The sequence below is a fragment of the Lynx rufus genome, unplaced genomic scaffold (assembly GCF_022079265.1).
Source record: "Lynx rufus isolate CCGP_SWC_20201006 ecotype Redwood Valley unplaced genomic scaffold, mLynRuf1.p SCAF_5, whole genome shotgun sequence".
Classification (NCBI taxonomy): domain Eukaryota; kingdom Metazoa; phylum Chordata; class Mammalia; order Carnivora; family Felidae; genus Lynx; species Lynx rufus.
In genome coordinates this window covers 91,309,329-91,597,686 of record NW_025814867.1, presented here as the reverse complement: position 1 = coordinate 91,597,686, position 288,358 = coordinate 91,309,329, and the positions used below count along the sequence as shown (strand labels likewise).

At 36.8% G+C, this 288,358-nt stretch overlaps 5 protein-coding genes across 13 annotated transcripts in view; 2 read left to right on the top strand and 3 right to left on the bottom strand.

Annotated features, from left to right (window-relative positions):
- HCLS1 (hematopoietic cell-specific Lyn substrate 1) overlaps positions 1-5,537 on the bottom strand; it is a 32,075-nt gene extending 26,538 nt beyond the window's left edge. For both annotated transcript variants that reach the window (XM_047098585.1, XM_047098586.1), the window contains exons 1-3: positions 5,427-5,537; positions 2,662-2,745; positions 2,002-2,075 (exon numbers count right to left, since the gene is read on the bottom strand). In XM_047098585.1, coding sequence (XP_046954541.1) covers positions 2,002-2,075; positions 2,662-2,745 — 158 coding nt within the window. In that variant the 5' untranslated portion in view covers positions 5,427-5,537. The remainder of the gene's footprint in view (positions 1-2,001; positions 2,076-2,661; positions 2,746-5,426) is intronic.
- A 2,282-nt stretch (positions 5,538-7,819) lies between these two features.
- GOLGB1 (golgin B1) lies at positions 7,820-95,825 on the bottom strand. 7 transcript variants are annotated; one of them, XM_047100193.1, is made up of 22 exons: positions 95,741-95,825; positions 72,250-72,344; positions 71,298-71,450; positions 70,935-71,087; positions 68,577-68,705; positions 65,854-65,970; positions 63,413-63,535; positions 62,201-62,314; positions 59,801-60,203; positions 57,704-57,795; positions 50,795-50,909; positions 48,275-48,348; positions 40,053-45,238; positions 37,312-39,226; positions 23,107-23,285; positions 16,271-16,436; positions 15,932-16,069; positions 12,954-13,097; positions 12,081-12,178; positions 11,445-11,579; positions 9,508-9,613; positions 7,820-9,225 (listed from the first exon to the last, which is right to left on the bottom strand). In XM_047100193.1, exons 2-22 carry the CDS (start codon positions 72,340-72,342, stop codon positions 9,091-9,093), a joined length of 9,768 nt encoding a protein of 3,255 aa, XP_046956149.1. In that variant the 5' UTR covers positions 72,343-72,344; positions 95,741-95,825; the 3' UTR covers positions 7,820-9,090. The 7 variants fall into 7 exon arrangements, with proteins under 7 accessions (XP_046956149.1, XP_046956152.1, XP_046956151.1 ...); XM_047100196.1 differs by lacking the exon at positions 63,413-63,535; XM_047100195.1 differs by lacking the exon at positions 72,250-72,344 and having other exon boundaries at positions 95,741-95,812.
- Positions 95,826-126,186: 30,361 nt separating this feature from the next.
- IQCB1 (IQ motif containing B1) lies at positions 126,187-189,779 on the bottom strand. Its single transcript, XM_047099910.1, has 15 exons — positions 189,695-189,779; positions 189,173-189,255; positions 184,669-184,778; positions 184,274-184,436; positions 182,151-182,280; positions 177,471-177,564; positions 172,168-172,267; positions 161,209-161,387; positions 158,318-158,427; positions 157,630-157,739; positions 145,304-145,446; positions 143,649-143,797; positions 138,072-138,203; positions 128,045-128,201; positions 126,187-126,968 (listed from the first exon to the last, which is right to left on the bottom strand). Exons 3-15 carry the CDS (start codon positions 184,766-184,768, stop codon positions 126,739-126,741), a joined length of 1,797 nt encoding a protein of 598 aa, XP_046955866.1. The 5' UTR covers positions 184,769-184,778; positions 189,173-189,255; positions 189,695-189,779; the 3' UTR covers positions 126,187-126,738.
- Positions 189,780-189,964: 185 nt separating this feature from the next.
- On the top strand, positions 189,965-226,630 carry EAF2 (ELL associated factor 2). Its single transcript, XM_047099581.1, has 6 exons — positions 189,965-190,121; positions 198,872-198,966; positions 206,702-206,838; positions 209,604-209,749; positions 220,444-220,704; positions 225,562-226,630. The coding sequence occupies exons 1-6, from the start codon at positions 190,013-190,015 to the stop codon at positions 225,606-225,608; spliced, it is 795 nt and encodes a 264-aa protein (XP_046955537.1). The 5' UTR covers positions 189,965-190,012; the 3' UTR covers positions 225,609-226,630.
- An 8,021-nt stretch (positions 226,631-234,651) lies between these two features.
- Positions 234,652-270,022, top strand: SLC15A2 (solute carrier family 15 member 2). Of its 2 annotated transcripts, XM_047100008.1 has the most exons (22): positions 234,652-234,789; positions 236,816-236,903; positions 237,498-237,639; positions 241,083-241,175; positions 242,502-242,601; positions 244,423-244,513; positions 244,782-244,859; positions 250,262-250,344; positions 250,801-250,887; positions 251,059-251,148; positions 251,241-251,285; positions 252,321-252,353; positions 253,033-253,121; positions 254,314-254,395; positions 254,981-255,115; positions 256,512-256,676; positions 256,826-256,872; positions 257,587-257,697; positions 258,299-258,395; positions 268,423-268,569; positions 269,405-269,509; positions 269,846-270,022. In XM_047100008.1, exons 1-22 carry the CDS (start codon positions 234,652-234,654, stop codon positions 270,020-270,022), a joined length of 2,223 nt encoding a protein of 740 aa, XP_046955964.1. The 2 variants fall into 2 exon arrangements, with proteins under 2 accessions (XP_046955964.1, XP_046955965.1); XM_047100009.1 differs by lacking the exon at positions 241,083-241,175 and having other exon boundaries at positions 234,685-234,789.
- Positions 270,023-288,358: the final 18,336 nt, after the last annotated feature.

Sequence of the window (288,358 nt, the reverse complement as noted above, 5' to 3'; positions counted from 1 at the left end):
ACATCTATCTGACTTCTGGCTCAGGCTTTTGCTCAGGGTATGTGAGTTTGAGCCCCACATTGGGCTCGCTGCTATCAGGGCAGAGCTCAGTTTGGATCCTGTCTCCTCTCTCTGCCTCTCCCTAGCTCATGCTATCTCAAAAATAAATAAACATTTTTTAAAAATGAAGAGAAATATTATTGAGCTGCTAAGAGGTGCTAAATACTGCACTAGAATGTTGATACATGTTAGCCCCTTGAATTTTAACCATACTCTGCAGGGTAGCTATTATTATTCCCCTTTGATAAACAAATAAACTGAGATTCCGAGAGGTTATATGTCTAAATTCACATTACTTGTAGCTGCAGAGCTGTTAGTCGAACCTAACAAATTCAAGCTCTTTCTATAAGATCATGGCAAAGATTTAGCAGTCTTCCTTAAAATATTCTGCTCCTACTATGCATGAGACAAGCTGGTTGGGAAAGGTATTAGAATATTGGTATCTTCATCTTAAGAGTTCTCGGGATACTAGCGCTGAGTAGCCTTTACTCAGAAAAGGAAAAGGATCTTTTTTTTTTTTTTGATCTATGAGATTGGAAAGGAGCATCAAGAAACTTCCTGAATGAACCTGTTCCATTTTTTTCATCTTTCCAACTGCTTCCAGAATTGGTTGGTTTGTTTAAGAACAATATTCATTACAGTTTCTTGAGATAAATCATTATGTCTTATCAAACAACAATGCATATTACTGAATATTATCAAATTATATAAACACATGCTAAGTTTCCTAGTGTGTTGTTTATACAATGTGGTCATCCTCTGACACTTTTTAAATCTAGGGGAAAAGAGGTAAAAACACTATTGTTAAATTCTGTATGGGGGAGTTAAAATGGAGTTTTAAATTGTATTAATTTTGCCAATTTATTTGTAATTGTTAATTTTTGCTTTAAAAATTTTTTTAAATTTTTTATTTTAGAGAGAGAGTGAGTGGGTGAGAGGGGCAGAGAGATAATCTTAAGCAGGCTCCATGCTCATCATGGGGCTTGATCCCATGACCCTGGGATCATGACCTGAGCCAAAATCAAGAGTCAGATGCTCAACCAACTGAGCCATCCAGGCATCCCAATTTTTGCTTTTTTATTTTTGCTCTTGTTATGCAGTTTATTGTGTCTACCCTGCTACTAATATTTGACATCCAAAGTAGACAGCCCTGTTTAAATGATCCTGAATAATCTATGGAAGAGAAGAGGGAATCTTTCAATATGAATATACAATATATCCCACAGAAACCCTTAGATATGTCTGTAACATCCTTCTCTCTTACAGTATCAGACTGTTTCATTGTTTTGCTCTTATTTCTGATAAAACGTTGGGTTATCATCTTTAAGACCCTTAAACACTATTACTAAGATAATTTTAATCAATAGGTTTTCTAACTGTCACATTTCTTCATATTACCATTCATGGTTTCCAGCTTCTGTCAAGTAGCCAAATACAAATTTTTATTTTAAAAATCATCCAGGCCAGGTATGAGACCTGATATTGTCCTCTTCTTACAATATCTATTCTGAGTTATTCACCTTGATCTTTCATTGAATCCTTCTTGGTCTATCTGAAGTCACCTACATTCTAGACACACATTTCTATTTCTATGAATAGATAGATGATAGAGAGATGTTGGAGAGATAAAGTGATACAACCTCAACCAGTATTTGAGCCACCTCATCTCTGAATCCCTTATAATAGACCCGCTTGGGGAAATAGCATAGTTGTTAGAAATGAGAGAGAGAATACAGGTTAGGGGGATAAGTGGAGAGACATGAAACAGAAACCCGCAATGATACACATAGGGACACACAGGGATAGATTCAAGAAAAAACAAATGCAAAGACATGTAGACATTAACTACCTTCTCTCCTTCCTTCCTTCCTTCCTTCTTCCCTCACCCTCCCCTGAGTGTCCAAGTTCTCCTCAGGCTCTTCCCACACCCTTTTTCTGCTCCCCAATCCTTTTGGCACCTACTTGATATGTTCTGCACGTCCAGAGCCTTCAATGGTCTTGGCTCCCCACCGTTGCTCCTTTTCAGAGATGTCATTCTACAAAAGACATCATCAGCAATAAGTGATGGCAAGAGATGTGCCACATTGATAGAGGCTATGTAGCTGACACACGTGCCCTCCAGGTCCCCTGAAACTGTTGCTTCCTTCAGTCACGATCTTTACATTTTCCTCACCCTACCCCCCCATGTTAAAATTAAGGTGGGTTCTGAAACCCCCCTTTCTGCTATGCATCCCCCACACTTTCCCCGTTAGGTCTTCTACAACTTCTGAATCTCCACAAATTATACAGGCCTAGCTTATATCCTGCTCACAGGTCAATGGAGACCCAGGTTAACCTGCACCTCAGCTTCTGCCTAGCTTGTCATAGCCCATCAATCACAATGTCAAACTTCTCTACACCTGTCCCCTTCCATCCTCAACATCAGCTATCATGCACACCCCCACTCATGACAGCCAACTGTCCTACCAGTCAGTTCTACCATGAGTGCTATTTCAGTCCCAGATTGTCCTTTCTAAGCCCCCTGAAAGGTAAGTAATAACGGGGTAGCCCAGGTGCCTCTCCCTTGTCCCCTCACCTCCACCTTTTATTGACTTTTCCAAGCAAAGTTATTTCCAAACTCACCACAAAGTCAGGGTCTGTGTCCCAATCATCACCCTGGGTCTCCACAGAAACAGATACATCATGCCCTACTACAGACTTCCACATCTGAGGATGACAAAATGGGAATTAGGGAGAGAAAATCAAGAAGAGGGAAAACAAGAATGCTGAAGTCAATGTTATAGCAGTCCAGTGGTTTTGCTATTTTTTCTTAGAACAAAATGGAAGCTGAGGCAAAGCAGATGGAAGTTTTAAGAAAACACTTTTGCTCAGTTAGAGGAGCAGGGGGGAGGATTTATTCAAGACAAATTAACACGGTCTAGGCCTACTGAGTCTGGAGAGAGACCATCATGGGTGTGGGTAATGTTAAATAATCTGAGTGTCAAAACTGCTGGGAACATTCATTTGTGTTGCAAGGCTAGCAGGGTAGTGGCTTAAAGTGGCAATCAATGAGGAGTACTAGGGTACCCTTCAAATTAAAGCACCATGCCTCTCAGTTTCTACATATGACTCCTGTTACAGCTGTTGAAAGGTGCATTGGTCCAGCCCCTAATAAAGTGAACACCTACACTTTCTTCTCTACCACCTGCATAATTCTACTGAGAAAATTCCAACCCCAGTGCAAGTCATTATCCCATGTTCATTCTAAGAGCAGCTACTGAATAGGTGCATGAGGTCAGTAGGGCAGTCAGCTGAAATTCCTGCCCTGAACAACACATAAGGAAGTATTATTTACTGGGAATGAATCATCTATTCTTTAATTTTTAAAAACAGTTCAATTATATTTCTAAAGAAGATAACTGGTTCAAACAGCATATAATAAATCCCTTATTTTGAACACTGAGAGTTATTAGATTTTTTTATTAAGTAAGTAATAAAGAAATTGTTAGAGAACACTAGGATGAAGGGGAGCCAAATTGTTATTCTGTGACATCCCCAGTGTTTCCATTGGCTCTGCCAGTTTATGCATGAGGAGCAGCAAGTTGCTCTGTATGTGTGGGATCCTGGATCTCTGTATGTCCATTGACAAATGCTTATCTGCTCCGGGGGGACACTGACCTTCTTGACCCTGCTACTACTTGCTAACTAGCAACTCTCCTGTTCATCCTTCCTTGGACTCCTCATCCCACTGGTGTATTTTCCTATACTCTTCACTGTCTCTTAAATGAGACCTCTTAGGGGCGCCTGGGTGGCGCAGTCGGTTAAGCGTCCGACTTCAGCCAGGTCACGATCTCGCGGTCCGTGAGTTTGAGCCCCGCGTCAGGCTCTGGGCTGATGGCTCAGAGCCTGGAGCCTGTTTCCGATTCTGTGTCTCCCTCTCTCTCTGCCCCTCCCCCGTTCATGCTCTGTCTCTCTCTGTCCCAAAAATAAATAAATAAACGTTGAAAAAAAAAAATTTAAATGAGACCTCTTAAAACTGCTCCTAGGACTCCACAATGTCTCCACACAGTCTCTCAGACTCTCCGATTTTCCTTTTCTCTTGGAAGCTCCATCTTTCTCCATGCTATTTGATAGCCTCCTTGGAAACTAGCCCAAGGATTTGGGGGGAAGGGTGGTTAAAGAGATGCAAAGAGGACACTGGAGAAGTAGTGACTGAGTCAGCTGCACTGTGAGATGAGTCCCTGCCCAGAACAGCTCTGCCTTTCCTTATGGGGTAACAATTATGGATTGAAGAGATAAGGCCTATGGTCCTGGCTCCTGGGCTGCTTTTTGACAAAATAACTTCATACAGAAAACTGGAAAGGAGAAGTTTCTTAAATATTCATGATCAAAAAGGAAGCAATGAGGACTGATGGTCCTCTCCTCTTTCCTGCTGTTCCTCTGGGGCCTCAGCCTAACTCACCCAAAAGCCTCCCATCTTCATGTATTTTTTAAACAAAGGGAAGTTTCTGACGCAGAGACTATTAGTGTCCTTAAGCTGCTGGCCAGAAATAGAAAAGCCAAGAGGGGCTATTAGAGGTAGGGGACTGGGGAGTAACTTGGTGAGGAATGGTGCCCAGGATTGCAGGCACAATTAAGGGCCTCATCACGAAGCTGCCTGACAGCATCAGTAAAGTACATGGACCTCAGTCAGAAGATCACCCCAGCTCTGTTACTAAGCCCCTGTGGGAACAGGGGTAAGGGAATCAACATGGAATATGTTCTTATTTGTCAGGTACCAGAATAGGCAATTAAAAATATTAATTGGGTAAATCACTGAACATCTTTGATACTCCATTTTCCCCAGGGGAAAATAAATGAAGAGGTTAATGTAGCTAATTCATCAAATCCCCTTCATTTCGGACATTCTGGGATTCTGGGATCCTACAATCACAGAAACTAGCCCTAGTCGAACCATTGTTTGGCCTCCATCCGCACTGGTGCTCAGCACTGGTGTAAGTAGCAACTACTTCCTGCTGTGTCACAGTGTCTCCTATGTGAGTTTTGTCTCTTTGCAAGACCATATGCTCTCTAAGGACAGAGACTTTGTCTTCATCTCCTATGGTCCTCCTCTTGCCTCAGGGCCTAGGAGCAACAGGCCTTAGGAGAAGGTTGTAGACTGTCAGCAGAAACTAAGAGTCCTGGGTGGCTGCTGCATCATGTGCCCTGGGCTCCAGACCCCCATTTCAGTTTCCATCCCCATATGCTCATTAGTCACAATCACTCATCCCCAGGCCTCTGGCCATAAAAGAGTAAGAGCCTATGAGAAAGGACTTTATCTCTCATGGAGGACTAAGAGCCAGGTAGGTTCCTCTTAATTCAGCTCTTGCCCTGTGCTCCCCAACTTTCCCACGGCTCAGAGTACCCACCTCCAGTAGCCAAGTGTCTGCTCTAAGCTCCCAGCTCTTCACGTCCACTGGGCTCCCCTCTCTACTGCCACTTCAGAGCAAGAAACTCTGAGCTGCTGCTTCAGTTCCGTATTCAGCAGGTTTTCTGTCATTTCCTGACACCCTGTCCTCACAGCTACTTCCTGAAGTTTAAGTCAGTTCCTTCTGCTTAGGCACTTAAAAAAAAAAAAAAAAATGCCGCCGTGCCTCGTCTTTTGCAACGCTTTGAGAGTCACAGGGAAGTTATAAGAAATGCTGCTCTTACTCTCAGAGTTTATATCTGGTCAAGGAAGCAAAGCATTCACAGAAAACACATAAAAGAATGTTGTAGAACAGCATTCATGTTTGAAATAGGTAGGCACTTGCATCTACTATGGTAAAGGAATTTGTGGTAAAAGTAATTTGGTATGGGGTGAAGTAATCTAGAAAGGTTTAATGAGAAAAGTGATTTTTATGTGGGTTTTGAAGGGTAAGATTTAAAAAGAAACTCACTTCTACATCACCCATCGCACTTAAACCTGGGGTTTGCATACAGATATTCAAATAAGCATTGATCAATTGAACAATGGAACAGAATCAGTCACGGGAAAGGCAAGCCATGGAAGGAGAAAGTTTCAGACGTTGTTTAGGGGAGTGGGGTCTGAGCTAACTAGCAGAAAAAAGTCTGAAAGAACTAGATACTACTACCAGATGTTGGAAGATTTTTGTGGCATTTTGTATTACTGTTCAAGATTTGCTGCCCCTCCTTCCTTTCCTTCTTGAAGCCAGACTTGCTCAGGTGACTGATTTTGGCCAATTAAATGTGAGAAGTGAAATACATCACTTTCTGGTGGAGACTTTAAGACCAGTGCAAGCTTTGCCATGCTTTTCTGCCCCCTGCTCACCAAGGCGAAGGGCAGTTCTCCAGTGGCTCCTCTGGCAGCCTGGGTCCCCAGCTGAGAATGATGACAACACAAGTAGACTAAACAGTAATCTTTGCTGTTTTAGCTCCTAAAAATTGGTGTTCGTTACTGTATCTGACCTAGTCTCTCCTAACCCTGATGATATGGAGTTCTAACCTGATTTGCTCAGTTTTGAGTTTCCCAACAGACTCAAACAGAGACTAGATGAAAGTGGTCTAAGATATAGTGGAGGTGATTTCTGCATTAGAAATAATAAGACCTTAGTCACTCTTAAGAATTCTATGTCAGTTTGGTGGGTGGTGGTGGTAGTGTATTTCTCTCTCCTACTTCACGACCTATTTATTATGGCAGCACCAAAATCATTTCAAGGAAAAGATCATTTGTAGAAGGGGAAAAGATCTTTTAGATCATTTGGGATCCTAATTCAGTGTCAAAAATGGGAATGATCAGACCAAATACTGTGGCACACCATCCAGGTACAGTTCTAACCCTATCACTCTTTAGCAAAGTCTCAAATTCATTTCTTCTTCTTCTTTTTTATTTATTTTGGGAGAGAGAGGGAAAGTGAGCATGAGCAGAGGAGGGGCAGAGGGAGGGAGAGAATCCCAAGTAGGCTCTGCACTCTAGCTCTATCCCACGAACCATAGGATTATGACCCGAGCCGAAATCAAGAACCGGTCATTTAACTGACTGAGCCACCCAGGTTGCCCCCAAGTTCATTTCTAATGAGAGACAGTGAGATGGAGCACACAAATAAATAGCATGGACTTTCAAGCCATAAAATCTTGGTTTGATTCACTCATTGTACTTTAATAAAGTTAGCTTTTCCTAAGCAGCAACTTAATATAAAAATAACATAGTAGGGGTGCCTGGGTGGCTCTGTTGATTAAGCGTCTGACTTCAGTTCAGATCATGATCTCATGGTTTAGGAGTTTGGGCCCCACATAGGGCTTCATGCTGACAGCATACAGCCTGCTTGGGATTCTCTCTCTCCCTCTCTGCTCCTCCCCTACTCTCTTTCAAAATAAATAAACTTAAAAACCTGTAACATAGCAATGCTTATTCTGCTATACCCTCTTAGATTTCTCTTCCCCCGACTCCCATTCATAGGGATCCTTAAGGGCCTAATGTTTTCACTATACTCCAGATAAGTATTCTCTCAGGCCCAGGCATGAGCTGCATGAATCTCAGGCCCTAAGGCCCAGTTTGTTTGGTTCAACACTAGAATGAATTTCCTCACTCCGCTTCATCACCCTGGAGTCTAGAGGCTAAGGCCAGAATGATACATGCAGCCATTACTGATGCTGGCCAAGGAGAAGGAAGCCTAAACAGGTAGAGCTTACTACCCCTGGATCCACTCCTGGCTGCCCAACCCTCTGTCTCCTAACTACCCTTCCTTGCCCAGCATGCAAGCACATGTACATAAGCACCTGTGTCTACATACATTCATACACATGTACACACCACCACCAGTTTTGATTCTGAAAATAATTTTATTATTTTACAATTGTTCAGGAAAGTTCCTGGGTTGCCATGACCAAGATTTGGTCACCAAAGAACAAAGGATCACAGCAGATCAATCAGTCCACCAGTTTTCTCTCTTCTTTGGGTGGTGAGAGCAGGCAGGGAACATATCATGTGCATAATGAGAAACTGACCAGCAGGTAAGGGTGGGGGAAGGGGAGGCAAGGAACAGGCACAAATGGAATTCAATCCTGGCTGCCATTCTCAGGCTTAGACTTAGATATCTTGTCTTCTCTATATTTGCCCTCCACTTTCCTCAGCTCTGTTACCACAGAGGGCAGATGACTATGGGCTGAGAAACTGGGCTAACTATCACCAACAGCAGAGTAGCTTCGTACAACCAGAGGCTAGGAGTGGTCATCAGACCAGTCAGATCTCCCTGGTGGGAGTCAATGCCTCACCTAGGATTAGCTCCTAGTATACTGCTTTAGGGTCTACACTCAAGGCATATCCAGACAACATCAGAATGACAAGAATCTGATCTCCACTGTCTATAGCCAATTCTTCCTTTCAATGAAAGGAAAGGCATGGGCCATTTAATACCTCAGTATATATGTGATCAAGGGCACACACATAGGATTCTATCCCTATAGTCCAGGACCTCAAATCTAACTCCAGTTATGTCTGAACAACCAGGGAAGGAGTCAGTGTCCTACCCTGTGATTGGTCAACTGAAACCCTGGGGAGTTCTTCAGTTCCCACCCTATTTTGCAAGAGACCTAACCAGCTATTCTATGAGATACTGTTCCCCAAAACTTTGTTAATGGCAGGTCCACCTTCCCTCTGAAGCAGGAGAAAATATAAGGTAACTGAGGCAAAGAAAGTATCAATCAAAATGATACTAGACTTCAGATTATTAGGTTTATTACAACCATCTTCTAAGCTGAAAGACATTCCTCATCATCCTTCACAGGACCACAAAAAATCAGGGCCCTGCAAAACCTGAACAAATACCGGGTTCAACAACCAACTGTGGGGCCTCTTCAGATTATGCAGAAGTGTTCCGACCCCGGGCAGGAGAAGAAAGCAGACCCGCTGGTCCCTGCAGCTCTGCCCTGGGCTGACATCCACCTCTGTTTGTGCAGGCACTTTCTGTGGAGAGTTGGAGAGAAGACCTGTAAGTGGGAAGACTGTTCCACTAGCAAAATTGATGGTTTGGATGTTAGAGATGAGGGAATTCCAAGTTCTGAGGGGAGTAGTCACAAAGGTGAGAACTCAGTTTATAGATGGCCTGTGAAACACAGAATGAGTAGGACGTGAACCATCAGAAAGTAGATGGCTGCTAGCAGTGGCACTCGGGTCCGGGAATGACAGAGTGAACGCAGGACCCGCTTCCATCCAGCACCACTCCGGGTCTGAAAGAAAAATTGGAAAGTCAGAGAGGTTTGCCCTACAGGGATATGTCCCTTTCCCTTCTCCCAACATTGCAGGAAAGAGGTATCCCAAGAGAAAGCTCCTTCAGGGTCACCTGGCCAACTCCACTAGGTTCCTCTCACCTTCCATATCCTTCTAGTCTTAGATCCATCAGGTACTCAGTGCCTGGACTTCCACCTTCCTTTTCCTTGACTCCTTGCCCTCAATGCAGCCAGCCCTGTCTGACAGCTTAGTACCCTCTCCTTAGTTTCTCCCCTTCTTACCCTTCGACAGCTGCTGCTTGTAAGATCTATTAACAGTGCCTGCTCCTGAGTGCCACAGGAGCCAATGATAGGAGACCGTGCAGAGTCCCATTCACTGTGCTCCAACCTGTGTTGAGGGAAAAAAAGAGACATGGCTTGGTTTATAGCACAAGCAGCTGATGAGGTGAAGTCTTCCCAGCCATCCTGCTGTGTGATGTAGCACGACAGACTTGCAGCAAAGGCTGCTACTATAGTTCCTGTCCCTACACAAGCAGTGTGTGTGCAGGCAGATCGGTTTCTTTCAGCAGCAGTAAATGGTGAGGATAACTACCAGGAATTAATTGCCTACTATGTATCAGATGCTGGACTGGGTGCTGTACATATATTTAATCCTCAGGTTAGAGGTTGGTGTTACTATCTTCAAAGTAATGTTGTCTTGTCCATGGTGGCACAGCCAGTAACAGGCCAAGCCAGAATTCAAAACCCAGGTTTGTCTCTAAACCTCATGTCTGTTTTTTGTTTATTTTTTTTTCCAATACACCAGAGAAACTCATTAAATTGTTTTTTCATTTACCAAAGACTAATTAGGCAAAAGCATCCAAGAAAGATTTTTGTGAGGTTCTTAGAATTAAACTGAACTGCCAGCCTCTACTGCTTCTTCATTTTTTGCTGATTTAATACTGGCACTGCTCTACGTAATAAAGAAGCTGCCTTTTTCCATTCAATGGTTTCTCAAAAAACATGAACTGCATCAAAGGGGCTGCGGTAACATAGCACATTTGAACAAACATTTGCCTATAGGTATGCACTTTTTAATCATGGTGGGAAGGATGGAACTCTCCACTCCTCCATATGAAGGGATGTCCATTAGTCTAACACTCCTGGCCTCTCATTGCAGGTCACCGAATTTTCTCCTGGAAAGAAAGAATATTTTAATCTGATTTGTGAGTCTGGAAGGAGAAACTGAGTGAGTACAGTCTAGCTCCATCGTGCCAGTTTTCCTGAGAGTCAGGCTGACTGCACAGTACACCTTCTGTGTCTGTTCCTCCAGATGATAAGCTTTTCAGGGACAGCCCTGACCTGGAACAGCAAAGTCTGGCACTATGCAGGTCAGTATGTCAGCTTCTGTAGGCTAGGCCGAGGAAAAATGAAATGTTTGTAAATATTGGTGAACCAAACAGCATTGGCTGCTTTTAAATAACAAGTCCACTGGGGGTGCGTGGGTGGCTCAGTTTGCTAAGCGTCCAACTCTTGATTTCAACTCAGGTCATGATCTCATGGTTTGTGGGTTCGGGGCCCCGCATTGGGCTCCATGCTGGCAGTGCAGAGCCTGCTTGGGATTCTCTCTCTCCCTCTCTCTGCTCCTCTCCCACTCACTCACTCTTTCTCAAAATAAATTTCTTTAAAAAGAAATAACAGGGGCGCCTGGGTGGCGCAGTCGGTTAAGCGTCCGACTTCAGCCAGGTCACGATCTCGCGGTCCGTGAGTTCGAGCCCCGCGTCAGGCTCTGGGCTGATGGCTCAGAGCCTGGAGCCTGTTTCCGATTCTGTGTCTCCCTCTCTCTCTGCCCCTCCCCCGTTCATGCTCTGTCTCTCTCTGTCCCAAAAATAAATAAACGTTGAAAAAAAAAAAAAAAGAAAAGAAATAACAAGTGCGCTTAGTTCCACATACACTACACAGTACATGTGAAAGAAGCTCTAACATGGCAGAGTGTGGGGCCTAGGCAGGCTGCACTTGATCAGCTGCCTACATCTGCATTCTGCATCAGGGCCGAAGAGGACACTGTGGAAGGGCTGAGCTTAGACTAATGTAGCTTATCTTGACCCCAAACTTCACTGCAGCACCCATCTCAAGATGGGATTAGATCCTAATTATTCCCAAGTCTGGCCACTGAAGTGTACCCAGTGTAATCAGAAAGGATGAGAAGTGAACAGAGGTTATCTCCCTCAGTCCTTTACCGCCGGATCTGCTCCTCAGCCACAGAAAGGGCAGTCTCAGCAGCCACTCTTTGGTCTCGTTCTTCTTCCAGCAGCTTCCGCAATTCGCTCATCTCTCGTTTAGTGTTGCACAGCTGCTGCTGGGCTTCAGAAAAGCTTCAAAATAAAAGGACATCAAACAGCATCAGTAGGTGCAGAACATAGTTGCTGACACAAGGGATTCAAAGCCTTCGTAAGATTATAAAGCAGGAAAATGTATAGACGTTTATACAAACAAAAAATAGGAAGGGGAAAAGATTTTTTTAAAAAAAGAACATTTTAAAAGTGTAGCTGTTGAAATAAGTTGCAGAGAATGCCTTAGAGATTTTAGAGATTGACTGCATATCTTTCATTTGAATACCACAGGATTAGTGGTGTGTGTGTGTGTGTGTGTGTGTGTGCGCGCGCAGGTGTGCGCGCAGGTGTGCTCCCATTGCCTGACAAACTTTCAACTTCACAAATTTGTTATTATAGTTGGTACAATTTAATCCTCACACCAATCCGGTGAGGCTGATAAGAAGTCATATTAAACCCATACTCTGGGCTCCAGTTCCATCTAGATGACTGTCCATTTCTGTACACTAGTGTGTGCACCAGGGTTGAGGGCTGCTCCCCTACCTGAGCTGTGGCTCCCTCAGTTCCTCAGGATCACTCTTCCTGTGAGCTCCATTCTTTTCCTGGGGAGCTCCTGGAGCAACATCTATATTCAGTGGCCCCTAGAAGAAGAATAAGTTTAGTAATTCAGAGATGAAAGCACTTAAGAAACCACTTGGGCAAAATGAGAACTCACTGAACACCAGAGAGAATGAGACACCCTGGAGAAGAACACTCCTCTTGTCGTTCTCTTCAAGTACAGAGTCAGAAGTGAGAATCTTCTGCTCTAAGAGATTAATCTCCTACCTGAAACTCTTGATTAGATTTTCTCCCAGATAATCATTTTTTAATCTCTCTTATTAAAATTTTAAAGGCTTACCGCTGAAATCTGCTTTTTTTCTAGTGGAGGCTCATGGATTTTCCAAAAGCTACTCTGATCCTTCCATTGTTCGACTACTCCCAAACCTTCTCCTCCTTCCCTGTCCTATTCATCTCCATGCTATTTCTCACTACCTCCCAGCTTCAACAGTACACACCGCTAGGCTGTGTCACCAGCCCCACCTATTTTGTTCTCAGGGCCAAATCTTCCTACAGCTTTCTTATTTCTTGAAGCCAAATCCACAGTCTTAGTGACAGAGTTAAAGCCTCAGTCATCAGTTTCCCACTCACTTTTTGATTTCTCTCCCACCATCTCACTGATCTTTGTCCTTCTAATCCCTTCACTCTTTAATTTTTCTAGGCCTTATTCCCATCTCAGCGAATGCTCTCCTCTCTTCCATCACACCTAATTAATCTTCAGCCTGAGGCACCAGCCTCTCCCATGCTGCTCTTGATGCTTTCCCATTTGCACTCAATTTTGTAACACTTTTCCCAGCCTCTCGCCGCCTTCCAGCTCACCGCTTGCAGCTCCTGGACCTGCTTCTCCAAGACTGCGCAGTGATTAAAAAGGTCAGTGTAGTGCTGCTGGTTCTCACGAAGACTCTGACTGGTATCGCCGAGCTGTATTGAAAGGGTATTTTTCTCTTCGAGTAGTTGAGAGAACTGCAACAGTGGAGAGGGGAAGGACTGTTTCACAAGAAGCAGTGCTTAGGAAGACTCTTGGAGTTTTCAAGGATCTAATTTTTTTTAATCCAAGACCTTTATTTCAATAATAGTAACAAGGGCATTGTGTGTTCCTTCAAACTGAGAAAACTCAGAATTTTTCAACTGAAAAAGGAAAATAATTCTGGAGAAGTGGTAGGAAACTATTTGTGGTGCCTAGTACATTGACTGGGAAACCAGAAAGCAGAAACCCACAAGCAATCTGATAGTACAAACTATTCCAGGTATGTAAAGGAGAAAGATAGCAGGTTGCGTCCAAGATGAAATAACTCACAAATGACTATAATCCTTAAAAGTCGATAAGAGATAGAGCTGTCACCTAAAAATTCACACAACCACAGTACTGGGCAGATTCCTCAATGCTGCAGAGAGTTACAAGTTGTCAAGAAGGTAGAAAAAGAAATTATCATGGGTGGTAGGTGGGAGACACAGAAGAAATCCTAAATTTCTATGCACATGTAAGAAACTATACTGGGAGCACAGACTCTCACAGGTGGAAATATTTCAGTCACTCAAAGCAGGACCTTCCTTTACTACCTAAGAGGTAGTTATTCAGTCTTTCCTTGAACATGTCCAGTGTCAGGGGTGCTCACCACCTGACAGAGCAGCCCACGCCAGTTTTTACCAGGTCAAAAACCAGAAAATTATTTTTTCTATTGAATGAAAAATTTACCCATTGTAGCTCCTACGATGACTTGAATTCAATCCCCTGGAACTACAATTCTAATTCCTCACTTGCAGGCTTGTCAGGTTTCAAGTTTTAGTTATGATTAACACCTAGAAATATTAACAATCAGAGATACTTCTCCAAAGTCCCTGCTGTAGGACTGTATGCATTATGTGAAGGGAAACCAGTGTACCTGGACGCATGTTCAATCTTTCCCTGAGTATTCCTTTTGTAATTATTCTGAGTTAGTACTTGTGTGAAAAAGTGGACTCAATGTTCAAAGAGAAGATAAATTTTTCTAGAGATACTCTGGCTGGATGGGAAGGACATTTGATACTCACAGAAAACTAGAATAAGAAATCCACATGGTATAACAAAAATATTTGCATAGCCAAAATAAAAATCACAACAAATAACCTTACCTCTGAAAAGCAAGTTTACAAAGTAATTTTTATTTTTTTTATTTTCTATTTTATTTTTCATCTATTTAATTTAAATTTAATTTTTTTAATGTCTATTTATTTTTTGAGAGACAGAGCACAAAGGGGGCAGGGGCAGAGAGAGAGGCAGACACAGAATCCGAAGTAGGCTCCAGGCTCCGAGCTGTCAGCACAGAGCCCAATGTAGGGCCTAAACCCAGGAACCATGAGATCATGACCTGAGCCGAAGTCGGACACTCAACTGACTGAGTCACCCAGGCACCCCAACAAAGTACTTTTTAAAGTATCATCTGATTTGAGAGAGGTAGAGGAATGATTTCTGTCCCCGTTCATAAATGACAAACAAGAGACGATCAGTGACATGCCCAACAACATGTAGCTAATAGATGACAGACCAGGACTCAAGTATGGTTCTTGATTCCAAGTCTAAGGTCTCCCTACTGCATGATGGCATCCCATCTGCGGGTTCAGCAAGGGAAGTGAACCAGGTTATGGTTTTTTGGGGGGAGTATGACAAGTGAGCAAAGAAAAGGATATAAACGTTTGAGAAGCAATACTAATTTGAAGACAGGGGTAAACATGACTACTGGGTACAATGATAACTACTGGGTTCTGAGACAGAGTATTATAGTCTCCTAACAAACAAAAATTAATTTTCCTGGCAACAGTGAACAGTTCAAACTGTACAAAAACAAACAAACAAACAAACACCTCTCAATATTGAAAAAGATGTAAAAAGGCTGAAAGAAAAGGCTTCCAAGAATAATTTTCTTCCAAGAATAATCTTGCCTTGGTGAGGGGCACCTGGGTGGCTTGGTCGATGGGGCGTCCGACTTCAGCTCAGGTCATGATCTCACAGTTCGTGGGTTCTAGCCCCACATCAGGCTCTGTGCTGACAGCTTGGAGCCTGGAGCCTGCTTCAGATTCTGTGTCTCCCTCTCTCTCTCTGCCCCTCCCCTGTTCATGCTCTGTCTCATTCTCTTTCAAAACTGAATAAACGTTAAAAAAACATTAAAAAAAAAAAAATCTTGCCTTGGCGAGATTGGCTCTAGGGACCAGATGGCAAAAGTGGCTCTTCCCTACAGAAATACATCCTATCTACTCCAGCATGCTTCCTTAGAGTGTCTAGAATGGCATGGCTGGGGTTTGGGGAAAATCTGGCTTCTTTAGTTCCAGAATGTTAGACCCAGTGAAGAAGCCTACAAATGGAGTGGAACAAAGAGCAGCCCTCTCACCTCTATCCCTGCTATCTAATCACATCTGAAAAGCTTCCTCCTGGAGACATTTTCCTGATGCACATTGATGGGAAACAGAGAGGAAGGTGTTGGAGGATTTGTGGGGAGTTACCTCAATATTACTAACAAGGGATACAGATGGGGAGAGAATGCTGGGGAGCAAGCCTTCCTAAAAGAGTTGGATTTTTTTATTTTTTATTCTTATTGAATAGATTTCACCAATCATTCCCAAGGACACTCCAAGGATGAGGAAGTGGATATGGTGCCATATCTGTGCTTTGAGGGGAGCAACCCAGGTTCCAAGAAAGGTAAATCTTCTGCGTCCTAAGATATGCTATAGCTAAAACCCAGGCTTAATCAGTTCCTACTTACGACCTTGCTTCTGGTCATGGAACTAAGAAATTGAATTTTAGTCTAGTAGGAAACACTTACCTTACTGTTTAGTTGCTGAATTCTCAATTCCTTTTGGTGAATTTCCTTTAAGCTGTCATTGAGCTGAGTCCTAAGAAGTTCTGTCTCATAAACTAGATTTTGTGATCCATCTAGGGATGCCAATGTCTCTGGGGATGCCTGCCAGGATACAAACACTGATGAAATTCCCTCCCAATGCTGTTTATGCTTAATTCCTTCCCTCAGTAAATTCTGTCCACTTCATAGGATGTCACAAGACAGTTTGTCCAAGAGTGGTAGATGGGCACTTGGCTTGCAGGAAGCTGATTCTTCCTGGGTGATGGTTATCTCTAAGTAGCAATCAGCACTGAAATTACTCACCTGTCTTTGGTACTGTACTTTGAGGGCCTCAGTAGGGGAGGAAGGAGATCTCAATTCCCTTATAAGATTCTGCAGATGACTGAGCTGCTGATCTTTATCTGAGATAGCCATAAGGTACTGTTCCTTCATTCTCTTCTCCTGGGTTTCCCAGGAGCTCTTCTCCACCCTACAAAACACATGAAATGATCATAGGCAAAAAATACTTGTGAGACAAGGATGAATAATCACATATTCAAAACAGTAGCATGGGTTGTAGAGATGTAGTAAATATGTAACCAAATTGAAATTTATATTATAAATTGAACTGTACAGCAAGATGATGAAGCTGAACTAATAAAAGAATTCCAACTGGCAAGACCAAGGATGATTTTATAGAAAAACATTCCAGGTTCCAGGAACATACTGAACAAAAGGCACAAAAATGAACACACACACACACACACACACACACACACACACACTGAATTTGGAAGTGGAGTAGCATGTAAAGTGGATAGGGTAGGAATGAGGATGGAGAAGTGAGGTTGGATCATGTGGGGCACTGAGTGCATGCTAAATAAAGCTTACTTTATAAGCAATGGGAAACTACTGTAATTCTTCGGAAAGGTAGTGCCAGATGCAGTCTAATGTCATAGTGACAAAAATACAACTGTAGAGTCTTGCAGGAACTGGGTTCAAATGCTGGCTCTATCATAAACTAGGCATCAGACCCTGAGTAAAGTTTCTTAATCTCTCTGAGTTTCACTGGTGAAATGGGAATACATATCTATTCCTGAAGATAATTCTGAGGATTGAATGAGACACTGTATGCCATGCACCAGACACAGAGCCTGCCACATCATAATCACCCAACAAATATGAGCTGCTGATATTTTTATTCCCTAAAGTTAGCCAAGAGGAAGGCTTTTTTCTGATCCCAGCTAATTTTTTGTAGTACTAGCAAAAACTGCGTCTCTGTCATATTCTTTAGTTCTACTTCTCTCTGTACTGTCTAGAAGAACTCATTAGAATTGTAATCAAATTTCTTCAGTGTCTCTTCACTTTAAATAATGCCCATGTCTCTATTTGTCCCAATAATACAAGATTTTGTTTGAATTGAATCTGACTTTTTTTTTTGTCTTTCACTTTAGAAAAAAGGTACAATGGTCCCTTCTTTTCTAAATGGCAAATACCTGTTATGAAATAATACTGCTTTGCTAAGAAGTGAGTTGGAATACAGTCAAAATTTTTTCAAAAAGGCAGAGCCAAAACTTAGAAACTAAAATGAAATTTTATTACAAGGTCACTATATGTAAAAGACACAGGAACTTTCAACACTTTCTTTGATATTTGTGAAAAAATGAGAGAGAACAATTTAAGAGCATAATGCAGAAGAAAGACCATAATCTTCCATAAAAAGCTTCAAGCTGCCATTTTTCTGGAAGGTGGTGATGGCATGGAAAGAGACGCCCAAAAGAGAATAGGGCCTAAGAAACAAAGCCGATTATTCATGTAACTCAGCCATTACAGGGTTATACCTCACTTACCCCTTATGTAAGAGAGCACAGGAACCAGAGCAGAATGAGCAAACCAGTAGCTACAAGGGGAAGAGAAAGGTTATAGTATAAATCCAGGCTCTCCTAATAAGCCAACCCTGAGGCTAACAGAGGTTTAAACAAGATGTTCCAGCCTTTTCATATTTGAAAAGCTAATTTCCCCCAAGTATATCAAGAGCAAAAGACAGAGAGCCCTGAAGATATTCAGCTAAAAAAACCTGGTCCTAAAGTCAGGGAATCAAACCTGTGTCTTCATTTTCTTCTTCCTTCTAAATGTGAAGTAAAATATCTTCCTTTCCTCCCCCCAATTTACTCACATTCACTTGAGATATAATTTTACTTTTCTTCAAAATTGCTCAACTGTGGAAGGTCAAGAGACAGAATGAGGGGGAAAAAAAATCAACAGACCAGAAATCATTTTTTTCTCTTCTCTAAGATTCAACTCTATAAGGAAAGTATCCTTTTAGAATGCCCTTTCAGGAAATTTAAAAGGGAAGAGGTGTCTACAGAAAATAAGCCTTTAGAGCTTTGCAGCTCTTAAGTTTATACTGATAACTGGACACTTAATATATTTGTAGTTCCAGGTGACCTGGAGATAATATGGGAGCATCAACTTGATGTCTCCCATATGGTTCCAATCATCTTTGGAGATCCCTAAATTCAAAGGTCAGTTTTACTATGCATTTGGAAAAAGATACACCGAGATCCTGATCTCTTGATAATGCACTGATTCTAAAAGACTCTAACAGAATAAACTCAGGGTAGCTATTCCCTGGGCAGGGAATGAGTGGGGGGAGATAAAGCTGAAACGGAGCAATTCATTTTTTCTCTTGAGATTCAACTCCAGAAAGAATAAACAGAAGAAACTTGTGTTCCAAGAGAGCAAAAATTCAATTTTTTTACCTTTGCAATCATCATTTGGTTAAAAATGTGTACTTTTATTATTTGGAGAGGCTATCAACTCCATGAAATAGGTTATATATATGTTCACTTACAAGAAAGTCAATAAGATGTTAAATATGAAAACCTTTTAGATGTAATTTTACTGTGCAAAATTTAAATTACCAAGTTCTACAAAGCTCTGTAAAGCTGGCTTAAGGTTTATTTTGAAATGCCACGTTAGCAAAATGTATGTTATCTAGGATCGGTGAAGGAACAAATCTCTTGTGTCTGCACATTAAGAGCTGCCTTAGGGCCATTCCAACAATACTTTTATTATATTGCTAACTGCCACGATGGTAGCCCTCTGTAAGTTGGATAGGAATCTAGACTCCACCTGTATTCTCTGTATTCACTTGCCGATAGCAGCAGGTGAGACAAAACAGGTGCTGCACGATTAGCAGTACTTTCCAACATGGAGATTCTTCTTTTAGTACCAAACTTTGAAAGTTTTGGATTTGAAACAGCAATAAAGTTCCAACAGTGAGGTTGCAACAACAGGATTTGTTTTTACATACTGCTAAGCATTTCTTCTTTACCTTTCTTTTTGGATCAAATTTGTTAGAAACACTGAATTTTAAAACCAGCCAGAAGTACAGTTCTTATTATATTTTTTTCTGCTCTAATAGTACCATATAACACTATTATTCATCTTTAAAAGAAAAGGGCTTGGATTTCTGGATACAGACAAGCAGGAGTGGATGCATATCTCCTTATTTCCCCCACTAAGTATAGATAAAAACCCTGGGAATTATGTATAAAAACAAACACAGGAAGACCCAGAAACGTGGAGAGAAGAAATTGGACCAACTAGGGACCCCAGGACATGAGAAATGACACAGCATTGAATTTGCTGGTTTTTCTTTTTGAATTTTATATATCCCAAACTGGGTGAAGAAGGATCCAACAATCTAGAAACACCAGTGAGTACCAAGTAAAGTTTGCTCCCACTTGCCAAAAGACCGTTTGCCAAAAGCCTAGTGAGGCAAATATTAAAGACAGTAATCACTCTATTCTAGGTGAACATCATGGAAAAACCACAGCACCTCCATCCCAAATCAACAAAATCCTAGTGGAAAGAGCAGACTTATATCTTTGCCTAGAGATAACTAGGTGTAATTCACCCTCCTTGCTGGGTGGTGTCAGAAAAGGCCAAAGTACCCTGGACTATCACTACTACCCAGTGGAAAAGAGGTGACTCTGACTGCCCCCACCTACACCCCACCATAGTGTCAATGTAGACAACATGTGGGGTCTAGACATCTACCTCTACCCATAACAAGGTAACAAAGCAGAGGTAGTATCAGAGACAGGTTCCCTGTCCCTGTGCAGGTAGTATCAGAAGAGGTCAACAGAAAGTTTGGACTTTGGACTTCTGGACCAGGGGTGACAAGAGGAGTAGATGTCTACCTATTCAACCACCTTCCTGCAATGTCAGTAGGGACTGAATGAGGAACCTATATTTTCCCCCACTGTCCAGTGATAATGAAATGCCTCTCTCCAAAACCTGCCACCCCCAATGGTATCAATGGAGTCCATGTATGGACCTTGGACTTGTATTCTCACCTAACAATACTGATGCACTACTCCCCACCAAGTGCAGTGTCAATGAAGTACAAATGGGGAACCTGGGCAGCTGTCTCTTCCTGGCAGTATCAAGGCACCTCTTCTCCTGGGGTAACAATGAAGGCTGAGCAGACAGCCCACTGGGCTGCACCCTCCATCTAGCAGTGGAAGCCTACTTAAAGCAGAGAATTTAAGTAAGATTGAGAGTCATATCATCTCCAAGATGTTCAAGATACAACTGAAAATCACTCATCATACTAAGAACCAGGGAAGTTATGACTTGTCTGAGAAAAGAAAATTAACAGATTACAACACTGAAATGACACAGATGTTGAATTAAATGTATAGAATTATATAAGGATTTTAAAGCAGCCACCACAAAAATGCTTTGACAAGCAATTACTAACACACTGGAAACAAATGAAAATACAGAATGCTTCACATTTCTCCAAAGAAAATATTCAGATGGGCAACAGACACATGAAAAGATGCTCAGCATCATAATCTTCAGAGAAAGGCAAATCAAAACCACAATAAGGTATCACCTCATAGCAGTCAGAATGGCTATTATCATAAAGACAAGAAATAGTTAAGTATTGGTGAGGATGTGGAGAAAAAGGAAACTTCATGCACTGTTACTGGGAATATAAACTGGTACAGCCACTATATGAAACAGTACAAAGGTTCCTCAAAAAATGAAAAACACAATACCATACAACCCAGTAACTCCACTTCTGGGTATTTTCCAAAAGAAAACAAAAACACTAATTCAAAAAGATATATGCATCCTTATGTTTACTGCAGCATTATTTACAACTGCAAAGATATAGAAGCAACTCAAGTGTCCATTGCCGGATGAATGGGTAAAGAAGATCTGGTACACACACACACACACACACACACACACACACACACACAGGAATATTACTGAACTAAAAAGAGAAGGAAATTTTGTCATTCACAACAACATGGATGGACCTAGAGGGTATTATGCTAAATGAAGTAAGTCAGACAGAAAATGAGACAAACACCATATGATTTCACCTATATGTGGAATCTGAAAAACAACAAACAAAGAAATGGACTCATAAATACAGAGAACAAACCAGTGATTGCCAGAGGGGAGGGGGTGGAGGAGGGATGGCAAAATAGGTGAGAGGATTAAGAGGCAGAAACTACCAGTTATAAAACAAATAAGTCACAGGAATGAAAAGTTCAGCATAGGAAATATAATCAATAATATTGTAATAACTTTGTATGGTGACAGATGGTAACTACACTTATCACAGTGAGCACTGCATAATGTATATAATTGTTGAATCACTATGTTGTACAGCTGAAACTAATGTAACATTGTATGTCAATTATACTTCACTTAAAAAAAGAGAAAACCTCAGCAAAGAAATAGAAGATACAAAGAAGACTGAAATCTTAGAACTGAAAAATATAATATCCAAAACAAAAGCTAATAACTCCATGGGTTCAACAGCAGAATAGAAGTGATGAAGAAAAAAAGTCAAGAATCAGTGAATATGAAGCTAGAACAACTGAAATTACTGAATTTGCAAATAGAGAAAAATAATCATTAAATTGGATTTCATCAAAATTAAAAAGACATTGAGAAGAATGAGAAGATAAGCTGCAGACTAGGAGAAAATATTTGCAAGCCACGTATCTGATAAGGAAATTATACCTAAAACATATAAAGAACGCTCAAAACTCAACAGTAAAAAAAAAATTAACAACCCAAATAAAAAATGGACAGAACACATGAACAGACATTTCATTAAAAAGGACATATGCATGTCAAATAAGCAACAAAAAAATTTTCAACATTATTAGCCATTATGCAAATTAAAACCACACTGGGATAGCATGGCGTATCTACTAAAAAACTATGATACAGTCACAATATCAAATGCTGACAAGAATACAGCATTCAATATTCAAAGTAGATCATTCATATATTGCTGCTAGGAATATAAAATAGTACAGTCATTTTGGAATATAGTTTTATAATTTCTTAAAAAACTAAACAGACACTTACCATACAACCTAGCATTTGCACTCCTGGACAAACATCTCAGAGAAATGAAAACTTATTTTCCACATAAAAACCTATACACAAATGGTTATAGCAGCTTTATTAATAACACATAAAAATGAGAAGCAACACTCACGTGTGAATGGTTAAAGCAGTATATTCATACCATGGAATACTATTCATCAATAAAAAGAATGAACTATTGATACACAATGTTGATGGACCTCAAAGGCATTTATGATATGTGAATAAAGCTGATTTCAAAAGGTTACATACTGTAGGATTCCACTTAAAATGATGTATGTTTAACTAACTGGAATTTAAATAAAAACTTCTAAAAAATTCTCAAAATGGCAAAATGATAGAGGTGGAGAACAGATTAGTGGTTGCCAGAGTAGGATATTGGCATGGGAGGGTGAGGAAGTGACTATTTTCAATGATGATTACATTTATTTACACATATGATAAAGTTGCACAGAACTATGCACACATACCACATACATACATATGTAAGTGAACATAAAATTGATGAAATCTGAAAAAGGTCTATGACTCACACCCATGTCATTTCCTAATTTGGGTATACTATAGTAATGTAAGATATTACCATTAGAGGAAACTGGGTGAAAGGTATACAGGAGCTCTCTGTATTATTTTTGTAACTTCTTATAAAACTATATTTTATAATAAAAAGCTAAAAAAAAAAAAAGAAAACTAAAAGAAAAACAGTCAAAAAGCAGGGATTATCATACCTGAGCTGATGCAGCTCATGTTGCCAGGAGAGATTTTCCTGCCTTAGCTCTTCTTGCATAATCTGAAAATTTTTTGTCTTATCTTGATACTCCTGAAGTTGAGCCTTCAGTGGACGTAACTCAGTGATTTCTTGGTTAATCTGTAAGTATTGCTGCTGCAGATTCTTCAATTCCTTCAGCTTTAACCAAAGGGAAAGTAACAGGGTGATTCATCACATCTCATTCACCCAGCTGTAAGTCATCAGCAGCTCCCTGCTAAGTCAGTCAGACACCACGACAGACTATCAGCACCTAACAGGTTCACTGACATATATTTGCAACATGAATCTCTAAAATGGTGAAATATAGGCAGCCAGGCTGGTGGGAATCACCCCATAGAGCTGCCATCAAGGCTATAGGGCCTGACCATTCCTGCAACTTGTACCCCAGCCTCCTGCTCCTGAGGTCCCCAGTTGATTCTAGATCTACAACCTGGACATAGGACAGACCTAGAGGACCTACAGTTTCTTTATGGGTGGTACCTCCGCAGAACAAGAAATGTAAAGATGGATTGACTTTCTATTTAGCCCTGTGCCCTGCTTAGGCTTTTAAACTTTCTTACATGGATATCAACCTTAACTCTAGCTTAGCTAATGTTGACTGTGAAAAGAAGGCAGTGATGCCCAGGCCCAGGGATTAATAAGAGTACTTAGGCTTTGAGGATCCAACATCCCGCCCACATAGGTTGTGTGACCCTATGTACATTCCTCACACCCTCTAAGCCTTAATTTCCCTTACCTATAAAATTTCCCTTACCTTCCTTATAGTACTTCTCATTAGATTATGAGAATTAACTGACGAAATTAATGGTGGTAGTGGTGATGGTTATGGTGGTGATGGTAATAATGATGATGGTCATATAATGATGGTGGACTTGCCTTTAATTAACAAAACTCTCTACCTACCTTCCAGATATATCTTCAAATTATTTATCCCCAGTACTCTTTAAAAGCTTGGTAGTAAGACATAATGTCAGGACACCTGGGCTAAAAGGGTGCCTTGAACACATGTCTCTTTCACCCACTCTTAGAAACATCATTAAAGGTACAATAAAGGCATCATTTTATAAGCATAAAACACAAGAACAGGAAGAACAAGAGAGGAGTCAGCAACAACAAAATTAATTTTGGAAGCTGAAAAGCAGATGCGTAAGTGGTAACTGACTTAACAGATCTGGGAAAGACAAATCTTAAGCTGGCAGTAAGGAAAGCCAAGAACCAATGGAACTTACTCTGTAGAATCTTCAAAAGGCTCAGGAATTAACAGCACCAGGTACCTCTGGAAAAGATAGTGATGGGGATAGGGAGAAGGTGGTGGCTGAAATAAGGAGAATTAGATGAAAGCTGCTTAAAAAACAATTACATCCCTAAATACTCCTCTTACTTCCATATCTTTTGTTAACTCTAACAGACAACTAGAGTGTTATTCTTTGGAGAAGGTAAAAGAAGTGTTTCTGGGCCATCAAATACCAGGCACAACTGAAGGGAAAAGTAATGCTCTAAAACAAGGGTGATTGAGTCAATGTATGCCTTTTGAATGCTTGAAGTCTTTCCCCTACTCAGCTTGGACAATGCTGGCACGCAGGCCTTTATCATCCATGCAGGAAATGAGAAGTCTTCTCTAGAAAATCTGACCAGCCCAAGAGGAACTAAAGATACAACATGGGGACTACCCACAAAAAGTTCAGCAAGATCACCCTGCAATCACCAACCTCACAGTTGGTAAGCCCCATCCACAAGCTTTTTAGACCTTACCCTTAAACATGAAGAGTAATTCAAGGATTAACCCCCATCTGAAGAATGGATATCATTAAGTCTGGGATGAAAAGAACTAAAAGAAAAGTAATTCAGAAGAGATTAGCAGGAGGAAGAATATAATACACTTGAAGATTTAACAGAGAATATTGGAAATTAGAAACATTAGAGCAGAAATAAAAAATAAAGAAAAATTCATTACAAGAAAACATCAAAAAACAAAATTACCACCCCTATTCTTGGAGAAATAAGTTAAGAACATCTATCTATGTGACAAGAAAAAGAAAAAAAAAAAAAAGAAATACTTAGAAATTAGGAACATGATCATAAAAATGAAAACCTCATTACAAGGTTCTAAGGATAAAAGTGAGAAAGTCTTCCCAAAGTATAGCAAAAAGAATAGAAAGGAAAATTATAGAGCCAATCCAGAAGGTCCTACATCTAAATAACAGGCTTTTCAGAAAAAAAGACAACAGAGAAAAAGGATAGGGAAAATGGTAAAACCGAATTCAAAAGAATCTCCCAAAATTGATGAGTATGACTTCTTGGATTCAAAGGACTAGAGAAAATGATGAATAAAAATAGATCCACATCAAAGTACATTATCATGAAATTTCAGAATACATGACTAAAAACTCTATACATTTCCAAAAAGAAATGAGAGAGACAAAAAGAAAAGGAGATAAAGAAATAGATTATAAAGGATCAGCAATCCGAACATTAGACTCCTGAACCACAATGTAATATAAAAGGCAATAGACCAATGTCTTCACAATTTTGAAGGGGAATTATTTTCAGCCTAGAATTCTATAGCCAGCCAAACTATCAATCAAGTATGAGAGATAAAAAGACATTTTCAATAAATTTACCTCCCCTGTATCTTTTCTTAGGGAGCTACCAAATGATTTCTTCCAACAAAATGAAGACACAAAACCAAGACAAGGAAGACCTGGAATACAAGAAACAGGAGATCGAATACAAGAAACAGGTGAAGGGAGAGATCCTAGGATGAAAACTAGCAGTGCACAGCAACTGGTTCATGTAAGAGCAAGAAAAAAAAAACTCCAGAATTTTCTTCATAAATGCAAAACTGATAGGAATAAACACCTTAAGAGGATATGTGGATAAATGGCAGTAAGCCTAGAGGTAAATTATATTGATAAATACAAAGAAAACTAGTAACAACAACAAAAATACAGCTATTAACTCTAAGGGGGAAAAAATGCTGAGGAAAATAAAAGTAACATGTCTCAGCTCTTACTTGTAGTCATAAAAATGTAAACACTGGGGCACCTGGGTGGCTCAGTAGGTTAAGTGGCCGACTTCAGCTCAGGTCATGATCTAGCGGTCCGTGAGTTCAAGCCCCGCGTCGGGCTCTGTGCTGACAGCTCAGAGCCTGGAGCCTGTTTCAGATTCTGTGTCTCCCTCTCTGTGACCCTCCCCTGTTCATGCTCTGTCTCTCCCTGTCTCAAAAATAAATAAAACGTTAAAAAAAATTTTTTTAAAAATGTAAACACTGAATACTGAATTAACCAGAATGCAAATTACATCAGTAGAATGGAAAACGGGCTGTATACTGAAAATGTGCATATGTACCATGGAAGCAGAGAGAGGAAAGAGACCTAAATAAATCCCCGTTAGCATAAAAGACAGTCAATAGCTAATACAAAGAATTAAAACTCAAGATGCATTACCAGCATGATATTTAGATACCGAGAAAACACCAAAATAATAAGAGAGTTAAAAGCAAAGTGTCTTGGAAGGAGGAGAATCAGAGTTGGGAGTGCTGTTTTTCTAATCAAACACGTAGAACTGAGTGATATGCAGAATTTAGTGACATAGATGTGCATATAACTTTATTTTTTTAAACAAAAAAGAAAAGCATTTTGTTTTGTTTTAAAACAAAAACATTTTTATGCACTAAATATATTCTTTATTCACTCCTCTAATCCAGATACTCTAAATATTAATCTTGGAATAGACTAGATCATCAGGAAGCTGTGTGTCTGGGACTGCATTTTAGCTGTTTGTATAAGTACCTTTAGGAAACTAGACAAAATTCTTTTGCTATGCAGTTACAGCAAGGAATGGCTAAATTAAACCTATAAAATAGGGAGCCTAGGTGGCTCAGTTGGTTGGGTGTCCGACTTCAGATCTGATCTCACCGTTTGTGGGTTTGAGCCCCGTGTTGGGCTCTGTGCTGACAGCTCAGAGCCTAGAGCCCGCTTCGGATTCTGTGTCTCCCTCTCTCTCTGATCCTCCCCCTACTTGCACTCTCTCTCTCTCTCTCTCTCTCAAAAATAAATAAACATTAAAAAAATTTTTTTAACCCCTATGAAATAACTATTATATTTATTGTAGAGAAGTAAAGGATATTTCACAATTTCATATGGTCCTCTCTATAGAAACACAAAAGAAATTTCTTGCAGGTCTCAATAAACTATTCTTATATTGAACAAAATAGTTTTTCTTTCTTCCTTTTCCCTAAAACATGGATATTGTAATTCATGTATATGGATTTTTAATTCCCTATTTCTGATGGCTGCCAGAAAGCTGGAAAAAAATCTGATGACCCATCTTTCTAAAAAGATATTGTGACATCTCCTTGGGATACTAAATTTACTCCTGGTTTAATCTTTTTCTCTCCTATCCTCATCTTCTCTTCCTTCCCAGTTACTTGCATTATATTATCGTGAAAAACTGCTCATATCTTTATATGCTACTTCAAGTCATTTTCAGAATGAAATGAGTATAGGGGACTTCCAGAAAAGATGGCAGAGTCAGAGGATCCTAAAGTCACCTTGTTCCAAGGATACAACTAGATAACAATCACATCAGTGTAAACAACCCTGAAAATGACTCAAAGACTGGCAGAACAGACTCCACAGGTAAACATACAGAAGAGACCACATCAAAAATTGGCAGGAAAGGTAGAAACACAGTCAGGAGCCAAGCTGACTCAGGAGACTGTCCATGGGAAGGAAGGACATCACAAGAACAGAGAAGGGAGAGGAGCAGACCCCATACCAGGCACCCCAGTCACAGGGACCTGCACTGGGAAGACAAAGCCTCATAACACTGGCTTTGAGAACCAAAGGGAGCTAATATCTGGAGTTTTTACAATCAGTGGGGCTTACCACCTAGAATTTTACAGATGAACAGCTTGGCTCTGGGAGAGCTGGAGGGCAAGAGAAAATTAAGTCCTTTCCAATAAAGAGCACAACAAATAGCCCTGCTGAGATATAGCATAAAAGCAGCAGTTTGAAAAATGCCTGGGGTATACAGGAAGATTTATCTATTAATCTCAGAGTGTATGCTGGAGGGCCAGGGATCTTTGGGAGACTTCTCCAAGAACAAAAGAGCTGGCAGGTGTCATTTCCCTCCCACCCCCACCCTATATATGCAGATGTCTGCAGGAACCAGTGCAGCACAAACACTCTCCACTTGGGATTGCTGTGCCCCACCCCTGGGTTCTTCTGCAGACTCATCCCCTGCAACCTGGCCTCAGTAGGAGTATATCCAAAATGGCACCACAGGTGTGGTATTCTGCAAACAGTCCCAACAGGGGCCAATACCACTCCAAAGTGACTCCTGTCCAAAGGAGAGGGGAAGATAACCACACAGTAGTTGACTGCAGCCTTAGCAATGGGCTGGGAGGAGACACCTGGTCTGACTACAATCCCCACCCACTAACAAAAACCTACCAGGGGATAAAACAGGGAGAGCTCCCTGCAATTCAGTGTAATCACAGCTCTGGCAAACACCTAGTCTGACCCAACTAAAGCCCAAGACAGCCCCAGACGGGCCCATTAACAACACAGGGACCAAACTCTGCCCACAACAGGCAAAAGGAGCCATTGCAGATCACTACACTGAAGGCAAACACAGCTCAGCCACAACATGAGGGTGCACACAACACACACAGGAAACGCCTTGAAATGCCAGGTTCTGGTGAACAAGGGACATTGCACTACAGGGCACCACAGGATCTCTTCTTGATAAGGCCACTACTTGCCACAGCTGACTTGATGTTGCTGACTTTCCTAACACATAGATACAAACATGGAGAGTTAGGCAAACTGAGGAATCAGAGGAATATGCCCCAAATGAAAGAACAGGACAAAGAGAGAGAAATGAAATGGAGATAAGCAATATGCCTGATAGAGGATTTAAAGTAATGGTCAGAAAGATACTCATGGAACTTGAGAAAAGAGTGGAAGATCTCAGTGAGACTCTCAACAAAAAACCAGAAAACACACAAAAAAAGAACCAGTCAGAGAGGAAGAATTCAATAACTGAAATTAAAACTACACTAGAGAGAATAAATAGCAGAATAGAGAAAAGAGAAGTACAGATCAGTAAACTGGAAGACAGAGTAATGGAAAACAATCAAGCTAAACAAGAGAAAGAAAAATGAATAAAGAATGAGAATAGATTAAGGGAACTCAGTGATATCTTCAAGTATAACGTTTGCATTATATGGATCCCAGAAGAAGGAGAGAAAGGGGGCAGGAAATTTATTTGAAGAAATCATAGCTAAAAATTTCCCTAATCAGGGGGAAGACACATAAATCCAGATCCAGAGGCACACACAACCCCCAACAAAATCAACCCAGGGAGGTCCACACCAAGATATACAGTAATTAAAATGGCAAAAATTAATGATACAGAGAGAATTTTAAAAGTAGCAAGAGAAAAGAAAACAATACGTACAACAGAAAGCCCATAAAACTATCAGCTGATTTTTCGGCAGAAACTTTGCAGGACACAGGGGAGTGGCATGATATATTCAAAGTTCTGAAAGAAAAAAACCTGCAATAAACAATACTCTATCCAGAAGGGCTTTATCTACCATTCAGAATAGAAGGAGAGATAGAGTTTCAGGACAAATGAAATTTAAAGGAATATATCACCACCAAACCAGCCTTACAAGAAATGTTAAAGGGGACTCTTCAAATGGAAAGGAAAGACCATAAGCAGAAGTAAGAAAAGTAGGAAGCACAAAAGCAGTAAAATCAAGTACATCTATAAAAACCTGTCAAGGGTTTCACAAAATACAAATATGTAAAGTATGACACTATATACCTAAAACATGGAGGGGAGAGGAGAAAATTTTGGTACTTTTAGAATTAGTTCAAACTTAAGTGACCATCAGCTTAATACAGACTATTATATGCACAAGATGTTATATATAAACCTAATGGTAACCACAAATCAAGAAACTGGTAATAGATATGTAAAAAAATAAAATGAATCCAAGTATATCACTAAAGACAGCAAACCATGAGAGAAGAGAACAAGAAAGGAACAGAAAAGATCTACAAAAACAACTGTAAAACAAGCAACAAATTTGCAAGAAGTACACACCTATCAATAACTACCTCAAATGTAAATGAACTAAACTCTCCAATCAAAAAGCATGCAGTGACAGAATGGATAAAAAATCAAGACCCATCTAGATGCTGTCTAGAAGAGACTCATTTCAGACCTAAAGATACCTGCAGATTAAAATTGAGGGGGACAGAGAAACATGTATCATGCAAATAGATTTCAAGGGAAAGCTAGGGTAGCAATACTTACATCAGACAAAATAGACTTTAAAGTAAATACAATAACAAGAGACAAAGAAGGACACTCCATAATCATAAAGGGAACAATCCAACAAGATATAGCAATTGCAAATATTTATGCACCCACCATGGCACACCCAAATAAATAAAGAAGCCCACAACATAAAGGAAGTAATCAGCAGTAATACAATAATAGTAGGAGACTTTAACACTCCAGTGAAATCGGACAGACCATCCAAATAGAAAATCAACAAGAAAACAGTGGCTTGAATGACATGCTGTACCAGATGGACCTAACAGACATACTCAGAACATTCCATCCTAAAACAGCAGAATATACATTCTTTTCAAGTGCACATAAAATATTCTCCAGAATAGATCATGTTAGACCACAAACAAGTCTCAACAAATTCAAAATGAGTGAAGAGGTATCATGCATCTTTTCTGACAATGCTACATATAAAACTAGAAATCAACCCCAAGGAAAAAATCTAGAAAGAACACAAATACATAGAGATTATATAACATGCTACTAATGAAGGAGTCAACCAAGAAATCAAAGAGGAAACTTACAAATACATGAAGACAAATGAAAATACAATGATCCAAAATCTTTGGGGTGCAGCAAAAGTGGTTCTAAGAGGGAAGTTTATAGCAAAACAGGCCTACCTCAAGAAGCAAGAAAAATCTCAAATAAACAATCTAACCTTACATTTAAAGGATCTTTAAAAAAAAGAATAACAAAAAAAATCTAAAACCAGCAGAAGGAAGGATAAAATAAAGATTAGAGCAGAAATAAACAAAATAGAAACTAAAAGTACAATAGGAGAGATCAATAAAACCAGGAGCTGGTTCCTGGAAAAGATCAACAAAATTGATAAAATATTGGTGAGATTCATGAAAGAGAGAGAGAGAGAGAGAACTCAAATAAAATCAGAAATGAAAAAAAGAAGTGACCGACACCACAGAAATACAAAGGATTATAAGAGAATATTATGAAAAATTATACGCTAACAAATTGGGCAACCTAGAAAAAATGGATAAATTCCTATAAACATATAATCTACCAAAATTGAAGCAGGAAGAAACAGAAAATTTGAACAAACCAATACCAGCAAAGAAACTGAATCAGTAATCAACAAACTCCCAACAAACAAAAAAGTCCAGGACCAGACAGCTTCACAGGTGAATTCTACCAAACATTTAAAGAAGAGTTAACCCTGTTCTTAAACTATTCCAAAAAGTAGAAGAGGAAGGAAAGGTTCCGAATTCATTGTATGAGGCTAGCATTACCCTGATTCCAAAACCAGATAAAGACACCACTAAAACAGAGAACTACAGGCCAACTACTCTGATGAGCATAGATGCAAAAATCCTCAACAAAATATTAGCAAACTGAATCTAACAATATATTTAAAAAATCATTCACCATAATCAGAATTTACTCCTGAGATGCTGGAGGGTTCAATATTTGCAAATCAATGTGAGATCTTTTCAATATCTGAAGAAAAAGCACTTGACAAGGTACAACATCCATTCATGACAAAAACCATCAGCAAAGCAGGTTTAGAGGGAACATACCTCACCATAATACAGGTCTTATATGAAAAACCCACAGCTAACATCATACTCAATGGGGAAAAACAGAGCTTTTCCCCTGAGGTCAGGAACAACATGAGGATTTCCTTTCTCACCATCACCACTTTTATTCAGCATAGTACTAGAAATCTTAGCCACAACAATCAGATTAAGAGAAAGAAATAAAAGGCATCCAAATTGGTAAGAAAGAAGTAAAACTTTCACTATTTGCAGATTACATGATACTATATATAGAAAACCCTAAAGATTCCACCAAAAACCTACTAGAACTGATAAATGAATTCAGTTAAGTTCACAGAATAAAAATTGATATACAGAAATCTGTTGCATTTCTATTTACTTAATGAAGCAACAGAAAGAGAAATAAATAAAACAATCCTACTCACAATTGCAACCAATAATAATGAAATACCTAGGAATAAAATTCACCAAAGAGGTGAAAGACCTGTACTCTGTAAACTATAAAAACACTGATGAAAGAAATTAAAGATGACACACACACAAAAAAATGGGAAGATATTCTATGCTCACGGACTGGGAGAGCCAATATTGTTAAAATGTCTATACTACCCAAAGCAATCCTTAATCAAATGCAATCCCTATCAAAATACCAACAGCATTTTTCACAAAACTACAATAAATAATCCTAAAATTTGTGTGGAACCACTAAGACCCTGAATAGCCAAACCAGCCTCGAAAAAGAACAAAATTGGAGCTATCACTCTCCCAGATTCCAAACTATACTACAAAGCTGTAATAATCAAAACACTATGGTACTGGCACAAAAACAGACACATTGATCATTGGAAAGAATAGAGCCCAGAAGTAAACCTATGATTTAATCAATTAATCTATGACAAATGAGGAAAAAGACAGTCTCTTCCACAAATGGTGCTGGGGAAACTGGACAGCTACATGAAAAAGAATGAAACTGGACCACTTTCTTACACTATACACAAAAATAAATTCAAAATCGATTAAAGACCTAATTGTGAGACTGAAACTATAGAAATCCTAGAAGAGAGCACGGGCAGTAATTTCTTTGGCCCCAGCAACATTTTTTCTAGTTATGTCTCCTAAGGCAAGGAAAACAAAAGCAAATATAAACAATTGGGACTACATCAAAATAAAAAGCTTCTAGAGAACAAAGGAAAAAATCAACAAAAAAAAAGACAACCTACTAAATGGGAGAAGGTATTTGTAAATGATACATCCACTAAAGGGTAAGTATACAAAATATATAAATAACTTATAAAACAACACCAAAAAACCCCCACATAATCCAATTTTTAAAAGGGCAGAAGACATGAACAGATATTTTTCCAAAAAAAGACATATGGCCAACAGACACATAAAAAGATGCTCAACATCACTAATTATCAGAGAAATGCAAATCAAAACCACAATGAGATACCTGTCAGAATGGCTAGAATCAAAAACACAAGAAAACAAGTTTTGGTGAAGATACGGAGAAAAAGGAACCCTCACTCACTATTGCTAGGAATGTAAACTGATGGCATCTACTGTGGAAAACAGTATGGAATTTCCTCAAAAAATTAAGAACAGAATTACAATATGATCCAGTAATTCTACTACTGGATATTTATCCAAAGAATACAAAAATACTAATTCAGAAAGATATATGCATCCCTATGTTTACAGCAGCAATAACACAATATCTAAAATATGGAAGGAATCCAAGTGGTCCATCAATAGATGAGTGGATAAAGAAGATGTATTTATATACAATGGAATAATAGTCACAGAAAGGAATGAAATCTCACCATGTGTAACATGAATGGGTCTAGAGTGTATAATGCTAAGTGAAATAAGTCAGTCAGAGAAAGACAAATACCATATGATTTTACTCATATGTGGAATTTAGGAAACAAAACAGTCAAAGGAAAAAAGAGGCAAAAAAGCAGACTGGTGTTTACCAGAGGGGAGGTGGCAGGGGGATGGGTGAAACAAGTGAAGGGGACGAGGAGTCCACTTATCCTGATGAGCACTGAGTAATGTACAGAATTGCTGAATCACTATATTGTATACCTGAAACTAATGTAACACTGTACATTAATTACACTGGAATCTAAAAACAATTTAAAAAAAAAGAATGAAATGAGTATAGATAAAGGCAGCTCTGGAGATTTGCTCTCTACCCTTTAGGTAAACATTGTCTAAGTGCTTATTTGATTATGGGAAAGTCCTAAGGAAGTTCGGACAGACTGAAAACTCTGGAATGTTTTCAGAGTTGTTTGTGACATTGTATTAGAATCCCCAGGGCTAATTCTCTGCCACTTGGACACTCAGACTTTCCCTTGAATAACTAAGTAAAGAAGAGAACCAAAGTAAGCTAAATCCCTTCCGGATCTAAATCATTTCTGGAGTGGTCCTGAGGGAAAAGGAGTGTGTTGTAGAAAGAGGTGATAAACTGCTAGCCTCAGGTGAATGTTGAAACTGACAGTGGTTGACTTAAGATAGCTCCCATAACTATCGTATATGCAGCCAGTGACTGAGAGACTATATGCTTCAATGCCCATGACATAGACTGAGAACAAGATATGAGGGAAAAGAGTTGATGGACAGTTAATGATACATTCAAGAAGTATGCAGAAGCACCTCAGCAGACTGCAATGGGCCTCATTTGTAGTATCACCCAGTCAGACTGTCAGGCTTTCATGTGATTTATAACCCTGCCTAGGCTTTAGGATTCATTCATGGCAGAAATAAAGGCCTCAGTCTCAAATGTTTCCGTAACTCCCCTACATGACAGTTTTACAAAATGGAAAAAATAGTGTTTTCAGTAACAACCACAAAAATAGAGAATGATCCCCAACTATGTTGATTATCTACCATATAGTTAATTAATTACCCCATGCTAAAAATCATAGGAAATACATACAAGTATAAGACATGACACTTAACCAAGAGTTTAGAATCTAATCAGGGAAATATTAAGTGTATAGAAATTAAACACACACAGACACATACACATATATACATCAAGACAATATGGAACAAATCAAAGTACTAGAGAAGTACAAACAGAAGGCAATAGACAATTAAGTGATTTGGAAATACAACCAGAGAATTTGAGCTCCAGGGTGATGTTTAAATAGTGGGAAATATTTGCCCAACAAAGGAAAATTGAGAGAACATTTTGGTTCAGAGGATGGTAATGTGGAAGTACTAGATATGATTACTGCATAATGAGGAGTTCAGTTTGGCTGCAATGAAGATTATGAGTAATGGAGTAGTAACAAGGAAGGCTGGAAAGAAGGACCTGAACAAGATATAGGGTGTCAAATGCCAGAGGTTTGAATCCTAAGCCTATTCTAGAGTTATACAACTTTTAAAGATTTTTGAGCAGTATAGTAATAAGAAAGAAGAGCTTAAGATTTATTCAGTGATGATATATAAAATATACTGGAAAGGTGACAAACTCAAAGAAGCAGTATCACAACAGTTAAGTGTATAGTGTTAAGAACTTATCTTAAGATACCGATGATGGAAAAGAAAAAGATATTTGAGGCCCACTGTGAGTAAAGTGATAGACCTTGATGATTAAATGAAATAAAATCATGGATAGCTATGAGCCTTAGGGAACAGAAGAACACTACTATGAGTTATAGAAATGTAGAAATTATAAAATGCTGACTTGGCTTGTAAATATCCAGCAGAAAAAAATATGGAATGGGGATTGAGAGATAGAAAGCATTGTGAGGTAGCAAGTTTAGTCCCCAGTGTTTATGGTAAGTAGAGCAATTCATTAAACAAAACCTTGTCAATTAAGAATCTAACATAATAGCTTCCAGGAAAAAGAGTTTGACTTTGAAGATAATCAAGTCCTGGGTGCTATAAACTACAGCTTTGAGGTATATACTGTCCTGATGAAAACCTTTCACATTTGCATTCTGAAAGCAATGAAAAAAGTTTAATAAGCTCCTAGGACAAAGTCTGCTGAACTGAAACTATTTTTAAAATATAAACAAATATGTACACATTGTATTGCTGTCAAAACAATAGCTGGAAAGAGGGGCTTTGTTTGGATTACAAAAATGAAAAAATTATCTATAAATGCTAGATATTAAGTGTAATATGAATGAACACATTATCTACAAAGAAAAAGAAAAATTAGAATAAGTCTTTACAGGTAGGGGAGGGGTGCCTGGGTGGCTCAGTCGGTTGGGCATCTGACTTCAGCTCCGGTCATGATCTCACGGTTCGTGGGTTTGAGCCCCACATTGGGCTCTGTGCTGATGGCTCAGAGCCTGGAGCCTGCTTTGGATTCTGTGTCTCCCTCTCTGCCCCTTCCCCCGCTCATGCTCTGTGTCTGTCTCTGTCTCTCTCTCTCAAAAATAAACATTAAAAAAAAATTTACAGGTAGGAGAAATGATCTTTTTACTCAGGCTAATCTTAAAAACTAGAATTTTCATATTCTGGACACTGGTCACTTTTTAAAATGGAAAATCCAACCTTTTGAAGCTCAGTTTATTTCCTATTTGGCCTAAGTACATGGCCTTGACAGAGTCAAGAACTGTCATGAAAGTGAAGGCAGTAATGTCACAAAGCAGAACCTGGCTTGGCTCATATAGTTCCAATTTTTGCCTCTGAATCTTGATAACCTGGAAGTTTTTAAGAAAACAGACCTCGATTAAACTACTGGATCCTGCTAAAAGCAGCAAAATTTTAGTATTAGAGATCCTCATTAGCTTTCTCTCAGATTGAAAAAAAGTTGGGTATTAAACTTATTTAAATTAACCCTTTTTACATTTAACTTTTTTGTGACAAATTAGGGTTGAGTTATATATAAGTATGAGATGAACTGAATCCTCTCTACCCTTAATTCTACCAGATGACCTATTGCTAAACTGTCACTGTAAGAAGGCACTGAATGATCCCTATACCTTCATTCACTGAACTATGACAAATTCTGGAAATATTTGTGTGTGTTTAAAACATATAAAACAGCCTCCATCTCTTCATTCTTTTGTAACCAACAGAGAGTTTTGTGCACAGAAAATCTGTAATTGTTTTTAAATGGAATGGCAGATTTAAAGCAATTTAAGTAATGTCTGTGTTTCTCTAAGACCACACAGAATCTGTGAAATGGATAATACTGTTTCAGAGTTCCCAGATAATATGTATAAGAATGTGCTTATCTTTTTTCTATGGAGACGAAAATTATAAAGACAGGCTCAAAAACTCTCAAACAAAGATCAGAAAGAGAACCAGACACTCACTAGTCGGTCTCTGTCATTTTGGAGTGATGACATAGCTTTTTTTAAACTCTGGACTTCAGCTAGGCTGGTCACAGGCTGGGCCACAGACCTCTGCTTCCCCTCCTCCAACTTGCGGAATTTCTGCAGTTCATTCAACAGGTGATCTCTCTCATTCTGTAGACTGGCCATAGCCTTGGAAAAGGACTGCACTTGACTGTAAGAATCTTCTAGTTGTGAGGATAAGTGAAGCAGTTGCTCATCTTTGGATAAAAGCTGTTGGTTAAGTTTCTCAAGGTGAGGCAAGCTGCTATCCTCAGTGGAGTTCGCTGAAAGGGCAGCTTTAGAAACAAGAGCATCTCTCTCCCTGCTTAAGAGGCCCTGTTCTTCTCTCAGCTGTGCCAGCTCCTCGAGACTGGCCTCGTATTTCCTTTTCAGTTCATCAAGCTCCTCATTGGCATGATCTCTGCTATTTTGTAGGGAGTTCATAGACCTTCCAAAAGACTGGATTTGTGCTGTGAGATCTTTATTTTCTTTGGTGACCATGAGTAATTTCTGTTCCATCTCCACTAGATCTCTTGCTAGCTCTGCCACTCTCTCTTCTGCGGTTTCTGTTTCATTTCGCATTATCCCAGCATCATGGTGAAGATGCTTTAATTCTTTCTTCAGTTTATCTTCAATTTCACCCACTTTCTTGGCAGCTTCCTTCTGAACACAAATCAACTCCTTTTCCAGTTCTGTAATTCTCTTCTGAGAGGAGGAAAGGGTAGTACTTAACTTCTGTACTTCTTCTTCTTTTACTTTTAATTGGGCCTGAAATATCCCTAAAGTTCCTTCTTCTTGCAAGGCTGTCAACTGTTTCTTTAGTTGAGATATAGATGCATTCAAGCTCTCAATCTCTCTAGACAAACTTTGTTTCTCTTCCTCTAGAGCAAGTGAGGACCTCCGCAGATCCTCCTTTGCTTCCTCAGACTCCTTCAGCTTTCCTTCCAATTTAGCACATTCACTTTTTAGCTCCTTATTCTGCTGAAGTTGGGCTTCAAGTAGTTGTTTTTGCTGGCAGTCCTTTCTTGATATCACTTGGTTCAGGTCTTCTCTATACTGGATCAGTTCTGCATCTAATTTGGCATTCTCAGAATTGAGATCATCCATATGACTTCTCAAGCATCGAATTTCTTCTTTAAGCTTGTTATTCTCAGCAGCAGCTTCTTGGATGAGTTGATCTTTTTCCAAGATGACAGAGAGATGTCGCTCTTCCAGCTGTTGGTAGTCACCTACTATGCGGTCTCGGTCATCCTGGAGAGAAGACATGGATTTAACGAAGGAATTCAACTGAGCCTTCTGCTGCAAGTTTTCCTTCTTGATGGTTTTCAGTGTTTCCATAAGCTGGTTGGTTTTGTCAACAGCTTTTTTGTTCTCCTCTTCCAAGACAATATTCTCCTCTTCCTCCTGGGACAACAGGTTTTCCAATTCTTTAATTTCTTTATTATGTTGCTGATGTAGTTCAGCAACAGCTACTTGGATTGCCTGTTCCTTGGCAGAAAGCAGGCTTATAATCTTCTGCTCCTTCATGCTTATTTCTTCATGCAGCCTACTAGTCAGTTGTCTGGAGGCCTGAAGATCAGTCTCTAGCTGTTCATAACTGAACTTACAATTCTGGATGTCAGCCTCTTGCTGCTTTATGATCCCTTCCAAACTCTCTTTCTTTTCCTTACATTTTTCTAAAGAATTATTTAAATCAGTCGACTGGTCTCTGAGAATCTTAAGTTCTGATTCCAACTTAGCTAATTCATTCTGAGAACTGTGGTACAGATGCCGAGTCTCTTCTAGCTGGGACAAAAGTTCTTTGTTTTCCCCTTGCAGAGTATCACAGACCTTTTGTTGAAGCTGGACCTCTGTCTGGGCCTTGGACTCCCAAATTTGCTTATCATGTTCAAGCCTGGAAAAAAAGAGAGGAGGTCATTAATTACAGATTTCAAGGAAAAACTACCTGATGCCTAAGGAACACATACAACAAGTACTCAGACCTACAAATGAATCAATATTTATGATTCAAGGTGCTCATCCTTTTAATGAAGAGATATTAGTTCTATTGAGTGCTCTGTATTAAAGGTATATTGTACCTAAGGGTATTTCAGTCATAAACTCCCAAATATTGTTGCTGATTTTAGTGGCATGACTTTGCACACTCTAGAAAGCAATATTTTCTATTTTGTTTTACTTTGCTCCAGACAAGCTAATGTCTAGCTTCTTAAAGGAATTATCTTGGTGTGACAGACCATGAGGAAACCTGTCTCAGAGCAGAAAAATCCTATTAAAAGTGGAGGAGTACCAAGTGTTAGTTCCTGAGCTTGAAAAGTGATATAAAATTGGTGTTAGAGGAAAAGAACTCTAACAGGTATATGCAGTATGAATTAATGTCAAATATAGGGAAGAGAAAAGAGGAGATCATTTAGGAAGCTAAAGCAGTCATTTGGGAGTACCACAGTAAAAACCCAGACAAAGATAGTGGAAATGAAAACGAAAAGGGAGAAATCAAAGAGATCTCTCAATAGAAAGATGGGAAGAGAAGCAAACATGGATATTTCACCTTAATACTAGTCAAAAATCACTGAAAAAAAAAAAAGAAGTGAGGGAGAATATAGCTTCTAGAGAAGTCTAAGCCAAAATGAGTCCTGTAATATCAAAGGCAATAGAAATAGTTTAAATAGTGACTTTCTTTGCCTTCAGTTACATTTAGAAGAGCATAAAACTTATCCATTTACCTGGAAATGTTGATCTTCAATTCTTCCATGTGGATGGACATCTGCCTAAGCTGATCCTTTAGAACACTGCAATTCTCCTCTTTGAGTCTAATTTCTTCTTCTTTTGTTTGAATAGCATCACTGAATTTCCTCTCCCACTTCTTGGCTTCATCTATCACCCTGTCCCGATCATCCTGGAGGGAAGACATGCTCTTAGTGAAAGCTGCAAGCTGGGCCACAGTACTATCAAGGTTTTCCTGAAGTTGCTTAACTTCCTTGTCTTTCTTGTTCAAAGTAATCTGAACCTCTCCAAATGTCTCTTCCAAGTGGACTTTCTCTCTACGCAAAGCATCCAGTTTCTCTTGCATGTTCTTCTTCTCTTTCAGGTGTTTCTCTTCTACCTGCTCCAGTCTCCGCTCCAGATCTTCATCTTTTTGTTTCATTTGGCTTTTAACTGATTCTTTGTTGGACTGAAGTTCCTTTTTCAACTTGAGATTATCTGCTAGGACCCTTGCTGCTTCACTTTGAGTGTCATCTAGCAGTACTTTGAAGCTAGCCAATTCTGTTTCTGCCTTCTTGCGGTGTTCATTGGCTTGAGCCAGATTTTCTTTGGTTATTTCCAAATCTTTTTGGGACTCTGTTTGAACAAACTCTAGGGCCTTTACAGTTCTCTCCAGAGCACTAATTTTCTCTTGATACCTGATGCAGTCCTTCTGCAGCTGCTTTACTTCTTGTTGTTTTTCTTTTAACAGCTCTTGAAGTTCCTTTGCATGGCTTTTATTGCCAGGTTCCTTCTGAGCACCTTGTATTTTCTCCAAATATTCCTTTCGTATTTCTGATTCCACCTTAGTTTTCTCCTTGACTAACTGCTGTTTTTCTTCTTCCAATTCACTCACACACTTTTTAAGGTTCTGCATTTCGGATTCCAGTAGCTCATTTTTTATTTGGGCATCTGTAACATCCTGATAGTAATTCCCAATGCTTCCATTAAGTTCTGCTAATTGATTCATAAGCCTCTCTTCCAAATCATCTTTCTCTTCTTCTGCTGTCTCCTTTAGCTTGGTAACTCTGGCAAGTTCTTCTTGCATTTGCTTATTTGATAGGTTTATTTTGGTTATTTCTTCCTGAAGTATTTTTAGTTCATCATCCTTTGCTGATATTTGACTCTGTAAGGTACTTCTCTCATTTTCTAAAGTCTGGTTAAATTCTCTTTCTTTCTGCTTCTCTTCCTCTAATTCAGCAATTTTTTCTTTGAGCTGATCAATCTGCTGCAGGCAGTTATTAATTTCATCATGTGAACTGACATTCTCATTTTCATCAGGCTTCTTGGCACTGTTCTCAGATGGAACGGATTCTGAATATTCAGGCCTTGTGCTCATGTTCAGAGAGCTTTGTTCATTAGAATCACCTGGGACAGACTGTGTTGTCCCTTCAAAGATATCCCTTTGGTTATCAGGTTTCTCACTGGCCTCCAGGCTACCTTGTTTGGATACAGTACCTTCAACCTGATGCTTTAAATCTCGAACCTCTTCACATAGAGAGTCCTTCTCAGTCATTAAAGCCTCAAACTCCTTAGAAAGGGTTTTATACTCTGTTTTGACCCTTTCCAGTTCTTCTTTCAAGTTGGAATTGGAAGAAAGAAGTGCTTCCACATCATCATTCGATGTACCTCCTCCAGAATGTACCTCTGCTCTAAGCCGGTCATTCTCTTCTTCCAATTCTAGGATTTTCTGTTGTTTAGATTTAGCAAACTTTCTCATCTTTTCTTTCATTTCCTCCATTTCCCGTTCAGCTTCCTGTAATTGCTTTTCTACCTCTTTCTTGTTTGCTTCTGTGCTTCTCAACTTGCCATACAGTTCTTGCTTCTCTTGCCTCACAGTTTCCACGACATGCTGAATCCTTTCTGCCTCATTACTAACATTCTCATATGACTGCAGAAGGATTTCATACTCCTTTTGTAACTCTTTGTGTTTCTCTTGCCACTCAGCGCTTTCTGCAATCTTAGAACATTTCAAAGATTCAATTTCCTTCACTAAGTTTTTCTTGTCTTCAGTAAGATCCTCCAGAGCTAATTTCAGACTTTCACAAGAGCCATTGAGACTTTGATTTTCCATTAAAGATCTGTCCATTTCTGTAATGAGCTTGTCTCTTTCTTCCTGAAGAAGAGCTAACTTTCCTAAGAATGTATCTTTTTCTTTATTTTGAGCAGAAACTTGGCTTTCCACATCTGCCAGAGACTTAGTGAGATGTTCAATGGTTTCTCTGGCCAAAGACAATTCCTCTTGGAGACTTTTGTTTTCTTTTAGTGCTTCTTTTCGGGAAATAAGAGCAGCTTGCAGTTTCCTCTGTATTTGTTGCTTTGCTTTACTTTCTTCCCCAGTCTCCTCTGGTTTTTGCTTCATTTCACAAAGTTCCACCTGCAACTGCTTTATCTTCTCATCATGTTCTTTGGCTTGCATTTCCAGCTGTGTATGGAGAGCCTTGATTAAATCCTCTTGTTCCATTATCTCTGTCTGTACTTTCATAAGCGCCTCTTCTTTCTCACTAAGCTGTCCAGAAAGGTATCTAACTTCTTCTTCCTTTTTGCTTAGGAGTTTCTGCAATTCATCTAGTTCAGGCTGTAATTCTCTTAAATGTTCTAACCCAGCAATTTCTAGCTGACTGCTTTCCAACTTCTGCCTCAGGCTTTCTGCATGGGTTTCAGCCTCATGGGATGCTGTCTTCAGGCTCCGGATTTCCAAATCCTGTTTATTTATCTGCTCTTGTAACTGAAATACCTCTTCTGATTTTTTAGTAAGCTCACTTGTCACAGAACTAATCTTCAATTCCAACTCCTCTTTCTGGGCCTCTATCTCTTTCAGCTGGTTCTTAATCTGGACAACAGAAGTACTGCTCTGCAGAGCATCTGCATCTCTAGGAGAAAGCAAGTCAGACTCTGAAACAGATTCAGCAGGTTGCTGCTCTGTGGCTTTGAATAAAGGTTCTTTTAAACTTTGATTTGGAGGTCCTGGATCCTGCTGGTCGATGCTCAGGAGTTTTCTGTCTACAGACTCCTTTACTTGAATCTGGAGTTGTCTTAGTTGGTCTCCGATGTCCTCATTTTCCTTCCTCTGCTCATCAAATTGATCTCGTAAGTGATTATAATCATCCTTCTGTTGCTTTAGTTCCTCTCTAAGATGTCTTTCTTTTTCTTGTGCCTTCTGTAAAATCGCCTTTCGAGAGGTTAACACCTCCTGTAGTTTCTTTTGAAGTTGCTCCTTTTCTTTTTCAAGGTCCAGCATCTTTTCTTCCAGCTCTGGTTTCCAGTGTTCTCCACTGCCCACACCAGGTGGACTGATGGCCACTGTTTCTTTTACAGGTGCTGCTGAGTCTCCATCACCTACATCCTTGTTACCTGTGGTTAACTTTTGGATAACTGCTTGGTTTTCAATGATTTCTGCTTGCAGCAAATCTATTTTGTTTGTCTTCTCTTGCAGGTTCTGATTCATCTGTTGGATCACAGCCTGTAACTCTTCTTCAGCTGCTACCTTCTCTTCTAAATCCTTCCTTACATGCTCTAGCTCCACCTCTTTCTCAGATATTATCTGTTTTAAAGAAATTTCTATTTCTTGGCACTTAGCAGTCACACATTTTTCTGAGTCTTCTTTGCTTTCTTTGTCTTCTTCCATTTCTCTCTTCTCACTCTCATTGAGTGGGATCTCTTTCGTAGATTCATTTTTCACTTTGGCCAATTCCTCTTCTAATCTACTCACTCTCTGTAGAAGTTCCTTTCTGTTAATAAGAGCTGCCTGGAGCTTTCTCTTTCTCTGTTCACTTTCTTTCTTTACAAGGTCTAATTCATGCTGAAGTTCTTCTTTACTTAGGAGCCCTGCTGGGTTCAGCTCATCATAATTCTGTTTAAGGCCAGAAACAACTTCTTTATCTTCTTCTATCTGCTCTTTTTTTGCCTCTTCAGCCCTGGATAATAAGTTCAACTGTTCTTTAAGAGTCTTAATTTCAACCCCAAGAGAAAACTTCTCCTCATTAAGCTGAACCATTTTCTCAGTCATACTGAAGCTGATTTCCGTCACTTGCTGATCCTTCTCTATGATGGTTTGTCGGAGGGTTTCCACATCTCTTTTTTTCTCTAATAAGAGTTGATCCATTTTTGCTATTTCAAGTTCCTTCTGTGAAAGAGCCTGAGAAAGTTCTTCCATCTTATTTGATATATTCCTTACACATTCTGCACCTTCAAGAACTTCATTTTCCTTCTTCTCCAGCTGGCTTTGCAGGCTTTTTATCAGTGCACTCTGCTCAGAAAACTGAAGCTGCAAACCATCGAGTTCATTCTGCAAAACTTCAATCTTCACATCTTTAGATTTGGCTTCTATGCTGAGACTGTGGATCTGTTCAGTAAGCAAGTTGTGATGAGTCGTTTGACTTTCATAGTCAAGTCTTCTTTGCCTTTCTGCTTCTGCAAGGCTCACTTCCAGTTGTTGTACCTGAGCCCTCAGTTCCATTACCACACTAAGTTCCTTCACTTGAGAGAGAAGTTGGTCTCTTTCTTCAGACAAAGCAGTGAATGCACTGTTGGTATTTTCGGCATTTTTCCTAAACTCATCAACCAACTGGGTTAGGTTGCTGATTTCTTTAGCTTTCTCATCTAAATTTTCCTCATAGATTTCCTCTGCTTTATGAGAGCTTATCTCGAGCTCCAAAATTTGCCTTTTTAGCCTTTCCAATTCATCCTGGTGACACTGACAAATTCCTGGTACAGCAGAAAGGGATTTATCAACATCATCCTGTTTGGTTGATTTTAATTCCATTTCAGTGTCATTTAAAGATATTTCTTCAGATGTTCTATTTTGATGTTTAGTACTCATCTGCTTTTCTTTTTCAAGTGTTGGAAGACTGCTCCCTTCATGTGGCATTGGGGGAAAATGTTGCCCTGTATCTTCAGGCAATACTTTCATACTAACTGTAAGTATTCCTTCACTTTCTGTCTGCTTCATTTCTTTCTGGTCAGGGACCTCAGCGTCCCCCTCGGCCTTTTTCCCCTGGAGCTGCAGCTTAAGAAATGCAATCTCTTCTTGAGCTTCTTTCATTTCCAGCAATAAAACGGACAGTTCTTTATGTTTCTGAGAAAATGTGTTGTCTAAGACATCCTGTCCACTCTCCTCAGCAGAAGAGCTACTCTTGCTGAGTCCGGTAATATCAACCATGTTGACCTATTTTTTAAAAAAGAAAGGAAATATTTCAGGCATTTTTCAAAACCTGAAAATCTCTAGTCCAAACCTCCTTCCATAAAGCTGCTAAATACTTTTAAAATCAGTTATTATTTCCCAAACTGGACCTCTGTGTGAGAGTACCCTGTCAATCCTATATTGAGGTCAAGCCATATTCATAAGACCTGTATAGTAGCCTGGAACTCCTTTTCTGGATATCCCATATTTGGGAAACTTTTTCTTTGGATTAAAATTCCTATTTGTTTCTCTTGAGAATTGCTTAAAAATAAAAAGAAAAGCAGGAAATGCATTAAATTTTGTTTGATACACCAAAAAGGAAGTTATGAGATCCTTTTTCCTAAACTATCCGTTGAAATGGGAAATATTACATAAGATAGCCATTACCACCAGATAAGTGGATTATTAAACAAGTAGGTTGAGATAAACTACCATAATCAAATAACCAAAAAGAAGTTCTACTGAGGGATGGGTATGAAATTACAGAATTGTCTGACAAAATATTAACCATTATTATTACAAAGATAGCTGTGTTAGGCTGCTTAATCCATATACATTGTTTCTATAATTGTCTTCCTAGGAAACAAAATCAGTGAATCTCCTGGTAAATTTCATTAGAACTTTACTAAATTGAGTTTGGAGACAGTGTACACAATGAAATCTCCACCTTTGCCAACAGCACCATTTTTTCCCCCCGAAAAAAATTCCAATTTGATAGGAGGGGAAAAATCCCCATAGGATTGTCAAATAATGTAGTGGCCAAGAGTACAAGCTCTGCAATCCAACTGAGTTCACATCTTAGCTCTGCCATTTACTAGCAAAAGCTGGCACACAGTAAGTATCCAATGAATATTAGCTACTATGTTGGTAACATTCTCAGCCATTGAATAAGAAAAAATATTCATCACTTTAAAATTATTATTTCAAGAAAGGTTATAATTTTTCATAAGCATTATTTTTAATCATTTAAAATTCTCTGCTGTCTGCATTATTCATAATCAAATTTCTGGAGATTAACACTGGACAGAGTATTTAAGCACATGGAAAAAGCTCCTTTTATAATTTCTTCAGGTCACATGCTTATTTATCCATCCCTATATACACTAAAGACCTGATATAGTCAAGACATCACTTTCTGCCAGAAGACCTCAATATAATTCCTTTTTTGTTCTCTCTCTCGCCCTAAGTATACTTGTTTCCTCTTCTCCATCATGCCACTTCACTCACTCTCTTCCTTCCCTTGGTCACACCCTCTGCTGCTCTCCATGAGATCTGCTAAGTTCAATCAATTTTTTGGCTCAGGTGAAAAATCAACGTTATCCCTAAGATATATACCCAATGTTATACCAGAGAACTTTGTTTTTTTCCAGCCACTCTCATTACTTTTTCTGCTAATACTAGCCTTTCCCTTTCAGCTGAGCTTACACTTTCTATGCACCTTTTCTACTCACTTTCTCTTACCCCAAAGGATTATCTTAGGCACCCTTCCTTTTGCAATTTCTTTGTGTGTGTGTGTGTGTGTTTTTTTTCCCCTTTCTTTTCCCTTGTTCTCTGTTTTTCTGTTCTCCCTTCTGGTACTGTTTTTCTTTTTCTTTTTTTTTTTTAATGTTTTTATTTATTTTTGAGACAGAGAGAGAGAGAGCATGAGCAGGGAGGGGCAGAGAGAGAGGGAGACACAGAATCCGAAGCAGGCTCCAGGCTCTGAGGTGTCAGCACAGAGCCCAACGTGGGGCACGAACTCACGGACCGTGAGATCATGACCCGAGCTGAAGTTAGACGCTTAACTGACTGTGCCACCCAGGAGCCCCTGTTTTTCTTTTTCTTAAGAAATTACCATCTTTCTTACCTGTTCCTCTTTTTTGATCTAAGTTATCTTGTTTTCACTAGATATTACTGCTAAACATCTTAAAACATTAAGCACCTGCTTGGCCAAACACGACTCATTTTTACTCTGCCAGTATCCATATAATGCTATAACTTTCAAATTTTAGTTTCTTTTTGCCAAGTTTGTGAACAGCACATCAGCAGTCCCATAAAAAAATACTAAATGTAAGTATAATGGTTAATTTTATTGTCAACTTTGCTAAAGCATAGTACCCAGATACGTGGTCAAACATTATTCTAGAATTATTCTACATGTGTCTGTGAAGGTATTTTTTAGGTGAAATAAACATTTAAATCAGTAGGCTTTGATTACCCTCCACAATGTAAATGGGCCTCATCTAATCAGTTGAGGCCTTAACCAAAAAAAAAAAAAAAAAAAAAAAAAAGACTGACCACCTCCAAACAGAGGGAATTCTGCCACCTGACTGCCTTTAGACTCGAACTGTAACTCTTCCCTCGGTCTCTAGCCTGCTGGCCTACCCTCTAGATTTTGGATTTGCTAGCTCCCACAATTGCATGAACTAATTCCCTTAAAATAAATCTCTCTCTCTACATATATACACACTCCCTATTTTGTTTCTCTGAAGAACTCTAATATAATTAAGCAGACACTTCTGTTAAGAAGTTACATTATTCTTCAAGGCCACTTATGACTCTATCACTGACTTCTTAAAACAATAGAATATTTAGGAATCACACATTCTTATAGTAATTTTCAGGTTATAAAAAGCACCATTCTTCAAAAATACTCTTTTTAATATAATCCTAAATGAAACTATGCCAATTTAGTGGAGGGGAACTAGAGATTTTATCTAATCTCCTGAGAAACTTTTCCGAGATGGGCAAAGAAGTTGAGATAAATAATAACCCAGTATGAGAAATGAATTATCAAATCCCAAACAAATGGCTACTATACTTATATTCTGGTTCAGGACAAATAAAAAAAAAAAATCCAATATTTTGATATAAATGAGACCAAATGGGAAATAATAACCATTATAACTTTCTTAAATAGACCTCATTTCTAGATAATGTAATTCTCTGTCAACATTAGAAAGTTGCTGAAATGTTTAGGTTTGAAGCTAACTTCTCTTGATCTAGTTCACATTCTGGTTATTTTAAGAACATATCACTTACCTCACTGACTTCTCTATCTGCCTCTCCACTTCTATTCTGAGCCTCCAGGAGAGTAATCTGAGAAGACAGTTTTTCTGAAAGTCACAAAATAAATATCCTTAGATGATTTATGTACAGTGTTTGAGAAAACAGAGACATGATTGTGTGTGAGGCTATTTGAGATGCATGATATAATCCAAGAGGAAAGAAATAAACAAAATAGTTTTGGGAAGATAAAAGGCTTATTTTATCAAAAAGAAATGGCACGAGAAGATGTGATATAAGACAGAATGGTGGGGAAAAAGACAGAATGGTTCTAGGTGATGATAGTTAATCTGAATGAAGTATATAAATAGTGGAGGGCTTTAGAGGAGAAGGATGCCAGAGCATGTGAAGAGTAGCAGCTATTTCTGTGGCACAATTTGGGACTTCTAGGGTAATAAATTTGCCTTGATTTATCCATAACCCTACTGTGTTCATAATATACATCTTACATTCATATAGCACTTAAAGGTCTTCAATGTTCTTTCACATATGTTTATGAAGACATCAAATTTTAGCACTAGAACACAGCTATCTAATCTCCTCAATGACCATATAAAGAAACATTGAAATGACATGACCTACAGCTAGTTCACAGAGAGCTGGGATCATAATCCAATCTTCTAAGTTCTACCCCATGTTCTATTTTGATACATATATCTAAAAAGGGTAGTAGTACCTTGGAGGATAAAAACACTGAGTATTAACATGCCCCCAAGAAGTTTATACTCTTTCTGAGAAGCTAAGACAGATATATTAAAGATAAAAAAAGCATTTTATACTACATCTAAATGTCTTAACATGACCTACATGGGCTCTCATGAGTTCACCCCACCTATTCTACAACCTTTTCTTCTGCACTGGCCCTTTTTTGCTCACTCTCCTCCCAAAATACTGGCTTTATTTCTGTCTGCAAACATATCAAGTTTATTCAGATTTCATAGTATTTGCACTGCTTTTTTCTCTGCTTGGAATGCTTCTTGCTTGGCCTTTTTGCATGGCTGTCCCCTTTTCTTCATTCAGGTTTCAAGTTCTCAGAGAGGCCTATCCTAATGACTCTAATGTTGCTTTCCTCTTCCCCCAGGCATACTTGCAGTTATCTATTTTATTTTATTTTTATCCTAATACTTATCATGTTCTGAAATTTTCTTATTTATATATCTGTTCATGGCCTATCTTCCCCTGTAATGTGTTAGGCAAGTTATCACAGCAACTAGATTACTGCTTGGCACATAAAATAGGTACCACAGAAATCTGCTAAATGAATGAATGACAATTCATGAAACAAATGAATTTGAGACAGTATATAATGTGTCCAGACATCTCACAAGATTATTTGAGGAAGAGGTACAGTGGTAGAAACAGAAGTGCAAAAGGGGAGTTGAATAGAATATGACACATAAAGCAAAGGTAACCTAAAACCAAACACAAAAACTAATACAGAAAACCTTAAGGGCAGTGATCCTTGCAGGAAAAAGCAAAGAGAATGGAACTGGTGTAACACCTCTAAACTATAATGAGCTACATGACAGTGATAGGCACTGTTTGCAAAACTGCAAAATAAGCATCATGGAGAAAGTCTCAAAGAAGTGCTTTAAGTGGGTTGATTAATGAGCTGAATTTGTGGTGTTCTTTATATATTAGCAATGGTGGGAACAGTCTAATACAGATATATAATCCCCAGCTAAGTAGAACTGAAAAATGGTTAAGGTGGAAATACTGTCTCTAGAGTTTAAGAAAGGTACAAACTTGGGGCACCTGGGTGGCTCAGCTGGTTAAGCATCCGACTTCAGCTCAGGTTATGATTACACAGTTCGTGAGTTCAAGCCCCTTGTTGACAGCTCAGAGCCTGGAGCCTGCTTCAGATTCTGTGTCTCCCTCTCTCTCTCTCTGCCCCTCCCCCACTCGGGCTCTGTCTCTCTCTCTCTCTCTCTTTCTCAAAAGTAAATAAACATTAAAAAAAAAATAAAAAGAAATGGTACAAACTTTACTTGGTAAAGTACCCTAGTTGAGGTCTGAAAGATGAGTAAGAAATTAGCCTGACTAAACGAAAGGGATAGGGTTGTAAGTAGTATATAGCATGAGCAAAACTCAAAATGTTTTCTACTTTTGGACCTTTATTTTACACTGATCTCTGTTACTTCATCCCCAAAATGTATTACCGGGAATACCCTTTCTCTCATCATTTTGCCTCTTTAAAAATTCATCCTCTTATTAAGGTCCTATTCAAGCCATGCTTCTGAAAAGATCCCTTGACCACTCCAAAATACTGATATCCTGCAGCATTTACATCCCATAATGTAAAATGTTATACTTACATAAACACGGGTATGATGCTCTAATTGGTCATTGTGTATTAATCCTATCTTTAATAACCACCAGCTGTGCTAAGATCATTGTCATCGAATCAGAAAATCTACATGTTATACATGTATAGTGATAAAAGTAGAAGCATGTGGGTTGAGAAGACAGAGAATTATGGTTTTCATTTATACGTACCATTCTCAGCTTTCAGCTCCTCCAGCTCTATAGAACTAAGGAGCAAAGCTCTCTTTTCATTCTCTAGTTCTACCACTTTCTTCTGCAAAAAGGCAATATTCTCCTCAGTGACTACCTAAAATGTAGAAAGACAACAAATTAATGATTCTCAGTGAAAAACCCTCACATAATGCCCAGATAGCCTCTGGCATTTTTGTCTTCTAAAAGTTCTCCAGCCATGAAAATACTTTAAATATGGCATCTACTTATTTGCCTAGCTCATCTTTAAAGTAATGCTTTTTATCAGAAGATAGAAAAATTTTCACACAAACTTCTAGTTCATTGGCTTTCAAATTTAAGAACAGGCACTGGATTACAAAGACAGAAATCTCAAGTCTATTGCACAAGAAAAAACATTTTCAGGTCCATAAGTAACATTACAAAGTTTGCTTAATGCCACTTGATAACCAGATCACTCTCTTGTAGGAGACTAAACATGAAGAGTGATTCCCAAAGAAGAACAGGGACAAAAGTTAATATATAATCTTTAAAAAGAAGAAGAGCCATAACTGTTTTTGTTTTTCCAAGGATAATAAAAATTATCTTGTGCTTCATTTATGCATCCATATTGGTTTTGTTTTCCTAGTGAGGCAAATATCTCATTTGGACACATCTTTAGTTGTCTGTCGTTTTATACAGGTTTTTCTCCGCCAAGGGGATTTTCTATACAATTCTTCATAAAAGTGTAGAATTTTTGAGCCTTGATAGTCTTTACAGCCTACTCAGCCCCAAATCTTCACTTAATGTTTAAAGAAATGGCAAGAGATGAGTTTAAGGATTCTATGACTTATTCTAAGGGAAGTTCCCGGTTTGCATTACAAGGAGCAAGTAAAACACTGACAGAGAAGCCTCAGAATGAGATCTTGAAAAACAAGGAAACAGACTTTGGGGCAAACACACCTGCCAGAGTGTGAGAAGGAAAATCAATGAAAGAAGAAAAAATGAATTATCAAATCCCAAATAAGAAAAAACGGTACAGCTAAATCCAATCGTATCAATAATTACATTAAATGGACACTAAACACTCTAATTATAAAGTAGAGATTATGAGAAGAAATAAAAGAGCATAACCAAACTTTATGCTGCTTTTAAGACATTCACTTTTTTTTTTGAAATTTATTGTCAAATTGGTTTCCATACAACACCCAGTGCTCATCCCAAAAGGTGTCCTCCTCAATACCCATCACCCACCCTCCCCCCACTCCCACCCCCCATCAACCCTCAGTTTGTTCTCAGTTTTTAAGAGCCTCTTATGCTTTGGCTCTCTCCCACTCTAACGTCTTTTTTTTTTTTTTTTTTTACTTCCCCTCCCCCATGGGTTTCTGTTAAGTTTCTCAGGATCCACATAAGAATGAAAACATATGATATCTGTCTTTCTCTGTATGGCTTATTTCACTTAGCATCACACTCTCCAGTTCCATCCATGTTGCTACAAAGGGCCATATTTCATTCTTTCTCATTGCCACATAGTACTCCATTGTGTATATAAACCACAATTTCTTTATCCATGCATCAGGTGATGGACATTTAGGCTCTTTCCATAATTTGGCTATTGTTGAGAGTGCTGCTATAAACATTGGGGTACAAGTGCCCTGATGCATCAGTACTCCTGTATCCCTTGGGTAAATTCCTAGAAGTGCTACTGCTGGGTCATAGGGTAGATAAGACATTCACTTTAAAGAAAGAGTAACTTGAAAGTAAAAGGATAGAAAAGAATGTACTATACAAATAGTAAACATCAGAAGACTAGAGTTCTTTTATTAATATCAGATAAAAAAAGAACTTCAAGTAAGGAAATGTTACTAGAGATAGAGTAACATTTTATAAATGAAATAAAGAACATTTCCTCAGAAGACATAAAATCATAAATGTAAAGGTAATTAATAACAGAAATTCAAATTACGAAGCAAAAAATGACAATTAAAAGGAAAAATAGACAATTCCAGAATCCAATAACTACAGAATATACATCCTTTACAAGTACACAAGGTATGATCACCAAGAAAGAACACAGGCTGTATCATAAAACAAGTCTCTAAAAAATGTCAAAGGATTTTAAATCATATACAGCATATTATCTGATCACAATGAAATCCAATTACAAATCAATAATAATAAAATATCTGGAAATAAAACCAAATTTCTAGATGTTAAACAACACACTTCTAAATAATCCACAAAGAAGAAATCGCAAGGAAAATGAACAATAAAAAATATATCAAACTATGGACTTTGAGAGAATTGTGTAACTTTAAATGAAAAATGCTTATATGAGGGAAAAAAACTTAAACCTTTGATATAAAGTTCTACCTTGAGAGGTTAGCAAAAGAACAACAAAGTAAAACCAATTAAGTAGAAAGAAATACCAGAAAGCAACAATCAATGAAAGTGAAAACAGACCAGTAACAGAGAAAATCAACAAAGCCAAAGCTAGTTCTTTGAAAAGATTTAAAAAAAATAAGAAGTGGAATAATTGCTAGTAACACTGCTCAGGAAAAAAACACATAAATTGAGGGAATTTTGATCAAAGGATATACACTTGCAGTGAGAAGATGAACAAATTCTGTCCTGGAGAGCTAATTTACAGCACTGTGATACACAGTTAATGATACTGTATCACATACTTGAAAGTTGCTGAGAGACTAGATCTTCAATATTCTCACCACAAAACAGAAGTGATAATTATGTGACATGATGGAGGTGTTAGCTAAGGCTAAGGTAATCATACTGTAAAATATAAATGAATCAAATCAATACTTTGTACACCTCAAACTTATACAATGATGTATCAATTATATCTCAGTTTTTAAAAAACAATAGGGACTGGGATGAGGGTGAGTGCCACTAAAAAGCTGTGGGCATTAAAAGGATAAAGAGGGAATATTATAACCAACAATATGACAAAAACTAGACATCTTCAATGAAATGGGAAAAATCTCAACAACAATAACAAAAAAACCCAAACTGACATAAAATGAAAAAAATCTTATTAACATTATACCTGTAAAAGAAATTCAATTTCTTTCTTTCTTTTACAATTTTAGACTCAGACGGTCTCACTGTTGAATTCTTTCAGACATTTAATACCAATCTTAAACTCTCAGAAAATAAAAAGAACACTTTCAAGCTTGTCTTATGAGGCCAGCACAATCTTAATATCAAAATCTGACAAAGATATTATAAAACAAAGAGAAAATTATAGACTGATATCCTTCATGAATATGGATACCAAATCCTTCACAAAATAGTAGCAAATCAAATTCAGTAATGTATTAAAGGGATAATACTTCATGACCAAGTGGGATTTATCCCAACAAAAAACAAGGGTGGTTTAATATTAAAATACTGTACCACATTAACAGAATATAAAAGAAAATCCATATGTGCATTTAGAAAAATGCAGAAAAAGCATTTGACAAAATTCAATGCCAATTCTCAGAAAACTAGAAATAGAGGGGAATGTCCTCAATCCAGTAAAGGACATTTATTGAAAACCTAAAGTTAATGGTAACCATAGCTAATGGTAAAATATGGAACATTTTCCCATAAGATCAGGAACAATGCAAGAATCTCACCACTTTATGAAATAGTGTAATGAAAATGAAGGTCCTAGCTATTGCATAAAAAAAAGAAAGACATAAAGATTAGAAAGAAGTAAAAGTCATCTTTATTTGGAGATGACATGACGGTTTACTTAGAAAATCCAAGGAATCTATAAAAAGAGACTAGAACTAATAAAATGAATATTTGTCAAGTTCAGATAATATAAAGTTACTAAGCAAAATTCAATTGTACATTTACATATTAGCAGCAAACAGCTGGAAACTGAAATTAGAATAATTCCATCTACAATAGCATCAACAGGCATGAACTACTTTGGAATAAACTTTTAAATGTGCACAGCCCCTCCAATGAAAACTATAAAACATCACTGAAGGAAATTAAAGAAGATAAAAATAAGTGGGAAAATATACTACATTTGCTCATGGATTGATAAGTTCAGTAGTGTTAAGATGTCAATTCTCCCTAAATTGATCTATAGATTCAACACAGTGCCAACTCAAAATCCCACCCAGCTTTCTTTCGTTTTTTTTTTTTTTTAATACAATTTGAGAACACAGACTATATACTTTCTGTGGATATGTACCTGTAATAAAGCGATCTTGAATAGAACAAAATCAAAAGACTTATACTACTTGACTTCAAGACTAACTACACTCTACAGTAGTAAAGACAGTGTGTTACTGGCATAAGGACTGACAAACAGATCAAGACAACAGAATACTAAGTTCAGAAATGGACCTAGTAATCATTTGATTTTCAACAAATATACCAAAGAAATCCAATGAGGAAAGTAAAGTCTTTTCAAGAAATAGTGCTGAAACAAATGGACATCTATATGGGGGAAAAAATAAGCCTTGATCCTTACCTTACACTACACACAAAAATTCTGAGGTTCAGAGACTTAACTGGGAAGGCTAAAACCGTAAAGCTTGTGGAAGAAAACAAGACAAAAACTTCATGACTTGGCATTAAGCAAAGGTTTCCTAGTTAGGGCACAGAAAATTATAACAAAAAAAAAAATAGATAAATAACAGGTTTCATCAAAATTATAAAATGTCTACTAATTAAAAGACATGAAGAATATGAGTAGGAGGCAAGCCACTGTGTGGGAGAAAATAGTCACGAAACAGATTTGAAAATAAATTGGCATTCAGGATATATAAAGAATCCCTACTACTTGATAATAAAAAGACAAAGAACTTCAATTTTTAAATGGGGGAATAACTTGAAAAGACACTTGATCAAAATAAGATATATAAAGCCAGGAATCTCAAGAAAAAATGTTCAATATCATTTTTCATCAAGGAAATGCAAATTAAAACCATGAGATACCACCAAGCACCCATTAAAATGGCTAACATTTTTTAAATTGACAATATCAAATCTTGGAGAAGATGTGGAACAACTAGAACTCTCATATATTTTAGGTGGCAATGTAAAATAATACAACCACTTTGGGAAATGATTCAGCAGTTTCTTATAAAGCTAAATACATACGCTATGGCCCAGCAATTCCTCAACTAGTATTTACTGAAGATAAATGAAAACGTATGTCCTCACAAATACCTGTACAAGAATGTTTATAGCAGCTTAATTCATAATGGCCAAAGCCCAGGAAATCATCAACAGGAAATTACAGCACAGTCATGCAAAAGGAAAATGCAATATATTCACAAAATTAAGTACTTCTCAGCAATATAAAAAGTACAGTATGATATATGCAGCAATATGGATGAATCTCAAAACAGGCTGAGTGTAAGAAACTTTACACAAAAGAGCACATATATTTACATGACTCTGGAAAACAGGCAAAATTAATCTGTGGTGAAAAAACAGAACATTGGTCATCTCTAGAAGGTTAGGATGTGATTGGCTTCAAAAAGGTATGAGAATACTTCGTGGGGAGATAGTGATATATCTTGATAGGGATTTGGGGTAACAGTAGTGTATGCATTTGACAAAACTCAATGAATGGTACATTTAATATTTATACATTTCATGTTTCATAAATCTTACTTCAAAAGAAAAAAATTATAAATAAATATTAAAATCTAGTCAATGATATGCATGTTGGAATATTTAGAGAAAAATGTATCTACAACTTCCTGTGAAATACATAAAAAATTAAGATGAGGTAGTGGATGGATAAATGGATAGATGTTTTATAAAGCAAATACAGTAAGATGTTTTGTTTTGTTTTGTTTTGCTTGTTTTTTAGTAAAATGTTGACAGAACCCAGATAGTGGATATAGAGGTATTCACTATCATATTCTTTAAATTTTTTGAAATTATTGAAAAATGTCTTTAAACATTAGAGGGAAAAGTTGTGATTTTGAGAACAGAAGAGATTGGAAAGCTAGATGCTAGAACCCAGGAAACAAAAATTTTTATCAGTGTACAGTACTGCCCAGGGACCATGGAACTCTGCTGGTCAATATGTCTGTCAGTTTAGAAGGGTATAGCTTATAATGGAGATGAATGAATCCAGTTATCCCAGCTTGACACTAGCCAATTAAGAGCATCAAACTAACTCTCCTTGTTCTGATAATCATGCTCCGTAACAGCCTTATGATGATTACAATCTAGCTTCTCACAGAGATTTTTACAGAAGGAAAAGAGAATATATGGGCCAATCAACAGCTAATTGGCAATTAAAGTTTCTACTGTTACTTAATGAGAGCATTATGATTTCTATAATAGACTTAAACATCTGGTTAGATGAAATTGTGTACATTAAAGCTGATCAAATCTCAGTCTACCAAAAACAAAATTGACTTCTCAGCTGATAAAAGGGATTATAAAATCAAAAATAATGATTTCTTTCCAAATCAGAATTCTAAGACCTTAGAATCAGAAAGGCTCCTGAGATCATGGTACTTATTATCTATTATTTCCTCATTAATCACTGTTGAGACACTAAATGAATGGCTTTCATGATTCCTTTCAAATGGAATCACCTCCAAAAAAGCATCTTATCAGGGCGTCTGGGTGGCTCAGTTGGTTAAGTGTCTGACTCTTGGTTTCAGCTCAGGTCATGATCTCACAATTTGAGTCTGAGCCCCATATTGGCCTCTGCACTGACAGTGTGGAGCTTGCTTGGGATTCTCCCTTTCTCTCTGCTCTTCCCCTGCTCACACCCTCTCTGTCTCTCTCAAAATACATAAATAATTTTTTTTAAAAAAGCATCCTATCAGGCAGAAGAGACAGAAAGTTTATACTACTTTCTGGAATAAATTCTCATTAGAGCACTCAAGTATAGATATAGCAAAGACAGATCATATTCGTAAGAAGTAAACATTTAATTACCTGTGTATCCTCAGTATAAACATCTGGGAGAGAAGTCTGAGATGCTGCTTCATGTTGTTGCAAGGTTGGTCTGCTTAGAAATTTGACTTGCTCTAAGGAAAGGAAAGTAAGTAAATAAAAATGATTTCTGCTGCAAGTCTGAAACTTGGTAAATTGTTATCTTCTAGAGATATACCACATGCTGCTTACTCCAGTTATCTTTTTTTAAATATTTTTTTTAATGTTTATTTACTTCTGAGACAGACGGAGCATGAGTGGGGGAGGGGCAGAGATAGAGGGAGACACAGAATCCAAAGCAGGCTCCAGGCTCAGAGCTGTCAGCACAGAGCCCAACATGGGGCTCAAAGTCACAGACCATGAGACCATGACCTGAGCCGAAGTCAGTCACTCAACCGACTGAGCCACCCAGGCACCCCTTACTCCAGTTATCTTAATTAAAATTATGCCAATGTCATGTTTTAACTGTTCACATGCTCTGAAGGACCAAAAGGCATCTCCGTAAACCACTTCCTTAAAAGGTAAAATAAAACAGGATTAGAATTTTTTACAAAGTCATTTTTCCTTAACCCCTTGAAAATGCCTTTAGTATTTTTAAATTTTATTTTCTTCACTCTACACTGAATCATTATGAGTCCCACCAAGATAATATGGCACAACTCTGCACATAAATATGGTCCAGTTAAGAGGACAGTGTGCTCATGTAACACACTGTTCCCATGTAATGCCTCTCAAGGCTTTCTGGTTAATGTTCAACTCCTCAATACAGATCTTCAGCTTAAGTTTTTCTAAAATCTTTCCTGCAAATGTATGCCAATCTCTTCGAATTAAATTAGAAGCATGTATTACTTTAATAATAAAACTTTTTTAAAAAATAAGTTTTCATTAGACCTTCTTAAAGGATAAAGATTTTCCTTAAAAAGAACTTTTTACCTTTAAGAAAAGCATTCAGATCCATCTTTACAAGTAAGGATGATTCCACACCATTCAGTTTCCCTACCTATGTACCTAGATCTAGCCTGAGTTTCCCAAAAATTAATTCAAATCCTACTCATTTATTGGGTAAAAATAACAACACAAGAAACAACAGGTGTCAATGAGGATGTGGAGAAAGGGGAATCCTCTTACACTGTTGGTGGGAATGCAAACTGGTGCAGCCACTCTGGAAAATAGTACAGAGGTTCCTCAAAGAGTTAAAAATAGAACTACCCTATGATCAAGCAGTTGCACTACTAGGTATTTACCCAAAGGATACAAAAATCGTATTCGAAGGGATTCATGCACCCCAGTGTTTATAGCAGCATTATCAACAACAGCCAAACTATGGAAAGAGCCCAAATGTCCATAGACTGATGAATGGATAAAGATGTGGCATATATATACAATGGAATATTATTCAGCCATCAAAAAGAACAAAATCTTGCCATTTGCAACAATGTGGATGGAACTAGAGTGTAGTATGCTAGTGAAATAAGTCAGAGAAAGACAAATACCATCTGATTTCACACATATGTGGAATTTAAGAAACAAAACAGATGAACATATGGGGGGTGGCATGGAGAGAGGGAAACAAACTAAAAGAGACTCTTTAAAGACAGAGAACAAACTGAGGGTTATCAGAGGGAGGTGGATGGGAGATGGACTAGATGGGTGATAGGTATAAGGAGGGCACTTATGATGAGCACTGGGTGTTGTATGTAAGTGATGAATCACTGAATTCTACTCTTGAAACCAATATTGCACTGTATGTTAACTAAAATTTAAAGAAAAATTTGAAGAAAACAAAAAACAAATCCTACTCATTTCAGTTACTGAAACTTTCAGATCACAGTCATGTTTCACATAGCATTCTTTTTAATACATGACACATCATTATCAATAGTTTTTATTTCTGTAATGATAATTATAATATTAAGTCAGATTATAACTTCAGCCAGAGATAGGAAAAATGACAAAGAGTTCAGAAGAGATGTCTTTCGTAATTCTGCTAATGATTCAATTGCTTTGAGCAAATGATGTCATTAACATATCCCTGAAATTCTGAAGTAGGAGACACTCAGGTGCTAACCAAGTAGACTTGAAAAGCAACCAAATACTGACCTTCCAGTTGTTGAATAGCCTGGGCTGAATGAACTGCTTGTTCACTCTTATCTTGGAGAAGCTTTGAATTTTCCTCCTTTAGAGCATTACAGGCAGAATGTAGCTCTTGCTCAGTCTTCTGAAGACTCGAAATGTGAGAGATCTTCTCTTCCATTTCTGCTTTGTGCTTCTGCTCTAAAGCACTGTACCGGGACTGTAGTTCAGCCTGGGCTTGACCTGCTTGCTCAAGCTGCTCCAGAAGATGATGCATTTCTTCCTGCAGGTTATGGAAAGATAATTTTCTCTCTGTCACCTCAAGTTGCATCTTTTCCATTAGAATCTTGGACTCCTGTCTTTCTGTTTCCACAGTGTTCCTTAAAGTATTATGCTCAGCTTCCATCTGCTGTAACTGCTGAGAGAGAATCTAAGAAAAAAAGACAAAGCTTCATGAGCTATAAATTCATTCTTTCATTTCAATAAGCATAGTGAAGTACCTGTTCTAGGTGAAGCATGGGGCTAGAGACCCAGGACCAAACCTAAAATTGCATAAGACCCTGTATTTGCTCCTTGATACTTTTAACAGTTTCTATTCATACATACTTATTTGTGCGTCATCTTTTATTTTCTGTCTCTCCCATTACAAAATAAGTTCAGTAAGTGAAGGGACTTTATCATCACTGTTCTCTAGCACCAAGCATAGTGCATGCCACAATGAGTACCTGGTACTCAATAAATATTGAATGAACGAATGAATGAATGAATGTCGTTCCTGCCCTCATGGAACTCAGAGTTCAGTGGGAGTCACATTTAACCAGATAATTATAATTCAAAAGTGATAGAGGCCATGAGAGAGATACTTAGGTATTAACAGGAGCAGAGAAAAAGGGAAATTTGCCAAAAGTCACATAGTTGTAACTATTTGTATAGTAACTATCTAGTAAGAGGCACAACTGAGATTTGAACCTAACTGCCTGAAGACAGTGAGAGGAGCCTCGGGATCAGGATATAGGTTTTATTAGGATGGGAGATCTGGGAACATGTTTCTATGCAAGACGTCCTTCTCAAGAAGAGTTGAAAATTAAGAAGAAAGAAGATGATTGACTTTCTCCAGCAGCACGCAGCACCCAGACGAATAAGCAAAGAATCTGGACTATAGCACCGATTCTACATTAGGATTTGGCTACCTGAATGTGATAAGACAAGGACATAGGGAACCTAAGGTCTGATAAAAGAGTATTCCAAATGGTCAAACATGGGTCAACAGCAGATGGGGAAAGGAGAGAGGCCAAGAAAGAACTAACACACCAGAGGAACAAAGTGAAAGGACCGAAGGATCTCAATGAGAATAAAGGTCAAGACAGCCTGAGAAAGGGAATGACAGGATGGGTTACAGCCTGGGATGGGATACTTGAGCTTAAGATTTTAGAACATCTTTGTCTGATCACTTTAGATTCAGGGAATACTGCATGGTGGGATTATTTCAAGCCAACAGAAAATCAACAAAAACAAACAAGGGATAGTAAAAATCAGGCACAAGAACCATTCGAGATACCAAAGGAGCAAACTAACAGAAAGGAAACTCACTAGAAGACAGTATGACATTCTACAGAAACTAGGCTTCATGAGCTATAAATTCATTCTTTCATTTCAATAAGCATAGTGAATTCAATAAGCATAGGTGAAGCATGGGGCTAGAGACCCAGGACCAAACCTAAAATTGCATAAGACCTAAAAGCACAAAGGAAAAAGCAAGAATAAAAGATACAAATAAAAGCAAGAATAAAAGATACAAAAGGTAAGCTTATCGTTATATCACCACCATGTAAGCACAGGGTATTTGTTGAAAGAATGAATGGCACCTATTCTCAGAAGGCTTACGATGTATGGAATGCCTGGGTGGCTCAGTTGGTTAAGCGTCTGACTTTTGATTTTGGCTCAGATCATGCTGTCACGATTCATGAGATAGAGCCCCAAGCTGGGCTCCCCATTGACAGCACAAAGCCTGCTTGGGATTCTCTCTCTCTCCCTTTCTCTCTGCCCCTCCTCCACTCCTCCATGTGTACATGCTCTCTCGCTCTCTCTCTCTCTCAAAAATAAATGAGAGGCGCTCGGGTTGTGGCTTAGCCAGTTGAGTGTCTTACTTTGGCTCAGGTCATGATCTTGCGGTCTATGAGATCAAGTCCTGCGTTGGGCTCTGTGCTGACAGTTCTGAGCCTGGAGTCTGCTTTGGATTCTGTGTCTCTATCTCTCTTTGCCCTCCCCCATTTTCTCTCTTTCTCAAAAATAAATAAACATTAAAAAAATTATAAATAAATAAACTTTAAAAAGAAGGCTTATGATGTTATATGTGCTGCCTGGGAAACTAAAGTGGAAATGAATACTCCACTCCTAAGACAGGCAGTAAAGATCACAAGGCAGTACCTGGTTTTTCTCTTCGGCAGCAGTCAGCTCCTGTTGTAGCAAGTCCACCACCTGAGCACGGCCCAATAAGGCTTCCTCATGCTCTTCAAGCTTCCTCTGCAGCACCCTTAATTTCTGAGAAGGAAATGTTTTAGATACAATGTGCTAAACCAATGAGCACCATTATCTGCTTACCTTTCGAAATATTATGTAGATTTGTGTACTTCTGTTTTTTGGATGTTGAGATGACAGATTAAAGAGTGGGACACCAGCATGCCATGCTCCCCCTCCAGCACAAAAAAGAATCTCCGAAATTGCCTTCTCCAGTACACTGACAACAACCAAACTGAGACACAAGCAAGCCCCTGAATTAGGGAGGCTTTTTAATAGAGAAAATAAAACATCCACTTCTAAAATCATATAGTCAATGTCCTACTCCTAAGTAACATAAGTACATGTATATCTCACTCACCAAAGAGAACATTCTCTGCAGGCAAGAACCATTTCTCTTCTAGCTTCATGCACAGGACATGCACTCGATACACATTTGTTGGACAAATAAATCAATGATACATGTATATATTAATATACTACTTCAAAGAGTGCTATATTCTGAAACTTTATTTAGTGGTGTATTCTGAAGGATTACTTAGAACGTGGAAGAAGTTTTCACTCAAAAACAATTAAATGCATCAACCATGAAATACCACTGGAGCACTTTTAGTTACCAGACTGCACTACACACTAAATAAAAACAAATACCTTCAAGTTAGTAGATGATAAACTTAAAAACAATGAAGCCAATTTCCAAAATATACCCAATGAATTTTTTTAGAATAATTGATTTAATAAGAGACTTTATGATTTCCAAATCACTCCTTTACATCTTTATGATTTTTTGAAAGTTTAAAACTGGCTTCATTGATTTGAAGCTTTGGATCAGGTCTTTAATGCAGCTACAATTGGCAAACTGAAGAGAAACCAATTTCTGACTACCACATACATTTGCCAATTAAATTTAGCTTTTGAGTACCAACAACCTGGTTAGAGGCATAAAAGGCAAGGTAAGGACAAGAAAAAATAAATAATTAATATGCGACAGAAGACAAGATCACCAAAAAGAAGCCAATTAAGGAGCACACTAAGACCAAGTAGAGAGCAGTATGCAAAGGTAGAAAATTTAATTAAAAGTTAACCAAATGACAGTCATTCTACTAAGTTTTAGCAACACACCTGTTGCATCTCTGTTTCCACATCTGCCTGGGTTACTAACTGAAGAAGCTCATCTTCATGAAGACGAACTTGTGTTTCAAAGCGGGCATCTTTCTCTCGGACCACCTGCTGCATGGAACTCAACTAAAGACACACACCAGAGAAACTATACACGTTACACTCCCCGAATATAGCACAAACAAAACTCACACACTATTCTCCAAAGATAGACACTGAGAACTGATAGACAATAGAGTTTTTAAATTAAATTTTTAATGTCAAGGATGAGAATGCTGAAAGAGAGACAGGCCTGACAATAACTTCCAGTGTAAGAGAAATCCTCTTATCAAATTCAGAAATCAGCCTAAATACAAATTGTGATTAAAAATTATATTTGCATGGCTACTAAAATGTTTAAATATACAAGAAGTATAGTTTTTAAAAGTTCTGCAGAGATTAGAATATTAAACCTACAAAGTGAAATTAGGTTTCTGTTAAGTCCTAGGCACATCAATATCACACTCATGCTCAAAAACTTTCAGTGAAAAATCTCATGCCCTATTAAGTCAAACTTCAAACTAATGGATCTTTTATTCAAAATTCTCTACAACTGGAATAAATCCCATTTGATTGTGGTGAATGATTTTTTAAATGTATTGGTTGGATTCAGTTTGCTAGTATTTTATTGAGAATTTTTGCATCCATGTTCATCAGGAATATCGACTCGTCTTATCTTCAAAGAACTGCTTTTACCAAAGACCTTGGTATATTTCTAAACTCTTACCACCTCTTCCTGACACCACTATATTCAGGTGTCATTACTTGCAGGCTTCTAGATCACCCTTATTTGTAAATGGCTCTTAACAGAATAAAATGGAAATAAATAGACTGTGAGCTGTTTAACATCAGTGTTTTTGTTTTGCTCTGTTCTGCAGTTATGTGTGTGTGCACGTGCACATGTGTGTCTGCATATGAATGCCTACTTACTCATTTCTTTAAGATCTGTAGTGTGTGTGTGTGCATGCGTGTGCACATGTGTGTCTGCATATGAATGCCTACTTATTCATTTCCTTAAGATCTGTAGTTGAGTATGCTGACCTCATCTTAGCTTGCCCAGTTTGTATTGGTCCTTCAACTACTGCTAATTTTTTCAATTTATGACATCTTGAATTATCTCAGCTCTCCTTCTGGGTAGGAAAAAAAAACTTTGTAATTTTTTTATCTTAATTCTGACATTACTATGAATCTGGAATCCTGTGTTGCAAGTGTATAGGCATTGGAGTCCTTCATTACCAAATGCATCTACGTATCCTTTCCTATAAATGTACCATATTCCTGTTTAATCTCTGTGACTTTGCTCAGACCATTCCTCACAAATGGAATACTTTCCCCCATCTTGTCGAGATTAATATCTATCCATCACAGTTTTACCTAATTTTTCCATGTACCTTCCTTGGATATCACACTCATGGTAACCTCTTTCATCTCTCAAAATACTTTCCATTTGTGTTGATGCTTGCTATTCACTCATTCTGAATGGTTTGCATTATGATGGATCTGTTAATAATATATTTATATTCTTGGCTTTCCATGTTTTATGCCACTCAGTAAAATACATATTTTGTATTTCTCTATGCTACATTATATATAGTGCTTCTGCCTAAAACGGACACAATAAAAGCTAATAGTTTTGTAAAAGTAAGCATTTCGGGATATACAATATTAACTGTATACATAGCAGCAGACCATCCATGGACAGAAAACACCGTTAATATTATAATTTATCAAAAAATTAAACACCCAATGGAAAGAATTAACTATTATGCAAAGATACTTCAAGGGAAAAAACAAATTCACGAGTCAAAAGCATTCTCAAGGGAAAAATATAGGGTTGGGTGGTCAAGCTGGAAATTTAGAAAAACAGCCAGAGAGAAGGAGTTGAGGATGCCAGTCCAAACAGTCTGGTCCTGGTAGCAGAAATAAATATGAAGAATGTCAAATACTAGTGCCTTTTAACATTGAATCATGTAACCTATACCACTTTCTCATCATATACTAAGAAACCTTCTGATTATAATTTAACTTCTCAGTAAGATTTTACTATAGGGAAAGAAGGGACCTAATCATTTGTATTTCTTTTTGTTTACCTTACCAGTCCCCTCCAAACAACACAAGCCAAATCATAAAAGACTGAATTTCTGTGTGCTATTAAAACCAAATTACAGGACTGTAGAACTTAGAAACAGCCATCAAGGGGCTCTCTTTCCCTCTTTCCCTCTCTCCCTGGACTGCCACACCCCTGCTTACACTCTTTCTCTCAAAAGAAATAAACTAAAAAAAAAAAGAAAAAAAGTATCTGAATTATACCGTTAATATTATAATATTATGTATGTATCATGTAATAACCCATTAGACTTTCATGATTCTTTATTCTAACCATTATGAGGTACCTTCCCCCCTACCTGAGCAGCTTGTTCTGCCTGCGTCTGGCTGAGCTGGGCTTTCAGAGTGCTAATGAGTTCTTCCTTCTCTTGGAGCTGTTGCTTCATAATTAAAAATTCTTCCACCTCTGTTGAGCGCTTATCAAATGGAAGACACAGAAGGAAAAAAATAGTTATTTAAACAAAAGAATTAGCACGCTTAATTCTTTGACCTCGCCGTCTCATTTGCCCCAATACCTACCAATATCCTTCTGATTTCCACTTAACACAAAAGTGAACTACATGTGCGTAGTGGTTTTTAAAAAGTAATTATCAGAATTATTTGTCAGAGGAAAATAGAAGCAATAGCAGCAATTTTTCAACTTCTCTGAATCCTCACATTGAAACAGACAGCACAACTAAATAGTAAAACCAAAAACCCATAGATAATATTCACAATGAAATTAGGAAGGTAGTCCCACAAACTCCAAAATACAAGCAGGCAGAGCAAACCACCAAAAGGCACAAGACCTGCATGGTATTAAGAGCCTACGCAAAGGAAGAAGGCAGCAACAGAGCAACAGTAATGGCCTTGAGAACAGGAAAATCCCCAAATAGCCAACAAGTTCTTACTGGAAAGCACAGTTGGCCAATCTAAGAACAGCAGCTTAAATTGGCAGGGCTTTTCCATTCCCCAATACTGGGTAAATGTAAGGGATCCACAGGAAAAAGGACTAAAAGGCTAGATCAGCCTAGCCCCTCTGAATTCTCAAAACTGACTCATCAGGGCTGCCTTCCAAGATTCAGGGCTGCCTTCCAAGACACAGACCGGAAATAAGAAGAAACTTCTAGGAGTGAAATAAAAATTACACAGAATAGAGACAACAGAAACAGAAGAAAAAGGTCTATACACATGTTGTATAATTCATTATCAACTAGCCACATGTGACTACAGAAGGCCTGAAATATGCCTAATGCAAATGAGTTTAATTATAAATATAATTATAATTAAAGTACAAATTATTTCCCATTAAATTCAACTATATTTCACTTCTTTGCATCATGTCATATACTCTTGAATTGTTAAACAAGTAAGAAGTGTGCGTGCTATTCCTGCTATTACAATAAATACATCATCTAGTCAGTGTCAGTGGATTCACTCAGTTTGAATGATTTTTTTCCTACATACTCATGTAACACCGAAATGTGTTTATCTGAATCCTTTGTGCAGACAACATGAGTCACAGTTGATACCTATGCAGATCATACGAAAAATGATGTTTCAGCCCTCAGTTCAGTTATTGGAAAGCGTTTAAGTATGTCTGGAACAACTTAAAATGAATCTACTTTTTCAATTGGAAATTTTAGGAAATCTACACAGAGATGAAGTATTTCTAATGAGAATTTAGTAACCCAAATTGAGACATAATGTAAAAATACACACCAAATTTCAGACTGTGCAAAAAAAGAAAAAGTAAAATACACAGAAATAATTATATTAATTTCAAAAGTATATTTTGAATATATTGGACTAAATGAAAAATATTTTTGAAATTAATTTTACCTTCCTGTTCTTTATCTTTTGTAATATAGCCACTACAAAATTTTTAAAATTATACGTGTGGTTTACATTATATTACTATTGAATCCAGTTGCCAGATCTTTGGACAGACACACACACACACACACACAAAAGAGAGAGAGAGAGAGAGAGAGAAAAGTCTCTTCAGTAAATAAAGTTCTCCTGAACGAAGCCTCTCTCCAAAAGTTTAGAAAAATTAACTGCACACAAAAATAAGGAACATAAAAGGATCAAGGTTAAATTTCATACAAAGTTATTATTAAAAAAAAGACTAAGGAGCAGAATAATATTCTTAAAGATCATAATAACAGAACTGAGACATGTTAAAAATAAAATAAAATAAAAAACCAAACCCGCCATGTATTTCAAAAGTTGTTAAAAAATAAAGAAAATTATATAAAACACAGAAGAACAACATAAATCAAAATTAGAAATTTCAGAAAAAGAAATCTAAACAAGAAATAACACAAAAGTAAACAAACACAAAACAGAATGCCTTAAGTGAAGTAAGAAAAAAAAAAGAAAGTTACAGTGAAGAAAGAAAGAAAAAGGAACTAAGAGTGACAAATACTAAAGATAATCAAAAAAGGAACATACAGATAATAGAAGTTCTTAAAGAAGAAAACATACCAAATATTACAAGCTATATAATTCAAGAAAACTCTTCTGAAATAAAAAATATGTGAAACCATATATTAAAAAAGCATAATAGGGGGCGTCTGGGTGGCTCAGTTGGTTGAGCATCAGACTTCGGCTCAGGTCATGATCTCGTGGTCTGTGAGTTCGAGCCCTGCATCAGGCTCTGTGCTACAGCTCAGAGCCTGGAGCCTGCTTCGGATTCTGTGTCTCCCTCTCTCTCTGCCCCTCCCCCACTCGTGCTCTGTCTCTCTCTCTCTCTCTCTCTCTCTCTCTGTCAAGGGTGAATAAACATTAAAAATTTTTTTTAAAAAAAGCATAATAGGAATCCACAAATATCAACCACGAATGGCAAACACCGATTACTAGACTTAGGCAGGAAGGAAGGGAAGTTGGTGAGGGAAGGAAAGGGAAGAAGAAAGAAAATTGACAGATACATAGGTAAGCATCTGTTGGGTATCTAGAAAAATGTATTTATGGTATAATAATCCATTGGGCCTTAGTGATTCATTAACCTAATGATTATGAGGTGACTAAACACCCCTACCTGTGTAGTTTGCTCTGCCTGTGCCTGGGTAAGTTGGGCTTGCAAACAGCTAATTAGTTCTTCCTTCTCCTGGAGTTTATGTTTTATCTTTTCTACTTCCATCTCTTCCTCTGTAGAACTCTTATCATGCTGAAAATACAGGAGATAAAGTTATTTATTTAAAATAATTACAACTAATACATATGTGATCTTTTGTTCTAACTTGCCCTATATAACTATTTGAGTATAGTTTCATAAATGGGAGCAAGAAATAACACCTGACCTATCAACCAGGAAGGAATCTTAGAGTTTTCCCATTTTAGTATGGCCAGGTAGCTCCTTGCTAGACTCATCCTCAATCAGGTAACAGCTATCAACTCTGAACAATACAGGAAAACAGCTACTTGAAAATGCTAGAGGGCAACCAAAAGCAGGAAGATACTGGAGGGAGTCAATACTTGGAAGAAATGATACTGAGTTTCCCATTTTTATGGTTTGTCTGAGGACAAAACCAGTCAGCACCACACAGGACTAAAACTTAATAGAAAATTCATAGTCTCACTGCCTTGAAAAACCAGAGGACAGAATTTAGGAAAACACAGGTGCTGTTAAGTGAGGGGTAAAACATCATACAAGACCCAGTAAAGGGAAATCCAAATCTTTCAAGTCTATTTTTTCCCCCCGAAAAGTTCTTCCTCAGATTGAACCAGATTCTCCCTCCCTACTGAATTCACCACCCTCAAATGAACCAAGTCTGCTTATTAGAACTACGCAAGATAATTTTATACTTTCTTCTACGTAATACTTTGTCAAGCATCTGAGGATTGCTGTCATTTCTTCGACTATACTTTCCAGAGACTGTCTAGCTCTGTAAATGGGTATCCAATAGTATAAAGCTGCTATAACTAATTGCTGAAACTTAGAAATCGTTTGAATTCAACCCTCTTATTTAACAGAAGAAGGAAATGAAGTTGTGGTCTCAGACCTTAAAAAAAAAAAAGCAGAGTATAAAATGGATAACTTAAAAATCTAACAACATAGTAGAGGGAAAGTTAGAAGAAACAAAGCAACGTGGGGAGACAGGCTGGTACCACAACTATGAGAAGAAACAATTATCAGAGGAAAAACCAAGAACTAAGAAAAGAATCTAGATGAACAAGTAATCTGAGAAGAATGAGAAAAGCTCCTAAAATAAGTTTTGAGAAGTTAAATAAAGCTATGGAAAAGTAATGTCTTCTGAGCATTAGATCCAGAGAGAAAAGACTAACCAGGGTACTAGGAAGCTAACCAGTGACCCCAAAGGTTGTGCCTAGAGAATCAATTACAACCTCATTTCCCAAAACTAAAAACATTGAACAAGGTGAAATTAAGAAAATGAAAATAATGGGGCGCCTGGGTGGCTCAGTCGGTTAAGGTTCTGACTTCAGCTCAGGTCATGAACTCACAGTCTGTGTGTTCAAGCCCCGCATCAGGCTTTGTGCTGACAGCTCAGAGCCTGGAGCCTGCTTCAGATTCTGTGTCTCCCTCTCTCTCTGCCCCTTGGCTGCTTGCACTCTGTCTCTCTCTCTCTCTCTCTCTCTCTCTCTCAAAAATAAATAAAAAAAGAAAATGAAAATAAAAATAAATAGATCTCTTAGGCAGAGTTAAGGCTAGGCCAACTACAATGTGCACATGTGATATGCCGGCCTCCATTATATTCTAAAGCTCCTTGCTAGACTTCAAAAAACTGAAGTTTCTTGTTCACTAAATGGCTGGTTGAATGTGAATATCTGGGGTTTAACCATATAGAAAAGCAATAGTAATGTGTTGGGATAATACTCTTTCTTAAAAGGCACCACTTTCCTTATTCCTCTAACCCTGATCTTAAATTGTTTTGCTGGTGACAGGTGACAGTCATAAACCAAGAAAGCACCCCTCACAGGGAGCCCAAGGCAATCTAGTTGATTCAGTTACAATGCATGAAACATTAATCCACTAATATATGGCCACATGAAGATGCAGAATATTCTATGTCAAGTCACTGACTAAAAGAATTCAGAGCTGGTGGAAACCTTACAGACTATGTAGTTTAATATTCTAACCAAAGATGAAATTCCACCAAAAAGTATGTGCCTCTCCCATCTAAATTCCTCACTCCAGTATATTTTTCCTGTTAGCCTTTTTTAATACTCTGAAGGCCTAGGTCACATTTCATTTCTATATTTTCTGTTGGCCTTTTATTCTATCTGTGTGTGGCCCAGAGCCCAGCTAGACTGCAAGCTCAATAAGAAAGTACAACATTTAGTGTTGTAACTTCATAAATTTTTGTGATTAGGGAAGATCTGTTACAATGGGAGGCTTTTCCACTCAGAAAATGTGTATTATATCCAGTCACCGTACCTTGGAAAGTTGCTCCTCTGACTGAGGTTCTGTAGGCAGGACAGTCCCTCCTTGTGCCTTCATTTCTTCTATGTGCTTATTCAAAGAAGTTAATTTGGCCTTAGCATGAAGTTTTAGTTTTTTTATTTTATTATCAGCAGCTTTTCTTTCTTCCTGTCAGAGAACAATGATGGTAAGTATATAAATGTTTATTCATCACGTACCTAGTACATAACAAAAAGTTATTCTCAATAGGCATCATTTTACAGTATGAGGGAAATAAGAATCACATTCTCTAATCACTTAAGTGAAAAGAAAAATTAAGTGAATGTTGTGTCTGTCTTTTATCAAATGCTTGGCAGGAAAGGAGAAAAACCATGGTACCTGTAGAACTTCATCCTTTTGTTGCAGTTGAATGTCCTTCTGTCTAACGATTTCTTTTAGCTCCACCACCAACTGCTCAGCATAAGCCAGGCGCTCCAGAACATCCTCTTGTGTTCTATTGTTAAATTCCATGTCAGATTCTTGGGGTAATGCCTAGTATTTAGACAAAAAGTTGCCAATGCACCAGGGAAAAGACATTAACATTGAGAGAAAAGAGTTCCTTCATTGCAACATCATTTTATCTTTTCCCCAACTCACCTCCGTACTTAAGAAATCTTTCCAACTCTGAGACAATTATCATCATAGCCATTAAAATATATTGAGTATTTTAGAAATGTGAAGCATTTCACAAACATTATCTCATTTATGAGATTATCCTAATTTTACCAAAGAGAAAAATAAAGGGAAGCAAAGATAACAAACTAGCAAGTGGAAGACCCCAAAATTTAAATTTAAGAGAGCAGTTGAATAAAATTCTCTCAACAACTAGGCAATACTGCTTGTCTTTCAGAAAACTAAAGGGCTTCTTTTGATTCCTTATGTGACCATCAGAAAATACAATGCAAACTATAAGAGAAGTGTGGATAAATTTACAATAGCAAACATATCTTCAAACCTGAAAGGTGCCCTAGTTCTGCCACTTATTATTCAAACCTTTCCTAGGGAACAGGATATATACCTGAGAAGAAGTTAAAACAATCTAGCTAGCACTAAACAAGGCTCAGGGGACAATGAGAAAGATCTTTCCAATCTCATCTAGGACTTGACTCCCATCACTGTGGCTTATAGGCTACAAATTTACAGGAGAAGGATCATTTATAAAGTATCAATATTTTTCTTAATCCTCTCTTCCACCTAGCACAATGGAGGCTGCTCAAAACCTATCTTCCTTTTCCTCAGAAGAACATAAAATATATGTCTCATCAGTTTAATTTAGAACAGAGCTACTCACAGGGTCTAAGGAAGCCCTCATATTCTGATCAGTGTCATCTCCTGATAATTCATGCAAAACAACATTGGCTAATCCTGACAATCGGCTCAGCATTTCTGCAGGAAAAGAAAACATAAACAGTAAAATGGACACAGGCTTCTCTTGTACTGGCAACTATATCATCTATAAGTGAAAAGCATGATGATGTATTTAAAAAGGCATTTGAGGGGCGCCTGGGTAGAGCATCCGACTTCAGCTCAGGTCATGATCTCGCGGTTAGTGAGTTCGAGCCCCATGTCAGGCTCTGGGCTGACAGCTCAAAGCCTGGAGACTGCTTCAGATTCTGTGTCCTCCCTCTCTCTCTGCCCCTCCCCCATTCATGTTCTCTCTCTTTCTCAAAAAAAATAAAATAAACATTAAAAAATTTTTTTTTTAATTTTTTTTTTTTTCAACGTTTATTTATTTTTGGGACAGAGAGAGACAGAGCATGAACGGGGGAGGGGCAGAGAGAGAGGGAGACACAGAATCGGAAACAGGCTCCAGGCTCTGAGCCATCAGCCCAGAGCCTGACGCGGGGCTCGAACTCCCGGACCGCGAGATCGTGACCTGGCTGAAGTCGGACGCTTAACCGACTGCGCCACCCAGGCGCCCCAAAAAAATTTTTTTTAAAAAGGCATTTGAGTATGTGCAGTGTAGTCACATAGTGTTCTTTTCAGTGGCAACTGCACTGCACTCAAATAACCACCACTAACATTTTCTAAATAAAATACAGATACATAATTGTTTTGTGGGAAGTAAAAATGTCTTATAAGTTACCTTTAATCCATTTTCTTTCATCATAATTTCATTTACCAACATGAACTTCTAACATTCCTTCCCCTGACAGAAGATTATTCTCTCCTACTGTGTCAAATAAATCCTGTGATGTAGCAAAATTTTTCTTTTTATGTGCCCTCATGAACCCCATTCTTTCAGGAAGGTTTCCTGATAACCTATGCGGTTTTGCTAAAATTTAAATATAATCCTTGTTTGAATGTATAGCATTAAATGCATATATTAGAAAAGGAAAAGGATTTAAATCAGCAACCTGTGCTGCTTCTGTAGGAAATTAGAAAAAGAAGAGCAAAGTAAAACAAATATAAGCAGAAAAAAATTCAGGTTAGAGCAGAGACTAATAAAATTGAAAATAGAAAAATACAGAAAATCACTAAAACCAAAAGATGATTCTTAAAGAGTAAGTTCAAACTAAAATTACCTGAATGTAACATAGACTGCTATCTGCAGAAGAGGTTATATACAAACCTAATGGTACCCTAATATCAAAAACCACTAATAAATATGCAAAGTATAAAGAGAAAGAAATCCAAATATATCACTAAAGAAAATCAGCAAACTATGAAAGAGCTAAAGACAAGAAAGGATCAGAGAATATCTCCAGGAACAACCATAAAACAAATAATAAAACGGCAGTAAACACATACCTATCAACAATTACTTTGGATGTAAATGTACTAAACACTCCAATTAAAAGACACAGCGTGACAGAACAGATTTAAAAAAATAAGGCCATCTGTAAGCTGCCTACAGGAGAAGACTCATTTCAGACCTAAAGATACATGCAGATTGAAAATAGGGCACGGAGAAATATTTATCATGCAAATGGATGTCAAAAGAGAGCTTGAGTACCAATAGTTATATGGGACAAAGCAGACTTTAAAACAAAGACTGTAACAAGAGATTTTTTTTTTAAGTTTATTTATTTTGAGAGAGAGAGTGTGAGTGGGGCAGGGGCAGAGAGAAAGGGAGAGAGAGAATCCCAATCTCATGAACCCTGAGATTATGACCTGAAAGGAAACCAAGAGTCGAACGATTAACTTGACTGAGCCACCTGGGTGCCCCAAATACATATTCTTCTCAAGTGCACACGGAGCATTCTCCAGAACAGATCACAAAATAAGCCTAAACAAATTCAAGAAAACTGAAGTCATACCATACATTGTTATTGAACACAATGCTATGAAAATACAAGTCAATCACAAGAAAAAATCTGGAAAGAACACAAATACATGGAGGTTAAATAACATGCTACTAAACAATGAATGTGTTAACCAGGAAACAAAAGAAGAAATAAAAAGTATATGGAAACAAATGAAAATGAAAATACAATGGTCCAAAAGCTTTGGGATGCAGCAAAAGCAGTTCTAAGAGGGAAGTTAATTGCAATATGGGCCTACCTACCTCAAGAAGTAATAAATTTTCAAATAAACAACCTAACCTTATGCCTAAAGGAGCTAAAAAAAAGAAACACAAACAAAACCTAAAACCAGCAAAAGGAAGGAAATAATAAAGATTAGAGCAAATAAATGATATGGAAACTAAAAAAATAGCACAGATCAATGAAACCAGGAGCCAGACTTATCAAAGGGGGGGGGGGGGGGGAGGAAGGAAGGACTCAAATAAAATCACAAATGAGAGGAGAAATAACAATCAACACCACAGAAATGCAAACAATTATAAGAGAATATTATGAAAGACTATATGTCAACAAACTGGACAACCTGGAAGAAATAGATAAATTCCTAGAAACACATAAACTATCAAAAATGAAACAAGAAATAGAAAATATGAACAGACTGATAACCAGAAAAGAAACTGAATCAGTAGTCAAAAACTCCCAGCAAAACAAGTCAGAGGTGAATTCTACCAAATTAGAATACCATTTAGCTATTCTTCTCAAAATTTTGCAAAAACATAGCAAAGGGAGGAAAACTTTCAAATTCATTCTATCAGGCCAGTAGTACACTGATTTCAAAAACAGATAAAGACACCACTTAAGAGAACTACAAGTCAGTATCCCTGATGAACACAGATTTAAAAATCCTCAACAAAATACTAGCAAATCAAATTAGTATTTTAAAAAAATCATTCAGGGGCGCCTGGGTGGCGCAGTCGGTTAAGCGTCCGACTTCAGCCAGGTCACGATCTCGCGGTCCGTGAGCTCGAGCCCCGCGTCAGGCTCTGGGCTGATGGCTCAGAGCCTGGAGCCTGTTTCCGATTCTGTGTCTCCCTCTCTCTCTGCCCCTCCCCCGTTCATGCTCTGTCTCTCTCTGTCCCAAAAATAAATAAACGTTGAAAAAAAAAATTAAAAAAAAATCATTCATGATCAAGGAGGATTTATTCCTAGGCTACAAGAATGGTTCAATATTTGCAAATCAATCAGTGTGATAATCACATCAATAAGAGGAAGGTTAAGAACCACAAGATCATTTCAATAGATACAGAAAAGGCAGTTGATAAAGTACAATATCAATTCATGATAAAAATCTTCAGCAAAGTAGCTGTAGAGGGAACATACCTCAACATAATAAAAGCCATATATGAAAAACCCACAGCCAACATCAAAAACTGAGAGATTCTCCTCTAAGGTTAGGAACAAGAGAAGGATGTCCACTCTCACTGCTTTTATTCAACATAGAAGTCCTGGCCACAGCAATCAGGTAAGAGAAAGAAATAAAAGGCATCCAAATTGGTAAGGAAGAACTGAAACTTTCATTATTTGCAGATGACATGATACTATATATAAAAAACCCAAAAGACTCCATCAAAAACTGCTAGAACTGATAAATGAATTCAGTAAAACTGCAGGATACAAAATCAATGTACAGAAATCTGTTGCATTTCTATACACCAATAATGAAGCAGAAGAGAAATTAAGGAAACAATCCCATTTGTAACTGCACCAAAAATAATTAAATACCTAGGGATAAACCTAACTAAAGAAGAAAAATAATTGTACTCTAAAAACTATAAAACACTGAAGAAAGAAACTGTAAATGACACAAAGAAATGGAAAAACATCCTATGCTCATGGGTTGGAAGAACAAATATTATTAAAATGTCTATACTACCCAAAGCAATCAACAGACTTAATGCAACCCCCCCTCAAAATACCAACACCATTTTTCACAGAACTAGAACAAACAATTCTACAATTTGTATGGAACCACCAAAGACCCCAAATAGCAAAAGCAATCATGAAAAAGAGAAACAAAGCTGTAGGCATCACAATTCTGAAATTCAAGTTATATTACAAAACTGTGGTAATCAAAACAGTATGGTACTGGCACAAAAACAGACCCATAGATCAATGGAACAGAATAGAAAACCCAGAAATAAACCCACAACGATATGGTCAATTAATCTTTGACAAAGCAGGAAAGAATATCCAGTGGGAAAAAGACTCTCTTCAATAAGAAGAGGAAAACATTAGGAAAGCGGGACAGCAACATGCAAAAAGAAAGAAACTGGATCACTTTCCTATACCTTATACAAAAATAAATTCAAAATGGATTAAAGACCTGAATGTGAGATCTGAAACCATAAAAATCCTAGAAGAGAACACAGGCAGTAACCTCTTTGACATTGGCTGTTGCACTTTTTTCTAGATATATCTCCTAAGACAAGGGGGAAAATGCAAAAATAAATTATTGGGACTATATCAAAATGAAAAGCTTCTGCACAGCAAAGGAAATATCAACAAAATGCAAAGTCAACTTGCAGAATGGGAGAAGATATTTGCAAATGACATATCCTATAAAGGGTTAGTATAAAACTCAACACTAAAAAAAATAATCATCATCTAATTAAATTATGGGCAGAAGACATGAACAGACATTTCTTCAAAGAAGTCATGGAGATGGCTGACACATAAGAAGGTGTTCATCATCACTTACCATAAGGGCAATGCAAATCAAACCACAATGGTTTATCACTTCACACTTGTCAGAATAGCTAAAATCAACAACACAAGAAACAACAGGTGTTGGCAAGGATGTGGAGAAAAAGGAACACTCTTGCACTGTTGGTGAGAATGCAAATCGGTGTAGCCACTCTGGAAAACAGTATGGAGGTTCCTCAAAAAGTTAAAAATAGAACTACCATATGATCCAGCAATTGCACTACTAGGTATTTGCCCAAAGAATACAAAAAACTAATTCAAAGGGATACACATACCCCTATGTTTATTTACAACAGCCATGATATGGAAGCAGCCCAAGTGTGTCCATAGATTGATGAATAAAGAAGATATGGTATGTGTGTATGTATATATATATATACATACATATATATATACATACATACATATATATGTGTATACACATGTGTGTATGTGTGTATGTGTATGTGTATGTGTGTATATATAAATATATACATATATATGTATATATACATACATATATATGTGTATACACATATGTCTGTATATATATATATACACACACATACATATATATGTGTATACACATATATGTCTGTATATATATATACACACAAAAGAATATTATGCCACCATAAAAAAATAACAGAATCTTGCCATTTGCAATAACATGGATGGAACTAGAGAGCATAATCCTAAGTGAAATAAGTCAGTCCAACAAAGGCAAATACCATATGATACCACTCATATGAAGAATTTAAGAAAAAACAAATAAGCAAAGGGGGAAAAAAGAGACAAATAAAGAAACAGACTCTTAGTTATAGAGAACAAACTGATGATTACCAGAGGGGAGGTAGGTGAGGGGATGGGTTAATTAGGTGATGGGGATTAAGGAATGCACTTATTGTAATGAGTACCAGGTAATATATGGAATTTTCTTTTTATGTTTGTTTATTTATTTTGGGGGGGGGAGGGGCAGAGAAAGAGGGAGAGAGAGAATCCCAAGCAAGCTCTGTGCTGACAGCACAGACCCACAATGCAAGGCTCTATCTCATGAAACGTGAGATCATCACCTGAGCCGAAATCAAGAGTCAGATGCTTAACTGACTGAGCCACCCAGGTGCCTCTGATGTATGGAATTGTTGAATCACTATATTGTACACCTGAAATAAATATAACACTATACGTTAGCTAACTAGAATTAAAATTAAAACTTAAAAAAAAAAAGTTTGTTCTTTGAAAAGATCAACAAAATTGATAATGCTCTAGTCAGGCTGACAAAGAAAAAAAAATAAATAAAGACACAAGTTATCAATATCAGTTATGAAAAAGGAAACATCAGTACAGATCTAACATACATTAAAATATTGTAACACAACAGTACAAATAATTCTATGCCCATAAATTCATCAACATAGAAGAAATGGGATAATTCCTTAAAAGATATAAGCTAAAAAAACTCACTAAAGAAGAAAAAGACAAATATAGATAATACACACAAAATAATATACATACACATAATACACATAAATATATAAATACACATACACCCACACATCCCTTATTTATTATTTACTCATTCATTCATTCAGATCAGTGTCAACTGCTAGTCCATAGAAGTGAGAATATTAATGTTTTGATAGGAAAAATCAAAATAGAACTGGACTGTGCATAGCACTAGTATAAGTAATTACACTAAATTTTATGTTTAATGATAAAATGTTATTTGGCCTTCAAAAGACTCAGCAGGGAGAAATATAAAAGCTCTTGTACAAAATAAGCACTTGAATTAAAAACAATTACCCCTAAAGTTTTCTTCTACTTAGAACAGTAATAATGTTTAGGGCAACCATGGTCCTTAATTAAGAAAGAAGTGGTGAGGTCTTTGTTTCTATAACAGGTTATCTTGGATAACCAAACTAGCATGTGACACTTAGAAAAGAGATGTACATGAAACTTTAGGAAAAAGAAAACCACTCCTAGAAGGGCAACATAGAACCACATATAACTATATATATAACTACTAAAAAGGCAACATAGGGCCACACATAAATATATAGGACCATATATAACCACTCATTCAAGCTGTGAGACTTATAACTATAGTCAGTTAAAAAAAAATCACAACTCACCATTACACAGACTAAACTTTGTTTTCAACTCTCAAGACTGAATTTTCTATAGCAATCATTAGTGAAAGAAATGAACACCATTAACTATGTGCCTAATAGGCACATAGATTTGCACTAATCAAAGAAAGTCATAACAGAACCTAATCTATCAAACAGAATCATTTTATCTTCAGATTTTTCAGACCACATCAGGAATAAACACACACACACAAAATCAACCAACTGATGGGACTCTGAAAAAATGGGGATTGCAAACAGCACAGATTATAGGAACTTCCTGATTTCCCACATAAAAATTGACAAAGCAACTAGATAACAAAACTAAAAACCCATATACAGGCTTTACCAAAAAAACAATGTGACAAAGTTTCCCACAAACTCTAAAATAAACATGGATATAGATAAACCACCAACAGCCACAAGATCTGCATGTCATTGTTGTCCATGTGGGAGGAAAAGGGAAGTGAAGAGTGGCAGAATGTTCCACCCCAAAATCTGTCACTTTGGCTTAAAGATTATTTTGAGCTAAAGGCACTTGAAAAATAGCAGGTACAAGAAGGATGCTCTGACCTCTCCTTTTTCTTCCTGAAAGCAAGATACAAAACCTCATATGGAAGATGTCCTCCTTATATTAGAAGGAAAGTAACATTCTTATCTCCAGGGATGGGGAGTTGAAGCCAAGAGGAATCTGTACAAACAAACCTTGTATGTGAATCCTTATCTTCCTAGTCACTTTTCCATGATTAACTACCCCTTTGCCTTGTACTGTTATCACAATTTACTGCTCCTTGTCCAACTCAATATATAAGTGTTCCATTCTAATTGCTTCTTTCAGTCTTCATTTCCTTATGAGGGCTCCAGTGTCACTTAAAATTTATACTAAATAAATCTGTATGCTTTCCCTGTTAATCTGTCCTATGTATATTTAATTCTCCATCCAAAAACCTTAAGAGGAAAGAGGTAAAATAATGCTGCCATACAGAAGCTATAAGACTGTGACAGATAAACCAAGAGAACCACAAAAGAGCCAGTGGGTATTCACTGGAAAATGTGCTGAGCCAATTAAAGAATAGCAGCTGAAAAAGGGAGGTATATCCATACTCCAACACACATAAGAGCAAGGAGCCTGCAAGATTTAAAATGACTAAAGAGTCTGGGCCCCATGAACTCTCAAAACTGAAGAGTCATGGCTCTCTTTCAGAACAGGGCCTCTAGTAAGAGCAGAACCAAAATGCATCAAAACTGAGTCAACAGACAACAAAGGAAGATCCAGATAAAGAGTGAGCTGGGGGTAGTAGAAAAGGAGTCAGGAGATCTCAGAAATCCAATGGCCACATATTTGAACCAATATTGGAAAACAATGTAAGAGGGAACTCTGTGAAGTTAGAAAGGCTATCCAAAATAAATGTCCTTCTAAAAGTTTAGCAACATTAAATTAACACAAAAATGAGCACCTGAAAAGTAACACAATCTCCATACAAAGTCATTTTAAGAAAAATAGCAGAATAATATCCATACAGAAAATGGAAGCATGTCAAAGAGTCATGCTCAAAATAACTCAAAATTACAACCTACTAAATCAACTAAAATGATGTAAGACATGAAAAGCCATACGTCAGAAATTGAAATACCCATAAAGGCAGCAAGAGAAGAAAGGAACAAATGAACCACACAACAGTCAGAAAACTATTAATAAAATGGCAATAGTAAATTCTTTCAAAAATTACTTTAAATATAATTGGATTAAATTATACAATCAAAAGACATGGAGTGGCTGAATGGATTTAAAAAACAAAATCCGGGGCGCCTGGGTGGCGCAGTCGGTTAAGCGTCCGACTTCAGCCAGGTCACGATCTCACGGTCCGGGAGTTCGAGCCCCTCGTCAGGCTCTGGGCTGATGGCTCGGAGCCTGGAGCCTGTTTCCGATTCTGTGTCTCCCTCTCTCTCTGCCCCTCCCCAATTCATGCTCTGTCTCTGTCTGTCCCAAAAATAAATAAAAACGTTGAAAAAAAAAATTTAAAAAAATAAATAAATAAATAAAAAACAAAATCCAACTATATGCTGCATACAAGAGACTCACTTTGGCTCTAAGGTTACACAGAGACTGAAAGTGAAGAGATGGAAAAAGATATTCCATGCAAATGGTAACCAAAAGAAAGCAAAGGTGACTAATAAAAGACAAAATAAACTTTTAGTTAAAAACTGTAATGACAGTCAGAGAAAAGGTCAATGGTAAAGGGGTCAATGATAAAGGGGTCAATTCATCAAGAGGGTATAATACTTATAAATAAATATATATACACCCAGTATCAGAAAGCTAAATATATTAAGCAAATGTTCACAGAACTGAAGGCAGAAATAGACAGCAATACAATAATAGTGCTAGACTTCAATTCCCTTACAACAGATATGTCATCCAGACAGAAAAGCAATAAAAGCATAAGAAAGCAATAAGAAAACAATGTACTTGAACTACACATTAAATTAAATGGACCTAACAGACATATACATAACATAAGAAAAGCAGCAAAATACACATTCATTTCAAGCGCACATGGAACACTATCTAGGATATAGATCATATATTGGGCCACAAAATAAGTCTTTACAAATTTAAGAATATTGAAATCATATTGAGTATTATTTCTGATGACAATGGTATGAAACTAAAAATCAAAGAGAGAGAGAAACAAGAAACAAACTCTTAACCACAGAGAACTGATGGTTACCAGAGGGGATATGGTGGAAGATGGGTTAAATAAGTGATGGGGATTAGGGAGTGCACTTGTGATGAGCACCATGTGATGTAAGTAATTGCTGAATCACCATATTGTACACCTGAAACTAATACAAGACTGTATGATCACTAACTGGAATTAAATTTAAAGAAAAAAAACATTAAAAGAAGAAATAAAATTACTTTTAATATGCAAAAAATAGCAAGAAGAAAATTGGAAAATCCACAAATATGTGGAAATTAAACAATATGCTCCTGAATCAATGGGTCAAAGAAGAAATCACAAAGGAAATAAAAAATTATATTGAGACAAATGAAAATGGAAACATGGCATATCCATGGAAACTTAATGAGACACAGCAAAAGCAGTTTTAAGAGGAAAGTTTGTGGAGATAGCCTCCTAAATTAAGAAAAAAGAAAGATCTCAAATAAACAATGTAACTTGACACTTCAAGGATCTAGCGAAAGAAAAACTAAGGTGAAAGCAGAAGAAAGGAAATAAATAATTATCAAAGCAGGAATAAAGGAAATGGAGACTTAAAAAAACAATAGAAAACACCAATAAAACTAAGTTTTTCAATGTAACTGGTTTTTTGAAAAGATAAACAAAATTGACAAACCTTTAGCTAGACTAAGAAAAGAGAGATTCAAATGAATAAAATCAGAAGTGAAGGAGGAGACACTACAACTGAGAATACAGTAATATAAGGGATCTTAAGAGACTACCATGAATAACTATATGCAAAAAAATTGGATAACTTGGAAGACACAGATGAATTCCTAGAAACATACAACTTACCAAGAATGAATGGGAAACAAAATCTGAACAAACCAATAACATAAAGAGATTGACCCAAAAACCTCTCAACAAAGAAATGCCCAGAACTTGATGGCTTCACTAGTAAACTCTAAAAAAATGCTTAAAGAAGAATTAATGCTAATCCTTCTCAAACTAGTCTAAAAAAAACTGAAGGAGAGGAAACACTTTCAAATTCATTTTATGAGGACAGTATTACCTGGATACTGAATCCAGACAAGGACACAACAAGGAAATTATAGGCCAGTATCCCTGATGAAATAGATGCAATAATCCTCAACAAAATACCAGCATACTCAATTCAACATCACATTAAAAGGATCATTCACCATGTCAGGTAGGATTTATTCCTAAGATACAAGGATGGTTCAATATCCACAAATCAATAAATGTGATGTACTAAATTAACAGAAGGAATGATAAATATCACATAATCATCTCAATAGATGGAGAATAGGCATTAAAAAAATTCAACATCCTTTCATGATAAAAACTCTCAACCGAGTAAGTACAGAAGGAATGTACCTCAGTATAATTAAGGCCATATACAAGCCCACAGTTATATCATACTCAATGGTAAAAAGCTAAAAGCATTTCCTCTAAAATCAGAAAGAAGATAAAGATGCCCATTCTCACCACATCTATTCAATATAGTACTGGAAGTCCTAGCCAGATCAATGAGGCAAGGAAAAGAAATAATAGGCACCCAAATCAGAAAGCAGCAAAATTTTCTTTTTGCAGATAACATGGCCTTACATATAAGAAACCCTAAAGATTTCACCAAAAAATTATTACAACCAGGGTGCTGGGGTGGCTCAGTCAGTTAAGGGTCTGACTTCAGCTCAAGTCATGATCTCACAGTTCGTGGGTTCCAGCGAGTCCCGTGTGGGGCTCTGTACTAAAAGCTCAGAGCCTGGAGCCTGCTTCAGATCCTGGGTCTCCCTCTCTCCCTGCCCCTCCCCCTCTAGTGCTCTGTCTCTCTCTCTCAAAAATAAATAAAAAAACATTTAAAAAACTTTTAAAAATTATTACAACTAACAAACTAATTCAATAAAGTTTCAGGATATAAAATCAGTATACAAAAATTATGTTTCTCTGTACCAACAACAAACTATCCCCTCAAAATTAAGAAAATAAAGCCATTTATAATAGCATTTTAAAAAATAAAATACTTAGGAATAAATTTAACATTGTATATATAAACCACATCTTCTTTATCCATTTATCAGTTGATGGACATTTAGGCTCTTTCCATAATTTGGCTATTGTTGAAAGAGGATCTTGAGAAACTTAACAGAAGACCATGGGGGAGGGAAAGGGGAAAAAAAGTTACAGAGAGGGAGGGAGGCAAACCATAAGAGGCTCTTAAGTACAGAGAACAAATTGAGGGTTGATGTGGGGCGGGGGAGAGGGGAAAGTGGGTGATGGACATTGAGGAGGGCACTTGCTGGGATGAGCACTGGGTGTTGTATGGAAGCCAACTGGACAATAAATTATATTTTTTTTTAAAAAAAGGAATAAATTTAACAAAGGATGTGAAAGATTTGTATACTGAAAATTATAAGACATTGATGAAAGGAACTGAGAAGACACAAATAAATGGAAAGGTATCCCATGTTCACAGACTTGAAAAACATTATTAAAAGCCTATACCACTCAAAGCAATCTACAGATTCAATGCTATGCCTATCAAAATTCCAATGCCTTTTTCCACAGAAATTAAAAAAAGAAAAATCTAAATCATATGGAACCACAAAAGATCTAGAATGGCCAAAGCAATCTTGAGCAAGAATAAAGCTGGCGGCATAACACTTTTGCTTTCAAAATAGAACATAAAGCTATAACAATTGAAACATTAAGATACTTGCAGAAAACGGTCATACAGACCTCTAGAACAGTATAAAGAGCCCAGGAATAAATCCATACATTTACATCAAACTGATGTTCAAAAAAGGTGCCAAGAATTCACAATGGGGAAAGGATAGGCCCTATTTTAATAGTGGTGCTGAGAAAACTGGTATCCACATGCAGAAGAATGAAACTGGACCCTATCTCATACTGCACACAAAAATCAACTTAAACTGTATTAAAGACTTAAACACAAGACCTAAAACTGTAGAACTAGCAGAAGAAGGCAGAGGGGAAAAGCTTCTTAACATTGGTCTTGACAATAATTTCTTGAATACGACCTCAAAAGTACACACAACAAAAGCAAAAATAGACAAATGAGATTGCATCAAACTAAAATGCTCCACAGCAAAGGAAACAACAGAATAAAGAGACAACCTACAGAACAGGAAAAAATATTTGCAAACCATACATCTGATAAAGGATTAATATCCAAAATATATGTGAGAAATTCAAACAATTCAATAGCAAGACACAATCTGATTTTAAAATGGGCAACGGAACTGGCCAGATATTTCTCCAAAGAAGACATACAAATGGGCAAGTTGTATGAAAAAAAATGCTCAACACCAATAATCATTAGGGAAATACAAATTAAAACCACAATATCAGGTGGGAGGATGACCTTAATGGATTATGGGCATTAAGGAGGGCACTTGTTGGGATGAGCACCAGGTGTTATATGTAGGTGATGAATCACTAAATTCTACTCCTGAAACCAATACTACACTATACGTTAACTAACTTGAATTTAAATTTTAAACACACACACACACACACACACACACACACAAACACACACACACACAAACACACACACTATCACCTCATACCTGTTAGAATGGCTATTTTCAAAAAAACAATGGATAACAAGTGTTGGCCAGGATGTGGAGAAAAAGGAACCCTTGTACACTATTGGTAAGAATATTAATTGATACAGCTATTACACAAAAAGGTCTGGAGGTTCCTCAAAAAATTTAAAAATAGAACTACCATATGACCCAGGAATGCCACTTTTAGGTATATATCCAAAGGAAATGAAAGCAGTATCTTAAAGAGATATCTGAAATCCCATGTTCATTGCAGCATTACTCACAAATAGCTAAAATATAGAATCAACCTAAGTGTCTACTGACACATGAACAGATAAAGAAAATGTGGTGTGTGTGTGTGTGTGTGTGTGTGTGTGTGTGTGTGTGTATATATATATATATATATATATATATATATATATACTATATCATTCTGCCCTAAAAAAATAATGAAATCCTGTCATTTACAAGAACATGGATGGACCTAGAGGACATTATACTACGTGAAATAAAACCAGGTACAGAAAGACAAATATTGCATGATTTCACTTATGCACAGAATCTAAAAAAGTCAAACTTGTAGAAGCAGACAGTAAAATAGTGGTTGCCAAGGAAAAGTGGGTAAGGGAAATAAAGAGATATTTGTTAAAGGGTACAAACTTTCAGTTATGCAGAATGAATAAATTCTGGAGATCTAATGTACAGCATGGTGACTACAGTTAATAACACTGTATTGAGGGGCACTTGAGTGGCTCAGTCAATTAAGCATCCAACTCTTGATATACGCTCAGGTCATGACCTTGCATTCGTGTGATTGAGCCCCACACTGGGCTCCATGCTGAGCGTGGAGCCTGCTTGACATTCTCTCTCTCTCTCTCTCTCTCTCTCTCTCTCTCTCTCTCTCTCTCTCCCTCTCTCTCTCAAAATAAACAAACATTTTTTTTAAAACTCTGTATTGGGGCACCTGGGTGGTTCAAGTGAACCCCCACATAGAGCTCTCTGCTGTCAGCACAGGGCCTGCTTCAGATCTTCTGTCTTCCTCTTTCTTGGCCCCTCCTCAGCTTGCTCACTCTTTCCCTCTCAAAAATAAATAAATATTTTTTAAAAAACCCACTGTACTGTATACCTGAAATTTGCTAACAGAGTACATCTTAAATGTTCTCACCACACACACAAAATGGTAATTATGTGAGGTGATGGGTACTTTCCATATTTCAATTAGCTTGATTGAGGTCATCATTTAACATGTCTATGTACAGCAGAATATTACATTGTGTACTTTAGACATGTACATTTTTGTCAATTATACCTCAATAAAGCTCAAAAATAACAATGACAATATCTATTTCCAATATTAACATTTTGTTAACAAAAATTAATAGCTAACTATAATTGATACATTTTTATACACCAACTAAGAGCACACCAGAGCACAAATAGTTAAGTATATGATAGAGATATGTATCATATTTACTTTTACAAAAGAAAGATTAAACTTTGATAGGTTGTTCTATGATGCAAACTTGGCTGAACACATGTATAGGTTTTCTTTGATTTGAAATAAATTAAAACAAATATATTTATCAATTTACCTTCCTCAGTAGAAAAACCCAAAACTGAAGAGGAAACTCAAGAAATAATTGAAAAGCTTTAAAAATCATTTTGGAAATGAGATAAAACTAAAACAAACAAAAAATACCCAGGAAAATGAACATTCATAAGTCATGCCTTAAGGAAAAAAGAAAGTTAAGATAAAGGATAATTTTATAAATCAAAAAGAAATTACCTGTAAACTAAACATGCAACTACCTTATGACCCAGCAATTTTACTCTTACGCATTTGTCTCAGAGAAACGAAATCTTAAATTCACGCAATAACCTGTACATGGATGTTCATAGTAGCTTCAATTGTAAGAGCCCCAAACTGTAATCAGCAAAGAAGTCCTTTGACAAGAAAATGGTTAAACAAACTGTGGTATATACATACCATAGAACACTACACAGCAATCAAAAGGAACAAACCAATAATTTCGATGAATCTCCTGCTGAATGAAAAAAAAGCCAATTTTCCAAAAGTTACATACTATATAATCCTACACCTATATAATATTTTTGAAGTCACAAAATTTTAGAAATGGAAGACAGATCAGTGGTTGCCCATGCTTATGGAGGGTTTGGAAGCAGAAAGGCAGGAGGTGGCTGAAGTTATAAAAAAGCAACAGAAGGTGTTCTTGTGTTGGAACTATTTGATATCTTAACTGTAGCAGTGGATACGTGAACCTAGATAGGTGATAAAGTTGTATAGAACTTACACACACACATATAAAGGTGGGAGTGCATTAATGTTAGTATCCTGGTTGTGATATTACACAATAGTTTTATAAAATTTTAAACTTTGAGAGAAACAAGACAAAGTGTACACAGGATCTTTCTGTATTATTTCACTACAAGTGCATATGACTCTACACTTATCTCAATTTTTAAAAAGAAAGAAAAAGGAATGAACTAAATACAATGTGATGTCCTATAATTTGATCCTGGAACAGAAAAAAGGACATTAATGTTGAAACTAATGAAATTAAAAGGAAGTATGGAGGTTAGTTATGAATCATCACTGGTTTCTTAGTTTTGACAAATTCACTTTGTCAGGAGTATAGTTGACTCTAAACTGTCTACATATTTTCTATAGTAAACCTAAAATTATTCCTAATAATTTATTTATTTATTTATTATTTATTTAGTGGTGGGAGGCACATGTGTGAGTAGGGGAGGGTCATACAGAAAGGGAAACAGAGACTTCCAAGCAGGCTCCACACTGTCAGTGCAGAGCCCGACTTGGGGCTCGATCTCATGACCCCAAGATCATGACCTAAGCTGAAACCAAGAGCCAGACGCTTAACCAACTGAGCCACCCAGGCATCCCAATAAAAAATTTTTTTATTCTTAAAAAAATGTTTAAAGGTAATCAATACAAAGGGAACCAGAAGAAAGTGATAAAGATTGATGATAAGCACGTGGACAATCAAATTCCCTGCAGAAGAAAACCAAAGTTTCTGTAACCAAAGTTACAGAAAAGACACAAAAAGCTAAAACTGAAGAGCATTTAACTGAAATTTTAAATTTTGAACTTTGAAGCTACATATTGAAAGAGTCTACCATGTAGCAGGGGTTATCAACCCATAATGACCAAGAAGACATTCTATTAAAACTAATGGACTTAAAAATAATCTTTAAGATTTAGGTCAAAAGATCATGTGACTTGTCTAATGATAATAATAATAATAATAATATCAGACTTTTTATAATGTTTTTGCCAGGAAAAATATCCTACAGTTCCACATTTGAGATATTCAGGGAAAGAAAATGTGAGCCAAGGATTTTATTTTCAGCAAAAATGACCTTCATTTTTGATATAAAAAGCACAGAGAGAATGTTAAAAGCATGCAAGAAAATTCATGAAAAATTTTCCCACGAACATTTCCTAAGGCACCTACTAAAGAGAAAGCTTGAGATGACCAAAATGATTAAACATCATCATAAAGACTGGTGGTAAGCACTAAATATACAGTTATTTGTAGAACTAACACTGGTATGGAGAGAACATAATATTAAATAATTACATGCTCTAACAATATATAGGGCTACCATGAAGAAAACCTGGGAAGAATGTGAATCATATATGCAAAAAAAAAAAAAAACCCTTTAGAACTATTTTCAATAACCAACATTAGTGGTGACTGTATTAGTATTATTATTCCTTGACAAGTACCACATGTACCATGTGGAATTAAAGTGCAATAACTGAGCAATTAACAGGCATAGTAATTCTATAATATTTTCAATGTGAAAAAAGGTAATACAGGTGTAAAACAGAAGAAATTAAGAACCTCAAGATAAAAACTGATCTTGGATTTGAGTTGAAAGCATCAGTATAAACTTATAAGGCATTTTACCTCAGTACATCTATTTTCCTAGCTCTGTCCACTGAAAAGACTTAAAAATAATGATAAACTGAGAGGCAATGAACATCTCTAGTGCTAGATTGGGGTCTTGCAATACTATTCTCCATTAAAAAATTTTTTAAGTAGGAGAGCTTCTTAGAGAAATGGCTAATTCCTGTTCTGAAATAGGAAATGTACACAATAAGCCTAAAACATCTTGTCATACAAACAGCAAGGAAGCAATCAAAGGCTAACTAGAGTCATGTCAAAAGGACCTGGGGGAAAAAAAAAACAATATGTGATCCAGTTTTATAATCCAGAAACAGGGATTTATTATGGTCTTTTAAAATTTCTGTCAGTATTTTTTTTATAATTTTAATAGTACAGTGTTTACACATACTTTGTTGAATTTATCTCTATGTATTTAAATTTTTTATTCTACTCTAATATTGTTTTACTATTATTTTCCAAATAGTTGCTCTACATACAAATATAATTTATGTTTCCATATTGACCTTGTATCATGTGACCTTGTTAAATGTACCCATTAGTTCTATGTGGTTTTTGATAGATTTTTCTTTGTAAATTTAGTATACACAATGATATCTTCATTAATAAAAGTGAATTTCATTTTTTTCCTAAAAAAAAACCAAAAACAAAAAACAAAAAAAAAAGGACCCAGGATCCAAATTGAGAAGGTTCTCACAGGCCAAAGTACAAGTGAGTTTCTAAGAAGAATATCAATTGCAATGGATTGAAACCCACCAAAAATACTTCAATCCACAAGTTCATATTAAACTCATCAGGTAAACTAAGTATCTTGAAAACTAACAAAGTCAAGGATTTATCTTGACTTTTCTATTTGAACTTTACCATTCAGGAACCAAATAGTAGATAAGGGGATCCATATCCATATAAAATATTTCAGCTAACAAATGAAAACAAAATGGTAGAACTGGAATATTTAGTCTACTATTTTGCAACTCCTTATGAATTCATGGATGTAGACATTGAACATCAATAGCTGATAACAACAAAAAGAACAAAACCAGATATAGGAACCTTCTGATGAAAGACTCTATCACCATCTATAGTCTTGACAAAGAGATCAAACCTCAGTCTGGTGAAGCCTCTGGATCCAGCTGCCAATTTGTAGGAAACGCAAAGGATACAGGAATATGCTGAATTGCCCCATGAAAGTGAAATTCTCAGAGTGTGGGAAACTCCACAGGTCAAAAAGTCTAAGTTCTTCAACAAAAATTATAAGGAAAGGACTTAAGAGACACTGAGTTAAAAAGGGGAGAAGGGAGGGAAAAGATTCACATTTGGGTGATAAAACCATAGAGAAACCACAAGGAAGTGATTACTGTGAAAGGAAGGAGAGAGCAAATGGAGGAGTTTCTCAGATGACTGACAAAGTTAGATTTCTTGACCTTACAGTTATGATAAGAATGTTTACCTCCTAATAATTCATCAAGCTATATGTCTTTTGGTGTGTGTGTTTTTTTCTTCTTGAGTTTTATTTTACAATAAAAAGGTCTTTTAAAAAATCAATTAACAGCTAGAGCCGTCTATAACAGAGTTACTCAACTTAACCCCTGGCTTGGTCACACACCATGACCTATAAATACCTCAATCACTGGCCACTTTCCATCATTTTCACTTCAGATTCTCAAACCAACCCTCAACCCACCTCTATCATAGTCCTTCTGTTCGTACTCACACTTTCTGCTCTAACTAGCTTGGATTCTACTGCTTGCTTCTGCTGCTACCTTTAGGGCTAAATAGAAAGTACTGAGATTTCAGACATTGTGGCAACATTCCCAACCATTTTAGAACCATAGGACCTTTAGAGAAATGTAAAACGTGTTATCATCTGTGGCCAAATGTATGCACACATGTATACCGAAGGTGGTATGCCCTAAAGCAAGTCTTTTGTATATCACCATTAGCCAAGAAGACTGTGAGGGATATGTAATTTCTGTTGGGAAAGTTGTTTTGTTTTGTTTTTTTCCCAAATATACAATTAAAATCCCAAATGTTTTCTCAAACTCTCCCCACCATTGGTATCCACCACTGCCATGCATGAGATTTTGATTCATCCTCCTGAGAAGGGTGTGTCTCCACCAGCAGCCTACTGAAAATTACTGCACATGAAGATACATACAAATGAACACAGGATCATGATAATATTATTGGAAATAATTATTGAGCAATATGTACTTTATACAAATTTCTCTATAATTCTCACAAAATCTACAAGATCAGTATCATCATCATTGCCATTTTAAGACAAAGAAAACTGACACTCAAGAGAAATGAATACATCTCAAAGTACCTCTACTAAAAAAGCATTACTGGGGGCGCCTGGGTGGCGCAGTCGGTTAAGCGTCCGACTTCAGCCAGGTCACGATCTCGCGGTCCATGAGTTCGAGCCCCGCGTCGGGCTCTGGGCTGATGGCTCAGAGCCTGGAGCCTGTTTCCGATTCTGTGTCTCCCTCTCTCTCTGCCCCTCCCCCGTTCATGCTCTGTCTCTCTCTGTCCCAAAAATAAATAAACGTTGAAAAAAAAATTTTTTTTTAATAAAAAAAAAAAAGCATTACTGAATAAGATAAAAAGCTCTTCAAATGAAAAATAGGTTACTTTCCTCACATAACCATTTAAAAATATGTACATTTTAAGAAAGGAAAGATCAGTATAAAGGATATACCATTTCAGGTCAAAGTAAAAGGAGTTTCTCATAGATTGATACAATAATCAGACAGGTCCATGAGAAAGGAAGTAGTGGAACAAGCACCAAACTGGGAGCCAGGAACTGAGCCTTCAGTTCTGGCTCCAACACAAAGAGGCTGTACTATGCTGGGTAAGTTACCTTACAGTTTCCTCATCTTCAAGTGAAGAAGACTGACAAATATTCTAACGCCCAGTACTATGACTCCATGATTCAAGAGTGATTTGTATGGCTGTCAACATAAAAGGAAAATGTGGAAATGTAATTGGGAAGGGTATCTCAGGCACAGTTAAGTGCTTTATGTAGTTGAAAGGTTGAGAACTTGAGGGCAAAAGAGACAAAATAGTCATGCTTAAGCCAAATGAAGAAAGATGGATCTACCCCTCTGTTTAGGCTCACTGTAGGACAGAAATGGACAAATGGGGGAAAATATTCATGTTCACTGTAATAAATTCATGTAAGGAATATGTGTGACTGCTGGGACAAAAAAATGCTCTTGCTATTGTTTTATAAAGCACCAGAATTATGAGTAGCAATTTGGGAAAAGAAAAAAAATCAGGGCTTCATGCCAAGGCCAGCCTTCAATAAAACAAGCAAATAAAACAATCTTTCAAGTCAACGCTAGCTACACCTTCCACAAACACTGCCACAGGATCTCAACACTCGTCTGTTGAGGTGGCACTAGAAATTTAATAAGTATTATTTTTGCAAAGTCTTCACTGCTTGCTATAAATAATTATTTTCAAAGTACCTACTTGGCATGGAGCATAATGCCAGGAGCCACAAAAACATAAAAAGAAATATAAGTAATGTCCCTAACCACAGAAAACTTAGTACAAAATGCATGGGAAAATTAAAAAAATAAATAATTGAAGATAGTGCATGCCTGGGTACACATCTGCTTTGGAATTTAAATCACATTTTCCCACAGAAAATGGTGAGATCTCCAAGTCACTCCTCAAATTTATTTAAAGTGTACTTGGTTGAGCCTGGGTAGTTTTCCTTAATTCCTTAATTCTCAAAGTGATTTTCAATTGGTTTGAGGAACTGAGAGGAAATGGTGCTATATAGCTGGAAAAAACATATCCAATATTATGATATAACTTTACAATTACAAAATGAAAAGCTAATTTTCATGACACAAAAAACTGTTTTCATTAACAAATTTAGAAGTAAATGGTAGATATAATTTATATAAGCAGTACTATGCACTATTATTTCAATAGCTTTACATATAAAAACTTATATATCCTCATTACTTTACTTTTTTATTATTAAAACAACCCCAACAAGGAGGTACTATCAATATCCCCAGTTTTAAGGTTTGTAAACTATAACATAAGAGAGATTATATATTTTAACTAATCACAGAGCACCATAAAGCTTCTTGGCTGATGGAGATATACAAAAAAGAATCTATTTTGTGAGTAACCTCATCACCCAACATTCATCACTGGGGCTGAAATTAGGGCTGGGGCCATGAGAGCACTCATATACTTATATATTCACTACAGCAGTGTTTGTGATGCCTAATAAATACAATCCAATGTCCATCAATAGGGAACACACTAAGTACATTTTGACATTTCTACAAGGACATGCTGTATAGCCTTTTAAAAGAATGAGGTACTTTCATACTTATGGATAGAAAAAAATATCTTATAGTATCAAGAGGCAAAAGAAAGGTATAGAATAGTATGTGTATCATGACTCCACTTGTGGGAAAGAAATAGGAGGGGGATACATATTAGGTAAGTGCTTGAGTCTGATCAGAAAGTTTCTTAAGAAGAAACAAATTATTTACAATGCTTACTTCTGGGAAGTAGGGAATGAGAAAAAGGCCAGTAGATAGGGGAGAAAGAGATTTTTGTTTTTATATTATACCCTTTTGTGTTGAATTTCAACTTACCTAAAGGACATATTGCTGATTTTTACATGGCTGAATTAAAAATATAGTATTAGAGAGCCTAACCTCCTTTTATATAGTGGTTCCTAACAACAGACTGGTATGTGACGATCAGTGGTGAGATGTGTTCCAAATAATTTATTCCTAACAGTATTTAACCAAGAGAAGTTTATGAATGATTTATTATTTTTATAAATGGATAAAATCGACATCCTTTTAATTAATCCATTAATGCAAAAGGGAAAAAGAAAGGGGGACTTTAAGACTCAAGCAGAGGGAAAAGGATCGCCTAAAGAGGATTTCTAGGAGGTCCCATTCCAGAAGAATGGAGGACCTCAAAAAAAAAAAAAAAAGTTTTCTCCATCCAGTCTGTAGATCCTTAGAAATGTAAACAGCCTTCTTGCAAAATAAACAAACTTTATAATGGTCCCCAAATTGGGTTAGGAGTGTCCTGGAGAGTAGGCAAGATTTTTTTTTCATCCTTTTAAATACGTTTTTGTATATGTTTACTGTGCTATGCATATGGTATCCATAATTAAATATAACATATTTGGAATATGCTTGTTGAAAAACGTTCTACTGATAGGGTGTGTAAAAATGTTTAGGAACTACTGATGTGGTCAAACGAAGTTAATGCAGTGAAGAGGAAAGCATTTAAGTAAAAGTACATGGTCAAGGGATAAAAAGTAAAAGTTGTGAAACTGTCAGTGTATAATGGTTGCAACTTTTTAGCTCTCTTCAACTTCTTCCTATATCTATTCCATGACCAAATCCTGCCATTTCCAGGTTAATGTTTACTGGGTTTGACCATTCATAGTCATCCTGACCATGCAAATTTTAATTACTTCGTGTTTCTGGAAAGGCCTCCAAGCCTGTCTGTAAGGAGTTCTCCACTGCCATCTTGCAAAAAGAACCGTAAGGTTCTTTAAGAGTTCAGAAAGCTTCCAACTATCGCCAAAAGTGAAAGTACTTATCCAGTGATTTTAAATATCTCTGTCCTACACTTAAACTGTCCTTTCCCCACAGACCAAATGGAACTCTTAAAATAAGTCGGACAAATATATTCCTCATTTGTCAAGGAACTCACTCTCCTCTTCGCACTCCCACACACCACTCCCCTTAAGCAGATAAATATCCTCCACAGCACCAAATCTTCTTTTTCCTCCAGAACTTTCTTCAGGATTCTCTTTCTCTAACAGTATGTCTACCGCTGATTCCTGGGATTTTAGTGCTGAAGGCGTCGCAAAGATTATTCCTCCTTCCAAATCTCACCAGCAACTCATTAGCAGGATCTTTTGCCAGGTCCCTTTTTGCATTTTATCTCCACCGTTTCTGTGATCTCCGCCCTCAAGAGCTTTCATTCCTTTGGGTCCCGCTTCCCTTTCCGGAAACTAAGTTTAGAACCTGAGCGCAGGGGCCAGACAGGTTTTCTCCGACGTCAGCTACTGCGAACCCAGGGCGGCCTGAACAGGCCGCTCAGGGAACAAGGCCGAGAGGACAGGGCTGACCCGAGAGCCCTCTCCGTCGCTCCGGGAGAAGAAACGTCCTGGGGAGGGAGCAGACCGCGCATATGTGCCCCGAGGCCGCACAGTGAGACCCCCAAAGCCCTTCCAAAAGGCCAGCTGGCATGTGGGCAACTAGAACTAGGCCTGGTAGGTGAAGGGAGGCGTGTGTAGGGCTGGATCCAGGACGGAATAGGAAGAGGAGGGGCAGGGAGGGGACCCGAGTGTGGCCGCTTCGGCAGCCCCTGCGGAGGGGTGACCGTTAAAAGACTCAAAGAAGGGAGGAGTTGGGGAGTATCCCTCACTCACCTGGAAGAGGCTGCGGCCGGAGGCGCCAGCTGCCCCCCTCCCAAATTTAAGCCACGTCAGCTCGGGAATCCCGTACGCGACACCTACCACCGCCGCGCCCCGTCAAGGGACTCAACCACTCGCAGTTGGGACGGAAGATGGGATTAGGACAAGAACCAATCAGAGCTGTTGGCAGAGCGTTACCAGGGAGACCAGGCACGCCTTGTTTGTAACTAACCCATCAACAATGACGGAAACCAATCAACATTAGGAAATTCTCCTCTTCCTCAAAGAAAGAGCCAATGGTCTCTAACGAATGGAGGGGGGGCGGAGTCAGACGTGAGCAAGTGTTCCGGAAGAAGATCTGCGGGAAACCGGAAATGCCCGGAGGGCGGGCGTTCTGGGGAGGGTCAGGTGTTAACGCTGTGAAATGGGTGGGCCACTTGGCCCGAGTTCTTCTGTGGTGTTGATGGTGACTGACCCACGCTATGGCTTGGGTTTTTGCGTAGTCCGGTACTGCGGATACCAGCTGTGACAGGATTGTTGAATGAGCTGTGAGAAGGGAGTGGGGATGTGCGTTTTACTCTTAGAATCATAAAATAGTAAGAGTCGGAAAGTAGGTCGTCTAATATGATCTTTTCATTTTATTGATGAAAAATGAGACCCGGATTAAAGTGAGTCACCCAAAGACAAGTAACAATTTACTGATAGAACTTGGATAGAACCTGGCGGCTTTATGAAAGAGAATCAGAGATATCTCGACGTGAGTGAGAGAAGAGTGAATAGTGTTAGGAAAGTGCCTCTTAAGTGGCACTTGAGCTGGCACTTCAGCGAGAGGTGAGATTTGAGGACTCAGGTCTGGAAGTGAGAAGCTCCAATAGTAGTCACCCAAATCATGCGTGCTCTCCTTAAGCTTCTAAGGAAAGGGGGGAAAGCCAGCTCCCTTGATTTCAGGAAGTCTCTTGACAGCAAGACTATTAGTTTGAATTTATTGCTAGCCCACTATATGAATCCTCACCTTAACTCACATAACTCGTTCAGGTTCAAACATCAGCTCACTAAGGGCTTTGCTGGCTACTCACCTTTCATAGCAGTCTCCTGCATGTACTTTACCCCTTCTCTGCTTATTTTTTCCCTAAACCCTTTGTTGTCTTTGTTTTTTCTCTTCTCTGTAAATGTTTACTTCCAAAAGACAGGAATTTTTGTCTCTTTTGATCTCAGCTGTATCTCCAGGTCCAAGAACAGTATGCAGTAGGGCACTCAGTATCTTTTGAATCAGTGAAGTACATATGATTGTCGCCATTTTTCATTGGACACGTTAAGGCTTAAAAGGATTAAGTAATTTGCATAAATTCACATATTGAGGGGCAGAACCAGGATTTGAAGTAGCTATCAAATGCCACAGCTGTGTTACTTCATCAGTACATTATATTCTCATTTTCCCTGACTGCCCACCCAGCAAAGCCTGGATCAGTGCAACCACCAGTCTTCACTCCTACCTTTTGGAGCACAGAATGGTGCAGAAGAAAATTTGACCTCAGGGAGGTGGTTACTTCTACACATTCAGTTTCCAATTTCACTCCATCTTCAGCACTCTCCTGAATCTTTAGTGTGTATTCAGCTTCCTTTCTCATTTCCACAACAGTTATTGGAACTTTTAACACCCTCCTCACATTCCTGGCAGATGAACTTGCTTCTGTCTCAGAGAAAATAGAAACCATCTGCTTGGAGTGCTATTGAGTTACTCCCTTGCACATTGTCTTTCTCCATACTTTCTTGCTTCCACATTCAGCCTTAGAAAAGATCTTCTAGTTTTAATGTCATGAAACTTTCTTATAGGAGAAGAAATTAGAAAATTGTCTGTATAGTAGGTCTTCTTAGGGCTCTGCCCTTCATTCTTGGGTCAGTACAGACTGGCCATTCAGTGAGAATTACAGTGAACTCTAGGGAAATGAAAGAATAATACTGGGTGGAGGTTAAAGAGCTAAACTGAGGTTTTATTTCAAAGGGCACTGAAAGACTGGATATAATTTAGAATGCAATTTAATGGAAACAGTTCAGGCCCTGAGAGAGTGATCAAGGTAATAAAAGATAATTAGGAGTTGACCCATCGGATAAGAGGGTAAAGAGCAGTGGAGGCAGATGGAGCAGCATGTGCATGGACTGTTTAAGGAACGACATGAGTACTACGAACAGGTAGACAAAGAGTAGGTCATGATGTAGTGTGTGCTATTTTATGATAAGGGATATTGTTCTGAACTCAGGGACTGCAGAAGTCTATAATCACTCAGTTGTCCCTTAAAGAGTGACCATTCCTCAATTAATAGTGTGGTGAGAAAAAGTTGGGAGGCAAGAAATGTCACATCCTGTCTGATTTACAATTGCCCAATTCCCTGTTGGCTTCTTTGTTCCAGTCCTTTCCCCTTATTCTCTCTCACCATCCCTTATGCGAAATGCAAACTTATCCTAAAACTTTCATACAGATTTATTTATTAATGTCTTCTCCATACCTAACATAATCTTCAACAGAGTACATGTTCAATAAATAATTGTTAAGTGAACAAGTGTTTAAATTTACAAGAGTCTGATGTATAACTATGCCAATAAATCTTAAAATCAGATAAATAAAAATAATTTCTTGATAAATAGAAACTTTGATGTGTAAATAAATACACAAAAAATATAAAATCACACAATTACATCAATGCAGAAAAAATTGACAAAATTCAACAGCGATTCATGCAAAAAAACAAACAAAAAACCCTGAGAAAACTAGGAATAGAAGGGAATTGCCTGAATCTGATAAAGAATATCTACAAAAAGCCCACAGCTAATATTATTCTAACTGGTGAAAATGAGATGTTTTTCCCCCTAAGATTGGGAATAAGGCAAGGGCATCCTCTCTCACCATTCCTATTCAACATTGTACTGGAATTCCCAACTAATGTAAGACAAGATACACAGATTGGGAAGAAAGAAATAAAATATTTTGTTTGCAGAACATGATTTTATATGTAGAAAATCCCTAATAAACTAAGAAGCAAACAAAAAAAAAAGCAACAACAAAAAAACCACACCTGGAACTAATAAGCAATTATAGTAAGGTTGCAGGATAAATAGTTAATGTACAAAAATCAATTGTTTTTCTTACAATAACAATGTACAATTGGAATTTAAAATTAAAAACACAATGCTATTTATATTAGCACCAAAAGAAAGAAAGAAAGACCTAGACATAAATCTAACAAACATGTACAGGAGCTTTATGAGACAAACCATAAAATTGTGATGAAAGAAATAAAACAGCTAGGTAAATAGAAATATTTCATGTTCATGGATAAGAAGTTATTTTGTGAATATCAAAAAAAATGAATTCTAAAGTTTATATGGAAATGAAAACCTGGATTAACCACAGAATAGAGAATAAAGAAGAAGGAGAGGTTGGATGAGATGTTGGTGGGAAAAGAAGGAGGAAGACAAAGTTGGAGGACTGATATTAGCTGCCTTCAAGACTTACTGTAAAGCTATAGTCATTAAGATGGTGTGGTAATGGAGAAAGAATAGATCAATGGAACAGAATAGAGAGCCCCAAAGTAGACCCACACAAGTATAGCCAACTGAGATTTGATGAAAGAGCAAGGGTAATTTTATGGAGAAATGTCTTTTCAACAGGTGGTGCTGGAACAATTAGACACCCATATGCAAAAAAAAAAAAAAAAAAAAAAGAATATAGACACAGACTTCAACCTTTCACAAAAATTAACTCAAATGGATAACAGACCTAAATGTAAAATGCAAAGCTATAAAAATTCCAGTATTAAAAGAAAATCTAGATGACTTTGGATTTGGCAATGACTTTTTTTTAAGTTTATTTATTTATTTTGAGAGAGATCACATGCATGCATGGGGGAGGGGCAGAGAGAGAGGGAGAGAGAATCCCAAGTAGTCTCCTCCACTGTCAGTGCAAAGCCTGATGCGGGGCTTGATCCAATGAACTGTGAGATCATGACCTGAGCCAAAACCAAGAGTCAGAGGTTTAACTGACTGAGCCACCCAGATACCCATGACAATGACTTTTTAGATACACCACCAAAAGCATGATCCATGGGTGTGTGTGTCTGTGTGTCTGTGTGTCTGTGTGTTGGCAGGGGTAGGGGGCTGATATGATAAGTTGGACTTGATTAAAATGAAAAACTTCTGAAAGGCTCTGCTAAGAGAATGAAAAGGCAAACCACAGACTGGGAGAAATACTTGCAGAACACCTATGTGATAAAGGACTGGTAACCAAAATATACAAAGAACTCCTGAAACTCAACAATAAAAAAAATCCAATTAAAAAGTAAGCAAAAGATCTAAACAGACACCTCACAAAGGAAATATACATATGGAAAATAAGCATATAAAAAGATGCTGAACATCATATGTCAGTAGGGAATTGCAAATTAAAATAATACTGAGCACCACACACTTATTAAAAAGGCAAAAACTCAAAGCACTGGCAACATCAAATGCTGGCAAGGATGTGGAGCAGCAGAAACTCTCATTCACTTATGGTGGGGATTCAAAATTGTACAGCCACTTTGGAAGACAATTAGGCCGTTTCTTACAAAGCTAAATGTTGACTTACCACACTATCCAGCAAACACACTCCTAGGTATTTACTCATATTGGTGAAAACTTACATCTACACAAAAACTTGCATGTAAATGTTTATAGAAGCTTTATTTATCATTTCCAAAACCTAGAAATAACCAAGATGTCCTTCAATAGGTGAGTGGATAACTGTGGTACATCCATACAATGGAATATCATTCAATGATAAAAAGAAACAAGCTATCAAGTCACAAAAAGACATGGGGGGAATTTAAATGTGTATTGCTAAGTGAAAGAAGCCAATCTAAAAAGACTGCATACTGTATGATCCAACAATATGGCAACCTAAAAAAGGCAAAACTATAGAAATAGTAAAAAGATCAGTTGTTGGCGGGGGTTTTGAGGGGCATGGTGGAATTAACAGGTGAAGCACAGGGACTTTTTTAAGACAGTGAAACTATTCTGTATGACACTGTAATGGTGGATACTTGACATTCACTTGTCAAAAACCCATAGAACTATATAACACAAAGAATGAACTTTAAACTGTACACTTCAGTTAACGATGTATCAACATTGCTTCATCAGCTACAACAAAGGTACCACAGTAATGCAAAATGTTAATAAAAGGAGAAACTGTTAGGTGATAGGAAGATGGAGGTGTGAGTAGATGAAACTGTATAGCTACTCAATTTTTTCTGTGAATCTAAAATTACTAAAAAAATAAAGGAGTATGTGTGTGTACATGTACATATATTATCAAATTTGACTTTTTAAAAAAAGTAGAAAAACCTGACAGGCCATTACCATACAGAAAAATTGAGAAGTTGTACATTTTTCTTCAAATAAGTATACTTTTCAGCCTGGATAGTTTTACAGGCAAATGCTTTTAGGACTTTCAATGAAGAGATATTTGCTATAGTAGATAATCTACACAGAGTATAGAAATGGGATGCTTCCCAGCTGATTTTCAGAAACTAGCATAGTGTGTGTGTGTGTGTGTGTGTGTGTGTGTGTGTGTGTAAGAGATCTTGCCATTTGTGGCAACATGAATGGACCTAGAAGGTATCATGCTAAGTGAAAAAAGTCAGAGAAAGATATATACCATATGATTTCACTTTTATGTGGAATCTAAACAAAATAAATGAACAATGAAACAAAAAGCAGAAAAAGACCCACAAATACAGAAAACAAACTGTATTTGTAAATGATTTCCAGAGGAGAGGGGATGGGAAGAGATGGGAAAAATAGATGAAGGGACTGGGAGGCACAGGCTTCCAGTTATGGAATGAATTAGCCACAGGAATAAAAGACACAGCATAGGGAATATAGTCAATGATACTGTAATAGAGTTGTATGGTGGCTATACTTGTGGTGAGCATAGCATAACATATAGAGAAGTTGAATCACTATGTTGTATACCTGAAACTAATGTGACATTCTGTGTCAACTGTACTTCAGTTAAAAAAACCTTGCATAATCCAGTTAACTAAGGCTTTTAAAAAGTCTCTAATTATGATTATCTTTGTTATTACGACTTCTCTTTCTCCATATTTATTCTAGCTGAAGCTACTATTTACAGAAGTAGAAGTACTATATGACAGGCTATTTTCAAGGGAGTTTCATGGGGCCTTTGAAGAGAAAGAGGGTCAAAGCCAGGGCGGGCAATCAAGTGGTGGTCCCATAGCAAGGCCACTGGAACTAATAGCCGAGTTACAGCCATAGAGCCAGGGCAGCCTTTCCAGAGTCCAACATGAGCTGGTGTTTGGAACACATCCCCTGCAGTCTCTCCAAGAGTTTCTTTCCGATTGAGGTCAATCAGTAAGAGAATGTTGCTGAGTACCACTGCAGCTGTTTAGGGCTGAGGCACTCAGCAGCCTGCATCAACAGCTGAAACAGTTCCTTGATAATGTGCAGACCTCTCACATAGCCAGTCTCTGTGAGATATATTTAAATACATTCATCAAATAAAATTCTCATTAATAAGGATGCCCTAGGGGTGAAGTAAAGTCTAAATTATGAGATTTGAATTTTGTATGAAAATATCTGTTTATACCTGCCCCACAGAGCACTTATTGATTATTTTCTCCCTACAACAGCAAAAATCCCAGAAGGATCCAGAGTGTACCACACACCCATACTCAAAACCTTAAGGAAATACAATTCCTCTGAATTTCCTGGCACTCATAGGTTATGAGTCCTGGGTGTCTCCTCTGGGAAATACACATATACCTGTCCACACTTCAGTGTCCATTTTTTGAGTAGGGTCAGCCTGCCTGCAGACTGAATCTGAAGCAGATGGAACTGGTGTCCCACCTATGGTGAGGACAGAAGGACTGTTCCTCTGTGAATTGTTTAGGCTCTGTTCTGGTATCCCAAGGAGGCAAATATGACATGGGGTAGATTTCAGATCATTTGTCTCCATAACACTGTTGGTGGTCATTCTTTACAAAAACTGATTCCTAGCAACAGATGCCATAGATGGCTCTCTATGGGAATGAGGACTTTTGTTTCCTGACTTTTCTGGGAATGTTAGCACTCCTGATTAGGCACTAGACCCTGTGGAAACTGAGCTGGCTTTAGGAAAACTGAGACCAGATCTGATGGCTTTTGTTTTGTCCTTTTATATTCCTTAAAACTCCTTAAAACTTGGAATGTACAGCAGCCCTTATTTTGTATTTTCTTGCCTAGATCCAGGCTCTGGTTCCCACCGGTCTTTGCATATCATCTATCTTTGAAGATTGAAAAGATTGAGATTTGAGGATCTATTCTGTCTGTGGAGCTGCAGGTGCCCCCTTGCTTCTGCTGGATGAGCTCCGGGATGGGAAGCAAGGATGGCAGGTTGGGTCTTGGAAGGACTGTTAGTGTGGAATGAGCTGATGTTATGCTTCCAGTCTTCTCAGAGACATTAGAAATGCCTGAGGGATGCAGAAGCTTGCCAGTTTCTTTTCCTACCTTGATGTTAAGGCCCCAATGCCTGTCTTTCAGTTCTACCTAAGTATCTTCAAGCAGCACCAGTTTGCCCAAAGGTGGGCAGGAATAAGCAGCAACCTTTGCTCATGGAAGAGCAGAAAAGCTAAAGAGGCTAGGCATCCTTACCCAGGAGATGGCAAAGTTGTCTCCCAGCCATACTCTGGCTACAAGCTGCTCCTTTGACAACTGAAGTGATCACTGTTAAGACTCCTATTGTGTCTGCAGGGGCTAGAGATACTAGAGCTATTTGACTCAAAGCCCTGAATAGGCCAGGCTCCAGGAGAATTGATTGAGTCCTCTTTTAACTTTAAGAGTCTTCCCCACAGAATCAGTAGGCTCTGGATACTTCATGGAACATGTGGTGCCAGGCAGAAAAACCTTGGAATTCATGGTAGGCAAGGGCGGGGAATGGCTCAGACAAGTGGGCTTGTCTCCACAGGGGAGGAAGTCATGGTATTTTGTAGAGGAGAAGCAGCATTCATGCCATAAGAACTCAGATACCATTTCTATATGAATCATTATTGGGCATTTACAAATATATGAGGAAGTCATAGAGGAGGAAATGGTGACTCTCTTATCCTGAGGCACCCAAAGCCAAGGGCATGAGGAATCTCAAATCAAAGTGGAGAAAATTCCTCCTAGGAATTCCTCCTGGGAGGAATTTTCTAGTAATTCCTAGGAGGAATTACTCAACACTGATTCAGTGAATATTTACTAAGTACAGACCATGTGCCAGACACTGGTGTGGCTTATTTTTTTTAAGTTTATTTATTTATTTTTAGAGGAGATAGGGGCAGGAAGAGAGAGAGAGAGAGAGAGAGAGAGAGAGAGAGAGAGAGAGAGAGAGAATCCCAAGCAGATTCCACGCTATCAGTGCAGAGCCTGACATGGGGCTGGAACTCACGAATTGTGAGATCATGATCTAAGCCAAAATCAAGTGTTAGCCCCTTAATGGACTGAGCCACCCAGGTACCCCGGTGTGGCATTTTTTTTTTTTTTATCTAGGATCTAAGGATAAATTCTAGGCCTCTAAGCAAGCTTTGTGATGTGGACTTCTCCAGGCCTCAATTTGAAGAATGTTCTTATCATGTATTTTAAGGGATATGGCAGGGCCCTCTTTTGGAGAAATCCCAAATACTATAAAATTTCCTCAGGACACAGCTATATTTAATGAATTAATATGTTAGCACAAAGAAGCCACTGGAACTCAAGTTACATATCAAAGTGACATCTCTGAGAAGTTTCCTAGGTGCTTTCAAGAATTCTTCTCACTAAAGCCTACCCTCACCAATATTCCTAACCAAAAGCATCGCTAAGATTAACAAAGTCACCCTACCATTGCTGATATAACTAATAAATGTGAAGATTCACAAATAGAGCACTTACTGAGAAAATTTATGGACTTGCTAATTATCTCTAAATTGTCCTAGTTGTGTCCAACTCAATAAACTCCCCTTGATTTTATCAGAATATTTCTTTTTTTTTTTTTTAAATTTTTCTTTTTTTTTCAACGTTTATTTATTTTTGGGACAGAGAGAGACAGAGCATGAACGGGGGAGGGGCAGAGAGAGAGGGAGACACAGAATCGGAAACAGGCTCCAGGCTCTGAGCCATCAGCCCAGAGCCTGATGCGGGGCTCGAACCCACGGACCGCGAGATCGTGACCTGGCTGAAGTCGGACGCTTAACCGACTGCACCACCCAGGCGCCCCTTATCAGAATATTTCTTAATAACTAGGAGATTTTTTCCATTTACTACTTTACAGAACTAAGCACACCATTTAGGAACGTGTATTCAATCTGGAGCCAAAACCAAGTTATTAAGAAGTTTTGTATAAATAGCAATTAACAGGTTCTTCTCTGATCCCTAAAGGAAATGCAGCCCTAGCCTCTGTATTCTGCCTTATTTCTCAGTCCTCAGGATTACCAAACTTCTCACTCACTTTCCTTACATACATTTTAATTAGGCTGACAGGCACAAGAACTAAAGACTGATTAATATGAATGAAGGATTTGGCTGCATAATTTATAGACCCAGTAATAAGACACCTTACAGGACTCCTGTAGGGACACAGGTGTTGAGCCTCTGCTCTCTGGGAGAGTCCTCCATTAAGATATTGAGTTTCTTTTTATGCCTGTGTAGTGCTGAGAGTTGCACATTCTAGAGAGTTTTCCCCAACTCTCTTGTCTTCTCTGTGTTATATGGGGATTCTATGAAACTAACTTATTTATTCCATATTTATTACTTTAATTTTGTTTATTTTTATTAATTTTTCCATTCTGCTTATTATTTAGTCTTGAGAGTGTATCACATGAAAATCCAGAGCACTTAAAATTGCTTGGCTCTCCTAAGGCCCATGTGTGCTAAATAATCTACAATCAAATTGTTACTGAGTGCCTCCTTCATAATAAATTGGTTGAATAGATGGTATTTTTTTCATTCCCTCTACCTAGAACAGTCCCCTTCTACTCCAACTGGTCAGTTCATTCTTTATTTCACTTCAAGGGGCTTCTTCTGGTCATCTCCCAGACTAAGGGACTCTCATATACACATCACTCCCTACAAAATAATCATCCTCACACCTTAATTCATTTACTTGCTTTAATGAGTGTAGATTATTTATCTCTATGTAAGTTCCATTACCAGGGACTGTATCTGTCTTTTGCATCTAGCACAGTCTCTTTTGGTATTTACTTATAGGTATTCATTGAAGGAATAGCTGCATCTTAGGGTTAAACATCTGACGTAATAGACACTTGGCCAAATACTGATAACTCAGTTATTTAACAATTAACTAATCGAGCACCTCAAATTGCATAATGCAGAGTGGAGAGACAAAAAAATATATGGGGCACCATCCCAGCTCTTAAGAGGGATTAGATTTTCCATAAAGTGGATGGGCCATTTTCATGCATAGTTGCTTTTGAAAGTTCTGGTTTTTAATGTCTGGCTTCCAACGGGGGAAAAAGAAAAAATGAAGGGAGGGTAAAAAGGGGCACCATCCCTTTAAATCCCCTTCATCCAGAAGGGAAGGGCTTACAAAAATGGGGGCAGATGTAACAACAATGGCCACTCTGTTCTTTGTCTGCATATCTGTAATTGGAAGCTGCAATCATTGATCAAAGTACAGATCACCAGTATTTGGAGGACAGGGTCCATTTTGCCCACCCTGGCTCTGGCAAATTGTATGCTCCAGAAATGTGCAAAGCTACCTTCCAGGGTGCTGAGGGAGGGAGCAAAGGTGGAGGGAAGGGTAACTGCTATTGTGCTTAGAGCTGAAATTGACTAAAATTAACTGCAATTTACCTGCCAAACCTTTACCTAGAAGTTGCAAGCCTTCCATGTATTTCAGAGTTCCAAAATAGTTACATTACATATATTCTGCCAGGGTAATTGTCTAGGTGAGAGGACAGATTCCTGAGCCTTACTTACTACTCCACTATCTTAGAATCCTCTGTATACAAGAGGAATATATATATTCTTAAGGAACAGCTAGTTCATAATATTCCTGAAAAATTTAACATCAGCTTTGGTAAAAAAACAGTAAGAGAAGACTCCAACAAACTATTTCCCTTGATGTTTACCATATTCAAATTAAAACATAAATATTAAAAATACTTATTTAATGATGCAGTAAAAAGCAATAATAATAAATTACTACATGTTAACATTAAAAAAATATTTTTATAAAAGTAAGTATTTTTTCCCAACAAAAGTTTTGAAGAAAAGGGGGGTACATTATTAAATTTTTGCAAAGCTCTTTAATATCTGGCTTAAGAGAAGACAATCAGATTCTCATATCTGCTTCTATATTCAATCTGTTAGGATGTTGCTTTGCCCAAAGTATTTGAAGAAAATACAGCCTCACACAGACAGGTAATTAAAATACAAAAACATTTTAAGAGCCTTTTCGGAAAATTGTAGATATTCTTCTTTCTACGCCAAAACTCAACAAGTAGTAGTTTCTCAGCCCTGGTTGCAAATTAGAATCACTCAAAGGGCTTTTAAAATATACTGATGGTTGGTACCCACCCTAGGGTAATTAAATTATATGTGGGCCACAACAGCTAATCTATCTATCTATCTATCTATCATCTATCTATTATTTTGGGAGAGAGAGAGTGCACTGGAGGGGGCGAGAGAGAGTGCACTGGAGGGGGCGAGAAAGAGGGAAAGGGAATCCCAAGCAGGTTCCACACTGTGAGCATGGAGCCCAGTGTAGAGCTTGCACTCATGAAGCGTGAGATCATGACCTGAGGAAAATCAAGAGTCGGATGCTTAACCAACTGAGACACCCAAGTACACCAACAGTTGAATTTTTAAAAGCAGCCTAGGTGAGCACTTCTTAAAATTTAATGTAAATACGAGTTACCTAAGGATTTTATTCAAATGCAGATTCTGATTTAGTAGATCTGGAGTAGCATCTGAAATTTTGCCTTCTGACATCTCCAAGGTGATGCCAGTGCTGCTGGCCCATGAACCATAGTTTTACTAGCAAGGCTCTGGTGATTCGTACAGGCAACCGGGGCTAAGAACCCAGGCCAAGAAAGGCTTACTAAGCATTAATTATTGATTGATTAAGGTTTGCTAAACAATGAAGAAGAGAAAACTAGAGACTGAAAAGGGGAGAAAGCTCTGACAACAACCTGGAACTGTTGTTATTGCTGGAGAGTGAGGAGTAGAATCTATTTTATAATTAACAATTAGTACTAAAAGCAGAGTGTTCATTCCAAAATTTTTATGTAGAAACCTGGAATCTCTCTCTACAACACTGAGGTATATGTTTAGCTATGAGGATGTTTAACTATGACATATGTGAGCCCATATGCTATATGAGGGCAGAACCAGACTTGAGTCCATGGACCAAATTGAATATAAGGTGTTTTTTTTTTTTTCTTTAATGTTTATTTTTGAGAGAGAGAGAGACAGAACATGAGTGGGGGAAGGGCAGAGAGAGAGATGAAGACACAGAATCTGAAGCAGGTCTCAGGCTCTGAGCTGTCAACACAGAGCCCAATGCGGGGCTCGAACTCACAAACTGCAAGATCATGACCTGAGCTGAAGTCAGACACTCAACTGACTGAGCCACCCAGGCGCCCCTGAATATAAGGCTATTTTAAAGGATATAAACAGAATATTGGATTGAGTTAACCAGAATTTAACATTCCAAATCTGAGAATACAGCTTTTTGTCAAATTTGGAACTAGTTAAACAGAAAAGTATCACGAAACTTTTCAACCACTGATTTCTTAACTCTGAGTAAATTCTGATCAAACCCTTGATAGATCCACAGGTTTTTCTCCAATCTAACTTACTGTTTCTCTACCAAACTCCTATTCACATTCTTAGGCCTAGCTCCCAATTATCCAATCCCTTTACTCATCATGCTTCCTTTCTCCTCTCTCGGAATCTTAAACACTTCTTTTTTTATATAAATTTTTTCATGTTTATTTGTTTTTAAGAGAGGGAGAAAGAGAGATAGAAAGGGAGACAGAGAGAGAGAGAGAGAGAGAGAGAGAGAGAGTGCCAGTGGGGGAGAGTCACAGAGAGAGAGGGAGACACAGAATGTGAAGCAGGCTCCAGGCTCTGAGCAGTCAGCACAAAGCCCAACTCCGGGCTCAAACTCACTGAACCGTGAGATCATGACCTGAGTTGACTGAGCCACCCAGGAGCCCCCTAAACACTTCTTTTATACTGTTGGCATACTGTATCATCATTTTCTTATCTCTTTCTCCCTCCAGACAAAGAGCTCTTGAGAGAACTTTGTTTCTTTCTTTGAATCCCTAGCACCTGGCACAGTCACTGGGACATGATTGGTACTCCAAAATATTTGAGGAACTACACTGAAGTTAAGAAATACTGGAGAATCTTTAAGAAAAAAAGGAAAAAAGAAAAAAAAATATTGGAGAAACTATAGAGAATAGCTGGTAGAAATGAAAATACTATTTATGAGTGAAGAAAAATTAAGGGCTAGAACTGCTAAACCTAAGGAAGAAAAATTAGTGGGGCATTTACCAATTTTCCAATAGACTTTATAATGGAATGTAAGCAAAAAGATTCTGATCCTGAAGGAGTTTTTTGGTTTTTTTAAGCATATGTAAAAATTCACCAAATTGTACATTATTAGTGCACTTTATGAATGCTATCTCTTGATAAGACAGATAAGGAAGGAAGGAAGGACAGTGGGTAGGAAAGGAGAGAAGGAAGGAGAAAGAAAAAGAAAATCCAGTCGACTAAGAGGTGAATCAAAATACTCAGAAATTGATACATACTGATAAAAGATTGGTAGTCTAGTATTGAATCTATGTCAATATAAAATGGAGCTTGAACAATGTGGAGTCTAAATTAATAATAGAACAGAACATGATGTTACTAGAATTAAAAAAATAAGGAAAACTAACAAAAACCTAAAGGAAGAAAGGAAGAAACCCTAATGGTGAGCCAATTTCTGTATCTTCTTTTTAAAAAAAAAATTTTTTTTAATGTTTTTATTTAGTTTTGAGACAGAGACAGAGCATGAGCAGGGGAGGGGCAGAGAGAGAGGGAGACACAGAAGCAGAAGCAGACTCCAGGCTCTGAGCCGTCAGCACAGAGCCCGACACGGGGCTCTAACTCACAAACCAAGAGATCATGACCTGAGCCGAAGTCAGATGCTCAACCGACTGAACCACCCAGGCACCCCAATTTCTGTATCTTCTATAGCAGAGTCAGTAGATACTGTCAAAATTGAAGCATGTAATTAAACAAAGATTCCAGGGGAAAAAGTTGCTGTCCTGTTGTTTCCTCATTTACCCAAAGAATTAAACCAGAGAATAGATTTTGAATGCTATTGAGTTCAATTAGATATTAAGAACTAGTTTCCTGAATCAAAATTAGTTGAGGACTGTCCTTTTGGTAAAATTCAGATTGAAAATAATTTTCACATAAGATGTTTTAAAGACTAGATAAGTGTTTTTCTGAAGTTTAGTAGTGAGCCCAGAGGAGATTTAAGGCCATTATAAGCTTTTGATTGTGTGTCAGAAAGGAGAAGGAGAGTAACAGAAACCTGGGCCCTCTCAGCTCTTCTGCAGACCACCTCCTATCCCATCCTTAGGCTCTAGTATTTACCCCACTATCATCAAACCATCTCTGAGAGCAAATTAAAGGGGAAAGAGTAGAACTGGCCTGCCAGGATAACCCCAGTGATTAGATAAGAGAGTATAGGAGAGAGCAGAATAATAAGCTGAAACCCATTTCCTGACCCTCAGGGTAAAGATCGAGAGACAGAGAGACAGAGATAGAGACTGAGACAGAGACAGAGACAAAGAAATTGGGACAGAGAGAGAGACTTTGGGAAATGATGGTAGTAGCCTTTATAGATAGTAGTTCTACTGATTGAGGAAGGTACAGGGATCTGAATATAATTTTCTGAGCTGGTGCCACATGTGTTTCTGGCACCAGAGAGGATACTGAATACGACAAAGTAAGATGAAGAAAATGAGAACATAGTCATCTCACATGTATTCACACAATCCCTTTGTACACTTGCACCCTCATGCACAGATGCCTTAAATATCCCACACATTTGCCTACACATTCAGAGACCACCACTTACATACCTACTACCTGCCATTCATTCCCTTCCTCCCTGTTTCTGGTTCTGTCTGTTCCTCAATCATCTCTGCTCACACAAGAGCAGGACTCCTGTATCCTGCCTCTTGACATCAACAGGCAATGCCTGACTTTGCCATCACCATGGAAACTTTGGGGCACTGGGAAGTAGTAGGAGGAGAGAAAGTGGGATAGGCTTTGATTGGCTAGTGCTTGTCAAAACGTGAGGCAGAAAAACCAGCTGGGAAGAGTTAGATTGCATACAGGGCACGAGGCAGGAAAAGAGATACTTTCCACACATGTTGCTTTGACTGGAGAATGTGTCAGAAAGAGTGGAAATCTGAGCTTGTCACTGTCATTGTTCTGCCCCCACATGATTGAGTCCTAGCCCAAATGTCGGAGCATTTACTCAGTATCTTTCCATTATAACATTAACGTGACTGTAGTGACTGAAACAAAATCCCCTTGTCTCAGGACCTCAGTTTCCTCATGAGTACAAAGGGCATAATCATAGCTAAAAGGAGAATAAATGCAAATGATAGACAAACAAGCTTCTTTTTTTATGTTTATTCATTTTGAGAGAGAGCACAAGTAGGGGAGGGGCACAGAGAAGGAGAGACAGAATCCCAAGCAGGCTCTGTGTGTTCAGCGCAGAGCCCTACGTGGGGCTCAGTCTCATGACCATGAGATCATAACCTAAGTCGAGATCAAGAGTTGGATGCTCAACCAACTGAGGCACCCAGGCGCCCCTAGACAAGCAAGCTTTTTAAAACATTGTAAAGAGATCCATAGAACCACGGTATTATATGAGAAGTCCCTTCCTCTCTGAACAGATGAACAAAATTTTTCTGTGCTATGCCAGCCAATTCTTCTAGGAATATGAAAAAAATATGAGATGGAGGATATCTACATGTGAGTGTTGGAAATGAGATAGAAGGCAGAAGCTAGGAAGGATGTGCCATGACCTAGACACTGTCTACTGACATTAAGCTGTGGCAATCACTGAGTTCACCTCATTTGTTTCCTATAGACTTTCCCTCGTTGCTTGATGTTCAGTGTCCTCAAACCTGTTGTTTCATATATTACTTGTTTCTGTTTTTTAGGTGGGGGGTCAATATGGTACTCTATCTTAGGTAGAGCTTAAATCATTAAGTTTTTGAGTAGTTTGTGATACAATAATGAATGCTACTGAAATTGATAGCTAGATATGGGATACTGCCATGAAAAAAATATACAACATGTGGCACTAGCTTTGTGGCCAGACAGCAGGCATAGGCTGGAAAAATTACAGGGAGATCGGAAAACTGGCAACTCATATTATGTAGTAGTGAAACTTTATTTATAAACCTATCACCTGTAAACACATGACAGAGTAAAAATTTATCTAATGAACATTTGAATTTAGATAAATAAATTTATCTAAATAAAACTTTCAGGAAAAAAAATATCCTACAAGGTGAGTATGATAAGGGACTATAAGAAATTAATTAGCTAATGAAAGAAGGGGCCAGTTTATAAGCAAAATTTAAAGAGACCATAATGGGGCCAAGACAGGTTTAGAAAACATTTTTAATCTCCCATCTACCCATTTGGTAAAAGATTCTCAAAGCCAAAACTTAGATGATTTACATTTAGTATATTATTGATACAGTTGGGCTTAAATCTATTATTTAGTTGTTTTATGCTAGTCGTTTTATGATTCTATTTTGACTGCACTGTCATCTTAAGTTATACTTCCTCTTTTATTGTTTCTGTGGTTGTTTTAGGGTTTGTAATGCATAAACACAACTCATCATAGTCTACCTAAAAGTAATACTATCTCTCTTCATTTATAATTTCAAAACCTTAACAATTTTATTTTCTTCCTTCAATTTGTTTTTTTGGCTATTATTATCCTACAATTTACTTCTACATATGTTACAACACAAAATACATTCTTACTAATTTGACAGCCAATTAACTTTTACATTGATTAAAAATAAGCAAAATTTTTAATTTACTTTTATTTTTACCATTTCCCTATTAGTTTGTGTAGGTCTAATTTCTATCTTATATCTTATTCCTTCTGTCTGAAGAACTTCCTTCAGCATTTCTTATCATACAGGTCTGCTGCCATTGAATATAATCAGCTTTGTTTTTCTGGAAAAAATCTTTATTTTGTCTTCAGTTCTTGAAAGATATTCTTGCTGTACATGGAATTCAGGGTTGATAATTTTTTCTTTCAGCATTCTAAAAATGTCATTCCTTTGTCTTCTGGCTTGTATAGTTTCTGTTAAGAAGTTCATTTGGAACTTAATTTTTCTTTTTTCTACATTTTTTTCTGTTTTAATCATTTTCTTTTTATTTTGGATTTGAAGCAATGTGACTATGATATATTTAGGTGTGTTTTAAAATTTTTATCTTATTTTATGTTATTTATCCTGCTTGGGGTTCTCTGGGATTCTTGGATCTGTAGTTTCATTATTTTGAAAAAAAAATTCTTGGGGCGCCTGGGTGGCTCAGTCGGTTAAGCGCCCGACTTCAGCTCAGGTCACGATCTCGCGGTCCGTGAGTTCGAGCCCCGCGTCGGGCTCTGGGCTGATGACTCAGAGCCTGGAGCTTGCTTCTGATTCTGTGTCTCCCTTTCTCTCTGCCCCTCCCCCGTTCATGCTGTGTCTCTCTCTGTCTCAAAAATAAATAAACGTTAAAAAAAATTTTTTTTTAACGAAAAAAAAAAGAAAAAATTCTTGGCCATTTTTACTTCAACTATTTCTGCCTCATTTCTCTTTTTTCTACATCTGGTATTCCAGTTATCCACATGTTATACTACTTGATATTATTTCACAGTTCTTGAAGGCTATATTCTCCTCCTCCAACCCCATCTGTATTCTTTTTCTTTTCTCTTCATGTTTCTGTTTGGAAAATTTCTGTTGATCCGTTGTCAACTTCATCCATTCTTTGCTCAATACTAGTCTGAACTTCTCAAAGGAATTCTTAAACTCTAATATTGTTCTTTTTCTAGCATTTCCACTGATCTATTATTTTTAATGGTTTCTATTTCTGTGAAACTCCACATCTGTTTATGCACATTGTCAATATTTGCATTCTATCTTTTAACATATTAGCAATTCTATTGAAGTCTTTTGTGAGTCCCAATGTCTGAATCATCTCTGAATCTTAATGTTTAGTTGTTTATCTCTTGAAAAAAAAAGCTATTTTCTTCCCTATATTTTTTGTGTGTCCCAATTTTTGACAAAATTTCAGACATGTATAAAATAGAAAAGACTAAGGTAGACACTACTTATGCCCAGATAAGGGTACAACTCTTTGTATATCAGACAGTAAATGTGGGGATGTTTTATAATAAAGGATTTGTGTGCTCTTTGCCCCATGTTGTGGGATGGGGCTTCTAAACCCTTGAAATTTCCTGAGTGATAGGAGCATTTTGTTCTGTATGTTGGGCCACTGGACCACACATGAGTTTATGCTAAGAAAAGGACTTAAAATGGGGAGGAGGGGTGAATCATGTCAGAAAGACAAACCATGTGATTAAAAGGTTGAAGCTTTGAACCACATATTATCAGCCTGAGCTCCCAACCTATGGGGAGGTGAGGGAGTGCTGGAGATTGAGTTCAGTCATATGATCAATGATTCAAACAATCACCCCATGTAATGAAACAACAATAAAAATTCAGAACATTAGACTTCTGGGGAAGATGTGGAGTAGGAGGACCCTAAAGTCACCTTGTCCCACAGGTACAACTAAATAACACTCATATCAGTGTAAATAGCCAAGAAAACAGCCCCAAAACTGGCAGAACAAACTCCACAACTAAATATAGGGAAGAGGCTATATTGAAGGGGATAGTAAGGATGGAGACATGGGAGGGAACTAAACTCTGCATTTCTGGCTATTTGAGGAAGGGGACCATGGGTGCAGAGAATGTGAGAAACAGACTATCATACCAGGGAGCCTGCACAGGGAAGACAAACCCCCATAGCATTTGGCTTTGAAAACTAGAAGGGCTGAATTCCATGAGTTCTTACAACCATTGGGTTGAGACTTAATGCCTACAGTGTTAAAAATCAGCAGGCTCAGCTGTGGGAGAGCCCAGAGGGTGGAAGAAAGCTGAGTTCCCACCTTTAAAGAGACAGCAAACAGCCTGAAGAGATAAGCATAGAAGTAGCAGTTTGAAAAACAAGCTGAGCATATGGGAGGGAGAGTTATTTACTGATCTCAGAGTTCTCTGAGGGACTTACTCAGGAACAATGGAGCTGGCAGGTGCCATTTCCTCACCCAATGTTTCCACCAGCATTACCACACAGCCACCTGCAGGAACCAGCATTCACCACAAGGGTTGCTTACACAGGGCCCTGTGCCCTCCACGTAGGCATACCTCAGTCCCAGCACTGTGGGTCCCCTCTCCTAGAAGACCTATGTAAATCTTGCCAACACTGCATCTCCCAACTGTGCACTTTGCAGGGCATTGGTCCTGGCAGCAGCAGCAGGTCACCTCCCGGGGAGGACATATACACCTTGTAAAAACTGCACCCCATGCCTGCGTGCTTTGCAGAGTGGCCCTGGCTGCCCTGTCTCCATAGCAGCTGTGTGTCCCTGTGCAAGAGGACCAGCACCACCTTGTTAAAATTGCATGCCCTGCCCACTACTTTTAACAGCAAAACACAGAGCTGACTTTCCGATGCACAGAGAAACAGACAGGCAAAATGAGGAGATGTCCTAAGAAACAAAATCACATCAAGAGACCTAAGCAAAATGGAGATAAGTAATATGCCTGATAGACTGACTTCAGCCATAACATCTTTCTAGATGTCTCCTGAGGCAAGGGAAACAAAAGCAAAACTAAACTATTGGGACTATATCAAAATAAAAAGCTTCTGTACAGGAAAGGAAACAATCAACAAAACAAAAGCCAACATATGGAATGGGAGAAGATATTTGTAAATGACATATTGGCTAAAGGGTTAGTATCCAAAATATATAAAAAAAAACCTATAAAACTCAACACCCAAAAATAAATAATCCGATTTAAAAATGGGCAGAATACATGAATAGACATTTCTGCAAAGACTACATACAGATGGCCAACAGACACACGAAAAAATGCTCAACATCACTCATAATCAGGGAAATGCAAATCAAAACTATAATGAGATATCATCTCACACCTGTCACAATGGCTAAAATAAACAACACAAGAAACAGCAAGTGTTGGTGAGGATGTAGAGAAATAGGAACCCTTGTAAACTGTTGGTGGAAATGCAAACTAGTGCAGCCACTGTGGAAGACAGTATGCAGGTTCCTCAAAACATTAAAAACAGAACTATTTTATAATCCAGTAATTGTACAATTGGGTATTTACCCAAAGAATTCAAAGGAATACATGTATCCCTATGTTTATTGCAGCATTATTTACAATAGCCAAATTATGAAAGCAACCTAAGTGTCCATCAGATGAATGGATAAGAAACACGCATACACACAATGGAATATTATTCAGTCATAAAAATGGAATTTTCCCATTTGCAACAACATGGATAGAGCTAGAGAGTATGATACTAAGTGAAATAATTCAGTCAGAGAAAGACACATACTCACATATGGATTTTACTCAAATATGGAATTTAAGAAACAAAATAAATGAACAAAGTAAAAAAGAGACAAAGCAAAAAGCAGACTCTTAACTAGAGAAAACAAACTGATGGTAACGAGGCGGGGGGTGGGGTGGGAAGATGGGTGAAATAGATAAAGCAGATTGAGAGTACAATTATTTTGGTAAGCATTGAGTAATATATAGAATTGTTGAATCACTGTGCACCTGAAACTAATATTACACTGTATGTTAACTATACTGGAATTTAAAAATATATGTTAACTTATCGATGCTTGCTTAAAGAATTTCTAAGATATGTTTTTCAGATAAAAGAAAACACAATCTTAAATGGAAGCTCCTGAAATGTAAGGAAATGTAAGCCAAAAATATGGTATGTGTGTTTATCTAAATAAACACTTGTTACAAAAACAAACAAAAATCTCTGAAAAATAAGCTTGGTTGACCTTCCTTGTTGGTGAGCATATCAGTGTTTTGGGAGGGCAATGCATCCTGATTCCATGGGGACAGTGCATGAAAGGTCCATGTTTGGAAGCCTATAAGACCTTTTCATAAGTATTCTTAGATAAAGAAAACGTGATATATCTATACCTATATAGATATTATATAATGGAATATTACTCACCCATGAAAAACAATGAAATCTTGCCATTTGCAATGATGTGGATAGAGCTAAAGTGTATTATGCTAAGTGAAATGAGTCAGTCAGAGAAAGACAAATACCATATAATTTCACTCATATATGGAATTTAAGAAACAAAATAAATGAACATAGAGAAAGAGAAAAAAGAGAGAGAGAGGAAAGCAAACCATAAGAGACTCTCAACTATAGAGAACAAACAGGGTTGATGGTGGGAGGTGGGTGGGGAATGGGCTAAATTGATGATGGGTATTAAGGAGGGCACTTGTGATGAGCCCTGGGTTATATGTAAGTGATGAATCACTAAATTCTACACCTGAAACCAATTTTACCATATATGTTAACTAACCAGAATTTAAATAAAAACTTGAAATAGGGGCGCCTGGGTGGCGCAGTCGGTTAAGCGTCCGACTTCAGCCAGGTCACGATCTCGCGGTCCGTGAGTTCGAGCCCCGCGTCGGGCTCTGGGCTGATGGCTCAGAGCCTGGAGCCTGTTTCAGATTCTGTGTCTCCCTCTCTCTCTGCCCCTCGCCTGTTCATGCTCTGTCTCTCTCTGTCCCAAAAATAAATAAACGTTGAAAAAAAAAAAATTAAAAAAAAAAACTTGAAATAAAAGAAAATTAAATTAAAAAAAAGCATAAGCATTCTTTATTTGGCTAGACATGATTTGTAACTTTTATAATAAAACTAAACAAAAGTATACTGCTTTTATGAGTTCTGTGAATTGTTCTAGTGAATTATCAAACATGAAAGTGTTGTGGGAACTCCCAAATTTGTAGGCAGTTGGTCAGAAGTGTGGGTGGCCTGTAGACATCTAAATTTATGGCTGCCACCTGAGGTGAAAGCTGTTTTGTTGGGGATTGTGTCCTTTGTGGAGTTTGCATTAACTCCAGTGGATAACATCATAACTGTATTGAACAGTGGCCAACAAGTGCATGACAAGGTGTTCAACATCACTAATCGTCAGGGAAATGCAAATCAAAACCACAATAACACCTCACACCTGTTAGGATGGCTTTCCTTAAAAAGACAAGAGATAATAAATGATGGTAAGAATGTGGGAAAAAAGGAACCCTTATATATACTATGTGGGAATGTAAGTTGGTTATAGACATTTTGGAAAACAGTGTAGGGGTTCCTCAAAAAATTAAAAATAGAACTACCACATGATCTAGTAATCCCACCTCTGGCCATACATCTAAAGTAAATGAAATCAGTATCTCAAAGGGACATTTGCACTCCCATGTTCATTGCAGCAATATTAACAATAGTCAACATATGGAAACAACCTAAACATCAGTCAGTGAAGGAATGGATAAAGATGCACCCAGAGGGGAGGAGTTCAGATGGCAGAGAAGTAGGAGGGCCCTGGGCTTTCCTCCTCCCTCAAACACAGCTATATTCAGGTCATATCACTTGGAACACCCAGGAAATCAATCTGCAGAATGGCAGAAGGATCTCCAAGGTTGGAGGGAGATAGCGTGGCAGGTGAGAGGTGCATGAAAGTGAATTGGGGGAAGGAAAAACTGCAATGCTCTGGGGGTGGGGGGCATTCTGAGGAGAGATAAATGGGAGACAAAGAAAGAGGGATTGAGTGAGTGTGGCATTGAATTCACACAAGAGGAAAACCTTTCTGGACCACAGACTGGGGAGATAGAAGTTTTCAGTGTCACAGGTTTTTTAGCAAACAGCATGTAGAGCTCAAACTCAGAGGTTTTGGAAGTGCACAACTTTCTCCAGAGCAGAGCTGTGGTGCATGGTCCTGGAGAGAAGGAGGGAGCTGGCTCAGGAGTGCATAGTATGGTGTAGCGGTCTCTGGGGCGCATTGGGAGAGAATACCTGCAGATTGAAGTGAGGGGATAGAGAACCACCTATCATGCTAATGGAGGTCAAAAGAAAGCCCAAGTAGCCATACTTATATCAGAAAAACCAGAGTTTTTAAAATTGTATTTATTATTAAGAGAGAGCAAGACAGGGAATGGAAGAGGGTTGGACAGAGAGAGAATCCCAAGCTGGCCCCACTCTGAAGCCTGATGCAGGGCTCAAACTCACAAACTGTGAGATCATGACCTGAGCCAAATCAAGTGTCAGACACTTAACCAACTGAGCCGGCCAGGCACCCCAGACAAACTAGATTTTAAAGCAAAGGCTATAACAAGAGATGAAGAAGGCCATTATATCATAATTAAGGAGTCTATCCATCAAGAAGATCTAATAATTGTAAATATTTATGCCCCCAACTTGTAAGAACCCATAAATAAATTAATAACAAAGAAACTCATTGATAATAATACCATAATAATAGGGGACTTTAACACACCACTTATAGCAGTGGACAGATCATCTAAGCACAAAATCAACAAGGAAACAATGGCTTTGAATGACACACTGGACCAGATGGACTTAACAGATATATTCAGAACATTTCATCCTAAAGTAGCAGGATACACATTCTTCTTGAATTCTCATGGACCATCCCCAGAATAGATCACATACTGGGACACAAATCAGCCTTCAACAAGTACAAAAAGATTGATATCATACCATGCTTATTTTTCAATCACAATGCTATGAAACTTGAAATCAATCACAAGAAAAAATTTGGAAAGACCACAAATACATGGAGATAAAAGAACATCCTACTAAAGAATGAATGGGTTAACCAAGATATTAAAGAGGAAATTAAAAAGTACATGGGAGCCAATGAAAATGAAAACACGACAGTCCAAAACCTCTGGGACAGAGCAAAGGCAGTCATAAGAGGGAAGTATACAGCAATCCAGGCCTTTCTAAAGAAGGAAGAAATGTCTCAAATACACAACCTAACCTTACACCTAAAGGAGCTAGAAAAGGCACAGCAAATAAAGCCTAAAGGCAGCAGAAGAGGGGAAACAATAAGGAATAGAGCAGAAATAAGTAATATAGAAACAAACAAACAAACAAAAACCAGTAGAATAGATCAATGAAACTAAGAGCTGGTTTTTGAAAGAATTAACAAAATTGATAACCACCTAGCCGGACTTATCAAAAAGAAAACAGAAAGGACCCAAATAGATAATATCACAAATGAAAGAGGAGAGGTCACAACTAACACCACAGAAATTCAAACACTCATAAGAGAATACCATAAAAAATTATATGCCTACAAACTGAGCCATCTGGAATAAATGGGCAAATTCCTAGAAACATACAAACCACCAAAACTGAAACAGGAAGAAAATTTGAACAGACCCATAACCAGCAAAAAATTGAATCAGTAATTAAAAATCTCCCAATAAGAGTCCTGGGCCAGATGGATTACCAGGGGAATTCTATCAGACATTTAAAGAAGAATTAATACCTATTCTTCCCAAACTGTTCCAAAAAATAGAAATAGAAGGAGAGCTTCCAAACTCACTCTATGAAGCCAGCATTACCTTGATTCCAAAACCAAAGATCCCACTAAAAAGGAGAGTTACACAAGATACCAGCAAATCGAATTCAACAATACATTAAAGGAATTATTCATCATGATCAAGTGGGACGGCAGGACTGGTTCAATATTCGTAAACCAATCAACATGATACACCACATTAATAAAAGAAAGGATAAGAACCATATGATCTTGTCAATAGACGCAGAAAAAGCATTTGACACAATACAGCATCTTTTCTTGATAAAAAACCCTCAAGAAAGTAGGGATAGATGGAATATATCTCAACATCATAAAGGCCATATATGAAAGACCTACAGCTAATATCATCCTCAATGGGGAAAAACTGAGAGCTTTCTCCCTAAGGCTAGGAACATAACAGGGGTGCCCACTCTCACCAGTGTTGTTCAACATAATACTGGAAGTCCTAACCACAGCAATCAGACAAAAGAAAGAAAGAAAGAAAGAAAGAAAGAAAGAAAGAAAGAAAGAAAGAAAGAAAGAAAACACATCCAGATTGGTACGGAAGAACTGAAACGTTTACTATTTGCAGATGACATGATACTATATATAGAAAACCCTAAAGACTTCACCAAAAAACTACTAGAACTGATAAACAAATTCAGCAAAATCACAGGATATAAAATCAACGTACAGAAATTGGTTGCATTTCTATACACCAATAATGGAGCAGCAAAAAGAGAAATCAAGGAATTGATCCCATTTACAACTGCACCAAAAACCATAAGATACCTCAGAATAAACCTAACCAAAGAGGTAAAAGATCTGTATGCTAGGGGCGCCTGGGTGGCGCAGTCGGTTAAGCGTCCGACTTCAACCAGGTCACGATCTCGCGGTCCGTGAGTTCGAGCCCCGCGTCGGGCTCTGGGCTGATGGCTCAGAGCCTGGAGCCTGTTTCCGATTCTGTGTCTCCCTCTCTCTCTGCCCCTCCCCCGTTCATGCTCTGTCTCTCTCTGTCCCAAAAATAAATAAATGTTGAAAAAAAAAAATTAAAAAAAAAAAAAGATCTGTATGCTGAAAACTATAGAAAGCTTATGAAAGAAATTGAAGGCACACAAAGAAATTGAAAAACATTCCATGCTTGTGGATTGGAAGAACAAATATCGTTAAGTCTATACTGCCAAAAACAGTATACACAGCCATTGCAATCCCTATCAAAATAACAACAGCATTCTTCACAAAGCTAGAACAAACAATTCTAAAATTTGTATGGAACCAGAAAAGACCCCCAATAGCCAAAATAATGTTGAAAAGGAAAACCAAAGCTGAAGGCATCACTATCCTGGACATCAAGCTGTATTAAAAAGCTGTAATAATCAAGACAGTATGGTACTGGCACAAAAACAGACAAATAGATCAATGGAACAGAATGCAGAACCCAGAAATGGGCCTACAAATGTATAGCCAACAAATCTTCAACAAAGCAGGAAAGAATATCCAATGAAAAAAGACGGTCTGTTCAGGAAAAAGTGTTGGAAAAACTGGACAGTGTGACATGCAGAAGAAAAACTAGACCACTTTGTTATATCATACACAAAAATAAATTCAAAATGGATGGAAGACCTAAATGATAGATAGGAAACCAACAAAATCCTAGAGTAGAAAACAGGCAACCTCTTTGACCTTGGCCACAGCAACTTCTTACTAGACATTTCTCTGGAGGCAGGGAAATAAAAGCAAAAATGAACTATTGGGACCTTACCAAGATAAAAAGCTTCTGCACAGCAAAGGAAACAATCAACAAAACTAAAAGGAAACCGATAGAATGGGAGAAGATATTTGCAAATTACATATCTGATAAATGATTAGTATCCAAAATCTCTAAAGAACCTACGAACTCAACACCCAAAAAACAAATAATCCAGTAAAGAAATGGGCAGAAGACATGAATAGACACTTTTCCAAAGAAGACATCCAGATGGCTAACAAACACATGAAATATCACTAACAGACACATGACTAACATCACCCATTATCAGAAAATACAAATCAAAACCACAATGAGATACCACCTCACCCATCAGAAGGGCTAAAAGTAACAACTCAGGGAACAACAGATGTTGGTGAGGATGTAGAAAAAGGAGAGCACCAGAGCCCTTTTGCACTGTTGGTAGGAATGCAAACTGCTGTAGCCACTCGAACAGTATGGAGTTTCCTCAAAAAATTAAAAACAGAGATACCCTATGACCCAGCAATTGGACTATTAGGTATTTATCCAAAGGATACAAAAAATGTCGTTGGGAAGTATATGTGTATACATATACAATTGGAATATTACGATTCCAAAGAATTAAATATTGCCATTTGCGACAATGTGTATGGAACTAGAGTGTATTATGCTAAGCAAAATAAGTCAGTCAGAGAAAGACACATATCATATGATTTTACTCATATGTGGAATTTAAGAAACAAAATAGATGAACATAGGGGAAAGGAAGGAGGAAAATCAACATAAAAACTAAAGGCCATAAAACCATGGGAGACTCTTAAATACAGAGAACAGAGTGTTGCTGGAGTAGAGGTGGGGGGATGGGCTAAATGGGTATTGGGCATTAAGAAGGGCACTTGTTGGGATGAGGACTGGGTGTTATATGTAAGTGATGGACCACTAAATTCTACTCCTGAAACCAGTTTTATACTGTATGTTAACTAACTTGAATTTAAATAAATAAATAAAAGAGGGGCACATGGGTGGCTTGGTTGGTTAAGTGTCCATCTCTTGATTTTGGCTCAGGGCATGATCTCATGGTTCATGAGTTCAAGCCCTGCATTGGGCTCTGTGTGGACTGTGTAGAGCCTGCTTGGGATTCTCTCTCTCCCTCTCTTCTTCTTTCTCTCTTTGAAAATAAACATTTTTTTAAAAAAGATGTATGCAACAGAATATTATTCAGCCACGAGGAAGAAGGAAATCCTACCATTTACCATAGCATGGATGAAACCGGAGGACATTATTCTATGTGAAATAAGCCAGATAGAGAGAAACAAGTACTATATGATTTCATACATATGTGGAATCTGAAAAAAAAAAAAAAAAAGTCAAACTCATAGAAAGAGAGTAAAATGGTGGACACCAGAGGCTGGGAGGTGAGAGAAATGGAGATGCTGCTCAAATGGCACTAACTTTCAGTTATAAGATGAATAAGTTCCTGGGATCTAATCCACAGCTTGGTGACTATAGTTAATAATACTGTAATTTATACTTGAAATTTGCTGAAAGCAAATCTGAACTATTGACACCACATAGAAATAAAGGTAAATATGTGGGGTGATGGATGTGTTACTTAACCTGATTGTGATTATCATTTCACATCATTATACATTTCAAATATACCTGTCAATCATACCTAATAAAGCTGGGGGGGAGGGATCTTCAAAATGTAATCATTAAAGTTAAGTCTAGCAGTTGTGTGTTTGGATTCTCTTTGACATAATTTGAAACTGACCTAAATGGACATGGATATTCCTAAAAAGAAAAACGTAATAGGGAATGGCTTTTCTACAGATTTTGTTAACTACAGAATTTTCCGTTTCTAGGCATTCTCTACATGCATAAGGATCTAATATTAACAACTGTGTTTCTCATATTTGTATTAAACCCTCTTCAGTACTTTATATTCTATAGAAGACGAACTCTCACAGGGTAAGCAAGTCATCCAACAAAATTAAATTGTGACATCTAAATTGATGACTGGTAAAATCACTTTCTCACATGTATTAGATTTTTTTTTCACTGAGTAATGCAGAATTGTTTTGTTATATCAATATACTAAACACAACAGCATTATAAATCAGAGTTAAATAAGAATTTAAAATATAAGAATTAGATTGCAGTGGGGTTGACTCAGAGTAGTCAGGACTTTAGCTGGGTTTGGTTTTCCTTTTTATCTTCAATGCACCATGGACTTCAAATTATTTTTTTGCTGCTGTTACCTGCTTATAGTGGGATCTGGGAAGCTTGAAGGTTTTTCAGTGTTCCAGCTCCACCCTCCACTTTCAGCTGTCCCTTTTGCCTTTACCACAGAGGAGGTTTCTCTCCATGCCAGTAATAAAGTGCCATTGCTTATTACTTGGTGTTAGGCTAGTTGCTGGAACATGGGTATTGTGTTGTCCTGATCTGGCCTAAGTCTTAGGCCAGGTCTCTTCTCCTGTGATTGGAGGTAGGGCTTTCTCAGGGTTCCTATCCTTCTATTCCTTGGCAGTCATTAGCTTTGGCAGGCAGTTTTCTAGCCACCCCCCCACCCCCCAGCATTAGGAGACATCTGCCTTGTACTGTGTAGGATTTCTGGGGCTAAGATGATTTCCTCTCTCAGGAGAGGGATTTTGTTTCTGTCCCTCCCTCAGCAATACTGTATCTGTACCAGTATCTGGAGCTAGTGTTTCCTATCCTGCCTCCAGAGACAGTTTTTATTTCTATTTCTTTCTTACATGTAGTAGGATTTTCTCTGAGCCTTGCTACCCCTGCTCTAGCAGCCTAAAGCTTTTAGGAAAAGGGTTTGGGAAAGCAGGCAGGCATTTGGGCATGGCACTCAGCAGCAGCCTATCACATGTTTGCCTGCATCACAAAAGGCATCTCTTCAGGCCTACTGCCCTGCTCCCAACCTTGCCTGTTTTTAGATGGAAGGTCTAAATTCTCCCGTCTGAGGCTCCTAGATATTCTAAACTGACATGCTACCCCATACTTGGTCTTTAAGAATTTGTAAAAATTTTAGTTGATTTCTTCTTATCCAGCTACCTTTGTCTCCTGTGCTCTGCTAAAGATGAAATAGCTCATTTCACAGATATTGAGTCACATCTCTATTTACTTGGTTGTCTTGAGGCCTCAACTATCAGATAGGCTCAAGAAAAATTATTTTTGTAGATTATCTGGCATTTTTAACAGGGGAGCAACATTTTCACCTAGCTTTCTACATTCTAAGTGAAATCAGAACTTTCAACTGATCATTATAGATGAATTATGTACATTTCTTTCCCAATTATGAATAAAAATTACATTTGGATAGTGACTAGAATTTTACTAAACTTAATGTTGGAGGAATGGACATTATACTATTTGGTCTTCCTATCCAGAAATAATGGTATTTTCACTCATTTATACAAAAAGTATCATACAGGTTCCTCATGATATTGAGTCCATGATTTGTTAAATGTTTTTAATTTAAATTCTATATTGTTACAAACACAAACAGAAGTAGCTTCTGGTACTAAAACACAATCAAAGATAAACAGGAAAATTAGAAAGTATTAGGTTGCAACCAAATAACTCTATAGGTACCTAGGATCATAACACAAAGTAAGTATTATATTTAGCTGAGATTTATAGGAGATAAGACAAAGGGAAACAGTAAGTTATAGAATTCTCACTTTAACCGAACAAATGCATTTATCTGAAGGAATTTTTTTTGTGCTGAATCCTAGGTTTAAAAATTTTTTTTTAACGTTTACTTCTTTTTGAGACTGACAGAGCGTGAGTGGCGGAGGGGCAGAGAGAGAGGGAGACACAGAATCTGAAGCAGGCTACAGGCTCTGAGTTGTCAGCACAGGGCCTGACATGGGGCTCAAACTCACAAGAGTTCGTGAGATCATGACCTGAGCCGAAGTCAGATGCTCAACCGACTGAGCTACCCAGGCACCCTTCTTAGGATTTTTTTTTAAATGTAGTTCTTTTAGAAATAACAAGATAGAAAATGAGTTCAAGCACTGTTTGGTAGAAAATAGTGCAGTGCCCTTCAAATGACCATTTCTTTTCCTCATCTTTAATAAATTAGGCCAAGAACATACTTTTTATATTCGTAGAAACACATGCATTCTAAACAATAAATGTGAAAAGTTGAAGTAATCCTGACAAGTTTTTGAGAATTGTTGAAAATATTTATTTAGAAAACATCTTTAGTAGGAAAACAGCAAAAACAAAAGAACTAACACATTTCATCTAAGCAACAGAATGCCATGCTGAGGTTAGTTCCACAATAAAAGCCATCCTAATTTGTGTGTGGCGTGGGTAATGTGGAACAAAAAAAGAGAACTGAGATAGAGGTAGAAGGTAACTCCTTGCTTACTGCCTGAAAATCTTATCTGGAGAGGAATTTCGGGAAATGAGTTAGGATAGCTCTAGTCTACTAGTATGCCAGAGGCAGAACCAATACAATCTCCTGAAATAAGTGTCATTTCTTTGGGTAGCTCCCTAAGGGGGTTTGGTTCCACCAATGAATAAAGTTCCTAATTCTACACTGAGCTCATCCTTTGGGACATCAATCTCATCAACTTCTTCTTCCCCAAGATTCTTCCACCAGGGTGCCTGTAAATGCTTCAGAGCGGTAAGATGGGCCTGCTTGGCCTTGGCTGCCACAGGCCTGGATCTACTTAGGAAGAGCTCAGGTTCCTTCCCTTCTGCTTCCTTCAGACTTGGTGCCTCTGTAGTAAACAGAAAATAAACAGGTGAGTAGAAGAGTTATACATCAAACAAGTAGGAATTTGGAAAGCATAGAGTTGGAACTCTGCTATAGTAGGCAAGGGATAGGGTTCCAATTCTGAATCTATTATCATTGCTAGCTATAGATGGCATATGACTATTCATAAGTTGAAGCTGTGGCTGGCAGCAACTACCCACCCCCCATACTGTGTAAAAGAAAAGAATTTAAAAAGATGTAGGTTTTTTTAGATGGTTTAAAGAACATGAATTTTTAAAATATAGCAGAACCCCATCCTATATATGAGAGGCTCAGTTCCAGCCACCTATCTATTGAAAAATACAAAATTCACAAGTAATGGCACTAAACAGAAGACCCTGGTCCTTTCTGCTCCGTACACACTAAAAGTGTTTCATAGGTGGGCTGAAATGTAGGATGAGATCTCTCCCTAAATGTATCTATGGTTGTAAGAAGCAGATGAATTAAATTTTGTGAAAACACTTCATTAAAAATTGTAAAATGGGGGCCCCTGGGTGTCTCAGTTGGTTAAGTGTCCGACTTTGGCTCAGGTCAGGATCTAGCAGTTTATGAGTTCGAGCCCCGCATCAGGTTCTGTGATGACAGCTCAGAGCCTGGAGCCTGCTTTGGATTCTGTGTTTCCCTCTCTCTCTGCCCCTCCCCTGCTCACACTCTGTCTCTCTCTCAAAAATAAACGTTAAAAAAAATTATAAAATGGCACTGTAACTACTGTCATCTACTTCTGAAATATTATCAAAAGCTTTTGAGACTACATAATGAAATTTGGCTAGTAGGGCTTAGCATCTTTATAATTAATAACTTTTGTCTAAGTTGATATCTATGAATGATAGCAAGGCTTAGAGAAATAGCCAAAAAGGAGATTATGAGATCTGCATTATTTGAAAAGATCATGTGCTGGCATGTTCTGGATCTAGAAATTTCTGAGGACAAGAAATAGGCTAATAAACCACTAAATGGTATTTTCCTTCTGAAGATTTTCAATGTCACAAAATCTTGCATAGGTTGTTCATTTTTAGGATACCAAAATAAACAAGCACATACTCATTAATTGTTCAATGTTGGTGTTGATCTGAGCCATCAGAGCCTCCCTGTGCTGCTGGGCTCTCTCTTCTAGGACCCTGCCCATAAGGTAGTGTTGCAGTTGTTCTTGAGCTTGGGAATGGAGCTCTCTGCTAGTCACATCTGACATCTGAGAGCTCTGGGAAAAAAGAAGAGAAAAAATTATCACAGGAGACATATGTTTCACCCAACCACTTAGCAGAGGTTCCAGAATGCTTACCTATCTCAGCCTATCAAATGAATCTCATGATTGATTTCTACCTTGTACTCTTGTTCAAGCATTATGTAGGTTTTTAAAAGCAGCTTTATGAAAATTCAGAGGATAGTTTCTTTCTGGTATATTCCCATACCTCACTTCCTCACATACTGTAGAATTTTGGGAGAAGAGGAAAGATTAAGAGCCCTTAGTGAAAACTACAAATGGTTCGGTAAAGATACTGGTCTGGAAGAGGAATAACAAGCCCAACCCCTGTTCCAGATCCCACCTGACAGCCTTCTTATCTCACTCCCACTCCCAAACTTATCTAAACCATAATGTTATAACTGCTTCTGGTTTCACAAAACAAGGGAAAAAAAATCAGCTAAAGGACCATATTCCTTTGGCTACACAGCTACTTTAAAGAGAACTTAATTAGTTTGGACAAGAATAAGAAAACCTTAACTCTGAAGCTGATAAAGCTTCTGACACCACAGCTTGCTCAAATATTCCAGTTCCTGGATCTGGGATACAGTCCCACTCCGGCTAACACTTTACTTTTCAGCCACAGAATCTTAAACAGGAACACGAGAGTATGGCTAAAGTAATACTTGTTTTTTAAATGAGAGCATGCATCAACATCATACAAAATGCATTAAAAGAGAGAGAGAGATCAAAGACCTAAATATAAGAGAGAAAACTATAAAACTCTCAGAATAAAAGGGGAAAAATCATGACATTAGGTTTGGCCATTTCTTGAATATGACACTGAAGACACAGACACAACAAAAGACAGACAAGTTGAACCTCCATCAAAATTAAAAATTTCTGTGCATCAAAGGATGCTATGAACCAAGCTGAGAGACGGAATACGAATTTTGTGTTTAATGGGTATAATTTCAGTTTTGCAAAATGAAAAACATTTTGAAGGTGAATGGTGGTGATAGTTGCCCAACAATGTAAATGTATTTAATCCCACTGAGCTGTACACTTAAAAATGATTAAAATGGTAATTTTAGGTTTGGTATTTTTATGTTTTATATATTTTACAATTAAAAGAAATAAATTAAAAAATAGAACCATGAGGACACACCAAACCTACTGATTCAGAATTACTTGCTGTGTATGTGTGGCTTGGGTATGTTATTTTTATAAAGGGATTACTCTGATTAACACTGCTAAAGCAATATAGTCTTCTTTATAGACCTTAGGAACCAATCATCTATTTGTTGGGAAAAAGGTTTGCTTTTCTTTTCTTTTGCATTTAGGTTAATTTTTTTTTAAACATACAGCTTTATTGAGGTAAAAGTGACATACAATTAACTACAATTATCAAAAGTGTACAATTTGGTAAGGTTTTTAAAAAAATTTTTAAGTTTATTTATTTATTTTGAGAGACAGAGACAGCACAAGTGGGAGAGGGGAAGAGAGAAGGAGAGAGAGAATCCCAAGCAGGCTCTGTGCTACGAGCGCAGAGCCAATGCGGGGCTCAAACCCACAACACCATGAGACTATGACCCGAGCTGAAACCAAGAGTTGGATGCTCAACAGGCTGAGCCACCCAAGTGCCCCAAATTTGGTAAGCTTTGACCTATGTATACATCTGTGAAAACCATTACCACAGTCAGGATAACGAACATCCATCACCACCAGAAGTGTCATTGCCTTTTTGTAATCCTTCATTCCCTACTCTCCCATCCCCAAGTAACCACTGACTTAACTTTGTTACTCTAGAGATTACATTTTTAAAGTTTATATAAATGGGGTAATTCAATGTATATTATCTGGCTTCTTTCACATAGCATAATTATTTTGAGATTCATCTATGTTGCTGTGTGTATCTATAATTCATTCCTTTATACTGTGGACTGGTATTCCATTGTATGGATATAGAGCAACTTGTTTATCTATCTGTTGATGGATGCTTGGGTTATTTCTAGTTTTGGGCTATGAGCATTCATTTACAAATGCTTGTATGGATATATATTTCCTTTCCACTTGGATAAATACTTAAGAGTGGGATCACTGAATCATATGATGGATATACGTTTAACTTTTTAAGAAACTGCCAAACTGTTTCCAAAGGGGTTGCACTATTTTGCATTCCCATCAGCAGTGTATGAGAGAGCTACAGTTCCTCCACATGCTTGCCAACCTTTGACATAGTCAACTTTTAAAATTCTAGACATTTTGGGGCGCCTGGGTGGCGCAGTCGGTTAAGCGTCCGACTTCAGCCAGGTCACGATCTCGCGGTCCGTGAGTTCGAGCCCCGCGTCAGGCTCTGGGCTGATGGCTCAGAGCCTGGAGCCTGTTTCCGATTCTGTGTCTCCCTCTCTCTCTGTCCCTCCCCCGTTCATGCTCTGTCTCTCTCTGTCCCAAAAATAAATAAACGTTGAAAAAAAAAATTTAAAAAAAATAAAATAAAATAAAATTCTAGACATTTTAACAGTTGTATAAAGATCTTATTATGGTTTAAATTTGTATTTCCTTTATTGACTGATGTCAATATTTCATGTATTTGCCACAATTTCTTTGGGTGAAGTGTCTGTTCAAATCTTTTGCCTGTTTAAAAAAAATTGCTTTGCTTTGCTTTGTTTTCTTATTGTTGAGTTTACACTCTGGATACAAGTCCTTTACCAGATACATACTTGGCAAAGATATTTTCCCAATATTTGCTTTTTAAAAAAAAATTCTATTATGGTGTCTTTCGAAGGACAGAAGTTCAAAATTTTGATGAAAACCAATTTATCAATTTTTCTTTTGTAGATTATGCTATTGTTGTTGTATTTAAGAAATTACTGCCCAACCAAAAGTATGGCTTTTCTCTAATGTTTTCTTCTAGAAGTTTTATATAATTTTAGATTTTGCATTTAAGTCTATGATCCATTTTAAGTTTTATATATGATACAGTATATGGATCCAAGTTCATGTGTTTTACATATGGAATTCCAATTGTTCCAGTTTCTCCACACATTAACTGTGCACCTCTGTCAGTAATCAGGCGGCCATATATGTGGGCTTATTTTTGGATTTGATTTTGGTTCCACTGATTTATTTTTTTAAAATCTTTATATCAGTACCACAGTTTTGGCTCTATAGTTCATGAAATTAGGTAGTGTTAAACCTCCAACTTTGTTCTTTTTTGTAGTTATTTTAGCCTTTCTAGGTCCTTTGCATTTCCATATGAATTTTAGGATCAGCTTGTCAATTTCTACAAAAATAGCCTGCTGGGATTTTGATTGTACTGAATGACATTCTGTCTGGTTCCTGATTTCAGGAAAGAAGCATCCAGTCTTTCATCATTGTCAGCTGTAGATATTCATCATCAGATAGAGGAAGTTTCTTTCTATTCCTACTTTGCTGAAATTTTTTTTGCATGTATTTATATGATGACAATTGTTTTTCCTGGTCTGTTAATATGGTGAATTACTTTAATTGATTTTCAAAGGTTAAAATCCCTGAGATAATCCCAGGATGTATTAACCTTTCAATAGATTGTTGAATTCAACTTCTTATAATTTTATTTAGAATTTTTTCATGTATGCATGAAAAATATTGTTCTGAAGTTCTTTGCTTGTAATGTCTCTGGTTATGGTGTCAGAGTAATGCTGGTCTTATAAAATGAGCTGAGAAGTATTGCCTCCCCTTCAGTTTGGTAGAAGACTTTATATAGAATTTGCACTATTTCCTCCTTAAATTCACCAGTAAAACCAATCTTTCCCTCAAGTTTTTCCTGAGGAAAGTTTTTAACTACAATTTGTTACCTATATATATAGATACAAGGGCTATTCATTTTATCTCTTTCTTCTTGGGTAAGCTTCGTAATTCTTATCTTTAAAGGAATTTATTTCATGAGATTAATTAAATTTATTGACATATGAAGTTGTTCATAATATTCCATTATCCTTTAATATCTGTAGTATCTACAATGAAGTCACCTTTCTTATCCCTGACAGTGGTAATCTGTATCTCCTCTTTTTCCTGATTAGTCTGCCTACAAGTTTATCAATTTTATTGATCCTCTCAAATAACTGGCTTTTTGTTTTATTAAATTTTTTCTATTTTCTTTGTTTTCTATTTTATTGATTTCTCTCAAATGTTTATTATTTCCTTTCTTCTATTTACCTTGGGTTTAACTTGTCCTTTTACTAGTTACTTAATATGTAAGCTGAGGTCTTTGATTTGAACCTTCTTTTAATATAGATGGTCAGCAATATAAATTTCCCTCCAAATACTGGTTTAGAATTTGCAAGTTCAATTTTTATTAATTAATTAATTAATTTAGTTAGTTAGTTAGTTTCAATTTAAATTCAAGCTAGTTAACATACAGAGTAGTCCTAGTCAGAAGTAGAACCCAGTGATTCATCTCTTACACATAACATCCAGTGCTCATCCCAAAAAGTGCCCTCCTTAATGCTCATCACCCATTTAACTTATCCCTCCACCCACCTGCCCTCCAGCAGCCCTCAGTTTGTTCTCTGTATTTAAGAGTCTCTTATGGTTTGCTTCCCTGTTGTTTATCTTATTTTTCCTTCCCTTCTCCTATGATCATCTGTTGAGTTTCTCAAATTCCATGTATAAGTGAAATCATATTATCTCTTTCTCTGACTTATTTCACATAGCATAATGCCCTCTAGTTTTATGCACATTGTTGCAAATGGCAAGATTTCATTCTTTTTCATCATTGAGTAGTATTCCATTGTGTGTGTGTATATCTATATATATATACACATTTTCCTTATCCATTCATCAGCAAGTTCTGAAATATGCTTCCATTCAGTTTGAAATATTTTTTAATTTCCCTTTTTACTTCTTCTTTGATCCTTTGGTTATTCAGACATGTGTTGTTTAGTTTCCAAATATTTGGGGATGATATATCTAGAGATCTTTCTGTTCTTAAATTTCAAACAATTTCATTGTGGTCAGAGAACATACTTTGTATGACTTCAGTCTTTTTCAATTTACTGACTTGTTTTATGCCACTGAACATGGTCTATCTTGGTAAATATTCTGTGTGTACAGGAGAAAAATGTGTATTCTGCTGTCATTCCATGTAGGGTTCTAAAAATGTCAACCAGATCAAGTTGTCTGATAGTGTCATTCAAGTCTACTATATTCTTGTTGCTTTTCTGCCTATTTATCCTGTAAGTTGTTTAGAAATGGGTATTGAAATCTCTATATTGTGGCTTTCTCTACTTTTCATCATAGTTCTATCAGTTTTTGATTCATGTATTTTATTGTGGCTAAATATATATATATAATTTATCATGTTAACCACTTTTTAAGTGTATAGTTCAGTGACATTAAATACATTCACATTGTTGTGCAACCATCACCAGGGTCCATCTCTAGAACTTCTTCATCTTTCCAAACTGAAATTCCGTACCATTTAAACACTACCTCCCCATTCTCCCACCCCCCACTCCTGGACACCACCATTCATTCTATTTCCCATCTCTATTCTAGGTACTTCATTTAATTAGAATCATACAACATTCATTCTTTTCTGTTTGGCTTATTTCACTTAGCATAATGCCTCAAAGTTCATCTATGTTGTCTCCATATAGTTTCAAGTTCTGTTATTAGGTGCATAAACATTTAGATTCTTATGTCCTTTTGATTAATTGACCCTTTTATTATTATGAAATTGCCTTCTTTACTTCTGGTAATAATCTAGTAATAGTGCTCTGACATCTACTTTGATATTTATATAGTCATTCTAGATTTCTTTCACTAGTGTTTGCACATTTTGTTTTTATTTTTTCATACTTAAAGTGTGTTTCTTGTAGTTAACATATAATCAAGTCATACTTGTTCATTTAATCTGACAATCTCTGCTTATTAATTGGGGGTATTCATACCATTTAAATTTATTATAATTATTGATATCGTTATGTTTGAGTCTATCATTTTATTATTTTTCATTTTCCCATTATTTTCTTTTATTTTTCCTCTTTTTCTGCTTTCTTTTTGATTAATCGACTATAATTGTTTCATCTCCTTTATAGGCTTATTAGCTATAACTCTTTTTTTTTTTTGTTCTTTAACTTTATTGGTAGCTTTAGGATTCAGAGTATACATCTTTACTTATCAATCCACTCACTTCACATATAGTATAAAAACTTTTCAATAGTATACATCTATTTCTCTCCTGGTTTTTAAACTATTGTTGCAAAGCATTATATTTTTACATATGTTACAAACACCATTAAACATTGCTATTACTTTTGTTTCAAATAATCAACTGCCTATTTTTGAAAATGAAGTTCAACTGAAACACAAGTATTTGTTTATATATTATCTAAGACTGCTTTAATCTACAGCTGCAGAGATGCATAATGATGATAAAGGCTATATGGTCTACAAAACTGGAAATATTTAATCTGTAGTATGTATTACAGAACATTTGATGACATTTTGGTTTTAAAAAAAATCAATTATGGGGTGCCTGGGTGGCTCAGTCGGTTGAGCATCCCACTTCTCACAGTTTGTGGGTTCGAACCCCGCATCAGGTTGTGTTGACAGCTCAGAGCCTGCAGCCTGTTTCAGATTCTGTGTCTCCCTCTCTCTCTGCCCCTCCCTCACTCATGCTCTGTCTCTCAAAAATAAATAAACATTAAAAAAATTTTTAAATCAATTATATTTTATAAAGATTTAAATGATGAGTTAAAAGTCATATATTTACCCATGTAGTTACCATTTCCAGTGCTTCTTAATTTCTTTATGTAGAGTTGGACTTCTTGTGGTACCATTTTTAAGAGAAATCATAAATCCTTTACAACTTGAAGGCTGTAACATTTCTGGTAGTGTGAGTATGCTGGTGACAAAGTGCTTTATCACTTGTATGTCTGAAAAAGTTATTTTGTCTTTGTTTTTAAAATAATTTTTCATAGTAAAGAATTCTACATTGACAGCTTTTTTTTTCAATTAAAGTTATCTTCTTACTTGCATTGTTCCTGCTGAGAAATATGTCATCTGTTTTTATATGTTTTTGTTTTCTGTTTTTAAGATTTTTACTTTATTACTGATTCGAGGAATCCCATTATAATATGCCTTGGCATAGGTTTTGTTTTTTTTTTCCCCATGTGCCTGTGCCTTCATTGGACTTGGGGGTAAATTTATAATTTGGAAAGTTTTGGCCATTATGTTTTCTATCTTTCTTTCCTATCTTCTTCAGAAACTCCCAATTATTCATTTAACAGGCCACATGAAGACTCACAGCTCGCTAATGTTCTTTTCAATTAAATTTTTTTTCTTTTTTGACTCATTTTGCATAGTATATACTACTATGCCTTCAACTATATTAATCTTATTCATCCATGTCTCATCTGCTATTAATGATCTGGTGCATTTTTCATATCACACATTGAAATTTTTACCTCTAGAAGTTTGATTTGGGTATATTTTATATCTTCCACATCTCCACTTAAAATTTGAACATATGGAATATAGTTATAATAATAACTCTTAATGTCCTTCTCTGCTAATTCTAACATCTGTGTAATCTCTAGAGTGGTTTAAGTGTCCTCCTCATTATGGGTCATGTTTTCCTGCCTCTATATATGCTTATTAATCTTTGAATGCAAGACATTGTAACTTTTACCTTGTTGAGTGCTAGTTATTTTGGTATTTTTAAAAATCTTGAGGCTTTTTCTGAGATGTGGTTAAATTACATAAAATTTTTTTGGTATTTTTGGCTCTTGCTTTTATGATTTGTTTGGCAGAATGCATCAGTATATACTATTTACTTTCTACTACTAAGACAAGACCTTCCTGAGTATTCTTACCGATGCCCTGTGGATTAAGTTTTTCTAGTCTGTTTGATGGGAACATGCACTATGGACCTGTGTTGAGTACCAGGCACTGTTCTCTTTAATCTTTTAAGATGACTGTTTCCTTGGCCTTGGGTAGTTTCCTTATATACATGTACTAATCAGAATTCTGAAATATACTCAAGGGAACATTCTCCAGATATCTGGGGTTCTCTTTGTATCTCCTTTTACTCGGGTACTCTGTCCTATGAAATCTAGCTACCTTGTTCTCCTCAGACTCTCAGTTTCATCTCCTCAGCATGGGATTCCAAAGAGCTCCTCCTTTGTTCCTCCTCCTTATGCTGTGACCTAGAAAGTCTCTCAGGGTAATAAGCTAGGGTCATCATATGGCTCACTCTGGTCCCTCTCAGTAATTACTAATTTTTATTGTTTGATGTCCATGGTCTTGGAAACTATTGTTTCATGTATTTCATCATGTATTTCATCTCTACCCGCCCCCACCCCCCCTCAGTTGTTTCAGGCAGGAAGTAAATCCAGTCCCTTTTACCCCATCTTCTCTCTCAGGAATTACTAACCTTCACTGTCTGATGCCCACTGACTTGAAAACCATTGTTTCACGTATTTTATCTCCGCCCCCCCCCCAGTTGTTTCGGGCAGTAAGTAAATTCTGTCCCTGTTCCTAAATCTTGGATAGAAGCAGAAGTCAGAACTTTTTTCTATTGTCTACCTCTATGTGGTAACCACAGAGGGCCTGAAATACAAGGGCAGGCTTGTCATCTTTTTTTTTCACAGGCCTACATTAGTTTGTGAATTCGTAAATTCAGATTAGTAGGCAGGAAAAGTAGGAGTCCTTACTTATGCCTCCTCAACTGAGCCTTGCTGTCGAATTCTGCTTTTACCAATGTTCTGTTCCAGTGGTAATCTATCAGATACATGCTCAGCTATAACATGTTAGTCCTCTAATTCCTATTTATAATGGTCTTTCTGGTTTTTTTTAGATTTTGTTTCTTTTTGTTTTCTTTTGCATAAGGCTCTTTAGTTTTAGGAGCTCTGGAAGAATGAAAGGGTGAATGATAGGACTACCTAACATTATTCTTAACCTCTAACATTAGTCACCCAGAACCTTCAGATTTTAGAAAGAGGGAGAAAGTGTGTGTATGTGGGGAGGAGGGGGTAGAGAGGAGGGAGAAACAGAACCCAGAGACAAACGATGGAAGCACAAGAAAACGGATGTGAAAAGTATGTAAGTGGTACCTTCATGAGTGGTTATTAGTTTGAGTGAGGGCAATAAGCATTCTGATTGGCTGAAATGTATAATCTCCCAACTTTCCTCATAAGATTAATGAAGTGTGGAAGTATGGGAGAAACATCAAGAAAAGAGAAAGTGAGCGTGATTGGCAGAAGTATAGGTCATTAAAATTAATGACAGGGTGGTGAATCACTCTAAAAGCAGAAAGGAAAATGATCTTCAAAAACATATAGGAGTATAAGGTCAAGAACTCAGAAGGGAGAAGCAAATAACACCTGATATGTAGTACTGTGGTTACAGAAAGTAAAAGATATGGACATTTCTATTGGGAGAAAGGTGTTAGCAGTATTACAGTAATAAAATCATAAGAGGCAAACAGCCAACTGTTTTATAATATTGGCTCCTGGAGTTTCATTAATAGCAGATGTCAGTTTCCACATGTATGTGTTATGTGTTTGGGTATATATGTTAACAACGAATATTTACTGACTGGAAGCTATATATACTCTTTGTGGAAGCTTCAACATAGTTTTATGCACTATTACAAAAAAAAAGCAATGACCATGTTTTGCTGATACACTATGCAAGATGACTGAATTGAAGCAGTCTCCTTCCTTATTGACTACACGATGGCACATGTAATTATAAGACTCCTTAACTCTATGGTAAAGCCACTGTATTACCTTTTACCAATGATAAACGCACAAACACATATAATACACTACTTTGTTGGTGAATACCATGCACTGGCAAAAAGTAACACTGATTATCAAGGCACAGAAGCCTGCATACCGGATGTCTTTGGAGATAGTCATCCACTTGTTGCTTCAGTTTAACTCTGCGTTCATCAGTGAGGTCTTGAAGTCCTTGCCAAGGAGCAAACAGTTTCTTTTTCTTATGACACTTTGCTAGGAATTTAAGAGTCTGGGGCAAAAAAAGAGTTGTAATTGTTCATTCCTAACTAATAGAACTATTTTCTTTTACAACATACGGCAGCAAACATATTACAAGTTATTAACTCTGAGTGTGTATGAGGAGAGGGATGGGATTGTGATGGGAGTGAGGGAGGACAATGATTTTTTAATGATATTTTCTTGGAGTGTTTTAATCTTTTACAAGGATATATTCATGTATTATTTGTATACAAAGCAACAAAGAGGAAAAAATAGGAAATGAGTTCTCATCTCAATTCTAGTCCCTTATAAACTGTATGATTTGAGACATAGTATAGTAAGCAATCAGGAGGAAAAAACTGGAAGTAAGCTCTTGTCTCAATACTTGTCCCTTATAAACTGTGTATGATTTTGGGCAAGTCACTTGATCTCTACAGAAAGGGATCTAGGTCTATAGAAAAGACACCCCAATTCTACTTAGACTACAAGAATGTGAGGATCAAAGGGATAGTATGTACGAAAAAGCTTGGTAAATGAGGAAATACTATAAAATTATAAAGTATGGGGCTACTGACAAAAGTACTTTCTTAATTTTCTTTCTCATGTCCTTCAGAAAGAATTCCTGGTAAAACAAGAAGTCTTAAAACAGGAAAGATTTGGAAACAAATTTGAAATTATTCTGGCCAATTTTTTTCACTCTTCTCCCCTCCTTGTGTTTTTTATTTCATCAAAGTTACATATTCACATTGCCTTAAGGAAAAGGTTGGCAAATTATGGCCCACAGACCAAAGCCAGCCTGCTGTGTCTTTCTGTATGGCTTAAAAGTTAAAAATGGTTTGTATTTTTATATGTTTAAAAAGAATATACTGACTTGTGAAAATTATATGAAATTCAAAATTCATTGTCTACAAATAACATATTACTGATGTTTCATGCTTGCTTATGTATTGTTTTTAGCTTCCTCTGTACTATAACTATAGAGCTGAACAGTTGCAAGACTACATGGCTCACAAAGTATAAAATATTTTACTATTCAGTGCTTTCCAGAAAAAAAAATCATTGATATAATTCTGTTTAATGTGGCAGTTTTATAAGAATTACTATAAAAAAAAACAACTACAGCTCTCTGCCCCCGCCCTCAAGACAACTTTAACTCTTCCAGCTTCTTCTTTTGATGTTTATCTTCATCTACTTTTCTGCAATTTTTCAAGTATGGGTATTATCTATCGGCCTTCTTCTATAGCAGATAAGGATTTAGCTTAGCTCTCTTTCATTGCTTGCCCTCCCACATATTTTCCACATCCCCAAACATCCAATATTATTGTAAATTTAGTTAAATCAATGTGCAGTGCTTACATAATTATAACTACAAAAAGGTCATTCAATTTTGAACCATATAGTATATGATTACTTTTCCTTTCTTGCACATTTTTTATTTTCTGTAGAATAAATAAGTGTGTTGTTTTCCAATGACTACTTTTCTATGTACTTATCCCTGATCATGCATCTAAACTCTGTCCTAATGCTTACTTAATACATTAAAACACATCAGGCATTCTATCAAATTTGTTTTCTGGGATATACATTTTCTGGAGCTTTCTGACCTGCTCAAAACTGGACTGACTGTTCTCTATGCCTGATGCATGTCATCCTAAGATCTCCATTCACCATCATCTTAGCAACTCCTTTTCATCTTTCCTTTGCACGTTACTATATTCCACATTGTCTTTTTTCTTGTTTTAGAAACTTTGTGATACGTGAAAATTCTTTAGTTTACCCTTATCTTTAACTGATGGTGCAGATGATATAGAATTCTAGTAGGAAATCCTTTTCCCTCCAAAATGTAACAGCCTTACTCCAATATATTTTAGCTTCCAATGTTGCTACTGAGAAGTATGTGTGTCCCCAGTGTAGTTCACAGTAATGTAAAATAAATGTGGGTGTATTTCTGTCCTTGTTTTAGACATTTAGTTAGCCCTTTTAATCTAAAACTAATGACACTGAGTTCTGGGAAATATTGAATTATTTGATTTCCTCTCTTCAGGTTTTTTTCTGTTCTTTGTTTCAAATGTTTGAATATTTGACTTTCTGGACTGGTTTTCTTTTCTTTTTGCCCTGCTCTCTGGATTTCCTAATTTTTTCCCTCTAGTCCTTTTATTATGTCTTTCATTTTTTCTTCTGCCAATTTTTCTCCTATTTGTTCCCCTTTATATAGCATCCTGGTTTTGTTTCATGCATTATCTTCTCTTAGCTCTGAGGAATTACCAGATTTTTAAAAAGTCTTCTTATCCCTGCAATGTCTCTATTTCCACCAAGTAGTTTTATTGTTTGTTTTGGCTTCAGCTTTCCTCAGACATTCAGTGACACTTTGAGCTGATATTTAAGAGTGAAAACTAAGAAGTTGTTAGAAATTCTGGGCTGGTGGGTAGGCCTTATCTACTGTGTATTTTAATATAAAACTACTGAACTGGGCTGTTTGTTTGTGGAGTACCCCATCGTGAGCATACTTGTAACTCTTCTCAGATTTCCCAAAGAAAATATTCTCAATCTACTATTTGCAAGAGATAAGCCTGGCTGATGGCACACAGGGTCCTGAGGGCGTGGTGAACAGAGCTGAAAGTATTCTCACTCACTATATAAAATTTCCCTAATATCCCTGTTTTTAGTATGTTACTGGAGCCTTCAACTGTGCTTGCATCCTCCTGTTAAGAGACCCTCTCCCTTATATTGTTCCCTTTACTTGATTCTTCTTCCTTGCTTCTCCTTCTCTCTCTCTTCTACCTCCTGCTATTAGCTGGGAACATCAGAGTAAAGGTACCAGAACAGAGGAATTTCTGTCCCTAGATCAAAAAAGCCTGCCTTAACCTTTTTTTCCTTCATTCTTTGCCACTTGAGGACTCTCTGAAATTGTTATTTATCTTCCAGTTTTTATTTATTTTCTCAACTGCTAAGGGTTTCTCTAAGTGTTTTTGTGGTCAGTCTGTGATGGATTTGTATAATAGTGCAAAGTACTTTTCTGCTATAATTAAGTAGCAAGCACTGCTATCATTCTGGCTCTAGAGACCAGACACCATCAACCATCACCTTCCTTCTAAGTTTCTTAAGAGATGAGAAAGCAAGAGAAGAAAATCAGGGAGCTGTTAAAAGGGAAAATGCAGCTAACTCTTCAAACTTTATTTCAACACTATACCACTACAAAGAACTTCCACTTATTATCTGGGTTAAAAATGTGTAATTTGAAATTAGCAAGTTTACATAGGGTTTTTTTTAATTTCTAATTACATGAGAAACAATGCCTCTCCTTTTGCAAAAAATAAGGAAGGGAGAAAGGCAAAACATAGTTCTGGCCTTTTCCTGCCAAAAACACTAAAAAGCAGTTCCTCCCAAAGGACAAGTTCAAGGAAATGATATTCCTACTACTTTCAGTGAAACTAATTAATTATTCCCTTTTTTTCTTACTAAGATCAATAGTAGTGCTAATAAAAATATAATGGAAGTCACATATGTAATTTTAAATTTTCTAGTAGCCATATAAAAAAGTAAAAAGAAACAGTCAAAATTAATATTTTGCAAATACTGAGCTATATAAATGTATTATATATAACTCAATATATGTAAAAGATATTGGCACTTCAACATGTATTCAATATAAAAATTATTAATGAAGTATTTTACACTCTCATACTAAGTCTTCAAAATGTGGTATTTTACACTTACAGCACATTCCAATTTTGACTAGCTGCATGTCAAGTACTCAGTAGTCACATGTAGTTAGTGGGTACTGTATTGGACATAGTCTATACACAGGTCTTTAGTATGTCTTAAAAAAGGATGCTTTGAAATGTAGTAAAATGTGTTGTTTACTGACCACTGATTGCCTTATCCTAATTTTCTCTATTACTTTCATTTCCCTCTCTGTACTTCATAATTTGTTTCTCTTTTCCCTCTTTGAAAGGAATTCTCTTCCTACCTTTTCTATTTTTGGCTAGCTTTGCTTTGACTTCACCATTATTTCTAGTAGTGAGCTGCAAAGAATAAAACATGACCTTGACCAATCCCTTTTTGTCTTACAATGGAGACCTGTATTCCTTCTTTTGGGTGGGGGAGACATGAGGCAGATATGACTAATCTTTTTCCTTTTATGCCAAAAAAAAATTGTGAAAGCCAAAATGACTTTGCCTTCATAGCTGTCAGATATCCTCCTCTATAATGACCTCTGTGCTTCTTTCTTTAAGGAATGGTGGACAAACTGGGGTATCTCATTTTAGAGTACAGGATCCTTTTATAAAATATTGGGCTTATCTAAATTGTCAAAGTAGTAATTCAATTTCATAAGGTCTAGTTGATTCTCTGACAGAAAAGAATTTAAAAAGGAGGAAGCCATGAGATAAAAAGTACTAGAAAGCACCCAAGGGTTCCTCCCCTAAAAGAAGTATCTCCAACATGGATATCCATAGGTTCTTAGATGGCCTTATGTAGCAGAGGGTAAAAAGCAGGTGTGAGTGTTGTTTGGTGATGGTACAGGATTGTTTGTTGCAGACAGAGCCTGACATCACCCAAAAAGTCTGAGGAAGAAGGGGGCAACAGAAATCTACCTACTTCTCTTTCCTTACTTACTTACTTACTTTTTCCTATTTTTTTAGTACTTACTCTTTCCTATTTTTTAAAAGAGTGGTTTTTAATTATCTTTGTAAGAAGTTAATCATGGAGAATTAACAAAGAGACTATTCAAAATTTATCACTGTAAAAAACTGAAATTAACCTAAAATTCAACAATAAAGTATCATAAAGATAACTGCTATAGACACGAAATTCTATAGACCTGAAAGTTAACAGGTATAAGCAAATAACAGATGTTAGGAAAATTGGTCACTGAATGAAATAAATAGCCTGTTTGCTATACTTTTCCAAGGCAATAAAATATTACTATGCTCCAGATAAATCTCAGGAAAATTATCATTTAAGAACACCATTCTATAATTCAAGAATTACAGTGATCCAATTATATCTAATATATTATCTGTACATTAAAAAAAATAAAATATGATGTGCTGAACTGGTATAGGCTTTGCACTTTACAAAATACTTTCCCAAAAATCAGGTCATCTGACTCACATAACAATTAAGTGAAAAAGGTACGGTAAACATCCATTCATATACCAAGCATATGCTGAAGGCTGACAACAATAAATAAGAGTTCCTTACCCTTCAGGAAGTCACAGGCCAAGAAAGAAAAAAAAAACGAGCAAATAACACTGCAGTATGATAAATGATGTTCAAGGTTCAATGGAAGTACTAAGGACTGGGTGTCTAAATCAGTTTGTCCAGTGGTAAAGAGGTTCTTATTTTACAGAGGAAGAAACTAAGACTCAGAAAAGCTCCGTGACTAGACTTTACAGCAGGTATATCCAAGGTCAGGTTTGAATCCATGTTTTTGCCTCCTAATCCAGTAATCTTTTTACTACATTAGACTCACTGCTCTCTGAAGTGTGACAGCTGCTTTATACTCCGTGAGAGATGGCCTCTGTTGGCGAAAAATTTTCCTTTCCCTGTACCCTCTCCAGTGTTTCTGGATAATCAATGCTGATTTCTCTTCTATTTCCCGATTATGTTTTTCCACCTGACCTAGAAAGATGACACACACTATTACAACATACTCAACTACTATGCTTTCTCAAGTTCTGGAATCAGGACAATGATAGTAACAACAATCTTATGGTCTTTTTATTTGTTTCTTTAAATATTGTTCATTAATTTCCCCAATTTTATTATTTTACAGTAGTTCTAACATAGTAGGAAAAAAATCTCCAAAAGCTTTATCAGATTATGTCGCTTCTTTTAGAGAAAAGATTCATATAATTTTTTTTGTGGCAAAGTAATGAGAAAAGGGTTAATATTAATAATCCAATAGTAAGAATATTTAGAAAAAAGAATCCCAAGTACATAGTAGGAATTCAATCCATACCATGAGAGGGAAAAGGCAAAATGTGTGTATGTATTAACTACTCTGTGTACTTCTAAATTTCTCTTATCTACAGATGACTTTTTTTTTTCTTTCTCAGACTCGTTGTACGTGAGAAAGAGAAAGAACTCTAGGGCGTCTCACAGATGGGAAATTGAGTGGATTGTTGGTGCCATTATCTGAGAAGGGGAATACAGGGAGAGGAAATTGGTGGGGGAAGTGGGCAGATAATGACTAGTTTTAGGATGCCTGTGGATATCTAAGTAAAGCTATCCAATAGAGAACTGGCTACAGAGCTGTGCAGTCCAATATAGTTGACACTAACCACAAATAGCTACTTTAAATAAAGTGAAATTAAAGATTCATGTGCTTGCATGCACTAACCATATTTCAAGTACTCAATGGTCATGTCTAACCAGTGGGAACCATATTAAACAGTGCAAATAAAGAACATTTCATTTTGTAAAAAGGTTTATTAGGAAGTGCTGGTTTAGAGCTTGGGAGGGTGAAGATGCAAACAAGATTTGAATGTTCATTCAGTTGGTAGTTGAAGCTATAGTTACGGATAAGATACGGCAGAAAGAGCAACATGAGAGTGAGGAGTAAAGATGGAACACTATGAAACATTTATATTTACGGGAAAAAATGAGATAAGAGGGTAGTGGAGAACACTGGGAGTGAGTGGTAGGAGGGGAAGGGGAAGAACAAAAACAATCTTAAAACCATTCCAATTCCCAGACTGTAATATTAATCTCAGTTTAGTGTATCAAAGGTGGTAAGATGTCACAAGGTTTATACTGGTGTATGAGTAAAGTTCAGATGCCAGAATGTAGCAATATTCAAACTCCTTACTTAGGGTCAAGGGGATTCTTTCTCTATGTCTCTGAAAGCTATCTTTAAAGCTATCACATATTTTTATGTTTCACTAATTTATCCAAAAGATACGAAAACTAGTTGAGAGACTGCTCATCATCAATAATAGGCCTTAATCAGAAAAAATAGTAACTTTTTTTTTTGACTCGAGATTTAACAAGGTTTACCTGGAAAAGGGAGAAACAGGGAAACAGTCCAAATTAAAAGAAAAAAAAAAAAATCAGGTAGCGAGAAATCTGGCTCATTAAAAGATGCTTTAAATATTTTACACTTAGAAAATTGACATTGCCACGCACCTGGATGAACTATTTCAAGCATACTCAGCCGTAATTCTCGGGACAGTCTCATGGCTCTCTGTCTTTGAATGTGCAACTGTAATCTGCGATCCTCTTCTTCCTTCTGCCTTTTTAGCTTTAGTAAGATCTTGCTTCGTTTAGATCTGTGACAGAAACAGTAAGTACCTTATACGTAATTTTTTCATAAATGATGCACCCATTTAAGAAGTATATGAAAAAATGTTTAACCTCACTAGTAATTATATATATGCAGCCTTGTTACAACTGTAACAAGTTGAAAACAATAGGGAACTGGATAAATTACTGGCTCATTCACTGAACAGGATTCTATGAATAAAAACATAAAAAATTCAAAATTTTCCAAATTCAGCAACTTGGGAAAAGACCCAAATCTAATGTCAAGTAAAAATAAAATCAGGATATAGAAAACATTCCAAATTGTGTTAAAAATACATATTACATATATTAAAAAAAATTTCAATAGCAATTTTAACTGCATGAAATGATTATGAATGATTTTTATTTTCTTCATGTTTACCTATTTCTCAATTATTGACTAATAACATTTATTATTAGAACCAATTATGAAATTTTCATGTGGCCACAAATACTTAATTAGTATTTGTATATTATCTGCTTTTATTCACCAAAATTTGTCCTTAGCCATTTCTGTCCAGTTTGCTTCCTATATCACTATGCAAGGAGATCACAAGTATTAATCTATAATAAATATACTCAAAATGCTTCCAGATACCCACAGAAAGAGAAATCTAAAAAGGATTAAGAAGAGAAGAATACATTATTTATTTTACTTCTATAGACTTAATTTGCTTGTGCCTCACTCAAAAGCATTTGTTCTTAGATTCTTTTTCCAGAAATGAGGTACCTTGGCTATAGCTTTGTAGACAGGCAGACTTCAAAATGGTATAGTTATTGAGAGTTATAATGGTTTTTAATTCAGTTGCTTTTGGAAAAGGAAAAACAAGCATAAAGCAATTTAAAAATCTCTTAAAACAGAAGAGGAAAACTCACAAAATTATTCTGATAAAATTTTTTGTGTGTGATTTTTGCTTATTTTCTTTGTATTCCCTAACTGCTACCAATTACAACTTAAGGGTTTTTTCTAGTTGTACACTTTGTCAAGAGTCAAAGGTCTGTTTCAAAATGTCTTTCTTATTACCCTATTAAGAAAGGTAGAGAAGACCTCAAGTTCATGTGTGCCAAAAGGAGAAGGGGTTCTAGAGAGGATGCAGGGTTAGCTAAATAGTTTCTAAGTGTCTTTTCCTCTTTCCAAAATTTGGAAATGAAGTAAGGGGTCTTTACGTTCTCAAACAATGCTGATGTAAACTTGCCTCTCCTATAGAACTCTCCCTGCAAAATTGTGCGTTGTATACAGCATATAAGTAAGGACATTTTGCCCTTTACCTACTTATGGAGGATAAAAGAGAACAACTGTCCCTAAACAAAATCTCCTTTTAAACTAATTGTTTATAGATTATCATGTTTAACATTGCATTATCATTATTTTAAATTTACTATTAGTATGAGAAACCTAGTAATCATTAAAACTGAATTGCTAGGACATTTAATCTGTCAGAAAACTGTGTCTGGGTAAAAGCTTAAGCATACAGGCTATAAAATATGGGAAAAATGAAAAGATTATGGTGTGTGCAGTAGAAGTAAAACACAGAAATATAGTAGAAAAGTGAGGTTCAGTGATTGAAATGACAAATGATAAATATGTGTTTCTGGATTCACATGCTTTATTCATGTTCAAAAACATTTATTAGGAATTAATGTGATTTTGAATTTGAATGTTTTCCTCCCACTTAGGAACATTCTAGTTAGTTACTAGTAGCTACTTACTCTGTAGTTCTAGTTAGGAGTTCCTTTAATCACTAAAAAATTTGAGTACTCATTTAACTGGTTTCTTTGTAAGAAAGAATAGGCATTTGGCCATCTGGCAACTGTACTGCACTTCTATAAATGAAATGACTGATCAGATATATTTGCAAGATAATTTATATAAGTACATTCCATGATCTACATTTAATCAACATGAATCTTTACCATCAAAGAGTGACCAAACGATCTACTGCCAAAATATCAGGAATTCTCTAGGAATTCCTCTTTTGCAGAATAGTAAGTATGAACTAGGGGAACACCATATGAGTTCATGGCCAAAATAGTTGATGGGCTCTGTTCATTAACTCAACAAATATTTATAAAGAGTGATTGCTGTCTGCTTGATACTGCAACTCAGGCGAACAGAGAATAGATAATATTTCTGCCCTTCAGAAGCTCAATTTCAAGAAGTTGAAAGGTAGCAGAATATGCTACTTTGGCATAAAGATTAATTGTGAGCAGGCAAATGAGAGAGAGGCAAATGAGAATCTGCCAGTGCAGAAAGAGTCTTCCCAGAGCATACTTTATCAAACTAAAAGCAGAAGCCTCTCAGAAATGAAGACTGCTATAAATCCCCCCTCCCAAAGAAGTTTTATGGCCATGAAGAAGATGGAAAGTTGGTGCCAAGATGGATCTAGACAAATAACCCACATATGATATTAGTTTTCCAAATATATTTACCTTCCCATAATTTCCTGATGTTGGAAGCCTAAAACCCCTTTTGTTTTTACCTGTCACCTCTCTATGAATTTATCATTCTTTGTTAAGATGCTACCCAAGCCCAAACCACTCATTGGAGTTACTCATTATGTGAGGTTTCTTCTGCAGGATGTGTACTGCACACATTAATAAACTGTTTTTCTCTTGTTAATCTGTTTTGTTTTCCTTTTTTGTCAGTCTAATTTTCAGAGCCCCAGGGAATGAACCTAAGATAGGTAGAGGAAACATTTTTTTCTTCCCCTACAAAGTGAAACAAGTATAATTAAGACACCAAAATATTGGGGCCTGGGTGGCTCAGCTGGTTAAGCGTCCAACTTCAGCTCACGTCATGATCTCCCTGTCCGTGAGTTCGAGCCCCGCGTCAGGCTCTGTTCTGACAGCTCAGAGCATGGAGCCTGCTTCAGATTCTGTGTCTCCCTCTCTCTCTGCCCTTCCCCCGCTCACACTCTGTCTCTCTCACTCTCAAAAATGAATAAATGTTAAAAAAAAATTAAAAAAAAAAAAACAAAGACACCAAAATGTCAGCACTATGATAAAGGTAGGTAGGTTGTGTGGTTTCCCAAAGATAACTGGTGCAGCTATTAGCTGCTTCAGAAAACCTTGCTGAGGAAAAGAGCACTTAACATTAAATAAAGTTTCTGACCATAAAAAATGATTCAGTAAAAAAGAAACCCCCAAGTGGTGAGAGGATGGGCAAAATGGGTAAAGGGGAGTGGGAAGTACAGGCTTCTAGTTATGGAATAAGTAACTAAGAGGGATGAAAGGTACAGACAGCATAGGGAATACAGTTAATGGTATTGTAATAGCCTGTGTGGTAACAGATGGTAGCTACACTTGTGGTGAGCACAGCCTAAGTATAGAGTGATTTTATCACTACACTGTATACCTGAAACTAATAATCACACTTCAGTTTAAAAAAAAAAAAAAGACAGTTCAAAAGGCATCTAACACAACATAAAAAAGAAAAAAAGAAAAGAAACCCCTAAGAAGGCACATCAATAAGGGTATGACTACACAAGAGTGCCTCTTGCTGGAATTTAAAAAGCTCTGATGAATCTGGGTCCATAATTATGAGTGGTGGGCAGTTCCTTCCTCCCCAAAAAAACATGGGAGGCAAAAATTACCCTGAGATAATGACCTGACCACAAAGAGACAGAAATAACCTTTGCAGAAAGCTCAGTCATAAAGGAAGCAAGAAAAATTTGCATAAATTATTTCAACTAGTAAAAGAGGAAAAGTACTAAAGCCTGAACAAACTTGAAATTTAAAAATTAAATAAAACCCAAAGGTTAAAACTATACTTCAATCTGTTCTAAGACTTCAAACTCAAAATACTGGAAAAAAACAAACTGTTTATAACATGAGATTTAAATAATTTTGGCTTCACAGCTAATTTCTTTTAACGGAAATAGTTATAACTGGACTGGTTTTGTTATATAAAGCAATGCAGTTTCTATTTTAAAATAGTGTAACATTAATTAGAATCCAGGGGTGCCTGGGTGGCTCAGTTGGTAAAGCGTCCAGCTTCAGCTCAGGTCATGATCTTGCAGTTCGTGGGTTCTAGCCCTGCATCCGGCTCTGTGCTGACAGCTCAGAGCCTGGAACCTGCTTCAGATTCTGTGTCTCTCCCTCTCTCTGCCCCTCCCCTCCTCATGCTCTGTTGCTCTCTCTCTCTCTCTCAAGAGTAAATAAACATTAAAAAAAAAAAAAGAATCTATAACTATACTTTTAAGTGAACAGAATCGGCAATCCTGGGGTACTTTTAAATATAGATTTTTATATTACAAGAAAAAGTAGATGGGCAAATTTGACAACTATTGTGAGACTAAACATTAAAGGTCTGAATCCATGTTATGGGGGTACCTTTAAATGTAAGAGGGCAGAGAGCTGAGAATGATAGCAAGTAGAATTCATAAGTAATAAATACTCTGAGTTCACCACAGAAGGCAAGGCTATGCCAAGAACATCTCAGATTCTTGAAGAGAATAATATACACTGTGACTCTCAAAATATTCATCATTACCCATATTTATTTGACCAAAGAAATATTTTTAAAAATGTTTTTAAAGAAATTCATTGTAGGATACATAGTAAACCATGAGCAATGCTGGAATGGATTATAATTGCCTCTCACAAGTACTATTCATTTAATATATCTGTTTGTCTAACTAGATTTGTAAATCTTCAATGGCAAAAAATGTGCCATATGTAGTTCCCCGCTATCATTTTTTTAAGTTCCAGGTAATATGCTAAAAAAAACCAAACACCCTTTATATTATTTTAATCTTGGGAGGTACACAATTATCGCCATTATATAGATGGAGAATTTGAGGATGAAAGAGGTTGGGCAACTTGTCCAGGGTCTTTTAGCCCATAAATTGCTGAGGTGGAATACAAAATCAAGTCTGTTTAACTCTTCCAATACCTAGCATGGCCTCTGGCATATATTAGGCAATTGAAACATGTTTAAAAAATTCATGTTAAAAAAAAACTCATGCCCAATATTAATAATCTATCTTTAACTCTTCTCTAAAGGAAATTTTCATCAATGATTTAAATCTAAATTTTAGCTCACTATTTAAAAAAAAATTTGTAACTGAGAAATGCAGCTGTAGTTATTAAAAGACTAGTTTTAGTTCTCTTAAAAAACTGACTTCTGGAATATGCAAGTTTCACTTTAGTAAATGAAAATTTAGCTTTAAGTCTAAGGCTACATGAAAATCACCTTTGAGATAGCTCTATTTCATCACAAATGACTAGGAGCTAAGTCATTCACGTGTGTGTGTGTGTGTGTGTGTGTGTGTGTGTGTGTGTGTTATTCTTTCCATTGGCTCTAAGAATCTGGATGGGTCAGTCATAAATAATATGCTGTCAGTATTTTCACTTTTGGTCCACTTGAAACAAGGATGAATGACAAACTGTGTCATATCTAAATGACAATACCTATCTGTGCCATATTTACTGATAAAACTCAAGTGAACATACTAAAACCATTATGAACTCATACATGTTTTTACCATAATTACATATGAACAATTAAGGCACTTTTTACTTCAAGGGTTAAATAAAATAATTGACTATCACTGCCTCTCTCTGTAGGCTTGGCCCACAAAAAATGTCTTATCAAGTGAGTAAGACTATATATTTAGTCCATCAGATTTTTGTCTTTCATTATGTCCTTTGCTTTGAAAGTACATCTAGTTACTGGAGTGCTGGTACTCAGAAATGTGTTTTCAGAACAAGAATGAAAGCAATAGTAAAAGAAACAGCTGGAGGAGCAAGTTGGTGGAGCAGGAGTACCCTGAGATCATCTCCTTCCCCAGAAAATAAGGCTACAACTAAATACAGAGCAACTCTCTCTGAGAACAACCTAAAGATTAGCTATTCCACAGCTAAAGATATAAAGACAAAGCACATGGAGAAAAGTAGGAGAGACAGAGATGAGATCTGGTGCAGTGACCCACAGGGGGAGAGATGCCACAGGTATAGAGGTCTTCCCTATGCAGCAAGGGTTTCAAACCCGACATCAGGCTATCTTGCCCTGGAGATGTTCATCCAGAGAAGTGCCCATAAATTTCTGGCTTTGAAAATCAGTGGAGCATAATTCTGGGACAGCAGAGAGGCTATAGGAAACAAAGACTGTATTCTTAAAGGTCTCATGCACAAACTTACTTCTCTGAGACCCAGCACAGAGGCAGCAGTTTGAAAAGTGCCTCAGCTATATGTAAAGGAAAGCTGAGTGATTTCCCGACTGATTTTAGGGTATGTGCTGGAGGACCAGGGATCTGTAAGAACTTTCTCTGGGAATGGAAGTACTGGTGGGTTCCATTTCTGATACTCTCCCATCTACTCTGTTAGCATCACATACCACTCCCCAGCGTTGCCCTGTGGACTCACCACACCAACTGGCAGGTGGCATTGGCTGCGACTAGCACCTCATAAAAGCATGTTCTGCCTCACTGTATCCAGTGGAAAGCAATGGCCTGGACTGGAGCCCACCCAAGCTGGCTGGTAGGGGGAGCTGTAGACAGCCCGACCCACCAGTGTGCCCACAACAGTTGCAGCCCAATCAAAAGGAAAGTGCATGAAGTCAACACAGGGGACACCCCTGTTGCACTTAGTTTTGGTGACCTGGAGAGGACTGTGCTTCTGGCCCCTCCAGGACACCTTCTACATAAGGCTACTCTTTGAAGACCAACAATTGATCTACCTAATACATAGAAACAAACACAGAAAGTCAGGCAAAATGAGGAGACAGAGGAATATGGTACAAATGAAAAAACAAGACAAAACTTCAGAAGAAGAACTACACAAAAAGTGTGATCTACCATATAAAGAGTTCAAAGTAATTATCATAAAGATGCTCATCAAACTTGGGAGAAGAATGGATGAACACAGTGAGAATTTCAACAAAGAGACAGAAAATATAAAAAAGAACCAATCAGAGCTAAAGAATGAAATAAATGAAACGAAAAATAAGTTAGAAGGAAATCAACAGCAGATTAGATAATGCAGAAAAACCAAAGAGCAATCTGGAAGACCATGTAGTAGAAACCAGCAAAAAGACTGAAGAACTTGAAAAAATTAGAATAGTTTAAAAGACTTCTGGGACAACATCAAATGTACTAACCTTTGCATATTAGGGGTCTTGGAAGAAGAGTAAGAGAAAGGGGTACAAACCTTATTTGAAGAAATAGTAGCTGAAAACTCCCTAACCTGGGGAAGGAAACATACATCCATGTTCAAGAAGCACAGAAACTCCCAACAAGATTAACCCAAAAAAGTTAATACCAAGAAACACAATAATTAACATGTCAAAAATTTAGGAGAGAATCTTAAAATCATCAAGAGATAAGAAACTAGTTATGTAATAAGGGAATGTCCACAAGGCTGATATTTAGCAGCAACTTTGCAGGCCAGAGGGGAGTTGAATGATATATTCAAAGTTCTGAAAGGAAAAACCTACAACCAAGAGTACCCAGCAATATTATCATTCAAAATAGAAGGAGATATAGAGTTCCCCAGACAAACACAAGTTAAAGGAGCTCATCACCACAAAAACCAGCCTTAAGAGAAATATTAAAAGGGACTTCTTTAAGCAGTTAAAGGCCATAACTAGAAAAAAATTTATGAATAGAAAAAAATCTCACTAGTAAAAGCAAACATATAGTAAAGACAGTATATGAACCACTTATAAAGCTAGTATGAAAGCTAAAAGACAAAAGTAATAGTCAAGTGTATCTACAATAATTAGTTAAGAGACACTAAAATAAAGAGTAAAATATGATGTCAAAAACATGGTGGTGGGAGAGTGTTTTAGAATGTGTTCAAACTTAAGTGATCATTAACTTAATATAGACTGCCATAATTGAGCATTATATATGAACCTCATGGTAACCACAAACCCAAAATCTGTAACAGCTACACAAAAAATAAAAAGACAGCCAAGCATACCACTAAAAGTCATCAAATCACAGAAAAGAAAACAAGAGAAGAAAAAAACAACCACAAAAGCAATGAACAAAATGGCAGTAAGTACACACCTGTTATAATTACTTTAAATGTAAATGGACTAATGTCCAATCAAAAGACACAGCATGATTAAATGGATAAAAAAGAAGACCCATCTACATGCTGCCTACGAGACTCATTTCAGACCTAAAAACACATACAGGCTGAAAATAAAGGGATGGAAAGAAGATATTTCATGCAAATGAAGTGAAAAGAAAGCTGAAGTAGCAATACATATATCAGACAAAATAGACTTTATAACAAAGACCATGAGACAAATAAGGGCATTACATAATGATGAAGAAATCAATACAGGAGGATTTAACAGTTGTAAACGTATATATTTTTTCACCTAATATATTACATATATAAATATATGCACCTAATATAGACACACCTAAATATTTAAAGCAAATTATTAACAAATGTAAAAGGAGAAACTGACAGTAATACATAATAGCAGGGACTTTAATAACCCATTTATGTCACTGAATAGATCATCGAGACAGAAAATCAATAAGGAAAAAGTGGTCTTAAATGACACTTTAGACCAGATGGATTTATATACACAGAACATTCCATCCAAAACCAGCAAACTACACATTCTTTTTAAGTGCACATGGAACATTCTTGAGGATAAATCACAGGTTAAACAACAAAACAAGTCTCAACAAATTTAAGACTGAAATCATATTAAGTATCTCTTCCAACCACAATGGTATAAAACTAGAAATCAATTACAAGAAAAAAAAACTGGAACAAACACAAACACGTGGAGGCTAAACAACATGCTATTAAATAAACAATGGGTCAACAAAGAAATAAAAGAGGAAATAAAACATTACATTGAGACAAATAAAAATGGAAACACAACATTCCAAAATCTATAGGATTCAGCAAAAGTAGTTCCAAGAGGAAAGTTTATAGCAATACAGGCCTACCTAAAAAAAAAAAAAAAAAAAAAAAAAATCTAAAACCTAATCTTAAACCTAAAACAACTAGAAAAAGAAAAAGCCCACAGCTAATAGAAGAAAAAAATAATGAAGACCAGAGCAGAAATAAATTAAATTTAAAAAAAAGATCAATGAAACTAAGAACTGATTCTTCAAAAATATAAGCAAAATAAACCTTTAGCCAAATTCATCAAGAAAAAAAGAGAGGGCCCAAATAAATAAAATCAGATGAAAGAGAGGTTACAACTAACACCATAGAAGTACTTGGAAAATTACATGCCAACAAATTAGGCAACATAGAACCCACAAAAAATGAAATATACAATCTTACAAGAGTGAATCAGGAAGAAGCAAAATCTTAACAGACCAATTACTAGTAATGATATCAAATCAATTATCAACAAAGCTTCCAACAAACACAAGTCCAGGATCAGTGGCTTCCCAGGTGAATTCTACCAAACATTTAGAGTTAGTATCTACTCTTCTCAAACTACGCCAAAAAATTTAAGAGAAAGGAACACTTCAAAATTCATTCTACAAGGCCAGCATTACCTTGATACCAAAACTAGACAAAGACACTAAAAAGAAAAGGAAAAAAAGAAAATTATAGGCCAATAACCCTGATAAACATAGATAGATGCAAAATTCCTCAATAAAATATTAGCAAATGGCATTCAATGATGCATTAAAAGGATCATACATCATGATCAAGTGGGATTTATTCCAGGGATGCAAGGATGGTTCAATATCCACAAATCAATCCATATGATATACCATATTAACAAAGGAAAAAAATCATATGATAATCTCAACAGATGTAGATAAAGCATCTGACAAATCCAATAAGCCATTTATGGTAAAAACTCCCAATGAAGTATGTTTAGAGGGAAGATACCTCAAAATAATACAGGACATATATGACAAACCCATAGCTAACATCATATTCAATGGTGAAAAACAGAGCTTCTCCTCTAAGATCAGGAACAAGACATGGATTCCACCCTTGCCACTTTTATTGATCATAGTTCTGGAAGTCCTAGTCATAGCAATCAGACAAGAAAAAGAGATACAAGGCATCCAAACTGGGAAGTAAGCAGAAAACCATCACTGTTTCCAAATGATGTAATACTATATATAGAAAATCCTAATGATTCCACCAAAAAACTATTAGAACAAATTAATTCATTACATTTGTAGGTTAAAAAATTAATTGACAGACATCTGTTATATTTCCATATGCTAATAATGAAGTAGCAGAAAGAGAAATTAAGAAAACAATCCCATTTACAATTCTATCAAAATAATAAAATATCTAGTAATAAATTTAACCAAGGAGGTGAAAGACGTGTATTCTGAAAACTATAAGACACTGATGAAAGAAACTGATGATGGCACAAGTGGAAAGATATACTGTGCTCATGGATTAGAAGAATTCATATTAAAATGTCCATACTACTCAAAGTAATCTACAGATTCAATGCAGTCTCTATCTACATTGGCATTTTTCACAGAACTCGTACAAATGAATCCTAAAAGTTGTATGGAACAACAAAAGACCCTGGATAGCCAAAGTAATCTTGAAAAAGAACAACAAAGCTGGAGGTATCACGTTCCCAGATTTCAAATTATAGTACAAAGCCCTAGTATTTAAAACAGTATGGTGCTGGCACAAAAACATGTAGACCAGTGAAAAAGAATAGAGAGTTCAGAAATAAACCCAAACTCCTATGGTCAATTATCTGTGACAAAGGAGGCAAGAATATACAATGATAGTCTCTTCAACAAATGGTGGCTGGGAAAATTGGACAACTACATGCAAATGAATGAAACTAAACCACTTTCTTATATAAAAATACTCTAAATGTATTAAAGACCTAAATGTAAGACATGAAACCATAAAACTCCTAAAACAAAACACTGGCAATAAACTCTTGGACATCAGTGTTGGCAATTTTTTTTTTGGATCTGTCTCCTCAGAAAACAAAAGGAAAAATAAACTATTGTGACTATGTCAAACTAAAAAGCTTTCATACAGTGATATAATACCAACAAAACAAAAAGCAACCTATGAATGGGGAAGATTATCTGCAAATGATATATCTGATAAGGGGTTAATATCCAAAATATATAAAGAACTCACGCAACTCAAAACCAAAAATCGCCCCTAAAAAATTCAGTTAAAAAATGGGTAGAGACCCTGAATACACATTTTTCTAAGGAACACATACAGATGGCCAAAAGACACATGGAAAAATACTCAACATCACTAATCATCAGAGAAATGCAAATCAAAACCACAATGAGGTATTACCTTACACTTGTCAGAGTGGCTAGTGTAAAAAGACAAGAAATAACAAGTATTGGCAAGGATATGAAAGAAAAGGGAAACCTAGTGCATGGGGTCAAAATGTATATTGGTGTAGCCACTATAGAAAACAGTATGGAAGTTCCTAAAAAAATTAAAAATAGAAATACCTTATAATCCAGCAAATATATTTATGTGTATTTATCCAAAGAAAATGAAAATATGAATTCAAAAAGATATATGCACCCCATCTTCACTCCAGCATTATTTACAATTGCCAAGATATGGAAGCAACATAAGTGTCCATGAATTAGACGGATAAAGAAGATGTGGTATATAAAATAAATACAATGGAATATTACTCAGCCATAAAAACAAATGGAATCTTACCATTTGTGATAACATCGATGGTTCTAGAGGGAATTATGCTAAGTGAAATTAAGTCAGAGAAAATAAAATTCCATGTGATTCTACAGTTATATGTAGCATCTAAAAAACAAAGTAAATAAAACAAACAGATCTATAAAAACAGATATAAATTGGTTGTTGCCAGAGAGGGGAGACAGGCAGGGGGATGGACAAAATAAATGAAAAGAGGCATAAGCTTCCAGTTATTAAATAAGTAAGTCAAAAGGATGTAAAGTATAGCATAGGGAATATAGTCAATAATATTGTAATACATTTGTGTGATGACAGTTGATAACTAGACTTATCATGATGATCATTTTACAATGTATATAAATGTCGAATCACTTTGTATAATTGACACTTATGTAATATTGTATGTGAACTATCCTTTAATTAAAAAAAAAAGAGTAAAAGAAACGTATTAGAAAAATTGAGGGAAAAAACACCTTAAGTTTTCACTCAGCTATAGTGTAAAAAGATATATCTATCCTCTGAGATCATCATGCCTCACCAGAACTTTTTACCTGAAACTCCTCTGCAAAGTAATCACAGCAGATGGAAGCTTCTTTAACCTCTTTCTAGTTTGGAAACCCTTCCAATAAGCTTGAATCAAGCAAGCTGCTTGATGTAGTTTCTGAAATTAAAGGCCAGAATTAATATAGAGACATTTCTAGGAAAATCTTGTTTAGAAGTTTACCTCTCAAAATATCAGGCCTGGGCAAGTATTAATCTCTACCTCTAATAAACTGGGGAGGAGGCAATTTCATAGGACAAGAACAGGTAAGGTCTAAGAATATTAAACCTGACCTGCCAAAAGAGGTACATACACTAGGTTCTCAGGCAGTATCTAGAATGTGTTCAAGATACAGTCTGATTCTACTCTTTTTATAAAGATTTCATAGTTCTGATTTTTAATGCTTTCCCCTCTGCTTGACTTCTTATGCCTGACCTCATTTATTCAAGCATTCAAGGGTACGAATAACTCTTTGAACAGGCTAAAAAAGAAAAAAGGCTCTAAGGTTAAAAATCGGGTCCACAGAAACCCCTTACCCTATCAAACTACAGCTGCTCTGAATATTTGAGGAGATAAGTAAAGAATGGGGGAGAGACAGCAAATAAAAAATTCAAGAAGCTACCACTCTCCAGTATTTTGAAACTAAAATGTTTACTGACGTTAGGAAATACGCAAGTTATTTTTTTAGAATTTATTACCTGTTCTTCTACTTCCTGATAGACCTTTGGGGTTAAAAGGGCAATGAGCTGTCCAAGTTCTTGACTAAACTCTGTCCCAGGCTCCTGCTTATTTCGTAGACTTCTGAGTCCTGAAATGGAATAACAAAGGTACATATAAAATAAAATATGATTTGCTATCTAATCAGGATTAATTTGAGGTTAAAAAGTCTGGTTTAGAAAGAAATGAATACAACAGTAAGATTAATTACATGATTTTTTTTTTCCTTTTCTCAAAGACTTCTAGATTGAAGTCTTTAGGATATTTCTCTGTCCTAAGAGATTTTATGTGATCACTTGTAATATCTGATGCAAAGGCTGTCTCCTCAGTATCTTAAGTGGAATCATTGTGGTAAATCAAAGAGGAGAGATATAGAATTTTTTACTTGTTTCAACATAAATACCTTAAACTGAAACACTTTTAAAAATAAATAGCATACTGAGTAAATGACTATACTGTGGAAGCATTTAAACAGGTTACTAGTCATTCTTAAAGAAAGCTATTTATTAAATAAAAATATACAGTATTGTATGTAATTTGGGGCAAATCAATAGGTTACTGAGCAATTATTATAGAAGTGCTATAAATACTGCATTTTCATTCCAAAATAAAACACAGAAGTAGTATAGCTATAAAGTAAGTACTATTTGTAAGCATGTTGAAATGATGTATTGTAGTATTCACTGTAAATAAAGTAAAATGTCCTTGGTGTATATAATTGGGGAGGCCACTATACAGATCTGACCACGTCTTTATACTCTCTTCAGAACTCAAGTTCTCAGTGGTATTAATAATTGTAAAATAGCTTTTTTTCTAATTTATTTTTTTTAATTTTATTTATTCTCAAATTAGTTAACATACAGTGTAGTCTTGGCTTCAGGAGTAGAATCCAGTGATTGATCACTTAACATGCTCACTCAATGCTCATCCAAACTATTGCCCTCCTTAATGCCCTTCACCCATTTTCTCCACTCCCATCTACCCTCAGTTTGTTTTCTGTATTTAAGAGTCTCTTATGGTTTGCCTCCCTCTCTGTTTAATAATTGTAAAATATCTTGAGGAAACTGAGTAAGTTCTACTATTGAGAAAATAAAGGGAGATGAATTGTTAAGGTGAAATTCCTTTATAATGAACTCTATTAGACATTCACATTTCTATAGAATAAATCAAATTACAAAATTTAAAAATGACTATTTGGCACAATATCAATTGGAGAATACTATTACTGGCACTTTCTTTCCATCTTTATTCCTATAACAAAATAATTACAATGTTCACAGTAATGACTGATGGAAGGTAAGCTACTAAATAGTGCTTTCCAAATCATCAAGCATGATTAGAAGGCCACTGTAACAGTCTGGATATTAAAAGCATAATTTAATGTTGTAATCTTTAAAAATTTCCATATAATATGGCCCTGTATTAGTGAGTACATTCAGAACTAGAAACCTATTTCCTGACCATGCTGAATAAGAAAATATAGTGTAACGAATTCATGGCCCCGGGTTGCAAAGAAATAAAACAAACCTAACAGAACTTTGCTTGGCAATTAAAAACAAAACCAAAAACACCATCATCCGTGGGATTCTGGATAAATTACCTAATATTTTCATGGCTCTGCTTCCATTGCTATAAAATGAGGATATCTCTTGGGGTGCTTGGGTGGCTCAGTCGGTTGAGTGTCTGACTTCGGCTCAGGTCATGATCTCACAGTTCATGAGTTCGAGCTCCACGTCGGGCTCCGTGCTGACAGCTCGGAGCCTGGAGTCTGCTTCAGATTCTGTGTCTCCCTCTCTCTCTGCCCCTCCCTTGCTCATGGTCTGTCTCTCTCTCTCTCAAAAATAAATAAACGTTTAAAAAAATTTTTTTTAAATGAGGATATCTCACAGGGTTTTTAAATATTTTAATGTAGAATAAGGTATGCAGAACTATGACTGACATAGTAAATTTTCAATTAAATGAAAGCTATTATATGGGAGTGGCATTGTGCTGAGCCTTTCCTCCTCCAAATTTCTGACTTTTTATTCATATATAATTTTGGATGTGAGGAAGACTTTTTGTTTGCTTTGAGAAAAAGCAGTGAAAGACCTGAAGAGTATTATTAATTGATGTAAAGATCAAAAGGGCTGTCAATCTCTCAAGCATAGCTCTATTTTCTCCAGTAAAGTTAATCTTATTAAGGTCACCAGTCTTTTTGGTCATTATTTTACTATACTACATAGTATATTCAATACACAACTTTTTTTGTCAGAGAAGTATCCATTGTAACCTCATCAACAAAGTACCATAAGCCATCTGTTGAGACACGAAGATAGCTTGATTACATAAAGACTTTTTCCTTAATTGGTATCTGTTGTAATAGGGTTTTATCTACACACACCAGTTATTGAGTTTTTTAAAGTACAAGAATTTTAGTGATTCAACACTTCCATACAACACTCAGTGCTCATCACAAGCATACTTCTTTTTTTTTTTAATTTTCTTTTTTAACGTTTATTTATTTTTTTGAGACAGAGAGAGACAGAGCATGAATGGGGGAGGGTCAGAGAGAGAGGGAGACACAGAATCTGAAATAGGCTCCAGGCTCTGAGCTTTCGGCACAGAGCCCGACATGGGGCTCGAACTCACTGACCGTGAGATCATGACCTGAGCCGAAGTCGGATGCTCAACCAACTGAGCCACGTATGCGCCCCACAAGCATACTTCTTAATCCCCAACACTATTTAACCACTAAATTGTACACATGAAATTAATATTACACTGCATAACAACTGGAATATAAATAAAACCTTAAAAAATACAGAAATTTTGTAAACCATCAATAAAAATTTCTTTTTGAGAATCTCAAGAAAATAAAGAATATATGCACTACCTTTGTAGCAGGCACTTAGTCTCAGTAAAATCAAAATTTCCTGATGGGTTTCAGTCATCAGCAGTAGAAGCTTTGCAGCAGTACTTCTTATCACGGAGCTAGGAGTTGATAAAAGCTTGAAAACAACTTCATCTAAAATTGAATGTAGTGTTTTTCCTTCTATCCGGAGTAAATCACCCCTAATAGAACAAAATAAAAAGATAAAGAATGTACCATTACTAATGGATGTATAGGTATCATAAAAATTAAACATAAAAGTTTTAGCAACTTTATGCCTAACTGTGGCCAAATGCAAGAAAATAACCCAGTTTTTAAACATAGAGCTTAGTTCCACAAATGTATCACATTAAATCAATTATTATTTATTGAATTCCTACTGTGTGCAAGGCACCATGCTCGGTAAAACAGGGAATACAAAGCAGCTGAATGCCCTCTCTGAAAAACCTACAATCAAATTGCAGAGGAAAGATAAATGCGCAAAATATTACATAGATGATTTAAAAACTTAAAAGCAACAAGAGGAAAATCACAAGACAGTACATGGTTCATTGCTTAACAATGTGAGAAAAATCCTATAGGAATTCAATTATCATGGACTTAATATAGGAGGAATTTATCTTTCCTTAGGTATTTCCTTCATTACATGAACAATTATCTTCTTGTACTACTTACGTGATGAAAACTTATCTGAAACTTGGAAACAGCCAAAAGAAATTACTGGGTATCTTTCACTCACCTGCCCCTAAGGAGTATGTGATTTTCTAGGGGTGTGTACCTTTGCTTGACTATGGGTTTACTATTGATTAGGATATTTTGCAATTCTGCAAGCTAACCTTGATAAGCTAACCTTACAAAAAACGAGTAACAGTGATTCTTATCTGAGAGCAATGCAAACAGATTCTTAATCAACAATACAAATGGATTTGTCCAGTAGAAAAAGTAACTGTAATGGTTACTATCTACTGTTTTATAAGACATCAATTAGGTTTTTTAGCTATTAGCAAATTCATTTCTATATTCCTTTGACAAACCCCTCTTTAAATCTCCCTTCCTCAAGATTCCTCAAAAAATTAAAAATAGAACTACCCTACGACCAAGCAATTGAATTACTAGGTATTTATCCAAGGGGTACAGGTATGCTGTTTTGAAGGGACACATGCACCCCAATGTTTATAGCAGCACTATCAACAATAGCCAAACTATGGAAAGAGCCCAAATGTCCACTGATAGATGAATGGATAAAGAAGATGTGGTGTATGTATACACACACACACACACACACACACACACACACACACAAGGTGTATTACTTGGCAATCAAAAAGAATGAAATCTTGTCATTTGCAGCTATGTGGATGGAACTAGAGGGTATTATGCTAAGCGAAATTAGAGAAAGACAAATATTATGACTTCACTCATATGAGGACTTTAAGACACAGAACAGATGAACATAAGGGAAGGGAAGCAAAAATAATATAAAAACAGGGAGGGGGACAAAACAGAAGAGACTCTTATTAAATATGGAGAACAAACAGAGGGTTGCTGGAGGGGTTGTAGGAGGGGGGATGGGCTAAATGGGTAAGGGGCATTAAGGAATCTACTCCTGAAATCATTGTTGCACTATACACTAACTTGGATATAAATTAAAAAAATAAAATAAAATAAATCTCCCTTCCTCAAATTCTCCTTTGAACCTATAAACATCTTACTGGTTCCTTAATTAATAAATAAGTTGAATAAAATTTTTTTGACACATTTTGCCACCAATATAATGATAGGGAACATACCCATTGTGCCACAAAGTTTCCTTGTGTTTCATTGTCATACCCCAACTCCTTCATCTCCCTGTTAGCCTATCCCTTGACAACCACTAATCTACTTTCTGTCACTAAAATTAGTTTATGTTTTCTAGAATTTTATACAAATGGAATCATACAGTATGTCCTTTTTTGGCCCAGCTTCTTTCACTCAGCACAATTATTTTAATATTCATCTGTATTATCTCATGTATGAATAGTTCATTCTCTTTTTTTGCTGAGTAGTAGTCTATTGTATGGATATACCTATAGTTAATTCACCTGTAATGGACATTTGCATTGTTTCTAGTCATTGGCTATTACAGATAAAACTGCTATTAACATTTGTGTACAAGTCTTTGTATGGACATATGCTTTCATTTTTCTCAGGCAAATACCTAGTAGTGGAATGGATGGAAAATATGGTAGGTACATGCTTATTAAGAAAATGACAAACTATTTTCTAAAGTAACTGTACTATTATATTACTCCCACTAGCAGGGTTGATTCCTCTGTATTTTTGTCAACATTTGAATCAGTAAGTGTTTTAAATTTTAGTCATTTAACAAGTGTAGAGTCGTATCTCTCTAATGACTAGTGTTGCTGAACATCTTTTCATGTGCTTATTTGCCACCCATGTCATCTGTTTGTTCTCTATTTTGAAGAGTGTCTTATGTTTTTGCCCCCTCCCTGTTTTTATATTATTTTTGCTTCCCTTCCCTTATGTTCATCTGTTCTGTGTCTTAAAGTCCTCGTATGAGTGAAGTCATATTTGTCTGTCTCTAATTTCGCTTAGCATAATACCCTCTAGTTCCATCCACATAGCTGCAAATGACAAGATTTCATTCTTTTTGATTGCCAAGTAATACTCCATTGTGTGTGTGTGTGTGTGTGTGTGTGTGTGTGTGTGTGTGTGTGTGATACACACCACATCTTCTTTATCCATCCATCCATCAATGGACATTTGGGCTCTTTCCATAGTTTGGCTATTGTTGATAGTGCTGCTATAAACATTGGGGTGCACGTGTCCCTTCAAAACAGCATACCTGTACCCCTTGGATAAATACCCAGTAATGCAATTGCTGGGTTGTAGGGTAATTCTATTTTTAAATTTTTGAGGAATCTCCATACTGTTTTCCAGAGTGCCTGCACCATTTTGCTCATTTTTCAAACTGGGCCTTTTTTAAATTTTGAGAGTTTGTATATATTCCAGATACAAATACTTAAGATACATGCTTTTCAAATATTTTTTGCCAGTCTGTTTTGTCTTTTTCATTTTCTTAAATAGTGTCTTCTGAAGAGCAGATTTTTAAAATTTTTGATGAAGTCTAAACTAATCAATTTCTTCTTTCATGGATTTTACTTTTGTTGTCATATCTAACAATTTAAGAAATTTTATGCAAACCAAGGTCGTAATGGCTTTCTACTATTTTCTTCAAGAACTTTTGTAGTTTATATTTTGCATTTATGTCTAGTATCCATTTTGAATTAATTTTTGTATTGGTTAAGAGGTATAGATCAAAATTCTTCTCTTTAAATATCAATAGCTAATTGTTCCATCACACTTTAAAAAACTATCCTTTTCACTTTAAATGGCCTTTACACCTGTTTTAAAAATCAATTGTTCATATATGTGTTAAGTCTATTTCTGGATTCTATTCTGTTACATAGATATATTTGTATATATTTGCATTAGCACCTCATTGTTTTAATTATGTTAGCTTTATAAAGCCTTAAAATTGGGTAGTGTTAGCTCTCCAACTTTGTTCATTTTCAAAGTTGGTTAGGCTATTTTATATTTTAGGTTCTTTGGTGTTCATATGAATTGTAGAAATCAGTTTGTCAATTTCTACAAAAATTAGATTTTGAGTGGGATTGCATTTAAAGTCTTTTAAGTTAAATTCAATTAAATTTGGAGAGAATTTGAATCTTAATATTGTACCACTCATCTATTTACATAGCGTATCTTTCCATTTATTTACATATTCTTTAATTCCTCTCAGCAGTGTTAAGTTTTAAGTCTTTCCCATTTCTTTTCAGATTTAACCCAACACATTTCATATTTTTATGCTATTTTAAGTTGCAATATCTTAAAATTTTAATTTCTGAGTATTAATTGAAGGATATAAAACTTCAATTTATATTTTTATACTGATTTTACATCCTACTACCCTTGCTACAATCACTAATTTTAGTGGCTTCTTTGTACAGTCTATTGATTTTTCTACATAGATGACAATGTCATTTCCAAATACAGAGAGCTTTGTTTCTTCCTGTCTGTACAAATAACTTTTCCTTTCCTTGCTTGACTGTAAAAGATAGAAACTCCAATACAATGTTGAAGAGAAGTGATTGGAGAGGAGATCCTTATCTTGTCCGTGATCATTTAGGAAAAGCATCTAGCATTTTACCATTAAGTATTTCCTAGATAACTTTCATCAGGCTCACAGAGTTCTATCTTCTACTAGTACCATGTTGTTTTTCTTTTTGAAAAATCAGGAACAGATAATGGATTTTTCAAATGTTTTTTCTGTATCTACTGATACGATGATATATTTTTCCTTTTTTGTTTTGTTAATATGATGAATTATATTGCTTGACTTTAGAATATTACTCTAGCCCTGAATTCCTGGGATAAATCCAACTTATTCAAAATTTATTAACTTTTTAATATATTATTGGGTTTCAAATATATTATAATGTCTTTTGTTTGGTATCAAGTAATTCTGATCCCATATTATGAGCTGGAAACTACTTCTCCTCTTCAACATTCTGGAAGAGTTTGTTCAGGATTATTTCATTAAATGTTTATGAGAATTATCAGTGAAAAAGCTGTCCAATCCTGAAGTTTTGTGGGAAGTGTTTTAGCCACAAAATCAATTTCTTCATACTTATAGGCTATTCAGATTATCTATCACTTCATTTTTGTTGTTGTTGTTGCTTCTGGAGCAAGTTTTAGTAGTATGTGTCTTTCTTTTTTTTTTTTTTTTCAACATTTATTTATTTTTGGGACAGAGAGAGACAGAGCATGAACGGGGGAAGGGCAGAGAGAGGGAGACACAGAATCGGAAACAGGCTCCAGGCTCTGAGCCATCAGCCCAGAGCCTGACGCGGGGCTCAAACTCCCGGACCGCGAGATCGTGACCTGGCTGAAGTCGGACGCTTAACCGACTGCGCCACCCAGGCGCCCCAATATGTGTCTTTCAAAGAACTTGTCCATTTTACCTTAATAAGCATAAAGTTGTTCACATTATTTCCTTATAGTACTTTTAATGTCTATTGACTTTATTGTGTTGTCTCCTAATTCCTGATATTGGTAAGTCGTATTCTTTTTTTTCCCCTGATCAGTCTTGTTTCAGACTTATCAATTTCATTGATCATCTCAAAGAACCAGCATATGGTTTCATTGATCTTCTATACTGTTGTTACTATTTTACTGATTTCTGCTTTGATCTTTATCATTTTTTTTTACGATTATATTTTTTTAAGTAATCTCTACATCCAACATGGGGCTTAAACTCACAACCCTGAGATCAAAAGTTGCATACTCCACCAAGCCAGCCACGTGTCCCTATCATTTTCTTTCTTCTGCTGGAACTTAATTCCCTACTCTTAGTTTCCTAAAGTGGAAGGTGAAGTCAATAATCTGACACTTTTCTTCTTTTCTAATACAGGTATCCCCAACATTTCAAAAGTTTGCATTATACCCCTTGACTGCTATGAAATACCTACATTACTACTTGTTTTGTGCTAACTAAAAGAAACTTGAAGGTTGCTGCTTTTACCAAAAAAAAAAGGGGGGGGGAAGCATTTGTTTTGCAGCAAGCTGTTATAGAGGCAGTGCACATCCCAAAAAGCCAGAGTGGCACCAAGAAGCTCCTTCCCTGGAAACTGCACTCAGTATTTCAGCATCAAGCTGCCATCACTTTGAACTGTCTGTGAGTATCTGTGCTGTACCTCAATTTATTCTGTGCAACCTTTAGCAAGATATGTCCTAAGTTATCAGAAAAACGTGGGAGGTTATTTTTGGGGTCTTAAATGCACAACATTTTTTCCCACATAAATTAACAGTAATTGTTTCTTTGCTTTATACCATTTTGGCTTAGGAAACGTTTTATATGAATGCTTTACTTTTAGATAGTAGGGGAAACCTATGTTGGTATTAAGTGGTATAAATTTTCCCATTTAGTACGCTTTAACTTAGATTCATCCCAGAAATTGGGATATGGTGTTTTAATTTCCATTTATTTAAAAATACCTTCTAAGTTAATTTTTTTTCTTGGTCCTTTGGGTTATTTAGACATGCATTATTTTCCCCACATTTGGGGATTTTTCAGAGGTCTTCTTGGTATTAATTTCTAGTTTAATTCCATTGAAGTTAGAGAACATACTTTGTATGACTTAAGTCCTTTTACGTTTATTGAAACCTATTTTATGGCCCCCAAATGGCCTCTCTAGGTAAATGTTCATTTGCATTTGAAAATAATGTGCATTCTGGTCTTCTTTGGTAGAATGTTCTAAAAATTTCAATCAAGATGGTTGATATTGTTCAAATCTTCTGTAGTTATAATTTTTACCTACTTATTCTACCAATTATCAAGAAAGGGGTTTAGACATCTTCCACTTTACCTGTAGTTTTGTCAATTTCACCTTTCAAATCTATCAATTTTTTCTTTGTATCTTGAATCTCTGCTGTTAGGTCAATAAACCTGTTTTTCTGATGAACGGATCCTTTATTATGAAATAACCATCACTGGGAATATTCTTTTTTCTGAAGCTTACTTTTTCTGATATTAATATAGGTATTCCAGCTTTCTTTTTACTAGGGATAGCATAGTGTATCTTTTTTCATCCTTTCACTTTTAATCTATTTGTGTGTTTTTATATAATTTTTATTTATTTCTTTGAGAGAGAGAGAGCATGCACACAAGTTGGGGACAGGGAAAGAGAGAATCTTAAGCAGGCTCCACACCCAGAGCATGGAGTCAGACCTGGGGCTCAATCCCACGATGCTGGGATCATGACCTTATCTGAAACCAGAGTTGAACGTTCAACCAACTGAGCCACCCAGGAACCCGTTTTTGTATTTAAGGTACATTTCTGGAAGACTGCATGTATTGGTTCCTGCTTTTTCATCCAACCTGTCAAGCTGTTCCTTGTAACTGAGGGTTTCTAGCCATTTGTACCTAATACAGTATAGGTTTACATCTGTTATTTGGTGACTACTTGTTCCATTGTCCTTTGCCTTTTTCTTTTTAATGCCTTACTTTGGAGTAAGTATTGCTTTATGATTTTTTACTGCCTATCGTGGCTTATTAGCTATAACTCCTTGTCTTGTTATTTTATTGATTGCATTAGGGTTCATACCATATATCTTCAACAGAGTCTAACATCAAGTGATATACTACCAACCTTAATTGATATACTACTTCATGTACAGGTTTCTCCCACTATCAGAAACTAGAGTGTTCTTATGAAACCTTTTATAAGCTAAAATGGCATAAAGAGAAGAAGCAATTACCATTTTGTAGAAGTGAAAACTGTCTTTGAATTTCTTTTGGTTAGCAAAAACAGGTACTAATGTACGTCTTTCGTAAAAGCAAAGAGGCATAAAGCAAACTTTCAGATAGCCTGAAACCTATTTATAGTGTAAGAGTTTAACAGACTTCCATTCCTTTCCTCCCAGCCTTTATGTTATTGTTGTAATACGTTTTACTAATACATATGTTACAAACCCTCAAATACATTTTATTTTTGTATAAACAAATGTTATTATATTACATATATCATTATAATGCAAAAAATAATCTTTTATAGTTACTCCTATGATTACTATTTCTGATATTCTTCAATACTTGGTGTAGATCTTCTTTCCTCTGGTTGAAGGACTTCCTTAAAGATTTCTTGTACTGTGTGTGGGTCTGCTGGTGATTTCTGAAAAAGCATTTTGTCTTTGTTTTTGAAACATATTTCCACTGGGTATAAAATTCTAGGTTTGACAGTTGTTTTCTTTCAGTGTTTTAAGGATGTTGTCTTCGTATTGTTTCTGATGAGAAAGTTACTGTCATTCTTATCCTCATTCCTGTGTGTAACATCTTTTTTCCTCTGGTTGCCTTTAAGATTTTCTCTTTATCTCTCGCTTTAATAAAAAAAAATGTTTATTTTTGACAGAGAGAGAGAGGAAGAGAGAGAGAGAGGGAACAAGAACATGAACAGGGGAGGGGCAGAGAGAGAGGGAGACACAGAATCCAAAGCAAGCTCCAGGCTCTGAGCTGTCAGCACACAGCCCAATGTGGGGCATGAACCCACAAGCCATAAGATCATGACCTGAGCCAAAGTCGGAAACTTAACTGACTGAGCCACCCAGGCGTCCCTCTAATGCTTTGATCTCAATGTACCTTGGTGTCATATTTTACTGTCCTTGGAGTTTGATGAGAATTTTGAATTTGTAAGATTATTATAGTATTCAATGAATTTGGAAAATTTTTAGACATGGTTTCTTCAAATATTTTCTTCTAACTCTACTACTTCCTTTATATACTCTAATTATGCCTACATCAGCTCTACAGTTCACTGAGGTGTTTTTCTTTCTTTATTCCTTTTGTTTCATTTTGGATGGTTTCCACTGCTATGTCTTCAAGTTCATTAATCTGCAATGTTAATCTGCTATGAATCCTATCTAGTGTATTTTTCATATTGAGTTTGTAGTTTTCATATCTAGAAGTTCACTCTGGGATTTGTATCATATAAGTCTCTATTAAACTTTTTTAAAACATGGAATACAGTTAACTAGCCTAACTATCCCATAACTATCCTGATGTCCTTGTCTATTAATTCTAACATATATGTCAGTCTTCATCAATTGATTCTTCTCATATTGGTCCTGTTTTCCTCCATGTTTGCATGCCAGGTACTTGTATGAATTTTATCTTGTTGGGTGCCAGGTATTTGTGCATTCCTAAAAATATTTTTGAGTTTTCTTCTGTTTAGAGATTTTCAGGTTCCATATGCAAATCATATGCAACCAATGATTTAGTGAAATTAGTATCAGATTGGTAATACTTCTGACCAAAACTAAAAGATCAGTAACATTTTATAAAACCAAGTCACCTATAATCTGCGGTATATTCTATAGCACAGTTATGATTGTAGACCCTACCTGAACATCTTTAGTAGAAACTGTAAGATATTATCACTTTGTATTATTACTAAAGGAAGACGAAAAAAAGAAATCAAAGATGCTATGATAGCACAGGTGGGATTTTCTCATCCCTTTAAAATCAAATCAAAACACAAACATTTCTGCCATACTTCCTACTTTGTATAACTTACCATAAAGATTTTAAGATAAAGATATGTTCAAAAACCAGAGCAGTTACTTGTAAATAATTTGATCCTTTTGGGTTGTGCTTTTGTTTGGAAGGTCCAGAATGTGTTCCATCTAGTGCTAATTATCCCCCCACTACTGAGATGAAACCTTACTGAGTACTCAATGTTCTGTTACTCATGGGGTTTTCCACCTGGCTGTTGGGAGTCAGGCAATATTCTTGGCTCTGTGTGAACTTCTGATACTGTTCCTTTTCATTGTTTTGGATTATTGTTTTCGCAGACATTGAGTAGTTTCTTCACATGTATATGCCAATCAGTACTCTACCAAATACTTGAAGGAGACTCTGATTTCTGGGGCTCTCTCTGCACGTAGCTCTTTTCTTTGGTGTTCTGTCTTATGAACTCCAGCTATTTTGTTCTCCCCAGACTCTCACCTCTACCTTTTCAACTCAGCCTGGCTAGGATACCCCTCCCTGTGCCACAGTCTGGAAACCCTCTCAATGCTAGGAGTTAAAGTAATTATTAGGTTCACCCTATTAATTCCTTTCTCTTAGGGCTCACTTTTCTTTCACTGACTTAAGTCCAGTTTCCCGAAAACTGTTGTTTTATGTTTTTCCTGGTGTTTGTTTTCTTCAAGTGGTAGGGTAAATCCATTTCAATTATTCCATTTCAATCACAAGTGGAAGTAAAGTCTTGATGGTTTTCATTAGTTTTTAAAATATTTTTTTTAATCTATTTGGTACCAGTGCCCAAGGCCAAAATTTTATTACTTCACTTGGATTACTGTAGTTGCTTCCTCTAATTGCCTTCTTTGTCTAGAGTTTTGTCCCCCTTAAATTCTTTCTCCACATAGTGACCTGAGTAATGTAAGTGAAACACACTTATTTTAATCCACTTTAAAAATCTGTTAATGGTCCCATTTCCTATAGGATAAGATTAAATTTCCTTAACACAACATATAAGCTCTTCATGACTTAAGTCTGCAGAACTTGTTAGTCACCTCCACATGCCAAACTGTAGATGCCAGCAATGATGAATTGTACCTACTTTTCATCCATATCACGTTATTTCTTTGTGCATTTGCTTACGTTATTACCTCTGCCTTTCTCTTCTTCCTCTCCAGCTAATTTTTCATTCTTAAAGTTTCTCCTCAGGTGTTACCATATTGAGGAAGTATCACCCCTTGGTTTTGGTTAGGAGCCTAACACTTGTGCACACCTTTATAACTGTAACTTAATATGCTATAATATAATCATGTCTGTGGGTTGGTCTCCTGCTATCCTGTAAGCTATCTGAAAGCAAATTTTTTACCTTAATCAACTTTGGGAACCCAATGACAGACACATAGTTGACACTTTAGACATTTAATAAATCCATACTGAACTGGAAGAATCAATTATTATAAGTGTGTATAGTTCTTTTTCCATTTTAATCTGGAAAAACTATCAGTTCTTTTATGCCATTCTAAGAAAAGCACCTGGCATAATGGTAAGCTTGCAGTTCGCTAAATAAATATATGATTAAGCATTTTTTTTATTGTGGTCTCAATATTTTTGTTCAGATAGCACCAAAAATATTTCTTCTCCAAGCCTGAGATTTGTCTACAAACTTCTTAAGCTCTGAGATACCAATTCAATAATTAATTTCCAGTCTTTTATGGTATTTTATATTCTTTTTTTCTGAAAGACAATGGTAGTAACAGAGTTCTTGAAGTATCATGTACAAGTCATAAGTAATTGATGATTTCAGCAAAATTGGAATAAAATTGGTAATGCTTCTGTACCAAAAGTTAAAAATTATAAATACTTTAATAAACACTTTGAAACCAAATCACCTGTTGATTTGTAGTATGTTCTGTAGCATAGTCATGACTGTAGATCCTATTTGAAGGTTGTCAGTTTGCAGTAAGTGTAAGAAATGATCACTTTGTAGTACTAAAAGAAGAGAAAAAAATTAAAACAAAGATTCTATGATACAATCGAGATTCATTTATTTTCAAAACCAAATCCAAGCATGACCATTTCTATTAAAATACCTGCCTTTGTATACTTAACAATAAAGAAGATTTTAAGATGGGCAGTTTCAGTAACCATAAAAAAGCGATTCCATTTTATGAAAGTTATAAACAGAAAGCATCCACAAATACTACCCTAAGACTCTACTGTTACCTCCCATTAAATGAGAAATAAAACAAAACATATCCTAAATTCGAATCTTTCTAGCAATAAATTTCAGTGAATAAAATCAAATTTCCTGTGAAGAAAAGAGAATATGAAGGAATGGAAATGGTACGTATGACTGTAAACAGTGGCTTACATCCTTAAAACAATTGTTATATAATATACATGTTTGTTAACATTTTGTCTTAAATAATAATGAAATTATCATTTACAAAACAACGTTTGTTTTTATTGCTTTATAATTTTTAGGTTCTGAGAAGCCAGTTTTGAAGACCTGACACTGGATGCTTCTGTAAGTTGCTTAACCTCTCAGAACTCCCATTTCTTCTGGGGCGCCTGGGTGGCGCAGTCGGTTAAGCGTCCGACTTCAGCCAGGTCACGATCTCGCGGTCCGTGAGTTCGAGCCCCGCGTCAGGCTCTGTGCTGAGGGCTCAGAGCCTGGAGCCTGTTTCCGATTCTGTGTCTCCCTCTCTCTCTGCCCCTCGCCCGTTCATGCTCTGTCTCTCTCTGTCCCAAAAATAAATAAACGTTGAAAAAAAAAAAAAAAGAACTCCCATTTCTTCAACTGTAAAACAAGAATAGCTCTCTCATAGACTACTGCTGAATGTCCTACAACCTACCCTACTGAATAGGTTCCCAGTAAATGTCAGTTTCTACTCCCTTCTCCATTAACTGATCAGAATTACAATTAAAGTGGGATCAGGTGTGCAGGCAAGGCAATTCTGTGAATACTATCCTAGCTTCCACAAAACAACTTTACTCTTTGCCTCTTCTTTCTCCTGAAAGAATATATTGATTTCTTTCACATACTAATTACTGTTTTTCCATTTACAAAGTTCAATATTTCAATATTTTACTAAACATCAATTTTTTTAACATTTAGCAACTTCAAAAAAAATTCCACTATTAAATATTTCTACAGCTTCTTATTTTCTATTACTTCAACAGTAAAAGACTTCTTTTTTATAACTGGAATAAGTATATTATTTCCTTTTTGTCTACTTAAAGATGTTTTATTAGTAACTCTTTTTAATTAATTAATTTCAGAGAGAGAGAGAGAGAGGGTGTGAGTGAGGGGGAGACAGAGAGAGAGAAGCAGGACTCAGCTGAAGTGGGGCTTGTGCTCACCCAAAGCAGGGCTCCAGCTCACTCAAAGTAGGGCTAGAACTCACGAACTGTGAGATCATGACCTGAGCCAAAGTCAGATGCTTAACTGACTATGCCTTGCCCGTAGTAACTCTTTGTAATTCTGAATTCACTGAACTCGTGATATGCAGTGTGTGTGTCTCCTGCTATATACCGGAAAAAGTTATGCTAAAATAATTTTAGTCATTCCATCTTATTTTTACACTGTTTTATATTATTAAAGAATTTATTTTTGGAGCCTCTGTTCTGTTTTTCAAGTGTAGTTGTTTTTATTGAGTGTGAGATAACTATTTGGTCCCCCAAACAAAAATACTTGTGCCCATTTAATTAACCTTCTTATAATGAATGCTTCAAACCTTCACAAGAGTAGAGAGAATAAATCATGATTCTACATGCATTCAACTTTAACAATGATCAACTTATGACCAATCATCTTTCACCAAGCCTATCCACTTCCAGCCTCCCATTTTATTTTGAAGCTAATCCAATACATCAATTATTTTATCCACAAATACTTCAAGATATACTCCCAAAAGATATGATTAAAAAATAAAACATAACCATATCTAAACTGAATGTTTTTTTTTTCTTTTTAATGTGTATTCATTTTTGAGACAGAGACAGAGCGTGAGCAGGGGAGGGGCAGAGAGGGAGACACAGAATCTGAAACAGGCTCCAGGCTCCGAGCGGGGCTCATGAGATCATGACCTGACCATGAAATCATGATCAAGACCTGAGCCGAAGTCGGACGCCCAACCGATGGAGCCACCCAGAAGCACCGAATAATGATTTAATTTTATCAGATATCCAGTCAGTGCTCCAATTTCCAATTATTTTGTGCATTTTTAAAGTTTGTTTCAATCAAGATATAAATAAGTTCCACAATTACAAATATTATACATAGTAACTGGTTATCTTTCAAATTTCTTTTAAACTATGGATTCTTTTTTTTCTTACAATTTATTTGTTGACAAAACTATATCAATTGTCTTAGGAGGTTCCCATAGTCTAGATTTGTTAACTGCATTCCTGGGGTGTAATTTAGTGTTTCTCTGACCTTCTATAAATGGGTCATTGGAGCTAGAGGATCAAAATGATTCAGGTTTGAATTTTTGACATCTACATTTCATATGTGAGGTTATGCTGAGCCATTAGGAGGTACTTCTCAAATTTTGACAGTGATGGATGATTAATTCCTAAATCTGTTCACTTACTAACAGTTGTACAATGGCAATATCTATCTTACCTTTTTCACCTATTGGAATAGTTTTATAAAGAGAAATTTGTCCTCATCAAGACATAAGAAAAAGCAAGAGAAACTCTGGATTCTTCATTTACCAGTTTCCAAAATGAATTGGTTCCCTAGTAGACTTTAATGGTAATTTTTTAAATAGTTGATATATTTTTATCCTCAGTAGTTATTATCCTTATTACTGTTCTAATTTCCCATTTTTGGCTAATAGAAGCCTCCTTATTTTGGCTCCTGAATCCTTTTCACAGAATCCCAATAAACTTTGTGTGTGTGTGTGTGTTTTTATTAACTTGTTTTATTTTTTATAATCCCAATAAATTTTGCTTGCTTCCTTTCTATCTGGTATACAAAATACTTCAGGCTTACGTTGCATATTTTCTGTCTCAGACCTTTAGTCTGCCATTTCTATAAGAGCTGATTCTTTTTAGAGAGAAAGGTTATAGGAGACCCCAATTTTGTACCCATTTATTTTTTTGTATATGAATCTCACAACCATGTAATTTAGTTTTAATACAAACTTTATTGATATTTTAAATCTACAGAATAACCTGAGGAACAGTCACATTTGTTGTCATTACTATTTCTGGAAGAAAAAAATAGCATATTTTAAAAGTTATTCAAGTATTCTCTCTCTTGCTATCTCTCATTTTACTAGGCCTTTTACCACCCATTATAGTATAGTAAAACTAAGTACTTTATATTTTTGGTAAAACAGTTGTTTAAATTGAGAACTTTATATTTGTTTCATAATGGGAAATTAATAGATAATGCTTTAAAAGAAAAGGAAGTAACTAAGTATTTAAAAAAGAGAGAGAGAGAGAGAGTGGGAGAGAGACTATTCATCAGGGTTTCAGGGGACCTGGTTTCTGGGTCTACTCAGTTTCAAAAGGATATAACCACCCAAAGTATTAGTTGCAATAATTGTTGCAATAATTAGTTGCTGCCTTTGGAAAATGGGAAATGAAGTGAGGCACAAGGGCCAGGGTTTGTTTTTAACAATCCTTATAGAACTATTTGATTCTTTATGTGCATGCATAATATTCTGAAAAAATTAAATTAAAAATAAAAATTCAATTCTATTTTCACCTTCTAAAAAAAGTGTTCTTATATTTTTCTTATAGTTACATTTATCTCAGATTAAATCTTTCAAAAGGATAGAATGTTGCCATAATTATCATTAAAGATTACTTCCCCAGTCTTAAGAAAACATAAAACACATGTTTATATTTCTCAAGTGTAGAAATATCCTATAAAATAACTATCAAGTTCAGTAAAATGTCAATATATAAAAGCTTACTCCTACATGAATAGTTAGGCTATGAATTAAATCATATATGCTCTGTACATAGGGATTTCTCTCACACTAAATCTAAAATATAGATGCAATCTTTGGAGCTTAGAAAAAACTTTTTCCCTAAGTTGTTAAAATTATCATCCAAAGAAGACTTCCAGATGGCCAACCGACACATGAAAAAATGCTCAACATCACTCATCATGAGGGAAATACAAATCAAAACCACAATGAGATACCACCTCACACCTGTCAGAATGGCTAACATTAACAACTCAGGCAACAACGGATATTGGCGAGGATGCAGAAAAAGAGGATCTCTTTTGCACTGCTGGTGGGAATGCAAATTGGTGCAGCCACTCTGGAAAACAGTATGGAGATTCCTCAAAAAATTAAAAATAGAACTACCCTATGACCCAGCAATTGCACTAGTAGGTATTTATCCAAGGGATACAGGTGTGCTGTTTTGAAGGGGCACGTGCACCCCAATGTTTACAGCAGTTCTATCAACAATAGCCAAAGTAGGGAAAGAGCCCAGATGTCCATCGATGGATGAATGGATAAAGAAGATGTGGTATATATATATACAAGTATACTTGCTGAGTATTACTCGGCAATCAAAAAGAATGAAATCTTGTCATTTGCAGTTATGTGGATGGAACTAGAGGGTATTATGCTAAGCAAAATTAGTCACAGAAAGATAAATAGCATACGACTTCACTAATTTGAGGACTTGAAGATACAAAACAGAGGAACATAAGGGAAGAGAAGCAAAAATAATATAGAAACAGAGAAGCAGACAAAATATAAGAGACTCTTAAATATGGAGAACAGAGGGTTATTGGAGGGGTTGTGGGGGGGATGGGCTAAATGGGTAAGGGGCATTAAGGAATCTATTCCTAAAATCATTGTTGCACTATATGCTAACTAACTTGGATGTAAATTAAAAAATAAAACTTTAAAAAAAATTTAAAAATTATCATTAATCCTTATCTTTGATTTGCTAAATAGTAAGAGCTAAGAAAAAATTATATTTAAATAATATTTAAGCAATTTTCTCCTTAATATTCACATCGTCAATGTTGACTATTTAAAACTGGAATGTACAGATGGGCTTTTATTTTTTTGTGTGTGTGGTTATTTCAACGTAGTTTCATTTAACTGTGGTTATCTGTATAGCTAATGAGATATTTATTTTTAGAAAAAAAAAAGCTGTTAGCAGGTACTTTACAATGATTATCAGTTACCTTAAAAATCTTTTCTCTTACCATTTTGGATGAGTTGAACATGGCCTCCCAAAAGCCAGAAGAGAGAATCAGTCACAATTTGGAAAAAGCGTAGTAATTCATCTTTTTCTTCACCCTTAATACACATAACACACACACAAACCCAATTTACTTTTCTGTAATTGCTTTATTTAAAAAAAAAAAAAGAGAAACTTCTCTTGGGGGGAATCAAGAGAACCTGGTTGCTGGATCTTAGTTATTTATGATCTTGTAGCCTTTAGTTTCTTAATTTATAAAACTTGTGTTACAGGCTGGTGATACCTACCTACTCTACTTACTAGAGAAATGGTTGTTACCCAGAGGTCAAATGAGACAATATATAAACTGTATAAGAACTACAAGTTGATATATTAGGATTTCTCAACACTGGCTATGCATCAGAATCACTGTGGAGCTTTTTTTTAAATTAAATATAGTATATCCATGTACAGGCTTTAACCCAAACAATTTGAATCTCCAAAGTCAAAGTCTGAACATCTGTGTTTTTACAAAGTTAGGTGGCTGATTTGATTATGCAGTTAGGTTTGAAAATCACTGTTATATGCAAATGTAGATGTCAGCATGTAAAGCATTATTATTAGCACATTTCAGTTGCAGCTTCTAATCTATAACTCCATGAGAGCAGAGACCAAGTTACTTGGCTCTCCATTAGACACTCAGTGTCTAAAACAGTTCCAAACATAGTAAGTGTTCAATCAGTATTTATTCTACAAATAAATGACAATTTTTTCTGATTCTTCCTTTCTGGAAAATAGGGTGATTAGTAGATTAGAATATATGTCATAATAGCAAATAAGAAACAGATTTTGTTCACAATTCTGTCATTTACTGGCCATGTAACTTCAGTGGAAAGTTGTATAAAGGCCACTAATTTTACCCAGGTCTTAAACATTTGTACTCTAGCACAAAAGTAATGATCACAACAGCAAAGGCATTATGATTGCAATGATTATTATAACAATAAAAGCATGTTCTTCCTATTATTTTAGCACAGGGTTAGGTAGGTGCTTAAATAGACATGTGCTAACTTAAATACAACAACAATCAAAAAAACCAAAATCTAAAAAAGAAAGAAATGTCGCATTAGGTCAAGAAATACTTTAGTCCAGTAAAGTGCCTTTGCCAGTTTCACCAAAAGACACAGCAGAAAGAGCGTGGTAATCTTCATTGTTGTCAATCTCAAAGAATAGTGCAGAGCCCTTAGACTTCCTTTTTTCCTTAAAAAAACCCATTAGATAATGCCACCCATAAATTCATGGCTTCTGAGACTGGTTAACAAAATTCACCCTAAGTCACTTCAAAATTTTGGGGTAGGTATTTTTCTTACGGCAATATGTAAATGTATGTGTACGTGTGTATATTTTAACCAGTTTGCAGTTTAGGCCAGATCATTTTGTGTACGTCCCACCATGTGATCTACTACCTATATGTCAGCTAATTAAAAAAAAAATTTTTTTTTAATGTGTTTGGTTCTTTAGACAATGAGTTTGGCTTTTTTTTTTTTTTAATGTTTATTTATTTTTTAGAAAGAGCACACATGTGAGCACATGAGCAGGGGAGGGACAGAGAGAGGGAGACAGAGGATCCAAGCAGGCTTCACATTGTTAGTGCAGAGCCCAAGGCACATCTCAAACTCACCAGTGAACCGTACCATGAGCCAAAGTTGGATGCTTAACTGACTGAGCCACCCAGGTGCCCCCAAATTTTTTTGATTGGGAAACACTTAGGTAGATAAACCTTATAAATTCAGTTTTCTTGTAATCGTTTTTTTTTATTATTTGAGAAAGAGAGAGAGAGAATCTTAAGCAGGCTCCGCACTCAGCACAGAGTCTGACATGGGGCTCGATCCCACCATCCTGGGAACATGACCTGAGCCAAAATTAAGAGTTGGATGCTTAACCGACTAAGCCACCCAGACACCCCTGTAATCTCCTTTTTATCTATTTTCATTGTGTTCTGTGGTAAAGTGGCCCTCTTTTGCTGTAGTTTACCCCCTTTAATGTATTACTGAAGGAGTTTTCGTTTCTATACAAATACCATAATAAAGAATAGGAAAGTATTATGAAAAGTTTTAAAGGACTATATAAATGAAAAGACCGTAATTACTATTGCCCCTAATATTAAATAAAAATACTCTCAAGAAAACATAAAGCTGTCTTAATGGTCTGACCTATTCATGAGATAGAAATTATTTTACAGGGACGCCTGGGTGGCTCAGTCAGTTAAGAGTCTGACTTTAGCTCAGGTCATGATCTCACAGTTTGTGAGTTTGAGCCTCCCCATCGGGCTCTGTGCTGACAGCTCAGAGCCTGGGGCCTATTTCAGGTTCTGTGTCTCCCTCTCTTTCTGCTCCTCCCCCACTCACACTCTGTCTCTCCTTCAAAAATAAACAAACCTTAAAAAAATTTAAAAGAAGGGGCGCCTGGGTGGCTCAGTCGGTTAAGCGGCCGACTTTGGCTCAGGTCATGATCTCGCGGTCCATGAGTTCAAGCCCCACGTCTGGCTCTGTGCTGACAGCTCAGAGCCTGGAGCCTGTTTCAGATTCTGTGTCTCCCTCTCTCTGACCCTCCCCTGTTCATGCTCTGTGTCTCCCTATCTCAAAAATAAATAAAACGTTAAAAAAAATTTAAAAAAATTTAAAAGAAAAAAGAAATCATTTTACAAAGGAGAAAACAGGTAACAGTGAAATCAAGTCATCTGCCCAAGAACCCACAGTTAATTTGTGGCACAGCCAGGAAAAGAAATCAAGTCTAACACAAATTTCTATAGTTTGTGCTGCTTTAACTGACTTGAATTAAGTCTAGAAATATATAAAATTTATTTATTGCTACCAACCTCAAAATGCCAATGGGGATGCTGGAAGAATTTGTGACCTATTACATAGAAAGCCTATATACTCTACTACTAAGTTAAATTCTCTGTCAACAATACTTTAAAACAAAATTTTTTTAATGTTTACTTATTTTTGAGAGACACACACACACAGTATAGGCAGGAGAGGGGCAGAGAGAGAGGGAGACACAGAATCCAAAGCCGGATCCAGGTTCTGAGCTGAGAGCACAGAGCCCAACATGGGGCTCGAACTCACAAACTGCGAGATCATGACCTGAGCCGAAGTTGGATGCTTAACCAACTGAACCACCAACTGTCAACAATACTTCTTATACTCAAACTACTATCTCATCCATATTGTATGTCTCATTCAATTTCATTCATAATTTTTTAATTTGTTGTTTTTTAAATTAAAAATAGAGCTGTCTTATGTTTTCTAAAGAAATATCTAAATATCTTGCCGACTTTATTAGCCTAGGTGTTAAGTATAAGACTATGTCTATTCTTTATACTTAAAGCACCTCAAATGAAATTTAATATCCCATGATAACCTAGTTATTTTTCTTCATAACTCCCAAAAGTTGTTAATCTGTTCAAAATTTAATATAGCAGTAGGCCAAATGTACATATAGCCAAAAAATATTACAAGATAAAGAAGTTTCAGCTGTGTACACTTACAATTTCTTTAAGTATTATAACTAAATTGATCTGATATTCACAGAACATTCCACACAACAGAGTTCACATTCAATATACAGGCAGTCCTTACTTTTTGCATGGTACCATGTTAAATGAAACTTGTGCCATATCAAAATCTTTACATGTTTCTGATATGCATGAGTTTCAATCAAGATAGCACTGTGCAAAGCAAGGACTGCTTGTAATGAAACATTCACCAAGATAAAAGGGCCATAAAACAAGTCCAAAAAAATTTCAAAGGATTGAAATGATACAGAGTATGTTATCTGACCACAATAGAATTAAAGTAGAAATTAGTAACAATAAAATATCAAGAAAATTCACTCATATGTGGAATTTAAAAATAAAACAATCATGGAGGGAAAGAGAGGGGCAAACCAAGAAAAACTCAACTATAGAGAACAAACTGATGGTTACCAGAATGGTTACCAGAGGGGAGGTGGGTGGGAGGATGGGTTAAATAGGTGATGGGGATTAAGGAGTGCACTTGTGATGAGCACCAGGTGTTATATGGAAAGTTGACTCACTAAACTGTACACTTGAAACTAATATTACACTGCATGTTAACTAACTGGAATTTGAATAAAAACTTTAAAAACAGAAAATTCTCAAATATTTGGATATTAAGCAACATATTTCTAAGTAATCTGTGGGTTAAAAAAAAAATAGTACGTACAGCATTTAGCATAATCCACCCAAGAAATACTTGCTGGACTTAGTAAGCCCTATGTTTGAGTTGAAATATTTTGACTACAGAAGATCTGAAAGATCAAACAGAAAGTTCACCTTTATTGTTCTGTGCCACAGAAGCTATTAGAAAAGTGCTGGGCCACAGAACAATACTTTCCTCTACTGTTAAGTAGGTGTATTTTAGAAAGATGCTATGGAAATAAATGTCTATGGGTGCTGCTCAAAGTTGAGAAGCAAAGCAGATTCTTCAAAAAGTCATATGGTATACTTCAGCCAGCACTTTAAAATTTCACACATAGAGGCTTTTTTGGTTATAATTTCAAAAATGTTTGGATCCACTATTCTAATTGTACTTTCAGCCAAATACTGCACATGTGAAAAATAATGTGGAACATCTTCTCAAGAATTTTGGCTATTAAAATCCTGAATAAACACATATACCTTAGCTGCATTGATGAAACATGTTTGCAATCGCCTCCCCACAACCAGAAAATTTTCTGCAGCTGATGGAAGCAATTCATTGTAAAATTCCTCTGCATCTTCTCCTGGCTCCAAGCCCACACAGCAATGACTAAAATAAGAGCACAAGTCTGTGACTGTTTGTGTTAATTATAAATTTCAGTTGAATGCTAGAGCTTCTATACACAACACTGTGCCTTAATGAGAATTTTTAGTTATCTCTTTTGTTGTCAAGCCAATAAAGAACTTTTGCTGGAAAATTAGCATTACAACTTTCTGGAGAAGTAAGTCCAGTGGTGTGAACTTTGTCTGTACTGAGAGCTAGGACTCATATGTCCTAAAAACCTACTTGTCAGCTTTTCGGGAAACAAAATACACCTGATTCACAATAAAGAGAAACAAGGCAAGTTTTCAGTGAATGAGCTATAAACACTCTAAAAGCAATACAATACCTTGGGAGTCTAATTCATGAAAAACATTTGTGTTGATACCTTTGAGACATCTGATAGCTGAAAAATACCCAGGGTAGGATTAGTCTACAAGGGACAGATGAAGAAATCAAATACTCTAATACCAATTCTACTCTCCAATAGATCTATTTTCTTAAACTGCAAAATATCTGACTACACATTCCTTATATCAGAAGAGTAAACCACAAAAACCTTGCTTTATTAGGGACACTTTACAATTTATGTTAAAGTAGATAAAGTCATTTAGAGAAATGAGTCCTCTTGAAACTTCACATAAAAGTCACTCCCTAGTTATGAAATGGGTATATTCAAAGCTCTTGATAATAAAAAGTATTGGTGTAGACTAATACTAACAAGAGTCCCCAACCCAAGACTGATCTCTAATGAGTAAACACTGCTGTTAGAGGCTTTTCAACATGTGAAGATGACACTGATAAGCAATAGTGACTACATATGAGTATGCTAAAATTTAGCTGGTTAACACTCAATGTACTTTTGTTTTTGCACATCAATCCTAAAATTTATGGACAAACATTCACATGTATCAGTTTCTCTTTTTACTTTCGTTCCTAAAAATTATTTAAGAGTACCTACTTTGATTGTGGACATTAATTTAAAAAATTATGTTTTTTGTATATGCACAAACATGGGGATTTTTTTTTAATGTTTTTATTTATTTTTGAAAGAGAGAGACAGAGCATGAGCGGGGGAGGAGCAGACAGAGAGGGAGACACAGAATTCGAAGCAGGCTCCAGGCTCTAAGCTGTCAGCACAGAGCCCGATGTGGGGCTCAAACCCACAAACTGAGATCATGACCTGAGCTGAAGCTGGACGCTCAACCGATTGAGCCACCCAGGCACACCATACGGGGGGATTTCTTAAGACTTGGATTCCACCAAGATATGTGTATCTGTTAATAGTTTTTTCTAACTACACACATTGAATCCAGCCTTTATGTAGTAACAAATTAGGAATGCGCAGTTTTGAAAGGTAAGATTCCAATTAGTAATACAGGTGTTTAGTTACTTAATTAGAAAGTGGCTTAGGCACTGAGAACAACTGGTTTATTTTATTATCCCCTTTAAAAATAAAAGATTTTGATCTTCTAAATTTTATGGACAGGATTTTGGTTACCTAATGAAATATACAATTGAGATAGCTAAATCAATACAACATAAAATGACTAGCTTTTGTATCTGTTCTCCTATAGTACTTTGCTTACATCTTTCATCTTAGCACCTATTTCATTTAGCCTTGTATGATAAAGTCACATGACTGTCATCCCATGTCTACTGTAAGTTTTTCCAGTATAGAGCCAGTGCCTTAAAAATCTTCATTTCTTCATATATTCCTTAGTGAATAAAGAGTCTGTTAAGTACTTGGGACTCAGTGGTGAGCAAAAGACATGATCACCATCTTCACAGGACTTATGTAGCAAAATTTTAGATAGTGAAATATTCACAAATACAGTTACAAAGAGTAATATATGGTATAAAGGAGGAAAAGTACAACCATAACCTACCACAGAAGGTTGCCAATTCTTGTTAAGCAGATGAATAAAGAGAAGCAAATGTTGAAAATAAGAATCTACTACTATATCCCTCAAGAACAGGAGGACTCATTGCTTCATTTTACCTTAATATCTGTGTAAGCTGGGAAATTGTAGTCCAACCACCCTGGATTCGAGAACAATCTTGACTGAGGACCAAAAGGCAATACTGAATGAGGTCATAACAATATATATCTTGTTTTATTTTCTTCAACTCTGAGCTTCCTAAAGGTGTGTTGTTTATTATTTCTAAGGCAAAAGGAAAGAAGATATACTTATTTCTGCTCAATAAATCCAAGACTTTTGTATTTTTATAGTTTGAATAATAACTAAAATTACTTTAAAAAGGAAACATAGCACTTTCTTATCACAATGTTAAGATTTTTCTGAACAAATCAGAAACAAATGCTAAAACTATACCCATGATAGAATTGTTTTGTTCCTTAAATAGTGTTAGCCAATCACAAAAAGATTTTCTTACCTTTTAACTTCAACAGTATAATAGGGACGTTCTGCTCAGGACTGTTTGCAACTTCGGCAGCTAGAGATAAGATCCTTGGGTCTGTATCTGTTGGTTTCATTTCTTATCGCCTATATTTTAACAGAATCAGAAAGATAAAGGTCAAACAGCCCTAAAACATTTGCTCCCTAAATAATGTTTGAAAAATAGTTTCAATATAAAATTTGTTTTGTTTGCTTTGAGAAGTGAAGGATAGATTTTTCAATTTCTTCCTTACAGGAGATTCTAATGTTTCTAATTGGAATACCTATAGAGCTAGAGACTCCTATAACTTACTATGACAGCTACAGCAGGTATTATTTATCGCGCACTAGGAGTCAGGAACAGTGCTAGATACTCCACATTCACTCTCTCTAATCTGCACAATAATCCTGGGATAGAAATTAATTCTTTGATCATAAAAGAGACACTGAATGTGCAGAAAAGAGCTAACATAGCTTGAGACAAAGTTGGCCCTTGGCTGGTGCCAAGACTGGCCCTTGGCTGGTGAACTTGGATTTCAGAAGGGTTTCCACCATTCCCTAACAAGAGTGGCTCACTGTACCTAAAGTGTTTGTGAAAACAATGTGATTTATGCAGAATGCCTGCTCTCATTCCAAAAGCTTGGAATTCTGGTACTTGGTAGTAGACGATGCCTATATGACCACCTCCAATAAAGACCCTTATCACTGAGTATCTAGTGAGCTTCCCTGGTAGACAACACTTCAAAATGTGACAGTTCATTATAGGAAGAATTAAGTGTGTCCTATACGAACCTACTGGGAGAAGACTTTTGGAAATTTGCACCTGTTTTCCTCTCGATTTTGCCCCATTTGCCTTTTCTCTTTGCTGATTTTGCTTTGTATCCCTTCACTGTAAATCACAGCCACAAATACGACTATATCCTAAGAGGTGTCAGCCCTCCCAGTGAATCACTGAACCTTGGGTTGGTCTTGGGGATCCTCAACACACAACTCAGAAATGGGACGTAATTATAAGATAACAAAAGCTTATTAATAAATAGCATAGTAAATCAAATTATCTTTGTTATTATTATTATTATCCTCATATTAGTGTAGCCTTGGCTTCAGGAGTAGAATCCTGTGATTCATAACTTACATACAACACTCAGTGCTCATCCCAACAAGTGCCCTCCTTAATGTCCATCACCCATCTTGCCCACCCACCCATCAACCCTCAGTTTGTTCTCTTAGGGTTTGCCTCCCTGTCTCTTCTCTTCTTGTTCCTTCCCTTCCCCTAAGGTCTTGTTAAGTTTCTCAAATTCCACACATGAGTAAAATCATGTGTTATCTTTCTCTGACTTATTTTGCTTAGCATAATACCCTCCAGTGCCAACCAAGTTGTTACAAATGGCAAGATTTCATTCTTTTTCATCACCATAAAATCAATTACCTTAAAATTAAATATAAGACACATCCCAATTCAATTTGCTGTTTACCACACTCAAAGCTCAACGGTATCATTTAACAAAAAGTACAATCTTCACTTACAATAAAAGCCAACATATATTAAGTATTTTACTATGAACTAAGCACTGTACTAAGTGCTTTTGCACACATTATCTTACTTCTCACAAGACTATGAGGTAGAGGCTGTAATCATCTCATTTTACAGATATGAAAAATAAACTTTGAAGGAACCTATCATGGTTCCACCAGCATCTGGTGGAGTCCGTATTCAAATCCAGATCAGTCTGACTCCAAAGTCTGTGGTTTTAGATACAATGTTCATTATATTCCCTTCCATGTAAAATAATAAAAAACACAGATGACATACTTTTAACTCACTTATTTTTAGGTATTATTCTTCAAAATTGGCACCAAAATTGCCCTTTATATTGAGGAGTTGGCCATAAGCATCGAAATGTCATCCTTTTTAGGTAAAATATAAATCATTAAAATATAAATTTTCTGAAAATATTTCAAAGAAAGTCCAGCACAACTCCTGGTGTCACTCCTGTCACATAGTAGGCATACTACTTCCCAAGAGAGTGGATACAGTTATCTCACTCTTTCTAATGGTTGCATTATGCTATCTTCCTTTGTAAGAGTGCATCAAAATATATTTAAACAATTCCCTCTATTGGAGGTCATTCAGAGTATGCTATTACCAGCAATGCTGCAATGACTATGAATGTACACATCTTTACGCACTCATGCTAGTATCTTGCAGGATGAATTTCCCTTGAAGTCAGATGGCTGGGTGGCAGGATATAAATTTTTAAAATTTTGATTAGATGGTACCAAATTTTTCTTTGAAATATGTGTTTCAAATTATACTTCCTCTAACAACATATGACGGTGTTCTTTTTACTATGCCCTCACTGATACATACTGCTATCTTATACATTTCTACCAATCTACTAGATGGAAAATGATATCATCTTTAATTTGTATTGCTTTGATTATTAGACAAATTAGGCACATTTCATGTTCACTGGTTATTTCTTCTTTCAAATATTTTCTATTCATATCCTTCAACAATTTTCCTACTGGATTATTCTTTTGTAGAAGCTTTCAGCTTTTCATATATGGATATGAACCTTTATCTTTTATACTAGGTGTAAACAATTTATGTCATTTATTAAGTTTCATTATGGTGTCTTCACCACAGTTTCACAATTTTCACATAGTCGAATATAACAATCTTTTCCTCTATGACTTCTACTTTGGTATCATTCTTAGAAGGGTCCTCCTTAACCCTAAGAGTTGAAATGCAGTCTCTTAGACTCTTAAATATGGAGAATAGAGGGTTACTGGAGGGGTTGTGGGAGGGGGGATGGGCTAAATGGGTAAGGGGCATTAAGGAATCTACTCCTGAAATCATTGTTGCACTATATGCTAACTTGGATGTAAATTAAAAAAATAAATTAAATAAAAATTTAAAAATAAATAAATAAATAAAATACAGTCTCAACTTTTTTCTGGTGCGTTTATGGGTTTGTTTTAGTTAGATCTTCATTTACTTATATCTTTATATATTCAATACACATTTAAGTTATTTGTGAATGGTGTAAGACAGAAATATAACAATTTTTTTAAGTTAGATGAGGATATAGATTTGTGGAAAAGAACAAATGCATACAGCTGTTATAAATTCCTGAGGTAATATGTCATCAGTAGACCTAAACAAAGCAATGTGAAATGTCACTTGGGGTATTTTCCAACTCTATTTAGTTCATTAACCTGTTTGGTTAGTTTTTTTTGGTTTTTTCTTTATTCCTGGACTCGTACAACCTGGTTCATTTTAATACGTTTGGTGAAAATTCACACTAGAAGGTAAGTTTCATGACAGCAAAGCTCATACCATCCTTGGTGGCTGCCTTCTTATCTCTCTTATTCACTGCCATATTCCCAGAGACTAGACTAGTGCCTTTGCCCATACCTGGTAAGTACTTAATAAACATATGTTGAAAGAATGAATGAATGCACAAACTTTGGGCACTCCAAAAGTCAATTTCTTGACTCTGCTTTTCTCTTTATTAGGATTATGGAAACCTCAGATTTCTAATTGGAATCTTTTTCATGTAAAATAGGCTTAAAGCACTGTTGCTGCACTCTGGCTAACATAATAAAAGATCACTGAAACATTATCATCATCACCAAACGTGTGTAGAGCACTATGTTAGATGCATAGATCACAAAGATTTTATACAGGACAGAGTCCCTGTTCATGTGTCGGTTGGGAAAGAAAAATACACACACACATATACGTATATGTAAAATAATTATATAAAATATTTTAAGTGCCAAATAGATGACACAGATAAGAAAACAGACCAGAGAGTCAGAGGACTGGGCTTCTCTGAACCAGTTTTCTTACCAGTAAACAAAATTCCTACTTTCTAGAATAATTCAAGATTTAGAAAAGAAAGCAGAAACCAAGGATGGTTCTAAAATGTTGCCAGATAATTGAGTTATACTTCAATAACGATAACCATTTGGAGACCTTTATGTGCTGTGAATTGTTTTAAATCCATTCATGTATTAATTCATTTAACCCTCTTAACAACTCTAAGGAATAAGCACTATCATTCCCCCCATCCCTAATTTTAACGATGAGTATACTTTAGTTTGCATGAAGTCACACTGTAAAGTATGAAGCTAGGGTTCAAACCCAAAAATTCTGGCTCCAGAACCTGAAGCACTTAATTACCACACCAAACAGTCTGAATACACTTTATAAAAGAATTTACACAAGCAGATAGGTTTAGAAACACATTCACCTACTTGCCTAGAACAATAAATTGACAAATTTGGCTACAGTATAGGTTAAGCAACGGGGTAGAGTTTGATTACACACTTACCCTGAAAAACAACCACCCGTTATAGCAACCATCTGTAAACTTTCTCTTGGGTGCTTCTCTTCTAATATAACACTTCCCTCATCTTTACCATTAAACTCATGAACTTTTGACAGGAAAAAAAAAAAAAAACAAGTATTTTTCAATTATTAATGCTTTTACCCTGTTGCACAGCACGAACTCTGACCTTGATCTTTTGGGAATTTCGTCTTCCTGGTCGTGCCGTTTACTGCCTCCAAAGATCACTGTGAAGGAAGTAAATAAAAGAAGGCTACCGAATGCAATCTCGTTGCAACTGATCCTAAACACCGTGATTTCTAACTTGTAACCTTTTCCCCCCCATCCTCTTCATCCCGTCTCGATCCTAATACTCCCGAGAACTTCCTCTGGAACAGAAATCAGGAGTTGATTGCCGAGGTAACGGCGTCGCCTCCAGTCAAGTTCAAGGTCTGAGGTCTAAGGCTCCTTCACTCCGGATTCCAGACCCAGCTTCCGCGCTACCAGGCCTTGTGCCCCGCTTCCGCCCCTCCCCGGGCCTCAGTTTCCACTAGACATCTCCACAGAAAAGGCACAGATACTCCCGTTAGGAACTCCTAAGCACCGGGATACTTGGCCCAGAACCCCACCAGGCCTCCCAGCACCCGGGACTCTCACTCTCCCCAGTCGCCACCTCAGGCGGGTTACCTCACCCGGTCTTCGCGTTCTTCCTCCGAAGGACCCACCTCCCACCACGCACCTCAGCTGCGCGGCCTTTCCCAGGCGGCTTGCGTCGCAACGCGGGAAGGGGTCTGGAGGCGGGACCAGGATCCTCAGAGCTAGGGGGCGGGGCGCCCTTCTCCACGCAGCCAATCAGCACGCGAGAGGCTTCTGGGGGGCCGCGCGCGTCGGGCGCGGGGCGGAGTCTGGTGGCTGCCCCGGCCTCAGCAAGTGCAGCTGCTTCAGGATGAGGTGGCAGATGACAGTGAGCGCAGGTGGTGGAGGTAAAGTCAGAGCCAGGGGATAATGATGAATGGAGCTGCGGGACCCTCGCGCATCGATCATCGCGAGCGGGTTCTCAAGTTAGGCGAGAGTTTCGAGAAGCAGCCGCGCTGCGCCTTCCACACTGTACGCTGTGAGTGAGGACGATCCCCGGGAGAAAGGGGGACCTCTGGGGATGGGGACGTGGAGACATTAAACTTCTCGGAATTGTGATCCCACAAACCTCCTTACTCTGCTGGAGAATGGGGTGACCGGCGCTAACCGCTGTCCTGCCTGGAGTCCTACGGGTTTCGTGGAAGAAGCCAGAGTTGAGCAGGTGTCAGTTGTACACCCTGGGCAGAGAGATTCAAGTGAGACCAACAAGCAGAAAGGGAAACTTTGTGGAGGAGATCCCCAGGGGTGACTGTGGAGACGACGTGACTGGTGTATAATGCAGAGGTGATAGGAAGGTAGTTAGGTGACAGATGGAAGGATGCAAAGGACCGAACAATTATGCAGGGTGAAGGTAGTACCTTGAGGCTGGTAGGGAAATATTCCCTCCCTTCTTCACTTTTTCTGTCGCTGACTGATGAGAGTTCTTGTTTAGTGTGTTCCTGGGTAGGTATTCTAAACCATTCCAGTAATCTGTAGCTCTTTTGGACCCCTGATTTCGTTCAGCTATCAAATACTGATTATCAAAGTCTTGGAGGGTGTGTTATGCATTTCTTTTTTAGAAAGGTATTTACTTCCCTATGATCTCTCCTTTTGACTTCCTTTTGGTTGTCCTCTCGAAGTAGTTCTGGTAAATTACACTCTGTAATGTTCAGGTAGAAAAAGGATCTCTTTTGCTTTAATAGTTGGATGGTATAGATTCCAGGAAGGAAAATATAGTATATTATGATTTGGTATGTAAAACATTTCACTCTTTGCATAATAACCCTCAGAATTATAGAGCGGAAAGGAAACTTTGAGATCTTTGAATCATAACCTCTTATTTTTCTGTGGCAAAATTGTAAAGTAGCTATTTTTTCACTTCCTTTCCCCTGTCCTGTTCTTCTTTAGTGTCTCATCATTCCACCTTTCTCACTCATCGTGTTCTTAGACTGTCCAGAGATCTTCATGGTTTTTGCTCTGAGATTTTCCATGTTTCAATCAAAACACCCCATTAAAACTCAACTTTCTTGAGACACCTTGGTGGCTCAGTTGGTTGAGCGTTGGACTTCGGCTCAGGTCATCATCTCTGGGTTCATGATTTCAACCGCATCTCTCAGGGTTGCTGCTGTCAGCACAGAGCCAGCTTTGGATCTTCTGTCCCTCTTTCTCTCCATCCTTCCCCTGCTTGCACTCTCTCTCTCAAAAATAAACATTAAAAAAAAAAAAAAACCCTCAACATTCTCCAGAAGTTTGGTTAAGTTGTAGATGATCTAATTAAAGTAACCCAGGGTAAAGGTATAAAGATCAATGGGTTTAACTCTCCAAGAATACATTTACATTTTATGAAAGGGTTTTGTTAAGCAAAATTAACATCCAGTTGGTAGAATAAACAGGGGAAATATTTGTCAACAGATCTTCAACAGTGTCCTTTGTTTTTTCTGCTTTGCAGTTCTCTGTCGTCCAAGGTTACCCACAGTGAGACAGCTAGTGCTAGCTGTGCCGTTTCTCTCCTTCACTTCCATTTTCCAAAAGTGTGATAAAGCTGATAACCTGGTTTCTCCATGCCTTTCTTGCAAATAGTACCTCCTCTCTCCTCTTCTTTCTCAGGTTTAAAGTAGCCTTTTAGTGATTTTTCAAATCATAAGGTTTAAGATTATAAAGATTTGCTTAAGAACAAATTTTTGCATAATTTGGATATACTCTTTTAAGGGCATGAATCCCAAACAAAGAGGATAAAATACAGCTTTTGAAAGGATCTCTGCAGGTGCTTCAAAGCTTTTCATTTATAAAAGTTCTCACTATGCTGGAATTGTGCCTTTAGAGTCAGAGAATCAGTTGATCTGGCTATAAGAATGAAAAAAAAAAAAGACAAAACAACCATAGGAATAACCATCACAATATACCCAGATATTTGAATACACGCTTAGTGCTGTGGAAGACATTAGAAAAGTTTTTGGCCTTAGTTTTTTTTCTTGTTGAAGCAGGCAGAATCTTTCTAGATTTATTTGAATAAAACCAATCATTATCCTTGAGGACAGTTTCATCTACCTTATGATCCTCACTCTTAATGACTCAGAGTAAGGGATGGAAACTATAGAACAAGAAATCTTACTTTTATACAGGGCAAGTGGACCTAATTTATAACAAACACTCAAGTCAGTGTAATCTGGGAGAAAGTAATATTCTACGTTTATGTACAGGGGTAATTATGCCTGCCTAATATTTTTTTTTAATATATGAAGTTTATTGTCAACTTGGTTTCCATACAACACCCAGTGCTCATCCCAAAAGGTGCCCTCCTCAATACCCATCACCCACCCGCCCCTCCCTCCCACCCCCCATCAACCCTCAGTTTGTTCTCAGTTTTTAACAGTCTCTTATGCTTTGGCTCTCTCCCACTCTAACGTCCTTTTTTTTTTTTTTTTCTTCCCCTCCCCCATGGGTTTCTGTTAAGTTTCTCAGGATCCACATAAGAGTGAAACCATATGGTATCTGTCTTTCTCTGTATGCCTGCCTAATATTTTTAACAAAACAGGTTGTGAATTCTGGCCTCCACTACCAAATAAGTAATGTACCTTTTGGAACATTCTCTAAACTTTCAGCCTTCATTTTCTAATATATAAATGGTAAGGATTAAATAAGATTGCATAAACAACCTGGCACAGTCTTTGGTGCATAGAGAATAAATAATAGTTACCATTATCCTTGAAGGGGTATATTCATGTGTGTATGAGGAGTGCCAATGAATGTCATTTACTTAGAGTTTCAAAAAGCATTTATCAAGGCTTGGCAATAAAACCTAACACAAAGATAGTCTGGCATGTGGTAGGGAAGACATGGGATGTTCTGTAAGTGATAAGCTCAATGTTTAGCAGCAGATACTTCACTGGGTGGAAGAGTTTGAGTAACAGGACCCACTAGAATAAATTTTGAATTTGGGCTAGTGCTAATTTTACAATTTCTATCTAGATAAGGTAATAAACATTGAAATTCCTAAGTTTGTAAATGATACCACTTTTTGCTTGACAGTAATTGATGAACTCATGGTCAGTGAGGAAGATTGAGCCTTCATGTAGAGCCACTCCCACAAAAGTGGTTGTTAAGCTTTGGTGTGAGCAAACATTAGAAAGTACATTAATGAGAAATTGGATTAAAATTATATTTACAATTAATTTTCTCTGATAAATGTGGTATATTGGAAAGGATATGGGTTTTCAAGTTAGTTGAATTAGTTCAAATACGAGGAAGTAAATTTATGATAGTAATTGTGATTCTTTTTTGAAGATATTGACATTATGTGACACTACAGCCAAAATAATCAGAAAAGTGATCAACATTGATTGAAAAAGTATTAATACAGAGTAGGAAATGTTTCTCTCCTCTATATGTAATATAAGTAATTGTACTGTAAACCTGAAAAAAATAACATAGAAGAAGGATATCCACAGTGAATAAATAAATGGTAAAATTGGTGGTGAGGTTTCCAAACCAAGGAGAACTGAAAGAAATAAACTATATAGTCTGGAATCATAGCAACCTAGAAAATACATTTGATATTTGGAAACATATAGAAAACATGAGATTACTTAACAAATTCTGTAATTCTAAAATTATACTTAATCCATTGAAACACAAAAGTTGTATTCTTAAAAAAAACTTGTTTGAAAGTAAATAAAAGGCAATAGTAATTAATATAACAAGTAATAAAAAGTAGAACTTATTAATTCTAACAGTAAAATAATTAGAAATGTAAATAGGTTCAGAATAGTTTTGATAGATTTATTGATTATGAGTTCACGCTTATCATTGAATAAAGCTATAGATATTTTGGGTACATTACTATCTCTTATAGTTGTCTCATATTATAGACATCTATAGAAAGGCTTCAGAGACTTGTGAATCTCTTGAAATTATACAGTATTTGATATGTATGTTCATATATGCATTTTTTCTGTAGAGAGGATTTATGGCTGGTCTATAATTTTCATCAGATTCCCATAGCGACTTATGACTATTCCTCCTCTCCTAACAACCCCCGCTCCCCTGCCAACACACACAAAAGTTAAGAACTCTGGACACATATGGGGCGCCTAGGTGGCTCAGTCAGTTGAGCATCCAGCTTCGTCTCGGGTCATGATCCCACGGTCTGTGGGTTCGAGCCCCGCGTCGGGCTTTGTGCTGACAGCACGGAGCCTGGAGCCTGCTTCGGATTCTGTGTCTCCTTCTCTCTCTGACCCTTCCCATTCATGCTCTGTCTCTGTCTCAAAAATAAATAAACGTTAAAAAATTTTTTAAAAAAAGAACTGTGGATATATAATAAGGCAAAGAGGCTATATGAGTGGATAGAGTTTGTGGCTTGAGTTCCTGATTTGATTTTTAACTGGCTTCATTACTTTAGCAGAGTTTCCCATTAGTAAAGTGTGGGTGAGAATAATCAATTCAAAGAATTGTTGTGAAGATCTAAAGTGATGATATGTTACAAACAAAAATAATCAGTTTTAAACACTAAAACAGAGGTTATAGATTAACAGCCTGTTGGCTGAGTTTGACTTTAGAGATGCTTTGTTTGACCCACACAGTTATTGTTTTAGCATAAACTAGTTGTAAATATGTAAAAATCAAGATCTTTTATACAGAAATCTGGATTACCAGCTTCTCTTTAAAAAATCAGAAGATAACCTGGCCTCACCAAACCCATATTGCTCTTGACAGGAGTTGGCTGGATCCAAGTTGTGGTTGTCTTCTTGAGATTGGGCTTATTCATTCTCTAGGTCACTGTGGTTCCCCACTGATCTGCTTCACTGCCTTGAATTACCTTTCTGGCTTCTCCTCTAAAGCATTATTTAACTGTAGTTAAGCAACAGGCCTCCCAATATTGTCCTCTGTGTCACTGTCAGAAAAATATGGGAGATCAAAAGACCCTGGCTTTACTCTAGGATGTCATTTCTGTTACCTATTTATTGTAGAGATTCCTTTATTGTCATATATTAAGCAATGAGTGCCCTCTATGAGAACAGAAATGTGCTAGTGAAAAGTACAAAACAAATATGGCAGTATCTACCTTAAAGAAATGAGAGTCTTGAAATACAGATTTATCTGATCCTCAGGAGACAATTAGAAAACAAGTCTTTTGCACATAATTTAGCTGAAATAAGTTTATACTTAAAAATAAGTTTGGAGTTGGTTCAGAGAGGGATAAACATATGAACCAGGGTCAATTACAAAGATCTCATATGTGCCCATTATATTAAAGGCACTATGCTAGGAGCCATAACTCAGGAGGAATTAAAGTATGAATCATTATGTTTTACAAAATTACAGCTCTGGGGTGCCTGGGCGGCTCAGTCGGTTAAGCATCTGACTTTGGCTCAGGTCATGATCTCACAGTCCAGTCTGTGAGTTTGAGCCCCGCGTCAGGCTCTGTGCTGACAGCTCAGAGCCTGGAGCCTGCTTTGAATTCTGTGTCTCCCTCTCTCTCTGCACCTCCCCCACTTGCACTTTGTCTCTCTCTCTCTCTCTCAAAAATAAATAAACATTAAAAAAATTTTTTTTTAATTACAGTCCAGTAGGGCATATACAGAAACAGGTAAATAATACCAGGAAGTTTATGTTAGGTTTTGATGAGTGGTAGGTAAATGCTATAGAAGAAGACCAAAAAAGTTGAGATTTTGGAGAGTAGAGAAAGGGCCCCACATAGTGACTACTTTAGGGAAGAGGGGACTTTGAAATAGGATTCACATTCTAAGAGCAAAAACAGAGAAAAGCAGATGGTCAAGCTGTAGCTTTCTGTTGATTGAAAACTAGTTTGACTTCAGTAAGAATAGGAGATGGAATATGAGATGGCTCTGAAAGATATTATGGAAGAAGACATAGTGATTAGATGTGAGTGATGAAGATTGAGGAATGTTTATATGAGTATTTACACTGATGAGCAAAACCTTAAAGGATAGTTAAAATTAGGAAGTTGAGGACATTTTAAAACCAACAAAGTCTGTTACTGTGGGTATCCCATAGGCCATGATGATAAATTACTTATATTAAAATACTTTAAGTGGAGGTTACTTCATTTATTATGTATACATCCTTATAAAATGAAGTTCTCACTTTAGGATAACAAATGGTATTTACTAGCTCAAATTGAACTTGTTTTCTTTCTCCATTAATGTTGATATCAATAAGACTGATATTCATTGTTGGTCAACCTCTTATCTTTTTCATCTAGTTAAATTTGATAGTTCCTTATTCTGGCTTTAGCAAATATTAACTGCATGATCTTGGGTAAGGGACTTGATTTCTTCTACCCTCATTTGCTGTATCTGTAACATAGGAGCATTCACAACTTTAGAGAATGTTCGTAAGGCTACGAGATAAAAGTAATTAAGAAAAAATTTAAAATAAAGTAATTAACACATAAGTTATTGCTGTTATTGTTTTTGTTTTGTATCTTTGTTTATTCTCTTGGCTATTTCTGTCTTCTGCTTTCTACTTTCTTTATTTCCATGATACTCAAGCTCAGTTCTGATTTTTTTTCTTTAGTATTGTTGTCTTTTCATTAATTGATATTAACTAACACTTATTTCCCTAGAATTTCTTTCAAGCATCTAAAACTTAACACCTTAATTATTTTTTCTTTGTCATTACCTTACTGCTACTAACAAACTTCCCAATTTATTTTCAGTCTAATCTTTATCCTCAATGGTACTACTATTGTAAATCAAATTCTTTCATGTTTTTCATATTGTCTATGTATTTTTAATCTGTTTCTTAAAATCTGGAAATAAGCATCAAGATTTGAGAGATACTTATTGCATGTTTTCAGTTCTGAATCAAAGCAACATGAAGAATAAACCATGCTATAAAGAATACTTAGTGTAAATTGTTTATACTCATATGTGCTTAAGGAACATAAGAGTGGATTTCATTTCTTTTCATAGAGTTGTTAAAGAATTAAATATGAAGTGGGGCGCCTGGGTGGCGCAGTCGGTTAAGCGTCCGACTTCAGCCAGGTCACGATCTCGCGGTCCGTGAGTTCGAGCCCCGCGTCGGGCTCTGGGCTGATGGCTCAGAGCCTGGAGCCTGTTTCCAATTCTGTGTCTCCCTCTCTCTCTGCCCCTCCCCCGTTCATGCTCTGTCTCTCTCTGTCCCAAAAATAAATAAACGTTGAAAAAAAATAAATAAATAAATAGAATAAACATTTAAAAAAAAAAAAAAAAAGAATTAAATATGAAGTGCTAACAAGGTGCCTGGCAGGAAGTGTTCCTTATAAATGTTAGCCATTATAATTGTCATTGAGAAGCAGCGGCCAGCTTTTGTTTATAGACAGCAGATCATTTGATGAGCACTAGAAGATTCTCCTTTCACAAGACCTACCTATTATAGTTCTCTAAATTCTAATAAATGTTCAGTACTTTGGATTTAGACATTTGGGGGTACTTCCCTGTTAATATAAAGATCAGTCTCTTGGAGTAGAGGTAGTTGGGAGAGGCCTCTCAGAGGCTAATGTTCTATTTCTTGATCTGGTTGCTGATTACATTCGTGCCACTTTGTGAAAATTCATCAAGCTTATGATTCACATTCTAGTTTGCATGTCTGCTATATTTTAATAAAGAGTTAACCTGGGAAAAATGTATATAACTGGAGGAATTCTGTATCAGAATTATCAGTCCTTAATATGTATTGATATGAATTGTTTTTAAATGGCTTTCATATCTTAGAGGTTTTAAACTTGTTCAGCATGTGAAATATCTGAACACCCTAAATTTCTTCTGGGTAATAGATTTTAATAACATCATTTGAATTATGATTTAACTCAAAATGAAATTCTATTTTAAGTATTCTGAAGTTGCAGATTTGATTACATTTATGTATCCTTTAGTGGCAAATATATCCATGAAAAACTCAAACTTTTAAATTCAGTGATTGCTTTTTCTTAAGTTTTCCCATGAATGTGTATTTGCCACGTATTCATTAATTTTGTATTCTGCTAGAACAACAGGCAAGTGATAGTAGGCACCCAAGGTGGTTTAAGAAAAATTATGGGAGAAAAAGACTGAAAATTGAAAGCATTCTACTAATATAAGTTTTTAGCAAATTGTGAAAACATTGACATTATGTAGTTTTTAGCAGTGGAACATCTTAGTCTAGGTTGCAGTCTAAACAGGATCCAGAGGGAACATGGTTTGAGGAATACTGTTGTAGAGTTCAGCTATTTCTTTTTTTCTCAGAGTTATATATACCTATCTATATCTATATTTCTATATATCTATATATCTAGATATACCTATCTAGATATATAGATATATACCTATCTAGATATATAGAGATATAGATATAGATATAGATATAGATATAGATATAGATATAGGTATCTCCAAACTGGTTTGGATTTTATTTGTAGTATGAAGACTCTCCTAAACCATTTTAATTACTGGCTATTAAAAAATGATTTATCACTCTGAAACATGCTCACACTTTTTTAAATGTTTATTTATTTATTTATTTATTTTTGAGAGAGAGGGGGAGGGAAGCATGAGTAGGGAAGGGGCAGAGAGGGCGGGGGGGACAGAATCCGAAGCAGTCTCTGCATTGTCAGCACAGAGCCAGATGTAGGGCTCAAACTCAAACCATGAGATCATGACCCGGGCCGAAGTCGGATGCTTAATTGACTAAGCCACACAGGCACCCCTTTGATATCCAGGTACCCAGGTATTGCTCCATCTTATAAAAATCCATATCTGTTTCTATTTTTAGATGACTTCAAACCTGCTTCCATTGACACTTCTTGTGAAGGAGAGCTTGAAGTCGGCAAAGGTGAACAGGTGACAATAACTCTGCCAAATATAGAAGTGAGTACTTCCATGTGTTTGGACTTAAAGGATCCTTTTGCAGTATTTATACTAAATTTAAATGAAAATAACTGCACAATTCATGTAGTGATAGTTAAAGTAATTAACAAATATACCAAAGCAAAAAAAAAACCCACTTATTTTAAGCTATTTCAGGAAAAATAGTCTTAAAATACTTTATTTATTCATTTTTTTTTTTTTTTTAGAGAGTGAGCACGAGTAGGGATGGGGTAGAGGGGGAGGAAGAGAGAGAATCTTAAGTAGGCTCTACATGCAGCACAGAGCCCAACACAGAGCCCAACACTGGGCTCCATCTCATGACAGTGAGATCATGACCTGAGCCGAAATCAAGAGTCAGACGCTTAACTGACTGAGCCACCCAGTCACCCCTTAAAATACTTAAAAAAAAAAACACCTTTGATCCATTTAATAAGTTTTAAGAACTATCACATCAGATGATTTGAAACAATTGGAGGTCTAAACATATACCTATTAAATTATTATTATAAGCCAGATTTTGTACTCTGAACTAGGAATAAGAACATATCCCCTGCCTTTTAGTCTTAATCTGCTATAGCAGAAAGACATACAAATATCTAATGCTATACATTAGAGCATGTACAAAATTCTGTGCAAGCACATATGTGGAATCAAATATTCTGCCTGGTAGAATCTTGAAAGGCTTCACAAAGCACATTCTATTTGAGCTGAATCTTAAAAGGCAGGTAGAATTTCATCAGGCAGAAAGGGAGTAGACTATCCTAGGTACAAGGGATGTTATGTGAATGGCTCTGATAGAGAAAGAACAAGAAGTTTGTGGAATAAATGAATTAATGTAAGTTCTAATGTAGAATTTAGATTTTATCCCATAGGTATTACAGAGCCTTTAGAGGCTTTTAAGCAGAGTAGTAACATGATTGAATTTGTGCTTTTAGAGTGATTTTATCAATAATTTGGGGGAATGAGTTGGAGAAGAAAGACTCTAGGTCTTTAACCAAAGTTTTGTCTATTTAAAAAATTTCCAGATGTTTCCAAGTAACACTGTGAAATACTGCTTACACAGATATACAAATTATTTGTTGTATGGTCTAGTTTTCTCAATCTTTGAGTTAGAAATTTCTTAGCATTCAGCTTAAGTTTCTTTTTTTCTTTTATACCAACTTGACCTATTCTCAGAGAACACAAAGACTGTAACATTTTATTTTAACATATAGAGAAAGCACAGACTGAGATTTTTGTCTTTGTGTAATTTTTTAATGGAAATGGTTTTGTGCTAGTTCATCTACATTCTCCTATATGCATTTATGACATTATTTGTCATGATTAGAGGTAGAGCAAGCAAGTTCTCTATCCCCTAGTCTTCTTTTTCTTATTTTTATCAGTCAAAATTATTTTTTATAATTTTTTAATGTTTATTCCTGAGAGAGAGAGAGAGAGCACAGGAGAGGGGCAGAGAGAGAAAAACATACACAGAATCTGAAGCAGGCTCCAGGCCCCAAGCTGTCAGCACAGAGACAGCTGGGGCTCAGACCCACAAACTGTGAGATCATGACCTGAGCCGAGCCACCCAGGCACCCCCCCCAACCCCCGCACTGCTTTTCTACTGCAAGCAGATGGGGATTTTTACATTTGTTAATAAACTTTTCTCAATCACCCATATCCTTCTTCAATTAAGAGTTACCATCCACCACGTGTTATGATCTCAATTGTTGGGGTGCCTGGTTGGCTTAGTCAGTTGAGCATCTAATTCTTGAATTTGGCTCAGGTCATGATTCCCCCATCATGGAATCGAGCCCTGTGTCAGGGTCTGTGCTGAGTGTGAAGCCTGCTTAGGATTCTCTCTCTCCCGCTGCCCTTTTCCCCCACTGACATGGTCTCTCTCTCTCTCTCTCTCTCTCTCTCTCTCTCTCAAATAAAAAATAATAATAAATTAAAAATAATTTAAAAATTGAAATGCCTCTTAAAAGAATGACAATTATAGAAAGAAGCTTTCAAGGCTTCAAATTGTAAATTTCTTTAACAGCAAAGAAATAATTTAGGAAGATGTAACTCCTTGCCCCCAGGACACCAGAGATATGTCCAAAAAGAATATATCTCAATATTTGTGTGTGTGTATGTGTGCATGAGAAAGAGAGACAGATGGACAGTGGGCCATATATGTATATATATTTACCTTCTATGTGGTAACTTCTGTGCTAGGTAGCTATTAAGAATACAGCAGAAGACTAGACATAGTCACTGTCCTAAAAAATATTACCAGTTAGTTAGGAAGACAGGAAATTACTGATTACAAAATATAGAAATGTAAGGGCTGTCATAAAAGTATTCGTAGAATATTACAGAAGTACAAAAGAGCAATAATTCAGTCAGCAGAGAGAGAGGAGATGCCAGGGTATGCTGTCTTGAAGGAGAGGTGAAGTTACCCAGGTAAAGGAAAGAGGGAAGAATGTTTTAGGCAGAGAAAAGAAAAATACATGGGCTAAAACAAGGCAACAAAAGAGTCTGTTACATTTGAAGAACTACATAAAGCCACTATGGCTAGGTCAGAAGGAGTCTACTAGGGACACAGTGGGAGATGGACAGGTATTAGAAATCAGATAATAAAGGGCTTAATGTGTAAAGCAAAAGAATTTAAACTTTATCCTATAACTCTTTTTAGACAGCTGAAATGAAAGAGAATAGTTAAAATTATCACCTGTCAAGAGCAAATATATTTTTCTGCTGGCCATATAGTCCTTGGACAATTGTGAATTGTAGTAGAAATTACATTCTCAAATTCACTTTGTGGGTTTTCCTCCCTTAATTAAAGAACTTCTTTAAACAAGTAGGAGTTTTACATTTCTTCAGAGTTCTTAATTTTGCAGGAATGTAATGATTTTAGTTTGAGGCATTTAGATTCTCTATTTTCTTTATGAACTTGGCTTTCATCATACAGGTAAAAATGAATAAAAGCTAGGAGTCATCCTATAAAATAGTACTTTTATTATACTATACTTTTTTTTTTAATTTTTTTTTTTAATTTTTTTTCAACGTTTATTTATTTTTGGGACAGAGAGAGACAGAGCATGAACGGGGGAGGGGCAGAGAGAGAGGGAGACACAGAATCGGAAACAGGCTCCAGGCTCTGAGCCATCGAGCCAGAGCCCGACGCGGGGCTCGAACTCACGGACCGCGAGATCGTGACCTGGCTGAAGCCGGACGCTTAACCGACTGCGCCACCCAGGCGCCCCTATTACACTATACTTTTAAGAGTACCTTCAGTTTCTGGAAGTTCTTCAAAAGGGTAGATTTTTTTATATGGTAGTAGTTAATATTTATTAAGTGTTGTATGTAAAGGGTACTATTCTATGTTCTTTATAAGAATTAGCTCACTGGGGCACCTGGGTAGCTCAGTTGGTTAAGCATCTGACTTCAGCTCAGGTCATGATCTCATGGTTCGAGAGTTCGTGCCCTATGTCGGGCTCTGTGTTGACAGTGTGGAGCCTGCTTGGGATTCTTGCTTGCTCGCTCACTGGCTCACTCTCCTTCTGCCCCTCCCTCTCTCATGCTTTCTCTTTCTCTCAAAATAAAAAAATAAACTTAAAAAAAAAAGATTTAGCTCACTTAAGCCCCACAACTACCTATGGTTTAGGAACTCTTCCTGATGCCATTTTGCTAATGAGGAAACTGAGGCGTGTGGAGGTTTGGTAAGTGTCCCAAAGTTAGGTAGCTTATAAACCACATAGTTGGATTTCAAATCCAAGTCTTCTTGACATTGATAAATTCTTGACCTTTGTAAAGTAGTTTTTGCAAAATTCTTATTTTTTGTTAATTTAAATTCATGTTAGTTGACATATAGCATAGTGTTGGTTTGGGGAGTAGAATTTAGTGATTCATCACTTACATATAACACCCAGTACTCATCCCAACAAATGCCCTCTTTAATGCCCATCAGATAGGATAGATTCTCTAATTTTCATTCCTCTAGGTTTTCTTTGGTAGTACCACGTAGAAGAAACTAATAAAAATGGGATGCTTGGGTGCTCAGCCAGTTAAGTGTCCTACTATGGATATTGGCTCAAGTCATGATCTCACAGTTGTGAGCTGGAGTGCAGCATCAGGCTCTGTGCTGAGGGTGGAGTCTGCTTGGGATTCTTTCCCTCTCTCTCTGCCCCTCCCCCATTGGCACACGCTGGGTGCATGTGCTCTCTTTCTCTCTCTCTCTCTTTCTCCCTCTCACAAAATAAATAAGTAAACATTAAAATAGGAAACTAACAAAAAATGGAGGCTGTTAAGCTGGTTAATAGTGGGAATTTACAAATCTCTCTTCCTTATGAGTAATTGTAATTGACTACTGTAAAATTTCAAAATGTTGAATTTTGAAGGGAAAAGACTTACTTGCTATGATTTATCATTGGTGCTGTCCAAGTTTGGCATTCTTTAGTGGTGACTCCACCTTATGGAGTACTTTTGTAGGCCTCAATGAAATAGTCCACTGGAAACTTTCAACCACACTTGCTATTATGTAGGAAATGCATCTCTAGAGGTTACCTATGACTTCAGCCCCCAAACACTGGACTTGTGAAAGTTCCATATGTCAGATGAGCTGCTATGCCACTCTAAACCACCCTCTTGGGCAACATTCATCCAGGATGAACCTGGAAGGTTTGATTCCATCCACTGAGTTTATTTAGCTCAAATGAGAAAATAGCCACCACGTTCTTGGGACCTCAACCTATTTTAGGACTCATTTTATTTTAACATCCTATTGCAGTTATATTTTTAAATGAATTATATCTTTTATCATTATATAATAATATTTTTAATCCTGTTTTTGTGATTTTTAAGCTTAAATACTACCTTGCCTAATATTAATATTGCCACTTTGCTTTCTTTTTGTTTGCATGTTCGTAGAATCTTTCTTTTATTTAGCTGACATTTTAAAATATTTTAAAATATATTAAATATAACTATTTTAAAAATATTAAATATAACTATTTTAAAATATATCTTTTGATAACAGAATAATTTTTTTAATATATGAAATTTATTGTCAAATTGGTTTCCATACAACACCCAGTGCTCATCCCAAAAGATGCCCTCTTCAGTACCCATCACCTACCCTACCCTCCCTCCCACCCCCCATCAACCCTCAGTTTGTTCTCAGTTTTTAAGAGTCTCTTATGCTTTGGCTCTCTCCCACTCTAACCTCTTTTTTCTTCCTCCCCCTCCCCCCATGGGTTTCTGATAACAGAATAATTTTTAAGCCCAGTTCAACGCTTTCCGTTTTTATTAGATTTCTATCCACACTTAGTTCAAAGTTGATATAGTTGATTTTTATATTTATCATAGTTGATTTTTATATTTATCATCTTATAGTATGTTTATTAGTTATTTTACTTTATTTTCTATCTTTTGTTTTTTATTAGTTTCATTAAGAATCTCTTCTTTTCTTTTTTTCCCTTGTATTTCTTTGGGAGTACTATTGTACTTTTTCATCCCATTACTGACTAATTTCCTTTCCTGGTATTCCTAATCAGGCATGATCAAATTTGCCTGTCAACAGATGGGGGACAAAACTGGAAGGTGAGTAGGGAGGTGAATAATGGTAACTTAGGTGAGATGATGATTGGATCCTGAGGTTGGGTAATAGCAGTAAACATGGAGATGATTGGATGTATTCAGTAGTTAATTTTTTTTTTGAGGATTGAATGAGTTTAATATTGTACATATAAAACACTTCAAACAGTGTCTAGCACCCTATAGATGTTCACACATGTTCATACAAGGCAATCTTTTTAAAATCTAGTTCCATTCTTCTGCTTAGAGGCTTCCAAATGCTTTTCTTTTTTTTTTTTTTTTTAATATGAAACTTGTTGTCAAATTGGTTACCTTACAACACCCAGTGCTCATCCCAACAGGTGCTTTTTATGGCTCTCAAAATAAATCTCAAACTCACCCCACCCCCCATGGCCAGCAAGGCCCTGTGGGGATCTATAGTTATCCATCTGCCAAGCTCATCTCCCTCTCTCACACCCCCTCCCTCTCACTTCATCTTTTTGGCCTCAGATCCTTTGCACTTGCTGCTCCCCTTTCCTGGAGCTCTCTTCCCCCAGTTCTCACGGTGACTGAGTCCTCATATTTCAGGCTGCCTGTGACTTCAGTTTTATTTGCTCACAAAAGTTATTGAGAGGCAAAGACAGTTCATATTCTTAGGAGTTTCCTGATGTTTTAATACATTAATACTCTTTTCTAGGGGTATGGAATAAGGGACTGGGCAGGAATTAAAGTTTAAAATAGGAATAGTGGGGAGCCTGGGTGGCTCAGTTGGTTAAGCATCCAACTCTTGATTTGGACTCAGGTCATGATCTCATGGTTCATGAGTTCAAGCCCTGCATGGGGGTCTATGCTGACAGTGCAGAGCCTGCTTGGGATTCTCTCTCTCCTTCTCTCTCTGCCTCTCCCCCACTTGCTATCTCACTGTCTTTCTCTCACTCACTCACTCAAAATAAATAAATAAACTTAAAAAAATAAATAAAATAGGAATGGTGCTCAATTTAATAAGAAAAAAAGACTTTACTTTTTATATTTTTTTAATTTTCTTAAAGGTTATTTATTTATTTTGAGAGAGACACAGAGTGCATGAGCAGGGGAGGGGGCAGAGAGAAAGAGCAAGAAAGAGAATCTCAATACAGGGCACAAACCCACCAACCAAGAGATCATGACCTGAGCTGAAGTCAAGAGCTGGACACATAACCAACTGAACCACCCAGACACCCCAGGAAAAAAGCTTTACTTTTTAAAAACTGTTTCAAAATGTGGACAGCAGGTATAGAGATTATGAAGGCTTTATTTAACTTTGGATCAAAGTGTTCATATTGTTCATATTCAACATCCATTTAGTATCTCTGAAGCATTTGTTACTTTAGGTACTAGGAGAAATAAATAAAACAACCAAAACTATGATTTAGTCTTTATTCTTCAGGAATTCAAAGTACAACAATGTATTATAATTTTAAGATACATTCTATTCTAAGTAGAAATGCAAATATCTTTAAGAAGAATATGGTGCAAATCTCTTATCAACTGTAATTTGGAGTCCTTGGGTTACTATCTGGGAGTATCTTATTCATTTATTCGTCTATTTCTTATATTTCCTGTAAACTGATAGATATATCTAAAGGCCGGATGTGAGTTAGACTGTGTGTGTGTGTGTGTGTGTGTGTGTGTTTTAGGCAAGATACTTTATAGGTGATGCTGTTTACTTTCTTTTATATCACATTGTGCAGGATATTATGTCTGGTTGTCCAACTTTTAATGATGCTAAAATTAATTGGTGAGTTTAGTGCAATAGTAATCTGCATAGGGAAGCACCACTTTAATAAAATAACAAGATTTTAAAAACTAAACTAATGAAGGAAGAAGAAGGTGGGTAGGAGGTGTGATTCAGGGCTTCTGTTCCCTTATCTGTAAAATATATTATGCATTAGAATTGAACCCCAATTGTCTGTTGTTGACAATCTTTAATGACACAGGGCAAGTACTTCCTCTGTTCCCTTTTCTCAGTAATAGCAGGTTTGAGACCTCAGCGTTGCTTCATCTCTTTTTTCCTACGAATCCTTGTTAGAGTAGTAAACTTAGGTAGTTAGGTGACTTGAGGTATAACATAGGTTGAGAAACACAGAAGATATTGAAGGCCTTCCCAAATGATTTTCTATGACAGATTTCAAGTAATAACATTTAACTTTTTAAACAGGGCTCAACTCCACCAGTAACTGTTTTCAAAGGTTCAAAGAAACCTTACTTAAAGGAATGCATTTTAATTATTAACCATGATACTGGAGAATGTCGACTAGAAAAACTCAGCAGCAACATCACTGTAAAAAAAACAAGGTATGTAGGGGGTGCCTGGGTGGCTCAGTCAGTTAAGCGTCTGACTTCAACTGAGGTCGTGATCCCACAGCTCGTGGGTTTGAGTCCTGTATTGGGCTCTGAGCTACCAGCTCAGAGGCTGGAACCTGCTTCAGATTCTGTCTCTCTTCTCTCTCTGCCCCTTCCCCATTCACACTCTGTCTCTCTCTCTCTCAAATATAAATAAACATTAAAAAAAAGTAAAAAAAGAAAAAGATATGTGGTTTATGAAATAAACTACTTTATCAACAAAGAAGTTGCTAAGGAAATATTAGTGAAAAAAAGTATTGGGTTAAGTCACATTATTATATAAAGTTTCTTTCTTTGTGGTACAAAATGTTTTAATCTTTTTCCAAGTTTAAATTTGGCGGAGATCCTTAGCCAAAAGCTTTTATCACTTCTTCCTATGATATATAAAAGCTTTCTTTGTTTCTGAATGTTTTCTATATGCGTAGGTATACATTTTATTCTATTGTAGATACTTTCATAAAGCTGAACTGAAAGAAGCCATTATACACTCTCCAAAATAATTTCATCATCATTAGTAAAAACTTATTGAGCACCTAGAATATGTAAAGAACTAGAAAAAGAAAATTTCCTGTACAAATACTAGCTTCAACATGTCTGCATTTTAATTGGATTAACAGATCATTCCATTTAAAAAGTCAGTAAGAATATAGCTATCTCAAATTCTTGTTTGCAAATAGGTGGTGCATTGTCATGTAATGTAAGAGACCCACACTAATAGCCATACAAAGAATATAGGCAAAAATTGTTCTCGGACTTAAAGGAATGGAGAAGTTCTCATTGATTGGAACATTTGGGAGTCTTTATTGATGTCTTGAGAGGTTAAGAATTTGAAGGGATACATGCACCCCAATGTTTATAGCAGTATTATCATTAATAGCCAAATTATGCAAAGAGCCCAAATGCCCATCAACTGATGAATGGATAAAGAAGATGTGGTATGTATGTATGTATGTGGTATGTGTGTGTGTGTATACACACACACACACACACATATATATATATATATATATACACTATATATATATATATATATGTGTGTGTGTGTGTGTGTATACACACACAATGGAATGTGTATATATATAACATATATAATATTATATATGTACATACACAATGGAATGTATATATATATATATAACGTATATAATATTATATATATGTACATACACACACACAATGGAATATTACTCAGCCATCAAAAAAATGAAATCTTGCCATTTGTAACAATGTGGATGGAGCTAGAGAGTATCAGGCTAAGCAAAATCAGTCAGAGAAAGACAAATACCATATGATTTCACTCATATGTGGAATTTAAAAACAAACAATCATTGCCAAAAAAAGAGAGAGGCAACCAAAAAACAGACTCTTAACCATAGAGAACAAACAGTTACTGGATGGGAGGTAGGTGGAGGATGAGTTTAAATAGCTGATGGGATTAAGGAGAGCACTTATGAGTACAAGCTGTTGTATTGAAGTGTTGGATCACTAGATTGTACACTTGAAACTAATGTTACACTGTATGTTAACTAACTGGAATTTAAATTACAAAAAGAAAGAAAAAAAAGATTTAGGGCTTTTCCTCCCAAACATACTTGATAAGACTTACCATGGGTACTTGTTAAATGTGAGTTTCCAAATTCAACTTCAGATCAGGGAAGGACCCTTGGAAGCTCTTTTTTATTATCCCCTTCCTGCTTAGGTAATTTTTATTGGTAGGAAAGTTTAGAAAATATTTAATTGATCAGAGAGAACATGAAGTTGTAGGCAAGGTTTGAAAGCAGGGATATATCTGACTTATTTGGAGCCAATGAGTAGGATCTGTTTAATAGAGCAGTAATTTGTTTCTGTGCCTGTGTATAAGTAGATTGACATGCTTACATTTGTTTAAAACATTAATCCACCAAACAAGCTGACTAAAATGAAACAATGTGGGAAACAGAAAAATGAATAAACCACGATTTTTGAAAGTAGGAATGAAGAGAACAGTGAGGTTCTAAATATTCTGAAGGAAGAACTGACAGGATTTGGGTGATTGGCAATTGAAGAGACAGAAGTCAAGCATAATTGTATTATATACTCTGTTCACAAAAGCATTGAAAAGAAAGTATACAAATCTCCTTTAGTAATGTGTCTTAAAGTTAGGAATAAAAAATATGAAAGAGGGGCACCTGGGTGGTTCAGTGGTTAAGCGTTCAGCTTCATCTCGGGTCATGATCTCACAGTTTGTGGGTTCCAGCCCCATGTCGGGCTTCTGTGTCTCCTTCTGTCTCTGCTCCTCTCCCATTCGTGCTCTGTCTTTCTCTCTCAAAAATAAATAAACATTAAAAAAAATTTTTTTTAATATGGAAGTGATTTTAACAAATGATAATTTTAGAATTTAGGGAGCATGTTGTACTTGTTATACACTTATGTATAATTTCAGTTTATTTTAGTCATTTGTGTATGTCTCATCTCTTCAATTTTGAGCAGTTTTGTTTTTATTCACATCTGTATTCCCTCAGTGAATCTGTGTATATGCCATACATATAGCAGAGTTCAATAAGTGTTTGTTAAATAACTATTTGTTAAAAAATGAACTAAATTCATGCTTTAATTTTTGAATATCATTTTAAAGATTTCTAGAGAAAAGAATAAGTGGTCAATTTTAGTAACTTTGTTAGTTGTAATTGTTAAATTTCTATCATCCCTGTTTTGACCTTTCATATTCTGAATTGCAGAGTTGAAGGAAGTAGTAAAATTCAGTATCGTATAGAGCAACAGCAACAACAAATGCGGAATTCAGCTAGAACTCCCAATCTTGTAAAACATTCTCCATCTGAAGACAAAATGTCCCCAGCATCTCCGATGGATGATATTGAAAGAGGTAAAATCTAAGTTTATATATAATTCCCCTTATAATAAATTATTAAGAATTACTGGGTGAAAATTTTTAATTAACAAGGGAGCTGATTTAAAATTTGTTTTAATGTTTATTTTTGAGAGAGAGAGAGAGAGAGAGAGAGAGAGTGTTTGTGTGTGTGTGTGAGAGCAGAAGAGGGACAGAGGGAGAGGAAAACACAGAATCTGAAGCAGGCTCCAGGCTCTGAACTGTCAGTACAGAGCCCAATGCACGGCTCGAACCCATGAACTGCAAAATCATGATCTGAGCCCAAATCAGTTGCTTAACCGACTGAGCCACGCAGGTGCCCTAATGAGAGAACTGATTTTAAACTGTCATTGAGAGCATAATATTTTTTGTAATTATGGGTTTTTCTGGGGGAAGAATGTAGTTTATGATTTAGGGTATTATGTCAGTAAGACTATATCTGTAGAACAGAATTTATATCTTTTATTATTATCCAGGGTAAAAAAAGTGACTGTTTAGATATCTGTACTGGAGTTTCTTTTTTACAGTTGTGATGATTTAGATTGAATTCCTCACAGCATTTTTCTGTCAAAGTTATTTTATTTATAGCCAAACTGTAAATATCTAAGATGTCACTAGACCAATAGGGAAGTGAGGAGATGTAATAACATGTAGTAAGTTCTTCTGAATTGCGGCTCACTTCTCAGCAGGAAGGTGTTTCTAGGGAGGCATAGTCCTTTTGAAAGTAAGGAAACTGAAATCTCCATTATTTTTTTCTAGCTTCAGGCTGGGTGTCTGTGGTATACTAATTGTGGTAGGAGTAAAACTCTGGTCACCTGGTTACAAAGTATATTTGCTTCTATACTTTTCTTTCATAATTTGTATATAGTTCTCCAATTCCACTTGCTCCATTCTAGGCCCACTATAGCATTAGTTCCCCAACATATTAGTGTTCTTTTTACAAACAGCAAAGAATATACACACTTAAAACCCTTGTTTCTACAAGGAATCTTGAATTTTATTTTATTATTATATCATATCTGATTCCGAAATGGATTTGAATTATGATGTCATTCTATTCATGTATATAATAAAATACTGGAATAGAAAATCAAGATATTTGGGGCGCCTGGGTGGCGCAGTCGGTTAAGCGTCCGACATCAGCCAGGTCACGATCTCGCGGTCCGTGAGTTCGAGCCCCGCGTCGGGCTCTGGGCTGATGGCTCGGAGCCTGGAGCCTGTCTCCGATTCTGTGTCTCCCTCTCTCTCTGCCTCTCCCCCGTTCATGCTCTGTCTCTCTCTGTCCCCAAAATAAATAAAAAACGTTGAAAAAAAAATTAAAAAAAAAAAAAAGAAAATCAAGATATTAAAGGGGAAGAGGATTTGCTAATTATTTAAAATTATTTAAAAACAGACAAATACCATATGATTTCACTCATACGTGGAATTTAAAAAACAAAAAACATAGGGGAAGGGAAGGAAAAATGAAATAAAAACAGAGAGGGAAGCAAACCCTAAGCTATAGAGAACTAACTGAGGGCTGCTGGAGGGGCAGTGGGTGGGGGGATGGGCATTAAGGAGGGCACTTGTGATGAGAACTGGGTGTTACATGTTAAGTGATGAATCACTAAATTCTACTCCTGAAACCAATACTACACTATATGTTACTAACTTGAATTTAAATAAAATCTTGGAAGAACAAATAATAATACAGTGCAAGAAGAAATCCCTCTTTGTTTTTTAGCAGAGACCTTAATAAAAGCATTGTATTGAAGCATTGGATTCTAGAGGATAAGTTATCATCATCTTATAAGGTTTAATGATTTCAAGGTCTAATTTTATATAAGAAATTACCTTGAGATGTTTGTATAGCATGTTATCTAGACTGTCTTCTTTTAAATATTTTCCTGACCCTTCTATGCCAATGTCTATTGCTATGGTTGAATCATCTTTTCAAATTTATGACTAGATGTCTGGCAGTTGTACTAGTGTTTCTGTGGTTTAATTTACATTCACATCTTTGAGCTGTCTGGGATTTTTGTTTAAAAAATAAGATGAGGGACACCTGGGTGGCTCAGTCAGTTGAGCATCTGACTTTGGCTCATGTCATGATCTTGCAGTCCATGAGTTCAAGCCTCATGTCAGTCTCTGTGCAGCTAGCTCAGAGCCTGGAGTCTGCTTCGGATTCTGTCTCCCTCTCTCTCTGCCCCTCCCCCACCCACATGCATGCTCTGTCTAAATAAATAAATAAATAAATAAATAAATAAATAAATAAACAAACATTTAAAAAAAAAGATGAGAATCCAAATTTCTCCCCTCCCCAAGAGTATGGATAAATAGGTATTAACAGAGAATTAATAAATATGGTATTGTTAGAGAGTGTATATTGATACCCATTTATTGATATCAATTGATATAATTGATATATATATCAAATGATATAAAGACATGATTTCTTCTGATATGAAAACCATTTTTTTCAATTTTTTATTCAAATTCCAGTTAATCAACATATAGTGTAATATTAGTTTCAAGTGTAGAATTTAGTGATTCATAACTTACATGCAACACCCAGTACTCATCACAGGTGCCCTCCTTAATACCCTTCACCCATTTTACCCATCCCTCTGCCCACCTCCTCTCCAGCAACCCTCAATTTGTTCTCTAAAGTTAAGAGTATGTTTCTTGGTTTGCCTCTGTTTCTTTCCCCCATACTGATCTATTTTGTTTCTTAAATTCCACATATGAGTGAAATCATATGGTATTTGTCTTTCTCTGACTTTTTTGCTTAGCATAATATTCTCTAGCTCCATCCATGTCATTGCAAATGGCAAGATTTTATTCTTTTTTTATGAATGGGTAATATTCCATTGTGTATGTATACCACATCTTCTCTAGCCATTCATCAGTCATTGGACATTTGGGCTCTTTCCATAATTTGGCTATTGTTGATAATGCTGCTATAAATATCAGGGTGCATGTGTCCCTTAGAATCGGTATTTTTGTATCCTTTGGGTATATACCTTGTAGTACAATAGGTGGATCATAGAGTAGTTCTCTTTTTAACTTTTTGAGGAACCTCCATGCTGTTTTCCAGAGTGGCTGCACCAGTTTGCATTCCTACCAACAATGTAAGAGGATTCCCCTTTCTCTGCATCCTCCCCAACATCCATTGTTTTCTGTGTTGTTAATTTTAGCCATTCTGACAGGTGTGAGGTGATATCTCATTGTAGTTTTGATTTGTATTTCCCTGATGGTGATATTGAGTGATATTGAGCATCTTTTCATGTGTCTGCTAGCCATTTGTATGTCTTCTTTGAAAAAGTCTTTTTTATCACGTGCAGAATTTCAATATGGATTTAAGTCTATTTTACAACCTAAGATATGCAAGGGCCAATGAATATGTGAAAAATTGATCAGACTCACTAGTGCTTTCAAAATGTAAATTTTAAAATTAAGGAATATTTTTTTCACTTATGAGCTTGGCAGTAACTAAAACATTTGTTAATATCCACTGCCAGGTGAGGAGAGAAAGAGAAATAAGTAGGTAACTACTGACATCTTTGGAGTCAGACTGCTGAAGTTCAAATCCTGGCTCAGTCACTTAGCAGCTGTATAGCCTGGGGAAATTTATTTAACCTCTTATTTCTCTTTGTGTATGTTTCCTCATTTGTAAAATAGAGGTAATTATTAGGGTTGTTGAGAGGATTAAATAAAGAAATACCTATAATGTGCCTAAAGCAGGCACTGGGAAATGTTAAAATATTAGCTATTATTTTAACTCCTTTTTTTCTTGTTCCTTTGTTTATTCATTCATTAATGTCTGCTCTTCAAAAAAATTCTTCCTTTCTTTGACTCATTTTGAGTTTGCTCTGTTATTCATATAATTGGATGGTAAGCTTATCTATGTTGAATTTACTTTTGTATTCATTTAAGACTATAAATATATCTCTGAGTATCACTTTAACTGCATCAGTAGATAAGTAGCTCTTCCACTATAGTTGAATTCTAAAAATCTGTGTAACTTCAACTCTTTGACCATTATTTATAATTATGTTTTATGGTTTCCAAATATGAGGAATTTAAGAAAAATCTGAAGGTGGGGGCTTAAAACAATAACAACATATTTTCTGATCATGAATCATCAATTTGTGTAGAGCTCAGTGGAAATAGTTCGTTGTTGTTTCACATGGTGTCAGCAGGAATGACAAGTCTAACATCTGGAATTATTGGAGGGCTAGGTGGCTAGGTGGCTAGGACTTCCTTACGACATAGTGGCTGGGTTCCAAGAGTAAATGTCAAGATAGGAAAAAAGAGGAAAAAGAGGATACAGGAGAGAGAGGTGAAAACTTTATCTTTTTAATTGCATGGTTTCAGAAGCCTAATTTTTTGATGCTATTATAAATGCTTTTATTTTGGGGTGCCTGGGTAGCTCAGTCAAACGTCCAACTCTTGATTTTGGCTCAGGTGATGATCTCATGGTTTGTGAGTTCAAACCCTGCATTGGGCTCTCTGCACTGACAGTGCAGAACCTGCTTGGGATTCTCTTTCTCTGTACCTCCCCCATTCACTCAAAATAAATAAAAAAAACTTCCTGTTTCTCTCAAAATAAATAAATAACTTTTAAAAATGCTCTTATTTTATCATTTTAATTTCTAATTGCTCATTGCTAGTCAATAGGAATGCAACTGATTTTTGTATATTTTCCCTGTATCTTTTAACTTCGCTAAACTCACTATTTTAATAGGTTTTTTTGTGGATACCATCAGATTTTGTACATACACCATTATGTCATTTGTGAATAATGACAGTTTTACCTCTTTCTTTCCCATCTGGATGGCTTTTATTTTATTTTTTGACTTAACTGTACCAATTAGAACCTCGAATACAATATTGAATAGAGGTGGTATGAGTGAAAAGCCTCCTTCTTCTGACACTAGCAGGAAAACAGTCTCTTAGTATTTTGTACGATTTAAGCTGTAAATTCTTCCTAGCTGTCTTTCACCAGTTTAACTCCCTTTTACTTCTCTTTTGCTGAGAGTTTTTATCAAGAATGACTTGAAATTTGTTAAATGTTCTTTTTGCTGTTTTGAGATGGCTTTTACTTTTTATTTTTTAATATAGTGAATTATATTGACTGATTTTTTGAAGGTTTGTATCCCTGAGAAAGCCCCACTTGTTCATGATGTATTGTACTTTTAATATAGTAGTGTTTCTCATCCTCAGCAATAATGGCATTTGGGGTTGGAAAATACATTGTCAGAGGCTGTCCTGTGCATTGTAGGATGTTTAGCATCATCCCTGGCTTCTACCACCAGTTGTGACCACCAAAAATGTCTCCAGATATTGTCAGATGTCCCCCTACTGAACAAAATCATTCCTGATTAAAAGCCATGTTAGATAGTGTTAAATGCGGTTTGCTAATTTTTTTTTTAATTTGTGCATCTGTGTTCATAAGGGACATTGGGGTGTGTGTATGTGTGTGTTCTCTTGTAATGTCTTTGTTGGGTTTTGATATCAGTAAACTCTGATATCAACTTAAGTAACAAGTTGGAAAGTATTCCTTTCTTTTTAATAATCCAGAAGAGTTTGTATCACACTGGCATTATTTATAACTTAAATGATTGGTAGAATTCATTAGTGAAGCCACCTGTGCCTGGAAATTTGTGTGTGGAGTTGGGATGGGGGTTGGGTTTTAACTACAAGTCAATTTCTTTAGAAGATTTAGGAATATTCAGATTATCTGTTTCTTCTTGAGAAATTTTAGTAGTTTGTGCCTTTTAAGGAGTTGGTGTATTTCTTCTTATTTATCAAATTTATGGGCACAGAGTGGTTCACAGTATTCCTTCCTATCCATTTAATGTCTTTAGGATCTGTAGTGCTGTCACCTGTTTCATTCCTGACATTAGTAATTTATGTCTAGTGTCTTGTTTTTCTTGATAAATATGGTTGAGTTTTGTCAATACTATTTATATTCTTAAACAATCAGCCTTCAGTTTATTTTCACTATTTTTTTTCTGTTCTCTTTCCTTAGTTCTTGCTTTTACTATTTTTTCCCTTCTACTTACTTTGGTTTTAATTTGTTCTTCTTATTTTCTAGCTTCTTAAGGTACAAGTTTAGTTCACTTAATTGAGACTGTCTTTTTCCCCCCAAAATATAATCATTTCATGTTTTAAATTTCACCCTAAGCTGTACTTAAGCTGCATTCCAGAGATTTTCATTTTGATTTGCATTTAATTTGAACTATTTTCTAATATCTTTTTGCTTCTTTGTCCATGGATTTTTTTTATAATTGTGTTTACTTCACAAATATTTGAAGATTATGTTCTATTTATAAAATTAAAATTTTATTTTGTTTTGACAGAACAGATACTCTGTATAAATTCAATTTTTTAAAAGGTATTGTGGGATAAGACAGCATAGATTTATCACTCCCTGCTTCTCCCTACAAAGTAAAACTATAAACTCTGGAAATAATGCAAAAGACAACCAAAGGCCAACTCTGAAAGGTAGAAATTGGAGGGTCATCTGGTTAGGGAACTCAGGAAGGACTAGAGGAATAGTAGAGTCAGGGCATGATAAAATATTCCCCTCCCAGATGATGATGGTTCAGGGCCAGTATGTCTTGACCCCCAACTTAGCTATAGAAGGTATTCCAGATAGGCTCATTCTTCCCCTGGATTAAAAGTCCAACAACACCAGGGTAGCCCGGATAAGGAAAACAAGAGAGATGGATCAGAAGTCCCACTGACAACTTGTGACCGGGGAAAGTACTCTCCTTTTTCTTCAGGTCTGAGATTCCACTCCACCACCCAGAGATGCTCCGCAGCAGGGTATACTGGCAAGAGGTAGGGCAGGGTCCCATATTTGTTTCAGATGTAGAGTTTAGTGATTCAACACTTACATACAACACCCGGTGCTTAATCCTCATCACATGTTTAATCCATCCCCACACCCACCTCCTCTCCAGCAACCCTCATTTTGTTTTCTATAGTTAAGAGTATATTTCTTGTGCCTCTCTTTTTTTCCCTATGATTGTTTTGTTTCTTAAATTACACATGAATGAAATCATATGGTATTTGTCTTTCTCTGACTTATTTCACTTATCATAATACTCTCTAGCTCATCCATATTGTTGCAAAGGGCAAGATTTCATTCTTTTTTATGGCTCAGTAATATTTCATTATATATATATATGTGTATACACACACACACACACACACACACATATATATATATATATATATACACACACACATACATACACACACATATGCACACCACATTTTCTTTATCCATTCATCAGTTGATGGATATTTGGGCTGTTTCCATAATTTCCCTATTGTTGATAATGCTGCTATAAACATTGGGGTGCATGTATCCCTTTGAGTTAATATTTTTGTATTCTTTTGGTAAATACCTGGTAGTGCAATTCCTGGATCATAGAGTACTTCTATTTTTAACTTTTTGATGAATCTCCATACTGTTTTCCAGAGTGACTGTACCAGTTTGCATTCCTACCAGCAGTGTAAGGGTCTCCCTTTCTCCACATCCTCACTAACACTTTTGTTTCTTGTGTTGACTTTAGGCATTCTAATAGGTGTGAGGTGATATTTCACTGTAGTTTTGATTTATGTTTCCCTGATGATGAGTAATGTTGAGCATCTTTTCATGTGTCCATTGGCTATCTGTGTGTCTTCTTTAGGAAAAGGTCTATTTATGTATTCTTCCCATTTTTAATTGGTTTATTTGGGGGTTTTTTGATGTTGAGTTTTAGAAGTTCTTTATATATTTTGGACACTAACTCTTTATCAGGTATGTCATTTGCAAATATCTTCTCCCATTCTGTAGGTTGCCTTTTAGTTTGGTTGATTATTTCCTTTGCTGTGCAGAAGCTTTTTATTTTGATGTAGTCCTAATAGTTTATTTTTTATTTTGTTTCCCTTGCTTCAGGAGACATCTAGTAGGAAGTTGCTGTGGCCAATGTCAAAGAAGTTAGATACTGTCTAGGTTCTCCTCTAGGATTTTAATGGTTTCATGTCTCACATTTAGGTCTTTAATCTATTTTGAAGTTATTTTTGTGTATGGTGTAAGAAAGTGGTCCAGTTAAATCTTTTGCATGTTGCTGTCCAGTTTTCCTGACACCATTTGTTGAAGAGATTTCTTTCCCATTTGGATATTCTTTCCTGCTTTTTCAGAGATTAATTGACCATATAGCTGTGGGTTCATTCTGGGTTTTCTATTCTGTTCTATTGACCTGTGTGTCTATTTTTGTGCCAGTGGCATGGTGTCTAAATTTGCTAAGAGAGCAGATCTTAGGTTTTCCATCACACACACACACACACACACAGAAACTATGAGGTGTTGGATATGTTAATTAACTTAATTATGATAATCATTTCACAATGTATATGTTTACCAAAGCATTAAGTTGTACATTTTGTGTTTTTTCCTCCTACCAAAAAAGTGCTTTAATAGTTAGAGATTGTCTAAAGTTCTCTCACAGAAGTCAATTGATTTGCATATTTCTCTTCAGTCAAAGCTAGGACACCCAGAGTGAGAACCCCCAGGAGCAGCCAGTCTCATGCAGGGGCCCAGGTAGGGGCTATCAGGAGAGCAGGTTGCAGGAGCTAGGCCAGGAGGCCATTCAGGAGATGACCTTTAGGCTCAGCTTGTGCCCCTCCAGGACCTGCAGGCAGTCCTGTCTCCTACATCCAGTAGGTGTCGTACAGGACCAGCTGTTCCAAGGCACAGCTGAGCTTCTGGAGGCTCTAATCAGCTGCTAGATGCCTGGGTCACACATGTAGTTGTCACCTGAGGTCCCACTTGCATGGGCTGTGGTTGGCCAGTGGGTGGGAGGCCAGACTGTGGTAGCCACTCTCAGTCAAGTCACATTCCCCAGCTAAGGCACCCACAGCATGGTGCCAGGCTGGCCCATGACCTGGCATAGTTCCTGAATGCCAGAGTACCCCGCTAGTTGTTGCTCATCTACAGCTCTACAAGATTCTGTTTTGAGTTAGCATCATGTTGAAGTGGTGGCAGCAGATAGCTGTAAGCTGTAGGACTTTACCCATGAAGAATGCAGCTGACAGCTAGGCTCTTACAGGCTCTCACACAGCAGCCAGGCACCCTGTCCTCCAGTGCATTGCCCAGAAGGCTCAGCTCTTCAGGTTTACCTTGGCCCTAAGGACATGGCACCGGTCTCTGCAGCTCTTGGTGGTGATGTCACAGTCCCAGAGCCATAGGGCCCTGAGCCAAGAGCTGGGGTGTAGCAGCCTGGGGCACAGCTGGACAATGCCCAGGTCGCCCAGCTTGTCACCCAGTTCAGCTCCTTCATTGAAGCCTTGGAGGCCATGATGCCACACAGATCCTTACCTTTGGCCTATGTGAGACCACAGTTCTCCATCATCAGCGCCTCCAGCTAGCAGGTGGAGTCCATGAGGCCCTGGCATAGTGCCCTGGGGCTGTCCTGGCAGATGTCGTCATTGCTCACCGTGAGCTCCTTGGAGTGCTGCTTGGCCTTGAGCACCAAGGCTAGGGGCTCACAGCTGGCCACTGGCAGTTTGCAGAAGCTCTTTGCAGAGCAGCTAACAGGCCTGCATCTGCCAGTGGGTTGTCACTGAGGTGCAGTTCACACAGGATGGGCACTGAGTGCAGCATGTAGGGCAGAACTCCACAGCCAGCCTCCATTAGGCAGCAGTTCTGGAGGCTGAGCTTCTGTATCTTGGAGGTGGGGCTCTGCAGGCCCTGGAGCACCAGGTGCAGACCAGCATCACCCAGCTCTTTGGTGTAAAGGCTAAGCTTGGTCAGGGAGGGGTTGGCCTAAAGGGCAGAGGTAATATCCTTGCAACACGCCTCTGTGAGGACCCTGTTGTCCAGCCTGACCACCTCAAATTGCTGAATCAGAGAGGCAGGAGCTCTGTCCACCCAGCATCACTCAGCTGTTCACGCTGAATGTCCAGATTCCTGGTTCAAGGCAAAGTGGTTTTTTTGGCTGAGCCACTTTATGCCAGGGACAGAAGCCTGTTGTACATTTAAATGTATACAATTTTGTCAATTATATGTCAAAAAAGCTGAAAAAAAAAAGAAATTCATCTGTAGGTATTGCATTGCATTATATATATTTTAGGATAAGAGGAGTTGGAGGATTGTCTCTGCAAAAATAGATTTTCATTTTTATAGTTTTAAGTTTTCACATTCTTTATTTTATTTGAATTACATACATATTTAAGTATAATGGTATAAAAATGTAGTATTTCGATTTAGGCACTGCCTATGTCTTTTCATTTTTCCCAACATTGAAGTATGGCTTGTTTTGGTGGTAGAGGAGCTTTTTAAATAAAATGCTTTAGGGGTGCCTGGGTGGCTCAGTCAGTTAGGTATCTGACTTCAGCTCAGGTCATGATCTCAAAACTCATGGGTTTAAGCCCCACTTTGGGCTGTGTGCTGATGGCTCAGAGCCTGGAGCCTGCTTCAGATTCTGTGTCTCCCTCTCTCTCTACCCCTCCCCCACTCACATTGTCTCTCTCAAAAATAAATAAACATTTTAAAAAATTTAAGTAAAATGCTTTAAATGCTCTAAATGTATATATATATCTCATTTATTCCTCATCAACAGTCTCTTAGAAGCTAACACATTCAAAATTTACTTTATTTAATATCTATGTTTAATATTATTTATTTAACCTATTAATTTCTGCTTTATTTTCAGAACTGAAGGCAGAAGCTAGTCTAATGGACCAGATGAGTAGTTGTGATAGTTCATCGGATTCCAAAAGTTCATCATCTTCAAGTAGTGAGGATAGTTCCAGTGACTCAGACGATGAAGAGTGCAGATCCTCTCCTTCTGATCCAGGGACTTTTATCTCAGGACATCCTGTCATGTCTACCATGCCACAGTGCAGGATTCCTGATATGGATGCTGGCCGGAATAGATCTCATGACAACAGTGGCCTTCTGATGAGTACTTTAAGTGAGTATATGTAAATATGAGTAATTGGAAAAGTAAGAATTCACTGTGGAGCCATAGTGATTATGATCTAAAATTTGGATTAAAAGAATAAAACTCTTACTTTATTCATTTGGTACTATGGTTAATCATTACCTGTTTGTTGAATCATTCCCTTCCTTTTGACACTGTGACATTGTGTCTTATTGGTTTTTCTCCTGTCTCTCTCGATACTTTTCTCTGTCTCCTTTGCCAGTTTAGAATCTGCTCCTCTCATTAGAGCTGGAGTTCCCCAAGCAAGGCTTAATTCTAGGCCCTCTTTCCTTTTTCCACATTCTTTCCCTAGGTAATCTCCTCCATATTTTTGTTGTAATCAATACTTACATATAGATAACTCGTAAATTTGCATCTCTGACCTGGTCCTCTGAGCTCTAGAAACAGATAGGTCCAACACCATCTTTCAGGAAAGGCATTCCAAATTCACTTTGTCCAAAAACCAACTTATAATCATTGGCTCACTGTGTTTCCTCTTAGTGAAAGGCAGGATTCATAATAATACAATCCAGAAGCCTAATTGTATATAAGGATTTACTTCCTCTACCTTTTTGTAGCATAGTCAATCCATCATCAAGTCCTATTTATTTTACCTCCTTAATATTTCTCAAATTCATCTACTTCTCTGCATCTCCACTGCTATTACTCTAGTTCAACTTACCGTATTTCTTGCATTTCACTCTGCAGTGATGTTCCAACTGGTTCACCCCCTTATCTACTCAAACCCAGTTTTGATCCATTATGTATATTGTAGCCATATTGCTCTTTTCATAATTCAAATATAATCTGTCACCCCTCCTGCTTTAAACTTTTCAATGACTAGTACAGTTGAACCTTAAGCAACACAGGTTTGGACACTGCAGGTCCACTTTACATGGTTTTTTTTTAATAGATTTTTTTTTCAGTACTGTAAATGTATTTTCTTTTCCTTATAATTTTCTTAACATTTTCTTTACCTTGATTTATTATAAGAATATAGTATATAACACATATAGTAGTATATAGCATACAAAACATGTGTTAATTAACTACTTATATTATTGGTAAGGCCTCTGGTCAACAGTAGTTACGTTGTTGCCGAATGAAAAGTTATATACAGGCTTTTCACAACAGAGGGTCATCTCCCCTAACCACTCCCGCATCAAGTGTCATTTGTAATTTCTTCTATGGTAGAGACAAAACATCTTAACATAATGGTCTTGCTTTTTTTGTTCTAGTAACATTTACCTAATTTTTGCCAATATACTCAAACCTTTCACCCATATCAGGGCCCTTAAACACTGCTGTTCATTCGGCTAGAAACACTTCCTTCTTTTCATGTAGTTAACTTTTTCTCCTTTAGATTACAGTTCACACTGTAATGTGTAAAGACACACTTTGTCAAGGATACCTTCCTGACAAGGTCAGATCCTCCTTTTTGCAGAACTTCAGAGCAATATCTTGCTTATGTCAATTTTCATAATTATAAATTTATATCTTTTGTGTGATTTGCTTTCTTCTGAAGTTTAAGCTGCAGGAGGAGACCAGTCTTGTTTATTTTTTCACTTAACATTGAGTACTAGCACCTAGCACACAACCTGATACATAGTAGATGCTCAATAAATACATTTATTTATTTATTTTTATTTTTTTAATGTTTTATTTATTTTTGAGACAGAGGGAGACAGAGCATGAGCAGGAGAGGGGCAGAGAGAGAGGGAGACACAGAATCCGAAGCAGGCTTCAGGCTCTGAGCTATCAGCACAGAGCCCGACTCAGGGCTCAAACTCACAAACCGTGAGATCATGACCTGAGCTGAAGTCAGTCAGATGCTTAACCGACTGAGCCACCCAGGCGCCCCACTCAATAAATACTTTTTAATAAAAGCATACAGGTTGATACTCTCAGGAGGGAAATGGGACTCTATGTGTATTTAAAGCTAATCTCACTGTGTTAATTAATAATGATAAAGAAAACGACTGACTCTAGCTAGCCGTATAACAGAACAGATCCAGTTTCATTCTTTTGCATATATTTGTCCAGTTTTCCCAGCACCATTTATTGAAGAGGCTATTTTTCCCCATTGTATATTCTTGCCTTCTTTGTCATGATTAATTGACCATATAAATGTGGAGTTATTTCTGGGCTGTCTATTCTGTTCCATTGATTTATGTGTCTATTCCTCTGCCAGCACCATACTGTTTTGATTATTATAGTTTTATAGTATATTTTGAAATCTTTAATGAATAAATTTAGAATTGAGAGGAGCAAGACACCATTCAACACACCATGTCAACAATTTTTATCTTTATTTAACTTGTTGAAATAAGGATTAGAAAGCATTCATATCACTAATATGTTTTCCAAAACAAATACAAAAATCTTTGTGAGGTAAAGATTTAAAATAAAGATATAACACTATTTCAAAAAGATATGTGCACCCTATGTTTTTGCAGCATTACTTACAACATTTAAAGTAACATTTAAAAAAATGTAAAGTCTTCTTTCAGTTTACATAATAGTTCATTAAATTTCAGTAAATTTTAAGTCTGTGCAAAAGAATAGTTTATAAAACTGAAATTAGGTTCCAGCCTTAAAATTACAAACAGGTCTTCCAGGTACATGAATATACTAGTGGACTTTGAAAAGCTTTGCACAATGTGGTAGAGTTCTTTATTGTGTAAGACTTGTTCCTACATTGTAATACATTTAGCATTCCTAAATTCCCCTCTCACTAAATGCCACTAACAATCTGCAAATCATCCAAACAACACTTCAAATAAATTTCTGTGCCATCTCTAAGGGATCAGTATTGCTGTCATTGAGAACCACTGGCTTAGGAATCTGAATGCATTTGCTATGGGTAAACTCTTTTTTCCAAGTCACAGTTACTATTTTGATTGAAAATATATTTCCTTTACTAGTATGTCATGTTCAAAGGCTAATCTGGATACCTTCAAGTCAACTGAATATTTTAACAGCACGGTGATACTATGCATATAACCCATACAGCATGAAGTCTATTACAAAAGTAGAACTCGGGACATTGGGGTTGACTTAAGAAACTCATACTATGGGGATCGTGTCAAGCTGAACATTCTTATGCCATACACTAGTTGTGTAATAAATGGAAACTTAATCCTTAAAAATTATAAAATGGTCATGCACAAAAGAAGCTTTAGCAGATTTCTTTATCAAATAATGTAATAGTTCTGGAGTTCATGCAGTGAACTGAGCTGTCTTGCAACAACTTATATATGGCCTAGAAACCACTTCTCTTAAACTGGGTATTAACTTCAAAATATGCCAGCTTTTTGTTGATTTTGGACTAGTTTAAAAATACAAGAATATTTTTAACCATTGTAATTTACTACCCAAATGATATTATCCAATTCCATACCTTCAAATAAACCCCTGCAGTCAGTGACTCCCAAATCTTTATTTCCAGCTCCAACCTCTACCATGTCAGACTTATATAGCCAATTGCCCATAGCATATATACTTGAAAATTTACTAGGTATCTCAAATGTGTCATGTTGAAAATTGAAGTTGTAATTTTTTCACATAATCTTGTTCCTCTGGTATTTCTCATCTCAGTAAATGATACCACCATCCAGTTGTTTAGATCAGAAATGTCAGGAGTCATTCTTCACTTTTCTCTTTCTCTCATGCCCTAAATCCAATACTTTTGATAGTCCTGTAAGTTCTATCTTTATATTTTAATCCTGACTGCTTAGCACCACCTCCACCTGAGCCACCTGAATCAAAGCCAGTATTATTTCTTATGTGAGAAACTCTGATACAATTATAGTGTATTATAGTGTATTCACTGATCTAAAACAGTTCAAGTCAATTGTCTGCTTAAAATTTTCTGATGACTCCCATTACATTTCAACCAAAACCCAAAGTTTTTATCATAACCTAGAAACCATGGTTTTCTGGACATCTTCCTGACCTCATTTCCTATCATTCTCTTCCTCATTCATTCCACTTCAGCCAGCAAACACAAGCATGCTTCTGCCTTAGGATATTTGTATTTCCTGTTCAGGCTTGACAGTACCTGCCCTCCTTCCACAGTTTTATGACTTTCTACATTTGGATCTCTGTTCAAATGTCACCCTTCAAGGAGGCCTACCTTCTGGACAGTACCTACTCTCCTTCCACATTTTTATGACCTTCTCTCTACATTTGGATCTCTGTTCAAATGTCATCCTTCAAGGAGACCTGCCAACAACTATCATATCTAAAATAGCACCTTCCACCACTCTTCCATCACTAATCTTCATTTTTTCATAGTATTTATCCCTACTTGACATCATATTATATATTTGTTTGTTTACTGTCTGTTTCCCCCACTGGAATATAAATTCCATTACTGTAAGCGCATTGATGAATTACAAAAGGAACCAATGATGAATTACTCTTAAAATATACTACTTAATGTTTTGACTGAATTTGATGTAAAAAAATTACGTAACTTTTTCACTCTTCAAAATGATGTAGGCTGATCTAAACCACATTTTTTTCTCATTTCCTGATGTAATTAAATCAGTGGGGTAAAAAGAAAAGTGGTGTTGGTATGTGAAAGAAGACTAAAAGAGATGCCAGGTAATACTAAAACTATGCTGAAGATTGATGTTTTCTTTACAAGCAATATTAATTTTTCAAATTACTAATGAAGTGACTAAATTATAGAATAAGCAATCTGATTATTAATGACAAAATGCTAACTAAATGGGATCACTCGGTGTTACATTTTGTATAATATTTATGTTCATCCAAAAATAAATATATTAAATATGAAAATATTAAATAATTACTACAGTTTTGCTATTTTTTTTATTTCAGGAAATGATTTGCAGCTGAGTGAATCAGGAAGTGACAGTGATGACTGAAGAAACTTTCAGCTATATATATAAAATTTGTAAGACGTGGGATAATTTATATTAAGAGTAAAAATTCCTAAGACTGAAGAAAATGTATCTTAACTTTTGATTATAAAAGAAATTAAATTTGATTCAGAATTTTCAGTTGATATGATATTTTTGACCTTTTCTGAGTACTAGCATTTTCATGTGCATTCCATTTCCAAGGTTTTACAGATGAGAAAACAGAATTTAGGTAATTTGCCCACATATTGTTAGTTGACAAGTGGCAGATCAGGTGTTCTAGAGTTCAAGTTCAATGCTCTGTTTTATCACACTGCTGTCTCCAATTGTTAAATGTCAAAACAATTTATTTATAATGGTTTTAATTGTATCTCTGAGCCTTTTATATATGATAATCCTTAGATTTTGGTTGAAAATATTTAAATTCTTAACAAAATTAAGCTATAATTTAGAATAAAAGTAAAGCTAGATAATTGTTTTAATGAAACTGTTTTTGTATCTCATAATATTTTTTTAATTTTGCTTTTGAGAGAAAAATAAGCAGTTAAGTGTTAAGTAGATAAATATTACATCTGTAGTATTTTTGAATTTGGGGGAAATGATAAATATTATAGTTGAAAGCCAATGACCATAGCAAGTTCTTTTTTTTTCTTTTTTTCTTTTTTTAAGTTCTTTTTTTTTAAATTAAACTTCACTTTTTAGAGAAGTTTTAGGTTCATAGCAAAATTGAGCAGAAAGTACAGAGAATTCTCATATACTCCCTGTTCCCCAACCTCCCCCACTATAAACATCCTGCACCAGAATGGTATGTTTTTACAATTGATGAATCTTACATTGACACATCATCACCCCAAGCCTATAGTTTGCATTAGAGTTCACTCTGCATTGTACATCCTATGGGTTTTACAGATGTATAGTGATATGTATCCACATTGTAGTAGTATACAAAATCATTTCGCTGCCCTAAAAATCCTGCACTCTGCCTGTTCATTTATTTCTCCCCCACCCCCAACCCCTGGCAGCCACTGATCTTTTTACTGTCCCCTTAGTTTTGCCTTTTCCAGCATGTCATAAAGTTAGAATCATACAGTATGCTGCCTTTTCAGATTGACTTCTTTCACTTAAATATCCATTTAAGTTTCCTCCATTTTTCATGGCTTGATAGTTCATTTCCTTTTAGTACTGAGTAAACATGATATTGTCTGGATGTATCAAAGTTTACTTATTCACCAACCTACTGGAAGAATTTTCCTTGCTTCCAAGTTTTGGCAATTCAAGTTGAATAAAATTTTTTCATAATTACCTCTTACCATGGGAATTTTGTAGTTTATTTTTTTTTAAATCCTTACGTTTTGGTTTTAATCTCTCCTACTTTCTTCTCTCTCTCTCCCTTCTTCTCTCTTCAGCTAATCTATTTGTATATTCATTTTTATATCTTTTTTATTCATCAATACTTATCTAGAAATACAGCTGTATCATTTATTACTTAACTAAAGCAAGCTCAAAGAATATTACTCAGCCATCAGAAAGAGTGAAATCTTGCCATTTGCAACAATGTGGATGGAGCTTGAGTGTATTATGCTAAATGAAGTAAGTCAGTCAGAGAAAGACAAATACCATATGATTTCACTCATATGTGGAATTTAAGAAACAAAACAGATGAACATACAGGAAAAGAAAAGAGAGAGAGAGAAACTATAAAAGACTCTTAACTATAAAGAACAAACTGAGGGTTGATGAAGAGAGGGAGGTGCAGGCTGGGCTAAATGGGGGATAAGCATTAGAGAGAGATTTGTGATGAGCACTGGGTATTGTATGTAAGTAATGAATCACTAATTCTACACCTGAAACCAAGTTTACCATGTATATTAACTAACTAGAATTTAAATAAAAACTTGAAAAAAAATAAAACAAGCTTGAATATTTAAAGTAGCTAGTAAAACAAGAATATCATTCTAACATAGGAATACAAATTATAATGGTTTTTGCTGAAAGTCGTTATGCTGAGATTTCTTTGACTAGTGTTTACTCTATCAGAAATGAGTACATGGTGGTATGAGCTGATAATGCTGGCTACATTAACAGTATGTTCTCAAACTATACCTCTTGCAATCAAAACAACTCATCCTCTCTTCCCCCTATTATTTCCCCTGTAAATGAAACACGTTCTTAAAGACTTTTTTTTTATAGTGTGAATACCTAGAGTATCATTCTCTATACCCTTTAAGGATAAATATAAGTACAATAAAACCTTGGTTTGCAAGCATAATTAATTCTGGAAATATGCTTATAATCCAAAGCATTTGCATATCAAAGTGAATTTCCCCATAAGAATAATGGAAACTCAGATGATTCGTTACACAACCCAAACTATTCATATAAAAATTATTACAATACTGTAATACAAAATAATAAAGAAAATATAAAATATACAGAAAAATAAACAAATTAACCTGCACTTACTTTCGAAAACCTTCATGGCTGGTGTGAGGGAGACAAAAGAGAAGAGGGTTATTGTATAGGATGAATTTGACTGTCACTAACAGAATCACTGCTATCTATTGGCTCAATGGAATCTTTTTCTTTTCATACAGCTTTAACAGGGAACCTATCCAATGACAAGTACTTGCTTTTGCCTCCTTTTGAGGATTTCACAGAAATGTGATATTGCATTGATGATCACCCACAATCCCGCAGCAAGAGAAAGAGAAGAACCATTGGCTTAGTTGTGATCATGTCACATTTTACGTCATGTACTACTCATATTGGAAGACATCTCTTGTTTACCAAGTTAAAATTTATTAGAAATGTTTGCTCATCTTGCGGAACACTTGCAGAACAAGTTACTCACAATCCAAGGTTTTACCGTAGTTTAAAGAGGAATGAAATAATATCTCCCATGCCTCCGTACCTCCTCTTTGGATGTGTTTTCAGACATTGAAATGCAGGGAGCTATGGATGAGACAGATTCTCAGATATGAGGTTCTCTGTCAGAATCATCTGACGATCCTGACATGATGCCAAGTAAATATCTTTTCCCCATCTTCATTGAGATATAATTGACATATAACATTGATAAGTTTAAGGTGTACAAAGTGATGATTTGATACACATATATATTATGAAATTAATACTACAATAAGGTTAGTTGACATAAGGACATGTCATGTTACTTTACCTGTTCTGAATGGTTTGATGAAAATGATGATGATATAAGCATGCAAGTAGGAAAAGTAAGTTGGCTACAAAGGAACAAAAATCAATGGGTTTGAACCATTCCATAATACTATGCTAAAACACTAAAGTTGGGAAAGCTGCACCTGCACAAGGATATGAGTGTGACCTATAAATAGTTTATGCATTAAATATCATCCATAATTTGGTAAGAAAGCATTCTTAGACATGCCAGAATTTGCGAATTATATCATTCACATATAATTCCTATACTTTCCAATTTGTTAAGAGATGGGTCAAAATTAAGAACTCAAGAATGGAAAAAACAATTCATTGAATCATTATTTATAATAGCCAAGATATGAAAACAACCTAAGTGTTCATTGATGGATGAATGGTTAAAGAAGATGTGCACATACATAATGGACTACTACTGAGCCACAAATAAAGAATGAAATCTTGCCATTTGTAGGAACATGGATGGGCCTTGAGTGTATTAAGTGAAATAAATCAGAGAAAGACAAAAAAAAAAAAAGAATGGAAAAAAAAACATCATATTCTAAGAAGGTTGATAGCTCTCCTACCCACCCTGCCCTCATGAAGGGGACTCACTCAGTTTGTGGGAGTAGGGGACATTCATGCCCTGCAACATTTTGTGAGGAAGTGACCTCACAGATGCTGGCCAGTGCAGAAGAGCCAAGAGCTTAGCCCTACTAGCCTGAGGTTGTAATCCTAATTAGGGCAATGACATTTGAGAATAGGCTATGTGCATGCACCAAGCTATTCACACACTCCTGACTAACCCTAGGGCTATGTACATGTGCATAAGACACTGAAAAGGGCCTGATGAAAAGCAAAATCTGGAAAGACTTGAAAACAGCCTGAACTTTGGACACACTCTCCCATACATACAGATCCATCAGCAAAGGACAAAGCCTTAGTGATTCAAAATGTTTGACTTATGAACTCTGCCCAGTCTTGGACTTTTCTGAGTAAAACATACTGCTTCACTTCCACTTTCCAAATCTCACTCAGGCCTTTCTGGCCTAGACCCATCTAAAGAATATGATTCTTGGAAACACGTTCCTAGTTTAAACAAACTTGACAATAAACAACCTAAAAACTGGGAGCAACTCAAATGTCCATCAACACAAGAAGAAGGAAATGAACTGTGGCATATTTGTACAGTGAATTCTACTGAACAATAGGAAAAAAAAAACTTGTCACAGACAACGAAATAGACGAGTCTCACAGTCAAACACAAAGAATACAAATAGTATTACTCCATCTATGTGAAATTCAAAACTGACAAAACAAATCTATGGTGATAAGTCAGAATAGTGATTACTTTGGGGAAGGAGGGTTTGGCTGGGAGACAGAAGGGAAGCAGCAAGTATTATTCTAGCACTGAGGTGCTAGAAATACATATACATATTTTATATTAAGTGGGTGATGGTTGTGTAGTGTAAAAAAAATTACATTTTGTAATGTAAAAAAATGGAGTTTTACACTTAAGATTTGTGCATTTTAGATTATACTTAATTTTAAAAGTCCAAAAAACAATATCAATAGAAAAAATATTTGCAATGCATAATAATATTATTATAATATGAATGGCAGACCATTAATATCAATAAATATAGATTTTATAAACTTACAAGAAGGGGTAAAACAACTCGCTAAGACAATGAGCAAAGGAAATGGATAGGCAGTTCTAAAAATTATAAAAACATACATTTTTAGCAATCTCACTTCTAGATATTTATCCTTTAGATATATTTGACTTACATAAAAGGTTATTATGACAGTATTATTAAAAATAGGAAACTCAAGGGGCGCCTGGGTGGCGCAGTCGGTTAGGCGTCCGACTTCAGCCAGGTCACGATCTCGCGGTCCGTGAGTTCGAGCCCCGCGTCAGGCTCTGGGCTGATGGCTCGGAGCCTGGAGCCTGTTTCTGATTCTGTGTCTCCCTCTCTCTGTGCCCCTACCCCGTTCATGCTCTGTCTCTCTCTGTCCCAAAAATAAATAAACGTTGAAAAAAAAAATTAAAAAAAAAAAATAGGAAACTCAAAACAACCTGGATATGCATCTTTTAGTTAGTGATTTTTGGAGTTATTTATATAGCCTGGACACAAATCCTTTGACAGATATATGTAATATGAATATTTTCTTGCACTCTATGAGTTGAATTTTCACTCTTAATGCGTATTTTGGTGAACAAAACTTCTTAATTTTAATACTGTCCAACATATCAATTTTTTTTCTTTTATGGTAATGTATTTTTATGTCTTATTTAAGAAATCTTGGCATATGCCACAGAGAACATCCCACAGAGAACACAGAGATGTTCTCCTATGTTTTCCTCTAAAAGCTTTATTTTTAAAAAGCAGATCCACAATCTATATAGAATTGTTTTTTACCTATGGTGTAAGATAAGGGTTACAATTAATTTTTTCCATATGGATATCCAGATTGTGTTTATTTATTGAAAACCATTTCCTCCACTGCACCGCAGTGTCATCTTTGTCATTAATGATATCTCAGCACACGTGTATGTCTTCTGAACTCTGTTTTGTTCCATTGTTGTCTTACCTAGCTTGGTGTTGATTCCACGGTGTTATAATTATTATAGTTTTATAACAGGTCTTATATTGGGTAGCGCAAGTCCTCCACTGCCATTTGTCAAGACTGCCTTTGCTCTTCTTGGCTTTTTGCATCCCTCTATAAATTTTTTAAATGAACTTGTCATGTTCTACACTCACAAAACCTATTGGGATTTTGTATTGAAACAATAGGTTGATTTGGAATATTGACATCTTTATAACATGAACTTTCTAAGTCATGAGCATTGTATGTGTCTTCATACATAAATCTAAATACATCTAAATACATATTTAGATCTTCTTTAATTTCTTTCAATAGCGTTCTATAGTGTTTAACGTTGACGTCTTGGACATTTTCATTAGATTTATTGCTAGGTATTTTTATGCAATTATAGCTAATATCACTTTTTAAATTCCCTTTTCCATTTGTTTTTGCTGATATTTAAGTATGATTTATTTCTGTGTACTGACTCTATATTCATACACCTTGTTTAACACGTTCTCTTGTAATTTCATATTTGTCTCCTCTCTCTGACTATATCAGTATTTATTATTTTACAGCTTCAGTCTCCTTTCTAAATATGAGTGTAAAATATCACTGCTGTCATAATCACTGAGACCCCAAATATTTTTCACTCTTATCACTGATATTTCAGATTCTTCCACTGCCATTATCTCTTTTGTGTCTGAAGAGTTTGTGCTGATTTCTATTCAGGAATTGCTTTCTCTTTGATTTTTTCTTTTTATTCTTCTGTCTGATTTCAACTTAGCAAAAATGAGACATCTTGATATATGATAGAAAGGGCTCTAGAATAGGCCACAGGAAGCTAGAGTTCTAGTCCTTGTTCTGTCCCTTCTGAGTTCTTTCATAATATTCTGTAAGCTAGGCTGGGAGAGGGATTTCAAACCAGTGTTCCCTAAATTCCTGTCATAAGAATTATTAGAGGTGCTTATTAAAAACAGAGGTTCTTCAATCCCTACTCAAATCTATTGAAAAAGAATTTTCAAGAAAAAGGCCTGCAAATCTGTGTGTGTGTACACGTGCATACATATATACATAGGAATTGTTCTGATATATATAGAAACATTATATATATGAATGAAAAAATATACATATGAATGAATTACCCAACATCACTGTCACCATCAGGGAAGTTTAGTTTACATAGGACAAGATTAAGATTCCCTCCATCTGTGATATTATTTGATTTTATGAATCTTAGCATTGTATTGCCATAATCAAAAGAAGAATTTCATCTAAAGAAGAAGGAGGAGGAGGAGGAGGAGGAGAAGGGGAAGAAGAGGAAGAGGGGGAAGAGGGGGAAGAAGAAGAAGAAGAAGAAGAAGAAGAAGAAGAAGAAGAAGAAGAAGAAGGAGAAGAAGAATCAGGGGTGCCTGGGTGGCTCAGTCGGTTAAGTGTCCGACTCTTGATTTCAGTTCAGGTCAAGATCTCACAGTTCATGAGTTTGAGCCCTACATCGGGCTCTGCGCTGATAGGATTCTTCTTTCCCTCTCACTCTGCCCCTCCCCTGCTGGCTCTTGGGATTCTTCTTTCCCTCTCACTCTGCCCCTCCCCTGCTGGCTCTCTCTGAAAATAAATAAATAAACATTAAAAAGAAAGAAGTATCAGAAAACCGATGCCAATACTCTGAAGTTTGGTATTTGGAGTACCTAAGAGCACAAATAAATCAGAGCATTGCATCTACAGGTGCATTACATCTCTAGGTGCTCTGCCAGATCAAATGCTATTCTTAGAGGTATATGGCTGGAGCAGGGGGAGCCATTGATATAATCAGATCTTCAAGGCATCTTAAGGCTAACTTGACTAGTAACTTATGACTGTTTTGCATCCAGAGTTATAACCAACCTAGGTCAGGAAAAGCAATACTTTTTGAAAGAACAACTACAGCTTAATCATTAATGCCACAGTCCAAAATGAAGCTGAACTCTGGGTAAAGGTTGGTGGGAAAGAAGGGCGATGCGGAGTATAATAGAAGCTGAGAAGACATGATCAAAGTCTGAGATAGAGTTTAGAGAGGGAAGGGTAGAGTTTATTCTGGCTTTATTTGTCAACAAATTACTCATAGAGGTAATGTATATGTGCTGCCGAAGCGAGCACTCATAGAGGTAATGTAAGAATTCCGCAAGACATAGAGTTCTAGGTTCTCTCTTATATTCTCAAATAAAATAATTAATTCTCCTGTTTTCTGACCTTCTTGTTAGTTTTATCCTCATTTTTCTTATAGCTCTCTCAGTTTTCTTTTTTCTTTTCACTAACAACTGGAAGGGCATCATACATTTTTGTTCCCCATTGACTTACTGTATAAAATACATCTATCATCATCACTAAGTATTGATGAAAATCGTGATTGCAATCATATCTAGAAAGTGACCAGTTCATAATTTTTGCTCAGATTGAATTTCCTTTATTCATAAAATGATGGGTTCATCCTGAAGTGATGAAAACACAAGGACTGAATTTAGTGAAGAAGAGTGATTTCCAAATGTACATCACCAACCCTTTTCTCTGACTTTCGTTAGCTCCACCTCTTTAACTGTTTATAGGATAGTTCTAGTTGAACTTCATTATGTTGAAAACCAAAATCAACATCTTTTCTACATTTCCAAATTCAATTTCGTGATTACTTTCTGTCTCCAGTGCATTTCAATTCCCCTATATTCCTACATTTCCATTTCCATATACCCTCCATTCCTGAATAATGTCCATAGGCATTACTGATATGAATCTCCCATCTCTCATGGCAGTTAAAATTCCAGACCTGCCATTTACTGACCACACGACTTTGGACAAATTACTCAACCTCTTGGGACATTAGTTCCTATAAAATGGGGATTGTACTAAGAATTAAAATATAGATAGATAGATAGATAGATAGATGGATAATACATATGTAATACATATATATTATTGTTGGCCATAATAGATGTTCAATAAATGGCAGCTATTGTGATCCTGAAATCAATCTATACTTGAGGCATGGTATTCTTAGCTATTTTGCACTCTTTTGCAATTCTCCAGCATTGTCTTGCCCCATCTTGTGATGTGTTCTTCTTACTTCCTCAAGTTCTTTTATTTAATCATTATTTTGAACTAGCCTCTGAGACCCAACCCTTTCTTTTCCCATAGCTGTGTGCTTTGCTTTTGGTCAGGCAGCTGCTGAAGCTGACACCCACAGGGTTAAACCTAGTCCACTCCCATTGCCCGTTTTCACAGTAGGCTGGCAGCTGTCCCAACTTCCTACCGAAGCCAAATGCTTGAGAAGAGAGAGACTAAGGAGCCAGCTATGAATCCCTTCCAGAAAAATGAGTCCAAGGAAACTCTGTTTTCACCTGTCTCCACTGAAGAGGTACCACCTCAACCCCTCAGCCTCCCAAAGAAGCCACCTCCGGTGAGTCCCCAGATTTAATTCAGCTTCTGACAGGAACAGACTTGCTCTTTTGGTTCTTCTTGGCTTCTGGAGTGTCAGGCTGAGCTGTATTAGGGTATCAAAAACTATTCTCACTTGGAATTAGAATTAACCTGAAAACCAAATCTAACCAGAAGTTTTCTTTACTTAGGAGAAGAAGCAGTAGGAAGAGGTAGTGAGATTTCTTCAGCTGGGATACAAGACTTTGCTGTATCTCATTGTATATTCTGAGTTTCTCTGGGGTGAAAAAAGAAGCAATTTGAATATCCAGGGAAACTTGGCAAGCATTCTTGCCTGGAGAACTGTGTGTAATTGTTCTTTCTTTACCAGTATAAAAACTCAGCCCTTCGTTCCCCCTGGATTCAGAGTCTTATGCTGGACACCAAGGAAAGTTTTAGAATAGATGCAGTGTCTGTTATTATGTGTGCCAGTTTACAGTGGGAAACAGGGCAGAGAAACAAAGAAGTAATAATGTTTGCATTATATACTTGTGAAACACTTCCAAATTCGTTATCTCATTCAACCTTCATATCAAAATCCTGTAAGTGGAGAGGATATAGTAATAATAGCCAATATTTACTGAGTTCTCACTATGTGCCAAGAGGTGGTAGTATTCCTATTTCTTTGGAATAATGAAAGTAAACATAAAAACAGGTATAGTAGTATGTCCAGAGTTAATATGTTAACACAGCCAGTGACGGTATTACATAGCTAGTAAAGTGTATTAACTAAACTCTAGGCTGTATAATTCTCAAGTTGTGAGATGGGAAAGTAAGAAGCTTTTTAGCAAGTTAATATATTAATATATATTAATATTTAGGAGCGTTGTTTATATCCATCTATATAGGTAAAAAAAATGAAAACATTAATTTATTACTTCATCTATTTATTTAGTTATATCTCTTCTGGTCCCAGAAAATTTAAGGCTGCTTACAAAGATGCATGTTATTTCTTATGAAATAAGAGGCAATATAAATTTCATGATGAGATTTGACTGTCCAAAGTACAGGTATCTCCCTCCCCACCTCATGTAAGTTGGGCAATCATAATGGGTAAGGATTTGAAATTAAACATGACATTCCTTATATACTGACTGATACAGCATATAGTCCTTTTAATGTCCAACAGGATTAACAAGAAATGTTATAGAATGACTTTCATAGGAAGAGTGGACATTTAATGTTATAAGATTTAAGAACTCTCTAAGTTCAAGGTGATCAATCAGCTTACCTTTAGGAATCTAGCTGGACTCTGAGCCTGGTTCCACCAGGCTCTGAATGGTAAGCCATCATATTGCCAGGATCCTCCCGGTATCATGAACAGGGAAGGTGGGAACAAGAGAGGTTAGTTCAAACAGTAGAACTAAGGAGGTTATTGACCTCTAAAAGTAACTGCTTCGGGGGCGCCTGGATGGCTCAGTTGTTTAAGCATTCAATTCTTGGTTTCAGCTCAGGTCATGATCTCAGTTTCATGAGTTCAAGCCCCATGTTGGGAGAAATACCACTGGCAGCACGGAGTCTGCTTAGGATTCTCTCTCTCCTCTCTGCTCCTCCCCGACTCGTGCTCTCTCTCTCAAAATAAATAAATAAACTTTAAGAAAAGTACCCATTTAAATGTAACTGCTTGGATGTCAAATGCTCTATAGGCTAATTCTTTGTTCTGCTCTTAGAAATAAGTATGATTATTCTCCTACTCAGAGGCCCAGGCTTTTCAGTTGCTTGTAGGTAGATGGGAGGTCCTGGTATGTAGGGTCAAGGAATGTCTGAGCAGTTCCATGTTAAATGAATGAGGAACAAAGTAATATTCAAAATAGCTTCTATTACTCCTAAGTCAGCAATGCAAGTACTTTTTAGTGTGATAATAGCTGTTTCATGAAGAGTAGGGGCCTTTGCTTCACATTACCTATCATGGTGATTTCAAGTAAATGAATTTGTCTGTCATAGAGCAATCTAGTGATTAAATAGAGGGGAAAAGCTCATGCTTGAACCACTGCCTTTTTATTTCATAGAAAATTTGTGGCTCCAACTATCCACTGAGCATTGCCTTCATTGTGGTGAATGAATTCTGTGAGCGCTTTTCCTATTATGGCATGAAAGGTAATTTTGTGTCCCAAATTCTTTCTCTTCTCCACTTACCCTCACCCCATGTTGGGAAACACGTGGTCTTCTTTATGTACTTATTTCCCTTATCCACACTTTCCACCTTTATCCATATTGATCTTTTCCTCTGGCAAACATTGCCAATGAATATTGCATGGGATTTCACCTAGTGACAAGCCAAGAACAGAAAGGCCTTACAGATACCAGAAAACAGTCTGTAAGAATATAAGTGTGAAAACTTCCTTCTGTTTTCATGCATGTTTCTCAGGTCTATGAACAGACCTGTTTCTCAGGTCTATTGTTGAGAAGGAGAAGGCCGTGACATTGGAAGCATCTTTGGGATTGGCTTAAATGCTATGTATGTACATGGACTTAAGGGAGAAATATCACATTTGTACACTAAGCATAGCCTCATTCACTCCCACAATGTCCATGGTCCCTGCTTCTACTGCCTGATGGTCACTCCTCAGTCACTTCACTGATAGTAGTGTTGAAGGTCAAGATCACCTTCAAAGACCAGAGCTGAAATACACTTCTCCATAAATCATTTTAATGTATCTGTCTTGTTTTCTTTATCCCTTTTCACCTCAGCTGTGCTGACCCTGTATTTCCTGTATTTCCTGCACTGGAATGAAGACACCTCCACATCTATATACCATGCCTTCAGCAGCCTCTGTTATTTCACTCCCATCCTGGGAGCAGCCATTGCTGACTCATGGCTGGGAAAATTCAAGTAAGGAAGATGGGCGGTCACATCCCCACATTGCAGATTAATTGTGCAGAGATTTTTCCACTTCTTGCTGCTTGCTTCCAAGCAAAAATATACTTGTGTCATCCATGAAAAATATGTATCTTTTTAAGATTGACAACACAGAAAGACTATCTCTCTTCATTATCAATTTTCTTCCATTTTTTTTTGCATCCTTTTCAATCAGGAATTGTTTTATTTTTATTTTCCTTAAATCTAATTTTAATCTCCCATTCTATAGTTTAAGACCAATTCTTGTTATAATCTCAGGGATGATAAAGATTGCTACCCACCAGAAAATTTATAATTTTAGAGACCTCTCCATCTCTTCTCCAGAGCGAATCATCCCAACTCCTTTAGTATATTCTTATGAGTCCCCCTTTTTAGCTGTTTTACTGTTTCTTTTCTCTAAACTCTTTCTGTGGTTTGTTTCTTAAGAATATAGTATTTTCATGAATTACACTGATGGTCTATTCAGTTCTGCGACTTTTAAGTCTGAAAATAGCACCAAGAGACATTTATGGGATGTTATAGTTTCCCCTACAACATTATCCTCATAGGCTAGAAATGAATGGATCTTGGCTATCCATTGCCAACTTATTTTCTATGGCTTTGTCATCTATGGATTTGTCTTAATTAGTATTTCTCGAAGAGCATTTTGTTGAAATTGGTTGATAGGATACAATGAGTGTAATATAGGAAGATAAAGCTCTCATGGTCAAATAAGTTTGGAAAATGCTAGGCTGAACAAAGTTAAAAAGATTTCTTTACTGCATGACTTCTTATAGCCTTTAACATGCTAATACACACTGTACAATTTCCAAGAAATTGTTATGTTATGTTATGTAGTGATTATGTTATGCTGTGTTATGGTATGTAGTAATTCCCAAACTTATTTCACCATGGAATTTTTTTTTCAGGATATTTTGTGGACCTAGTATTCCAAGGAATCCTCTCTAGTAAACATTGGTTTATATCTCACTTGGCTTGTATATATTCATTGTTCTAAAGTGTTTACTTAGCATTTAATATATAACTATAACCATAACACAGTAGTGAATACAGTTTCTTGACTTGAGAGAAAGATGGTGGATTATGTTTGCTACTTATGTAATATTGGTTACCAAGTCCATCCAGATAGGAAATTGGTACTATATGCAGAATAAAAAGTATAAGTCATGACCTTTACTCAGTTATAGAATAAAAGACTCCCATAAATGCCCTAGTACTTTTATTTATTTTTAAAATGACTTCCTTTAAAATTGAAGCATGGATATGGCTTTTCATGATTTCTATAAACATCTACTGAGAGGGCTAACTACATGCTAGAATGCTTTTTTTTTTTTATGTCAAGTTGCTTTTAAGAGAGCCAAACATTTTTAGTCATAGTCTCTAGTGTGGTTTTTATGCTCTGTGTCCCCATGCCTATTGGTTTGGACTTACAGCCACTCTCTTAATGAATGTGTTTACTACCATCTCCTTTCTCTTTCTCTGAATAGGTATATAGCATGTTTTTTCCCTCTCCTATATTTTTTGTCTCATCAGAGCTGCCCCTCTTCATGCTAGGTTTCTTTCTCTGCCATCACTGCACATACTCCTTCTCAGTTCCTAAACTCTCATTAAAAATGGCTCTGGTTGTGAAATAAAACTTAAAACCTCTCCCTCTTTCCTTTCCTTTTCCACATTAACTTGTCTATATTAAAACTGAAGGAACACTGGGCTGTAAGTTAGAAAGTAGAAGTTCTATACCTAACCCTAATACTAATTAATTAGAATGTCACTCTAGGAAGGTTCTTTGACCTCTCAGGATTTCACCTTCCTCATTTGCAAATGAAAGATTGGTCAAGTCTATCCAGAAAACTTTTGTTTCCTGTGGTTAGGATTTCAATGACCCCCTTTCAAATGCAGAATGTCCAAGTCTATCTTGACTTCTTTCTCTTTCTGTTAAAGTTTCCTACCATTAGCTTCCTCTTATATTCTTCATATCCTAGACTAATTTCCTGAGCCTTTCACCTAAAATGTTGCTTATTTTCTTTCTAAACCACTTATACTTCCTTTATCCATTTAGTCCAACAATCTGATATTGTTCTGATCTCCCTACTCAGACTCTATTAGTCCAGCTTACACTTCTTTTGTTTTTTTCTCTCTGATGATCTAGCAGAGATCATCTCTTTTGGGTTCATGATAACTGGCCTTTTTTTCAGTCCTTTTTCATTCCCCTTCTATTTATTCTTTTTATTCCAACAAAGAAAACTCTTCTCTAGAAGATGCTACATGCCTTTTGGGAAAGCCTGTCCCCTTCCTTTGATATTAATTGCCATATGCAATTAATGCCCTGGATTAGTCACCCAACTTCTTATACCCTACTTGCCATTTTAAACCCTCTAAGGTCCCTTCCCTGGAGAGCCAACCGAAAGAGAGTAGGCATTTAGAATAAGAAATCCACAACCTGAGATTGATGGCATATCCAGCCTCTGTCTGATACTTTCATTTCATTCTTTATATTCCACATTAGCATATAACACTTTAAAATCACAGGTGTAAACTATATAATCTCCAAGGTTCTTTCTAGTACTAACATTCTACTTGTATTTAAAGAGAATGCTGGCATGGTAATGCACATAAGGAATATATCATAAAGGTAGTAATGTGCTATATTTTAGTGTGTAAATCTCTACATATGTTCTTCCTGGAATTCTTCGCTGTCCCACTTCCTATTTGCCGTTCAGATTTCTTGGAGAAACAACACAAGAAGTCCCTACCAACTGCATGACCTTTATCACTGGCCGGTCTCTTCATAGTCCCTGACTCCTTTCTTACCCTTGATAACTTGAACATGAGGTAACTGTGGTAGGGATTACAATTAACCCAAGTGTTCGAGTAATCAGGCTGAAACTGAGAGCCTTTCTATCCATCCCATTGGTTGGGTTTAGAGAAAGTTCTTTATGTTACTCATTCTTTTTTCCTATTTACCTGCAGTTTTTTTCTTGATTCCTATTGATTTCTAGTGCCAAAGATATTCCTTGATAACAACACCTCTGGTCAAAGTAACCTATTGTCCTGGTTCTCATAGTTTAAAACATCATTTGCTGCAAATCCAACCAGTGGATGCAAATCCAACCAGTGGATCCAACCAGTGTAGAGTGAGTGGGGAAAAGGACAGGTCATATATGAGAAAAAAGCTTGAAGGGAATGTCCATTACCTCTAACACTACAGGGTAAAGAGTTGCTCTCTCTTTTTTCTGGTCTGTTTACTTCATTTACCACTCCTATATCTATGTACATTTCTCAGGTAATTCTTTCCTCCTCCTCCCCTTCCTCCTTCCATTCCATTTATTCTGGCACTGAGAACAGTATGAATTCTGACTCTGTATTACTCAACTCTCTCGATTCTGTTTGTAGACTGACTGATTTAACTCTCTCAACAGGACAATCATCTATCTCTCCTTGGTGTATGTGCTTGGCCATGTGGTCAAGTCCTTGGGTGCCTTACCAATACTGGGGGGACAAATGGTACACACGTGAGTAAAATCATGGAATAAACTGAACAACTTTTCTTTCATTAGACAGGTCAATGTCTCACACATTCATTACAGGTTATTTTCTATTTTCTTACCAGAGATGTCCCTTTATTTTCCAACCTATTGTTTTATTACCAAAGTGGTTGAGAAAAAAAAATTATTTGGTGATCAGTTGAACTCTTGCCTACTTTAGCTGTCCTCATTTGTTTTTATTAAACATTTGGAGACTTGTAGAATGCCTAGCTAGTTTCCTTTTCATAAAAACTCATCATATTCTTAAAGACAATTATTTTTTTAATTTTTTTAATGTTTTTGTTTATTTTTGAGACAGAGAGAGACAGAGCATGAGCAGGGGAGGGGCAGAGAGAGGGAGACACAGAATCTGAATATGGCTCCAGGCTCTGAGCTGTCAGCACAGAGCCTGTCGCGGGCTCATATTCACGAACTGTGAGATCATGACCTGAGCTGAAGTTGGACGCTTAACTGACTGAGACACCCAGGCACCCCTCTTAGAGACAATTATTAAAACTTGATACCCCTCATATTTCCCCACCTATTCACCCACCCATACATCTGTACTTTGCTAGGACTAAAAATGTGCATAATATTTCTTTATAGTGTGCATTGCAGAAATCCTATCCAAAGCTTGGATTATTTTCATTTAAGTTCCATATATTCCAATTGCTCTATCCCTCTTTATTTAAACCATTGATGTTTATTAGGCCAGAGGCATTTGATACATACTGATGTCAGTTGATTCAGTCAGTAAAGAGGAGGGTTACAGTTGTTCAAGAAGTAGATCACATGTATTCATGTTTATAATCTGCCTACACATGTATTTATCTAATGAATTAAGAATTTTAAAATTTAATAAATATTAGATACCTCCTTCTCAGTGTCCCCAACAAAAAGTGACACTTATCCTATTAATCATAAAGAATTTTAACATTTTATTTTGTGTTTAGGAAGCGTATATGGGATAGGTGTTTATAAGGCCCTTCTGTTGGTATATTCCTTAAATTAAGACAAGATTGAAAACAGTGCTTTAACTGTGGAATTCCTTCAGTATTTGCTTCTATCTATTGCACACAAAGGGCAAATGGAACTCTCAGGGACAAAATGCCCCCCTGCAATGCATACTTTCTGGCAGAGGCTCAAAGGTCATAAATATTTTAAGTGTCTCTGGGTCTCTCCGAGGAATGAAGGCAGATGGAAAGTGCCTGCAGTAATGTGAAGAAATGTGAAAGGAATCTTTGCTCTTGTACATCCAATTTCTGCAGTTGTGCTTCATATCAATATGGTTATATCCTTACCTCTCCATTTCAGAGTCTTATCATTGGTTGGCCTGAGTCTAATAGCTTTGGGGACAGGAGGTATCAAGCCCTGCGTGGCAGCTTTTGGTGGAGACCAGTTTGAAGAAAAACATGTAAGAGACCTGTTATTTCTGTGTTTTCAAGAATGTAGAGCAGGCATTAAAAAGGTACCTAGCAGGTAGCTATTTGCCAAGACTGAAGTAATCCACAGGTCAGGAGTTCTATTAGGTGCTGGGTACTGGTCATTAATAGAAACACTGAAACATGTTCAAAGGAAAGTAACCAGGGTAGTGAATGGACTAAGACACATCTTATGAAGAAAGGTTGAAAGAATTGGAGATATTCAACCTACATAAGGTAAGAATTAAAGAGAATATTATAACTGTCTATAAATATTGATAGTAATTAAACCAGAACTAGTGGGTGAAAGCTATAGGAAGTTTTTTGCTTGATGGAAGGAAAAATTCCAAAAGAGTTTGAAGCAGTGAGTTTACTCTCACTTGAAGTATTTGAGAAGAACCTTGGTAGGTACTTCGAGAATGGGAGATAATAAGCAGTGTAGAGATGATTTAAGCACATCTGGCTGAAATCCTATGAAAGGGGGAAATGATCATTCAGAATAAAATAGAATGAGATTCTATAGATGAACTTGTCTGAATGATCATTTCCTCTTTTCCTACTTTCCACTATTAATGGGGGGGGCGGGCGGGGGGAGGGCAGGGAACAGGTATGAATAAGCTGCAAATGGGCCTAAACGAGGAAGCTTGATAATTAGGCAGGGAAAGTAGTCTATTTTTAAATAGGCAACATTTTTGGCTTTCTCTCTTTTGTTCTCACTTTTCTTTTTTGTCTGTCTTCATGTATTATTCCCTCATCTATAGCAATTTCTCATGTTTCTGGTTTTTGTCTCTCTGTTCTTTCTCTGTGTCCTGCTTCTTGTGTATCTCCTCCCCTTCGGACCACTTGAGTTATTATTTTATATTCCCTATCTGTCCGGGGTACCATAGATCATAATTGCTTGCTGACTTTGGAGAAATACCGACCTTTGGCAACCTTTGGGATTCTAGGCACAATGAACTGTACAAATAGGTGAGTGGAATAGATTTAAAAGGGGGCCAGAAGAGGAAGCAAACACTGTAAACAGAAAATAGGGAAGGACAGATTGTGCTACCGTGTCAGGAAAAGATCTGTGGTACCAGAATGAAGCATAATGAATAAAAACAACAACAACAACAAAAACAAACAAACAAAAACCCTATATTTTAAAGTTGTTTCATTCAGTAACTGCTCTACAAAGATATTTCAATAATAAGACAAACCTACTTCCAAGTTTCCACCAACCACTTCTAAGCCCACGGACTTCCTTTTATACTCTCTGGCAGAATTCCCATAAGTACTAGGTGAACTACCCTGCTTGATCAACAATTTAACCCACTGTCCTATGTTCTAGTACTATTCCTATACCACACATTCCATAAAATCTATTTAACTCGATCATTCACTTAATTAATTCAGTCTATAAAAATGTGTTGAGTCTGTAATATGTGTCAGGGACTATGCTAGGTAGTAGGGAACACAAAAATGAGCAAGATATGATTTCTGTGCTAAAGGAACTCTCAGCCTACTGAATGAAACAGACATTTAATGGAAAGAAATTAATATTAGGACATATATAGGACACAAGTGGCACAGTATTATAGGATGATCATTTTTTCCCAGGAGGGGTATAAGAGTGTTAAAGATGCTTGTACTAGGTTTGAAAGATGGGTAAATGTTTGTATGGGTTATGTGTTAAAATATCTAATATGTTTTTCAGATATCATGGAAGCAATATCTGAATCTGTTTCTGTGCATGTACCTCCAGCTTAGTCTGAACGTAGGGTAGATGAGCTAGGAGGCACATCACACTTATTTTTTGTTTTTTTGTTTTTCAGGCAGAGGAACGGACTAGGTATTTCTCAGTCTTCTACCTCTCCATCAATGCAGGGAGCTTGATTTCTACATTTATCACACCCATGCTTAGAGGTTAGGATCTTTTCTAAGGGGCCCTGTGTAAGGTTTTCTCTGACCAGTCAAAAATCTTTTCAAGGCTTCCTGCTCTTCATCCTCTACTTTTACAAGGGCTTAAAAATCTGAGAATTTCTTTTAATCTTGATTTGTCTGGCCCAAAAGAAAGATTATGGATGAGGTGATGGGAAGAAAGAGGATGGCTATGTCTATGACCTCACAAACTTGAGCTTGCAGAATAGAACACCAAAGATTCAAGATTCAAGGTTACTTTCTTCTGGCCTAGGAGATGTGCAGTGTTTTGGGGAAGACTGCTATGCATTGGCTTTTGGAGTTCCAGGATTACTAATGGTGATAGCTCTTGGTAAGTACACTGGGACAGAGGAAATTAATAATCACTGATGCCTGCTACATGAAAAGCATCATCTAAGCACTATTTTATTCAGTCCTCACACTAACCCTATTAGGTAAGTGTTATTGTAGGGATTTTCTCTAGACATTGGAGATAAATTAACAGAATGAAGTCAGAAACCAAGGAAGAAAGAAAGAAAGAAAGAAAGAAAGAAAAGAAAAAGAAATAAAGAAAAAAGAAGAAAGAAAGAAAACAAGAAAGAAAGAAAGAAAGAAAGAAAGAAAGAAAGAAAGAAAAAGAAGACACAAAGGAAAGAAGGAAGGAAAGGGAGAAACATGCCCAAGGTTATATAACTAATAAGTTTTCTGGGGAGATTTTAAAAAGACTAATCCCTGTGCCTTATACTGGAGCAATTAAGTCAATATCTCTGCAGGATGGAGGCTAGGTATCTATAGTTTTTTAAATATCTAGGTGATTCTAAAGAGTAGTCAAGGCTGAGATCCACCATTCTATACTACAATATGTAAGGAAGCGAGGAAGATAATTAATCCTTTCTCTCAATCTAGCTTATTTCATCTGATAGTTATTTATCTGGTTATTGGAAGATATTTTTAATTCTTTTAAAGTAGTTTCTAGGTTTTGCTATTTCTGTCCTGCTCTTCAATGCTCCCAAGGAGTTTTCTCTTGATCAAAGGGAATGAGGGGAGTTGGATGAGTAGGTGGAAACTGATGCAAGTTAGATCAAGTGGCATTCTCCTTACCACTGACAACCCAATAATGGAAGAGGAAAGAGGATGTGTGTGTCGCTTAGTTTATGCAGTCTAAGGGGAAACTTGGACGTGATTGTTCCTAATCACTGACCTGGAAACCTGTTCTCACTCTGAGCCTTTGGGTGACACCCCCCTGGAAGATATCCAGCGCAACACATAAAGAACTCAATAGAGGAAGAAAGAACCCAAAGAGTCAATGTTCAGTCCTGATTATTTTCTACCAGGGGGTGGTTAATAGTAATACTCAGATTCTAATTCCAATTTCAAGGAAACTTCTGTGTTATTCCAGGAGAGCTGTGATAATACATTCCCTGCTTCCTTCTCCCTTTGAAACCAAACATTTTCCCAAATATCATCCTGGTTTTCCACTTAGTGCTATGTCTTCTTCTCTGGATCATGGCACAATAATAATATTAACACATCAGAATAATTATAAAGATAAAAAGAGATACTATAAGTTAAATGTTTTATAAACTATGAAATGTTAAACAAGTGTTAGTTGTCATTATTAGCTGCTTCAGTTTTCTGGGTACGAATAAATAATTCTCTGGCTTTTCACTATAAATTTATTCATCTATTCTTTTCATTCATTGATTCAACAAACATTTATTTAATGAACCTTTTATGTGTCAAATCCTGTGTAGCAATTGGGGTTACATTGATGAATTAGAGAGCCACAGAGTTTATGCTTTCAAAAAACTTATATAGTCCAGCAGGAAAAGGGAAACATACATAGTAAACAGGAATTTATAATACAGTATGATCAGTGTCACAGTGGGGGAGGTACAGAGAAAGTTGTAGGAACACGAAGGAGGGATGTCTGACTAAAACTCTGAAGCTCAGAAAATGTTTGCCTAAACAAATGGTATCTAAGATGAGGCCTAAAAGATTAGCAGGAGTTAATCAAAGAAGACATGATATCTGTAAGACAAGGAAATGAGAGATAATTGTGACATATCTGAAGGCCTTAGAGGAATTCCAGATTGCCCCAGGTATAAATGAGAAAGATAAAGAGAAAAAAGTGACAAAAACCAGATAACGAATGGCCTTTTAAGTCTTAAGGAATTAGAACTTTATCAAAACATTAGGGAGCTACAAAAAGATTCTGAACAGAGGAATGATTGTTAGATTTTTATTTCTCAGTGGTGTCTCTGACCATAATGTGGAGAAAGAATGGGTTAAGGGTGAAGTAAGGATATTATTTATCTTGATTACTGAATTCTTGGCATTATTTAAAATTTTGTGCTCGGGGCGCCTGGGTGGCGCAGTCGGTTAAGCGTCCGACTTCAGCCAGGTCACGATCTTGCGGTCCGTGAGTTCGAGCCCCGCGTCAGGCTCTGGGCTGATGGCTCGGAGCCTGGAGCCTGTTTCCGATTCTGTGTCTCCCTCTCTCTCTGCCCCTCCCCCGTTCATGCTCTGTCTCTCTCTGTCCCAAAAATAAATAAACGTTGAAAAAAAAATTAAAAAAAAAAATTTGTGCTCAAGGTGAGTGTCTCACTCAGCTCAGACTAGTCTCAGCCCTGGTAAAATTGACAAAACTTGATATGATTAGAAATGTGAAGTGATGGAGAAGATAAATCAATGAATATTAGGGTTCTGACTTGAGCAATTAGGTAGATGGTGGGATCATTACACTAATGAATTTAGTTTGGCATACATTACATTTTAGATGTCTTTGAAAATATAATTGGGGTTATCAAAGAGCTATCTGGAAATACAGGTTTAAAGCTCAGAAGAAATGTTTGGGCTGTAGATAAAGATCTGGAGCTAGTAGTGTATGAAGAGCAATTAAGCTATAAAAATAGATTAAATAACTAAGAGATAGTAAAACTAAAGTAAAAGAGGGCTACGTTAGAGCCCCGAGGAATGCCAGTATTACAAGATAGGCAAAAAGAAAAAGCTCACAAATGAGACTAAGAAGGAATGGCTAAAATGGTAGGGGTTCTATCTTGGATTCTAAGAGGATTTCAAGAAGGGAATTGTTCAGAGTAACAAATGTTACTAAGTGGGAAAGTGAGATAAGGGAGAAAAATCCCCATTGAATATAGCAACAAGAAGGTCACTAATTTGGTGATATCAGTTATGATAGATTGGTGGATTCAAGACAGATTAGAGTAGAATGAGAAGTGAATAAGAGGTAAGAAAGGGAAAATGGTATGTATAGCTGAATGGGGACATGGAGTCAAGAGAGTATGTTGGGCATGCTTGAATATCATTAGGAAGACTCCAGTAGAGAAAGAAGTTGAAGATGTGAGAAAAAGACTGTGTAATCAGTATGAAAGCACACATGGCAGAATTACCTTTGTACAGAGGAGGAACATCACCTTCAACTAACTGGAGGGAGAAGAGGATAGCTGTAGATATAGGAATTAATAGATTTTGTGTCAGGAAGTTGAGACAATTCCTATTTGAAGGCTTGTGTTTTCTTTATGAAGTAGGAGGCAACATCATCTACTGCAAGAAAGAATTAGTAGAGAAACTTAAGGTTCCTACTCCTCTTCTTCAGTTAAGTGGCTTTGAAATTTAAGTGTGATCTTACCCAGATAATTACCTGGCCTTCCTTTTATCAGTCCACTGTCCACTCTACTATTGATATTTCTAGCCTCTTTCTAGGATCATTCTTTTTTTTTTTTTAATTTTTTTTTAACGTTTATTTTTGAGACAGAGAGAGACAGAGCATGAACGGGGGAGGGTCAGAGAGAGAGGGAGACACAGTATCAGAAGCAGGCTCCAGGCTCTGAGCCATCAGCCCAGAGCCTGACGTGGGGCTCGAACTCACGGACCGCTAGATCGTGACCTGAGCTGAAGTCGGACGCCCAACCGACTGAGCCACCCAGGCGCCCCTAGGATCATTCTTAGTTTTAGGAGTGGTCTATTTCCCCTCCAAAATCTTCCTCTTGTCTAGCTACCTCTTTTGCTGCCCGCTTGTCTCCCAGGATTAGCATCCTTTCTTTTAGCCATTTTTTTCTGTCAATAATAAGAAGCCTGTGGTAAGTAAAGCGTGCTATTTGGACAAGCTTTGGGGAAACAGAGAATGAATGAAGAAAAAGTGATAAAGGCAATCTGAGAGTAAGAGAATTTAGAAAGTTAAGGTAAGGAAAAGTAAGGGGACTCAGGCATTCTGGTCATAAAGATACTATAAAGTGCTGCTGGTCACTGACAAAGACACCTTTGGTAGAAGAACTTCTAGAGGGACATCTTGCTGGAGCTGGGAAATCCATTAAGGAGGGAAATACATCTGGGACAGTACCAAGATAGAGTCTTCCTGCTGAATTTAGTTAATAAGCTTGAAAAAAATAATATTTAGTATTTCATAATTATAAAAATAATATCATCTAATTGCTGGTTAGTTGGAATGTAGGAAAAAATAAGAAAATAAAATTCACTTATAATTAGCTGTGAAGATGTGGTTAAAGAATATGGGGTAAGGAAAAGAGAATGAGCTCAAGTACAGTAATAGCACAGAATTATTTTTGTAAGAATGATGAATAGTGGTTAGAGTGTAGAGTACCTAATGGGAAATAATGAAACATAAAGTAGGAAATAGTAGATTGAGGTGAGCTCCACAGGGGCCACATCTTTTTTTTATCTAGCAAAGTGTCAAGTGTAAGAATGAGTGAATGAGATGCTTTATGGTTGTTAACAGCATATATTATTTTTGAGTCAGACAAATCTCAGGTCAAAAATACAGTTTCTGGGGTGCCTGGGTGGCGCAGTCGGTTAAGCGTCCGACTTCAGCCAGGTCACGTTCTCGCGGTCTGTGAGTTCGAGCCCCGCGTCGGGCTCTGGGCTGATGGCTCAGAGCCTGGAGCCTGTTTCCGATTCTGTGTCTCCCTCTCTCTCTGCCCCTCCCCCGTTCATGCTCTGTCTCTCTCTGTCCCAAAAATAAATAAAAAATGTTGAAAAAAAATTAAAAAAAAATACAGTTTCTGGCATTTTATAACTATGTAATCTGTACAAATTGCTTAATTTCTTTTATCTTCAATTTCTGCAATAAAATGGAGACAGTAGTACATGTTTTTCAGGTTAAATCTGTTAATGTATATAAAATGCTTAACACTTTACATATAATAGTAAACCTTCGATAGATGGATAGTGATAATAATAGCCATTAGGATAATAATGAATTTGGGAAGAGCTTTCATGCCAGGAGTTTGGGCTTTTTAGGTAGGTCCTAGAAAGAAGGTTTTAATTTGGCATCAGATAAGAGAAGGAAGAGACCAGGGATTGAAAAACTAGTTGGTAGCCATTTTAATAATCCAGGGTAGAGGTTCTAAGGTACTAAACAAGAGTCCTAGCAGTAGTAATACAAAAGAGGGGCAGATAGGAAATATGTTGAAGAGAGTCTCAATTAAAGTTGGTAACATATCAGATGTAGAGATGGAGGAAAAAGAATTCAGAAATGACTTTGATTTCTGTGACACAAGAAAGTCTCAACAGATTACTTCTCTTAACAATTGGCCATTTTATTCTTCTCTGGGATTCCATAATTTGTGTAATTCCAAAGTCAAGAAGTTTAACTCAGTCCCCTCCCTTTATAAGCTTTGCCAGTCACTCCTAACACTTCAGCAGCCTGTCCTTAGTACTGACATACTGAATGTGCTGAATGAGAAGCTAAGAACCTTGTTCATGTACCAACTGCAGTTGTGTTTGCAATGGGAAGCAAAATATACAGAAAACCACCTCCTGAAGGAAACATAGTGAGTCAAGTTGTCAAGTGTATCTGGGTGAGTGAATTGTTTACCTGCCTTTTTCAATAAATGGGAGAGAGATGCTATGCTGAGTATATAGGCCTTCAAACATGGGTATACATTTTTCCCAATGACTCTGTTCTACTTCTGTACCTTTTGGCAAACTGAGATTAATCAGTCTTCCTCTGTGTCTCTACTTAACCATTAAGTAAAAAAAATAATGTAACCATTTTTGTAAATTGACAAAAATCTTCTGAAATGTGTATATGTAATATATGTTGCCAATAGGATGCAGGAATAGTTTAAAATTATATCTGAAATATTCTGTATTCAATGTCTGATGAAATCAAAGGGTTGGAGTAAGTCAATTAAAGTATGTGTATCTGAGGGAAGGGATAATGAATTAGAAAAGGCATGGGATGCTTTCTTTTTGTCACACTTCTGGTATCTATGCTCTGGTATCTATGCTCTGATATTTATGCTCTGCCCTAGTTTGCTATTTCCAACCGTTTCAACAACCGCTCTGGGGACATTCCTAAGCGACAGCACTGGCTGGACTGGGCAGCTGAGAAATACCCAGTAAGTTGGAAGAACAGAAATATCTTATGCCTCCATGGAGATTTTTAATGTCCAAACTGATTCCCTCTTACTGCATTTGACTTCTTCTCTTACTGTTCTGGGACATTTCTACTCTAAACAAGAAAACCAAGTCTAGAAATTCAGCCTGTTCCTTCTTTCCCTTTCTTGCAGAAGCAGCTCATTATGGATGTGAAGGCACTGACCAGGGTACTATTCCTATATATTCCACTTCCCATGTTCTGGGCTCTTTTGGATCAGCAGGTAAGAATGGTTCTTTTGAAAACAACTCCTTATTCCAGCCCCTTTCCTCTCACAGGAAAGGAATTTCTCATAATAGCATCTGTCACCCCTAGGGCTCACGATGGACCTTGCAAGCCACAAGGATGAATGGGAATCTGGTGAGAAAAGATTTTCCAGAGAAATCTATTATTTTCTTTACAATCCATATCAGGGAAAAATTAATTTCTTTGTGTTTTTGCCTGAAAACTGACTTAAGATCATAAGAGAGGTGCCTTTAACATGAAGGTACTGAGTAGGCAAAATTTAAAAAGCTAGTCTAGAAATAAAAACACAGAATCTTCTCTTTAGAAATCAGGAATATAAAGATGGAAAGGTTTAAATGTATACAAGGAAGTACTGAGAAGAGAGTAAATGAAATGATAGAGACTTGGGATAGAGAATGTTTTCTCCCATCTAAGCCTTCCTGGGGTATAGCAGCATCGGATTTGATTGGTGCCACTACACATTTAGCCCATCCCAGGTTCGTGTAGAGGACCTAGAAATGTGCTACTTTGTACATGGACAAGGAATGGGACAGTTGTGAACATTTTGTTTTTCCAATCTCCATTCTTTAGCAAAGTCAGAGTCTCATCTAGGCTCTCAGTTGTTCTACTTAGATTATTATATTGTTTTTCTACCATCTCAGTTGTGAAGAGGGCAGGGTGGAATAATACCAAGATTTTATTAACCAGTCTATTTGGAGCCTGCAAACTATAATTTTACCTTTTCCCTTTCTCTGGTTGTCCAGAATTTACTATGGTTGTTCTCTCGTTGACCCCTGGAGAACAACTTTGGAAACACTGTGTGTTAGTGGAAGTCATTATCCTAACCATAACATTGTGTTCTGCACATTATCACCTACAACTGCAGTTACTGAAATTAACAAAAACACACTGACTCTACTCTCTCTCAAGAAAACCATAGTACACCAAAAAAGAAAATTCTCCTTTAGGCCTACCTGCCTTCAGCAAGCATTGTCTGAAGCCATTCCCAGTCTGTTTCCCCAAATACCCTTAGAAGTGCAACCATGGCCCTGAACTAAAGACCTGGTGAATTTTATCTTATGTATCTCTCCTACTAATTAGCAATATTTTTGATCCAAGCTATTCTTGTCTTTAGCCACCATCAAAGTGTAATTTATTATAATTTTTCAGGGTGTTTTTGTGCTTCAGCCTGACCAGATGCAGGTAGGAGTTTTCTCTATACTCATGGGGATTTATGGCTTTCCTTATCTATACTTCTACCTATAATATCAGGATTACCAAATATAACTGGATGTTTGTTTCCTTGTATGCTGAGGAGGATTAAGGATAGGGGTGAAAATATTCTCCTTTTGCCCCACACTTCTCTTTCACATCCTGCCCACTTCCAAGTAGAGTGAATTTTGATCTCACAAGAGAAGTATAAGCTCGGGTTTTTTTTTTCCATGTCAAGACAGTATTTTGGAAATATTGTCCAAGAAAGTGTAAGGCTTTGTTGTGTGAGTAAAACACAATTGGGTGACTCCCAGTTCTTTTTTAAGCCCTTGTTTAATAATCCCCAATTCTTCCTTCTCTCCTTCACATTTTCCCTTGGGCTGTGGAACAGGAAAAGATAAGTGAAATTGGGAGGGGAAAATTCCCAACTGGTTGGACAGAAAAACAGGTTCAGAGTGAAATTTGTTCTGTGGGATATTGAGAAGCTGAGGTGCTATGCAGGGCAAATAGAGTCCTGGGTATTAAGGACTGAAAGAGGTGGAATCATTCCATACTTAGTACAATGAAAGTATGTTTGAACGTTAGAGTACACACAAGCAAATGAGAGTACGTACTTACACTTGAGGTAGAAGAATATGTGTAATTAATCCTTTTTACCATGATGTTACAGGTACTAAATCCCCTTCTGGTTCTTATCTTCATTCCATTGTTTGACCTTGTCATTTATCGGCTGGTTTCCAAATGTGGAATTAACTTCTTGTAAGTGCTCACTATGCCTTTGTTATTTAAACTGGCTTAATATTTGCTCAGCTTGATAAAAGTTCAATGTCAGTACTTTTCTACTTAGTCACGATTTGTTTTGGTTTATAATTTTTCTGCTTCTATGTATCTAAGTTAAACTAAATGCCTATTGATACTGGAGGATGGGAATTAGAGCTAACTAATTCTTATTATAGACAGTCCAAGCCATTACTGCCGACTGAACTGTGTGATGTTGAAGAGGTAGATCTAAGCTTCATGGAAAGTCAAAAGTATGTGAGAATAGAATCCTAAATCAACTTGTTGCTTTATTCTTGAATGTTGCCTCTTCAAAGTCTAAAGCCTATCATGACAACTAATCCCTTTAAATCTTCTATTGTCTATATGAAACAAAGTGGGTACCTAGTAAGAGTGGGAATAGAGTTGTCCCTAATTACTGCTTTCCCCCCATTCTAAATAGGAGCACCGGGTGTTGTATGGAAATGTTGAATATTGTAGACATGAAACTAATATTACACTGTGTGTTAACTAACTGGAATATAAATAAAAACTTAAAAAGAAAAGAAGTGTTATTCTTTGTAAATTTGACCAGAGGGTTTTCAAGCCTCCTCTAATTCCTGATTTAATAGCAATTTCTTTTTGATGACCACATTATCATATTCAAATGTATTCAAATGGTCTTTTTTCATTTACTCATTGATTGAGCAGATATTATTGAGTTCAGCACCAATGCCATGCAAATATAACAGCACAGATCCAGCCCTGAAGGAGTTCACTGTTTAATAAGGGAGGTAGAAGACATGCAAGGATAATTATTACACAATGTGATATATATTAAGTGCAGTAAGAAAGGAAACAAAGTGCCAGGGAAATATAGAGCAAGGAGAGTCCTTCCTGCTGACAGTCAAGAAAGACTTATAAAGAAGAAGAAAATGAGGTAAAAATGTATAGTGCCTGGCATATAGCAAATGTTCAATATATCTGGCTGCACTACTATTATTTTTGGTTATGATGACATAATGTGTAGAAAGACCATCATAAACAAAAGTTGATGTGGGAAAATGTGGTGCATTAACAGAGAACTCTTCAGTGTGAGGAGTAGCTGGGACCAAATCAGGAAAGGTCTTTAATGGTAGGCTTAGAGGGTTTAGATTTAAAGTTTAGATATATTGTCTCTCCCTTTCCTCTGCAGATCACTTAGGAAAATGGCTGTTGGTATGATCCTAGCAAGCCTGGCGTTTGCAGTTGCAGCAGCTGTAGAGTTAAAAATTAATGTGAGTTCAATAAATCTAAAGCTCCATGAGGGCAAGACCATATCTATGGTATTCACTCTTCTGATTTGTTCAATCCTGGTTGCCTGGGACCTAGCACAGTCAGTACCTGATCTAGACAGTACCTGATCTAAAGAGGGTGCATCATAACTATCAGTGGTAAACGAGTAGATACAAGGGTAGAACAGCAATGTAAAATGAGGCCCACCTCCCACCTGAGTGATTCAGGGTATATTGTCAAGGAATTCCCAAACACTAATATCCAAGGTATCTAGTCATCCCTTTGGGAACACAGGCTTTTGAATATTTGGCAGATGGAATAGCCATTATTGGGGAATGATGTATGAGGCCACAACTGAGTCAAAAAGCATGGAGTTTGTTACGTAGCATCAGTGCTTGCTACACTGAGCTGGTGCTTCCCCCTCCAAACTGCCTTCAAAGTTTTCTAAGCCAAATACTCTTCAGAGGGAGAAAACTGTCCTCTTGACTAGATGGACTAGGCTGTCAGAGATAGGACAGAGCTATGTGTTCTCATTGTATTTGAAGGGTTATTTGTTGGTAATTCTGACATGCATTCTATGCCCTAAGAGAATGACCCCACCGCAGCCCGGTCCTCAAGAGATTTTCCTGCAAGTCTTGAATCTGGCAGATGATGAGGTGAAGGTGACAGTACTGGGAGATGAAAACAATACTCTGCTGGAAGAGTCCCTCAGATCCTTTCAGGTGAGATATGGACTTGACTTAATTAGAAACACATTCAGGGACACCTCGGTGGCTCAGTTGGTTAAGTATCCTGAACTTTGGTTCAGGTTATGATCTTCTGGTTGGTGAGTTCGATCCCCATGTCGGGCTCTGTGCTGACAGCCTGGAGCCTGCTTTGGATTCTGTGTCTCCCTGTCTCTCTGCCCCTCCCTGGCTCACCTCTGTCTGTCTCTCTCTCAAAAATAAATAAACACTAAACAATTTTTTTAAAAAAGAAACACATTCAGATTATGCATCAAGGTGACAGCATAATATAGTGGTTAGAAGCACACACTTGTGGAGTCAAACTGGCCCCAGTCCAATTCCTGGTTCTGCCATTCCATAGCTATAAGACCCTGAACAAGATACTTTATCTCTAATCTCAGTTTCATCATCTGTAAAATGGCAATAATTTTTATGCCATAAGCTTTTGTAAGGATAAATATTATATGTAAAGCACTTAGTGTCAGGGACATTGTAAGCTCTCAGTGGGTTGTCATTTGTATCGTTATTTCAAACTGCTTCCTAATATCACATCCTCTGGAAGGATTTGGCTTGTATATTTTCACTAATATTACTGTAAATATTCTGAAATATTTATTTTAAGATATTATTTTTAATAATAAAAATAATATACATCTATTGTTGAAAACTGAAGAGTATGTAGAAAGACATAAAAATCACCTGTAATTCCACTAACCAGAGATGATCAGTTAAGCATTTTTGTATAAACGAATAAATACGTTTTTAAAAAGTACTCAAACTCTACATGCTGTGTTGAACTTTGATTTTTTCTTTTTTTTTTCTTTTTAAAAAAATTTTTTTAACGTTTATTTATTTTTGAGACAGAGAGAGACAGAGCATGAACAGGGGAGGGTCAGAGAGAGGGAGACACAGAATCTGAAACAGGCTCCAGGCTCTGAGCGGTCAGCACAGAGCCCGACGCGGGGCTCGAACTCACGGACCGTGAGATCATGACCTGAGCCGAAGTCGGACGCTTAACCGACCAAGCCACCCAGGCGCCCCTGATTTTTTTCTTAACATTAATCATATCATAATCATCCTTCTTTGTCGAGAGCATGATTTTAATGGACACATGATATTCCATTTTATGGATATATCATAGTTTACTGAGGTATATCCTTATAGGTATTTAAGATTTTTTTTATTATACATAATCCTATAATGAACATCCTTACTCATAAATCTTTATGCATGCCTCCAATTACTCTAATATAGCATATTCCTAAAAACAGAATTGCTAGGTTAAAGGGCAAAGTTGAAAGTGTCTGATGAGCTCACCTGCCCTGGGATGCTATGAGACTGTGATGTCTACAATGCATCAGAAGTTGAGCATGACAATTTCTTCATTCCACAGAGATTGCCACACTATGCCCAACTCCACCTAAAGACAAAAAGCCAGGATTTCCACTTCTACCTAACATACCATAATCTGTCCGTCTACACTAAACATTCTGTGGAGGAGAAGAACTGGTACAGTCTGATCCTTCGAGAAGATGGAAAAAATATTTCCAGCATGATGGTAAGTTGAGGAATGATCTAGGTTCCAAACTGTTATCTTTTTTTGACTGGATCATTTATATCTTACCAAAGATATGCCTGATGAGCAGATTTCTGACTATCAGTTCCTTGTTGTCACCAGTAACTGATTTTTACTTTCCTCTATTACAGGTGAAGGATGAAGGAAACAAAACAGCCAATGGGATGACAACTGTGAGGTTTGGATGTCAAGGAGACCCCAGGCCACTCTGTTTTGAATCTTGGTCTCTCTTCTGATCTGTGGGGCTTCAGATAAAGTAGCCTCACATTCTATTTGTCTTGTACAGGGATTCTCTCTCCTATAATATCAAGGGCATGGGTATCAGAGGCATTTTCCAGGACAATGAGAGACAGGTTTGCTTTCCCATGTGGTATTAAAAGATGACCCTGTATCTGTATATGCCCCCGGTGCTCTAATGTGTACATCCCTTTTTGTTGAATTTTATCCACTTATCTTGCTCTCAGGAAAATAACTGAGTACTTCCCTCTCTGTGATCACCAGAGAAAAATTTAGAAGTGAGCAAATAATCCTTTCTTCATGGTTCGTGGTTGAATATCCCTTATTGTTACTGTGTTTTTAAAGCATAGTTTTTTGTAAACCTGTAGAAGCCCTATGGTGTAGTAAAGGTAACACCTTTGGTTTTGAATCCAGATAAGGCAAAAATCATGTCAGGTGTCCAGGGAAAGTTACAGAGATAGAGAACCCAAGAGGTCACTGGTCTCTGTAGCAGGAATCAGGCATGAAATAGAGAGATGCACATACTTATGGCCGTCAAGATTAGGTGGTTGCTATTGTGTGCCAAAAACTGTTCTAGGCACTGGGAATATAGCGATAAACAGGTGTCCCTGTTTGGGAGGGTTTGTCTGATATGTGACAATGTCTCTACCCTTAGGTTTATTAATACATTACACAAAGAAGTCAACATCTCCCTGACTACAGATATCTTCCTCAGTGTTGGTGAAGACTATGGTGTGTCTGCTTACATAACTGTACAAAGTGGAGAGTAAGAGCATTACCCTTGTGGACCTTTTACTTTTATCAACAATTGTTCTTTATTTTTATTTTTATTTTTCGTTTTTGCAATTTCATTTTATTCCACTGGCCCAATGTCATTGTACAAATAAAATTCAGTTGCGTTCCAAATAGCACAACAGAGTCTTCTGGAATGGCACCCTACATATAACAATTGTTTTTTAAATGTTTTCTTTGCATATAGGTGTGGGGATTGATTTTGAGTGTACTCAGGTTTCCTGTTTTATACTGTTTCACTAATTCTTAAGACTTGGATGAGAAAAACACATAAGGCTTGGATGAGAAGACTGAGGGCCTGAAGCCCACAAAAGAAGATGATTTGTGCCTTCTTTATTCAGGCATAAGGTTAAAAAAAAAAACTACCTGACAGACAATGAAGAGCTCAGATCTGGGTCAGAAAAACCTGGCATTAAAATCAATCACTCCTAGAGACTTCTTTTCAAAGAGAAATGGTAGCTTTGCTGCTTGACTCACCATGAATAGAGAGATGAGGTCACTCTTTCCCTGGAGATGGGAATGCATTTTCTAGAATAAATGTGGTGTTTATTCTAACTAAAATTGTCCTGTTCCAGATATGCTGCAGTACATTGTAGAACAGAAGATAAGGACTTTTTACTGAATATGGGTCTACTAGACTTTGGTGCAACTTATCTGTTTGTTATTACTAATGTAAGTAACTCATGACCACCCTACTCTCTCCTTCCATATATCTGTATCTATATTTATATCTATATTTATTATCTGTATCTGTATTTATCCTGGGATCCAAAGAAAATTGTATGTTGGTGCAGGGTCACATACTTATTTCTAGTGTAAAGTGATAGGTTCTTTCGGGACTTTAGAAAGTCTATTAAGGTCTCTATAAGGGACATTAAAAGAGATAACATAGGCAATAGGCATATAATAGAAATATAGAATGATATAATAGGTGGACTTTTGTGTCTGAATTCTTTCATTTGGCATATTTTCCAAGGTTCATTCATGTTGTAGGATGTATCAGTGCTTCATTTCTTGTTACTATTAATTAATATTCCATTATATAGATGTAACATATTTTATTTGTCAATTCATCAGTTAATGGACAGTTGGGTTGTTTCTACCTTTTCACTATTATAAATAAGGTTGTTATGAACATTCATGTACAAGTTTTTGCATGGACATTTTCTTTTTTTTTTTTTAATGTTTATTTATTTTTGAGACAGAGAGAGACAGAGCATGAACAGGGGAGGGGCAGAGAGAGAGGGAGACACAGAATCTGAAACAGGCTCCAGGCTCTGAGCGGTCAGCACAGAGCCTGACACGGGGCTCGAACTCACGGACGTGAGATCATGACCTGAGCCGAAGTCGGACGCTTAACCGACCGAGCCACCCAGGCGCCCCATGCATGGACATTTTCATTTCTCTTGAGTATATATGTATGAGTGGAATTTCTGGGTCACATGGTAACTCTAAGTTTTAACCATCTGAGGCACCACTAGGAACTTTTCCAAAATGAATTCCATTTTACATTCCCACCAATAGTGTGTGAAGGTTGAAATTCCTCCTCATCTTCACCAACACTTTTTTTCTGTCTTTTTTATACCCATCCTAGTAGATGTGAATAATATCTCATTGTGCTTGTGAGGGGGTGGGCGGGGGACACAGAATCCGAAGCAGGCTTCAGGCTAGGAGCTGTCAGCACAGAGCCCGACGTGGGGCTCAAACTCACAAACTGTGAGATCATGACCTGAGCTGAATGCTCAACTGACTGAGCCACCCAGGCGCCCCTTTCTCCTCTAGCTTCTAGTGGTTTTCTGGCAACATTTGGTATTCCTTGATATGTAGAAGAATCACCCCAATCTCTGCCTTCAAGTGAAGGCTTGTCTGTGTCCAACATTCTTTTTATGAGAATACCAGCCACAGTGGATTAGAACCCACCCTAATGACCCCATTTTCACATGACTAATTATATCTGCAAAAAACCTATATCCAAGTAAGGTCACATTCTCAGTACTCAGTTGGGGTTAGGCCTTCAACATATGAGTTTTAAGGGGACGCAATTCAACCCATAACACTTGTATTCCTGTTATTATTCTACTTTTTGTTTGTTCGGTTTTTTGTATGCTACTCAGGATAGAAGTCATACATATTGTTTCTGAATGCCAGGATCTAATAAGCATTTAAAGTAAACATCATAAGTTGGAGCTTGGGGGCCCAGGTTTTTCCATAGTCCTATTTTCTTTGGCCTGCACAGGACTGACAAAAGTAATAATAATCATTATTAGTTGACAATACTTAAAATTCGGTGGATTTCATGTAAGAAGCTGGATTCTTAACATTTCTCTCTCTTTTTAAAAAATTTTAGTTAGTTAACATATAATGCAATATTGGTTTCAGGAGTAGAATCCAGTGACCCATCATTTACGTACAACATTCAGTGTTCATCACAATAAGTGCCCTCCTTAGTACCCATCACCCATCCAGCCCATCTCCCACCCACCTTCCTCCATCAACCCATAGTTTATTCTCTATCATTAAGAGTATCTTGTGGTTTGTTTCCCTTTCTTCTCTTTTCCCCTTCCTTTCATATGTTCATTTGTCTTTTTTCTTAAATTCCACATGAGTTAAATCATATGGTATTTGTCTTTCTCTGATTAACTTATTTCGCTTAGCATAATACATTCTGGCTCCATCCATATCATTGCAAATGGCAAAATTTCATTCTTTTTGATGGCTAATACTCCACTATATATATATAGTATATATACATACACACACACACACACACACACACACACCAAATCTTCTTTATCTGTTCATCAGTTTATGGACAGTTGGGCTATCTCCATAGTTTGGCTATTGTTGATAATGCTGCTATTAACATTGGGGTGCATGTACCCCTTTGAATCTGTATTTTGTATCCTTTGGGTAAATACCTAATAGTGCAATTGCTAGACTGTAGGGTAATTCTATTTTTACTTTCATAAGGAACCTCCATACTATTCTCAGGAGTGTCTGCACCAGTTTGCATTCCCACCAACAGTGCATGAGGGTTCCCCTTTCTCTGCATCCTCACCAATACCTGTTATATCTTGCATTGTTAATTTTAGCCATTTTGACAGGTGTGAGGTGGTATTTCATTGTGTTTATTTTTTTTTTGTTTTCCTGATGATGAGTGATGTTAAGCATCTTTTCATGTGTCTGTTAGCCATCTGGATGTCTTTTCTGGAAAAGTGTCTATGCATGTATTCTGCCCATTTCTTAACTGAGTTATTTGGTTTTTGGGTGTTGAGTTTGATACATTATTTATAGATTTTTGGTACTAACATTTATTAGTTATGCCATTTTCAAATATCTTCTCCCATTCTGTAGGATGCCTTTTAGTTGTGTTGATCGTTTCCTTCACTGTGCAGAAGATTTTTATCGTGAAGTCCCAATAGTTCCTGTTGGCTTTTGTTTCCCTTGCCTTCAGCGACATGTCTAGTAAGAAGTTTCTTCAGCTGAAGTCAAAGAAGTTTGCTACCTGTTTTATCCTGTAGGATTTTGATGGTTTCCTGTCACACATTTGGGTCTTTCATCCATTTTGAATTTACTTTTGTGTATGGTGTAAGAAAGTGGCCTAGTTTCATTCTTCTACATGTTGCCATCCAGTTTTCCTAACACCATTTGTTGAAAATACTTTTTCCCATTGGGTATTCTTTCCTGCTTTGTCAAAGATGAGTTGGCAGTATAGTTGTGGATCCATTTCTGGGTTCTCTGTTCTGTTCCATTAATCTATGTGTCTGTTTTTGTGCCAGTACCATATTGTCTTGATGCCTACAGCTTTGTAATACAGCTTGAAATCCAGAATCATGATGCCTCCAGTTTTGTTTTTCTTTTACAGGATTGCTTTGGCTATCTGGAGTTTTTTGTGGTTCCATACAAATTTTAAGATTTGATCTAGCTCTGTGAAAAATGTTGGTGGTATTTTGATAGGGATTGCATTAAATGTGTACATTGCTGTATGGAAACCAATTTGACAATAAATTATATTTAATATAAAAAATGTGTAGATTGCTTTGGGTAGTATGGACATTTTAATAATGTTTGTTCTTCCAATCCATGAGTATGGAATGCTTTTCCATTTCTTTGTGTTCTCTTCAATTTCTTTCATAAGTGTTCTATAATTTTCAGAGTATACATCTTTTACCTCTTTAGTTAGGTTTATTCCTAGGTATCTCATTGTGTTAATGCAATTGCAAATGAGATCGATTCCTTGATTTCTTTTTCTGCTGCTTTATTATTGGTATATAGAAATGCAACAGGTTTCTGCACATTGATTTTATATCCTGCAACTTTGCTGAATTCATGAATTAATTCTAGCAATTTTTTAGTGGAGTCTTTCAGGTTTTCTACAAAGAATATCATGTCATCTGCAAATAGTGAAAGTTACACTTTTTCCTTGCCAATTTTGATGCCTTTTATTTCTTTTTGTTGTGTGATTGCTGAGGCTAAGACTTCTACAACTATATTAAATAGTAATGGGGAGAGTGGACATCCTTGTCTTATACCCGACTGTAGGAGAAAAGCTCTCTGTTTTTCCCTATTGAGAATGTTACTAGCTGTTGGTCTTTCATATATGGCCTTTATGATGTTGAGGTATGTTCCATATATCCCACCTTCTTGTGGGTTTTTATCAAGAAAGGATGCTGTGTTTTGTTAAATGCTTTTTCTGCATCTATTGACAGGATCATATGGTTCTTAGACTTTCTTTTATTAATGTAGGGTATCACATTGGTGGATTTGTGGATATTGAACCAACCCTGCAGCCCAGGAACATATCCCACTTATCATGGTGAATAATTCTTTTAATGTACTGTTGAATTCAATTTGCTAGTATCTTGTTGAGAATTTTTGCATCCAGGTTCATCAGGTATATTGGCCTGTAATTCTCCTTTTTAGTGGAGTCTTTGGTTTTGGAATCATGGTAATGCTAGCTTTGCAGAATGAGTTTAGAAGTTTTTCTTCCATTTCTATATTTTGGAAGAGTCTGAGAAGAATGGGTATTAACTCTTCTTTAAATATCTGGTAGAATTCCCCCTGGGAAGACAGAAATTGTTGATTACTGATTTAATTTCTTTGCTGGTTACACATCTGTTGAAATTTTCTATTTCTTCCTGTTTCAGTTTTGGTAGTGTGTGAGTTTCTAGGAATTTATCCATTTCCTCCAGATTGTCCTGTTTGTCGGCATATAATTTTTCATGGTATTCTTTTATACTTGTTTGTATTTCTGAGGTGTTGGTTATGATCTGTCCTCTTTCATTCTTGATTTTATCTATATTGGTCCTTTCTCTTTTCTTTTTGCTAAGTCTGGCTAGGGGGTTATCAATTTTGTTAATTATTTCGAAGAACCAGCTCTTAGTTTCATCGATCTTTTTACTGGATTTTGTTCTATATCATTTATTTCTGCTCTAATCTTTATTGTATCCCTTCTTCTGCTGGCTTTAGTCTTTATTTACTGTTCCTTTTCTAGCTTCTTTAACTGTAAAGTTAGATTGTCCATTTGGGACCTTTCTTGCTTCTTGAGATAGACCTGAATTGCAATATACTTCCCTCTTAAGACTGCCTTTGCTGTATCCAAAAGGCTTTGGACTGTGATGTTTTCGTTTTCATTTTCTTTTTTCTTGTGGTTGACTTCAAGTTTCATAGCATTGTGATCTGAAAATATGCATGGTATGATCTTGATCTTTTTGTACTTGTTGAGGGATGATTTGCGATTCAGTATATGATCTATTCTGAAGAATGTTCCTTGTGCACTCGAAAAGAATGTGTATTCTGCTGCTTTAAGATGAAATGTTCTGAATATATGTTAAGTCCATCTGGTCCAGTGTGTCATTCAAAGCCATTGTCTCCTTGTTCATTTTCAGCTTAGGTGATCTCTCCATTGTTGTAAGTGGGGTGTTAAAGTCCCCTACTATTATTGTATTATCAATGAGTTTATTTATGTTTGTTATTAATTGATTTATGTATCAATTATGATATAATGCCCTTCTTCATTTCTTATTTCAGTCTTTGTTTTAAAATCTAGTTTGTCTGGGGCGCCTGAGTGGCTCAGTTGGTTAACCGTCAACCTTGGTTCACGTCATGATCTCACAGTTCGTGAGTTCAAGCGCAGTGTCAGGCTCTGGGCTGACAGCTCAGAACCTGGAGACTGCTTCAGATTCCGTGTCTCCCTCTATCTGCCCTTCCCTTGCTTGCACTCTGCTTCTTGCATTGTCTCAAAAGTAAATAAACATTAAAAAAACTTAAAATCTAGTTTGTCTAGATATAAGAATGGCTACTCTGGCTTTCTTTTGATGTCCATTCACATGATAGATGGTTCTCCATAGCCTCACTTTTAAACTGTAGATATCTTTAGGTCTAAAATGAGTCTCTTGTAGGCAGAAAATTGATAGATTTTTTTTTTTATCCATTCTGCTACTCTGTCTTTTGATTGGAGCACTTAATCCATTTACATTCAGAGTGATTATTGAAATTCATGAATTTAGTGCCATTGTGTTACCTGTAGAGTTGGTGTATCTGGTGATGCTCTCAAGTCCTTTCTAGTCTTTCTTGCTTTTGGTCTTTTTTTTTTTCCTCCACTCAGAGTCCCACTTCAAATTTCTTATCGTGCTGGTTTAGTGGTCACAAACTCCTTTAGTTTTTGTTTGGGAAATTCTTTATCTCTCCAACAGCCTTGCTGGATAGAGTGTTCTTGGCTGCTTATTTTTTACATTCAGTATGTTGAATATATTTTGCCACACCTTTCTGACCTGCCAAGTTTCTGTGGACAGATATTCTGCAAACCTGGTCTGTCTTCCCTTGTAGGTTAAGGACTCCCCCCTCACCCCCCCACCGGCTGCTTTCAGGATTCTTTCCTTGTCTGTGTATACTGTGAATTTGACTATGATATGTCTTGGCCATAGCCAGATTTTGTTGGATTTACTGGGAGTTTTCTGTGCTTCTTGGATTTTGATGTTTGTGTCTTTCCCCAGATTAGGGAAGTTTTCAGCTATAATTTGCTCACATAATCCTTCTGCCCCCTTTTCTCTCTCTTCATCTTCTGGGACTCCTGTGATATAAATGTTATTATGTTTTAACAAATTGCTGAGTTCCTTAAGTCTGCCTTTGTGATCTCTAACCTTTGTTTCCCTCTTCTTTTCAGCTTCATTATTTTCCATAATTTTATCTTCTATGTCACTAATTTGTTCTTCTGCCTCATCCATCCTCGTTTTTGTGGCCTCCATTTGGGTTTACATCTTCGTTATAGCATTTTTAATTTCAGCCTGACTAGATTTTAGTTCTTTTATCTCTGCATAAATGATTCTGTGGTGTCGTCTATGCTTTTTTTCAAGCCCTGCTAGTATCCTTATAATCATTGTTTTATTTATTTTAAAAGATTTTTTAAATGTTTATTTATTTTTGAGAGGGGGGTGGGGCAGAGAGGGAGACAGAATCTGAAGTAGGCTCCCCACTGTCAGCACAAAGCCCAATGTGGGGCTCAAACCCGCCAACCATGAGATCATGACCTGAGCCGAAGTCCAAGGCTCAACTGACTGAGCCACCCAGGCATCCCATAATCATTGTTTCAAATTCTAGTTCAGAGATCTTACATCTGCATTGACCAAATACCTGGTCATCATTTCTTCCTGTTCTTTCTTTTGAGGTGAATTCCTCTATCTTGTCATTTTGGAGGAAGAAAAAACAACAATAATAGAATGAAATAAAAATGAAAAATAAAGGGAGCCAGATCCTAGGTGTGTTTTTGTCTGTTTGTTAAGAGAGGCTTGATGGAAAAAAAAAAGAAAAGAGAAAAGAGGAGAGAAAAAAATTTAATTTAAAATTTAAAAAATAAAAAGAATAATAAAATAAAATTAAAAAATTGTGCTTTTTCTGTATACAAGAAACAAAAGAAAAGAAAAACAACAACATCAACAACAAAACAAAAACAGAAGGAACAACAAATGAACAAACAAAAATGAAGCTAGATCCAGTTTCCCCTATAACTGAAACTTTGCAGCAGTCTGTGATCAGTAGACTAAGCTCAGGGAAGGGATCTGTGCTGGTCTTCTGCAGGAGGGGCCTCCAGGGCACAGTGGAGGTGGGGGGGGGGGGTTGACGGTAGGAGGGAGGCTTGGTGTAACAGCTCCATTCTCCACTTGGTGGCATTGTGTAGCTCACTGGAGTTGATTAGTGTTTGTGGGCTAATGGTGGAAATGCCTTCACCCCACTCCCTAGTCTCCAGAGTGTGAAGTTTGTACCTTCACAGATGTGCAGTTGCCCCTTTTGTCTCCCAGGCATCGGTCAGCTCCCTGCCTTCCCCCTGTCTCCCAGGTATCAGCCTACTAGGGAGTGCCTCCCTCCAGATTTTTATCTCAGGAATGGCTGTGTTTCAAAACCCCACACCTCAGATACCTCCACAGTTCCAGAGAAAAGGGTCTTGCTGCAGTGTGGCCCACTTGTCCCAGGAAATGGTTGTACCATTATGCAGCAGTAGCAGCTCAGAGTTTGTGGTAAATTGCAACACATATCCCGCTCCAGGGTTTGCTACCCTCAGGCAGTGTCTGTTTTTATATGGGTGAATGTGGCAGTTTGATGGTGCCCACTGGGTCTCTTGCCCATGGGAGACTGTATCACCTCTACTAAATGCACTCCAAGCTGGGGAACCCATTCTCCCTGTGCAACCCAGGGAATCCTCAGACCATGCTGCCCATTCCCAGGGTTCTGGCCTGCTTTCTCACCAGAGAACCACCAGGGAGGGGCTAACCTCTGAAACTTCAGAATCTGTGCTCCACTGTTTATAAAAACCTGGTGGTAGTGAAACCTTCTCCTTTTCTTTTCCCCATGCTAAGTTTTTTTGTGCAGTCCCCTGTGCATGTTTTTACTCTTTCTCTCTGTTTTCAGAGGGAAGAGTGCTTTTTTGCACAAACCCAATGTGCTGCTCTCTCTCCCTCTCTTTCTCCTCTCTGTGAAAATGCTTTCCTCCCCCTCTGCAGCACCACGGCTTATCTCTCCCCCATTTCACCTCACTGCACCATATACCTGCCACATTCTCTCCCTCAAATTATGTAGATTGTTCTGTTAATCCTCAGCTTGATTTCCTAGCTGTTCAAAATGGTTTGATATTGATCTAGCTGTGTTCAAGGGACAAGACCAGGGTTCCCTTATTACTCTGCCATCTTAACTCCTCCTCTCCTCTCTTAAGTTTCTTAAAAAACAGTAACAGAAGATTTAATTACAAGTATTACCATGTCAATTAGCTGGTGCTGTAATGGCTATGCCCTTTAGATGAGGCCTGTGCTATCCACTTTACCACAGCCCCCATCATTCCCATTTAGCCTGTTTCGTTTTCTTAATTGTTTGCCTGTGGGTATTTGAGTACGAGACCGTGATTTAGAAGCTTAAGTCACGGTCTTCTATTAGCCTAAGAAAACCTGAACATATGTCTATGTATTGTTCATAATATCAATTGAAGCAAAATTTACCTACTTTGAACCTAATGACACTTTGACTCAGAAAATGAAGGACATTTGGATGTCAGACACTTTTGATTTCAAGGACTTTTGATCTTGATGTTTTAATTGCTATTTTAATCACATTATACTTTAGATAATATACCTACTACCTAATAATGGTTTCACTTCAAGAAATACACGTAATTTTAGAGTTTTTATTCCATTTATAACAAATATTAGTAGACATAGCCTATATAAAATAAAACCAACCATAACTAAAAACCTACAGACAAAGAAATGAAGATTATAGAATCACATATATTTGGTAACATTAATAACAACAACAACAATAAAAGACCCTGAAAAAATATTTTTGACCAAAATTCTACAGAAAAATTATCTCTTTTTCACATAATTTGAATGTGTGAGATTTGAGTTAAAAAATAACGGCCAGTAAATAGAACTAAAAATAGCAGGCACTATTTGATATAGATTTTTCAACATTTTGATCCAACATTTTGATCAACAAAATGTTTAATGTAAGGTATACCAAGAAAATAATTAATTTTGATAAAAGTAATTTTAGTAAAATAAAAATTTTAATGGAAAATGTCCAAAACCAGTTTAATTATGCTTACATAGAAAACTGGACAAGGAAGTAAATTTTCTCAAGAACATGCTGAAAATTCATTGTGTTTGTATAATTTAGACGCCATTTTATATTTAAAATATTGGTCAGGGGGCACCTGGGTGGCTCAGTTGGTTAAGCATCTGACTTTGGCTCAGGTCATGATCTTGCTGTTCATGAGTTGGTGCCCTGTGTAGGGCTCTGTGCTGACAGATCAGAGCCTGGAGTCTGTTTCAGGTTCTGTGTCTCCCTCTCTCTGCCCCTGCCCCCGCCCCTCTCAAAAATAAATAAACACTTAAAAAATTTTTTAAAAATAAAATAAAATGTTAGCCAGGATCAAAATACCTATAGTTCAAAATGATGGAAATCCAAACTACAGTATCAAAATATTCTGCCATTTTAAGGACTTTGTCAATAATGGTATCTGATTGAAGCCTGGTAAGTGAGTGCAGTGTTACCAAAAAGAATTTCAAAAACTGAAATTGTATAGAATTTGTTCAGTTTCTTGAAGGATGAAAATACAAAAAGGGGATGGATATAAGATCACATAATGCTGTAGGTTAGAAATATTCACTTGTGACTGCTGATAAGCCTATTTCTTCTTTCTCTCACTAAGAACACCAATCAGGATCCTCAGGCCTGGAAGATGAAAGACACTCCAGCCAACAAACTGTCCATTGCATGGCAGCTACCACAATATGCCCTGGTTACAGCTGGGGAGGTCATGTTCTCTGTCACAGGACTTGAGTTTTCTTATTCTCAGGTAAGTTTTTCCAAGTGAAAAGTGGAGGTATATATATATTTCTCAGAGAAGGATGAGGTTTAATCCTAGCACTGCCTTAAATAGGTATGTGATCCTGGTCAAGACCTCTCTATTTTTCGGCCTTAGATTCCTTACATATGACCCTGAACAGAGAGTCATCTTGACTCCCAGGATCATGGCAGGGCAGCATAATAGGTGATGCTGCTTGGGATCTAGGAAAGGGTACTTTAGGAATGAGGACTGTGGGATCGCCTGGTGGCTCAGTAGGTTGAGTGTCCAACTTCTGCTCAGGTCATGATCTTTCAGTTCATGAGTTGGAGCCCTGTGTTAGGCTCTGTGCTGACAGCTCAGAGCCTGGAGCCTGTTTCAGATTCTGTGCCTCCCTCTCTCTCTCTGCACCTCCCCACTCGGGATCTGTCTCTCTTTCAAAAATAAAAATAGATCACAAAAAAAATTTTTTTTAAAGAATAAGGACTGTGAAGTCAAACTGGCCATGTTCAAATTCTGACTGTACAACCTATTGCAAAAACTTGAGCAAGTTAATGATCTCTGATGCTATTTTTCTTTATGTATAAAATAAGAATACTGGTAGAATTTATCTCTTAGGGTATAATGAAGATTATATGGTATAATGTATTAAAATATTCAATTAAGAGCTCCATCTTATTTTTACTGTTAACATTATTTCCATGCCCTGAATCAAACACCACAGCTGAACTTGGGGGGGGGGCAGGAGTTCAAATTTGGAAACTTTTGTGGGCAAAGTTTTCTGGATGCATGGGTCATATGGATGCTGTAGGGCGTTTGTTTACTCACAAACCTGTGTCCTCTTTAGGCTCCCTCTAGCATGAAATCTGTACTCCAGGCAGCCTGGTTGTTGACAGTTGCAGTTGGGAATATCATCGTGCTTGTTGTGGCACAGTTCAGTGGCCTGGTACAGGTATGGATCTGATGGAAGTAGGAACTTGTCTACCCATGATTTCCCCTCCAAGTTCCTTTTCTCCCTGTTCCCCTATCCCTTTGCCCCTCACATTTCCTACTCAGTGCTGTGGCATGAGATGGGCTAGATATAAACAGACATGGCCAGGAAAATAGACATATAAGAGTGGCAATAATGGCCATCATAGGCCCATCTGAGGAGACGCCAGTGAACCCATTCTTCTTTTAGCAAACCTCTGCCTACACTGGTGATCCTGAATCAATCTGCTCATCCTACAAATATCCATTTAATTTCAAGTTTCTCCACATTCATCTCTATATTTATTTCTTCCTGCAGTGGGCAGAATTCATTTTGTTTTCTTGTCTCCTGCTGGTGGTCTGCCTGATCTTCTCCATCATGGGCTACTACTACGTTCCTATAAAGCCAGAGGATTTACAGAAACCAACAGATAAGCAGATTCTCCATACCCAAGGAAACGTGATCAACCTGGAGACCAAGAAGACAAAGCTTTAATGGCTCCTTGGCCTCTGCCCAGACCCCAATCTCTGGCTTTGGTCTTGGCCATCATCCATCTTAAAGCATTTTTTTCTCCTACTTGGTCAGGGAATAGAAGTAGCATCATATCTGAGATGATCTCCTTCATTTTTGATAGAAGCAGTTCTAGGACTGGATTTTCCAGTACATTAAAGTACAAGTCCCCTGAGACTCTATGTCTCCCCATCAATTACTAAACTCTGTAAACATTGTGTAGTATTGCTGAAGCAGGCTAGGTGTTTCTAAATGTCCATTAAAAACACAAATGTATATTGAAATTAATTTTTGGGGTTATGCAAAATTATGTAGGAATCCCTTTACTTGCCATTTAGAACTAATGACTCCATTCTTTGAGGTGCTGATTCTGGGGAAAAATTGCAGAATAACAGAAATGGTATTTCAAGTTTCTTCATAAGCAACATACTTATACTATTACTAGGACCTCATGAATTAGTGTGTCTGGTGCAATCTGGTTCAGGGGCTGGCCTGTCAGCTACCCAGGTTTGATAGGACCTTTTTAGTAAATTTTTCAGTACAGGTGGTAGGAGACAAATGACATTTTATTAATACACAGAAGAAATATATCTTTCTGATAATTATAGTATTTTATCTACTACCAAAATACCTTTTCTTCATACTGGTAGATCTTTGGAGACCAAATTAAATATGCTAAGCATGGTTCTGGAAATCAAGAACAAGTATAACTTGTAAAAATCTTGGGGTGCCTGGGTGGCTCAGTTGGTTGAGTCCGACTCTTGATTAGGGTTCAGGTCAGGATCTCATGGTTCATGAGATGGAGTCCTGCATCAGGCTCTGCATTGAAGGCATGGAGCCTGTTTGGGATTCTGTCTCTCCCTCTCTCTCTCAAACATAAATGAATAAACTTCTTAGAAAAATAAATCCTGTTGAGTCATTCTTCTACAATGCACATTCTTCTTGGGACTACAATATTTCAGCTGGATTATGCCTTCCTGTGGACAGTTGTATAGACACTTATTATAATTTTCCAACCATACCTTTTCAATGTCATTGGGCCAGCTTTTTATTATAATTACATCATTTCTAGTTTATTGCAACAGATATTTAATAACAATAATATTTTTATGAATTCAACTTCCTTTTTTATTATCACCCTCTTCAGCTTCAAAGTAGTGGTCTGTTTTGATAGTTTTTCCTATTTGTCTTTTCCTATAATTTTAATTTCTTTTTCCAATTTTTTATTTAAATTCTAGTTATTTAACATACAGTGTAATATTAGTTTCAGATGTAGAATTTAGTGATTCATCACTACATACACCACCGGGTGCTCATCACAAGTGCACTCCTTAATACCCATTGTCTATTTAATCCATTCTCCCACTCACCTCCCCTCTGGTAACCATCAGTTTGTTCTCTATAGTTAAGAGTCTGGATTGCCTCTCTTTCCCCACCCCCATGTTCATTTGTTTTGTTTCTTAAATTCCATATATAAGTGAAATCATATGGTATTTGTCTTTCTCTGACTTATTTTGCTTAGCATAATAATCTCTAGCTCCATCCAAATCATTGCAAATGGCAAGATTTCATTCTTTTTTAGGACTGAGTAATATTCCATTGTATATATGTACCACATCTTCTTGATCCATTCATTAGTTACATAATTTTTAAATGCTGTCTCTCCATTTAGGCCTTGGAATTTCTTGTTTATTAAAAAAGTTACAATAACACTCTAGGTTTAAGCTTATAAAATGGTGATGCTCAGTGGAGGGGGCTTGGTCCCATATAAAGATCACATCAAAATCTGTAAGGGGATGACAAAAGTGGTAGAACACAAGGGTGTTTTTTTTTTTTTCTGTGTTAAAATGTCAAAAACATTACCTTGTACACAATGAATGAACCAGTGGACAGGCATGGGGATGTCATTATACTACTGTGCATTTCTAGGGAAAAAAGTTCAGAACCACAGTACTACAGAGCCTCACTTCTGCTGGTTTTGCTCCATTATTCTCATCTAGAACTGTGTTGAGTCTCACACAGTAAATGTAACAAATAAGAAAAGTTACTCCAGTTTCCCAAGTGTTACATACTTTAGTTTTACTGGCCATGATTTCAAAGATACTGAAATGATAGTAACGCCATTCAGTTTCCCCAGATATCTTGCTGTGAACCTGACCCTACTTCTTCAGAAGATATTGTTTGTTTTTGAGCAGCCTTAACTCAATCTCCTCTATGAAATATTGTTTAAGGAGAAGTTAACAGTGCTCTGTGAATAAAAGTTTCTATGGACAAATACATTTTGGGAATGAGGAATATTATATCCTCTTCCATAGTAAAGATTCTGAGAAATCCTGCAGTAAAGACAAAGTAAAAACACTTTGTTTAGCCAAAATGGTATAGTAATCTGCAAAACAATGGTTTGGGGGAAAACTGTGGTAGGCAGTTCTTCCTTATGCTGAACTAAAACCTTCCTCTCTCAAACCTCCTACCATTGCCTCTTTCATATGGCAGAACTTTTGCCAATTGGGGAGAACTTTTATGTCTCCTCTTCAATCATCAAGTGAGTGTACATCAAGTTAAAGATTCTCAGCTCCTTTAATTCTTTAATGGGTTTTCACAGGGCACAGTCCAGCCCTTTCAACATTTTTTTTTACCTCTTTTGAGAAATGTATTTTGCCTGAAATGTAGCAGTGGCTCAGAAGCCTTCTTAACATGATACCTGGAGCCAAATACACTACCAGAAGTGGTCTGACTAGAGGAAATAAAACCTGCCTTTCTGTAAACAATATACTTCAGTTAATACAACCTTTGGTAATATTAGATGTTTTTGGCAACTCTACCATGATATATGCTCATATTCCAACCAGGTGGTTGGCTAAAATATCCAATTTTTTAAAAGAGCTATTATTTATCCAAAAACATCTTTGAGTTTCACCATGTGCCATTCACCAAGTTAGGTATTGGAAAAACAAAAGTGAATAATCTACTATACCTATATGAAAGGTTACCTCACTCATCTTGACTGACTGTCAAGATCCTAGAAAGAACAGAAGCCTTGAGGAAGTTATGGTATATTGAGGAAGAACAAGAAGGACAATATTACAGAGCTCCAATAAAGTAGAAAGTGGATGTAGTCAGAAGAAGCTAATGACCAGATGATGTGGGGCCTTGTGACTACAGTAAGACCTTTTGATGTTACTGGTTTTTTTTTTAATTTATCTATTTAAATTCAAGTTAGTTAACATACAGTATAGTATTGGTTTCAGGAGCAGAACCCAGTAATGCCCAGTGCTCATCCAGCAAGTGTCCTCCTTAATGCCCATCACCCATTTAGCCCATCCCCCCACCCACCTCCCCTCCAGCAACCCTCAGTTTGTTCTCTGTATTTAAGAGTCTTTTAGGGGCGCCTGGGTGGCGCAGTCGGTTAAGCGTCCGACTTCAGCCAGGTCACGATCTCGCGGTCCGTGAGTTCGAGCCCCGCGTCGGGCTCTGGGCTGATGGCTCAGAGCCTGGAGCCTGCTTCCGATTCTGTGTCTCCCTCTCTCTCTGCCCCTCCCCCGTTCATGCTCTGTCTCTCTCTGTCCCAAAAATAAATAAACGTTGAAAAAAAATTAAAAAAAAAAAGATGAAAAAAAAAAAGAGTCTTTTAGGGTTTGCCTCCATCTAAGTTTATATCTTATTTTTCCTTCCCTTTCCCTATGTTCATCTGTTTTGTTTCTTAAATTCCACATATGAAATCATATGATATTTGTGTTTTTCTGACTGAATGATTTCACTTAGTATAATACACTCTAGTTCCATCCTCATCAACATAAAAAGCTTCTACACAGCAAAGGAAACAATCAACAATGGAATGGGAGAAAAAATTTGCAAATGACACATCTGATAAAGGATTAGTGTCCAAAATCTACAAAGAACTTACCAAACTCAACACCCAAAAAAACAAATAATCCAATGAAGAAATGGGCAGAAGACATGAATAGGCATTTTGATGTTATGTGATGAGATGTGAAACTGTTGGAGGTTTAGAACATGGGAATGACATAATCTGACTTTATATTTAGGATAACTCTGGCTGCTAAGAGGAGAATTGTCCATAGGCAGGAAGGAATAGAAGCAGGGATTCCAATGAGAAGACTTTCATAATAGTCCAGGCAAAAAAAAAAAAAAAAAAAAAAAAAAAAATGTTACTTGGACAGGGTGGTAGCAGTGAAGGTGGGAAGAAATGGTTTGACTTGGGATTTAACCTTAGGTAGGACTGAAATGATTTGAGTATGGCTTGCATATATGGTTTGAAAGAAAGAAATCAATGCTGACTTTTAGATTTGGAATCTTGAGTAATGAGGATGAATGATGGTGCAATTTGGGGGGAGTAGGAAGATTAGGGTTAAGAACAGGTGTGAGGTATAAAGTAAGTAAGACTTTTTGTTTTGTCAATGTTGAACTTCAGTACCAATTTGGTGTCCAGTTGGAGATGTTGAGCTGGCAGTTTCATGAATCTGAAGTTTAGTTAAGAGGCTGGAGCTGGAGATATAAACTTCAGAGTCTTTAGCATATAAATGGTATTTAAAGCAATGATATTGGATGAGATAACATATGAAGTGAATGTATGTAGGGAAGAGGTTCAAGGGCTAGCCCTGGGATTTTCCAACATTAGAGGTCAAGAAGAGTAGGAATCTGGACTTTATATTAAAAGCTGTAGTTATCAGGGGTGCCTGGGTCGCTCAGTCGGTTAAGTGTCTGACTTCAGTTCAGGTCATGATCTCGTGGTTCGTGGGTTCAAGCCTCACGTTGGGCTCTGTGCTGACATCTCAGAGCCTGGTGCCTGCTTCAGATTCTGTCTTCCTCTCTGCTCTCCACCCTTCCCCACCCCCACTCACACTCTGTCTGTCTCTCAAAAATAAATAAACATCAAAAAAAGCTGTAGTAATCAAAACAGTATAGTACTGGCACAAAAATGGATACATATATCAGCAGAACAGAATAGAAAATCCAGAAATAATAATTATATAGTCAAGTAATCTTTGACAAAGCAGGAAACAAAATCCACTGGGAAAAGACAGTCTCTTCAACAAATAGTGCTGGGAAAACTGGACAGCAACATGCAAAAGAATGAAACTTGTATTTCTTACACCATACACAAAAATAAACTCAAAATGGATTAAAGACCCAAATGTGACACCTAAAACTATAAAGATCCTAGAAAAGAGCACAGGCCAGTAATTTCTCTGACATTAGCCATAGCAACTTTTTTCTAGATAGGTCCCCTGAGGCAAGGGGAAAAAAAGCAAAAATAATCAATTGGGACTATATAAAAATAAAAAAGCTTCTGCACAGTAAAGGAAGCCATCAACAAAATGAAAAAAACGACCCATGGAATAGGGAGAAGATATTTGCAAATGATATATCTGGTAAAGGGTTAGTTTCCAAAATCTATAAGGAACTTATAAAACTCAACACCAAAAACCCGCAAATAATCCAATTAAAAAATGGGCAGAATACATGAACAGACATTTCTCCAAAGAAGACATACAGATGGCCAACAGACAAATGAAAAGATGCTCATCATTAGAGGAAAAACTACAATGAGATATCATCTCATACCAGTCAGAATGGCTAAAATCAAGAAACACAAGAAACAACAGGTGTTGGCGAGGTTGTGGAGAAAAAGGAACCCTTGTGTGGTTTTGGTGGGAATGCAAACTGGTGCAACCACTGTGCAAAACAGTATGAAGTTTCCTCAAAAAGTTAAATATAGAACTACCCTACAATCCAGCAATTGTGCTACTATGTACTTACCCAAAGGATACAAAAACACTAATTCAAAGGGATGTATGCACCCTGATGTTTATAGCAGCATTATTAACAATAGCCAGGATATGGAAGTAGCCCAGCCAAAGTGTTCATTGATTGCTGAATGGATAAAGAATAAGTGGTATATAGATACAATGGAATATTATTCAGTCATAAAAAAGAATGAAATCTTGCCACTTGCAAGGACATGTATGGGGCTAGAGAGTAAAATGCTAAGTGAAATAAGTCAGTCAGAAAAAGACAAATACCATATGACTTCATTCATATGTAGAATTTAAGAAAAAACAAACGTGGAGAGAGGGGAGAGAAAAACCAAGAAACAGACTCTTAACTTTAGAGAACAAATTGACAGTTACCAGAAGGGAGGTGGTTGGGGGAATGTGTTAAATAGGTGATGGGGATTAAGGAAGGCACTTGTGATGAGTACCAGGTGTTGTATGCAAGTATTGAATCACTAAATTCTATACCTGAAAATAAATTTATACTGTATGTTAATTGGAAATTAAATTAAAACTTGAAAAGAAAAAAACAACATACATTTAGAGACACATAAAAAAATAAAATAAAAAACACTTCATTGCTCTCTGTTTACTCTAAAGATAAACTTCTAATTCCTCAACAAGGCCATCTGACTTGGCCCTTATTATAGAGTTTATTATAGTAGCGAGTGCCTCCTGCTATGACCGTTGATTTGTCTACTTCTATTATACCTATCTGGGCTCATCCCTGCCATCAGCCCTTGTCAAGTTGCACACCCTGCCCCTTCCAATTTTACTACATTTATAGATCAGTTTGGAGAGACCTAGCATATTTACCATAGTGAGTCTTCCAAACATTGAATCTCTCTCTCTCCTTTAATGTCCTTCCTTCTACTTACTTTGGGTTTAATTTGCTTTTCCATTTCTAATTTCTTTTTTTTTTTTAATTATTTAAAGTCAAGTTAGTTAACATACAGTAAAGTCTTGGCTTCAGGAGTAGAACCCAGTGCTCCTCCCAAAAAGTGCCGTCCTTAATGCCCATCACCCATTTAACCCATCCCCCTTTCCAGCAACCCTTAGTTTGTTCTCTGTATTTGAGAGTCTCCTATGGTTTGCCTCCCTCTCTTTTTTTATCTTCCCCTTTTTTTCTTCCCCTTCCCCTATGTTCATCTGTTGAGTCTCTCAAATTCCACATATGAGTGAAATCTTATCTTTCTCTGACTTATTTCACTTAGCATAACGCACTCTAGTTCCATCCACATTGTTGCAAATGGCAAGATTTCATTCTTTTTCATCACTGAGTAGTATTCCATTGTATATACGTACCACATCTTCTATATCCATTCATCAGTCGATGGATGTTTGGGCTGTTTCCATAGTTTGGCTATTGTTGATAGTGCTGCTATAAACATGTGCTCCTTCAAATCAGCATTTTTGTATCCTTTGGATAAATACCTAGTAGTGCAATTGCTGGGTCGTAGGGTAGTTCTATTTTTAATTTTTTGAGGAATCCCCATACTGTTTTCCAGAGTGACTGCACCAGTTTGCATTCCCATGAACAGTGCAAAAGGGTTCCCCTTTCTCTGCATCCTCGCCCAAATCTGTTTTTTCCTGAGTTGTTAATTTTAGCAATTCTGACAGGTGTGAGGTGGTATCTCATGGTGGTTTTGATTTGTATTTCTCTAATTATGACACGATTTATTCTCATTCTCTCTTCTTCTTATAATTTGTGTATTTAGGATAGTAATGTTTTTAACATCATTAACTTCCTTTAATTATAACTTGAGGTGCAACCTGTTAGTTTTGCTTTTTGTTTTGTCTCTATCCTATAACTCTCCATATTCATCATATTTGTCCTTTGAGATCCCATTCAAATGTTACTACTTTTATGAGGCCTTCTCTGATACATCACTGAGATACACATGATTGTTGCAACCTCTCAGGTTCAGTAGTGATCTATTTATTAATTGATGGAAGACATTCTCATCATTTTCTGCCTTGTAGTATAAGTGTATGGTATTGTTTTATTTCCTCTGCTCAACTGTAGGATCCTATCAGTTTTTATGTGTTGTGTTTTCATTACAGTCAAGTTTAATATACTTTCTCATTTCCTTTTTGATTTATTCATTGACCTACAGGTTGTTTATGAGTGTATTGCTTAATTTTAAAACATCTGAAGATAGTCTATATTATGCTTTTGTTATTAATGTCTACTTTAATTTCATTGCTGTAAAAGACTATATTTGTAAATGAAATGAAATCCTGTGAAATTTGTTGAGGCTTGTTTTACAAACCAGCATTCAGTCCAGGTCAATTTGGTAAATAGTGCATGCACACTATTAAAAAAATACATTCTGTCAATATCAGAGGCAATGTTCCTTATTTGTCACAGCAAATGGCTCCTGCTATGATTGTAGATTGTCTATTTCTGTCTAATTTTGCTTTATATATTTTGAAACTATGTTGTGGGCGCATATAGAATTATGGTGAATTGATTTTTTTATTTTTATGCCATGTCCCTCTTTATCTCTACTAAAGCTTATTGCCTTAAAATATACTGTATCTAATATTAATATAGCTAAAGCTATTTTCTTTTAGTTAATATTTACATGGGATAATTTTTTCCATGCTTTTACTTTCCATCTTTCTTTGGCTTTACCCATAAGGTGTGTCCCTTGTAGGCACCATATGTTAAAAAAGTCTGGTGTAAGTCTTCCAATTGGAATTTTTAGTCTATTTATATTTAATACAACTATTGGTATATTTAAGTTTTATCTACAATCTTTTTAAATTTTTTTATTTTCTATTCAACTAGTCTGTACTATATCTTTTTTGTTTTCCTTTTCTGCTTTCTTTTTCATCAAATATTTTTTGTTCCATTTTCCCCACTATTAGCTTTTACTGGCTGTACATTCTTTTCTTTTTTTATTTAGTGATTATCTTTGGGATCATTACATACACCCTGGGCTTTTTACAGTAAATATACATGATTAGTGTAACCACAACCATGGCAATGGTTAGATTTTAGAGCACTGTAATTCCATTTACTCTCTTCTACATTTTGTGTTATTGTTTTTATGCATTTTAATTCTGTATATATGTTGGATCTCACAAGACAATATTATTATTGTTTCATACACTCAATAATCATTTAGATTTATTCACATATTTACTCTTTCTGTTTTCATTCCTTCCTGCATTTCCTGCTTTAATCTGTGATCATTTTCCTTCTTCCTGAAGAAATTTTTAGTGCAACTCTTCTGTGGATGTATTCTTAGTTTCTGTTTGTCTGAAAAAAATACTTCTCTACTTTTGAAGGATATTTTTGCTGTGTGTTTTGGGGGTTCACATTTCTAGATTAGAGGTTATTTTCTTTCACATTTTATATTCTGGCTTCCATCATTCTGTTTAAAAAGCACCAAATCAATTAAGAATTGCAGGAAATAGGGGTGCCTGAGTGGCTTAGTTGGTTAAGCATCTGACTTCGGCTCAGGTCATGGTCTCACGGTTCATGAGTTCTAGCCCCGCACTGGGCTCTGTGCTGACAGCTTGGAGATTGGACCCTGCTTTGGATTCTGTGTCTTCCTCTCTCTCTGCCCTTCCCCCACTCACTTTCTGTCTCTCAAAAATAAATAAATGTTAAAAAAAAAAAGAGTTGAAGGAAATATTCCCTCCCCAGCTATAAATTTTTTTTAATATTGGTTTTTATTAGTGTTAATGTGCCAAGATGTGATTCTTTTAATGTTCATCCTGCGTGGGGTCTGCACGACTTCATGAATCAGTGACTTGATGTCTCACGTCAATTTTTTAAAAATTTTAGCCATTATCTCTTCAAATATTGCCTCTGTCCTATTGTCTATTTCTCTGTCTCTCTGTATCTGTTTCTGTGTTTACTTCTATCTCTCCCTCTCTCTCCTTCTCCCACTCCCTCTTCTTCTCTTTCCTTTTTTTTTTTTCTTCTTCCTGTCTCTTTATCTCTCCTTCTGGGACTCAAATTTATTGAAACTAGAATATCTCATGCTATTCTTTATGTTTCTTCTGTTATTTTCTATGTTTTAAAATTATTTTTCCTCTCTGTGATAAAAGCTGCTGCTGAAGAAAACTGACCTGACTTGGAACATCTCAGAAAAGCTCTATGCCTTGGTATTGTTGAAAAGAATATCTAACCAGAAGCAATATGGTCAAGGTCAGCATCACAGTTGCCTAGGGGTACACTACAGGTTGAAGCAGCAAGAGACCAGCCAAATATTTTAAAAGAAAACCTGGGGAACAAGAGAGCCATAAGGAACTTTGGAAAGCCCATTCCATTTTTCTTTCTTCTTTCCTGAATTCCCTAACCTCCTTCTGTTATCACTTCCTTTCTGTTTAGAGAACTTCCTTTAGCCATTCTTACTGGTAGGTTTGCTGGTGACAAATATTCTTAGTTTTTCTTTTTCTTTTTCATTTGAGATTACCTTTATTTTCCCTTCATTCCTGAAGTATATTTTTCCTGGATATAGAAATAGGGTTAACAATTCTTCTCTTTCAGCAAGCACATGGAAAATGTTGCATTAGTTCCTTGTGGCCTCCATAGTTTCAGATAAAAATTTGCTGTCCAGGACATGGGGGTTGTCATTGCCATGGGATCTAAACCATACATCCTGGGCATAATCACTCTGTATAATCAATAAATTGTTTAATACATCAAAAAAACTGCTGCGACTTGAACCATTCTTCTATTATAGACAATGCATAATTTCTTTGTAACTGCTTTCATTATTTTTTTCTTTGTTTCTGGTTTGTTTGATGTTTGATTATGATGTGTTGTGGCCTGGATTCCTTCCTTTTGGTTTCTGCTTTTTGTGGTTCACTAACCTTCTTAAATCTGTAGGTTTATCCCTTTTATCAAATTTGGAAATTTTACAGCCTTTGAATAGTTCTTTGAATATTTTGTCAGTCTCATTCTCTTTCTCTTGTGTTTCTGGGATTCTGATGACATGAATGTTAGATAGTTTGGTATTGTGCCACAGACCCCTGATGCTCTGGCTTATTTGTTGTTGTTCAGATTGGATAACTTTTATAATCTATTCTTTTATTAATCTTCTTTCCTCTGTCATCTCTAATCTACTATTGAGCACATCTAGTGAGTTTTATTTCATTTATTGTAATTTTCAGTTTTACAATTTCTCTTTGGTTCTTTTTTCATAGCTTTATTTCTTTGCTGAAACTTTCCATTTTTTTATTTGTTTCATGAGTGTAATTGTTAGCTGAAACATTTTTATAACTGCTGCTCTACAATCCTTGTCAGATAATTCCAACATCTGAGTCATCCCATTGGCATCTGCTGTCTTTTCTCAATCGAATTTTAATTGTCCTGTTCTTAGGATGATGAGTGGATTTCAACCATATCTTGTACATGTGTGTATTATGTTAGATTATGGTTATCATTTAATCTTTTTCTTCTCTGATAAGAAGTCACACTTTTTAGATGTCTCAGGAAAGTGGAGGTGGATGTTCAGCTCCCCACTAGGTCCTCTGACACCTTGCTGGCAAAAGTGGAGTACCAACTGGCACCAACTCATTGCTTCTGGGATTCAGTGGAAGTCTACTCCCTCCTGGGTCCCACTGATGCCAGAAGGGAGATCAGCGTGTCAACTAGCACCACTTCACACTTCCCTCTTCCACCTCATTGCTACTGGATGAAGGTGGGTGTGGAAGTTCAACTCTCTGCTGAGTGCCAATTAAACTGAGGATAGGGAGGTCGGGAGGACAGAGAAGGTGGAGGGTCAGTGTGCATCACTTCATTCCATCTCATTACTGCCTGGTAGAAATAGAAGTTCAGCTCCTCCCACTAGGCCCTGTTGACAGGGGGCAGGAAGAAAGAAGGGTGCTGACTAGCACCCTTCTTTGAATCATCTCTTTTTGCCTCTTAGTTGTGGGTGAGAGTTGGAAGCTCAGCTCTTTGCTTGGTCATGTTGATACCACCCAATGGTGGAACTGGAGTACTGCTTGCTATCACTGTTTGACCCCATGGACACCAGCATGGTGAGGGATTCAGAATGCTATCATTGGTTGAGGAATGAAAGTTCAGCTTCCTGCTCAGTCCCACAGACAACTGTAGTAGACTTTTGCCATTGGTATTTGGCCGGAATAAGGTGGATATTGTCAAAATGTTTCATGTTCTGCTACACTGCTCTTTTTCCAGTTCTTTGGCTAGGGGGAATAGCCATTATGGAGTACATCTTTGGCTGTACCTGTTGGCAGTTTCAGCTATAGGCTTCTCCAGCCTCCTGTACCAGAAATACAGGAAACAAGAAAGAAACCCAGGGAATTCACCACCATTCCCAAGATCCCTAGGCACTTCACCTTTCTCTTTCTACCTTTCAGAGTCTCCCTATGTTTGCAATGTTATGTCCAAAATTTTTTAGTTGTAAAAAGGAAGACTAGAAAGGGATGTGGCTACTCCTTCTTGTCCAGAACCACAAATCCTAAATTGTTCTTAAAGGTGCATTATAAATAAATAAATAAATAAATAAGAACCAAGGATTTTTTGGTTATTCTCCTACTGCAGTATATTTTCCCCCCAGTTTTATTGAGAAATAATTGACATACAGCACTATATAAGACATACAGCATGATGGTTTGATTTACATATATTATTAAATGATTACCACAATATGTTCAGCTAACATCCATCTCCTCATATAGATACAATAAAAAGAAAATAGGGGCGCCTGGGTGGCTCAGTCGGTTAAGCGTCCGACTTCAGCTCAGGTCACGATCTCACGGTCCGTGAGTTCGAGCCCCGCGTCGGGCTCTGGGCTGATGATGGCCCAGAGCCTGGAGCCTGCTTCCGATTCTGTGTCTCCCTCTCTCTCTGACCCTCCCCCGTTCATGCTCTGCCTCTCTCTGTCTCAAAAATAAATAAACGTTAAAAAAAAAATTTAAAAAAGAAAATAAACAAATGAAAGGAAAAGAAAAGAAAAATTGTCTTGGGATGAGACCACATAGGATTTGCCCTCTTAACTACTTTTTTATGTATCATACAGCAGTGTTAGCTACAGTCATCATGTTGCACGTGACACCCCTAGTACTTATTTCATATAACTGGAAGTTTATACCTTTTGATCACCTTCTTCCACCTTCATTCCTTTTTTTAAAATAAAGTGATTCCTGTGAACTTACTTTCTAAAAACATAAATACAATGATTTCGGTTTTGTTTTATTGACCTTTTTTTTCTATGTGTAGCTTGAGTAGTGGCATGTTGTCTACTTCCATGGCTGGGCCATGACAAAGCCAACCCAATCTACTTTTAAGACGCCGGATTTCTGCTTTGCTCTGGAGTCTTCTGAAACACGAGGACCTCTAGAAGAGGCAGATTTAGTAGTCGCTAATGATGAGTTCCTTATTGCTCTAGTTGGGGAGGCAGCTTTGTATCATTATTAGAAGGAACATGGACTCTGGAGTAGCAAACTCTAGGTTGAATCTCTATTCTATTTACTACTATAGGACCTTTGGCAAGATTTCTGAAGAGTCATAATACCTTAATAGAGTTTCTGAGAGAATAAAATAACATGTGCAAAGCATTGAGAAGGACATAGTAGGCACTCCATAAATACTACCATCTACTCTGTTAAGTTTAATGAGTAGGGAAGAAAGTTCAGATCTTCAGTAATTTAGAATTTATTGTTGTAGACTTACCTTGGGCTAAGTCCATCTATGACCTCTTCAATATTCAATTATAGAAACTCAAAAGGAGCCGGAATTCTAATAATGAAGCAGAGAAGGCTCTGAGCCCATGGTATTAAATTCCCTGAAGACAAGGACCATATCAATATTTCTTTTACATTCTCCACAGAATCCTCCCTACCTAAACCTCTCAGAGAAATTTTCTAGCCACAAACCAGATGAGGGCAAGCCCTAGGTACTAATTGACTCTGCCATCTTTAGAGATTGGACCAAGAATGGACATTAGCCCAAGTAGGATTCATGAGTTGAGAATTTAGAATTGAGACAAAGGTATAGAGAATCAGTCACATGCTATAGGACACTCAAACTGAAGGGTCTATAGGTTGTTGGGGGATTGGGTGGACACCATGGAACCTTTTGTGTAAGCCAAAGTTAGGGTGAAATTAGAATCCTGTAAAAGAAGGTGGTCAGCAAAGTAGACAGATAAGCAAGTATCAAAAGAAATGCTGAAGTGGGAGGACACACAGCTTGAAACAGAGACAAAAACAAACAAGGAGACAGATATTCAGAGAAAAGTAAAGAAGATAAGGGGATAGGATATCAAATGAGAAAGAATGGAACCCAGGAATGGAATGGTCACCCTAAAAGGATTCAGATGACTACAATATCTGTTAACTGGAAACACCACTGAGGCCCTGTTGCCAGCAAAAGCAGTCCCTTTACCCCTGATTGATGATGGTGATACTGCCTTGCTTGAAGACCCTGTGATGACCCTACTTAAGGTGATTACCTGGCAAGGGAATGCCATTCTCCTCATGCCCTACTAAACTCTCCTCCATTGCCTCCATATTTACAACTAGAGGCAGATAATAAAACACCTGTGGGGTCAATCACCAAGTCATATCAAGAACAAGTGTCCTGCATGGCAAAAAAAAAAAAAAATTACAAGATTTCACTAATATTTATCAGTACAATCCTGGGGGAATAGACATGGAACTGAATTATGAGGGTACTACAACAGGGGTGGAGGAAAATAAATTTCAATTAGGCTGAAATTATTTTTTAAGTTTATTCTTATTATCTATTTTGAGAGACAGAGAGCATGAGTAGGGGAAGAAGTCCAAAGGACTAACTACTTCTTGTCTTGATATAGCTGAACTTAAAATGAACTCTGTCCTCTGTGAAATTACCCCCCAAAAAGCACAGGGTTTTACTCTACAGTATTGCAAGAGACCAGAAAAGGTTTTGATTTCTAAGATGCCTGTGAGAATTCTTTGAATCCTTTCTGCAGAACTTGAAAAATAATGTTGAATAAAAATTATGTCTTACAGGTCTTTATTTTTTTTTTATATATATATGAAATTTATGGACAAATTGGTTTCCATACAACACCCAGTGCTCATCCCAAAAGGTGCCCTCCTCAATACCCATCACCCACCCGCCCCTCCCTCCCACCCCCCATCAACCCTCAGTTTGTTCTCAGTTTTTAACAGTCTCTTATGCTTTGGCTCTCTCCCACTCTAACCTCTTTTTTTTTTTTTTCCTTCCCCTCCCCCATGGGTTCCTGTTAAGTTTCTCAGGATCCACATAAGAGTGAAACCATATGGTATCTGTCTTTCTCTGTATGGCTTATTTCACTTAGCATCACACTCTCCAGTTCCATCCACGTTGCTACAAAAGGCCATATTTCATTTTTTCTCATTGCCACGTAGTATTCCATTGTGTATATAAACCACAATTTCTTTATCCATTCATCAGTTGATGGACATTTAGGCTCTTTCCATAATTTGGCTATTGTTGAGAGTGCTGGTATGAACATTGGGGTACAAGTGCCCCTATGCATCAGTACTCCTGTATCCCTTGGGTAGATTCCTAGCAGTGCTATTGCTGGGTCATAGGGTAGGTCTATTTTTAATTTTCTGAGGAACCTCCACACTGCTTTCCAGAGCGGCTGCACCAATTTGCATTCCCACCAACAGTGCAAGAGGGTTCCCGTTTCTCCACATCCTCTCCAGCATCTATAGTCTCCTGATTGGTTCATTTTGGCCACTCTGACTGGCGTGAGGTGATACCTGAGTGTGGTTTTGATTTGTATTTCCCTGATAAGGAGCGACGCTGAACATCTTTTCATGTGCCTGTTGGCCATCTGGATGTCTTCTTTAGAGAAGTTTCTATTCATGTTTTCTGCCCATTTCTTCACTGGGTTATTTGTTTTTCGGGTGTGGAGTTTGGTGAGCTCTTTATAGATTTTAGATACTAGACCTTTGTCCGATATGTCATTTGCAAATATCTTTTCCCATTCCGTTGGTTGCCTTTTAGTTTTGTTGGTTGTTTCCTTTGCTGTGCAGAAGCTTTTTATCTTCATAAGGTCCCAGTAATTCACTTTTGCTTTTAATTCCCTTGCCTTTGGGGATGTGTCGAGTAAGAGATTGCTACGGCTGAGGTCAGAGAGGTCTTTTCCTGCTTTCTCCTCTAAGGTTCTGATGGTTTCCTGTCTCACATTTAGGTCCTTTATCCATTTTGAGTTTATTTTTGTAAATGGTGTGAGAAAGTGGTCTAGTTTCAACCTTCTGCATGTTGCTGTCCAGTTCTCCCAGCACCATTTGTTAAAGAGGCTGTCTTTTTTCCATTGGATGTTCTTTCCTGCTTTGTCAAAGATGAGTTGGCCATATGTTTGTGGGTCTAGTTCTGGGGTTTCTATTCTATTCCATTGGTCTGTGTGTCTGTTTTTGTGCCAATACCATGCTGTCTTGATGATGACAGCTTTGTAGTAGAGGCTGAAGTCTGGGATTGTGATGCCTCCTGCTTTGGTCTTCTTCTTCAAAATTCCTTTGGCTATTCGGGGCCTTTTGTGGTTCCATATGAATTTTAGGATTGCTTGTTCTAGTTTCGAGAAGAATGCTGGTGCCATTTTGATTGGGATTGCATTGAATGTGTAGATAGCTTTGGGTAGTATTGACATTTTGACAATATTTATTTTTCCAATCCATGAGCAGGGAATGTCTTTCCATTTCTTTAAATCTTCTTCAATTACCTTCATAAGCTTTCTATAGTTTTCAGCATACAGATCCTTTACATCTTTGGTTAGATTTATTCCTAGGTATTTTATGCTTCTTGGTGCAATTGTGAATGGGATCAGTTTCTTTATTTGTCTTTCTGTTGCTTCATTGTTAGTGTATAAGAATGCAACTGATTTCTGTACATTGATTTTGTATCCTGCAACTTTGCTGAATTCATGTATCAGTTCTAGCAGACTTTTGGTGGAGTCTATCGGATTTTCCATGTATAATATCATGTCATCTGCAAAAAGCGAAAGCTTGACTTCATCTTTGCCAATTTTGATGCCTTTGATTTCCTTTTGTTGTCTGATTGCTGATGCTAGAACTTCCAGCACTATGTTAAACAACAACGGTGAGAGTGGGCATCCCTGTCGTGTTCCTGATCTCAGGGAAAAAGCTCTCAGTTTTTCCCCGTTGAGGATGATGTTAGCTGTGGGCTTTTCATAAATGGCTTTTATGATCTTTAAGTATGTTCCTTCTATCCCGACTTTCTCAAGGGTTTTTATTAAGAAAGGGTGCTGGATTTTGTCAAAGGCCTTTTCTGCATCGATTGACAGGATCATATGGTTCTTCTCTTTTTTTTTGTTAATGTGATGTATCACGTTGATTGATTTGCGAATGTTGAACCAGCCCTGCATCCCAGGAATGAATCCCACTTGATCATGGTGAATAATTCTTTTTATATGCTGTTGAATTCGATTTGCTAGTATCTTATTAAGAATTTTGGCATCCATATTCATCAGGGATATTGGCCTGTAGTTCTCTTTTTTTACTGGGTCTCTGTCTGGTTTAGGAATCAAAGTAATACTGGCTTCATAGAATGAGTCTGGAAGTTTTCCTTCCCTTTCTATTTCTTGGAATAGCTTGAGAAGGATAGGTATTATCTCTGCTTTAAACGTCTGGTAGAACTCCCCTGGGAAGCCATCTGGTCCTGGACTCTTATTTGTTGGGAGATTTTTGATAACCGATTCAATTTCTTCGCTGGTTATGGGTCTGTTCAAGCTTTCTATTTCCTCCTGATTGAGTTTTGGAAGAGTGTGGGTGTTCAGGAATTTGTCCATTTCTTCCAGGTTGTCCAATTTGTTGGCATATAATTTTTCATAGTATTCCCTGATAATTGTTTGTATCTCTGAGGGATTGGTTGTAATAATTCCATTTTCATTCATGATTTTATCTATTTGGGTCATCTCCCTTTTCTTTTTGAGAAGCCTGGCTAGAGGTTTGTCAATCTTGTTTATTTTTTCAAAAAACCAACTCTTGGTTTCGTTGATCTGCTCTACAGTTTTTTTAGATTCTATATTGTTTATTTCTGCTCTGATCTTTATTATTTCTCTTCTTCTGCTGGGTTTAGGCTGCCTTTGCTGTTCTGCTTCTATTTCCTTTAGGTGTGCTGTTAGATTTTGTATTTGGGATTTTTCTTGTTTCTTGAGATAGGCCTGGATTGCAATGTATTTTCCTCTCAGGACTGCCTTCGCTGTGTCCCAAAGCGTTTGGATTGTTGTATTTTCATTTTCGTTTGTTTCCATATATTTTTTGATTTCTTCTCTAATTGCCTGGTTGACCCACTCATTCGTTAGTAGGGTGTTCTTTAACCTCCATGCTTTTGGAGGTTTTCCAGACTTTTTCCTGTGGTTGATTTCAAGCTTCATAGCATTGTGGTCTGAAAGTATGCATGGTATAATTTCAATTCTTGTAAACTTATGAAGGGCTGTTTTGTGACCCAGTATATGATCTATCTTGGAGAATGTTCCATGTGCACTCGAGAAGAAAGTATATTCTGTTGCTTTGGGATGCAGAGTTCTAAATATATCTGTCAAGT

Coding starts and splice junctions, on each gene's coding strand:
- GOLGB1 (XM_047100193.1), bottom strand. CDS start 72,342: ATGCTGAGCCGATTGTCAGGATTAGCCAATGTTGTTTTGCATGAATTA. Junction 68,706..70,934: donor CAGAGGAGCAACTTTCCAAG/GTACGGTGACTG, acceptor CTGTATTTTCAG/CATGATAAGAGTTCTACAGA. Junction 63,536..65,853: donor AGGCAGAACAAGCTGCTCAG/GTAGGGGGGAAG, acceptor GTGTGTCTTTAG/TTGAGTTCCATGCAGCAGGT.
- IQCB1 (XM_047099910.1), bottom strand. CDS start 184,768: ATGAAACCAACAGATACAGACCCAAGGATCTTATCTCTAGCTGCCGAA. Junction 145,447..157,629: donor ACTTTGCAGAGGAGTTTCAG/GTAAAAAGTTCT, acceptor TTTCTGTCACAG/ATCTAAACGAAGCAAGATCT. Junction 126,969..128,044: donor CAACATTGAACAATTAATGA/GTATGTGCTTGT, acceptor TGTTTACTACAG/AGGCACCAAGTCTGAAGGAA.
- EAF2 (XM_047099581.1), top strand. CDS start 190,013: ATGATGAATGGAGCTGCGGGACCCTCGCGCATCGATCATCGCGAGCGG. Junction 198,967..206,701: donor TAACTCTGCCAAATATAGAA/GTGAGTACTTCC, acceptor CTTTTTAAACAG/GGCTCAACTCCACCAGTAAC. Junction 206,839..209,603: donor ATCACTGTAAAAAAAACAAG/GTATGTAGGGGG, acceptor TCTGAATTGCAG/AGTTGAAGGAAGTAGTAAAA.
- SLC15A2 (XM_047100008.1), top strand. CDS start 234,652: ATGCTTGAGAAGAGAGAGACTAAGGAGCCAGCTATGAATCCCTTCCAG. Junction 244,860..250,261: donor ACTAATGGTGATAGCTCTTG/GTAAGTACACTG, acceptor TACCAACTGCAG/TTGTGTTTGCAATGGGAAGC. Junction 256,873..257,586: donor AATGGGATGACAACTGTGAG/GTTTGGATGTCA, acceptor CTCTACCCTTAG/GTTTATTAATACATTACACA.